Source organism: Homo sapiens, chromosome 5 (genome assembly GCF_000001405.40).
Source record: "Homo sapiens chromosome 5, GRCh38.p14 Primary Assembly".
Taxonomy (NCBI): domain Eukaryota; kingdom Metazoa; phylum Chordata; class Mammalia; order Primates; family Hominidae; genus Homo; species Homo sapiens.
Genome location: NC_000005.10, coordinates 80305668 through 80594025, shown reverse-complemented (window position 1 = coordinate 80594025; position 288358 = coordinate 80305668). Strand labels below are relative to the sequence as shown.

At 40.0% G+C, this 288358-nt stretch overlaps 4 protein-coding genes, 2 long non-coding RNA genes, 1 other non-coding gene and 7 pseudogenes across 40 annotated transcripts, besides 11 other annotated features; 9 read left to right on the top strand and 5 right to left on the bottom strand.

Moving 5' to 3' along the window:
* The first annotated feature begins 23745 nt into the window (after positions 1–23745).
* ANKRD34B (ankyrin repeat domain 34B) lies at positions 23746–37271 on the top strand. Of its 7 annotated transcripts, none has more exons than XM_047417142.1 (5): positions 23746–23872; positions 24949–25066; positions 27255–27337; positions 30211–30291; positions 33984–37271. In XM_047417142.1, the coding sequence occupies exon 5, from the start codon at positions 34007–34009 to the stop codon at positions 35549–35551; it is 1545 nt and encodes a 514-aa protein (XP_047273098.1). In that variant the 5' UTR covers positions 23746–23872; positions 24949–25066; positions 27255–27337; positions 30211–30291; positions 33984–34006; the 3' UTR covers positions 35552–37271. The 7 variants fall into 7 exon arrangements, with proteins under 7 accessions (XP_047273098.1, XP_006714662.1, XP_011541668.1 ...); XM_006714599.4 differs by having other exon boundaries at positions 27252–27337; XM_011543366.3 differs by having other exon boundaries at positions 24919–25066.
* Positions 38692–39322: an enhancer, noted in NCBI's record as "OCT4-NANOG-H3K27ac hESC enhancer chr5:79850523-79851153 (GRCh37/hg19 assembly coordinates)". NCBI's record gives its function as "activates a minimal SCP1, AML or CMV promoter by ChIP-STARR-seq in primed H9 embryonic stem cells {active_cell/tissue: H9 hESC(primed)}" and the evidence as "EXISTENCE:reporter gene assay evidence [ECO:0000049][PMID:30033119]".
* On the bottom strand, positions 51463–105926 carry FAM151B (family with sequence similarity 151 member B). Of its 9 annotated transcripts, none has more exons than NM_205548.3 (6): positions 105878–105926; positions 92109–92234; positions 80257–80422; positions 74116–74333; positions 71888–72023; positions 51463–52353 (listed from the first exon to the last, which is right to left on the bottom strand). In NM_205548.3, exons 1-6 carry the CDS (start codon positions 105900–105902, stop codon positions 52194–52196), a joined length of 831 nt encoding a protein of 276 aa, NP_991111.2. In that variant the 5' UTR covers positions 105903–105926; the 3' UTR covers positions 51463–52193. The 9 variants fall into 9 exon arrangements, with proteins under 9 accessions (NP_991111.2, XP_011541536.1, XP_006714627.2 ...); XM_011543234.3 differs by lacking the exon at positions 105878–105926 and adding an exon at positions 98743–99289; XM_006714564.4 differs by lacking the exon at positions 105878–105926 and adding an exon at positions 92498–92576.
* Positions 80276–81475: an enhancer, noted in NCBI's record as "MED14-independent group 3 enhancer chr5:79808370-79809569 (GRCh37/hg19 assembly coordinates)". NCBI's record gives its function as "activates an origin of replication core promoter dependent on BRD2, BRD4, P300/CBP and CDK7 cofactors, and independent of MED14, by STARR-seq in HCT116 cells {active_cell/tissue: HCT116}" and the evidence as "EXISTENCE:reporter gene assay evidence [ECO:0000049][PMID:35650434]".
* Positions 86415–86915: an enhancer, noted in NCBI's record as "H3K27ac hESC enhancer chr5:79802930-79803430 (GRCh37/hg19 assembly coordinates)". NCBI's record gives its function as "activates a minimal SCP1, AML or CMV promoter by ChIP-STARR-seq in primed H9 embryonic stem cells {active_cell/tissue: H9 hESC(primed)}" and the evidence as "EXISTENCE:reporter gene assay evidence [ECO:0000049][PMID:30033119]".
* Positions 92558–93714, bottom strand: RPL7P24 (ribosomal protein L7 pseudogene 24; annotated as a pseudogene).
* Positions 94998–95533, top strand: RPS27AP9 (RPS27A pseudogene 9; annotated as a pseudogene).
* Positions 96328–96828: an enhancer, noted in NCBI's record as "H3K27ac hESC enhancer chr5:79793017-79793517 (GRCh37/hg19 assembly coordinates)". NCBI's record gives its function as "activates a minimal SCP1, AML or CMV promoter by ChIP-STARR-seq in primed H9 embryonic stem cells {active_cell/tissue: H9 hESC(primed)}" and the evidence as "EXISTENCE:reporter gene assay evidence [ECO:0000049][PMID:30033119]".
* Positions 99916–100502: an enhancer, noted in NCBI's record as "OCT4-NANOG hESC enhancer chr5:79789343-79789929 (GRCh37/hg19 assembly coordinates)". NCBI's record gives its function as "activates a minimal SCP1, AML or CMV promoter by ChIP-STARR-seq in primed H9 embryonic stem cells {active_cell/tissue: H9 hESC(primed)}" and the evidence as "EXISTENCE:reporter gene assay evidence [ECO:0000049][PMID:30033119]".
* Positions 105321–105820: an enhancer, noted in NCBI's record as "H3K27ac hESC enhancer chr5:79784025-79784524 (GRCh37/hg19 assembly coordinates)". NCBI's record gives its function as "activates a minimal SCP1, AML or CMV promoter by ChIP-STARR-seq in naive H9 embryonic stem cells {active_cell/tissue: H9 hESC(naive)}" and the evidence as "EXISTENCE:reporter gene assay evidence [ECO:0000049][PMID:30033119]".
* Positions 105362–105656: a silencer, noted in NCBI's record as "tiled region #17; K562 Repressive DNase unmatched - State 4:PromP". NCBI's record gives its function as "represses a minimal TATA promoter and a strong SV40 promoter by Sharpr-MPRA in K562 cells {active_cell/tissue: K562}" and the evidence as "EXISTENCE:reporter gene assay evidence [ECO:0000049][PMID:27701403]".
* Positions 105821–106322: an enhancer, noted in NCBI's record as "H3K27ac hESC enhancer chr5:79783523-79784024 (GRCh37/hg19 assembly coordinates)". NCBI's record gives its function as "activates a minimal SCP1, AML or CMV promoter by ChIP-STARR-seq in naive H9 embryonic stem cells {active_cell/tissue: H9 hESC(naive)}" and the evidence as "EXISTENCE:reporter gene assay evidence [ECO:0000049][PMID:30033119]".
* On the top strand, positions 106080–111226 carry FAM151B-DT (FAM151B divergent transcript). Its single transcript, NR_172938.1, has 3 exons — positions 106080–106248; positions 108465–108560; positions 110860–111226. It is a non-coding gene; the product is annotated as an FAM151B divergent transcript (long non-coding RNA).
* Positions 110647–186416, bottom strand: ZFYVE16 (zinc finger FYVE-type containing 16). 19 transcript variants are annotated; one of them, NR_146172.2, is made up of 21 exons: positions 185873–185962; positions 182253–182380; positions 159809–159917; positions 155019–157270; positions 153994–154090; positions 153752–153899; positions 153071–153125; positions 150742–150903; positions 148621–148763; positions 145622–146000; positions 144313–144435; positions 143440–143595; positions 142317–142541; positions 138252–138334; positions 137461–137565; positions 136934–137081; positions 134532–134612; positions 121103–121265; positions 120167–120272; positions 119196–119363; positions 110647–116807 (listed from the first exon to the last, which is right to left on the bottom strand). NR_146172.2 is itself a non-coding variant. In XM_017010091.2 (20 exons), exons 4-20 carry the CDS (start codon positions 159876–159878, stop codon positions 116649–116651), a joined length of 4620 nt encoding a protein of 1539 aa, XP_016865580.1. In that variant the 5' UTR covers positions 159879–159917; positions 166481–166534; positions 182253–182380; positions 185873–185962; the 3' UTR covers positions 110647–116648. The 19 variants fall into 19 exon arrangements, 15 of the variants coding, with proteins under 15 accessions (XP_016865580.1, XP_024302038.1, XP_016865581.1 ...); NR_146174.2 differs by lacking the exon at positions 153071–153125; NR_146173.2 differs by lacking the exon at positions 153752–153899 and having other exon boundaries at positions 182253–182302.
* Positions 112459–112568: a silencer, noted in NCBI's record as "silent region_16139". NCBI's record gives its function as "represses an Ori minimal core promoter by ATAC-STARR-seq in GM12878 lymphoblastoid cells {active_cell/tissue: GM12878}" and the evidence as "EXISTENCE:reporter gene assay evidence [ECO:0000049][PMID:35858748]".
* Positions 185202–186000: an enhancer, noted in NCBI's record as "H3K27ac hESC enhancer chr5:79703845-79704643 (GRCh37/hg19 assembly coordinates)". NCBI's record gives its function as "activates a minimal SCP1, AML or CMV promoter by ChIP-STARR-seq in primed H9 embryonic stem cells {active_cell/tissue: H9 hESC(primed)}" and the evidence as "EXISTENCE:reporter gene assay evidence [ECO:0000049][PMID:30033119]".
* Positions 185362–185481: a silencer, noted in NCBI's record as "silent region_16138". NCBI's record gives its function as "represses an Ori minimal core promoter by ATAC-STARR-seq in GM12878 lymphoblastoid cells {active_cell/tissue: GM12878}" and the evidence as "EXISTENCE:reporter gene assay evidence [ECO:0000049][PMID:35858748]".
* Positions 228194–228299, top strand: RNU6-211P (RNA, U6 small nuclear 211, pseudogene; annotated as a pseudogene).
* Positions 233927–235146, top strand: HNRNPA1P12 (heterogeneous nuclear ribonucleoprotein A1 pseudogene 12; annotated as a pseudogene).
* Positions 235147–242059: 6913 nt separating this feature from the next.
* CRSP8P (mediator complex subunit 27 pseudogene) lies at positions 242060–243421 on the top strand (annotated as a pseudogene). The gene has a single exon (NR_003665.1). The product of NR_003665.1 is annotated as a mediator complex subunit 27 pseudogene (transcript).
* On the top strand, positions 261443–263246 carry RBMX2P5 (RBMX2 pseudogene 5; annotated as a pseudogene).
* Positions 272184–274024, bottom strand: SPZ1 (spermatogenic leucine zipper 1). Its single transcript, NM_032567.4, has one exon. The coding sequence runs from the start codon at positions 273808–273810 to the stop codon at positions 272518–272520; it is 1293 nt and encodes a 430-aa protein (NP_115956.3). The 5' UTR covers positions 273811–274024; the 3' UTR covers positions 272184–272517.
* RPL39P20 (ribosomal protein L39 pseudogene 20) lies at positions 278005–278404 on the bottom strand (annotated as a pseudogene).
* On the top strand, positions 284524–285549 carry LOC124901015 (uncharacterized). Its single transcript, XR_007058841.1, has 2 exons — positions 284524–284839; positions 285262–285549. It is a non-coding gene; the product is annotated as an uncharacterized LOC124901015 (long non-coding RNA).
* Positions 285550–287657: 2108 nt separating this feature from the next.
* Positions 287658–287791, top strand: LOC124900204 (small nucleolar RNA SNORA31). Its single transcript, XR_007059153.1, has one exon. It is a non-coding gene; the product is annotated as a small nucleolar RNA SNORA31 (small nucleolar RNA).
* Positions 287792–288358: the final 567 nt, after the last annotated feature.

The following is a 288358-nucleotide window of genomic DNA, read 5'->3' as shown; positions in this document are numbered from 1 at the left end:
GCTGGGATTACAGGTATGCACCACTACTCCCAGCTGATTTTGTATTTTTAGTAGAGACGGGGTTTCACCATGTTAGCCAGGCTGGTCTCGAACTCCTGACCTCAGATGATCCACCCACTTTGCCCTCCCAAAGTGCTGGGATTACAGGCGTGAGCCACTGTGCCCAGCCCATTGACTTTTTTTTTTATTTTTTTATTTTTTTTTATTTTTTGAGACAGAGTCTCACTCTGTTGCCCAGGCTGGAGTGCAGTGGCGTGATAGATCTCGGCTCACTGCAAGCTCCGCCTCCTGGGTTCACGCCATTCTCCTGCCTCAGCCTCCCGCGTAGCTGGGACTACAGGCGCCCGCCACCACGCCCAGCTAATTTTTTGTATTTTTTAGTAGAGATGGGGTTTCACTGTGTTAGCCAGGATGGTCTCGATCTCCTAACCTCGTGATCCACCCACCTCGGCCTCCCAAAGTGCTGGGATTACAGGCGTGAGCCACCGCGCCCGGCGCCCATTGACTTTTAAAGTGAAAATAGTACCTAGTATTTAGTCCTGGAAGAAAGTTCTTCGCAAAGCTGGTGTTATTTTCCTAAGACAATGTATTGTGCTAGTTTTATATATAGGTCAGCAGGGATGTCTAAATTACCTGGAAGTTAGATGACAGATGTCAGAAGAGATATCAGAGCGAAATCCTCTCAGTCTCTTCTCAGAGTATATTCACTAAACCTCGGAAACAATTCCTCTACCCTAAAAACAAAACTGGCAAGAAGATTCCCATCAAATCGTGTGTTGTTATGTCAAGGAGCTCGAGTTAAAAGAGTCTTTCAGAATAAAAGTTAAGCTCACAGAGAACAGCTTGGCTGAAGAAGGGTAGGTGCATCATTGCATAAAAGGCCTTTGTTTTCATTTTTAAGACATTTAGGGGCCAACCAAATAAACTCCCCCAAAGAGAAAAAAACAGCCAGCAACCCAGAGTCCTTGCCCCTTGGAACTTCAAGCTCCTCCCCAAACCAGTCCACACAGAGGCTCTGACTCCCAGCTCCACAGGAGGAAGCAGGTCATGCAGTTTTGCTACAAAGAACGCATTAGGGACAAGTGCAGTGGCCATGCCTGTAATTCCAGCACTCTGAGAGGCCAAGACGGAAGGATGACTAAAGGCTGGAGTTTGAGACCAGCTGGAGCAACATAGTGAGATCCTGTCTCTACAAAAAACTAAAATTTTAAAAATTAGGCAGGCATAGTGCTGCATGCCTGTAGTCCTGTGTACTCAGAAGGCTGTGGTGGAGGATCCTGGAGCTCAGGAGGTCGAGGCTTCAGTGAGCTGGGATCACACCACCACATTGGGCAACAGAGTGACAACAAAAAAAAAAGGCTTGGATGAATGTAACAAAGACCCCCAAATAACAACTTAAATAGCACAGAAGTTTGTTTCTCTCCATGTAAATGTCACCTTGCTCTTCACTGATCTAATACCTACTTGTCCTTCAGGTCTCACTGGAAATCCACCTCCTCGGAGAAGCCCTCCCTTGATATCACCTACATAAGCTAAGGTATTCCCACTCTGTAGTCTCTGGACACCTTCTATCTTCTCTATGAAAAAAATTACCATACTTTTGGTTACAGATTGCTTAATTTTTCCCATTAGAATTAGCAACACAAGGGAAGGTTGTGTTTATCTTGCTCCTTACCATAGCTCTAGAGAGCTTTCCTGTCACATTCCTATCACAGGTACTTAGTTTGTGGAATGTTCTTGAGGATCACAGGAATTGAATATTTCCGGTTTATCAAACAAAGGGCTGTTGCCCAGAAGATTTCAAAAGAGTAAATAGTGTAAAAAATAAATAAGTGAGATAGTAACTGTTAATGTCCCTAGTATGACTGAAGATTTGGAAGAGAACAAGAACAGATATTTCCATCAGAAGGACCTTAGCATATGATAGGAACAGGGGCAGCAAATTTTTCTTGTAAAGTGACAGATAATTAATATTTTAGGCCATACGATCACTGTTGCAAACTATGAAACTCTGCCCTGGCAGTGCAAAAGCCACAACAGACAATGTGTAAAGGAATGGGTATGGCTGTGTTTCAATAAAACTTTACTTATGGACAGTGAAATTTGAATTTTATATGACTTTCACACATCATGAAGTATTATTCTTCTTTTAACCATTCTTTTTTAACCATTTAAAAATGTAAACACATTCTTTGCTCATGGACTTTGTGAAAACAGGCAGCGGGTGAACTTGGCCCACAGGCTATAGTTAACAGCCAACCCCTGTTAGATGGCACATTTTTGGCAGAGAAGACTCTCTACCTTTGGTTCTTTTCTTTATTCCCTTTTGGTGGCATCTGAGAGCTGTGAAGTGAGTCAAGTGCCTGTGCATGCAGGCAAATCCCACAGGGAGCTATGAGAAGGCTGGAAAGGCAGTTGTCCAGCCATGGAAGGGCCCTCGGGGGCCAGCATGAATCATTGTCTGGTGGGCAACTGAGAACCAATGGGGATAATTGAACTGGGCGCTCCCAACAGTGTATCAGTGGTTTAATGTTCTAACTTTCAAAACAATAAAAAGTGGTTTCTGAAGCCATTTGAATCTTTTTCTGCTATTAACATACCAAACCATCCACCTGGAAAAGTCTTCTAGAAAAAATGGATTGAGTCCAGGAAAGTGGAAGAGGGGAGTCATCGGTGACTGCTGAAAAAGGCAGTTAATGGTTTATCAGGGTGATCATTTTTCCATTGTATGAAAGCAAGAATAAAATAATTTCAAATATTTGTTAGATTTTGGGCAAACTCTGAACTCCTATCAATCACACAATGCCCTCCCTCAATCCATATTGAATCAGAAACCTCCATTTTGTGCTTCAGGAGAAAATGACTAAATATTATATTGTCCCTTATCTTTTGGCTTTGGAATGGGAGTCTTGTTGAAAATCATGAATAGGAAAATAACAAATCACTCATCTCAACAAAAAATACAGGAGGCAGGAAAAATCAATGAGTTACAAGAATGAACACTGAATTTCCCTTCAGTTAGTTACAGAATGTCACGTTGCTCACTCAACCAAAAATTCAGGACAAATCTCTGAGTGCCTCATATAAAACGATATTGTCCTGGGACAGGATGCTCAGGAAATGGAGAGACACTAATCTGCATGCAGTGATCACCTCCCTCACGCTGACACATGCTCTCCTATGGGGGCAAGCAGTCGGGTCGCAGGCATCCAGATGAGCTGTGTTGGGTGGATGCTCAGGTGCAGCCCTGCAGCTCTCCCTCCACCCGGTCATTCACCCAGTGGACTCCTCTGTGCCAGCTTCTTCCATCACCTTTCTCCTTGCCCTGATCATAGATTAGCAGACAAGATGCTCACATGCAGGCTGAGTGCCAATCAGTAATGACTTTGAACAAACTACAGTGGTGCAAGATCAACACTTTAATTAATTTGTTTGTGTTTAGTTTTTGTTTTTGAGACAGGGTCTCACTCTGTCACCCAGGCTGGAGTGCAGTGTCTCAGCCTCCTGAGTAGCTGGGACTGCAGGTGTGTGCCACCACGCCTGGCTAATTTTTTTTTTTTTTTTTTTGAGACACAGTCTCACTCTGTTGCCCAGCCTGGAGTGCAGTGGTATGATCTCGGCTCACTGCAACTTCCGCCTCCCGGGTTCAAGCAATTCTTCTGCCTCAGCCTCTTGAGTAGCTGGGACTACAGGCGCACACCACCACGCCTGGCTAAATTTTATATTTTTAGTAGATACGGGGTTTCACCATATTGGCCAGGCTGGTCTCGAACTCCTGACCTCGTGATCTGCCCACCTTGGCCTCCCAAAGTGCTGGGATTACAGGCGTAAGCCATGGTGCCTGGCCAATTTTTTAAAATTTTTTGTAGAAACAGGGTCTCATTATGTTGCCTAGGTTGGTCTCGAACTCCTGGGCTTAAGTGATCCTCCTGCCTCGGCCTCCTAAGGTGCTGGGATTACAGGCATGAGCCACTACACCTGCCCTTATTCATATTTCTTTTCTTTCTTTCTTTTCTTTTTTTTTTGAGACAGAATCTGGCTCTGTTGCCCAGGCTGGAGTGCAGTGGTATGATCTCAGCTCACTGCAACTTCTGCCTCCGCAATTCCAGTGATTCTCTTGCCTCAGCCTTCTGAGTAGCTGGGGTTACAGGCGTCCACCACCACACCCAGCTATTTTTTTTTTCTTAGTATTTTTAATAGAGACAGGGTTTCACCATGTTGGCCAGGTTGGTCTTGAACTCCTGACCTCAAGCGATCTTTTGGCCTCAGCCTCCCAAATCGCTGGGATTACAGGTGTGAGCCACTGCACCCAGCCCCTGTATTTTTTGAATGAACATTACATCTATATGGTTCAGATTTCAACAATTATACATAGTTATAGAGTGAAAACAAAACAAATGAGACTCCTTCCCACCACTATCTCCCAGGCTCTCAGTTCCCCCTTCTCCAGGTAGCCTATGTTCTTATCACTTCCTAAATATCCTTTCAGAAATATTTTACGCATAGTATCAGCAGATGTTTTAACACATCCTATTTTAAATTATGGAAGTAATTGTATTAGTTGAGGTAAAAGGCTACAATGAAGAGTTACAAAATTTAAAAGCTTAAACAGAATAGAAATTTCTTTCTTTTCACGTAGGTGTTCCAGGTCAGTGGGTGGCTCTGTACCAGGCAGTCATTGAGGGATCCAGGCTTCCTGGCAGCTCTGCCATTGTCACAAAATATCTTCAGTCATTGTTGCTCTTGCCATTGGTTGGGGGAAGGAGCAGAAGGCAAAAGGTCAGAGATTTTCTCCTAGGCACAATCCACTTCTACTCACTGTCTATTGGCAAAAGCTTAGTCACATGGCCGCACTAGTTGAGGGCAATCTGGGAAATATAGCCATATCCCAGCTACAAGTCTGCCACCGCTCTTGTGGTTGTGCCCTGTTACTTTAAGGAGGTGAGTTCCTTAGGCCTGGCCCGCTCTCTACAGGTCACCTTACAACACTTTTCCAGGCTGCTGCCACGTGCCTCTGCCAAATAAAGGCAGCCCTTCTCTTAATCCCCTGAAGTACAGCTAATATCAGGTTGTAATGGTTAATCGACTGTTACTGTAAAAGAGAATTACCATGCAGAATAGCCATGCTTAATGGAAGGCCCTATCTAGGCCTGCCTAGCGAATACTCTTCCCTTTATTAATTTAACAAACACTTTTATCCTGCTGTGTTCTTTGTGCTTTATAAAAACGAAGTCAGGCCAGGCACAGTGGCTCATGCCCTGTAATCCCAGCACTTTGGGGGGCTGAGGTGGGAGGATCGCTTGAGCCCAGGAGTTTGAGACCAGCCTGGGCAACATAGAGAGAACCTGTCTCTATAAAAAATTAAATTAAATTAAATTAAAAATTACTTGGGCGTGGTAGTGTGTACCTGTGGTCCTAGCTACATGGGAGGCTGAGGTGGGAGGATTGCTTGAGACCAGGAGGTCAAGGCTGCAGTGAGCTATGAGTACACCACTGCACTTCAGCCTGGGCAACAGCGAGAACCCTGTCTCAAAAAAAATATTCACAGCAATCCTCTGATGCACGCATCATTACTGTCCAGTGTCCCTTTTATAGATGAGAAAGTCAGAAAGAACAAAGAGAGGTTAGGTAGTTGCCTAGTGTCACAACTAGAAACCTATGCTATTCACCTTTTTTAATGACAGAAGCCTGATTTCACTGTAATATCAGTCAGCTCAGTAAAAAATTCTTGTTTACGGGTAGAGATAGCCATGTGACTCACTTCAGGCCAGTGACTAGAAGTGGGAATCACTGGGCCAGGCACCAAAGAAAGCTATCGTTCTTCTGATACATTAGAAGAAATACAAATGGCATGCATCTTTTGCCTTTTGACCTTTGCCCTTCTGGTCTATAATATGGATAAGAGCATTTTGTGATCGTAAGATCAAAGCTACAATTCCAAAGAGGACTGAATGGGAAAGAAGGAGCCAGCTACATTAGCCCTGGACTCTCTGTTATGTGAAAATATTATATATATAGTCTCATTAAGTTAAACACTAAAATTTGCCTAAAGCTGTTGTAACTGGTATTTAGATATAGATCCTGGTCCTGATCACCCCAAAGTCCATAGGCCAATTGGCCCCCTTTAGAGGTATCTCTACTGTCCTCTCTGTCACTGGACCTGTCCCATGTCAAAGACTCACTCTCTGCATCAGGCCCCAATGCCATCTTTTCCTGTCATGATGCACAGCAATCCAGCTCCTCATGGTCTTGAACTTCCGCATTCCGGAGTAGGATTTTGGATCTCGCCATTTACATGCTGAGGGAAGCAGTCATGAAACTGGGTAAGCCAATTTCACTGCTGCCCCTGTGGTTATATGTACAAAGCCATTTACAAAGGCCAAGAAAAGAATTAGACACATCTAAATTTTGGAAAATTGCAGGCTTTTTTTTTTGAAACAGGGTCTCTGTCACCCATATTGGAGTGCAGTGGTGCTCGCTGCACTCTTGAACGGCTGGGCTCAAGCAATCGATCCTTCCTCCACAGCACCCTGAATAGTTGGGACAACAGGTGTGCACCACCACACCAAGCTGGTTATTTTTAATATTTGTAGTGACGAGGTCTCAATATGTTGCCCAGGCTGGTCTCGAACTCCTTGCCTCAAGTGATCCTCCCACCTCAGCCTCCTAAATTATTGGGATTACAGGAATGAGCCAGCCACTGCAACAAGCCCACAGCCTTTTTATAAAGTCCAAGAGGCCATTCACTGAGGGACCAAGAAATAGGCCTCTCAACTCTGAAGGACTTAGTTTTCAATCCAAAAGAGTCATATTAATACTCACCTGCTGTGTAATATTGAGATATAGAGGCCCAGCTCCTACCCTAGGGAAGATGGCCTGGCTTAATGATTATGGCCTAAGGACCAAGGATTGGACATACAATTTATATTTTATTGCCCTCTGGGAAGCTTCCAAAGGCTATTTATGAAGCGCCTGTTTTATGGCAGCTTCTCTTTCCTCCCATCAGTAAGTGTGTGGTGGACGCATGTGGGACCAAGGTGCATAGGCGGTTGGGGTTTTTGGACGACTGAGCACATCCAAGTCTGAGGCTCATGGATTTTAAGCGTGGACTTTCAAATGGAGGCATTAACCTTCACTTTTGATCTTTCTAGGACATCAGAGCATTTTTTTTCTTTCCCAGAAAAGGGATGCAATTATCTCCCAAAGATGAATCAGAAAACTGCTGGCAGCCTGGAAACCGCAGCCCATCCCCGTGTTAAGCTGTTTGAGAAAATGTTGGGGAAACGTTCATCCAGAACATCAGGACAGTGAACAGAAAGGGGGAGACATGAGGAAACGAGTGCAAAGAAACCAGGAGGAAAAACATCATGAATATATGAAGCAAAACAGCCTCTGTTTTGTTCAGTGCGACTAGAAGCTATGTTTAACCTGTTGCCACTGCCTTTCCTGTCCTAAAGAGAACCTCCTCCAGAAAAGATAATATTCACTGTATTTGAATCTTTTCTGAAATGAAAAAGACCTTGAAAATGCATTTACATCTCAAGAGCTGAGACGAAATATTGTCCTGTATTTGAAAGATGAGGCCGGGTGCAGTGGGTGGCTCATGCCTGTAATCCCAGCACTTTGGGAGGTCAAGGAAGGAGGATCGCTTGACCCCAGGAGTTTGAGATCAGCCTGGGCAACATAGTAAGACCACATCTCTACAAAAAATACAAAAATTAGCTGGGTGTGGTGGTTTGCATGCCTGTAGTCCCAGCTACTCAGGAGGCTGAGGTGGGAGGATTGCTTGAGTCTGGGATATCTGGGCTGCAATGAGCCATGGTCACGCAACTGCACTCCAGCCTGGGTGACAAATCGAGTCACTACCTCAGTTAAACAGAGAGAGAGAGAGAGAGATATCAAACTCACAGCCCCTTTTATGATTAACATTAATCATAAATATTTAGCATGATACGGGTAATAGGCATTATACTATCACTATTACTCTCTATCCCTGGGATGGAATATTATGCAGTCATTAATGCATTTAAAAAATATTTTAAAGAATACAATATATTTGAAATCTAAAAAGTGAAAAAAGCACGATACAAATTGTTCATTGTCATCTACATTTTGTTAAAAATATACCTGGACAGAGACAAGATTGGAAGGAAATATACCATTTTTTCATTTTTATATTTCCAGTTTTACAAATAGTCTATAGTGATCATATATTACTTTCATAATAAGAAAACATACTTAACATTAAAAACACATATTTGACAAAATTAACCAGGTGTGGTGGCACATGCCTGTAACCCCAGCTACTCGGGAGGCTGAGGCAGGAGAATCGCTTGAACCCAGGAGGTGGAGGTTGCGGTGAGCCGAGATCATGCCATTGCACTCCAGCCTGGGCAACAAGAGCAAAACTCCACCTCAAAAAAAAAAAAACAAAAACCTACCACGTATTCGAATAACTACTTCTTTTATATATTTATGCACTATCACATGAAATCAGAATAAAAATCAAGCCTGCTAAGGAGCTAAGGCAAAAATCAACTCTGGGATATTCAGGACAATGGGTAACTGCTATCTCAGTCTTTCTAATACAATTACTCAAAATATAAACTTTCCCTCTATCACTTCCAAGATGAAGACATTTTATGGTCCTCTTCAAATCAGGTGGGAGGGGTGACAGCTGAACCCCTTCCCACAAGGCCTCCTCCCCCTTACCACTCTCACCTCCAAACCCTCACTGTACACACAGGCTTCTGGGAGTGACCAGAGAGGTGACGAGGCCTCAGTCAAGCAGAGAGCAGACATTCTGGAGTGGGTTCCCCAGTTGTATTGGTCTGTTTCCACACTGCTATACAGAACTACTTGAGACTGGGTAATTTATGAAGACAAGAGGTTTAACTGACTCACAGTTCCACAGGTTGTACAGGAATCAGACTGAGAGGCCTCAGGAAACTTACAGTCATGGCAGAAGCAAAGGGGAAGCAAGCAAGTCTCATCACAGTGGAGCAGGAGAGAGCGAGAGCGAGGGGGAAAGTGCCACATTTTTAAACCATCAGATCTCGTGAGAACTCACGCACTATCGTGAGAACAGCATGGAGGACTGGAAATCTGCCCCCATGATCCAATCACCTCCTACCAGATGCCCCCCCTGACATATGGGGATTACAATTTGACATGAGATTTGGGTGAGGAACAGAGCCAAACCGTATCACCAATGCATCAGAGACTTGGAGAAGGAGGCAGGACAGACTGAAGGTCATTAGTGAAGGCAAAGGGTATGTTAGGTAGCGCTCGGACAGTCAATCACGTCCCCCTGCTTGGAAGTGAGAAGAGGAGAGGCTGTGATCCTTTCCAACCAGCCTCCCCCTCTTCCCACTTTACTTTTGGAAGCAAAGTGGAAAACAGCATTGGATCCAGAGACTGAGAGACAACCCAACAGATGACTGGAGGTCAAATCCAACCACATTTTTACCAGTTGTGTGACCTTAGGCACATCACCTGAATTTTCTGAGCCTCAGTTTCTTCCCCAGTAATGTAGGGATAACAAGAGTTGTGAGGACTATATGAGGTGATGCACGTAACATGCTTACTTGTGCCAAACACATGGTTTTAAGCACTGAACGCCATTAGTTTTACTTAAACTTTTTATTTTGGGGCCAGGCGTGGTGGCTCATGCCTATAATCCTAGCATTTTGGGAGGCTAAAGTAGGCTGATCACATGAGGCCAGGAGTTTGAGACCAGCCTGGCCAACATGGAGAAACCCATCTCTACTAAAAATACAAAAATTAGCCAGGCATGTTGGTGCATGCCTGTAATCCCATCTATTCGGGAGGCTGAGGCATGAGAATTGCTTGAACCTGGGAGGCGGAGGTTGCGGTGAGATGAGATAGCGCCACTTCACTCCAGCCTGGGCGAAAAAGTGAGACTCTGTCTCAAAAAAAAAAAAAAAAAGTAGAAAGAATTCTCATGTACTTCCACCCAGATTCCCCAAATGTTAACATTTTACCACTCTCATTTTATCCCTTTCCTTCTCTCCCCCGTATATATGTTAACTCTTAAACAACAAGGGTTCAAGCTACCTGAGTCCATTTACATGCAGATTTTTTCAACCAAAGCCTGATAAAATACAGCATTGGTGGGATTCTAAACTTACCTAGACAGACAGCCAACTTTTTTCCTATATAGCCTGGTTCTGCAGGACCAACCCAGGAACTTGAGTATTTTGAATGGATTTTGGTATACGCAGGGTTCTGGAACCCATCCCCTGCAAATATCAAGGGGTGACAGGTGTGTGTGTGTGTGTGTGTGTGCGCATGTGCACACGTGTGTGTATATAGTTGAGCATTAGCTACCATTGATCTTAAAATTAGCATTTAAATTTATTAAAGTAATAAATGTATACATTTTTAAAAAAATTAAATAATTGCCTTCCGGAAGGGCTTGTACTGAAGAATCTAGCCCTGGCACTACCCCTCTCCACCCCAGCACCACTCCCCAGATGGAATCATTTAAACTCTTTTAATTATGTCTATTTTTAGTTCTTCTTATCATGACACCATACTCCTAACAATGTGCTTATACTGTTATTTTACGAATTACTGATTTTAGACATTTATTCCATGACTTCCTGCAATGACAGACGAGGACGTAGCTCATTTGTACCATCCAGAAAGCCTCCCAAGGTAAGGATGGAGAGAAAACAGCACATTCTTCCAAAATAGCCACTTTTCAACAGCTATACGGAAAGATACTGTTATCTCAGTATCTCAAATATTAAAACGATGCTTAAAAGTTATTAGACACTTGGCTAGGCGCGGTGGCTCACGCCTGTAATCCCAGCACTTTGGGAGGCCAAGGCGGGTGGATTACAAGGTCAGGAGTTCGAGACCAGCCTGGCCAACATGGTGAAACCCTGTCTCTACTAAAAATACAAAAAATTAGCTGGGTGTGGTGGCAGGCCCCTGTCATCCCAACTACTCGGGAGACTGAGGCAGGACACTTGCTTGAACCTCGGAGGTGGAGGTTGCAGTGAGCTGAAACTACGCCACTGCACTCCAGCCTGGGCAACAGAGCGAGACTCCGTCTCAAAAAAAAAAAACAAAAAAAAATTATTAGAGGCCAGGCGTGGTGGCTTACCCCTGGAATCCCAGCACTTTGGGAGGCCAAGGCGGGTGGATCACTTGCGGTCAGGAGTTCAAGACCAGCCTGGCCAACATGGTGAAACCCTGTCTCTAGTAAAAATACAAAAATGAGCCGGGCATGGTGGCAAGTGCCTGTAATCCCAGCTACTAGGGAGGCTGAGGCAGGAGAATCACCTGAACCTGGGAGGTGGAGGTTGCAGTGAGCTGAGATTGCCCCATGGCACTTCAACCTGGGTGATAGGGTGAGACTCTGTCTCAAAAAAAAAAAAAAAAAAAAAAAAAAAAGCTTGGTTCACACCCACCTAGGATGGCTATTTTTTAAAAAAAGAGAGAAAATTGGTGTAAGTGTTGGTGACAATGTGGATAGTATCTCTGTATCACCACCCCCTTCTTTGTAAGAAGAGGAGACTAGAGACCCCCTGCTGTCATGTGTACTTTTATTTTTATGTCATTAAGATTGATAAAAGATATTCTCTTCTGTAATCATGATTAAGTCTTCTACGCTTTGTCTCTACAGTTAAAATCAAGTATTTATACCACTGTGACTGTGTATACATTGTTCGTTACACTGTATAATAACTGTTTTCCCAGAGACCGAAATCATGAGTGAACTCCCATTCACAATTGCTTCAAGGAGAATAAAATACCTAGGAATCCAACTTACAAAGGATGTGAAGGACCTCTTCAAGTAGAACTACAAACCACTGCTCAACAAAATAAAAGAGGACACAAATGGAAGAGCATTCCAGGCTCATGGATAGGAAAAATCAATATTGTGACAATGGCCATACTTCCCAAGGTAATTTGTAGATCCAATGCCATTCCCATCAAGCTATGGGGAAGAAAGTCAGCCCCAATGACTTTCTTCACAGAATTGGAAAAAACTACTTTAAAGTTCATATGGAACCAAAAAAGAGCCTGCATTGCCAAGTCAATCCTAAGCCAAAAGAACAAAGCTGGAGGCATCACGCTACCTGACTTCAAACTATACTACAAGGCTACAGTAACCAAAACACATGGTACTGGTACCAAAACAGAGATATACACCAATGGAACAGAACAGAGACCTCAGAAATAATACCACACATCTACAACCATCTGATCTTTGACAAACCTGACAAAAACAAGAAATGGGGAAAGGATTCCCTATTTAATAAATGGTGCTGGGAAAACTGGCTAGCCATATGTAGAAAGCTGAAACTGGATCCCTTCCTTACACCTTATACAAAAATTAATTCAAGATGGACTAAAGAGGCCGGGCGCGGTGGCTCACGCCTGTAATCCCAGCACTTTGGGAGGCCGAGGCGGGCGGATCACGAGGTCAGGAGATCGAGACCATCCCGGCTAAAACGGTGAAACCCCGTCTCTACTAAAAATACAAAAAATTAGCCGGGCGTAGTGGCGGGCGCCTGTAGTCCCAGCTACTTGGGAGGCTGAGGCAGGAGAATGGCGTGAACCCGGGAGGCGGAGCTTGCAGTGAGCCGAGATCCCGCCACTGCACTCCAGCCTGGGCGACAGAGCGAGACTCCGTCCCAAAAAAAAAAAAAAAAAAAAAAAAAAAGATGGACTAAAGACTTAAATGTTAGACCTAAAACCATAAAAACCCTAGAAGAAAACCTAGGCAATACCATTCAGGACATAGGCATGGGCAAGGACTTCATGTCTAAAACACCAAAAGCAATGGCAAGAAAAGCCAAAATTGATAAATGGGATCTAATTAAACTAAAGAACTTCTGCACAGCAAAAGAAACTACCATCAGAGTGAACAGGCAACCTACAGAATGGGAGAAAATTTTTACAATCTACCCATCTGACAAAGGGCTAACATCCAGAATCTACAAAGAACTTAAACAAATTTACAAGAAAAAAATCAAACAACCCCATCAAAAAGTGGGCAAAGTATATGAACAGACACTTCTCAAAATAAGATTTTTTTGCAGCCAACAGACACATGAAAAAATGCTCATCATCACTGGCCATCAGAGAAATGCAAATCAAAACCACAATGAGATACCATCTCACACCAGTTAGAATGACGATCATTAAAAAGTCGGGAAACAACAGGTGCTGGAGAGGATGTGGAGAAATAGAAACATTTTTACACTGTTGGTGGGACTGTAAACTAGTTCAACCATTGTGGAAGTCAGTGTGGCGATTCCTCAAGGAGCTAGAACTAGAAATGCCATCTGACCCAGCCATCCCATTACTGGGTATATACCCAAAGGATTATAAATCATGCTGCTATAAAGACACATGCACACGTATGTTTATTGCGGCACTATTCACATAGCAAAGACTTGGAACCAACCCAAATGTCCATCAATGATAGACTGGATTAAGAAAATGTGGCACATATACACCATGGAATACCATGCAGCCATAAAAAAGGATGAGTTCATGTCCTTTGTAGGGACATGAATGAAGCTAGAAACCATCATTGTGAGCAAACTATTGCAAGGACAGAACACCAAATACCACATGTTCTCACTCATAGGTGAGAATTGAACAATGAGATCACTTGGACACAGGGTGGGGAACATCACACACCAGGGCCTGTCGTGGGGTGGGGGGAATGGGGAGGGATAGCATTAGGAGATATACCTAATGTAAATGACGAGTTAATGGGTGCAGCATACCAGCATGGCACATGTATACATATGTAACAAACCTGCATGTTTTGCACATGTACCCTATAACTTAAAGTATAATAACAAAAAATAAATAAATAACTGTTTTCCTTTTTGAACAGCCTTTTCCCCAACCGGGGCATTTTCGTCTTCCCTTTCACCCCCGTGAAGTTTATCTGCCTTTTTTGCTTACTTAAGTTGTTCTAAATTCCTAAGGATAGCATCAAATCTTTGTAATCCCCTTTTACCTCCTCTGTTCTAATTCTGATTGGCTACTTGCTGGGAATGCTGCTCTCTGTAGTCTGAGACCTTATTCCGTGATTCTCCTGAGGGACTCAGCTATATGTGTCACATCCCAAATCTTACTCTTCACTTCCTCTATCTGTTGGTGTGCATCGCTTAAGAAAGGAGAAAGCATATGCAGAAGGCAAATTTTTTAGTTCTTACATATCTGACGATGTCTTTATTGTAACTAACACTTGTTTGATAGTTTTTTGGGTATAGAATTCTAAATTGAAACTAACTATCCTTCAAAAATCTGAAGGCATTGCTCCTGTTTTCTAGTTCCCAGAGTTATTGAGAGAAAATCTGAAGCCATCCTGATTCCTGGGTTTTATTTGTGACATTTCCCACCTCCTCTCTTTAGAAACATATGGGATTTATTCTTTTTCTATGGTAGTCTAAAATTTCACTGTTATTTGCCTTGCTCTGAGTCTATTTTTATGTAATGTTTTAGGTACTTAGTTAACTCTTTACATATGGAAACTCATGTTGTTCAGTTTGGGGAAATTTTCTTGGATTGTTTTCTTGATGATTTCCTCCTATAGTCCCACTGTCCTCTCTTTCTGAAACTTATCTTGGTCTGATGTTAGACCTCATCCTCTTTCTTTCTCTCTTTCTTTTCTTTCTTTCCTTTCTCCCTTTCTTTCTCTTTCTCTTTCTTTCTTTCCTTTATTCCTTCCTTCTTTCTCTCTTTCTTCCTTTCTTCCTTTCTTTCCTTTCTTTCCTTTCTCTCCCTCCCTTCCTTCCTTCTTTCTTCTTCCTTCCTTTCCTTCCCTCCCTCCCTTCTTTCTCTCTCTTTGCTTCTCCTTTCCTTCCTTCCTTCTTTCCTTCCTTCCTTCTTTCCTCCCTCCCTCCCGCTCTCTCTCCTTCTCTTTCTTTCTTCTTTCTTTCTTCTTTCTCTTTTTCATCTTTCTTTCTTTCCTTCGTTCATTCGTTCTTTCTTTCCTTCTTTCTTCACCAATGTGACTCACCATACCTGTTAGATATTTTAAATCTATCCTTTATGTTTCTCATTTTTTCTCATTGTTTTCTCCCTCTTTTGTGGAGAGGGCTGTACTTACTCAAAGACAGCTTTATTTTTGTTATCTAACTCTTCTTTTGAGGTTATCTACTTCAAGTTTCTCATATCTGCTCTAAATTTTAAAATTTCAAAGGCCTTTTCTTGTTCTCTGATTGTTTCTTTTCTTTTTAGAGACTGAGTCTCACTCACTCTATGACCCAGGCTGGAGTGCCGTGGCATGATTTCGGCTCACTGCAACCTCTGCCTCCCAAGTTCAAGTGATTCTCCTGCCTCAGCCTCCTGAGTATCTGGGATTACAGGCATGCACCACCATGGCCGGCTAATTTTTGTATTAGGGCTGGTCTCAAACTCCTGACCTCAAGTGATCCACCCATATCTGCCTCCCAAAGTGCTGGGATTACAGGCATGAGCCACTGCACCCAGCCTGATGGTATCTCTTTTATAATATCTTGTTCTTAGGCTGGGTGCGGTGGCTCATGCCTGTAATCCCAGCACTTTGGGAGGCCGAGGCGGGCCAATCATGAGGTCAGGAGTTTGAGATCAGCCTGGCCAACATGGTGAAACCCTGTCTCTACTAAAAATACAAAAAATTGGCTGGGCATAGTGGCAGGCACCTGTAATCCCAGCTACTCAGGAGGCTGAGGCAGGAGAATTGCTTGAACCCGGGAAGCGGAGGTTGCAGTGAGCTGAGATCGCGCCACTGCACTCCAGCCTGGGTGACAGAGTGAGACTCCATCCTCCCCCCCACCCCCCCAAAAAAAGAAGAAAAAATCCTGTTCTTATTATGTGGTTGAAATATTGAACCTATGATATTGAATGATAGTTTTTTATTTTTTTCTCCTTACATTGTCTGTTTCCTTCAGATTTTGATACTTCTGTTTATTTATTTAGTTTAGTTTTAATCTTTCCCATTAAAAGCTTCCCTCAAATGTCACATATTTGATGGTCAGCTCATATTTGAGAGTGAGGGACTAAAAAGATGTTTGGCAGCTCTGAGCATGTGGCTGAGACATTTGGACAGGAAACTTCACTGGAAGCTAATCTGAGCACCATTTGGAGACAGTCCCTGACAGGTCTGGCTTCAAGCTATCTGGGAATGGAGCACGAGGGCGGGGGAAATCCCATCCCCAGCATTCATGACATTCCCACGTAGTCAGGATGGTACCTTCACCTCGACTCTACCTGGTGTCCTCAGAGACCTTCCGTTTTCCTCTCCAGAGGAAAAAACTGCCATTTTCTGCTGGGATGGCACGGGGCAGTCACACTACTGAGAGGAGTAGGGGAGAGGAAGTGGGAACATCACTGCTTCTCAAACAGACTTTAAAAAATGTGTGACAACTTTATTCAAATGCATCTCAGATACCATGTTATCATCCATTTAAAGTGTTCAATTCAGGGGCTTTAGCTTATTCACAGTCGTATAACTATCACCACAATAAATTTCAAACATTTCTTCACGCCCAAAAGAAACCCTATACCAATTAGCAGCTAGTCCCAACTTTCCCCTCCTCCCAAATGTCCCCTCCTCAGCCCTAGGCAACCACCAATCTGCTTTTAGTTTATGGATTTGCCTATCCTGGACATTTCATATATATTGGATAATGTGATTGTGTGTGTTCTTTTGTGACTGGTTTCTTTCCCTTAACATAATGTTTTCACTTTTTCTTTCTTTTTTTTTGAGACGGAGTTTTGCTCGTCACCCAGTGTGGAGTGCAATGGCGCGATCTCGGCTCACTGCAACCTCTGCCTCCCGGGTTCAAGCAATTCTCCTGCCTCAGCCTCCCAAGTAGCTGGGATTACAGGCGTCCACCACCACAACCGGCTAATTTTTGTATTTTTTGTAGAGACAGGGTTTTGCCATGTTGGCCAGGCTGGTCTTGAACTCCTGACCTCAGGTGGTCCACCCACCTCGGCCTCCCAAAGTGCTGGGATTACAGGCATGAGCCACCATGTACGGCCTTAACATAATGTTTTTCAAAGTTTATCCTTGTTGTAGTATGTATAAGGACTTCATTTCCTTTTGTTGCCACATAATATGACGTTGTCTTAATATATCACATTTCATTTGTTCATTCATCAGCTGATGGACATTTAGGTTTCCTTTTTTGGACTATGAACATTGATGTGCAATTTTGTGTGTGTACATATAGCTTCATTTATTTGGGGTATAGCTAGGAGCAGAACCTCTGAGTCATATGGTAACTCTCTGTTTAAGCCTTTGAGGCTTAAACCAAAATATTTTTCAAAGCACCTGCACCATTTTACTTTCCCATCAGCAATTTATGAGTGTTTTAATTTCTCCACATGCTCATCAACATACGTTATTGTCTGTTTTTTTATTATAGCCATCCTAGTTGGTGTGAAGTGATATCTCTTTGTAGTTTTGACTTGCCTTTCCCTAAATGACTAATCCTGAGCATTTTTTTTTTTTTTTTTGAGACAAGGTCTGGCTCTATCGCCCAGGCTAGAGTGTAGTGGCACGATCTCCGGTCACTGCAACCTCCACCTCCTGGGTTCAAGCAATCCTCCCACCTCAGCCTTCTGAGTAGCTGGGACTACAGGTGCACACCACGACACCTGACTAATTTTTGTATTTTTTGTAGAGACAGGGTTTTGCCGTGTTGCCCAGCCTTGTCTCAAACTTCTGAGCTCAAGTGATCTGCCCACCTCGGCCTCTCAAAGTGCTGGGATTACATGTGTGAGCCACTGTGCCCGGCTGAGCATCTTTTCTTGTGCTTATTGACCATTTATATACCTTCCCTGGAGAAATGTCTACTCAGATCCTTTGCCCATTTTAACACAAGCCCCTTATCAGATATATGATTTATAAAAGTCTTCTCCCATTTTGTTGTCTCTCCATTTTCTTCTTGGTGTCCTTTGAAGCACAAAAGTTTTTCATTTTCATTTAGCCCAAGTATCTATTTTTTATGTTATTGCTTTTACTTTGGGTGTTATATCTAGGAAACCATTGGCTAATCCATGGTCAAGAAGATTTATGCCTATGTTATCTTCTAAGAGTTTTATAGTTTTATCTCTTACATTAAGGTCTTTAATCCTTTTGAGTTAATTTTTGTATATGGAATGAGGTAGAGGTTTAAAATTCTTTTGCACATGGATATCCAGTTGTCCCAACCCCATTTTTTTGAAGAGTGTTCTTTCCCTCATTGAATTGTCTTAGCACCTATGTTGAAAATCTGTTGACCATAAATATAAGGTTTATGTCTGGACCCTGCATTCTATTCCATTGATCTATCTTTTTGTCCTCATGTCAGTATCACACTGTCTTGATTAACATGGCTTTGTAAGTAAGTTTTGATATCAGGAAATATGAGTCCTCCAAAAAACCAGCTGGGATTTTGATAAGAATTGTGCTGTATCTGTAGATCAATGTGAGGAGTATTGCCATCTTAATAACATTGAATCTTCTGATCCATGTATATGGGATGTCTTTCCATTTATTTAATGTCTTTGACTTCTTTGACATAACTTCTTTAATGTCTTTGAGCAATTATTTTGTTTCCAAAATATGTTTTCCCCTTCTTTTGTTAAATTTCTTTCAAAGTGTTGTATTCTTTTGGATGCTATTGTAAATAAAATTGTTTTTAGAATTACATTTCATATCATTTATTGTTACCATATAGGAGTATAATTGGGTTTTTTTGTATATTGATCTTGTGTCTTGCAACCTTGCTGAACTCATTTATTAGTTCTAATTGTATATAGAATCTTGGGATTTTCTGAACACAAGATCATATCTTCTGCAAGTAGATATAGTTTTATTTCTTTCTTTCCAATCTGAATCCCTTTTATTTCATCTTCTTACCTAATTGCCCTGGTGGTTAGAAAGTTGAATAGAAGTAGTGAGAGTGGAAATCCCTGTCTTGTTCCTAATCTTAGGGAGAAAGCTTTCAGTCTTTCAGCATTAAGTATGATGCCCACCTTGGGAAAAACAGAATTTTAATCAGTTCTTATTTTAGTTGCCTTTTTACCCCTAGTTCTAAGATAATAATGCTACCAATTTCTGAGCATTTTAGGGCTTCTGGATTGTCGGCTGGATGGTTTTAGGCTGTCTCCACTGCAAGCTTAGAATTCTGTTTTCTTTAATAAAATATTAATGAAATGATGATAACTACGATACTGATAACCATGGAACTTTAAAAAAAATTGTATAAATTTAAGGGCGCAAGTGCAGTTCTGTTACATGGAAATGCCGGGTAGTGGTGAAGTCTAAGCCTCTAGTGTAACTATTACCCCAAAAATGTACATTGCACCCACTGAGTAATTTCTCATTCCTCACCCCTCTCCCATACCCTCATACTCTTCTAAGTCTTCCAAGTCTATTATTCTATACTCTATGTCCATGTCTACACATTACTTAGCTCAACCATGGGATTTTAAATTCAAGATGTCAGACTAACCACACGTTTCTCTGTCCAGGTGAGGGGTGAGAAATTACTCAATAGGTGCAATGTACATGTTTTGGGTAATGGTTACACTAAAGGCTGGATCTAAATTAAATTGGCAGTAAGTGAATTGTAAAATAGTATAAACCACAATTGTGAAGAGAACTGGGGTGATTTCATCAGTAGACTAGAATTTTCAGCTGATTTCTAGAAGACAGAAAGTAGATGGAGGGGTTTCTGATGAAAATGTTTATCAAACACATGCATCTACTTTTTTTTTTCTTTGAGATGGAGTCTCATTCTGTTGCCCAGGCTGGAGTGCAGTGGTGCAGTCTCAGCTCACTGCAACCTCTGCCTCCTGGGTTCAAGCAATTCTCCTGCCTCAGTCTCCCAAGCAGTTGGGATTACAGGTGCATGCCACCATGCCCAGCTAATTTTTTGTATTTTTCTTTTTTAATAGAGATGGGGTTTCACCACGTTGGCCAGGCTGGTCTCGAACTCCCGACTTCAGATGATCCACCCACTTTGGCCTCCCAAAGTGCTGGGATTACAGGCATGAGCCACCACGCCTGGCCCAAGCATCTACTTCTACTTGTTTCTAAAATATATTTTTTGATGGCATAAAACCATGAGGACAGGGAGTCTCACATTCCAGAGAATCCCAGTCTATCACTCACAAAGTAGGATGTATCCAATTTGGTTTGAATGGCTTGGGTCGGTTCTGGGTCCTCAGCTTCCATGACCTCAGGTCGTAGTGAATCTACACTCCAGGGAGGTGGAGCCACACAAAGGACAGCGGGAAGAGCTGGGAGCTTCCTTCTGTTCCTGTTTCCTCTCCTGAGGCTTCTTAGGTGAATCATGGAGCTTTGCTCCCTGGCAGTCCCTTTGCTAAAATGAGGATAAAAACATCTGTCCTCTCTCCTTCAGGGGTGTAGTTGCTGGACTAAACTGAGATCAGAAGTAGGTATAATCTAGAAATTCTCATTCTCAGACTTTGAATGTTAAAATCATCTCCCTTTAACATTCAGATTACAACGATGGCATGGACTGGCCTGCCCAGGTTACCAGATGAGCTTTGTAGTCTAATCCAGACCTCCCCTTAACTCTCCTGCTGTGGAAGTCAGTCCTCATAATTCCACCATTGTGGCATGTGATGCGACACTGTCCACTGACCACAGGGCCTTTCCCACTGTAAAATGTGATGTGTTCACCACTGTTTAACTGCTGTTACCAACTCCCACGAAGGAGGATCTGCCTTCTCTAACATGTCACTCAGCATGGGTGCCCCCAGGCACAAATCACGTAGTGCCAGCAGGTTGGTGGTGGCTAGAAGTGGTGTTCCAGCATCAGCCCTCCTCTCCTGCCCACCAGTCCTGGCACAGCACCCAGGTCAACAGTAAAAATCCTACAGGTAAATTGTATCTGGGATACAATGTAAATTGTAAATTCATTATCCTCTGTTTATTCAGTCCATCCTCCATTCATGCAACATGTTCCAATATCCTGCTGATAGGTGTGGTGGGTTGAGTAATGAACCGCCATAGAGTTTAATGTCCTAATCTCTAGAATCTATGAATATGTTACCCTACAGGCCAAATTAATTTTGCAGCTGTGATTAAATGAAGGATTTTGAAATGGAAGATCATCCAAGTGGGTCCAGTGTCATCACAAAGGTCCTCCAGAGTGAGGCAGGAGAGTCAGAGGGAGAGAAGGAAGCAGAGGGAGAGAGAGACATGTAACAACAGAAGCGTGGCAGTGGGGAGAGGAGGGCAGGGAGGGAGAGAGAGGGAGAGACAGATATTGAAGATGGAGGAAGGGGCCACCAGCCAAAGAATGCAGATGGCCTCTAAAAGCTAGAAAGGGCAAGGAAACAGATTGTCCCCTGGAACCCCCAAAAGTAATGCAATCTTGCTGAGACTCTGGTTTTAACCACATAAAATTCAACTTGGACTTCTGACCTCCCGAACTGTAAGAGGATAAATCTGTGTTCTTTAAGCCACAATAAGTTCGTGGTGATTTTGTTTGTGGTAACAAGCAGCAATAGAAAACTAATAAAGTAGAAGTGAAAATTGGATCATCTGCTTTGAAAAGCTGTTTGGTGGCATCTCCAGAAGCTGAACATATGCCTACATCATGACTCACAATTCCACTCCTAGGTATGTACCCAACAGAAATAAGTATATATGGTCACCAAAAGACATCTATTTTAATGTTCATAGCAGCATTATTTGTAATGTCCCAAACCTGAGAATTACCCAAATGTCTATCAGTAGTAAAATGAATAAGCAATTGAGGCACAATCACAAAACGGAATACTATACAGCAAAAAGAATAAACAGACTACAGCCACACACAGTATGCATCTCTTAATCATACTATTAGTGAAAGAGGCCAGTCAACAGAGTGATTCAATCACTATAAAGTACAAAAAGAAACAAAACTACTCTATGCTGTTTGAAGCCACCACTCCCTCCAATGAGAAATCTGAAGAGGGAGTGTTGTGAGGGTACTGGTAATGTTCTGCTTCTTGATCTGGATGATGCTCATTTTGTGCAAAATCATCGGACTTGTGAAATGTGTGTCTTTTTTTTTGAGATGAAGTCTGGCCCTGTGGCCCAGGCTGGAGTGCAGTGGCACTATCTCGGCTCACTGCAGTTGCTGCCTCCTGGGTTCAAGTGATTCTCCTGCCCAAGCCTCCCCAGTAGCTGGGATTACAGGCATAAACCACAACACCTGGCTAATTTTTGTATTTTTGTAGAGATGGGGTTTCATCACGTTGGCCAGGCTGGTCTTGAACTCCTGACCTGGAAGTGATTCACCCTCCTTGGCCTCCCAAAGTGCTGGGATTACAGGCATGAGCCACAGCACTCAGCCAAAATATTTGCCTTTTAATAGGTACACTGCACATTGATGAAATTTTTTTAAGAGAACAGTCGGAGGTGGTAAGGGGGAGGAGCCCCGTGCCTTCATGCAAATTGGCTCAGTCTTCCTGGTAACCTCCAAACAAACAGCTGTAGGCAAAGGGCAGCCCAGATATAGGATTCAAACTCCCTAGAGCCTAACTTTGGGGTAAAGCACCCTGTGCAATTGCTTTGCATATGTTTACTAAATGAGGACCCTTTAGGTCCTCATTTCGGAGAGATCTTTTCTTTAATAAAGGAAGCCTGACCAGAGATAAATCTACTTTTCCCGAGAACTCAAAACTATAAACAAGTTTTGATTGACATTATCTGAATAACAAAAATAGTGATGGCCTTTCTCCACCAGACCCTCCAAGATAAATGAAGAGTTAAAAACTTTGCTTCTGGCCGGGCGTTGTGGCTCACACCTGTAATCCCGGCACTTTGGGAGGCCGAGGTGGGTGGATCACTTGAGGTCAGGAGTTCGAGACCAGCCTGGGCAACATGGTGAAACCCCATCTCTACTAAAAATACAAAAATTGGCCAGGCGTGATGGTGCACACCTGTCATCCCTGCTACTCCAGAGGCTGGCTCATGAGAATCGGTTGAACCCAGGAGGCAGAGGTTGCAGTGAGCCGAGATCACACCACTGCACTCCAGCCTGGGTGACAGAATGAGACTCCGTCTCAAAAAAACCAAAAACTAAAAACGACAGAAAAAGTTGCTTCTGCTTCATTTCCTTTTCATCTCTCAGTAGAGTTTAACATATGAAATGTATTTTTCGAAATTTTGTTAATATGTTTATTCATGTTTTAATAATAGCATAATAACCTTATAAATTCCTAAAGACGTAAATAAGAACGGTTGTTCCCACTAACACCCCAACCTGAAGTGTGGCTCTGGCTTTACCTGAAGTGGGTACAGGGATGCGGAGGGGTGGAAGGACCGGTGGGGACAGATGGACCCATGAACCAGCGGGTGGATGTGAGCTGAGGGGAGGGATACGGACTGGAGGAGCCAAAGCCCGTGACGTAGGGGTGCGTGCTTCCCTCAATGGGGAGACCCTGCTGCCGCTGTTGTTGGCCAAGTCGCCGTGGCCGAAGCGCGGTGGCCGAAGCGGGGGACGGGGGTGGGACTTACGGGGACAGAAGGCGGAGCTTCCAGCAGCTGCTGGCCCCCCTGGGTCCAGAGGAGCCTTGCCGCCCTCACCTGCGCAGAGCCTGGAGCCGACGCGTCACCCCCAGCGGAAGCGCCTCGCTGCCCGGGCGTCTGGCGAGGTGTGCGCTCCGGGTCCCAGCTCCAGCGCTTCGCGGCAGTCGCCCGCCTCTTTCCGCAAGCAGGGCGGGGACTGGGCGGCATCTACCGAGATCTGCGATTCGAGGCGCCGAGGAGCCGAAGACCACAGCTCAGCTCAGACGGCGCCCTAGGGCCGCACAGAGGGTCGGGCAGTGCCGGAGAGAGGTTTGAAAGCGCCGCCGCCAACTCGACAGCGCGTCCCAGGTCAGTGTGAGGCGCCGTCCCTGCCGGCTGCACTTGGGAAACTTTGGCTTGCAGTGGCGGCTGCCGGGAGGAGGACATCGAGGGCGCAGCGTGGAACCCAGCGGCCCGCACGGCCTCAGTGCTCCCTGCCCGGTGCGCGCAAGCCCCTGAAGCCCGCACCTCCCGCTCACCCTGACATTGCAGTGCCCCGAGCAGGATGAGAGACCCAGGGCCAGCCGAGGGCCGCCGGGCTGCAGGGGCCTCCCGAGAGACTCTGCCCCGCCACCCCGGGGCGCGCTCCACGCGAGCTCACCCTCGCGCCTCCTGCCTTTCCCACTGGTTCTCGGTTCCAGTTTTGCGGCCGCTGGGGCTTGGACTCCGCGGGGATGCGGGTTCCGCCTCCTTCTCAGCCTCGCCGAGCGGCGGGAACCGGCGAGGGCTGCCCGGCCGCGGGGTGTCGAGGAGGATGCGGGGCGGGGGGCCTGATGGGCGAAGGTCGGCGCAGCAGCGGGAGCGGCGCGCGCTGGGCCGCAAGAGCGCGCGGGTCGGAGGGGCTGACTTGGGCGCGTCTCCGGAGGGGCTGACTTGGGCGCGTCTCCGCAGGTGCCTCGGCAGCTGGGCAGCAGGAGGTGCCGGCTGGGCGCTGGGGGCGGGCTGGGGACTGCGGAGCCCTTTGCAGCTTCCAGGAGCTCCTGCTTCCAGGAGCCACACAGGGGCGGGCAGCCGGTTCCCGCCCTTCTCAGGTGCGCACAGCCTTGGCACCAGGATACCGGACCCCCTTAGCAGAGAGCCGGGTGCAGAGGTGCGCCTGCTCCGGGATGGGGGCAGTGGCTGCGCCCCTCAGACGCACCATTTCCCAAGGGAGGGCCGCGTCCGGCCGGCGGGCGAGCGGCGCAGGGACCGCTCCGCAGCGGCTGTGGGCAGAACCCGTTTTCATGGATGGTGATCGCCTTAGCCCGCCAGCTGCCTGCCCTGGCTCAGAGATGAGGCGACGAAACGCGCACCCCGCCCCCATCGGTGCCCTGGAGCTGTCGCCCCAGTCACCTTCCTTTGCCCTTCTCCGACAGCGCCTTGAGCTCGCTTCCTCCTGCTCTCAGGAAAAACTGAGGAAACGCGCCTGGTTCCAGGGGTCGGCGGGGACCGTGGAGACGCTGCCAGCATCCTCAACAGCTTGGAAATCCCATCACCTTGGTTCCCTGAGACTTGGAGGACTAGGTTGGCCTCTCTCTCTCTCTCTCTCTCTCTCTCTGTGTGTGTGTGTGTGTGTGTGTGTGTGTGTGTGTGTTTTGGGGGGAGGTGAATCAGTAACAGAGGTTGGGGCATAGATGCCCCAAAGGCCTGGGGGACAGCCGAAGTAACTAGGAGAACACGGCAGCCCTTTGCGGGTATGTGTGGGAAACACAGCAAACCTTACCAGCTACGCGTCTCCTTGGACAGTTTCTAAATATTTCTTGCAAGTCAATACCAGGGAAGAATCTTTTTCTGGCCAGTCATTCCATTTTCCAGGACGACCTCAGATGCATCTTTTATTCTGTCTCTGCCCCTTTCCTTGGGTGGGAGGAGGTACACATTTGCTTGTGGCAAGCAGGCTTGCCTTATTCCAGTGTAGCTGGCCTCCCTCCTGGCCTTCGGCTGCCCACTAGGGCTCTGGGTTTTTTCAAACCCGTCTAGGAAAGGCAGGGCAGCAAACCTCCAGCTCCTGGCCCATTCTACTAATTCAAGGCTGTCCTCTTCTCTGGGACCTGTGAGCTCCCTGGACCCGTCTCTAGGCTGTGGCAGCCATCTATCTCTGCCTTTCACTCCTGCAGGGGAGCCGAGCATCGCACCACTTGGAAGTAATGTCGGAGACAGCTCTGTGTGAATCTGAGGCAGGGGTCCATAGCAAACAGGAAGTGGCCTGGAATGAGGAATGAAGAGTTTGCCTCAGATTTTCTCCAAGTGTGCATTAGAAGCACCTCCCATGGAATATGTGGGAGTGGAGCCTAGAATTTTCTTTTTAACAGGCACTCCATGTGTTTCTTATGCCCACAAAAGAAGAACCCATTGGTATAGGGAACTTAGCATCCCATCGTCAGACCCCATCAGTCCTGAGGATTCCTGTATGCAGTGCCTGTATTTGGTGATGCATGTTTGTAAATGGACATTTATTGAATTCGTAAGTAGCAAGTATGTTCGGATCTTTTAAAATCCTCACAATCATCTACTGTAAAGTAGATATTATCCCCATTTCAGGGGTGAGGAAACTAAGGCTCAGAAGAATGACCTCCCAGAGGTTGATAACTTGGAGAGATCCGGAGCCCAGGTCCCTGATACGCACCCTGCTGCCTCATCTGAGCAGTCTTTAATCCCCTTTGGGGCAGCACATAGGCAGGGACTGGGGCAAGGGCGACGGGCTGAATTTTGAGTTCAAACCCATTTGTTAAGTTCTTCCCCACCATGGCCAGATGATGAACTTTATGAGAGGAAGCGTGGATCCTATTTGGAGGTAGAGTGAAAGGCTCAAAAGAAAATAACTTTTCCTTCTTTTCTTTTCTTTTCTTTTTTTTTTTTTTTGAGACGGAGTCTTGCTTTTGTCACCCGGGCTGGAGTGCAGTGGTGCAATCTCGGCTCACTGCAACCTCCGCCTCCCGAGTTCAAGTGATTCTCCTGCCTCAGCCTCCTGAGTAGCTGGGATTACAGGCACCCGCCACAATGCCCGGCTAATTTTTGTATTTGTAGTAGAGATGGAGTTTCACCATGCTGTCCAGGCTGGTCTCAAACTCTTGACCTCAGTTGATCCGCTCCCCCTCGGCCTCCCAAAGTGCTGGGATTACAGGCATGAGCCACCATGCCCGGCCACTTTTCTGCCTTAATGAAAGGAAAACTGGGGGTGGCATGGGGACAAAAAGCCACAGGAAAGGCCTGGCCTATCGTCTCCAAGATGGCTTTGCAAGCACCTCAGCTCATGCAGCACTGCCATGTGAGATAACACACAAATCAGGCCCTCAAAACAGTCCTACTCCGTGCGAAGCTCATCCAAGAAGCAAGGTGATATTGAGATAAAGGACACAAACATGTAATTGACCTCTGGCAAACAGGTGAGTAAGATGATTGGCTTTGGGAGAGTGCCCTCACCTTTCCTTTCTCAGCCTCCTGATCTGCACCAAGTGAGTGCCGAGGCCCTTCCAACCCCAGCAGTCCTCGCATGGCAGACTCAGCCCTGCAGGCAGACACACACGGGGTTGCTGTGCATAGAATCTCCAGACACTTTACAAACTCATAATCAGTGAGATATGACTAACTGAGCAAACATTGGGGGATTTCTTAATAAGGAATTTAAAAACTAGACTCCAAATGGGAAAGATGCATGTAACAAATTATTGGTGTTTATGTAACTCTGAATAGCTTTGATTTCCTTCAGTAGGAACTGACAGCTGGCTGACAGAAAACTTATCCAGGGAGAGAAGAGACAAAAGTGAAGTGTGAAATTTTGAATAATGTTTTCAGGTAAGTTTCTATTTCCATTTAGAGTGGGTGTCTGGAAGGGTGAATGCAGTTATGGTTTGAATTTCTTTCATGTATCGACAGATATTTTTAATAGGGCTCATCTTTCCAAGATGCAATGTGTCTTACTTCCTTTTCCTGGCTTCCAGTCCCCTCGTAGCAGGGCAAGGAGCTGGGGACTTCAACGTTTGGCCTGCACATGCTCACTGAATCCCTGTTTTCAGCAAGCTGCCTCTAAGTTTGGAGCCTTTCTGATCAATTTAGAAAATAAATCTTCATTTTCTTGCCTAGGAAAGTGGTTGTCTGATTCCTGGGGTGGGATAGAATATGTAGGGGTCCAGTCGTTCTGTTCACAGACTTTCAATCATCTTCTTGTTCTAAGCCCTGATACTCATTGCCATTTTCTATGGCACTTGGGACCTCTAAGTCCTAAATGTCACAGGTCCTGTGGGTAAGCAGCCTCCCTGGGTCTATGTCCTGCAGCCTCCTCTGCTATGCTAAGGCCATTTGCCACTCCACCATCCCCCCATTTCCAGAGCTTGTTTGAAATTGCTCATCTAATGGTATCTCTCCTCCAATTTTCTTTGTTCTTAAAAATACACATATTTAAAATATTTTTTAAAAATAACTCAGTGCTTATTATTTTGGTGGCATCTTGGGCATAGAGGGAGGAACTAAAGGAGCATCGTAAATATGCCATGATGAGGTGCAAGTGATATTAAAGACACTGCAATTTTTGAATGAAAAGCAGTTTATCCAGCTGTTTAATAATTAATATCTTGTAATAATGTCGAAATGATAGTATTTGGAAATTGTAAGGGAAGTATACTTAAAGGATATGCTCTTTCCATGTTTTGCTTATTAGATTCCACTGATGTTTACCAAATGAGAAGAAGCATAGCATCTTAGAAATATGAGATCCTTAAAAAACAACATTTCCAGTATTTTATCTGTTATTTTAAATAGGCTATGGATTGGAGAGATGATAAACATTTCACAAAGCTAATTCTGAGATAAACACTTTAAAAAAGAAGAATGCAGTGAGTGTGAAGACAAAACAAGAAAGTATTTCTCTAGACAGTGTCTGATTTCATTACCACATCCCCATGGAATGCACGTTCTATGATTGTCATTCCACGCATGAGGAACTCAAGACTCCTAGAGGCTGAGAGACTTGATCAGGGCACATAGCCAATAAGTGTGAGAGTCACGATTGACACCTGTCGGATGCCTGAACTTTCTGCAGTTGAACTATTATCTGTATCGAAGGTACAACTGAATTTGGGGATTGCTTATAGTCTAGACATAACAAAGGGATTGACTGGATGTTAGTATGCTATCAGCACTCAGTGTCCAATCAGGATGCTCCAAGGAGGAAAGAACGTTCTAGGCAAGAGAAGTGGTCTTCGTCAAAAGTAGAGTTCAATTCTATGAAAAGGAAATATGTCAGACATAAATATCAGTGTTTTTGATGTACAAATGGAGAAGGTGAGATAAAAGAACCCCTGGAAAAGGATGAAGGGCTAAAGAGAAGGGGATTCTTCCATTCAGGCACTGATTACAGAAAGAACCTGAACATGTATTGTACATTTGGAGAATAAAGTATCTAACACCTTTTTTCTCTGACAAGTTTAATGTCTAGGCAATTTCAAAAGTTCTCTACTAAACGTTAAAAAGTGAGCAAACAGGCTGGGCGCAGTGGCGCACGCCTGTAATCCCAGCACTTTGGGAGGCTGAGGCAGGCAGATCACCTGAGGTTGGGAATTCGGGATCAGCCTGACCAACGTGAAGAAACCCCATCTCTACTAAAAATACAAAATTAGCTGGGTGTGGTGGCACACACCTGTAATCCCAGCTACTCCAGAGGCTGAGGCAGGAGAATCACTTGAACCCAGGAGGCGGAGGTTACAGTGAGCCGAGATTGTGCCATTGCACTCCAGCCTGGGCAACAACAGCGAAACACCATCTCAAAAAAAAAAAAAAAAAAAAGAAGTGAGCAAACAAAGTGGCTTTAAAAGTCTTTATAATGAGGAAAAAGTCAACCTCATGGGGCTGGTTTTGCTGGACACTCCCCCAGTCCTCAGAGGAGAGGGTCTGCCTATGTCCACATTGCAGGTGGATTAGGCAGCGAGTTGGTTCCACTGCTCAACTTCTCTGAGACCCTGGAGCCCACAGCACCCTCTTTTTCCACAAGACTGTGATGGGGCCACTGTCCTCCTTAGGCACGGCCGTCGCCAGCATAGTACCGGCTCCTCTTCTTCTCCCAGAACCTCCTGACACCAACCTTGGTGAAAGAAAAGCTGTGACAGTAAGTGCTCAGGTTTAGTGTTGTGGAGAAAGGCCTTTACTGGAGGATGATAGCTGAAAAGTAGAAAGTCTTGGCTGGGCATGGCGGCTCACACCTGTAATCCCAACACTTTGGGAGGCTGAGGTGGGAGGATCGTTTGAGGCCAGGAGATCAAGACCAGCCTGGACAATATAGCAAGAACCTGTGCCAAAAAATAAAATAAAATATTTAAAAAAATGTTTTAAGTAAAATACCTTCCCCTAAAGATTCTGCTAAGACTTTAAAAACTAAAAACAAGATTGACCTAAACACTAGAAACTCTAAGAGAGTATAATATTGAAATCTGGTATCTGGCAACTTGTTCTCATTTGAATATCTGTTTCTCAAATGCTACTTTTGGTCAAACAATTTTTTTAAATGACTGATACTGTATAGCAATTGAATTGCAATTACTAAGTAGTTTCTATATTTGATATTACATTCCAGCTCATTTCTCTACATTTCTATGATCTATTAAGCCCATTTATATATGAAAAATGCTTTTAAAATGATCCTTTTGTGATCACTGTCTCATGTGAGCTCTTTTCAGATGCTTTGCATTCAGAATAGACCTCTGAGTTGGGACCCAAGCTGTCAACTGATCCCAAATTCCTAAGTTCCTGACTTGCAGGTATGTCTGGCTCCAAGATAGCCTTTATAGAGTATGTCACAGGGGACATAAAATCAAAGCATTCACTCTCATTGCATTTATGTATGTATATATTGAGTAGTTCTTTGCTTTGCATCATGAATGATACTGCAGTGGAGATGAACACTATGTCCTTTTGAATACTGCCTTTCAGGAGCTTAGTTGTTGAAACTCCAGTGAAAGTCAAGGCACAAATGTCATAGATAATGTCATGAGAACTGAATGACTCTTTTAAAAGGAAGACCTAATAGGACTCTTTGTAAATTTTAATAATGAAGTATATCTCACATATATGCTATGCTCTTTTCTGCACACACATTCTATTTTACAATAAGTAAATAAAAGTGATATATAGAAGAGTACATGAAATGCGTACTGTTTAAAGAAGAAGAATAGAATGGACACCCACCTATGCACCACCCAGACTGGGAAATAGAACATCACCTGAACCTTCGGGCCTCTCTCTGTCCCTCCCAAACGGCATTGTTCTCCTAATCTCTACCAAGGAGTAGCTGTCTCTTGATGTTTGTATTAATCATTCCCTTTGCTTTTAAAAAAATTTTTCAGGTTCCCCCTTATATTTGATCCCTAAGTAAAATAATTATTTATTTTTTAAAAACTTAGTAGCAGGTACAAAATTAGATGAATAAAGAAAGGACAATATTGCCAGTGTATGACAAAAGCTTTTCATTTTTCATCTTTTTCAATTTTTCATCTTTTCATTTTTCCGATTAATATGTTTCCTCCAAGTTGCTTTTTTCAGTTTGTTCTAGTCTCTATCTTTAATGTAAGAGGCATTTTTGTTTGTTTTTAAATTTTTGGTGTGGCTGCTCATGGTTAAAGGGTTGGGATTAAAAGCTGATGAGAAGCCTTAAACACACAAATGAGGCTTGCGTTTTCAGCCTCATTTCGGGTACTGATTACAGAAAGAACCTAAACATGTGGGTACATTTGGAGAATAAAGTATCTGACACCTTTTTTCCCTGACAAGTTTAATGTTTAGACAATTTCAAAAGTTCTCTACTAAATGTTAAAAAGTGAGTGAACAGGCTGGGCGCGGTGGCACCAAATGTAAGTACGACCTGGGTGGCATGTCAGATTCTTGAGAGAACACTATAGCAATTTATCCCTGAGGGCTGAGGGCGTGGCTGCCGGCCTCCTCGAAGCCAAGCTGGGGAAGCAGGCTGTGGGACCCTTCAGCCGTGGTCAGTAAGCAATCACTTATTCCCCTGTTTTCTTGTTCTCAAACATGCCTGGTGTCTCCAAGTCCAGAGATGCTCTGTTTCATCATTTCCTGAGAATAAACCTCTAGACATCCCAGAGAGCGGGAGGGGTAGTCTTCTATCTCCTAGTGACTGCCTAGTGGAGTTGGAGGAGTGACCTAAGGTAGCACTTCTCAAACCTTAATGTGCATACAAATCACCTGGGGATCTTGTTAAAATATAGGCTGTGATTCAGTAGCTCTGGGGTGGAGCTGACATTCTGCATATAAAAGAGTTTTCTGGTGGTGGTGATGCCAGGGTAGGATCACACCTCAAGTAGCAAGGACCTAGGAATCTAACTGCTTATCTGACAGCTTTTCACCTACTCCTCCTTATTTTAGCTGTATTCTTCACACACACACACACACACACACACACACACACACACACACACACACACACGCTGAGTCAGTTACTACTGGCTCATCTGCTTTCTGGCTTCCAAAATATTGTTGCTGCCATCTTCTCCTCTTCCCTCTGTCTTTAATTTTGTCTTTGACAAAATTCTTTGGTTTTAAGGATTTTCAGGAAGAAGCAAAATTAGATGTGTGTGTTCTGCCATATTAACCCTAACTATCTGCTAAAATATTTTCCTGAAGTTTGGTTGTAACCAAGTAAATAAAGTCTGTTTCCTTATAAATAACCGCTATTTTAGGCCTCTAGGTCTTTGCAAAAGGAGTATTATCTATTTCTCCCTCCTCCTTTGTCTGCCTGCCAGATTCTTACAAAGTCTTCAAGACCCAACTCAAATAGTTGGCTTCTGTGAAGCCCCTTTTGGTCCCCAGGATGTTAAAGCTTCTGTGCTCTCCTGACTCTGTAACCAGCTGCTTATACAGTATCTCTCCCAAAAGACTGTGAGCTCCTCAGAGATAGGGCTTGTATCTTTGTAGCTCAGTGCCCAGCACATGTCAGGAGCTTGTAGATGTTTAACAATGAAATTTCTGCCTGCATGCTTACTTTTCTCTTTTTTCTTCCCTTTCTTTCTGCTCTCTTCATCTCTTCTTTCTTTTGGTTATTAGATTTGTTATCTATTCTATTATCAAATAGAAATCTATTTCCCATAATCTTAATTTTAAAAGTAAATAGGTAGAATAAACAATAGTTTTCAGTTTCCAAAAACTACTGAATCAATGAAACAGATGTAAATATTATATATACATTCATCTGATTCTCCCCCTCCCAACTCTAAGGACTGTTAAAAGACAAAAATTTTCTTAGTCCTCGATGAAGACATAATTCTTACCACCTAATGGAATTATCTGTTGAAGGAATCTAAATCTAAAATATTTAAATAAATTAAACATAAATATTTTTTAGTTTCAATAACAAAAATTAAAATGTTTACAAAGTCTGGATGGCTCCTTTCAGGTTTCTTGCCTATGAAACTCCTTTTTCAGAGCAGATATACTGTTGTCAAAATTTAACCCTATAGTTCTTGCTAACCTCGTTATGTGGTCAGTATATGATTTAAATAATAGAATCAAGAGAAATGCGTAATCACATGCTCACCATTCCAATCTCAGTGTGAATTTCAGATATTATGTCAGTTATTTTAACACGTTGTAGCCCAAACAATATTTCGTCCTTCAAAAGAAACATAAAAATGTCCCTCAAATTGAAAGTCTAGATATCACTTGCATTACTTAATTGAAGAGCATGTTTAAGTAATGTAATACTAAAGTTTTTACATTAAGCTACCAATATTTTAATTGATTCAGTTGCAATGACAACAGAATTTTGGCTTTTTGGCTTAAGTTTACTTTTTAAAATTTACATTTTAATTAATTTTTTTTAGAGACAGGTTCTCACTCTGTCACCCAGGCTGAGTGCAGGTAGGATGATCATATCTCACTGTAACCTCAAACTCCTGGGCTCAAGTGATCCTCCTGCCTCAGTCTCCTGAGTAGCTGGAACTACAGGTCACACCACCATGCCCAGCTAATTTTAAAACTTATTTTTGGTAGAGATGGAGTCTCACTACACATTGCCCAGGCTGGTCTCAAATTCCTGGCCTCAAGTAATCCTCCTGCTTCAACCTCCCAAAGTGCTGGGATTACAGATGTGAGCCACTGTACTTGTCCTAAATTTGCTTTTTAATATTATTAATTTAAAAATTATTTTTCACAGGTAAATTATTTTTTAATTAATGTGGGACTTAGGAAAGTACTATTTTGGTGCTATAAATATTCAATGAAGATTTTGAAAATAAATTTTAATTTGTAATTTCCTAAAGGTCATTATTATTCAAAAATTTACTTTATTTTGCAATTCACTATTTTGTTCTGCATTTATTAATAGCATGATCCCATTTATGTCCCCTACATATTTTCAAAATTAATTCTGACAAAATGAATATAAGTTGGGATGCTGATTCTGGCTAATCTTTTGGTCTTTGCCATCTTTGATAACCAGGTATTGAGTTCTAACCTCCGAAGATGGATGAAGGTATGGAAATTTCAAGTGAAGGAAATTCCTTGATCAAAGCAGTCCATCAGAGCCGGCTTCGCCTCACAAGACTTTTGCTAGAAGGCGGTGCCTACATTAATGAGAGCAACGACCGTGGGGAAACCCCTTTAATGATCGCTTGTAAGACCAAACATGTCGATCACCAGAGTGTCAGTAAAGCCAAAATGGTGAAATACCTGTTAGAGAACAATGCCGATCCCAACATACAGGACAAATCTGGGAAAACGGCTCTGATGCATGCTTGCTTAGAAAAAGCTGGCCCTGAAGTTGTTTCCTTGCTCCTCAAGAGTGGGGCTGACCTCAGCTTGCAAGACCATTCTAGTTACTCAGCTCTTGTTTATGCTATAAATTCAGAAGATACAGAGACCCTGAAAGTTCTTCTTAGTGCTTGCAAGGCAAAAGGGAAAGAGGTCATCATCATCACAACAGCAAAGTTGCCCTGTGGGAAGCATACTACTAAACAATACTTAAATATGCCTCCTGTGGATATAGATGGGTGTCATTCCCCAGCTACCTGCACCACTCCTTCAGAAATAGACATCAAAACTGCCTCATCGCCACTTTCACATTCTTCTGAAACGGAACTGACGCTTTTTGGCTTTAAAGATCTTGAGCTTGCTGGAAGCAATGATGATACCTGGGACCCAGGTTCCCCTGTGAGGAAACCTGCATTGGCCCCTAAGGGGCCCAAGCTCCCCCACGCTCCACCCTGGGTCAAGAGTCCCCCATTATTAATGCACCAGAACAGAGTGGCTTCATTGCAAGAGGAGCTCCAGGATATTACACCAGAGGAAGAACTATCCTATAAAACCAATGGGCTGGCACTTTCCAAGCGGTTCATCACTAGGCACCAAAGCATTGATGTAAAAGACACTGCACATTTGCTAAGAGCCTTTGATCAGGCCAGCTCAAGGAAGATGTCATATGATGAAATAAATTGTCAATCTTATCTTTCAGAAGGAAATCAGCAATGCATTGAAGTCCCTGTTGACCAGGACCCAGATTCTAACCAGACAATATTTGCTTCCACCTTAAGAAGTATAGTTCAAAAAAGAAACTTGGGGGCAAATCACTACAGCTCTGATTCCCAGCTCTCAGCTGGCCTTACCCCTCCAACTTCAGAAGACGGCAAAGCACTTATAGGAAAGAAAAAGATCCTCTCACCATCTCCTTCCCAATTGTCAGAGTCCAAAGAATTGTTGGAGAATATCCCCCCAGGTCCCCTGAGCAGGAGAAATCATGCAGTTTTAGAAAGGCGAGGTTCAGGAGCTTTCCCTTTAGATCACAGTGTTACCCAAACCAGACAAGGGTTTCTCCCACCCTTAAATGTAAATTCTCACCCTCCCATCTCAGATATCAATGTCAACAACAAGATTTGCAGCCTTCTTTCTTGTGGTCAAAAAGTGCTTATGCCAACAGTTCCGATTTTCCCTAAAGAATTCAAAAGTAAGAAAATGTTGTTAAGGAGACAATCATTGCAAACTGAACAAATTAAGCAATTAGTAAACTTCTAGGAGATGGGTATAAAACACATCTTCTTCAAATGTTTATATCAGAGAAACAAAGAACTAGAGAAGAAATCTTAAATGTTCATTCTTTTAAATCTCGTGATTGGTTAGTCCATAATGGCTAGATGGATTAAAATGTAATGTGATTTGTACTAGGCGTCATGAGCATAAAAAATAATACATAGTTTCTGTTAAGGGAATTCTCTCAAACAAAAGGAAAGCGATTTTTCTCAATGCTTCTAATATTTAACAATCTCCATGTAGTCCAAATTTGTCATTAAAAAAAAATCAAAGAAAGAAGGCCACGTATGTTGGGGTAATTTTTAAAAATTTTCAGATTGGCTAAATATTTTATTAGGAAACAGTTTTCAAGTCAATAATTTTTTTAACATTTCATGTTAATAAATGAGATTGAAATTTTTTATGATCTCTAAACCATAAAAGAAAACACCGACAGCTGTAAAATGTTCTAAGATAAAAAAACTCGAGCTACAAAGAAAGAATGAACTAATTCTTTACAAATGTTGACTGAAGATAGATAAAACTCTAATTAAAAATTTAAAAGGTTAAACACTGTATTAGAATGGGCAACTAAAATATTCGTGGTGTCAGTTTAATTAGTGTCAAACTGGCAAGTCAGAGTTTTACAACCTACTAGTAATCTATGCCGGGTCTTGTTGTTTGTGCACTGTGTTTTGCTTTGCTTTGTTTTGGTTTTTAAACAGACTTACCTGTAAAGTTATCTTACGGAATTATTCTTTCTCCATATCTTTTAAGGAATTATTCTTTCTCCATATCATCTTTTAATTCCTGTTATTAGTTTTGGAAGCTTATCCATAAGTTTCCAAAGACAAGATGATATAAAAGTTAAAAAGCATTCCTCTTTACTTATATCAAATTATTCTTGTCTTTCAAAAAGAACCAAAAAAAAAAAATTCATCATGGATAAAAACTAAGCGCTTGCCTTCTTTTAAAAAGAAAAACTGATGATTAGATTAGGTTAGCTAAAATTAATAGAGGCAGTAGAAACTTAATCACAAAATGTACTAAATATTTGGCAATATTAAACAATGCCTTTTTATTTCTGATATGTAGTTATTAGACATTTATATATTAAGGATAACTTCCTTAGTGTGACATTCCAATCATTTAGTATTTTAGGACCTGTGAATAACTTCCAACAAAATTAATGAATACCATATTAGTATTATAAAATATTATAAAGTAATAATTATATCATCTATATAACTTCAAAGTATGATGTTTATACAAAGAATCCTTATTTCAGTCTAGCAGCTTAACAACAAAGGATAAATCAGACTATACAAAACCTAAGTGTATTAATTTGATGATTGTCACGTACAACTTTCTTTGCCTTCCAAGTAGAGGTGATCCTAACAATTGGCATGATGCTTTTCTTGGTAATTTGATATAAGCAAGTTGTAATGTACATAGTAATTATTTAATTACTGTGGCTTTTATTTTAAAAAGTAATTAGAGGTTTTTCCATTTCATGTCTTGAACAACATTAATATTAATTACACTAGAAATATTTTTTGATTCAGAACTTAGAATTGTACCTGATATTTATAGGTATTTAAATGCTTTCTGCAAGTTAAATATCGAGAAAAGTACTTGACTTCAAGTTGTAAGGATACAATTTGGAAGGGTATGTAAATAGATTAGTTCATAAACAAAATGGTATCAATAAAGATTTTAAATATCATTTTGGTTACTGATTTTTATTTATCTTTCAAATACTAATGATATTTCAACATAATTTCAAGAGCAATTGTGCCACATGCTACTTTGAATAAATAGAAAACTAAGAAAGAATAACTTTTGTTGCTATTCTCAAACCAACATGAAAAAGATATTTAACAGCATTTTAAAAATGTTTTTTGGCCGGACTCGGTGGTTCATGCCTATAATCCCGGCACTTTGGGAGGCCGAGGCAGGCGGATCACTTGAGGTCAGGAGTTCCAGACCAGCCTGGGCAACATGGTGAAACCCTGTCTCTACTAAAAATACAAAAAATTATGCTGGGCACGGTGGCTCACGCCTGTAATCCCAGCACTTTGGGAGGCTGAGGCTGGTGGATCCTCATGAGGTCAGGAGTTCGAGACCAGCCTGGCCAACATGGTAAATCTCCATCTCTAGTAAAAATACAAAAATTAGCTGGAGGTGGTGGCACGTGCCTGTAATCCAAGCTACTTGGGAGGCTGAGGCAGGAGAATTGCTTGAACCCGGGAGGCGGAGGTTGCAGTGAGTCAAGATTGCGCCACTGCACTCCAGCCTGGGTGACAGAGCAAGACTCTGTCTCGGAAACAAACAAACAAAAAAAAAAAGAAAAAAAAAATTAGCCAGGCATGGTGGTGCGCGCCTGTAATCTATAATCCCAGATACTCAGAAGGCTGAGGCACAAGAATCACTTGAACCCAGGAGGTGGAGGTTGCAGTGAGCCGAGATCGTGACACTCCACTCCAGCCTGGGCGACAGAGCAAGGTTCCGTCTTAAAAAAAAAAAATAAATTTTTTTGACTTTGGGAGCCCGAGGAGGGATCACGAGTTCAGAAGATCGAAACCATCCTGGCTAACACAGTGAAACCCCGTCTCTACTAAAAATACAAAAAAAAAAAAAAAAAAAAACAATAGCGGGCTTGGTGGTGGGTGCCTGTAGTCCCAGCTACTCGGGAGGCTGAGGCAGGAGAATGGCGTGAACTCGGGAGGCGGAGCTTGCAGTGAGCCTAGATCGCACGGCTGCACTCCAGCCTGGGCGACAGAGCAAGACTGCATCTCAAAAAAAAAAAAAAAGAAAAAAAAAAAATTTGGCCATATTTGGAAGAGTTTTAAACCTACTAGCAATCCTAAGAACACTTATGGTGTTTGAGTCTGGTAGTAAAGCCATCTAGTGAGACTTTTCACCCCATTAAGTAAAATATACCATTGTGATCCCAATGGTGGGTCCTATAGATGTTTGCAACAGCAGTTAGGCGTGTATATATGCACATATTTTTAAATACATTTTTGTTATATTTTAACTTCATTTAAGAGTAGATTTAACTTACAGGTATAATGACATTTTATTTATTCGTTTCACAGGTACGATTCTTAGTTACTTGGGACCAGGATTTCCAATGAGTACAGAGTCCTTTTGTCGAGGACAAAGGGCAACTCCAGTTACTGAGAAAGGTGTTGACAGTGCCCATCCAAGCAGTGCCCAGGGAAGGGGTAAACAACTGCCTGGCATATTCTTGGCTGGAAACACACCTATCAGGCATCTAGTAAGTTGAACCTTATAAATTTTCAAATAAAACTACCCTTATTCTGATTAATCACCCACTGTGTAGCCTTTTAATAATTTGATTCCCATATTGTTTGCTTAAAGGAGAGAATAAGCCTGTTAGGCTGGTAAGAGTATTCATCATATCTAATTTTTGTATTTCTTGAGCCTTTGACATCCTGAGACCTTGCCGACACTGGAGGGACAGCCCCTCCCAGGATTAACTAATTCCTAGAGATAGAAAACAGCTCACCCAGGGAGCACACCTTCCATATGCAAAACAACCAATCCAGAGCCCATTCCCCAAACATCTCCTTTATCAGGCTCTCACAGGGCTCTCACACTCTGGGTCGCCATCCCTTGTCCTAATCACCCCAGGGCCAGGAACCAGACAGCTAGAGACAGCTCCTACACCCCAGAGCCCACTGAAGTTATTCAAATGAGCCAACCGGAAACCTGCTTATTTTGCCTTGCCCATTCCTTCCCACCGAAACCACAATAAAGCCCCTTTCCCACCTTTCCCCCTTGCTCCTCCTGCCTCCCAACCAACTTGGGTTCTCCACATGTGGTGCTGCACAGTGTGATCCCCCCCCCACCATCCTTGCCACCAACCCCGTTTCCTCTTGGGAACTGGGAGTAACAAACTCTTTTTCAATATCACTTTGTCGTCTCTTTAGTTTTTGAGAGTCTTGCTCTGTCACCAGGCTGGAATGCAGTGGTGCAATCTTGGCTCACCACAGCCTCGGCCTCCTGGGTTCAAGAGATTCTCCTGCCTCAGCCTCCTGAGTAGCTGGGACTACAGATGCGCACCACCACACCTGGCTAATTTTTGTATTATTAGTAGAGATGGGGTTTCACCATGTTGGCCAGGCTGGTCTTGAACTCCTGGCCTCAAGTGATCTGCCCACCTCAACCTCTCAAAGTGCTGGGATTAGGGGTGGGAGCCACTGCGCTCAGCCAATATCAGTTGTCTCTTGATCTGTTGGCCTCACCATACCTGAATAATAATTAAACCTACTGTGTTGGTCCGTTTTCACACTGCTGATAGACATACCTGACACTGGGCAATTTACAAAAGAAAGAGGTTTAATAGGATTCACAGCTCCACGTGGCTGGGGAGGCCTTACAATCATGTTGGAAGGCAAGACATGGATGGCAGCAGGCAAAGAGCTTGTGCAGAGAAACTCCCATTTTTAAAACCATTTTAAAACCATCAGATCTCCTGAGACCCATTCACTATCACGAGAACAGCACTAGGAAAGACTCACCCCCATAATTCAATAACCTCTCATTGGGTCCCCTCCCACAACACGTGGGAATTATGAGAGCTACAAGATGAGATTTGGGTGGGGACACAGAGCCAAACCGTGTCACCTACATTTTAAAACAAGAAGACATAGTGCAATTGGGGATGATAATATTTGAGCTTATATAGCCTTATGCCAATATTCCTCAGATCCCATTTCTAATTCTCCAAAAGGGCCAGATGGTAGACCATCACAAACCCACCAGATTTATTGGCGCTGCCCACTGGCCTCCCCAAGGACATCCTGTCTCTTTGTGTACCTTCTTTGAATGTGTACAATTCTTTTTTTTTTTTTTTTTGAGATGGAGTCTTGCTCTGTCACCCAGGCTGGAGTGCAGTGGCCTGATCTGGCTCACTGCAAGCTCCGCCTCCCAGGTTCCACCGATTCTCCTGCCTCAGTCTCCTGAGCAGCTGGGACTACAGACGTGCACCACCACGCTTGGCTAAATTTTTCTTTTAAGTAGAGACGGGGTTTTACCATGTTGGCTAGGCTGGTCTTGAACTCCTGGCCTCAAGTGATCTGCCTGCCTTGGCCTCCCAAAGTGCTGGGATTACAGGCACGAGCCACTGCGCTCAGCTTGAATGTCTAGCATTCTTTTTTTTTTTTTTTGAGATGGAGTCTCGCTCTGTTGCCTAGGCTGGGGTGCAATGGCGCAATCTTGGCTCACTGCAACCTCTGCTTCCTGGGTTCAAGCAATTCTCCTGCCTCAGCCTCCTGAGTAGTTGGGATTACCGGCGCCCACCACCACGCCTGGCTAATTTTTGTATTTTTAGTAGAGATGGGGTTTCGCCATGTTGGCCAGGCTGGTCTCGAACTCCTGGCCTCAAGGGATTCACCTGCCTTGGCCTCCCAAAGTTCTAGGATTACAGGCACGAGCCACTGTGCCCAGCCTGAATATCTACCATTCTTTTTTGTCTTTTTTTTTATTTTTATTTTTTTTTGAGATGGAGTCTCACTCTGTCACCCAGGCTGGAGTGCAATGGCACTATCTCGGCTACTGCAATCTCCACCTCCCAGGTTCAAGCAATTCTCCTGACTCAGCCTCCTGAGTAGTTGGAGTTACCAGTGCCCACCACCACGCCCAGCTAATTTTTGGATTTTTAGTAGAGACAGGGTTTCGCCATGTTGGTCAGGCTGGTCTCGAACTCCTGACCTCAGGTGATCATTCTTAAAGAGAAGGCCAGGAAAGGAAAAACTGGGAAGAATAGCTAACACGACAAATCGCAAAAACAATCCAAAAGAGTGTTGATTAGCTGGAACAATGGATCAAAACAAAAAACCTAAAGCTTAAGCATCATAAATACCCACATTTAGGTTTTGAAATCAGTTGTATAAGATTAGGATGATCAGCAATTTATATGTTTAGTGAATTCTTAAAATCTTATGTTACCTCAGCATCCATTTTGAATATAAGCTGGACTTTCTCATACCAGAAGCAAGATTCAGTCACCCTTGACACACTACTAGTTCTACACCGCCCCCCAGTTCCTCAGCCTGGTCGATCCAGGTATCTACATTATGTAACTGCTTCCTGGTGACTTCCCTATGGAACAACTAGATACACCCTGCTTAACTGGCCCCACTGACACTCACACCCCACATGGATTGTGCATATGTGCCACAGCGGTCACCTCTTAGTCACCATGTGACCTCCTAGAACCCATGCCTTAAACTCACCAATTCAAACTCCCCCTGGGAAACCTGTTTGGCTAACACCCTGGACCCAATAAAGGTGTTGACCCACGGGTCCCTTCCTCTCTCTCTCCATGCACTCCCTGACATCCCTGCATGTGGGCTCCAGGTATGCTGTGTACCGCAGGACCTGTAAGTAATAAAACCTTTATTTCTCTCTTACGTCTCTCATAATCACTGAAGGGATGCTTTCCATCTTAATGATCCTAATTTGAAACAACGTGGGGAAAAATGGCAGTTAATTAACTAATGCAGGTTTGTTGGGAGTGCTAACAGCCTGACTACATTATTTAATCAGTGTCTACTCCTGAATCTTAGCACTCATAGATCAAATGTGAAATAGTGTTTTTAATTCTAGATACCACATCTTAAACTAAAGAATATGCAGTAAAAGATGAAAAATGATAGAATCTAAAACATTTTTTTTAAATAAGTAAAAGAATTGTTGCTTAGCTTGGAGATAAAAAGACTCAGTTGAGATTAGATGGCTGGCCTTAGATACTAACAGAACCAATGTAATGACTTATTCAGAGTCCTCCAAATAAAGATAAGTTAGAACCAGAAAATTAAGTTACAGAAATATTTCAGTTCTCTCTTAGCTACTGGAGCTGTCTATCTATGGAAAAGCCTGTCCTAGGAAGATCTGAGTCACCACTTTTGGAAAGAGGAAGAGGAGATGGACATGGAAGAGGAGAGGTTAAATCAGAGATTTAACAAAAAAGATTCCATTTACTGAATAATCTTTAAAGTCTTTTTGAAAAGACAGTTCTTTGAGACAATCCTTACTAACAGTTCCAGATTTAGCAGAAAAAGTTGAAAACGAATGATTGAAGTTGAATACATTTTGAAAAGGATTTTCTTGTCAATTAAAAAAAAATTGCTACCCTACCCCTGCAACTCTGAGCCCTACTGATACGGATACCACTGCTATCAATAATTTGGCATCCAAGGGAAGAATACTTCCACCAAAGGATACTATGGTAGTTCCCCTGAAATGGAAGCTGAGATAACTACCTGGTCGTTCCAGTTTCCTTCATAGGAGATAAAGATAAAGGGGTCATGGTGTTTGCTAGAGTGATTCTCAGAACCGCAAAATAGGAGCTACAAGGAGCATGGGTGGAATCTGAGGAACCCACTGGGGACCCCCTTATACTATCATGGCCAGACACAAATGTAGATTATCTCAATTATACACAAGCAGGAGTATCAAGGCCTCAGAACCCCCAAGAATGAAGGATTGGGGTGCACCACCAGGTACTTAGCTGGTCTGGAATTCCTGGGCTCAAGCGATCCACCTGCCTCAGCCTCCTGAGTAGCTGGGATTACAGGGACATGCCACTGCACTCAGCTTGACTTTCTTGCCCACAGCCATTGGAAGGGGCAGCATCGGGATAAAGCCCACACAACTGCCTGGAGAAGTCAAGAAACACTCCTTGCCCCAGACGGGGGGCAGAGCTGCATAGGCTGCTTGAAGAGCTCACTCTACTCTAAGCCAGAGTTTTCCCATTAGCCCCTGAACTGACAAAGGGCAACAGACTCTCACATGGAATATTTCAATTAAATTTTTTGAACTTGATTATATTATTTCACTCCAAGGAAGGGATAAAGAAGAAAGGGGCAATGACCAGCTTCAGTGAAGATTCAACAGTAGCAATCAAACCCAGAACAGCTTAGTTGCCAGATTTAGACCGGCTCCTCCGGCAAGCAGAAGTATAGAAACCAAAGGCAGTTTTCTTGAGAGGAGAGGTGGCTGGGTGAGCCCCTTTCAAGCTCTGCTTGCTTTCTCTCCACTCTAAAGGTAGAATTGTGTGGATAGTTTTATTGTTTAATATTATGAAATAACTAAAAAACTTTTTTTTCTCTTTCATAGAAATGGGGTCTTGCTATGTTGGTCTCGAGCTCCTGGACTCAAGGGATCCTCCCACCTCAGCCTCCCAAAGTGCTGGGATTACAGGTGTGAGCCACCGTGCCCAGCCTTGAAACCATTCAAATATGTGGTAGACATTACAAGAGGAGGCACTGGGGGAGAAGGATGGTCTTTAAGAAACTGGCAGGATTACAAAAGCAATCTACAAATTCAATGCAATTTCCATCAAAATACCACTACCATTCTTCACAGAACTAGAAAAAACAATCCTAAAATTCATATGGAACCAAAAAACAGCCCACATAGCCAAAGCAAGACTAAGCCAAAAGAACAAATCTGGAGGCATCACACTACCTGATTTCAACCTATACTATAAAGCCATGGTCACCAAAACAGCATGGTGCTGGTATAAAAATAGGCACATAAACCAATGGAACAGAATAGAGAACCCAGAAATAAACCCAAATACTTACAGCCAACTGATCTTCAGCAAAGCAGACAAAAACATTAAGTGGGAAAAGGACGACCTATTCAACAAATGGTGGTGGGATAATTGGCAAGCCACATGTAGAAGAATGAAATTGGATCCTCATCTCTCACCTTATACAAAAATCAATTCAAGATAGATCAAGAACTTAAATATAAGACCTGAAACTATTAAAATTCTAGAAGAGCATCGGAAAAATCCTCTAGACATTGGTTTAGGCAAGGATTTCATGACCAAGAACCCAAAAACAAATAGAATAAAAACAAAGATAAATAGCTGGGGCTTAATTAAACTAAAGAGCTTTTGCACAACAAAAGAAACAGCAGAGTAAACAGACAACCCACAGAGTGGGAGAAAAATCTTCACAATCTATACATATGACAAAGGACTAATGTCCAGCATCTACCATGAATTCAAACAAATTAGCAAGAAAAAAAACAATCCCATCAAAAAGTGGGCTAAGGGCACGAATACACAATTCTCAAAAGAAGATATACAAATGACCAACAAACATATGAAAACATGCTCAACATCACTAATGATCAGGGAAATGCATATCAAAACCACAATGCAATACCACCTCATTCCTGCAAGCATGGCCATAATCAAAAAATAATAGATGTTGGCGTTGCTGCAGTGAAAAGAGAACACTTCCACACTGCTGGTGGGAATGTAAACTAGTACAATCACTGTGGAAAACAGTGTGGAGAGTTCTTAAAGAACTAAAAGTAGAACTACCATTTGATCCAGTAATCCCACTACTGGGTATCTACCCAGAGGAAAAGAAGTCATTATACAAAAAAGACACTTGCACATGCATGTTTATAGCAGCACAATTCGCAATTGCAAAAATGTGGAACCGACCCAGAAGCCCACCGATCAATTAGTGCATAATAAAGAAACTATATATATATATATATATATATATATATATATATATATATGTGTGTGTGTGTGTGTGTGTGTATGAGAAATACTACTCAGCCATAAAAAGGAATGTGAATTAATGGCATTCACAGCAACCTGGAAGGGATTGGAAACTATTAGTCTAAGTGAAGTAACTCAGGAATGGAAAACCAAACATCGTATGTTCTCACTTATAAGTGGGAGCTAAGCTATGAGGATGCAAAGGCATAAGAATAATACAATAGACTTTGGGGACTTGGGGAAAAGGTGGGAAAGGGGTGAGGGATAAAAGACTACAAATTGGGTTCAGTGTACACTGCTCGGGAGATAGGTGCACCAAAATCTCACAAATCACCACTAAAGAACTTACTCATGTAACCAAATGCCACCTATTCCCCCAAAACCTATAAAAATAAAAAATAATAATAAAAAGAAACTGGCAGGATTAAATACAAAAAAAAAGTATCTTAGAGTGAGTTCAGGGTCAGGCAGATAGGATTTTCATTTTTCTTTCCAAGTTGGTATGAAGTAATATCAATGAGCCACTGAGAAATATAGCCACACCTGGCTCCTTTCCATCCTGATGGGGTCAGTGGTATTACCTGACACTCTGTCACCCAATCTAAAAATACTAGACTCCTCCCTCTCCCCCATACTACTCATTCAACTACAAATTCTCCGTTTTTAACCTTTTCTTCTTTTTTCTTTTCTTTTTTTTTTTTTAAGATGGAGTCTCACTCTGTCGCCCAGGCTGGAGTGCAGTGGTGCAATCTCAGCTCACTGCAATCTCTGCCTCCCGGGTTCAAGCGATTCTTCTGCCTCAGCCTCCTGAGTAGCTGGGACTACAGGCATGCGCCACCATGCCCGGCTAATTTTTGTATTTTTAGTAGAGATGGGGTTTCACCATGCTGGCCAGGCTGGTTTTGAACTCCTGACCTCGTGATCCACCCGCCTCGGCCTCCCAAAGTGCTGGGATTTCAGGCGTGAGCCACCGCGCCCAGCCATAACCTTTATTTCTTGAGCCTCTCCATCCCCTTTTGGTGTCACCTTAATTCAGGCCTTCATCTTCTTTCACTTTGAGGACTCCAAATCTCCCAATTGATTTCCTCCTTCTCACCATCATAATCACTTTTCTAACATTCAAAACTGATAATAATGCTTCCCTACTTAAAGTAGTACAATAACTCCCACTCCCTCAGAGAAAAGAAGCCAACTCTTCACTACAGAAAATAAATCTGGTTCTGTCTCACAGTATGATGCCCCAAAAAACATTTCTGAGCAGGTCGATCAGGCTCTTTCCCACTTGGCTCAGGTGCCTGGGTCTGAAAGGTCCTTCCCCTGTCAGTCTACCCAGTGAATCTTACTCATCTTTTAAGACACAGCTCGTGTTCCCTCCCAGTTAAAATAGACTGCTGTCTCTTTGGGGACTATACCGCAAGCCATGTGTTATTCCATCATAGGAGTTTTAGCAAATATTCAACTTATCACTTACGGGTCTCTCTCCCATGACTAGATTACTGTAAGCTCCATTTCTGAATCATATAGGGACAATTTTGGAATTATTCACGCAGCCTGAGCACATCAGACATTGCTTAGATGCCTGCCCCTTCTCTCCCCATCTGCCCCCCAAGTTCCTACTGAGCTGTGACGTCTTGACATGAGATTCCCTCATGAAAGATACAGGTGGCTGGACAAGCTGGTTCCCCAGACCAAAAGCTGATGGGTATAAAGAGGTAATTACTATGAAAAGTAACAGTGGCACTGATGTGAAACACTAGGACACTGGAGCCCGAGCTCTTGCTGCTGAGGTCTGGGAGCTCCCTTGGATCTTGCCCTAAATAACAAGGTCGGAGATACAGCATTTGTCTATATATTGACTAGGTACTTAATTTTCTTTGTAATTACAGAAAAACAACAACAACCCATGACCCCAACTCCAACAAACAAGCAAATTACAAACTGTTCCAAATTACTTTTAATCATTTCCCACTGGATAAGTACATACCTGGCTAATTAACAAATTATACCACTCTTACAGGACAATAAGCTACCCTTTATTAGAAGCCTTTGAATTTTTGAACAATTGATTTTCTTATTAAAGTCTCTTCTGGAATTAGGATTACTCTACCACTCTTGAGAAATAGCCTTTGGATGATATGTGATCTCAACACCACTATATTAGACATCAACTTAGAGGGAAAAAATAGGTGGCACTTAACTATTATGTTGTGCATTTGAACTTCTTTGCAAAAATTTTCTACACATACAAAGATATATATCTTTAAATCTATCTATATATATATATTTTTTTGAGACCGAGTCTCACACTGTCGCCCAGGCTGCAGTGCAGTGGCGTGATCTCCACTCACTGCAACCTCTGCCTCCTGGGTTCAAGCGGTTCTCCTGCCTCAGCCTCCTGGGCAGCTGGGATTACAGGCACCCGCCACCATGCCTGGCTAATTTTTTGTATTTTTAGTAGAGACGGGGTTTCACTATGATGACCAGGCTGGCCTTGAACTCCCTGACCTTGTGATCTGCCCACTTCAGCCTCCCAAAGTGCTGGGATTACAGGTGTGAGCCACCATGCCTGGCCATATATATGCTCTTTTACAACCTGCAGTATGCTGTAACATCTTCCCACATTAATAAAGGTTGGGCCAGGTACAGTGGCTCATGCCTGTAATCCCAGCACTTTGGGAGGCCAAGGTGGGCAGATCACCTGAGGTCGGGAGTGTGAGATCAGCCTGGCCAACATGGTGAAATCCCATCTCTATCAAAAGTCAAAAAAATTAGCTGGCCATGGTGGCACATGCCTGTAATCCCAGCTACTTGGGAGGCTGAGGCAGAAGAATTGCTTGAACTTGGGAGGTAGAAGTTGCAGTGAGCCGAGATCATTCCACTGCACTCCAGCCTGGGCAACAGAGCGAGATGCTGTATCAAAAAAATAAAAAATTTTAAAAAGTTTCTGCATAGTATTCTATTGCATTTCTGTACATCAAGGCCTTTAAAATATATTGAAAATGGATATATAATTTACATACAGTAAAATGCACAAATATTAAATGTGACAACTCAATAAGTTTTTTGCCTTGCCTATGTACACATCAAAATAACCATTTCCCGGAACAAGATAGAGAACATTTTCAACACCCAAAAAAGTTCCAACATGCTCCATCCCAGACAAAACCCGACAGAACCGTATAGGTTACTACTATTCTGACTTCTAGCACCATGTATTAGTTTTGACTATTATTTAACTTCATATAAATGGATCCAGAGAATATGTATTCATTTGTGCCTTTTTTTTTGCATGATGTTGTTAATAACCTTTATTGTTACATCAGTTCAAACTGTTTTAGTGCTGTGTAGTAATTTCATTGTATGAGTCTACCATTATTTATAAATTCTCTTACTGATGAAAATTGGGGTTGTTTCTAGTTTTTGGCTATTAAGTTTTTATGAACATTCTTTTACAAGTCTTTTAATGTAAATACATGAGCTCTTTTCTCTTGAGTATATGGCTACAGATAGAGTGGCTGGGTCTTAAGGTAGAGATATACTTATCTTTATTAGAAACTGCCAAACTGTTTTCCTTTTTTTCCTAAAAGGTGTTTTTAGTCCTTATAATATTAACCTCTCTGGTGGGTATGTACTGGCATTTATTGTGGCTTAAACTTGTCTTTCCTGAATAAGGAATACTGTTGAGTTCCTTTTCATATTCTTTTGGCCATCTGAATTATTTTTTTTGTGTGAAGTATCTATTCAAGTCTTTTGCCCATTTTTAGTCAGTTTTTTGGGTTTTTTTCTTATAGTTTAAAGGAGTAATATACCCTCTGTCAGATATGTGTCAATGGTGTCTTTTCTGAGAAGTTTTAAGTTTTGATAAAGTCTATTTATCAATGTTTCCTTTTATGGCTAGTGTTTTCTGGGTTACAAGAAACCTATGCCTACCCCAAAGTCCTGAAAACATTCTCCCTTATTCTCTTCTAAATGCATTAAGGTTTTAGCTTTCACATTTTGGCCTAAGATCCATCTCAAATTATTCGTATATGGCATGAGGTAGGGATCAAGGTTATTTTTTTCCATATGGATAGCTATTAAAATTTTACTTTCCAACAGAATACATTTTATAATTCTCTTATGCGTTTTTGTTCCTGAGAACAGTTTAAAATACACCTTTAAATATTAATCTAAGTGAGGCTGCATGCAGTGGCTCACGCCTGTAATACCCGCACTTTGGGAGGCCAAAGCGGACAGATCACATGAGGCCAGGAGTTCCATCCAGACCAGCCTGGCCAACATGGCAAAACCCTGTCTACTAAAAATACAAAAATTAGCCAGGTGTGATGGCACAGTCCTGTAATCCCAGCTACTTGGGAGGCTGAGGGATGAAAATCACTTGAACCTGGGAGGTGGAGGTTGCAGTAAGCCAAGATTGTACCACTGCACTCCAGCCTGGGTGACGGAGTTAGACTCTGTCTCAAAAAAAAAAAAAAAACTAAGTGATATTAGGCTTATAGATTTCTCAATATATAATTTTACCATAATATTAATATTTTAAAAAAATTATCAAAGGTAGGACAATTAAGTAGTAAAAATAATATTCTGGACAAGTGAGTTTTACTTTGAACTTCAACAAAAGGCAGTTTATTTATAAATTCACCTGTCTTTAGTAATGCATGGTCTTTGTAGAAAATTTATAAATTAATTTACTATAATTTAAAAAGTTATTTTCTATAGCAGTTGAAATTTTATAATGAAATTGCACCTTTTGTCTTTGGCAAACAACCATGGATAGTAAAGTTTTAGGTATGATTTGACAAGAAGCATTCCATTTGACTAGAGCTGAATTTTCAAGTGGAAATACTATAATTGTCTTTAAGTATTTATATGTCTACAATGTTTGATGTTGTATCTCTTAGTGCTATCTAGCTATAATGGACATGATCACAGGATAAGTCTAAAAGAAGAGTAACTTTGCTGAGCATTCACTATGTCATTGAGCTAGATATCTCTACTACATGAATCTCACATAATCCTCACAACAACCCTACAAGAGAAATTTTATTCCCCCACCTCCACTTTATAGACAAGTGAGCCTGGAGTCAATGGCATTAAAGATTTCCCAAAGTCTATGGCTAGTAAGGGATAGAGGTGGGGCTGTAAAGAAAATCTGTCTGAATTCAAAACCCAAGATCTTTTCTCTATATAGAACTATGTTATTCTCTGGGAGAAAAATGGTTGATTGACAAAAGGCAAATTACATCTTTTAGGACATTCACTAGTAAATTACTTGTTAATAAATCAAAGCAGCAACATATTTTTCTGGATGTTTTTCTCAGGACTATGCCAGGCACTGTAAAAGATACTTAAGCATGAACCTTTGCCATAAAGGAATTTACAGTCTAGCTGAGGAGACATAGCTAACATGCACGTGTCAATTAGTGAAATAACTAAATAGTTAAGATTAATGGTTAAAGTAGGATCTAGAAACCATTGATGTTGAATAAATTTTTTAAATGAAGAACCGTGCTGGAGCACAACAAACTGACTTTTAGGTGGGACTGCATTATGAAGGGTCTTGAAAGAGGAAAACTGAGTAAAATTGAGTTTAAGCCCTTGAAGGTTTTTGATTTGGCATAAAGAAAGAGGTATTTAAGAAAGTTTTGGCTGGGTGTGGTGGCTCACACCTGCAATCCCAGCACTTTGGGAGGCCGAAGTGGGTGGATCACCTGAAGTCAGGAGTTTGAGACAAGCCTGGCCAACATGGTGAAACCCCATCTCTATTAAAAATACAAACATTAGCTGGGTGTGGTGGCGCACACCTGTAGTCCCAGCTACTTGGGAGGCTGAGACAGGAGAATCACTTGAACTGGGGAGACAGAGATTGCAGTGAGCCAAGATTACACCACTGCACTCCAGCCTGGGCAACAGAGCAAGACTCTGTCTCAAAAAAAAAAAAAAAAAAAAAAAAAAAAAGCCAGGCGTGGTGGCTCACGCCTGTAATCCCAGCACTTTGGGGGCTGAGAAGGGCAGATTATGTGGTCAGGAGATAGAGACCATCCTGGCTAACACAGTGAAACCCCGTCTCTACTAAAAAAATAAAAAATTAGCCGGGCGTGGTGGGGGGGCGCCTGTAGTCCCGGCTACTCAGGAAGCTCAGGCAGGAGAATGGCATGAACCTGGGAGGCAGAGCCTGCAGTGAGCCAAGATCACGCCACTGCACTCCAGCCTGGGTGAGAGAGACAGACTCCATCTCAAAATAATAATAATAATTATTATTATTATAAATAAAAAAAGAAAAGAAAAGAAAGTTTTGTTTAGCAGAAAAACTCAGATCTCTGAGTAGAATGTGAGGAATGAGCCGTGAAAAAAGTAGTTCATAAAGTTTTACTAGTAGAACAAGGACCTGAATGAAGGTGGTGGCAGTAAGAAACTTGGAAAACAAATGATACATAACAAAGACTAAAACTGCTCTCCAACAGTATATTGTCCACTATAAATCAGATACTATAGAAATAAGAAATATAAAAAAAACACTTAGCCACTAGCATGCTTCTCAATCACATGGAAATTCTAGATCTATCTAATTTAATCTACAGTTTCAGGAAATGGATTAATAGATCTTGATATGAGACAGCTGCTGACCCCTGTGAAAATTAAAAACATTTTAAAAGCCCTCTTCCTTTTTTGTTATCTCTAAAATAACCAGTTTTCTAGGAAAAAGGAAAAGAGTACCATATTTTTCATAATCTCTGTAATGCAAGTGCCAAGCACATGTGATTTATACCTGTTTTATGACATATGGATTCTGCCAATCATCTTTAGTTTATCAAAACTATTTTTATGAAGGGGTGCAGAGTATCATTTTCCTGAATTATTATTAGACTAGGCCACGTGTGTAAATAAATCTCTTCTTTCCAAATCTTTTATGTAAGTGCACTATTATAAGGACATATGCCCACAGAGTAAGCATACAATAAACGTTTCTTGATTAGATGACTTGGAACGTCAATCAATAACCATAATTTATATGGTAATTAATTCAGACCAATGGAGAGAAGGATTATGAAACCAAAACACAGGAAATAATTGAGAATCTTCTTCTTAGAGATTAACTTTGATTCCAATGGCTTGTTTAAATTCATGGTTTTGTGGTTCCAAGATGTCATAGAAAACTTGTTTTTTGTCAAAATGGTCTCTAATGTAAAGTAAATCTTCAACGGAATAGTTATCATTTTTTCCAGTCCAAATAGTCAGGCTGTACCTGCATTGAAATAAAACAGAATTATACAGTTAAAAGTGGAAGAAAGCGATGAGTCATTCCAATAAGCCTAAAAATGCTTTCATTTATCTCTAACTCAAATGCACTCAGATGAAAAAATTAATCAGCAATGGTGTAACTGTACTTTCATATTTCATTCTTTCATCAAGAGGGACTAGAGACAAAAAAACATTCATACTGCTGTTGTCTAAACGACATAACTGCTCTATCTGAATTGCAGGACTGTTAAATGGACTAAGAAACCAGATGAGTGGCATGGGAAATGGTTCTAATTTTGGAAAAAGGAATCGAAGAGACTATGTTGCTGATGGAGGAATCTGTAACCTGGGTTTGTTCAGGAGCCTGGTCAGGGTGAAAAGCACAATGGGAAGGGATTGTGAAGAGACACAAATGTCACTGACATCCACAATACTTAGAATCATATACGGAGGCCCTGCTGTTTCTTTTGGAGGTTTTTGTATGAGATACAAGAATGCCAAGAGATTTCACTAAGAATGACAAATAGAATACATTTAGATCTTTTTCTGATGAGCTGAAAACCAATAACCTATGTAAATTCATTATAGATGTAAGAATATGCTCAGAATGTTAATGTTACTTAAACTGTACACTTCTATTTCTTCTGGTGACACTACTACTGTTGCATTCAAGTCTAGGGAAATGCAAAGCTGTTAAGCAGTTTCATATTTATATTCCCCATAAGCTTGTCAGAATCCAGGGAAAATTTCCAAAGCATTTTTTCTACTAATGATAAGAAATAACTGCCTAACCAAGGCATATTTTCTTGTCATATTGACACATTCCTGCCCTTAAGGATGGCGACACCATTCTGGAAATACAACAGAGGAAAGTAATTTGGATATTGCCCCACAGCAGTATCATATTAGAAACCAAAAAGAATTTTAAACTACAGCTAAGGGACACAGAAAAAGAAAAGTGAAAATTAGTTCTGAAACCTATATTTTTTGCTAAAATGGAATCTCTATTACTTTATCTGGGCACCATGGTGAAAAACCTTATAAAAAGACATGGTTATGAGCATTTAGGTAAAAAGAAGAGCTTCCCAGTATTATTTTGCCTTTTTTAATATTCACTTCATTGTATTCAGACTGAAATGGAAAAAACGGCCTGAGGAAATGGATGGAAAAACATTTATATCAATGAATGGAAAAACATTCATTGATATAAATTCTCAAACTTCATTTTTTAACCTTCTTTATTGTGAAATAACACATAGAAAAAAGTACATAAAACATAAATATAAATTTTATCAGATTATTACAAAGTAAACTCCAGTGTAATAAAACAAATAAATAAAACATGGCCAGCAGCTGAGGAAGCAGCTTGGTGTCACTGCTCTACCACGATCTCCTCTCAAGTCTCCATGATCTTTAAGATTGTTAAGTATATGACAGAGAAGGAAACAGGAACTATCACAGAGTGAAGGAGGCTGAGGAGATACGATAACTAAATTCAATGCATGTTCTTGGAGAGTTTTCTGGATCAGAAGAGGAAAAAGGGTATTGTTGTAATGGTTGGTAGAATCTGAATGGGGTCTGTGGACTGTATGGTAGTGTTGTATCAACGCTGACTTCCTGACTGGGAGGCTGCATGGCAGTGATACAGAAGCTGTCCTTCTTTGGGGCGGTATCCTCTGGAGTACTTAGGGATAATGAGGCTCATGCAGAAAAACATAAATAGAAAATTATATATGTATAGAGAAATAATGGACAAATGCAGGAAACAATTGGGGAATCTGGGTGAAGGAGATGTGGTAGTTTTTGCAACTTTTCTGTAAATTTAAAACTTTTGAAAAATAATCGTAAATCACTCCTATAAAAGACAGTTTAAAAAAAAAAAAAAGGCAGGGCACGGTGGCTCATGCCTGTAATCCCAGCACTTGGGGAGGCCGAGGCAGGCCGATTGCCTGAGCTCAGGAGTTCAAGACCACCCTGGGTAACACGGTGAAACCAAGTCTCTACTAACATACAAAAAATTATCTGGGTGTGGTGGCGCACGCCTGTAGTCCCATTAACTCGGGAGGCTGAGGTACAGGAATAGCTTGAGACTTGGAGGTGGAGGTTGCAGTGAGCTGAGACAGTGCCACTGCACTCCAGCTTGGGCTACAGAGTAAGACTCCATCTCAAAAAAGGAAACAAAAACAAGAACAAAACAAAACAAAACAAAAAGTAAAAAAACAAAACTCCATTAATTTTCAAATAAAGGAAGAGGCAAAGTTATTCAAAGCGAACAAAAAGACAACGGGAATTGAGGTTAAAAAAAATCATTAAATAAGACCAAGAACACCATGGTAAAGGTGTAATTCTTAATGAAGAGAAAATAGGTATGAATGTGTACACAACAGATAGCATATCATGAACATTTAAAAAGGAAAAACTATGAAGGTGGATGAGGAAATAGACAAAAATATCTTAAGAGTTGGAAATGACATATTTGTACATATGAAAAATAACACATTTACAATAAGGTTATTCACGAAAACAATGTAATATAAAATATTAGAAATATGCCAAATGCCCATCAAAAGGAGGCAAGTCAATTATAGTACATACATAAATATCATACACCTAGGAAAGAAAAACAAGAAAGTTTACTTCAGAAAGAGCTCCACCATGTATTAAGTCAAAAAAAAAAAAAAAAAGAGGAAGGAAAAGAAAAAAAAAGCAAAGAAAAGAACAGAACCAAGAAGCAAGGTGTATGACATACCATAACATCTTTTGTTTTAAAAAGAAGGGGGACCAGACACGGTGGCCCACGCCTGTAATCCCAGCAGTTTGGGAGGCCGAGGCGGTGGATCACTTGAGGTCAGGCGTTCAAGACCAGCCTGGCCAATGTAGCAAAACCCCGTCTCCACTAAAGATAAAAAAAAATTAGCTGGGTATGGTGGCGGGTGCCTGTAATCCCAGCTACTGGGGAGGTTGAGACACGAGAATCACTTGAACCTAGGAAGCAGAGGTTGCAGTGAGCCAAGATCCTGCCACTGCACTCCAGTCTGGGCAACAGAGCAAGACTCCATCTGAAAGAAAGAAAGAAAAGAAAGAAAGGAGGAAAGGAAGGGAGGGAAGGAAGGAAGGAAGGAAGGAAGGAAGGAAGGAAGGAAGGAAGGAAGGAAGGAAGGAAAGAAAGAAAAGAAAGGAAGGAAGGAAGGAAAGAAAGAAAGAAAGAAAGAAAGAAAGAAAGAAAGAGAAAGAAAGAAAGAAAGAAAGAAAGAAAGAAAGAAAGAAAGAAAGAAAGAAAGAAAGAAAGAAAGAAAGAAAGAAAAAGAAAGGCTGGGTGCGGTGGCTCATGCCTGTAATCCCAGGACTTTGGGAGGCCGAAGCAGGTGGATCATGAGGTCAAGAGATAGAGATCATCCTGGCCAACATGGTGAAACCCCATCTCCACTAAAAATACAACAAATTAGCTGGATGTGGTGGTGCCCACCTGTAGTCCCAGCTACTTGGGAGGCTGAGGCAGGAGAATCACTTGAACCCGGGAGGTGGAGGTTGCAGTGACCCGAAATCGCGCCACTGAACTCCAGCCTGGTGACAGAGTGAGACTCTGCCTCAAAAAAAAAAAAATTAATAAAATAAAAATAAAAGTAAAAAGGAAGGGAAATTAGATGCTATATTTACATTTACTCTTATATGTATAAAGAAACTAACAATTGTAGTTAGTGACATTGGGCAGGAAGACTGGGTAGATGAGAGAAAGCCTTTTCACAGTGTAAGTCTTTATTCTATTAAGTTTTTGAATTAATTTTTTTGTTTGAAAAATTAAATTTAAAATACTTTTAAAAGAAAACAAAAAGTAACACACAAAAAACTTAAATAAAATAACATTAATAATGTTTTATTAATGTATGACAGAAGCTGGTAGTTTTACTCCAATATCCATTCTCCTTTTTCTTTCTAACAAACTCCTGAATTCTAACTAGACACAAGGTTGTACAAAATAAGATCTACATTTCCCAGCTTTACCTGTAACTAAGTACAGGTACATAACTGAGTTATAGCCAATGTGTTATAACAGGAAGACCTGTAACATGAGTAAAACTGCAGAATAGGAGTTTTTATCCCTTGTCTACCCCACTGAAACACCGATTTTGACAACTACTCATGGATAAAAGTACCTTTGTGGGAACCCAGGAGTCCAGTGGAAAGACTCCGCTACGACATTGGAGCGTACACACACACAAAATCTGAGAATAGACGCATTGAAGAAGGTAAAACATTTCACTTTACCCACATTACCCCTCCTCTAAGGCAGCACAGTTCAGTGCCAACAAAGACCTCCTTGGCCTGTGTACTCTCCTACGAGGAAAAGTAAAAGTGTAGTAAGCACCTAGCTTCACTCCCCATGTGGGATGCTGCTCTTCCTCTCACCCCACCCAGAACGCTGAAGGGATCAGCAAGGTTGATTAGTCCAGGAGCGACAGGAATTGGAAAATGGCAGAGGCTCACTTACTTTTAATTTTAGTGGGTACATAGTAGGTATTTATATTTATGGGGTACATGAGATGTTTTGATGTAGGCATGTACTATGTAATGATCACTTGAAAAATAGGGTTCCCACCCCTCGGGTATTTATCCTTTGTGTTACAAACAATTCAATTATACCCTTTTAGTTATTTTTAAATGTACAATTAAATGAACCCCATTGTGCTATCACATATTAGGCCTTATTCATTCAAACTATTTTTTCATACTTATTAGCCATTCACACCTCCCCCCAACACCCACCACCACTACCTATCCCCGCCTCTGGTAAACCACCCTCCTCTCTATCTCTATGGGTTCAATTGCTCCAATTTTTAGAACCCACAAATAAATAAGAACATGAGATGTTTATCTTTCTGTGCCTGGCTTATTTCACTTAACATAATGATCTCCAGTTCCACCCATGTCGTTGCAAATGACAGGATCTCATTCTTTTTTATGGCTGAATATATTCCATTGTGTGTAAGTACAATATATATACTTTAATCTATTCATCTGTTGATGAACACTTTGGTTGCTTTCAAATCTTGGCTATTGTGAATAGTGCTGCAACAAACATCGAAGTACAGCTATCTCTCCGATACACTGATTTCCTTTCTTTTGTTTACATACCGAGCAGTGGGATTGCTGGATCATATGATAGCTCTATGTATAGTTTTTTCCTCAAAAAACTAAGACCTGTCTGGGCACGGTGGCTCACACCTGTAATCCCAGCACTTTGGGAGGCCAAGGTGGGCAGACAGCCTGAGGTCAGGAGTTTGAGACCAGCCTGGCCAGGATGGTGAAACTCCGTCTCTACTAAAAATACAAAAAAAAAATGAGCTGGACTTGGTGGCGGGCGCCTGTGATCCCAGCTACTTGGGAAGCTGAGGCAGGAGAATCGCTTGAACCTGGGAGGCGGAGGTTGCAGTGAGCCGAGATCACGCCATTGCACTCCAGCCTGGGCAACCCAGTGAGACTCCATCTCAAAAAAACAAAACAAAACAAAACAAAACTAAACTAAACTAAACTAAAACCCTCGTACCAACAGCATACTAGGGTTCCCTTTTCTCCACATCCTTGCTAGCATTTACTGCCTGTCTTTTGGATAAAAGCCATTTTAATTGGGGTGTGATGATATCTCATCGTAGCTTTGATTTGCATTTCCCTGATAATCAATGATGTTGAGCAACTTTTCATATGCCTGTTTGCCATTTGTATGTCTTTTTTTAAGAAATGTCTATTCAAATCTTTTGCCCATTTTAAGATCAGATTAGATTTTTTCCAGTAGAGTTGTTTGAGCTACTTATATATTCTAGTTATTAATCCCTTGTTAGATGGGTAGTTTGCAAATGTTTTCTCCCATTCTGTACATTGTTTCTTCACTTTGTTGACCATTTCCTTTGCTGTACAGAAGCTTTATGACTTGATGTGATCCCATTTGTCCATTTTTGCTTTGGCTGCCTTGCTTGTGGGGTATTACTAAAGAAATCTTTGCCAAGACCAATGTCTTCAAGGGTTTCCCCAATGTTTTCTTGCAGTAGTTTCATAGTTTGAGGTCTTAGATTTAAGTATTTAATCCATTTTGATTTCATTTTGGTATACAGTAAGAGACGGGTCTAATTTCATTCTTCTGCATATGGCTATCTAGTTTTCTCTGCACCATTTACTGAAGAGACTAATTTCCCCAGTGTATGTTCCTGGCAGCTTTGTGAAAACACTGTAGGTGTGTGCATTTGTTTCTGGGTTCTCAATTCTGTCCCATTGGCCTCTGTGTCTGTTTTTATGCCAGTACAATGCAGTTTTGGTTACTATAGCTCTGTAGTATAATTTGAAGTCAGGTAAATGTGATTCTTCCAGTTTTGTTCATTTTGCTTAGGACAACTTCGGCTATTCTGGGCCTTTGTGGTTCCATATACAGTTTAGGATTTTTAAAATATTTCTGTGAAGAATGTCATTGGAATTTTGATAGGGACTGCATTGAATCTACAGATTGCTTTAGGTAGTATGGATATTTTAACAATATTAATTCTTCCAATCCACAAACATGGAATATCTCTCCATTTTGGGGTGTCCTCTTCAGTTTCTTGCACCAGTGTTTTATAGTTTTAATTATAGAGATCTTTCACTTCTTTGGTTAATTCCTAGGTAGTTAATTTTAATTGTGGCTATTCTAAGTGGGATCACTTTTCTGATTTCTTTTTTAATTGTTCACTGTTGGCATATAGAAATGTTAGCAATTTTTGTATGCTGATTTTGTATCCTGCAACTTTACTGAATTTATTAGTTCTAATAGTTTTTTTATGTGGAGTCTTTAGGTTTTTCCAAATATAAGATCATATCATCTGCAAACAAGGATAATTTGACTTCTTCCTTTCCAATTTGGATGTCCTTTATATATCTTTCTTGTCTGATTGTTCTCCCTAGGACTTCTAGTACTATGTTAAATAACAGTGGTGAAAGTGGGCATCCTTGTCTTGTTCCTCGTCTTAGAGAAAACGCTTTCAGTTTTATCCCACTCAGCATAATACTAGCTGTGGGTCTGTTGTATATAGCTTTTATTACGTTGAGGCATGCTCCTTCCATACCCAGTTTTTTTGTGGGTTTTTATCACGAAGGGATGTTGAATTTTACCCAATGTTTTTTCAGCATCAATTGAAATGATCATATGGTTTTTGTCCTTCACGCTGTTAATACGATGTATCACAGTGATTGATTTACATGTGTTGAACCATCCTTTCATCCCTCGGATAAATCCCACTTGGTCATGATGAATGATCTTTTTAATGTATTGGTGAATTCAGTTTGCTAGTATTTTGCCAAGGATTTTTGCATCAATGTTCATCAGTAATATTGATTTGTAGGTTTTTTTTTTAATGTGTCTTTGTCTGTTTTTGGTATCAGGGTAATGCTGGCCTTGTAGAATGAGTTTAGAAGTATTCCCTCCTCCTCTATTTTTTGGATAGTTTGAATAGGACTGGTGTTAGTTCTTCTTTAAATGTTTGGTAGAATTCAGCAGTGAAGCCATCGGGTCCCAGGGTTTTCTTTACTGAAAGACTTTTTATTATAGCTTCAATCTCATTACTTGTTATTGGTCTGTTCAGATTTTAGATCTCTTCATGGTTCAATATTGGTTGGTTGTATGACTCTAGGGATTTGTCCATTTCTTCTAGATTTTCCAGTTTATTGGCATATAGTTGCTCACAGTAGCCACTAATAATTCTCTGGATTTCCACAGTATCAATTGTAATGTCTCCTTTTTCATATCTGATTTTATTTATTTGGATTCTCTGTTTTTTCTTAATCTGGCTAAAGATTTGTCCATTTTCTTTAACTTTTCAAAAAGCCAACTTTTTGTTTCATTGATCTTTTATACTGTTTTCATTTCAATTTCATTTATTTCTGCTCTTTTTTTTTTTTTTTTTTTGAGATGGAGTCTCGCTCTGTTGCCCAGACTGGAGTGCAGTGGTGTGATCTCGGCTCACTGCAATCTCTGCTGCCCAGGTTCAACTGATTCTCCTGCATCAGCCTCCTGAGTAGCTGGGATTACAGGTGCGTGCCACCACACCTGGTTAATTGTTGTATTTTTAGTAGAGAGGGTTTCGCCTTGTTGGTCAGGCTGGTCTCAAACTCCTGACCTCAGGTGATTCACTGCCTTGGCCTCCCAAAGTGCTGGGATTACAGGCGTGAGACACTGTGCTCGCTCGGCCTGATCTTTATTATTTATTTTCTTCTACTAATTTTGGGTTTGGTTTGCTCTTGCTTTTCTAGTTTTTTTGTTTTGTTTTGTTTTGTTTTTTGAGATGGAGTCTCGCTTTGTCACCTAGGCTGGAGTGCAGTGGTGTGATCTCGGTTCACTGCAAGCTCCGCCTCCCAGGTTCACACCATTCTCCTGCCTCAGCCTCCCGAGTAGCTGGGACTACAGGCACCCGCCACCACGCCCGGCTATTTTTTTGTATTTTTAGTAGAGACGGGGTTTCACTATGTTAGCCAGGATGATCTTGATCTCCTGACCTCGTGATCCACCCGCGTCAGCCTCCCAAAGTGCTGGGATTACAGGTGTGAGCCACAGTGCTCGGCCTTGCTTTTCTAGTTTTTAAGATGCACTGTTAGGTTATTTGAAGTTTTAAAAATTTTCGATGTAGGCACTTATAGCTATAAGCTTCCATCTTAGTATGGCTTTTGCTGCATCTGCTAGGTTTTGATATGTTGTGTTTCCATTATCATTTGTTTCAATAAAATTTTCAATTTCTTTCTTAATTTCTTCATTGACCCACTGGCCATTCAGGAGCATATAGTTTAATTTCCATGTATTTGTATAGTTTCCAAAATTCCTCATTATTGATTTCTAGTTTTATTCCATTGTGGTCAGAGAAGATGCTTGATATTATTTCAATTTATTGAATGTTGTTAGACTTGTTTTGTGATCTAATATATGGTCTACCCTGGAGAATGATCCATGTGTTGAGAAAAAGAATGTGTATTTTGCAGCTGTTGGATGAAATGTTCTGTAAATATCTGTTAGATGCATTTGCTCTATAGTGCAGATTAAGTGACATGTTTCTTTACTGATTTTCTATCTGGAAGATCTGTCCAATGTTGAAAGTGGGGTGTTGAAGTCTCCAGCTATTATTGTATTGGAATCTAACAGCTTAGCTCTAATAATATTTGCTTTATATATCTGGGTGCTCCAGTGTTGGGTTTATATATATTTACAATTGTTATATCCTCTTGCTGAACTGACTCCCTTATCATTATATAGTGATCTTCTTAGTCTCTTATAGTTTTTGTGTTGACATTTTTTTTTATTATACTTTTAAGTTCTAGGGTGCATGTGCACAACATGCAGGTTAGTTACATATGTATACATGTGCCATGTTGGTGTGCTGCACCCATTAACTCATCATTTACATTAGGTATATCTCCTCATGCTATCCCTCCCCCCTCCCCCCACCCCACAACAGGCCCCGGTGTGGGATGTTCCCCACCCTGTGTCCATGTGTTCTCATTGTTCGATTCCCACCTATGAGTGAGAACACACAGTGTTTGGTTTTTTGTCCCTGTGATAGTTTGCTGAGAATGATGGTCCCTACAAAGGACATGAACTCATCCTTTTTTATGGGTGCATAGTATTCCATGGTGTATATGTGCCACATTTTCTTAATCCAGTCTATCATTGATGGACATTTGGGTTGGTTCCAAGTCTTTGCTATTGTGAATAGTGCCACAATAAACATATGTGTCCATATGTCTTTATAGCTGCATGACTTATAATCCTTTGGGTATATACCCAGTAATGAGATGGCTGGATCAAATGGTATTTCTAGTTCTAGATCCTTGAGGAATCACCACACTGTCTTCCACAATGGTTGAACTAGTTTATAGTCCCACCAACAGTGTAAAAGTGTTTCTATTTCTCCACATCCTCTCCAGCACCTGTTATTTCCTGACTTTCTAATGATTGCCATTCTAACTGATGTGAGACGGTTTCTCATTGTGGTTTTGATGTGCATTCTCTGATGGCCAGTGATGATGAGCATTTTTTCATGTGTCTGTTGGCTGCATAAATGTCTGCTTCTGAGAGGTGTCTGTTCATATCCTTCGCCCACTTTTTGATGGGGTTGTTTGATTTTTTTCTTGTAAATTTGTTTGAGTTCTTTGTAGATTCTGGGTATTAGCCCTTTGTCAGATGGGTAGATTGTAAAAATTTTCTCCCATTCTGTAGGTTGCCTGTTCACTCTGATGGTAGTTTCTTTTGCTGTGCAGAAGCTCTTTAGTTTAATTAGATCTCATTTGTCAACTTTGGCTTTTGTTGCCATTGCTTTTGGTGTTTAGTCATGAAGTCCTTGCCCATGCTTATGGCCTTAATGGTATTGCCTAGGTTTTCTTCTAGGGTTTTTATGGCTTTAGGTCTAATATTTAAGTCTTTAATCCATTTTGAATTAATTTTTGTATAAGGTGTAAGGAAGGGATCCAGTTTCAGCTTTCTACATATGGCTAGCCAGTTTTCCCAGCACCATTTATTAAATAGGGAATCCTTTCCCCATTTCTTGTTTTTGTCAGGTTTGTCAAAGATCAGATGGTTGCAGACGTGCGGTCTCATTTCCAAGGGCTCTATTCTGTTCCATTGGTCTATATCTCTGTTTTGGTACCAGTACTATGCTGTTTTGGTTACTGCAGCCTTGTCGTATAGTTTGAAGTCAGGTAGCATGATGCCTCCAGCTTTGCTCTTTTGGCTTAAGATTGTCTTGGCAATGCGGGCTCTTTTTTGGTTCCATATGAATTTTAAAGTAGTTTTTTCCAATTCTGTGAAGAAAGTCATTGGTAGCTTGATGGTGATGGCATTGAACATATAAATTACCTTGGGCAGTATGGCCATTTTCACGGTATTGATTCTTCCTATCCATGAGCATGGAATGTTCTTCCATTTGTTTGTGTCCTCTTTTATTTCGTTGAGCAGTGGTTTGTAGTTCTCCTTGAAGAGGTCCTTCACATCCTTTGTAAGCTGGATTCCTAGGTATTTTATTCTCTTTGAAGCAATTGTGAATGGAAGTTCACTCATGATTTGGCTCTCTGTTTGCCTGTTATTGGTGTATAGGAACGCTTGTGATTTTGGCACATTGATTTTGTATCTTGAGACTTTGCTGAAGTTGCTTATCAGCTTAAGGAGATTTTGGGCTGAGACAATAGGGTTTTCTAAATATACAATCATGTCATCTGCAAACAGGGACAATTTGACTTCCTCTTTTCCTAATTGAATACCCTTTATTTCCTTCTCCTGCCTGATTGCCCTGGCCAGAACTTCCAACACTATGTTGAATAGGAGTGGTGAGAGAGGGCATCCCTGTCTTGTGCCAGTTTTCAAAGGGAATGCTTCCAGTTTTTGCCCATTCAGTATGATATTGGCTGTGGGTTTGTCATAAATAGCTCTTATTATTTTGAGATACGTCCCATCAATACCTAGTTTATTGAGAGTTTTTAGCATGAAGGGCTGTTGAATTTTGTCAAAGGCCTTTTCTGAATCTATTGAGATAATTATGTGGTTTTTGTCTTTGGTTCTGTTTATATGCTGGATTATGTTTATTGATTTGTATATGTTGAACCAGCCTTGCATCCTAGGGATGAAGCCCACTTGATCGTGCTGGATAAGCTTTTTGATGTGCTGTTGGATTTGGTTTGCCAGTATTTTATTGAGGATTTTTGCAGCGATGTTCATCACGGATATTGGTCTGAAATTCTTTTTTTGTTGTGTCTTTGCCAGGCTTTGGTATCAGGATGATGCCGGCCTCATAAAATGAGTTAGGGAGGATTCCCTCTTTTTCTATTGATTGGAATAGTTTCAAAAGGAATGCTACCAGCTCCTCTTTGTACCTCTGGTAGATTCAGCTGTGAATCCGTCTCGTCCTGGACTTTTTTTGGTTGGTGGGCTATTAATTATTCCCTCAATTTCAGAGCCTGTTATTGGTCTATTCGGAGATTCAACTTCTTCCTGGTTTAGTCTTGGGAGGGTATATGTGTCCAGGAATTTATCCATTTCTTCTAGATTTTCTCGTTTATTTGCGTAGAGGTGTTTATAGTATTCTCTGATGGTAATTTGTATTTCTGTGGGATCAGTGGTGATATCCGCTTTATCATTTTTTATTGCGTCTATTTGATTCTTCTCTCTTTTCTTCTTTATTAGTCTTGCTAGCGGTCTATCAATTTTGTTGATCTTTTCAAAAAACCAGCTCCTGGATTCATTGCTTTTTTGAAGGGTTTTTTGTGTCTCTATCTCCTTCAGTTCTGCTCTGATCTTAGTTATTTCTTGCCTTCTGCTAGCTTTTGAATGGGTTTGCTCTTGCTTCTCTAGTTCTTTTAATTGTGATGTTAGGGTGCCAATTTTAGATCTTTCCTGCTTTCTCTTGTGGGCATTTAGTGCTATAAATTTCCCTCTACACACTGCTTTAAATGTGTCCCAGAGATTCTGGTATGTTGTGTCTTTGTTCTTGTTGGTTTCAAAGAACATCTTTATTTCTGCCTTCATTTCGTTATGTACCCAGTAGTCACTCAGGAGCAGGTTGTTCAGTTTCCATGTAGTTGAGCGGTTTTGAGTGAGTTTCTTAATCCTGAGTTGTAGTTTGATTGCACTGTGGTCTCAGAGACAGTTTGTTATAATTTCTGTTCTTTTACATTTGGTGAGGAGTACTTCACTTCCAACTATGTGGTCAATTTTGGAATAAATGCGATGTGGTGCTGAGAAGAATGTATATTTTGTTGATCTGGGGTGGAGAGTTCTGTAGATGTCTATTAGGTCCACTTGGTGCAGAGCTGAGTTCAATTCCTGGATATCCTTGTTAACTTTCTGTCTCGTTGATCTGTCTAATGTTGACAGTGGGATGTTAACGTCTCCCATTATTATTGTGTGGGAATCTAAGTCTCTTTGTAGGGAATCCTTTTTTTTTTTTCTGAGACTGGGTCTTACTCTGTCACCCAGGCTGGAGTGCAGTGGTGTGATTATAGCTCACTGCAGCCTCCACCTCAGCCTCCCAAGCAGCTGGGATTACAGGCACATGCCACCACACCCAGCTAATTTTTTTTGTGTGTTGAAATCTATTTTGTCTCATATAAGTATATCTACTCCTGCTCTTTTTTGGTTTCCATTGGCATGGAATATCTTTTTCCATCCTTTTCAGTCTATGTGTGTCTTCATAGGTGAAGTGTGATCCTTGTAAGCAACAGATTGATGAGTCTCGCTCTTTTTTTTTTTCATCCATTCAGTCACTCTGACTTTTATTAGAGAGTTTAGGTCACTTACATTCAATGTTATTATTGATAAGTAAGGACTTACCCCTGCCAGTTTGTTGTTTTCTGGTTATTTTGTGGTCTTGCCTTCCTTCTTTTTTTCCCCCTTCCTTTCTTCCTTTTAGTGAAGGTGATTTTCTCTAGTGATATGATTTAGCTTCTTGCTTGTTACTTTTTGTGTATCCACTGTATGGTTTTTGGTTTGAGGCTACCATGAGGCTTGCAAATACTATCTTATAAACCATTATTTCAGCACTCTACTCATTCGGGAAATTTTCCTAGAAATGAGCTATAGATATGATCCCTGGAAGTATAGTTTTTGTGTCTTAGTTTTTAACAAAAATATTTTAAAAGTTTAAAAAAAGTAAAAAGTTAAAAAATTGAAAAAAGCTTATAGAATAGGATATAAAGAAAGGAAATATTTTTGTACAGCTATACAAGGTGGTTGTGTTTTAAGCCAAGTGTTATTGCTAAAGAGTCAAAAAGATTTGTTTAGAAAAAGCTTATAAAGTAAAAATGTTAGAGTAAGCTAAGGTTAATGTATTCTTGAAGAAAAAGAAATTTTAAATAAATTTAATATGGTCTAAGTACACAGTTTATAAAGTCTACAGTAGTGTACAGTAATGCTGTAGGCCTTCACATTCATTTACCACCCACTCACTGACACTTCCAGTCCTGCAAGCTCCGGAAATGGTAAGTGCCCTACACAGGTGTGCCATTTTTTATCTTTTATATCATATTTTCACTGTACTTTTGTCTATGTTTAGATATGTTTATATACACAGATACTTACCACTGTGTTATAATTACCTACATTATTCAGTATGATAATACGGTGTACAAGTTTGTAGCCTAGAAACAAATGGTTACATTGTATAGCCTAGGTGTAGGCAATTTAGGTTTGTGTAAGTACATCCTATGATGTTCACACAATGACAAAATTACCTAATGAAATTTTTTTTTTTTTTTAATTGAGACAGAGTCTTGCTCTGCCACCCAGGCTGAAGTGCAGTGGCATGACCTCGGCTCACTACAACTTCTGCCTTCCAGGTTCAAGCAATTCTCCTGCCTCAGCGTCCTGAGTAGCTGAGATTACAGACGTGTGCCACCACACCCAGCTAATTTTTGTATTTTTAGTAGAGATGGGGTTTCACTATGTTAACTAGGCTGGTCTCGAACTCCTGAACTCAAGTGATCCACCCACCTTGGCCTCTCAAAGTGCTGAGATTACAGGCCTGAGCCACTGTGCCTGGATGACCTAATGAAAAATTTCTCAGAAGGTATCCCCATCTTAAAGCGATACATGACTGTACTTCTGCAGGATCTTTGCAGAATACTAAGTTGTTGTGTTAAAGGTAAGAATAAGATATGTTTGGGCACTACTAGCAATACTATCTAACACTGTTCTAGAGTTCTCAATGTTGACTATTGAAATTTCAGCTAGATAATTCTTTACTGTGGGAGCAGTTCTATGCAATGTAGGATGTCTAAAGCAGCATCCCTGGCCTTTACCACTAGCTGTTCAATAGAATCCCTGCCCCCACCCCTCATCTTTTGGTGTGGCAACCAAAAATGTCCTCAGGCATTGTCTGCTGGAGAGCCAAATCACCCCTACTGATAATACCTTGAGAATCACTATTCTAGAGGTATTAACCATCATAAAAAAGAAATTAGAGATATAAAAGTTGAAAAGAGGTAAAATTAACATTATTTGAAGAGAATAAATTTTTTTTGCTTAGAAAACTCAAGAAAATCAATTGAAAGACTATTTTTTTTTAGACGGAATCTTGTTCAGCCGCACAGGCTGGAGTGCAGTGGTGCGACCTTGGCTCACTGCAACCACCATCTCCCAAATTCAAGCGATTCCCCCATCTCAGCCTCCCGAGTAGCTGGAATTACAGGCACCTGCCATCATGCATGGCTAATTTTTTTTTTTTTTTTTGGACTTTAGTAGAGATGGTGTTTCACCATGTTGGCCAAGCTTGGTCTTGAACTCCTGACCTCAGGTGATCCGCCCGCCTTGGCCTCCCAAAGTGCTAGGATTACACACATGAGACACTGTGCCTGGCCCTGAAAGACTATTAAAAATGCTAAGAGAATTTAGGATATAGATTTGGACACAATATCCAAATCAATATAGTTGACTCTTGAACAACACAGGTTAGAACTGAGTGAGTCCATTGATACACTGATTTTTTTCAACCAAATGAGAATGGACATAGAGCATTCACAGGATTTGAAATGTGGGTATAAGGAGGCTGACTTTCTGTGTACTCAAGTCCCAAAGGAACAGCTTGGGAACTTCAGAATGAGCCGATTTTGGTATATGCTGAGCATCCTTGAACCCATCCTCCACGTATACTGAGGGATGACTGTATACAGAAATCTATAGCCTTCATATATATGTATATGCATTTTATATATATATACACACCTAGTATAAAAATATAAATACTCCTAGTATATACAGGTCATCTAAATACACCTAGTATATGCCTTCATATATATATATATATATATGCATACAGGCACTGTTTCATTATAGAGAGCATTAGAAGCCTGTACTTTCTGGAGAAGTAGTTTTGGTGTTTAAATACAAAAATAGTTATAAAAGGCAGCATTAAGCAAAGAGCCTTAGAGGTTATTTTAGTTACTCTGGTGTATGTTTTTTTTCTGTCAACATTTGTGGGCTGGAACGGGAATGTGATAGTGTACGTCAGCTTCTACTTATGTGCATGCTGACATTCCCAGGGTTAGCAGAGGAACTGGACAGAATGAACCTAGGCTCTAGATGACCGTTGGAGAAGATCCTCCACCCTCCTGAGACCTTCCTGAGTCTGGACTGTTTGGAGACAGATATACAAACTTCTCTCCTGTTTGAGTTACTGTATTTTGAAATTTCTATAATAAAAACACTTAGCCTGTTCTTTGAACAGGTATGCTGTCAAGAACTGAAACTTCGCCATGGTTCAAGGGTGTTACTGCAGAGTGGATTCACCAACTACTTAGATGAGAAGCAAAAAGGGATCAGCAGTTCATCACTTGTTGAGTTCCCTGACACAGAAATATTGTGATAGTGTCTTATTTCAAATAGCTCTCTTGACATTGCAGGATTCATTCATGCACAATTGCTTGACTCAAAATGAGGTTCTCGTATAAAGATGGGATATTGCTATCTTCTTAGAAGCATTCTTTCTCTAGAAGCTACTCCCTTTGTAACATATTATTCATATTACTAATTACATTAGAGCACATCACAAGGTGATTGAGGTGGTACTTGACACCAGAGTAACTAAAATAATCTCTAAGGCTCTTTGCTTAATGCTGTCTTTTATAGCTATTTTTGTATTTAAACACCAAAACTACTTCTCCAGAAAGTACAGGCTTCTAATGCTCTCTATGATGAAACAGTGCCTGTATGCATTTGGTTTTTCCATTTAACAACTATTTATTAAATTCCTATGATGTGCTGGGCATTATTTTAAATGCTAAAGATCTGTGGATGATCAAGATAAGCAAGGTTGCTGTCTTCATGCAATCTCACAAACATTAGATAATAAAAAAATTATTAGGAACAAAATTAAAACACCTGGGTCCACCATAAAGACAATTCTAACCTTCAGTCTTTTAAAGTAGAAGCATATTATCCAGATTTTGTTATCTGAAACACTGTTATCAGCCTACATTGCTTTTACCATAAAAAGTATAGTCTACATAAATATTTCAGTGCTAAGTTTTTAAAAAATAAATGGACTTTTCCTTCCTATCTCAAACAATATAAGAACCTCTAAGTCTGTAGAACTAATGATAATGTTCTGTAGTTTTTTTCTATGGAATAATTAGAAAAACAAGCAAACTCCAGAACTTTGGAGGATGAATATGATTCTCAAAACCAGTAAAATGAGAGTAAGTAGGTATCTTTAAAAAATAACGAGTAGATGAACTTGCAGTTACACAAGATAATAAGTCTAGAGATCTAATGGACAGTAGGAGGACTATAGTTAATATTGTTGTATTTGAAAAATTTGCTAACATAATAGATTTTAGGTGCTCTTATCACACATATGACTATGTGAAAATCAATGTGACATCATCAAAAATGAAAAAAATATACCCAAATGGAATATAGGCTGGGCTGAATTCTCTCATAAATGTGGCCATAGTCATATGGTACTTGTGCACATGATTATCTGAGTATTATGTCTCCAAGAAAATAGAGTCCATCTATATTGTAAATGTTTCTCAAATGAGGGTAAGAAAATATATTCTCAAAAACTCTAGAGTTTTCCATGAGAACTGAAAATTTTAATTAAATGTAATGCTTTAATTTCAATAATAATCTTTAAAAAATTAATACAGTATGCTATTTGATTTCAGTGCACTTCCCTGACACTAATGAAAACAAACAAACCTAGAGGCAGAGTTAATAAATAAATGATGTGTTTGCAAAAAGAGAATGTCAAATAGCATCACGGGATACTTTAACAACGAGGGTTGCCCCATAATTGTTTGTAACTAAGAATCTGACTGGAATAGTGTCTGGTATCACCTAATATTTCTCTTTAAGCATAATGCTAGCAGCCACTGATTCAAACTACTCTAAGCTCAATTCATCTACAAATATTTTTACACATCAATTTTCCCACATGCAAATGGAATCATACTATACCTATCATTCTGCATCTTAATTTATTCAGTTAATAATATATCTTAGAGATCATTCCATATTAAAACATAGGGTCTCCTGCATTATCTATAACATATAATATTCCATCATATGGGTGTACCATAATTTATTCAACAGTGTCTGACTGATAGATATTTAGAATGTTTCAAGTCTTTTATTAATACAAACGATGCTTCCAGAATATCCTTGTACCTATGTCTCTGTGCTTATGTGAACGTCTATTAGTAAGACACGGTCTCATTAGTGAAATTCATGAGTATATGCCAAATTTCTCTCCAAGGAAATTATTGATCAGTTTATACTCCAGCCAAAAATGTATGAGTGTCTTGCTTCCACTATTCTCTGCAACATAGTGAATTATTAAACTGGGACTTTTTCTGGGTAATTTGTAAAAATCCTTTATTTGTCAGAATTCTTAACATTTCTCTGACATACACATTGGGGGTCTTTTTACTAGTTGCTTTCCATTTTTATGTATTCAAATGTATCAAAATTCCTTTTACAGGCTTCTGGGTTTTGTGCCTTACTACTAAGAAAGGTCTTCTCCATTCTGAAACTATATTTAAGGAATCATCCCTTGTTTATTCTTTATGCATTTACTGTTTGATGTTCAAATCTTTAATTCATTGGGAATGTATTTTGGAGCAAGGAATAAGCAAAGGTGTCAGCATTGTTTTTCCTACATAGCCTGTTGTCCTAAAACCAGTTGCTGAACTTCTTGCTCCAAAGATCTGAAAAGTCAGCTTGTTTCTACACTAAGTTCCATGATAGATTCTGGACTTTTCCTTTTGTTCTACTGATTGATCTCTTAAAAGAAAAAAAAATAAAATTTTTAACATCTGTACTTTTATAATCTATTTAAATATTCAATAGGTGGTCCAACTAATTTTTATTACATACCAAAATAAAACTTTTATATAAAAAAGATTTCTGAAAGTATTATTTTTGAGACAGGGCCTCGCTCTGTCACCTAGGCTGTAGTACAGTTGTATGATCTTGGCTCACTGAAGCCTCGGCCTCCCAGTTTCAAGCGATGCTCCCACCTTAGCTTCCCGAGTAGCTGAGACTACAGGTGCTTGCCACCACGCTCGGCTAATTTTTTAATGTTTTGTAAAGACAAGTTCTCACTAAATTGCCCAGGCTGATCTCAAACTCCTGGGTTCAGGGGATCCTCCTGCCTCAGCCTCCCAAAGTGCTGGGATTACGGGTGTGAGCCATCACACCTGGCTGATTTCTGAAATTATGATGAAATTTAAAAAGAAGCTAATTTATCCACTCATAATTTTTTGTGAATATATAATGAAAAAGACAGCTAACACTTACTGAGCACCTACTATGTACAAAAACTTTTGTGAGGAATAGGGGTAAAATATACGATGTTAAGTAAGTTAAGGTTCATCAAGGAGCTCCAATCCGGTGAGGGAGTCTGTGCGCTTATATCATCAGTTTTCATTCCTTTTCTGTCTACCTTTCTCTCACACACACTGTCTTTAAATAATCAATTTTCATGCCCTTTCTATCTCTGTCTCTCATACACACTCACATACACATTTGTTAAACTATTACATACCTGTTTGATTTCTTTAACAGCCAAAGTAACTGAGAACAAGACTGCCTGACTAATGCTGCTCTGACAGGGAACGTTACAGGCTGACTTAGTTCATTACATATATATTCCATCTCTTTCACCATTGTCCAACTGTACCCTTAAAAGAAAAGAAAAAAATTTAACTTTATTGATTGAAATCTTGAAAGACAATTAAATAAAAGACTAAATTACCTATAATTAGGTAAAACCATAGATAATTCATAGGTAATTCATAATACTTTCCATTTGGATTCTAAGTCAATTAAAATGCTACTTAATGTGAAAAAAAACTAAGTGGAAAATGGAGATAAAAAATCATTCCACAAGTGACCTAGAGCAAATTTAACAAAACATTAAGGCACTAAAAAGGTTTTACTAATCTCTCAAGCACAAGAAAAAAAATTTACACCACTAGATTTTATTTACTTTAAATATTTTAAGGCTCTTCTTTTAGGTACACCTGCATCATTATTATTCTCTATAAACTTGGATTTCCTATTTTTGTTAAATTTTCTTTTCCAAGAAAGGTTGCTTTGGGGTATATGCTAGCTGTTTAAGTGATAGTTAACATCAAATCAATTTTCTTTTTGGCTTGCCCAAATTACCTGTATATTTTACTTAAAGTAGAAATAGTGGTAAAATTGACTATATATGTATATATTTTACATATATTTAAATCATGTTAAGACATTGTGGGCCAGGCATGGTGGTTTATGCCTGTAATCCCAGCACTTTGAGAGGCCAAGGTGGGAGGATAGCTTGAGCCCAGGAGTTTGAAACCAGCCTGGGCAACTTAGTGAGACTTCACTTCTACAAAAAAATTTAAAAAGTAGCTGTGTGTGATGGTGTATGCCTGTGGTCTCAGCTACTCTGGAGGCTGAGGTGGGAGGATCACTTGAGCCCAGGAGGTTGAAGGTGCAGTGAGCCATGATGGTACTACTGCACTCAGCCTGGGTGACAGAGCCAGACCCTGTTTTTTAAAAAAAAAAAAAAAAAAAAAAAAAGGCCAGGTGCAGTGGCTCATGCCTGTAATCCCAGCACTTTGGGAGGCCAAGGTGGGTGGATCACTGGAGGTCAGGAGTTTGAGACCAGCCTGGCCAACATGGTGAAACCCCATCTCTACTAAAAAACAATACAAAAATTAGCTGGGCGTGGTGGCGCCTGTAATCCCAGCTATTCAAGAGGTTGATGCACGAGAATCACTTGAACCTGGGAACCTGGGAGGTGGAGGTTGCAGTAAGCTGAGATCACACCACTGCACTCCAGCCTGGGCAACAGAGCAAGACTCTATTTAAAAAAAAAAAAAACCACATGGAAAACACACTTGCTTGTTTCTAAATAGCTTGAAAAAAAAGTATCTATGTATATATAGAGAATATATATTTTTATATATAAATAAACTATATACATAATAAATAAATATATATATATATACACACACATATATATATATGCACACACTTTTTTTTTTTTTTTGAGACAGAGTCTCACTCTGTTGCCCAGGCTGGAGTACAGTGGCACGATCTTGGCTCACTGCAACCTACGCCTCCTGGGTTCAAGTGATTCTCCTGCCTCAGCCTCCCGAGTAGCTGAGACTACAGGCACACACTACCATGCCTGGCTAACTTTTGTATTTTTAGTAGAGACGGGGTTTCGTCATGCTGGCCAGGCTGGTCTCAAACTCCTGACTTCAGGTGATCCGCCCACCTTGGCCTCCCGAAGTGTGGTGATTACAGGCATGAGCCACCACGCCCGGCCAGAATATATCTATTTTAAATAACTCTATACTCTATCAAAAGCAAGTTGTAAAAAATATTGGTCAGTCAGTAAAGGAACATTTTACAGAAATCTTAAGTGAATATGTTAGTTTAGCAGCTAATTTCCTGATAAAAAGAAGGGACGTGTTCCACTTTCCTTTAAAATCTGGAAAATTATATTTTTAAAAATTAGAAAAAGAGATTGCTAACAGAAGCTTTACTTATATGACTATAAATGTGTGAACTCTCTTAAAATCTGCAGCGTCACCAGTGAACATGGCATCTATCTGAAAGAGCAGATGGAAGGGTCTGCACATACCTGAAGGGTCAGGCCTTTTTTTCCATCAGGCTTAGATTTTGTAGAATGGGTTTTGGTCTTTGTATTAAAGATGTTATTTTTATACCTGGAGGATATTTTAATTTGACCAAGAAATACATTATTAGAATTATTACCTTCATTGACTTTCTCAGGATGCCATCCTGTTGTCCAACCCAGGGAAAACGTCACGTCTGGAAAGAAGGATATCACGGTGTCTAAAAATGGTTTTGCATCTATTACTTTGCTATTTCCATTTGGACCAGGAAGAATATCGGCATTAATCCATACAGGACGCTTCAGATGCCTCTTCACATTTTCCAAGAGCATCATGGATGGTTCTACAACTGCCAGACTAAAAACATAATTTGTTGTCAATGAGATAGATTCTTTAGGTAAAGTAAAAAGAAGTTCTTTTAGACTAGTGGTCTCAATGTTCTCAAATTCATAATCAAAATACAATAATGTCTGGGTTAAATAAAATCAAAGATCGCATAGCACCAGAGGGAAAAGCTAACATATGCCATATCTCTAAATGTTGAACTGTGCTTATTATTCATGAATATACCTTAAAGAGTCTATAAATATATGAATAGTGGTACTACTTGTGGACAAAATAGAGGTTTCAAAACTCCATATTAGGATCACTTGGTGTGAAAACAGTTTTTTAAAAGACACAAATATTCACTCGTTCCAGAATGTATAAATAAGATAAATGAAATACACTTAATAACCTGTAAATTCACATTTATGAAATACCCAAGTGGATCCAAGCCCTGTATCTCTAATTCAGGCTCATGACCCTGGAGAATAAAAGTAGCTTCTTTCCCTTATGTATTCTTGGGTGAGTTTGGATACATAAACAATTCTAAAAATGACTGTAAAATATAAAATTATAGTATTTCCTTCAAGTTTCTGTTTCATTTTTCTTCTTTTATTGTAAGAACCTTTTCTGAAAATTAGAAATACGTATATTTTAGTTCAAATTTAAAAAGCAACTTCAATCTTTTTACTTCCCTACAGATATTCTAGCTGATAACTACAGACTTTGAAACAATAAGGTTTTAATCAGCTTCCATAATTTTTACTTGCCTATGTTCATTTATAAGAAAATTACCTTGTAGTGAATATCATAATGGGAGGCTATGAATTTTGGAGATGGATACTGGAGGGGAGAACACTCACCGACCCCTCCTCACATTTCCCTCTCTCTTCCTAAGAGACGGCAGTACTTCTGTCTATGCTTCTACCTCTCTTGTCTCCACTCCTTTTGGGCCTCCTACTCTAAGAGAAGAAATTTAAATAATCTCATTATTTATTGGGTTATGTTTACCAGTGAGCAAGGATACTATGTACTAAAACCAGAGGAACCCAGGCTCTATCCCTTAGCTTCTAGCCCCTTTCCCTCTGCTGCCATGTGGTACGCTTCCTTCTCACTCTTCTGCCCCTGAATTGGGGAGGGCCTAGATTTTAGTGGATTAATAAACCTTAATGCTGGACTCTGCAGACATTAATTTAGATGTTGTCATTTGTCTCTTTTAAATTCTCCCTGCCTTGCCCTGTGTCAACACCATGTTAAAACCACAATTCTGAGATCCAACACTGTACTTCCTACAAAATTCCATTTTTCGTAGCAAGCAACTTGTACCTGTGACTCCAAAGCTTGCTTGTCTGTCAGTCCCATAGCAGCAGCCAAGTCCCCATGAGGTGCTGCTCTTCATGGGTGGAGTAAGGAAAAACCTTGAACTAATCCATGCATGCCTCCTGCCAAGCTCCTCTTTTTCCAAAAAGGACTCTGATTTCTTAAGAAATCTGGTGTCTTATGGAAGCTGGGTTAAATACTAATTTCCAGTTTACATTTCAGGAGGGAGCCTTTTAGGCTTTCTCAATTTAGTAAGTTGACATAGAGTGAGTGGTTTAAGATTGATTCTTCATCTGATAATATCCAGTTTCTTTTTTTTTTTTTTTTTTTCTTTGAGATGGAGTTTCGCCCTGTCACCCAGGCTGGAGTGCAACGGTGCGATCTCTGCTCACCGTAACCTCTGCATCCCGGGTTCAAGCCATTCTCCTGCCTCTGCCTCCCAAGTAGCTGGGACTATAGGCATGCGCCACCACACCCAGCTAATTTTTGTATTTTCAGTAGAGATGGGGTTTCACCATGTTGGCCAGGCTGGTCTTGAACTCCTGACCTCAAGTGATCCACCTGCCTCGGCCTCCCAAAGTGCTGGGATTACAGGCATGAGCCACCGCACCTGGCCAATATCCAGTTTCAAACAGCGTATTCTCCCACAAATCGAAATTCCACCAGTGTTTACTAAGTGCCTACTACATGCGAAGCACTGTGCAGTTAAACATAAGGAACTATGACAAAGAACACAGTGAAGCAAGAATTTAGTACATTTATTCCATTTTATATGTAAATATTTTAATTATCACTAATGTAGACGAAGGATAATGATATTTTCCCTTACCAGAAACTTAAAATCTGCGGTTAAACAAATTTAAAACCTCACTAAAGAACCAAAAACTTTTTGTTGTTGTAGTTCTTATTTTCTAAAACTTGACGAAGTAATTCTAAAGTTCTTCTGGAAGAAAAGGTGTAACATTTTGTGGGAGAAAAAAGAACTGAGAACAAACTTTCCTAAACAACAAAATAAAATCTACAGTAGTCCACCTTATCTGCAGGGAATATGTTCCAAGACCTCCAAGGGATGCCTGAAACTACCTAGCACCCAACCCTATATGTAGTCTGTTTTTTTTCCCTACACATACCTATCTCTGATAAAGTGTAATTTATAAATTAGTCACAGTAAGAGATTAGCAACATAAACTAGTAATAAAATAGAACAATTATAGCAATATACTATAATAAAAGTTATGTGAATGTGGTCTCTCTCTCTCTCTCAAAATAGCATACTGTACCGTACTCACCCTTCTTCTTGTGATCTGTCAATCTGATAACTGTGACGGCTATTAAGTGACTAACAGGTGGGCAGCATATATGGTGTGGATACGCTGGACGAAGGGAAGGGATGAGTCACACCCCAGCTGGGATGGAATAGGAAAGTACCAGATTTCACCACACTGCTCAGAATGGTGTGTAATTTAAAACTTATTGTTTATTTCTCAAATTTTCCATTTAACACTTTTAGACCATGGTGTACTGCAGGTTACTGAAACTGCAGATAACAGAGGACTACTGTATACTACAAGAAATAACAGACCAAGCCTGGAAGACTCAATATTGCATGTATTATAAAATGACACATCCTTCTAAATTAATCTATAAATTCCATGTGATTCTAATTTAAAATACAGTGGCCAACATTCTCAATTCTTACATATATTAGTACTAAGTTTCCATAAGGAAGTACCAAAGCTTCACCAAGATGATCATCCGAAGAGGAAAGTCCTGGTGAGACTACTACTGAAAATTGCTCCTTGGTGGTATTTATTTAAGTCTCCTGAAAAGAATATAAACTTAGTTATTATAGAATATATTTTTTTCCTAAAAAGTTATTTGTAAATCAAACTTCTAAATATCATACCCTGTTTTCCTATTAATTTCATTTAAAAATTGGGAATGATAAAATAAATATCGTACTTAAAATTGTAACAAACTATATAAAATTGCATTGTTTAAGGGAAAATAATTCTTAGCTAAAACGCTGAAGAGCTTGCTGAGACTCCAGATAAAATTTAAAAATATAATACTTTTTTTTTGAGATGGCGTTTCACTCTTGTTGCCCAGGCTGGAGTGCAATGGCATGATCTCGGCTCACTGCAACCTCCGCTTCCCGGGTCCAAGTGATTCTCCTGCCTCAGCCTTCCGAATAGCTGGGATTACAGGCATGTGCCACCACGTCCAGCTAATTTTGTATTTTTAGTAGAAACGGGGTTTCTCCATGTTGGTCAGGCTGGTCTAGAACTCCTGACCTCAGGTGATTCGCCCACCTTGGCCTACCAAAGTGCTGGGATTATAGTCATGAGCCACTGCGCCCAGCCAAAATATAATACTTTTTATTTGTGTACCAAACAAAGTAACTTAGAAGCACAAAACAAGAACTACTAAAACTTAACTAACAGGTCATTCAGCTGCTCTTACAAAGGGAGTGAGTGCAGCATTCTGGTTAAAAGTGTGAACTCTCCAGCCAGGCTGACAGCTCTCTAGTTCCACTAACAACTACGTGACAAGCGGGCTCCTCAGCCCCTCCATCTCCATTGCCTCATCCGGAAAATGAGAATAACAGCAATAACCTACCTCTTAGGATTGTTACGAGAATTTAATGAAAAATACATGCAATGCTTTTACAACAGTGTCTGACATGTAATAGGTGTTCACATACCTATTAGTTTATATTGAATCCCCTTCAAATATGTTATGACTTTAAAAAAAACTTGCAAAATCTTTGTTTCAGAGGCTCAGCGCTTTTGTGCTAGCTGCTAGCACTTAAGAATGAATGAGCTGATCTGACTGGTGAGAAGCCAAAGAATATGTCCCAGGAAACAATTCAAGGGGCAATAGTAAACATGAAAAACTGAGCACGTGACATCAAGGAGATCTAAAAGTTTAAGCCATCAAGCACTAAAGATCAAATGCTTTATTTCATGATATAGAGAACACTGGACTGGCTTCAGGAGAATTAGGATCTGGTTGTAGCTTACCTGTCAAAGCTTACCTGTTACCCTCAGGTACATCACTTAACCTCTCTGGAACTAAGTTTCTTTGTCAATAAAATGAAATTGAACCATTGATAACTCAAAAAGTTTATGATTTTTTATTATTTATTTATTTATTTATTTTTTTGAGACAGAGTTTTGCTCTTGTTGCCGAGGCTGGAGTGCCGTGGCGCAATCTCAACTCACTGCAACCTCCACCTCCTGGGTTCAAGAGGTTCTCCTGCCTCAGCCTCCCGAGTAGCTGAATTACAGGTGCGCACCACCATGCCTGGCTAATTTTCTGTATTTTTAGTAGAGAAGGGGTTTCACCATGTTGGCCAGGCTGGTCTCAAACTCCTAACCTCAGGTGATCCACCCGCCTTGGCCTCCCAAAGTGCTGGGATTACAAGCGTGAGCCACCGTGCCCGGTCGAAAAAAAAGTTTATGATCTTAAGATAGTTCTTTAATTCACAAGACCCTGTCAATCCAAACTCCTGTATATCAAGATTTTATACATCTATTCATTCACTAACGGTATAATAAGGTTTACTGGTATATTTTGCCCCATAACAAATGGTTAGAGTCATCTTAAGAATCCTACAAGATTCCAAGTCCTTATTAATTTCTTGAGATAATTCTATTTAAAAATATTACTCAGAGATGAAGTAGGCTTACTGCCAATCCTAGATTTCAATAGCAGCTGCCTTCATAAGCTTTACAGTGTGCTTCTGAAGTGTTGCTGTATATTTCTGGCTTTCTTTATCATTTTTACACTGCTAAAATACTACAAAAGTAAAATTTCCTGTGATGGCCACAGTGAAGGAAATGACAGCTTACTCTTGCTCTTCAGTATTAATGCCTCCAAATATTATTATTATTATTATTATTATTATTATTATTATTATTATTATTTGAGAGGGAGTTTCACTCTTGTAGCCCAGGCTGGAATTCAATGGCGTGATCTCGGCTCACTGCAACCTCCGCCTCCCAGGTTCAAGCAATTCTCCTGCCTCAGCCTCCCCAGTAGCTGTGATTACAGGCGCCCACCACCATGCTTGGCTAATTTTTGTATTTTTAGTAGAGGTGGCGTTTCGCCATTTTGGTCAGGCTGGTCTCAAACTCCTGACCTCGGTTGATTCGCCCACCTCAGCCTCCCAAAGTGCTGGAATTACAGGCTGAAGCCACTGTGCCCGGCTGCCTCCAAGCATTATTTTTAAGAAACACTTTGGTTATTGGAGAATTCTAAATAATTCCCTTTACAAATATAATAACATAAATCAAATAGGGTATGCATTAACTAGCTCAATGAATTTCTCCCAGCTCTCTCTCTCCTGGGTTACTTTTTAACATATGTAGCATTTTTAATTTACCTTTCTGTTGTCACGATGGTCACTTATGATAAATTCCTTTATAAAAATTAATCTAACTTTTGCCTTTAAGGGTCTCCAAAAAACAATTTTAGTAAATAACTCAGTGGGTCTTAGGTTCATTTAGGTTCAGTCCTGAAATATATTAGAGTCTACAATTCCATTTTCAGTTTGGATAACATTAAAAAAAATAGGTAGTCAGGCACAGCTATTACTTTTTTCCCAGAAAATTGAACGTGTTTATACAAATACCTTTTGAAATCCAGCTTGATGCCTTTATTGCTTTTCATAACTTCAGTCAGCCACTCCTGTAGAGTATTATCACTGTTTGTTTCAGGGGGATGGGCCATAATTGGCTGGCTGTGTTCTGATCCATCACTTGGAAGAAGGACATCAGCCTCTATCATGTGAGCAGTACCTGTCCAAATAAAAGAACTTCAGTTAATGCTAAGAAAACAGGGCACAGAACTACAGGAGGCACCATGTTCAGTATCCTTTTGAGGAAGATAAAAAAAAAGGAAAGAAAAGTAACACTCAGTGAGCGATTATCCCATGCCAGGCAGTATACAAGGTCCGTACACATTCTCCCTATTTTTTAGATTAGCAAACAGATGTCAAGAAGTTAAATGACTTTCCCTAAGTTACACAGATCTTAAGCTGTTGACATACAAATTCTGAATTTCTTTCTAATACCAGCAAAGTACATACATAATGAAAGGCTTAATAAGTATTTGCTGAAGCTTTCTGGGAATAAAAATCGTACTTTTATCTTCTCACTCCTCAAATTAGAAATTATGGATATTCATTGCTCATGTTTGAAAATCTACATTAAAAATTCACTTCTTTGACTTACGGTTTAGTTACTGCTTAAAAGCATACATCCTTTGAACAGGTAAGGAGCTTCAGCAGACATGGTGTAAGTATGTTCAGCAGGCTGTGACAGACTGACTCCAAGATGGCTGCCAACAACTCCTCCAGGACATGCATACCGCTCTTCCCATCAACATCCTCTTCCCTGCCTCTTCAGCTGGGCAGGTCTTGTGATGGGTTGGGGCCGTAATTCCCCAAATGCCATAATCTCGAATTTTGAAATCCCAGAAAATCAAAATCCCTAAAGTCTAAAATCCCCAAAATCACAATCCCAAAAGATCAAAATCCTGAAAATATTGGAAAAAATAATTTTAAAAATTCTTTAAAATGCATTTACTTACATTTTTTTAAATTTCTTTTTTTTTTTTTTTAGAAACAGGGTCTTACCCTGTCATCCAGGCTGATGCAGTAGCAGCATTATACTTCACCGAAGCTTTGACCTCCTGAGCTCAAGCAATCCTCCCGCCTCAGCTTCCTGAGTAGCTAGGACTACAGGTGTGTGCCACCATGCCCAGCTGATTTTTTTAAAAAATATCTGTTGTAGAGACAGGGTCTCACTATGTTGCCCAGGCTGGTCGTGAACTCTTGGGCTCAAGTAATCTTGCTTTGGCCTCCTCAAGTGCTGGGATTACAGGCATGAGCCACTGTGCCAATCCTGTTCATTTTTAAAAGGGCATTTATTTGAGAAACCTATGAAAACATGGCAGAACACTTCAGAGGCCACTTTACACAATAAAATAGGCAATAATAACACACATTTTTGCAAGCATAAACACCCAGGTATATTAATCAGTTCAGAGATATAACATGAGCAAATGAACTGTAATCATAAAGAAATAGCTTAAATAACTGCAGTCATCTGAAATAACTTGATGAACAACCTAAGTCTTTTGACAAGATCAGTCAAAAACTGTGATGGGTTGCCATCATACACATAGTCACCCAAAGAACTGTGATCTTGAGAAATTTTATCTTTCACAAATGCAGATGTACAAATGGATATCTCTTCATTTCCTGTGAAAGTTTCAACGTTTTTATCAATAAGCGCAATGGTTACACACAAAGTCAATGTTGTGAAAATGCAGCTCTGTGGAGTCAAATTTGAAAAAAATGCATAAAACAAATTAGAACACTCTAAGAGTCTTTATACAATCTATACCTCCAATACCAGAAACAATGCAAAGATGAATTATGTAGCATAGTGAATTATAAAAAACAATGCTGACCATTTAAAATAGTGGAAATGGCCAAGCATGGTGGCTCACGCTTATAATCCTAGCACTTTGGGAGGCTGAGGCAGGCAGATCACCTGAGGTCAGGAGTTTGAGACCAACCTGGCCAACATGGAGAAACCCCGTATCCACTAAAAACTCAAAATTTAGCCAAGTGTGGTGGCAGGCGCCTGTAATCCCAGCTACTCAGGAGGCTGAGGCAGGAGAATCACTTGAACCCAGGAGGCGGAAGTTGCAGTGAGCTGAGATTGTGCCACTGCACTCCAGCCTGGCCAACAGAGCAAGACTCCTGTCTCAAAAAAAAATTTTTTTTAAAGATAAATAATAAAATAGTGGGCAAAAACGAAAAAGAAGCTTTGACACATGAAAAAAGTGGGATAGATGACAGGTAATCGCACAAGTGTACTCCATAAGAGGTGGCCAACCTGCACTGCAATAAATAGTTGCTTTCTTCTTTCCTTTTTTTTTTTTTTTTTTTTTTTTTGAGACAGAGTCTCACTCTATTGCAACCTGAAACTCTTGGGCTCCAGGGATCCTCCTGCCTCAGCCTCCTGAGTAGCCAGGACTACAAGCATGCACCACCACACCCTGCTAATTTTTCTAAATTTTTAGTAGAGATGAGGTCTCACTGTGTTGCCCAGGTTGGTCTCAAACTCCTGGACTCAAATGATTCTCTCACCTCTGCCTCTCAAAGTGCTAAGATTCCAGGTGAGAGCCACCACACCCGGCCACATTTTTTCTTTTAGGGCATGAGTCTCCTTGGAGGATACATTCAGATTCATTTTCTATGTGGCGCTGTTTTTTCTCAACTTCTTCTATGATTTGATATGCACCTGCATGAGTATTCCCTATTAAACTTTCCGATCTTCTGTGCCATGTTTCTATGCTGTTTTGGGTATGTGGAAATCCATTTCACATGCACTTATATGCAGATCACAAATTTGGTGGAAACAATACTGATGGTCAAACAGCAACTCCAGGGCATGTCTTCTTATCCGACCATGCACGTCATTATCTTCAAACCAGTCAGTAATTTCTCTGGCTTCTTCATGCAAATGCAGCTTTAATTTACTAAAAGCTCCTAGAATTTCATCAGCGGGAAGGAATGCCAATACAGATCCATAAGGCATTTTAAACTGAAGTTTTTGTCACTGCCATCTCACGTGACCAATCCACTCATCTGAGTTTTCTGTTAAAGGCATCAGGCTGAATGAAAAAGACAAACTTTACTGGTAACAACTTGAAATTCACTCTTATAAGCCTTGATTGCACCTAATTCTAAATCTATCATTATAGTTTGGGGATTCAATTAGATATTAAGGATTTTAGGCTATGGATTTTGATCTTTCAGCATTTCAACACTTGGGATATGGCATTTGGGATTGTGTCTTTTGGGATTATGATTGGCACCACTTGTGATCTGCTTTGACCAACAGAAGGTAGTGGAAATAAAACTGTCAGTTCTAGGCCTAGCCTTTAAAACTGCTGGCACCTTCAGTTTTCTTACTCTTGAAATCCAGCCACCATGTAAAGACATTCATGCAAGATTACCGAAGACTGAGAGACCACATAGAGAGAGAGAAGCCACGTGGAGGAGAACTAAGACTTCCTATCTGACAGAGAGCATTAAGGCCACTGACATATGAGTGAGGTCATTTTAGAATTTCCAGGCCCAGCTGGGCACCCAGCTGAATGCAGCTACATGAACGTCCTAAGCCCGTACTACATGCAACAGAACCACCAGCTGACCCATAAAATCATCAGAAAAAAATACAGCACTGCTATTTTAAGTCACTCATTTTTGGGTATTCTATTACACAGCAATAGATAAAAAGCAATAGGTAGCTGGAAGTGGAGTGTTGCCATATCAAAAACCTGAAACATGTGGCATTGGCTTTGTGACCTGGTGGAGGCTAAGAAAGGCAAGGAGGGAACTGTTCATGGAAGCTGGAAGAGCAGTGCAGAAATTCTTACTGGAAGCTTGAGAACAATAAGCTCATTTTATTGTTTTCCATAGTGGTAAAACTTCTGGCAACACTGTCACTGTAGCAACTGGTGGAAGATAGACAGGATACCCAGTGAACCTGTGTATTTGGCTAAAGAGGTTTCCAGGGGAAATGGTGAAAGTGGCAACTGGCTTCTTTTAACTGCTTATAATAAAGAATGAGAAGAAAGAGCTAAGCTAAATAATTAACGTTTCAGATTTTCAGCAGCATATAGAGAAAATATTTCCAAATCAGGACTTTCTGAATTTGAAAATAAAACTGTTTCTTATTCCTGTCCTCTCCAGCTGGCAAGAGATTCTCAAAGTAAGAGACAGTCTCGGGCCAAAATTTAAATCTAGGGTGTTGCCTGTCTTAGTCTGTGTTATACTGTGATGACAGAATAACACAGACTGGGTAATTTATAATAAACAGACATTTATTGGCTCACCATTCTGGAGGCTGGGAAATCCAATATCAAAGTGCTGATACTTAAAGAGGGCCTTCTCACTGCATTTTCATCTGGTGGAAGGCGGAGCGAGAGAACACCCACTTTCCAAAGTCCTTTAAATATGGCATTAAACCCACCCATGAAGGTGGACCCCTCATGGCCTAATCACCTCGCAGCAGTGTTACACTGGCAATTAAATTTCAACATGAAGCCAGAGTGGTGGCTTACTCCTGTAATCCCAGCACTTTGGGAGCCAGAGGCAGGAGGATCACTTGAGCATAGGAGTTCAAGACCAGCCTGGGCAACATAGCGAGACCTCATCTCTACTGGAAAAAAAAAAAAATTAGCCAGGCATGCTGGTGGCACACGCCTGTAGTCCCAGCTACTTAGAAGGCTGAGGAGGGAGAATCGCTTAAGCCTAAGAGGTCAAGGCTGTAGTGAGCTGTGATTGCGTCACTGCACTACGGCCTGGGTGACAGAGTGAGACGTTGTCTCTTAAAAAAAAAAATTTCAACATGAGTTTTGGATGGAACAAACATTCAAACCATAGCACCAGTAAAACATGGCCTCAGTGTCAATATCAAGCCAAGGGTACAACCATATGACCCTTTATTAAGCCCTCAGAAAGAAGGTGCCTCATGTAGCCACATAGCTAGATATGGAATCTTCTGGAATCTTAAGGGTGTTGTCCACTGCACCTTAACTTGCATACCAAAGTAGAGAGAGGTCTACCTCAAAGAGACGGGGGTGTGGCTTCTGATTAAATTTAATATATTAAAAGCCCACTATATTTTTAAGGGAGATATAACTACTTGGACACAAAAGGACAGAGATAGTTCAAAACGAAAAGAGGTCTGTGGGCTCCCAAATTTCTACAGGCAGGGAACAGGCTAAGAAAGCTACTCAGCTGCAAATATAAGCCAATTTCCAAAAAGCACACAAAGAGATGCTCACCAGCATTAGTCTTTAGGGGATGCAAATCTACACCACAATGAGATACCAATTCATATACACTTAGCTGGCTATAATTAAAAAAAAAAAGTACAATAACAAGTGTTGGCAAAGATGTGGAGAAACTAGAACCCTTATCCACACTGCTAGGAGGAATGTAAAAAGGAGCAGGCACTTTGGAAAAGTTTGGCAGTTCTTTAAAAAGTTAAACATATAGTTACCATGTGACCCAGGAATTCTACTCCTAGACATATAAGCAAGAGAACTGAAAACACATGTCTACAAAAACACCTGTATGTGAATGCTCATAGCAGCAGTAATCATAGTAGCAAAAAAGGGAAACAACCAATGTCTACCAGTTGATGAATGGATAAACAAAATGTGGTATATCTACATACAAAAATGATTCAGTCATAAAAAGGAATAAAGAACTGATACACACTAGAAAACAGCTGAACTTTGAAAACATACTAATTGAAGAAGCCAGTCACAAAAGGCCACATAGGAAGGTGCTTCCCTGAATTTTGATTCTGGAGTCAGGAAAAGTCTTTTTGAGGAAGTGACAATTCAGCCGATACCAAAGGATCAGCTTAAGGGGTTAGCAAGGCAGAGTGTGGGGAAAAGAGCTTTCCAGGAAAGAATGTGTGTGACAGCCCAAGGAGGAGGGAGCGTAGCCATGCAAGGCACTGCTGTGAGGCCAGTGTGGGAATTTCTAGGAATGTGAAAACACTGTGAAGGTGGACTTGGAGACACAGGCCAGTCTGTGCAGGCCCTTCAGGTTATTGAAGTAGTTTGAAGATGCCAATAAATAGCACCCCTTTCTCCAAATGGATCTGTTTTTTGTTTGTTTGTTTTGAGACAGAGTCTCGTTCTGTCGCCCAGGCTGGAATGCAGTGGCATGATCTCAGCTCACTGCAGCCTCTGTCTCCTGGGTTCAAGCAATTCTCCTGCCTGAGCCTCCCAAGTAGCTGGGATTACAGGCATGCACCACCATGCCCAGCTAATTTTTGTATTTTTAGTAGAGACGGGGTTTCTCCATGTTGCCCAGGCTGGTCTCAAACTCCTGGTCTCAAGCAATCCACCTGCCTTGGCCTCCCAAAGTGCTGGGATTATAGGCGTGAACCACCACACCTGGCCTCCAAGTGGATCTTGAGAAATAAAATAGCCAAGTTAAGTAGACAGGGATCAAAGTATACTTGTATTACCTCTAAAGCTAGGTCAGAGGACACAGCTTAGTTGAGAACTAAATAAGCCTGTGCCTGCTACCTGCTAACTGCCACAGTCACCCTCTAGTCCAAATCTTGGAACAGCCCCTTTGAAGCAAAGTTCTAACAAATACAAATATCCAGATGGCTGCTTCCCAGTGGAAGAGAAGAGCTCACTCCCTTGTCCAGCACATTTTTTTTTTTTTTTTTTTGAGATGGAGTCTCACCCTGTTACCCAGGCTGGAGTGCAGTGGCATGATCTTGGCTCACTGCAACCTCTGCTTCCTGGGTTCAAGCAATTCTCCTGCCTCAGCCTCCCAAATAGCTGGGACTACAGGCATGCACCACCATGCACAGCTAATTTTTGTATTTTTAGTAGAGACGGAGGTTCACCATGTTGGCCAGGCTGGTCTCGACCTCCCAAAGTGCTGGGAGTACAGGCGTGAGCCACCTTGCTTGGCCTAGTGCATTTGATAGATTAGCTCCACCCAGTCAAGAACTACAAATCAAAACAATCTCTCAACCTCTATGAGAGAAATAAACAGTGAGGCAAGAGGTCAAAGCCTTTAGGGAAAAAAATCTCTCCTCTTGGAAACCAGAGCAGTAGAACCAAACATGTTTCTATCTAGCAATTATATTAAAGATTTTAAATGGAACACCATTTGAGACCAATAAAGAGGCTTGATTTATGTTTAAATATACCACTTTGGATGCTGGGTGGAAAATAAAATAGACAGGGGCAAGTGTGGAAGCAGGGAAAATAATCTATCCAATTAGGATGGACTCATAGATCTACTGGATGCTTCTGGCGGCAAATAAATAGAAATTCAGATTCAAGCTAGTAGATTTATCATCTCAAATAACTAAAAGTCCAGGGGTCAGGTGAGCTTTAAGTGTGGTACAATCAGCAGCTCAGTGATGTTATTGTGATCTTTATGTCTCTTTTCTTCACTGTCCTTGGTGTCGTCTTCATCGTAAGGCTAATTTCATCTCATGATTTTAAGACAGCTACCAATAATCACTAGGGCTACATATTTTCATGTTCACATACTTCAATTTTAAGATATAAAACTTCTTTGGTAATTATAATTACTTTACTTGAGTCTAATTGAGCCCAGTTTGATCACTTGCCCACCATGGGAGCAATATGAATCATCAGGAAAACTTCAAGTGCTGATTAACTTATTGTAATGCACCCCTGGAGCTACAAATGGAACCAGTTTCCATATGCTTGTATGGAGCAGAAATGGATACCTTAATAAAAGTAAAGTTCTTGGCCGGGCGTGGTGGCTCACACCTGTAATCCCAGCACTTCGCGAGGCCAAGGCAGGCGGATCATGAGGTCAGGAGTTCGAGACCAGTCTGGCCAACACGGTGAAATCTCGTCTCTACAAAAAATACAAAAAATTAGCCGGGTGTGGTGGTGTGAGCCTGTAATCCCAGCTACTCGGGAGGCTGAAGCAGGAGAATCACGTGAATACAGGAGGCAGAGGTTGCAGTGAGCCGAGATTGTGCCATTTCCCTCCAGCCCAGATGACAGTGCGAGACTCTGTCTCAAAAAAAAAAAAAAAAAAAAAAAAATTCTTATAGGAAGAAAGAAAAGGGGACTGGTGATGTAGTAAGAACTCAATGGATGTGGCTGGGTGCGGTGGCTCACGCCTGTAATCCCAGCAAGTTAGGAGGCCGAGGCGGGCAGATCACGAGGTCAGGAGATCGAGACCATCCTGGCTAACACAGTGAAACCCCGTCTCTACTAAAAATACAAAAAATTAGCCAGGCGTGATGGCGGGTGCCTGCAGTCCCAGCTACTTGGGAGGCTGAGGCAGGAGAATGGTGTGAACCCAGGAGGCGGAGCTTGCAGTGAGCCGAGATCGTGCCACTGCACTCCAGCCTGGGTGACAGAGTGAGACTCTGTCTCAAAAAAGAAAAAAAAAAAGAACTCAATGGATGTTTGCTATGTCTCTCTTCTCTAAGCTATACCATATTTAGGATCTTTTAATTACAGTGAGGCAAAGCATAAAATAACAAAATGGCTGGGTGTGGTGCTCACACCTGTAATCCCAGCACTTTGGGAGGCTGAGGCAGGAGGACTGCTTGCAGCCAGGAGTTTGGGACCAGACTCTCTACAAAAAATAAAAATAAAGAAATAAACACCAAAACACCAAGACCAATCAAAGAGTTTTATACTCCTTTTATTCTCTATCAAATGCAATTCTAAGCAATGTCCAGGTACTATCCAAACAGCTTCCAGCCCTCTGCCAAAGGTGGAATTCTTCAACCATGTGAATAGTGCTGAGTCCTGATGTTTGTGTGGCTTATCTCGCCAGGGGGAGGGCAGATACAGAGAAGTTGTTCTTTCACCCTATGGCCAAACTTCTGCAAGGACAACAGGGCAAGTGAATTTGCAGAAAGATAGATGATCTAGTCTTTTATTATTTTCCCAGGATGAAGTTGGGGAAGGGGGTTGTAGGTCTCCTTTATCAGTGTGGTTATAAAGGGGCACAAAAGCTTGGAATCTTTCATTTAAGAGTGATAGTCTAATCCCAGCACTTTGGGAGGCCAAGGAGGGCAGATCAGGAGATCAGGAGATGGAGACCATCCTAGCCAACATGGTGAAACCCCATCTCTACTAAAAATACAAAAATTAGCTGGGCATGGTGGCACATGCCCATAGTCCCAGCTACTCAGAGGCTGAGGCAGGAGGATGGCTTGAACCCGGGAGGCAGAGGTTGCAGTGAGCATAGATCGTGCCACTGCACTCCAGCCTGGCGACAGATCAAGACTCCATCTCAAAAAAAAAAAAAAAAAAAAAAAAAGAGTAATAGTCGCAGTCTGCTAATTCCATTATTTCCAATAGATAGAAAAAAAATCAGTAAATGGGCAAGTTGAGGAGTCTCTGGGCCCATGTAAAGTATGTTCCTAAGGTCTCCTACATGAAAAAAAAGGGGGAACTACAGCAGTATGAGCAAGAAATCCTGGTGGCTTCTAGGATAATGATAAGAAAGATGGAAAGAAAGATGTGGACTAATTCAAAATGTATTTTGGAATAGAATCATAATGATTGGATATTAGATACAAGAATAAAGAAAGGAGCGAAAAAATGACTCCTAGATTTCTGGTTGAAACATCTAAGTAGATTGTGGTGCCATTTCCTGAGACAAGAAAGATCACAGGAAGTGCAGGTTAGTAAATATAGTCAAGAATCTCATTTCGGATAACGTAAATTTGAGACGCATGAGAGATCTCTAAGTGGAAACATCAATAAGCAGTTGGATGGACTAATATTAACAGTCCTAACAAGAGAGGGAGACCTGGCCTGGAGACACAGAAGATACAGAAGCTGCCCAGCCCCTCTCCCTAGTCTTCCATCCATAGCCTGTGGGTAGAAGACTTTTAAAAGTCAGGGCACACTTCTGCTTGGGAGACTGCATGGTTCTAATAGTCTCATATAACAGGGACAGCAAGAGGAGGAAGTCTGTATATCAAGGCATACGTTGCCTCACCCACAGGAGCTCCAGCTTGTGACCATGGCCAGACTTTGCCTTGCTTCATCAACTCCTGTTCAGCATAGCAAAAGTAACTTTTCACCATCCCCAGGCTATGATGGCAAAAGGGCTTTGTATATACTATTATTATACAAATTGTAAAATTTTTTAAGTTGTATTTCTAGATTTTCAGTTATTAGAAAAAAACAGAATTTATTTTCTATTTTGACCTTGAATCCTGAGATTTTCTTTTCTTTGCTTTCTTTCTTTTTTTTTGAGACAAGGTCCTCACTCTGTCACCTAGGTTGGAGTGCAATGGTGCAATCACAGCTCACTGCAGCCTCCAGCTCTTGGGCTCAATCGATCCTCCTGACTCAGCTTCCTGAGTAGCTGTGACTACAGGTACATGCCACCATGCCCGGCTAATTTTTCTATTTTTTGTAGAGACAGGGTCTCACTATGTTGCCTAAGCTGATCTTCAACTCCTGGGGTCAAATGATCCACCCAACTTGGCTTCCCAAAGTGCTGGGATTACAGGCATGAGCCACCGCCCTGACCACATCCTGAGATTTTCTAAGTTCACCTATTTATTATGATCATTTATCTATAGAATCTTTTTTGTTTTCTATAAACACAATCATACTGTCTGTGAATAAAGGTTTTATTTCTTCCTTTCCTATCATTTTTTTCATTTTTAAAAACTGAGACATAATTTACATACTATAAAATTCACCCTTTTAAAGTGAACCCTTTAGTGGTTTTTATTTAGCGTATTCAGAAGGTTATGTAACTATAACCACTCTCTAATTCTAGAAAAATTTCATCATCCAAAAAAGAAACCCTGTACTCATTAGCATTGACTCCTTACAGTTCCTGACAATCATTAAGCAACCATTTCCTGAGGCATCAATTTTGCTAAAATTCATTTACTAAATAATCACTGTGTAGTTATTATATGCTACGCACTGTTTCAGGCATTAAGGATTCAACATGAAACAAGACAAAATTCTTCCTTTTGAGGAGAAAAATACAATTTAAAACAGTGTTTTGACAATAAAAGAAGCTGAGATATATAATGAATTAGGATGCAAAAATGCATACACTTTTATAATAAAATATGGAATTTCAAGGTAATTTCTTGTTGGACCAGATACTGCAAGCTCTGCCCCGGCCCTGTAGTGATATGCTTTCTTTCTCCTTTCCTGCTGCAGCCAACATGAGCACTTTATAGGAAAAGGCTGAGAAACACTGCTATAATGTTCATCTGTATAATGAAGGGATATACATACAATGATTACAGGTTGAATCAGTAAACCAAAGACTTGATTTCTAGCTTAGGCATAAATATTGCCCAATTATTTATTAATTATAAATTGGTATACAATGCCTTCATCCATCCATTGAACAAATATTGAGTGGGTTTCTCATTAGTACATGATGAAAGACATAAAAATATGTAAGATACATGGTCCTGATCTTAAAAGTTTTACTCAAATCACTACATACATAAGAAAATATAATAATATATGAGAGTTTCGAATCAGACATAACAGGCAAATTGCTTCTAGAAAATAAGAAAATTCTTTCATTATGCAATTTGTCCATTTTGTAAACAAAATGAAACACTTTATAAAAATGTTCAGCCTGGTGTGATGGCTCACAGATTACCTGAGCCCAGGAGTTTGAGCCTGCAATGAGCTGTGATTACACCTTTGTTTTCCAGCCTGGGCAACAGAGAGAGACTATGTCTCTAAAAATGAATAAATAATAATTAAATAATAAATAAAAATAAATAAAATACTCATGTCAGCCTGGAACTTACACTTGGATCACCTGTCTCTAGTATCTGCAAATATACCTAGATATCAAAAAAGGAGTTGAATTAATCTATTATCCAAAGTAAATTACAAGTAACTGTACTGACTTACTTTTCAGTGCCTCATTTGTTTGTGCCTTGTGGTTAGCTGCATGATACCAGGTGATCTCAGCACCGTCTTCTGCTGTAATCTGGCTATTTCTCAGAAAATATTCCAGTATATTTTCACTCCAAGATCCTAAAATAACAGTGTTTACATGAAAAGTGATATTGTTTTTTATAGGGTAAAATTTTTAAAATCACTTTCATTGTGTATATTTAAGATACACATATGCTGTTATGTGATATATATATATAGATAGATAGATAGATAGTAAAAAGGTTACTATAATGAAGCAAATTAACATATCCATCATCTCACATATCTGTTTTCTCTGTGTGGCAAGAACAGCTAAAATCTCATTTAACACGAATCCCTTATATACAGTACAATTTTATTACCTGGAGTCCTCATGTTGCACATTAGATCTTGACTTGTTCATCTTTTTTTTTTTTTTTTTTTTTCAATTTGAGAGCAGGTACTGTTTACTAACTGACCAGCTTAGAAAAATAATCATGGTAGACATCTTATTTCATTCTTCTAGTAAGCCTGTTGATCTGGTCCTCCCTGTTGCCAGCATCTCCACCTTCTACAAAATGGGTGGTCTCTCGGCCGGGCGCGGTGGCTCACGCCTGTAATCCCAGCACTTTGGGAGGCTGAGGTGGGCGGATTACCTGAGGTCAGGAGTTGGAGAGCAGCCTGGCCAACATGGTGGAACCCTGTCTCTAACAAAAATAAAAAAAAAAAAATTAGCCAGGTGTGGTGGCACACGCCTGTAATCCCAGTTACTCCAGAGGCTGAGACAGGAGAATCGCTTGAACATGGGAGGCAGAGGTTGCAGTGAGCTGAGATCATGCCACTGCACTCCAGCCTGGGTGACAGAGTGAGACTCTGTCTCAAAAATAAAATAAAATAAAATAAAAATGGATGGTCTTTTTCTTCATTCCGCCTCATGGCGAAGATAATTTGAAGGGCCACAGCAAGTTATTTGCTTCTTTGAAGTGTTTTCCAACAGTATAGATCTCATGAATCAGATCCTCCATGCAGAGGATGCCATATTTACCAAGAGATGGAACAATCAAAGTGTTATCTGTTAAAGCAATTCGCTTCTTATTGATTTTGCCATAACCACGCTTGTAGATTAGTTCATTTACTGACTTCAGATTTGGGTACCCCCATGCTATATATGGCTCTACAATCCTCAGCATGTTAACTGAAGCCTGTTGAGCTTCACAAAGGTTCCACTGAAGATTTGATGAAGGCGAAGAAGCTGCAACACCTTTCGGACCTTTGGGCTCACACCACTGACACCTCTGATCCTGAGGACAAATGCCATTTTGGGTTCTGCAGGTACACAGAAGTTGCCAGCTTTTCTCGCCATCCTTGCCATTCAAAATTCAGTTCTGTATATCTGCCTATATTCCTTGTGACAGTGTTTTGCTTTTTCACAGATAAGCTTCCTCCTTGCCTTTCAAAGCATCTTTTGGGTAAACTTCTTTCTCAGGCACTTGATCTTCAGCTCTGCGAAATTCCCTTGCTTTTTCTTAAGGGTTTCTGGCACAGCAGGAACCTTCTCTTTCTCTTCTACACCCTCCATGGTTCCAGCCGGAAAAAGAGGCAACTTGCTCATCTTATATATCTGTTCTGTATGCTCTAACCTACATCTCCCCATTTCCTTTGCTTCCCCCTCCCCATAGCCATTGTTTTGTCATCTATTTCTGTTATATTTGATTTTTTTTTATTCCACATATAAGTGAGATCATACACTATTTTTCTTTCTGTGTCTGGCTTATTTCACTTAGCATAATGTCCTCCGGGCTCATCCATGATGTGGAAAATGGTAAGTTCTCATTCTTCTTTAGGGCTGAATAATATTCCATTTTATCTATGTACCACAGTTTGTTTATTCATTCATCTATCAACAAACACTTGTTGCTTCCATACCTTGGCCACTGTAAATAATGCTGCAATGAACATGGGAGTGCAGATATCTTTACAAAGTGGTGATTTCATTTCCTTTGGGTATGTGCCCGGAAAAGGGATTGCTGAGTTATAGAGTAAAAAAAAAAAAAAAAATTAACAAAGAACAGACAAGATATTGAGGGATAATAACAAAATAGTTAGGCTGGGAAAAATATAAGATTTTAAAAACAGAGAACAAGTATTATGATGTGGCAAGTATATAATATATATAAACATGTTATATATTATATAATGTAATAATTAGTAGACATATAGGATAGTCTGAACATCAGAAGCATAAGAATGCAGGAAGAAAACAAAACTAAAGCAGATATTTAAAAGCTGGAAATTTCATATGATGTTCTCTACAATGCTGGTCCAGAAATATAAGGAAAACTGATGTAAAGCCAAAGCTATATTTAAAATTCTAAGTTTTACACACTTAATTGTTTTCTCTACCTGAAACCCCATTCTATATTTATATTAACAATTTAATATTTAAATTGCATATCTTACTGCATATCTACCTTCAGATTATTCTCAGCAACATCTATATGAGTGAGCAAGTAATCTCTTGAATTAGCATTCATAAGTTTATCTAGCGTGTGCAATATACATAATTCTCATATCTTTCAACTACTTTTTGGTATAACATATTTTCTCTTGATTAAGCATTAAAACTTGTGAGTTAACCAAGACTAAGGTAAGTGGTAGCAAAAATATCTGAACCCAGATCTATTCCATACTATATCATAACATAAAAGAAGAAAATGCTGAAAAAAAGTTGTCCATAATTTTACCTCCCTAATCCTTGTTCATGCTTCAAACATTTATTAAGAGCCTAGCAAGTGCCTGCAAATTCCCCACGCATGAGATTCTTTCCTCTGTTAATTATTTGTTTGTTAACTCTGCCTAACTACAGTTAAAAACCTAAAACTACTTTTTTTTTTTTTTCCATCTGCCATCTGTGGTGGAGCTGCCACCAAAATGCAGATTTCGTAAAAACCCTTCCGGGGAAGACCACTACCCTCAAGGTTGAACCCTCGGACACAATAGAAAAGGTAAAGGCCAAAATCCAGGAATTCCTCCTGATCAGCAAAGACGGATCTCTGCTGGCAAGCAACTGGAAAATGGAGGTACTCTGTCTGACTACAACATTCAAAAGGAGTCTACTCTTCATCTTGGGTTGAGACTTTGTGGTGGTGCTAAGAAAAGGAAGAAGTCTTACACCACTCCCAAGAATAATAAACACAAGAGAAAGAAGATGAAGCTGGCTGTCCTGAAATACTATAAGGTGGAAGAGAATGGCAAAATTAGACACCTTTGTCGAGAGTGCCATTCAGATGGTGCTGGAGTGTTTATGGCAAGCTACTTTGACAGACATTATTGTGGCAAATGTTGTCTGACTTACTGCTTCAACAAACCAGAAGACAAGTAATTGTCTATGAGTTAATAAAAGACATGAGCTAACATCTTTTTTAAAAGCCCCCCAAAAAACCAAAAACCTTAAACCTAAAAATGGCTATCGGAAACTGCTGATAAGATATCAGAGAATGGAGGGGCATATAAAGACAAATTCTAACTAACATACATGGGACTTAGCAGTCACTTCTAACGCTGGGCTGCAGAATTTAAAAAAAAAAGGACAGTTAGGTGGAGGATCCACTATCCCCAAAGCAGTCTCTCACTGAAAACACGTGGCCCTATTTGGCATATATAATAGAGTCATAGACCTTTCATACTGAGATGGCAACACATGGCCATCATTCTTTAAAATATTAAGGTAGCCATTTTAGAAGGCACATTATTGATTGGCTATAACAAATGTCCAACAATAGGAAAATAATTAAATCACAGTACATATGCATGATAGAATATGTGACTAACGTGGCTGTTAAAAATGAAGGTTTTGAGATACACCAAATGATTTAGAGGACTGATAAGCATTACATTACCAGAAAAACCTAAATGTTGGTTAATGGTTCATATTGGATATTTCCACAGCACTTTTTATTTATTTATTTATTTTTTATTTAAGTTCTAGGGTACATGTGCACAACGTGCAGGTTTGTTACATATGTATACATGTGCCATGTTGGTGTGCTGCACCCATTAACTCGTCATTTACATTAGGTATATCTCCTCATGCTATCCCTCCCCCCTCCCCCTACCCCACGACAGGCCCTGGTGTGTGATGTTCCCCTTCCTTCCACAGCACTTTTCAACTAAACATACTGCATTCAGAATTTTTATAAAGGCAACTTACAGAGTAATAATAAAATACCAGGACTCTAGAATTTAAAAAAATTTAAAGTAAGAAGTTTTCCTTACCCTTTTACTAAGTGAAATTGTTAGTTTGTATTTAAGCCACGACTGTATATATCTTAAAACTTACAGAGGATCCAATTACCTATGATCTAAGGTCTTAGTATTATTATTTAAACAGGCTGTAACTCTGAAAACAGGGCCAAGAGAAAGGCAAAAATAGTTGTAACTTTTTTAAGATTGAGTTTTTGAGTAGTTTTTTTATTGTTTTTGTTTTTTTTTTTTTTTGAGCCGGAGTCTTGCTCTGTCACTCAGGCTGGAGTGCAGGGGCATGATCTCAGCTCACTGCAATCTCCGCCTCCTGTGTTCAAGCAATTCTTATGCTTCAGCCTTCTGAGCAGCTGAGATTACCATCACATCGGCTGCTTTTTGTATTTTTAGTAGAAATGGTGTTTCACCATGTTGGCCAGGTTGTTCTCAAACTCCTGGCCTCAAGCAATCTGCTGCCCTTGGCCTCCCAAAGTGCTGAGATTATAGGCGTGAGCCACCGTGCCTGGCCTTTTGAGCAGTTTTCATTTACAGAAAAAAATTAGGCTGGGCATGGTGGCTCACGCCTGTAATCCCAGCACTTTGGGAGGTCGAGGTGGGCAGATCATCTGAGGTCAGGAGTTCGAGACCAGCCTGGCCAATATGTTGAAACCCCTTCTCTACTAGAAATACAAAAATTAGCTGGGTGTGGTGGCTCACGTCTGTAGTCCCAGCTACTCAGGAGTCTGAGGCAGGGAAATAGCTCGAACCCAGGAGGTAGAGGTTGCAGTGAGCCAAGATCACACCACTGCACTCCGGCTTGGGTGACAGAGCAAGACTCCGTCTCAAAAAAAAAAAAAAAAAAAAAAAAAAAAATTAAGCAAAAAGAGCAAAGTTCCCATATCATCCCCACTCTTCCCTCGATTTCCCTGGTTTTGGCTGTTTTGGTAATTTAAAAATTGCTTTTATTTAAAGCTCCCCAATTTTTAACATCTTGCATTAGTGTGGTATGTCTGTTAGAATAGATGAGCCAATACTGACATTTTGTTAACTAAAGTCCATAGTTTACATTAGAATTCACTCTTGGTATCATACATTTTATAGGTTTTGACAGATGTCTAGGTGTACATCTGAGATAGAAGGTTCAGTTATGGGCCACTGGAATAAAGTGAGTATCACAATAAAGCAAGTCACACAATTTTTGGTTTCCCAGTACATATAAAAGTTATGTTTACACTGTTATACTGTAGCCTATTAGTTGTACAATAGCATTATGTCTAAAAAAATGTGCATACCTTAATTTTAAAATACTTTATTGCTAAAAAGTGTTAACAATCATCTGAGCCTTCCGCTAGCTGTAATCTTTTAACTGGTAGAGGGTCTTGCCTCAATGTTGATGGCTATTGACCAATCAGGGTGGTGGTTGCTGAAGGCTGTGGTGGCTGTGACAATTTCTTACAATAAGGCAATGAAGTTATCGACATCAGTGGATTCTTCCTTTCATGAAAGATCTCTCTGTGGCACACAATGCTGTTTGATAGCATTTTACCCACAGGAGAACTTTCAAAATGAGAGTCAATTCTCTCAAACTCTGCTGCTGTTTTAACAACTAAGTGTATGTAATATTCTTTATCATCTGTGGTCATTTCAACAATGTTCACAGCATCTTCACCAGAAGTAGATTACATCTCAAGAAAATACTGTCTTTGCTCATACATAAGAAGGAACTCCTAGTTCATTAAAGTCTTATCATAAAATTGCGATAATGTAGTCACATCTTCAGGCTCCATTCTAATTCTAGTTCTCTTACTAGTTCTTTTTTTTTTTTTTTTTTTTTTTTTTTTTGAGACGGAGTCTCGCTCTTTCGCCCAGGCTGGAGTGCAGTGTGGCGCATCTCGGCTTACCGCAAGCTCTGCCTCCTGGGTTCATGCCATTCTCCTGCCTCAGCCACCCGAGTGGCTGGGACTACAGGCGTCCGCCACCACGCCCGGCTAATTTTTTGCATTTTTAGTAGAGACGGGGTTTCACTGTGTTAGCCAGGATGGTCTCAATCTCCTGACCTCATGATCCGCCTGCCTCAGCCTCCCAAAGTGCTGGGATTATAGGCATGAGCCGCTGCGCCCTGCCCTCTTTTGCTATTTCTATCACATTTGCAGTTACATCCTCTATTGAAGTATTGCATCCCTCAAAGTCACCCATGAGAGCTGGAATCAACTTCTTCCAAACTCCTGTTAATGTTGATATTTTTACCTTCTCCCATTAATCACAAATCTTCTTGATGGAATCTAGGATGATGACTCTTTGCCCACATCCATCAGAGGAATCACTATCTATGGCAGCTATAGATTTACAAAACATTTCTCAAATAATAAGACTTGTAAGTCAAGATTACCCTTTGATCCACGGGCTGCAGAATAGATGCAAGCATGCAGGAAAACAGCATCAATCTCTTTGCACATCTCCATCAGAGCTCTTGGGTGACCAGGTGCCTTGTCAATCAACAGTAATATCTTGAAAGAAATATTTTTTTTCCTGAGCAGCAGGTCCCCACAGTGGGCTTAAAATATTCTGTAAATCATGCTGTAAACAGACGTGCTGTCATCCAGGCTTTGTTGTTACGTTTCTAGAGCACAGGCAGAGAAGTAGATGTAGCATAATTCCTAAGGACCCTGTGATTTTCAGTATAGTAATGAGCACTGGCTTCCACTTAAAGTCACCAGCTGCATTAGCCCTAACAAGAAAGTCAGCCTGTCTTTTGAAGATTTTAAGCCAAATATTGGCTTTTCCCCTCTAGCAATGAAAGTTCTAATGGCATCTTCTTACAATAGAAGGCTGTTTTATTTACACTGACAATCTATTGTTGGCCCTGCACAGTGGCTCATGCTTGTAGTCCCAGCACTTTGGGAGGCTGAGGTGGGAGGATCACTTGAGCCCAGGAGTTCGAGACCAGCTGGGGCAACATGACGAAATCCCGTCTCTACAAAAAAATACAAAAATTAGTAGGCCGTGGTGGTGTGTGCCTATAGTTCCAGCTACTTGGGGGGCTGAGGTGGGAGGATCGATTGAACCCAGGAGGTCCAGGCTGCAATTAGCCACGATCATGCCACTGCCCTCCAGCCTGTGTTACAGAGGGAGACCCTGTCTTAAAAAAGAAAGAAAGAAAGAAAGAAAGAAAGAAAGAAAGAAAGAAAGAAAGAAAGAAAGAAAGAAAGAAAGAAAAGAAAGAAAGAAAAAGAAAGAAAGACAGAAAGAAAGAAAATCTGCTGTTAGTGCAGCTACTTTCATCAATGATCTTAACTAGATCTTCTGGATCACTTGCTGTAGCTTCTCCATTAGCACCTGCTGCTTCACCTTGAAATTTTTTGTTGTAGAAACAGCCTTTTCCCTTAAACCTCATGAATCAACCTCTGAGAATCTCCAGCTTTTCTTCTGTAGCTTCTGCACTTCTCACAGTCTTCATAAAATTGATGAGAGTTAGGGCCTTACTCTGGATTAGGCTTTGGCTTAAGGGAATGTTGTGGCTGGTTTGATCTATCCAGACCACTCAAACTTTCTCCATATATCGGGGGAACCAGCCCCCAATATTTCAACGTACGTTCTTTTCTATTTTCCCTAAGTGTCAGCTGGTCTGAGAAATAAAGAGAAAGAGTACAAAGAGAGAAATTTTACAGCTGGGTCTCCAGGGGTGACATCACATATTGGTAGGACCGTGATGATGACCCCGAGCCACAAAACCAGCAAGTTTTTATTAGGGATTTTAAAAGGGGAGGGGGTGTATGAACAGGGAGTAGGTCACAAGGATCACATGCTTCAAAGGGCAATTAAGATCACAAGGCAAGGCAAAATTAGAATTACTGATGAGGGTCTATGTCCCGCTGTGCACATATTGTCTTGATAAACATCTTAACAGGAAACAGGGTTTGAGAGCAGAGAACCGGTCTGACTAGAATTTACCAGGCTGGAATTTCCCAATCCTAGTAAGCCTGAGGGTACTGCAGGAGGCCAGGGTGTATTTCAATCCTTATATCAACCGCATAAGACAGACACTCCCAGAGCAGCTGTCTATAGACTTCCCCCAGGAATGCATTCCTTCCCCAGGGTTATTCCTTGCTAGGAAAAGAATTCAGCGATATCTCTCCTACTCGCACATCCATTTATAGGCTTTCTGCAAGAAGGAAAATATGGCTCGATTCTGCCCAACCCCGCAGGCAGTCAAACCTTATGGTTATCTTCCCTATTTCCCTGAAAATTGCTGTTATTCTGTTCTTTTTTAAGGTACACTGATTTCATACTGTTCAAACACACATGTTTTACAATCAGTTTGTACAACAGTGGTCCTGAGGTGACGTACATTCTCAGCTTATGAAGATAACATGATTAAGAGATTAAAGTAAAGCCAGGCATAAGAAATTATAAGCGTATTATTAGGGAAGTGATAAATGTCCATGAAATCTTCACAATTTATGTTCTTCTGCCTCGGCTCCAGCTGGTCCCTTCATTCGGGGTCCCTGACTTCCCACAACATCCATATCAGCAATAGGGCTGTTTTGCTTTCTTATAATTTGTGTGTTCCATGGAGTGGCACTTTGAATTTTCTTCAGGAGCTTTTCCTTTGTATTGACAACTTAGCTGTTTGGCACAAGAGGCCTCTCTCAGCTTTCGAAATGCTTTTCTCACTAAGCTTAATCATTTCTAGCTTTTGATTTTGTTTTTGTTTTTTTTAGAGACAAGTCTCACTCTGTTGCCCAGGCTGGTGTGTAGTGGTGCAATCATAGCTCACTATAATCTGAAACTCATGGGCTCAAGTGATCCTCCTGCCTGGGCATCCCAAGTAGCTAGGACTACAGGTGCATCCCACCACAGCCAGCTAATTTTTAAAATTTTTTGTAGAGACAAGGTCTTGATACGTTGCCCAGGCTGGTCTTGAACTGCCGGCTTCATGTGATCTTCCCACCTCAGCCTCCCAAAGTTCTGGGATTACAGGCATAAGCCACTGTGCCCAGCCCTCTGGCTTTCGATTTTAAGTGAGAAACAGGTGACTCTTCCTTTCACATAAACACTTAGAGCCCATTCTATGGTTATTAACTGGCCTAATTTCAATATTTTTGTGTCTCAGGAAATAGTAAGACCCTAGGAGAGGGAGAGAGACAGGAGTATGGCTGGCTGGTGAAGCAGTCTGAACACACACCATATTTATTTATTTATTTTTTATCCTCGCCAAGCCGGCCAGCATGCACTGCCCAAGCCAGCAAGGCTCACACACCACATTTACAGATTAAGTTTGACTTTGTGGTGCCCCAAAACAATTATTATAGTAGTATTTGAAGATCACTGATCACAGATCACCATAATAAATATAATAATTTTAAAATTTGAAATATTGCAAGAATTCCCAAAATGTGACAGACACAAAGTGAACACATGCTATTGAAAAATACAGCACCAACAGACTTGCTCAATACAAGGTTGCTACAAACCTTCAATTTGTGGGAAAAAAAAAAAGGATTATCTGCAAAGCACAATAAAGTGAAGTACAATAAAACAAGGAATGCTTGTACAATGGCATGTATCCACCACTACAATATCATACGGAATCACAGTGTTGCTGCTCCAAACCTCTGTGCTCCCTCTATTTATCCCAACCTCCTTCCCTGTGCGACCTGTGGCTGTTCTCCAGCTACCATAGCAGAGTTGATTAGTTGGAACATAAATTTATGCCTTGCAAAGCCCAAAATTTAATTTCTGGTTCTTTACAGAAAAAGTTTGCTGACCACTAAGATATGGAAACAACCTAAGCACCATCAGCGGGTAAATGGATAAAGAAAATGTGGTATAGATACACAATGGGGTACTATTCAGCCTTAAAAAGGAAAATTCTGTCATCTTCGACAAACGAAGAAACCTGGAGGGCAGTATGCTAAGTGAAATAAGCCAGGTACGGAAAGAAAAATACTGCACAGTCTCACATTTGGGACATCAAAAAGTAGAGCTCTAGGAGTAGAAAGCAGAATAGTGGTTACCAGAGGCTAGGGATGCAGCCAGGGCAATTGGATGGGAGGGGGATATGTCAGTCAAAGGGTGCAAAGTTCCGGTTAGACAGGAGGAATAAGTTCCCAAGATCTATTGCACAGCAATGGTGACTATAGTTAGTAATTCCAGGCATGCTGGCTCACAACTGTAACTCCAGCACTTTGGGAGGCTGAGGCGGAAGGACTGCTTAAGCTCAGTAGTTCGAGACCAGCCTGGGCAATGAAGCAAGACCTTGTCTCTACCACTAAAACTAACAATAATAATAACCCAGGCATGGTGGTGTGTGCCTGTAGTCCCTGCTATTCAGGAGGCTGAGGCAGGAGGATCACTTGAGCCCAGGAGGTCAAGGCTGCAGTGAGCCATGATTGCACCACTGCACTCCAGCCTGGGTGACAGAGCGAGACCCTGTCTCAATGATAATAATAATAATAATAATAATAATAGTGTATTATATATTTTGAACTTCTTAAATGAGTAGATTTTAAATGTTCTCATTACAAAGAAATGATAAGTATGTGAGGTGATGGATATATTAATTAGCCTGACTTAATCATTCTACCATGTATACATGTATCATAACATCACATTGTACCTCGCAAATATGCAATTATTATTTGTCAATTAAAAATAAAATTAAAAAAGAAAGTTTGCTATTTGCTGACCCCTGGACTAGACAATCATTAAGGTTCCTTCCAGTTTCCAAAAGTGACTACCAGAATTGACTTACCATTAAAGACAATGTACCATATGTCCACACAAAAACTTGTACACAAATGTTCACAGTAGCATTATTCACTATACCCAAAAGATGGAAACAACTCAAATGTCCATCAACTAATGAGTGGATAAACAAAATGTGGTGTTTCATGCAATTCCTTTTTTGGCCATAAAAAGGAATGAAGTATTGAAACATGCTACAAGATGGATGAATCTTGAAAACACTATGATAAGTGGAAGAAGCTAGACATAAGAGGGTCTATATTGGATGATTCCATTTATATGAAACATCCAGAACAGGCAAATTCATAGAGACAGAAAATAGAAGAATAGCAGTTGTGGATGTTAAAGGGTGGGGGATGGGGAAGTGTTTCTTTTTGTAAGGTGAAGATGTTTTAAAATTAATTGTGGTAATTGTTGCACAAGTCTGTGAATAAGCTAAAATTAAATAAATAAGCTAAAACCACTGAATTATACTCTTTAAATAAGTTGTATATTAATAGTATGCAAATTGTACATCAGTAAGGATTTTGAAGAATTTATTAATTTTTTTAAGGCTCTGGCTCTGTTGCCCAGGCTGGCATGTTCTTGGTTCACTGCAGCCTCTCCGGCTTAAGCGATTCTCCCGCCTCAGTCTCCTCCTGAGTGGCTGGGTCCACAGGTATGTGCCACCACCATACCTGGCTAATTTATTTGTTTTCTTTTGGAGAGATAAGGCCTCCCTGTGTTGCCCAGGCTGATCCAAACTCCAGGGCTCAAGCGATCCTCCTGCCTTTCAAAGTGTTCAGATTACAGGCGTAAACCACCACGCCCGGCCAGGACGGAACTTTTCACTATACATCCTATTGTGCCTTTTGAACTTTTTTATGTTGAGAATGTGTGTGTGTGTGTGTGTGTGTGTGTGTGTGTAAGGGGGAAAAATGACATATAACGGAAGAATCTGGTTAAGAATTAGTTTTATCAATAACTCGGTAATGAGAAGAAATTTTTGTTTTTGTTTTTGTTTTGAGACAGTTTCTCTCTGTTGCTCAGGCTGGAGTGCAGTGGCGCAATCTTGGCTCACCGCAAGCTCCGCCTCCCGGGTTCACGCCATTCTGCTGCCTCAGCCTCCTTAGTAGTTGAGACTACAGGCGCCGCCACCACGCCCGGCTAATTATTTTGGATTTTTAGTAGAGACGAGGTTTCACTGTGTTAGCCAGGATGGTCTTGATCTCCTGACCTCGTGATCCGCCCACCTCGGCCTCCCAAAGTGCTGGGATTACGGGCGTGAGTCACCGCGCCCGGCCCAAAAATTTGTTTTTTAAAAAATGGCATTTGTCAGCAATTGGACATTTTTCACTTGTGCACACATTTTATTCCAAGATTTTGTAAACCTTGCATCGATTCAGAAGAGAATCTGGATTTATACAGCCTGTGAGTGAGAATGGTGTAAGTCTTGAGTGTGAGCTTTGTCCCAGATTTGTTTGGATTCTTAGGAAAACTAGGCATTAAAAGGATTTATACTGAGAAGAGCACAAGGGTTAAAAAAGGAAAACTCTGGTCTGAAAAAATGTTCTACGGAGGTTTAGCACAGATCTTAAAAAAGAGAGAGAGAAAAAAGTTCACATCCTTTGATCCAGTAATTTCAGTTACAAGAATCGTGTCCAGGATAAAAACAAACCAAAAACATAACTGAGGAAGAACAATGCAAAAATGTTCATTACAGAATGAATTCTAACAAAACAAAACAAAACAGGAAACGACTGATTAACGTTCAACATTAGGAGACTGGTTAATTACAATATAATTGTATACAATATAATTGTATAAAACACTTCAGTCATTCAAAATTATGTTTATAAAAACCTTGGTGACATGGGATAGTATAAGATGCAGGATTTTAAAAATTATGTTTACCATGACCTTAACTCTATTTTTAAGAGTCAGGGTTGTTAGAAAATACCAAAAAGTTAGTAGTGGTGCCTGTGGGTATCAGCATTTGGGGGATTTTTTTTTCCTATTTCCCTATACTAATATACTTTATAAATGTTCTATAATGGCATTTATCAGGACCTGGACATTTTTCGCTTACACACACATTTTATTCCAAGATTCTGTAAACTGTGCATCGATTCAGAAGAGAACCTGTATTTATACAGCCTGCTAGTCAGAATGGTGAAAGCGTGTATTATTTTTACAATTAGGGAAAAAAATCTAAACTGAAGAAAGAACGCGTCACTGACGTTGTCTCATGCCACTACTTAAGTTTACAGAAAAGATACTGTAACCTTCAAGAGCGGAACTGCTGTCCCGCGAGTTGAAGCACCTGATTCCAAGGGGAATCAAGCGAGCCGCACACTCTGCCAGCTTTCCAGGCAGCGCGCTCAGCAGCGGGACTATGCCGGGCCCGGCCCAGTCCGCATTCCCAAACCTCCCCCAGCTTTCAAAGAGGAACCTACTGACCCAGACCGCCCCCATACGGTCGGCTGAAATTAAGGATTAGGGAAACGTCACATTCCTTTCTTTCCAACCCAGACCTCAAAAGACACTGACCCTGCCATTCTCGACCTCCCCTAACGCCTGTCCCTTAGAGCCCACCCGGCAAACCAAGGTCCTTGCCAGGCGATCGCGGGCGCGCCCCGAGTGCAGAGCGGGCTCCAAGCCCAGCCGCCCGGTTCTGCGCGGCGCGCTCCCAGGTCCCTAGCAAGGAAGACCGCGGGAGCCCGCAAAGGGAGGGTACGGCCGGCGGAGCCTCTCAAAGCGCCCCACCTCCAGGCAGAGGCCGCGCGCTCGGCGCTTACCTGGGCCTCCAGCGGATGCTGCCATGGTGACGACGCCCGCCGTCCGCGCAGGCGCCCAGGCTGGCGCCCCTGCTAACCGGGCACTGGTGGCAGGGAAATTCGACTCCACAAACCACAGGCCTCGGCGGGGGAAGAGCCCGGCGGGCGCCAGCGAAGCGGAACCAAACGGAGCCGCGGCACGCAGGCGCAAAGGCTGGCGTTCGAGGTTCGTTTACGCGCCGCTTCGCCGTGCAGGTGGTGGCGAAGCGCTCCTCCGAAAGGTTTCGGAAGCTGGTGGTAGCTCTGAAGATAACGCTGCGTTAGGGCATACTGCGGCGGAGGATGGAACTCCGATTGAAAGCAGTTGCTGGAGTGGAGCACGAATTTCAACAGTTGGGTATATTTTCTTTTAAATGTTAGTAATATCCTAAAAGGGTGTGGAATCATTACTGATAAAAATCAGTGTTTCTGGCCGGGCACGGTGGCTCAGGCCTGTACTCCCAGCACTTTGGGAGGTCGAGGTGGGCGGATCACTTGAGGTCAGGAATTCGAGACCATCCTGGCCAACATGGTTAAAACCCGTCCTTACTGAAAATTTAAAAAATTATCCTGGCGTGGTGGCGCGCGCCTGTAATCCCAGCTACTCGGGAGGCTGAGGCACAAGAATGGCTTGAACCGGAGAGGTGGAGGTTGCAGAGAGCCGAGATCGCTCCACTGCGCTCCGGTCTGTGCGATAGAGCTAGACTGTCAAATAAATAAATAAATAAATAAATAAGTTTTTGTACAAAGTTACCGAGCTGATAACTTGAAGTTTTCTCTCCCCTTCTGTCTCTCTACCAGTGTTCACTCAGAAAACGCTCTCAGCAACTGGGTCCTCCCATCCACTGTCTTTCTAGCCCTCCTTAACTCATTACTTTTTGAAGCCAAACTAGTGATCAGAATTAACAACAAAGCTCTGCCATTTTCAGCTTCTGTGACCAAAAAACTCAATCTGCCAGTGGTAGAGTTAGGATAACTAACATCACCTGACACGTAATACAAAGGGGAGTTATTCTTGCCCAGCCTTTCAGATAAAATATTTTTCATCACTCCAAAGCAATCACTCTCCATTTACCCCCTTCCTACCCCCAGGCAACAACTCATCTACTTTCTGTCTCATGAATTTGCCTATTCTGGAATTTCATGTAAATAGAATCACAGACTGTATGTATGATCTTTGTAACTGGCTTCTTTCACTTAGCATGTTTTCAAAATTCACCCATGTTTTAGCATGTATCAGTACTTCCTTCCTTCTTATGCTGGAATAAATTCCAGTTTGTAAATACCACATTTTATGTGTGTCCATTCAACAGCTGAAGGACATTCGGGTTGTTTCTACATTTTGTCTTTTATGAATGCTGCTGCTGTGAACATTCATGGACAAGTTTTGTGTGGACGTATATGAATACATTCCTGTGTGCATATCTGTGTACATACCTAGGAGTGGAACTACTTGTTCATATAGTAACTGTTTAACTGTGTGAGGAACTGCCAGTTTTGCAAATCAGCTGTACCATCTTTCATTCCCACCAGCAATGTATGAAGATTCCAATTTCCCCACATCCTTACCAGTCAGTACTTGTTGTTATGTTTTTTAAATTATAGCCATCCTAGTAGATATGAAGTACTACCTCATTATCTTGATTTGTAGTTCCCTACTAATAATATTGAGCATATTTTCAGGTGCTATCGGTCATTTATATATTTCCTTTGGAGAAATGTCTTCTCAAATCCTGTGCTCATTTCAATTGTGAGAATTCTTTATATAGTCTCAATACAAGTCCCTTAACAGGTAATTTGCAAATATTTGCAATATTTTCTCCCGTTGTGCAGATTGTCTTTTCACTTTCTTGATGGCATTGATTGCAGTACAGGTCTTTTTTAAAAAACTTGTTTTTCTTTTTTTTTAGATGAAGTCTCACTCTGTTCCCCCAGGCTGGAGTGCAGTGGCACGATCTCGGCTCACTGCAACCTCCACCTCCCGGGTTCAAGCGATTCTCCTGCCTCAGCCTCCTGAGTAGCTGGGATTACAAGCACGCACCACCACGCCTGGCTAATTTTTGTATTTTTAGTAGAGACAGGATTTCACCATGTTGGCCAGGCTGGTCTCGAACTTCTGACCTCAAGTGATCCACCCGCCTCAGCCTCCCAAAGTGCTGGGATTACAGGCGTGAGCCACTGTGCCCGGCTTTTTTTTTTTTTCATTTTTAAAATTTTTAACTTCAGGGGTCCAAGTGCAGGTTTGTTACACAGGTAAACTGTATCATAGGGGTTTGTTGTACAGGTTGTTTCATCACCCAGGTATTAATCCTAGTACCCATTCATTGTTTCTCCTGCTCTCCCTCCTCCCACCCTCCACCCTCCAAAAGTCCCAGTGTGTTGTTCCCCACTCTGTGTCCATGTGTCTCATCATTTAGCTCCCACTTATAAGTAACAGCATGCAGTATTTGGTTTCTGTTCCTGCATCAGTTTGCTAAGTTTTTATGACATATTGGTCACAATATTACAATATTTTCATATATTTTACAATAACTGACTCAAAATTCCTCTTCACTGTCCTTATTTTTAGAGCCGCATGTTGAAGTGTGAGGCGTGAAAGGGTATGTCTGATATTTGCTTTAAAATGCTCCAGCAAAGAAATTAAGGGATGGATGAAGCAAAAGAGGTAAGTCTTGATAGTGTTGACTCAGAGGATTGTTGTAGGCTGGGTATATAGATTTTCATCCTACTATTTCCTTTACTTCTGAGTGTTTGGAAATTTTATGGTAAAAATAAGTCTAATTACTTTTTTGGCACAAAAAAGGTTTTGTAAGTTAAGGGTACATGCTGCACTGGGGAAAGAATATAACGATTAGAATGTGAGACACAGGCCCCAACTTGAGTCTGGGGCTGCTTTTGGTGACATCTAAACATGAATAAAGGCCAGGCATGGTGGCTCACACATGTAATCCCAGTACTTTGGGAGGCTGAGGCAGGAGGAGACCAGGACTTTGAGACCAGCCTGGACAACATAGTGAGACCCATCTCTACGAAAAAATAAAAAACAAGCCAGGTGTGTCGGCATGTGCCTGTAGTATCAGCTAATCAGGAGGCTAAGGTGGGAGGATTGCTTGAGCCCAGGAACTCAAGGCTGCAGTGAGCCATGATCACACCACTGCATTCCACCTGGGCCGCAGAGTGAGACTCTGTCTCAAAATCAAAACAAAGCACTGCATGAATACAGCTTACCTCATTTTCAGAGTCCTAATAGCTAGAAAGTTTTCCCTCAAATTCCAATTTAGTTTCTAGCTGTGTGACTTTGGACAGATTACTCTCTCTCTGAACTTGGTATCTAGTCTATGAAATGCAATAATAAATCACAGGGGAACTGGGTGCAGTGGCACGCACTTGTAGGCTCAGCTACCCAGGAGGCTGAGGCAGGAGGATGGGTTAAGAGCCTAAGTTCAAGGCTGTAGTGTGCCATGACTGTGCCTGTGAATAGCCACTGCACCCTAGGCCTGGGCAATACAATGAGACCCTGTCTCATAAATAAATAAATAAATAAATAAATTTAAAAATAAATTACAGGGTAATATTCCTTGTTCTGAAGTTTGCTTTGTCTGATAGCAAAATAACCACTCCAGCTTTGTCCTTTTCTTCTTCTTTTTAGTGTTTGCATGGAATATCTTTTTCCATCCTTTTACTTTTTAACCTGCATGTACCATTGTATCATAAGTGGCTTGTATAGATAGCATATAAATTAGGTTTTAAAAAAATCCATCTGGCCAGGCATGGTGGCTCATGCCTGTAATTCCAGTCCTTTGGGAGGCCAAGACAGGCAGATCAGTTGAGGACAGGAGTTCAAGACTATCCTGGACAAAATGGTGAAACTCCATCTCTAATAAAAACAAAGAAAAAATTAGCCAGATGTGGACATGCCTGTAATCCCAGCTACTCAGGAGGCTGAAGCAGGAGAATCACTTGAACCTGGGAGGTGGAGGTTACAGTGAGCCGGGATTGTGCCACTGCACTCCAGCCTGGGTGACAGAATAAATGAGACTTGATCCAAAAAAAAAAAAAAAAATCAATTGCCATATTTAGACCATTTACATTTAATGTAATTGTTATTTATTTTTATTTTTAGGGACAGGGTCTTGCTCAGTGGCCCAGGCTGGAGTACAGCGGTATGATCACAGCTCACTGCAGCCTCAAACTACTGGGCTCAAATGATCTCCCACCTCAGCCTCCTGAGTAGCCAGGACTATAGGCATGCACTACCATGGTTGGCTAATTCTTTTAAGTTTTATGTAGATACGGGGCCTCACTACATTGCCCAGTCTGATCTTGAACTCCTGGCCTCAAGTGATCTTCCTGCTTCAGCCTCCTAAAGTGTTGGGATTATGGGCATTAGCCACCACACCTGGCCTAGTGTAATTTTTGATACAGCTGGATTTAGGTCTACCATTTTAGCATTAATTTTTCTTGTTGATCCCTTATTTCTTTTACACTTGTTTTCCTTGCTGGCTTTATTTTGAATTATTTAAAATTCCACTTTATATGTCGGCTTTTTAAACATATCTCCTTGCATAGTTTTTTAAAATGGTTGCTCTAGAGATGATCATTACATACCAAACTTTTTGTAACCTACTATAATGTTTTACCACTTTAAGTGAAATTTAGAAAACTTACCATATAGGTTCTGTCACTGTCCCCTTGGTTAGTATGCAGTTTTCATCTGTATTACATCTATATGCATTGAAAATCCCAAAAGATGATGTTACAATTTTTTTATTTCAGCAGTTACATATATTTTAACAAACATGTAAGTCTATTTGGTTTATCCAGAGATTTGCCATTTTGGTTGCTCTTCCTTCTTTGCAATCATTTTCCTTCCCCATGAACTTCCTTTACCATTTCTGTTAAAGGAGGACTACTAGCAATGAATTATTTTAGCTTTCCTTCTTCTGACAATGTCTTTATTTCAGCCAGGTATGGTGGCTCATGCCTCTAATCTCAGCACTTTGGGAGGCCGAAGCAGGCAGATCACCTGAGGTCAGGAGTTTGAGACCATCCTGACCAACATGGTGAAACTCGTCTCTACTACAAACATAAAAAAATTAGCTGGGCGTGGTACCACGCACCTGTAATCCCAGCTACTCCTCTGGAGGCTCAGACAGGAGAACTGCTTGAACCGGGAGGCGGAGGTTGCAGTGAGCTGAGATCGCACCAATCCATTCCAGCCTGGGCAACAGAGTGAGACTCCATCTCATAAAAAAAAAAAAAGTAAAGAAAAAAAAGAAAATGTCTTTATTTCATTTTCTTTCCTAAAGAATATATTTGCTGGATAAAGGATTCTGTGTTGACAGTTTTGTTGCTTTTTAAAAGCACTTTATAAATGTTGCTCCATGGTTTCTGATGAGAAATCTGCCATCACTGAAATCTTTGGTTCTCCTATATACAAAGTGTTGTTTTCTTCCAGTTGTTTTCAAAGTATTTTCTTTACAGTTGGTTTCATCACTTTGATTATGACGTGCCTGGGTGTGGTTTTCCTTTTTGGGATTTGCTGTGCCAGCAGACCGGCTTTAAATAGAATGCTATGTAAATGTATGTGAATATTTGTTTTTTGCCAGATGTTTGGAAGTTTTTAGCTATTATTTCTTCAGATATTTTTTTCTTCCAATTGTTCTTTCTGGGCTCCTAAGACATGAATATTAGACTGTTTCATATTGTCCCACAGATCCCCAAAGGTCTTCTCATTTTTTTCACTTTTTTCTCTGTCATTCAGACTAGATAATTTCTGCTCATGTATCTTCAAATTTACTGACTCTTCCCTCAGTCATCTTCATTGTGTTGAGACCTTCCAGTAAATTTTGTTATTGTATTTTCAGTTCTACAATTTCCACTTGTTTCTTTTTATAGCTTCTATGCTGAGACTTTTAGCTTTCCATTTATTTCAACAGTGTTTCCCTTTATATATTTCCTTTGGAGAAATGTCTTCTTTGTGTAGCATGATTAAAATAACTAGTTTAACGGCCAGGTGTGCTGGCTTATGCCTGTAATCCCAGCACTTTGGGAGGCCCAGGCAGGCAGATCACTTGAGGTCAGGAGTTTGAGACCAGCCTGGCCAACGTGGTGAAACTCTGTCTCTATTAAAAATACAAAAAATTATCTAGGCGTGGTGGTACACACCTGTAGTCACAGCTACTCAGGAGGCTGAGACAGGAGAATCACTTGCACCCTGGGGGTGGAGGTTGCAGTGAGCCAAGATTGTATCACTGCACTCTAGCCTGGGTGATAGAGACTGTCTCAAAAATAAATAAAAAAAATAAAATAACTAGTTTTAAGTCTTTTTCTGATAATTCTGACATTTGGGTAACCTTAGAGTTGGCTCTTGTTCATTGTCTTTTCCCTAGAGAGTTGCTTAGGTTTCACAAGTTCTTTGTCCAATCATTTTGGGTTGTTTCTGGGATATATTTGGAATATTATGATATTCTCTATCCTGTTTAAATCTTCATAAGAATGTTTTTGTTTTGTTTTGTTTTAGCAGACCATCAATTCAGTTAAGTTTCAGAGCACACATCCTGGCCACTTTTTTTGGTGGCTGTGGTTCCAATGTTAGTTTTCACTGCCTTTGTTAAGCTGTTCTTTGCCCCAGTTGTGCACCATCTAGTGGCCAATCTGAAACTTGGACAGTGGCCTACACTGTAATTCAGTGTTCAGAACCTTTGCTCAGCTGCTTCTGGTTAGTTTCACACATACACAGCTTGTGAGATGATCCCAGGATTTTATTGACAGATTTAAGGGTTCCTTTTCTTCAGTTCCCTCCTATTTGTGATCTTACCTATACTCTGGTTTCTAGAACCCCATTCTTGGTTTTTGGCTAGAAAGTCAGGGCGTTAGCCTCCCCATTGCCAGTGTTCTGCCCTGCAATGTCTGCCACTAGTGCACCAGGGGGAAGAGAAGAGTGATACCTCTTTACTGCTGCGGGATTGATGTAGAGCAAGGAAAGTCCAGAAGGTTCCAAGTCATTACCCATGGTTCTCCTGGTGGGGCGGTGGGTCTTACTGCATCTTTCCTGAGGCTCTCTTAGAATACTGCAATTAAATTAAAAAGGGTTTTGTCCCATAGCCTCCAACCTCCTTTCTGGTCCTCTGACTAGAAACAGCAAATTGTTCCTTGGACTATTTTTCTCTCTGTCAGCTAGCATTTCCAGTTTTCCTGTTAAATGTCTTTTTTCTTTTTCCTTTTTTTTGAGACAAGGTTTTGCTCTGTTGCACGATCACAGCTCACTGGAGCCTTAACCTCCTGGGCTCAAGTGATCCTCCCACCTCAGCCCCCGTGAAGCTGGGACCACAAGTATGAGCCACCACACCTGGCAAAATTTTTTTAATTTTGCAGAGACAGTGTCTCCCTGTGTTGCTCACTCTGGTCTCAACCTGAGCTCGAGTGATCCTCCTGCCTTGGCCTCCCAAAGTGCTCGATTACAGGTGTGAGCCACTGCACCTGGCCTTATTATGTGTCTATGTGTGGATTTTCTAGTTTATTCTGTTTGGGATTTGTCTGGCTTCTAGAATGTGTGGGGTCATGTCTTTCATCAGTTTTTAAAATTCTGCATTCTATCTAAGTATTTGCTCTGTCCTATTCTTGCCTCTCCTCTCACAGCTAATGAAGCACTTAGGATTTTTCACTGTATTCTCTACAGGTCTTCTGTTTTTTTTTCCAGCTGTTTCTCCCATGGTGCACTGTGAATAGTTTCTCCTGAGTTATCTTCCAGTTTATAAACTACCCCAATTGGCTACATTCTATTACATCTATTTACTGAGTTTTAAAGTGCAGTTTTTATGTATATTCTTGTAATGTTTATATTCAGTTCTTTTCCAGATTAGCTCCACAACTTTTTATCGTATAGTTTCCCATTTCCTGCAAGTACATTCACACACCTTATTTCCTTAAACAAAGAAAACAAATCTAATACCTATATCTGTGAGTTTGTTTTCATTGCTTCAAGTAATTCTTGCCTCTGGAATCTAGTTTCCTTATATGACTACTTTTTACTATGTGTTACTAGACATATTTGAAAAGTAATTTGAGGCCTACAATGAAATTACTTTTCCATGAAAAGTATTTACATTTTATTTTCTCTGTCACCTGGAGGCATTACTAGTGTGGGAACACCTTAAAGGAAGCTCAGTGCTTAAGATTCTTTAGATCACTGGGGCAATTCTAAACTTGCCTGTTCTTTTACATTGGTTCTTCCACCTCTGATTCATTATCATCCTAAAGGTGAAAGTATTTGGGAGTCTCAGCCTATTGTGTGGAGGGTCTCCTGTTAGGTTCATCACCTTATATGGGCCCTGAACTTTAATTTCTGTCCCCCTCACTCATAAGGTTGTCAGAGTAAGGGTACATGCTTGCTTCTCTTATTCTCTTTACTTTTGGACTTGGCATTCCTTATTGTCTGGAAAATCTCTTTGATGTTTTAAGATTATTCTTGTATTTTAATCAGGAATTGTTTTCAACAGGAACATGATGTAAATATCCTAGCATGCAATTTTCAGAAACAAGTAGTTTCCCACAATTGAATCTTTGCTCCTACAGGGCCAAATCCTACTCTTTCTCTTGGCATGCTCTGCACTTAAGCGCATACTACTTGTGGCATGGAATCCATAAATGTTGATAAAGAACTACGCCTAATTCTGTCAGAACAATTAATCATTTTTAGAAATTTTTGCTTAGAAACCTGGTAAAGTGCTCTGCATGTAGCAAGTATACGAACACACAAAGTTTGTTGAATAGCTGCATAAAACAAATGGGCTAGATTTTACTTCATATTTCAAAATTCAGAGAAAGAGAGTAGTATTAAAAGACATAAGCCAAAAATAGATCATTGCAGACTGAGTACAAAGAACCATTCTATTTCTTCTCTTAAAAAATTAAAATTTCAAATTAAGTACCAATGACCAAATAAGTAACAAACACATTCAGAAACATACTATATGTCTACAAAGAATACTTCAAAATGTGCCTCCAAACTTCAGGCACATAATTCCAATTTTTATTGAATATAGAGATTTTATGAAAACAAATCCAAAGCTGTCCCATCATGGAACAGCCCTCTACCATTTGGTTATTTTAAGACTGTTCAATTACTTACATGGCAGAATACATACACTATATTTAGAAAACATAAATTGGGTTTGATATGCAATTGTTTTCATCTTACACCATTTCAATAAATTTCACAAATTATAACAGGTTGCCATTTTATTGAATATCTGCGACACTTTACATTGTTCAGGAAGTAGCTACTTCCAGAAGGCTGATATTCTCCTCCAAATTGTCTTTGGCTAAGTACTACAGATGTGATTCAGTCCAAACTATATGCCCAAACTGATTAAAATTCTCAGTCTCTCCTAGCTTGAGACCTCAGATCCTGAGTTATAACTTTGACTTGATCTTCAAGTTGAGATGCTTCATAAATATTTTTCTTAAAACAGGGCTATTTAACATAATTTCTTTTTCTTGAAATATATGAGTGTTTTTGATACAAAAACATATATTACACATGAGAATGTTTAAAGCATCAAAATAATGATTAAATTTTTTACATAACTTAAATGACAGGACTACAATATGCCCCCCACTTTTTTGCTGTTTGAAGTAAAGAGGAAAGCTCTGTAACAATTTCAAATACATAGGATTTAACTTATGTTAATATCCTGTTATAAAAAATAACTACCATATAAAGAATTTAAAATATGCAAAAGTAATTAGTTCATTTAAATTTATACTTATACACTGGTGTCAATGAAAATATGCGAAGTTGCCAAGAAATTTCTAAGGATTAAAGTGGAAGTAAAAAAACCTGTTTCAGGCTTCATTTATTGCTACATAATGACTACTTCAAGGGTCATCTGGCCCGTCGTCAGTCACTCTTAGAAGTGGTAAATACAGTGGTATAGTTTGGAAGGAAAGGAGGAAAAAAATAATGCATTGTGATACAAAAATATTACCTACATATAAATTATTAAAGATTTATAAAACATTCAGAATATGTTCTTGCTATAAAAACAATATACTTAAATATAGAAGCAAAAAGTCCTGAAGCACCCGCAATTATTTTAATATCCATTTAATCAGGGAAAACTATATATGTGGATATATAATACATACATATGTAATAATTTGAGAAGAAAAAAGGCAAAATTCTGATTATAATCCAAAAAGAGTTTATCTAATTATGGAGGTAGGTCTCCACTCCAATTATACAAATAAGTTATCAGTTTTATTCAAAGAATTATAAGTCTAAGACCTCAAAACTGGTTTTTGTGCCACTGAAATACAATTTGACAGACTTTAGAAACCAGTATTCTAACTGGCATATACACAAAGCAGATATTTCCTTCATAAGGTTACATCTGAAAAGAGCCTTCATTAAAATCATTATTGGCATAAAGAGGTATACCTAAGTGCAGATACTTTGGCTTAGCATTTAAATAACACAGTAAATGCTATAAATTTCTTAAAAGAAATCCTTGTCTTTTTAGTACTTAAATTAATTGTAAAGCTACAGAAAGTATGGATCTCTTAAATTTTTAGATATTTAAATATTGTGCTAATGATTTGAAAAGATCATTCCTGCCTAAAGAGCAAAGCTTATGTGTTTCAAAAATCAGACATATTTATACTTTTAGTGTTTGTGGCATTTCAGCTTTAGTGCTGGAGTTAGTTTTAACAAATTAGGTTGCAATATGTAATATGGCACATTCTTTCACTAAAAAAGATGTTCTATAATGAAAAACACTAATTCTATTTCTAATGGTAAACTAGAGTTGGAGGTCCCACCATGGATCACAGGTATCAGAGCACTATCAAGATCATTTAGATAATGCTGAGGCAGAAGTTGGCCTTCAGATCCTGCCTGAAATTCAACCTAGAAAAAAAAAAAATTCTTGATAAGAAAATGAGCAATCTTGTTTAACTCGGAATGTGAATATAAAATAAGTGAAATATTTTAAAATACAGTTCAAGCATGTTAAATAAAATATTTGATATATTTATAAAAAAATTCTACATTCTCCTGTATCTTTTATCTGTCTACTACATAAATTATAATTGTTCCTCCTCATATATCATAAAGATAAAATTGCCACTATGTCATACTTTACGTTTCCTCTAAATGAACACATAAACAAATTAGAGGGATGAGGCTTTGAATAACTGCCGACATTACTTAAATTAAAAACCCCATGGTATTAAAAAAATCTACTTGAAATATTTCAAATTTGTTGTTGCAATAATATTTAATATTAGACTCTAACATTGGTGCAAATTACATTTTAATACAATTGGCTAAAAAAATTTACAGTGCTTACTCCAATAACAAATAGTGAGTGCTTCCTTGAAAAGAGGACTTTTAATAGTGAGATAAAAACAAAACCCCTTTTCCAGTAAGAACTATGAGTAAAATATATCCTGGCTGGAGAAAAGCAAACCCTCAGCATATGAACTCACCCACGTTTAGCTTAACCATTCTAATGAATTCTCTGATTTGAAAATCTATATTGGATGTTGGAAAGTTACCTGGATGTCAGAAAGAGAACTTTCAGTTCAAAGAAAAACAAATTGTTTTTACATGCAAGATGATCATCACTCCTTGTTAAGAGAAATACAAATTAAAATAATACTGGGGCCAGGCGTGGTGGCTCATGCCTACAATCTCAACACTTTGGGAGGCCAAGGCAGGAGAACTGCTTGAGCCCAGGAGTTCAAGACCAACCTGGGAAACAGAGTGAAACCCCATCTATTTAACAAGTAATAATAATATTAATAATAATGTGGTATTATTTTTCACCTATCAAATTGTCCAAGTTCAAAAGTTTGATTATATACTTCTTTGATAAGGATATGGGGGAGGCCAGGTGCGGTGGCTCACACCTATAATCCCAGCACTTTGGGAGGCCACAGATCACATGAGGTCAAGAGTTCAAGACCGGTCCAGCCAACATGGTGAAACCCTGTGTCTGCTAAAAATACAAATATTAGCAAGGTGTGGTGGCACATGCCTGTAGTCCCAGCTACTCGGGAGGCTGAGGAAGGAGAATTGCTTGAACCCAGGGGGCAGAGGCTGCAGTGAGCCAAAATCGTGCCACTGCACTCCAGCCTGGGTGGCAGAGTGAGACTGTCTCAAAAAAAGGATGTGAGGGAAAGAGCTCTCACAAATTGCTGGAAGAAATAAATATAAATTGACATAACCTCTATTTGGGATAATATGGTAATATCTATTGCGTATATACTCAGGCCTGGCAATTCTACTCAGAATTTTTCTTATAGATATACTTACGCTTATGTAAAAGCAAAATATTGTGGACAACCTGAATGTCTATCAACATATATCAAATATGCATGAATAATTAGTTAGATAAATTATGGTACATTTATATAATCAACTACTATGCCGCTGTTAAAAAAGAATGTCTGCTAGTATTAATATCTTTAAGATATATTAAAGAAGCAAGGTAAAAAATGTGTAAAAGAGGGAAGATGAAAAAGGAGGACACACACTTATTTGCTTGTAGATGCATAAAATCACAAAGAATACGTAAGAAATGAGTAACACTGATTGCTTGGCCGGAGAGGGAGGATAAAGAAAAGTATGAAGGTGAACTGATGGGTTGGATGTCAACAGTAGGAAAGATATTTCCAAGGCTGTTGCCTTATACAACTCTACTGGGAACCATTTACATTGTAGTCTGGAGTTATTATCTCCAGAGTCCACCAGTTACACAGAATACATTGTGAATGCTGCTCTCCGCAAATATTCAGCGAGGTGGTCCTGTTATATATACGCTTTTAGACTTTTAAGATTTTAAATCATGTACATATAGAATTTAGTCAGATAAGTAAATTTAAAAACCTACCTATAAGGCAGAGTAGTCATGGAGAAGGGTTCATCAAACTATGGCCTGCAGGCCAAACTTGGCCCCACTGGGTAAACAAAATTTCACTGGAACATAGCCACACTTAATTTGTTTACATACTGTGAATGGCTGCTTTCCCAATATAATGGTAGTGTTGAGTAGTTGTGAAAGAAACCATACTGCCTACAATGTCCAAAATAGTTACTGTCTGTCCTTTTGCAAAAACAGTTTGCTGACCCCTGTTGTGGAGACTAATACAGATAATATATGTGAAGTGTGTAGCACACATTTGATGCTCAACAAATTTTCGTTCCCTTTCATCCCAAAATAAAAGGTTGAAGAAAAACTTGTTAATATGCAATACATTCATTTCAAAAATACATCACAAAAACATGCCTCACCATATCAGTGTCAATGGAAACTCTGAGTCCAATTTTATTCATCCCATTACTTTTTAGAGTTTTCAGGTGAGGGCACAGCGCAGCACTACAAGCCATGGCTATTTCTTTTGCAAACTGATAAGAAGTTGATAAAATAGATAAATCCTGGTCCTTTAGAAAGTAGAACACCTGAAATGTATTTAATTAGGAAACAAGTCATGATTAAAAGTAACTTTAAAATGCAACAATTGCTGCTTTCAAGTTTAATTAAATTCCAATGTAAGTACCATGAAAAGCATTAGTTGTGAGAATTCTGTATCGATAGCTTGATCTGTACTATAAGTAAAAACATAAAACAAAAAGTTATGGTAAATATGGAAATGTCTCAGCAATTTTTGCCTAAGGTTAATTTGTAGCAAGGAAAGGCTTATTAAATCAGTATGAGTCTATCCTGTAAAGAACATCTATATGAAGTTAAGATAAAACATTGTGTCTACATTCTCTACAGGTTCTATTTTGTACATGTAATAAAATCACAAAGAATGCATAAGAAATAAATATGAGGGGGAATAAGGAGGTAGACTAAGGACTTGGGAGTCTGTAGTTTCATATCCTCTAATTTAAAAAAAAACTAAAACATGAAAAAGTAACTTTCATATGTGAATGCTGATTATAAATTAATGACAATATCTTATTTTTCATAAAATCTGAGGAAAATGAAAATATGGTCAAGTAACATATTACAGTACAAAGATGGCAATGCTGCCAACACAGCTGGCAGGCAGTACCACCATTTGATAGCCTGAACTAACCCTATGGAAATCCAATTCTGGTGTATAAAATTCTGGGGTGGAAATGCGTATGTCTCAAAGTGTAGCATAAAAAGTATAATAAGCTATGCATAAATATTTAGAGGTTGAGTATGCACAATCTCCAAAGAACAAAAATCATATTGAAACACAGCATGTAAAGGGACCTTCTTTCTTAGTTACCTCGGTACATTTTACAATCTTCTCATCGGTTTCAAAATCTGCTTCCAGTTTTATTTTTTCACTTGGAAATCCTTGTAATGATATTCCATCCACTGAACTGATAACTCTATGAAATAAAACATAATACAATAGAATTATTAGCACCAATGTGTTTTTGAAATGAATTATTAGATTTGAACAAATGGAATGAGGGAAAAAATATAAAAGAAGATATGTCAATTATATACAAAATAACTAAATCTGTAGTTCACATTCATTTACCAAGATTTCTTGATTGTGTAGTAATCTTTTTTGTTCATCAATAAATTGTATCTCCTTTTTCATATGCCAAATTCAGACCTCAAGTTTAAAATACCTTAGATAGTCTAATAGAAAAGCTGCCTCATGAATTCAAAAACTCTATTTTGGAATCCTTCAGCCCTCTTTTTCCTTCTTTGCTCCAGACCCCTTAGCCAATCTCAAAAAAAGAAAGAAAATGGGTAACTGAAGAGAGGAAGGAGTGGCAGTAATAATCTGTAAGGCCTCTAATGTAAATATTATTAAATCCAGTTGTTTGTATTTATAGTGAATCAAAATAATACAGTATATATCATCCAAAGGGAATCTTTTACTTATGTGACAAAAATAGGTACCATCTGAAAGAAAAAGTGTCTTGCCTTTTCAGCCCTGGCATCAAGCCCACACTGCTACACAACAGATGTGTCATCATCAAGCCCCTCTCAAATGGACCATCCTGGCCCAAAAACCACACCACCACTTATGAGGCTAGTTAGGCACATGTTTGAAAAAGATTGCATTCATTAATTTGAGTAAAGGCATTTAAATTGATGGTATAAGTATATATTCGTTCATAAAATATTTAATTTTATTAATAGGATATTTTAATCCTGCACTTTCCTTCAAATCAATTATATTTTAGAATAAAAAAATTCCTACCCTTTGTTTCCTTTTTCTTCAGCATCTACCCAGCAGATATCCACGTATTCTCTCAGGTCTACTGCATCAACTTTCCCACATGTAATTTTAAAGTCTTTCTGTTCTCGTAAAGCTAGCCGCAAGCCATTCATGGTCTCTGGAGTTATTTGTACCATTAAGCCATCTAGAAATGAGACTAAGTTTCACATTTCTTTTGCCAAATACCAATGTGTATATCTAAGCCATAAAATTTGCTATCAAAATATGTTCTGTGTAAGATACAAGTTTTAAATCATTTGCTAATCATCTTAATGGTTGTTTTCCACTAGGAAATAAGACAAGTATTTTGCAAAGTTAAGAATTTTTTTTTTAAGGTTAAAACAAAGAGAATTTCTGCTTCTGGCTATGATGAAATAACTGGTACCAGATAGCCCTGTCATGACAACCACCCTAAGACTAGACAAAATGTATGAGATAACTGTTTTCAGGTTCTGGACAATAGGCAGTGCAATACTGAGATCCCTAGAGGGAAACTGAAGAGGTTAAGCCCATGGTTATCTCCAGGCAGAGAACTCAGGTAAGCTTAGTGGGTCACCATGAGGAAATTATTCCCAGGCAGAGAGCCCTTACTCTCTGCCCTGAGCTCTCTGCCTGGGGATAATTTCTTCAAGGTGACCCACTAAGTCTACAATGGCCCTATTGGCTGAGAACTCAAGAGATAAAGAGTTTGGTGAAGCCTAGAATCTGCAGTCAGGACACTTAAGAGGGGGGCACTAGAAAACTGCATGGAAGACTTTGAAGTCTTTGGACTAGAACTGGGGACACAATAACAGAGTGAGACTAGATGAGGCTTAAACATAGCACAGTGTTACAGCATGGGGAACAGAACAGAGGTAATAGAAGTCAAATAATGTTGGGGAATTTGGTCATGTGGACCAACCAAAGTGAAGAGACTTTATTAACACCTCATTAACAAGCATTGTAGAAAAGCCAAAACGAAGCCCTTACAAAATCTATAGGCAAAATAGATTTGAAGACTGAGTACTGTCAAATTAGTGTGGACCGGTAAACACCTTAGGATTTCTACAAATCCATCTTAAGAAAGTGAAAAATCAAGTCTACACAATGTCAAGGTGATCAACCATGAAACTGCCTACTAAAACATAAACAAACCTTCTTCAGCAAAATGTACTTAGAATCTAAAGTTTCTAAAGCATATAACTATTGCGGGATCTGGCCAGCAGCCCACAATGCAACGGGGCGCTCTCTTTGTTCCTAGGCAGATCAGCAGGTTGAGAAATAATAGACACACAAAAGATAGTGAATGCTGGGTCCGGGGGGTCACCGCCTTCTGGTCCCGTGGTGCCAACGATGCACTGGATATACCAGCATTTATTATTAAGTTTAGTGAGGGCAGGGGTAGCTTAGTGAGGGATTTAGGGTCATTTGATTATGAGGTGAGATGGTCACATGGGGATGAAGTAATTCTTTAACATAACATCTGTATGCAGAAGTACAGTATACAGAGATAAGAATTTACAATATAGTGTGTGCATCAGTAATTTCTAACAGAGCCTTAAAACAGAAGCACAGTCTTTCCATAACCTGTGATTAGCAAGATATTAATCAGCAGTAACAGTTGCAGCAAAAGCTGGTTACAAACAATCCATAGAAACAGGACGTGAAGCTAGACAACCGGTTAGACCAGAAATTCTCAGAAGGGAGTATGCCTTAACCCTAAAGAGGCCTAAAAGAGCCGTGGCAAGATTAGGACGTTTATAGCCCTATCTTATCCATATGGACAGGCACCCCCCATGCATCCGTTTATAGGCTCTCCACAAGGGTCACATTCCATTCCCAGAGCTATGAACATCTGCTTTTCTGGGATAGGAATCTTGGTGATGTGAAACCTCCCTGACTGCACGTCCATTCATAGGCTCTCTGCAGGGGGAAGCACATCACGTGCTGTTGGCTCATTCTGGTAGTCCAACTTGGCATTGTCTTTACACAGTCCTGCATGCAATTTTGTATTTACAATAATCAGGAGCATTTCATCTTTTATTCTGTAGCAATAGTTTCAGGGGGTCTCCCTACATATAACAATGACAAATATACAACCAAAAATTACTAGACAGGCCAGGTGTGGTGGCTCACAACTGTAATCCCAGTGCTTAGGGAAGACAAGGAGGGAGGATATCTTAAGGCCAGGAGTTCAAGACCAGCCTGGACAACACAGTGAAACCTCATCTCTACAAAAAGTTTAAAAATTAGCCAGGTGTGGTGGTGTGCACCTGCAGTCCCACCTACTCAAGAGGCTGATGCAGGAGGATCACTTAGCCCAGGAGTTCAAGGCTGCAGTGAGCTATGACTGTACCACTGCACTCCAGCCTGGGCAACAGAGCGAGATCCTGTCTCAAAAAAAATAATAGAAATTACTAGACAGAAATGAGAAAATGTGACCCCTTCGGCAAATGAAGCCAACTTCAAGATGGCCAATTAAGCATATAAAAATTTTAAAACAGCTATAATAAATATATTCAAAGAGTCTGGGTGCGGTGGCTCATGCCTGTAATCCCAGCACTTTGGGAGGCCTAGGCGGGAGGATAACGAGGTCAGGAGATCGAGACCATCCTGGCTAACATGGTGAAACCCTGTCTCTACTAAAAATACGAAAAATTAGCCAGGTGTGGTGGTAGGTGCCTGTAGTCCCAGCTACTCGGGAGGCTGAGGCAGGAGAATGGCGTGAACCCAGGAGGTGGAGCTTCCAGTGAGCCGAGATTGCGCCACTGCACTCCAGCCTGGGTGAAAGGGTGAGACTCTGTCTCAAAAAAAAAAAAAAAAAATACACACACACACACACACACACACACACACACACACGTATATATACACACACACACATATATATACACACATATATATGTATATATGTATGTATATTCAAAGACATAAAGGAAACGCATTCAAAGAATAAAAAGCAAATATGGGCTAAATAAACATATAATAAATCTTGAGAGAAATACAAACTGGAAAAAGAAACAAAAGGAAATTCTGGAACAGAAAAGTACAATCTAACTAAAACTGAAAGCCCAAAGGAGAGACTTAATAGTAGACTAAAGATGGCAAAAAAAAAATAATTGGAGAACATAAAGAAAAATCAGTGAAAAGTATCCAATCTGAAGAACACAAAGAAAAAACATTGAAGAAAAAATGAGCAGAGCATCAAGAATCTATGGGGTGACACAAAACAATCTAACACACACATGCACATATATTTGTGTACACACACTCACACACACACATACAGTGACAGAGTCCTAGAAGAAGAGACTGGAATCTAGGCACACATAATTAAGCTGACAAAAACTGAAGATGAAGATGGTATCTCAAAAACAGACTGATGCCAGGAGCAGTGGCTCACACATGTAATCCCAGTACTTTGGGGAGGCTGAGGAGGGAGGATCACTTGAGTCCAGAAGATTGAGACCAGCCTGGGCAATATAGGAAGACCTCATCTTTACAATTTTTTTTTTTTAATTAGCCAAGCATGGTGGCATGTGCTTGTAGTCCCAACTACTCAGAGGCTGAGGAAGGAGGATCACTTGAGCCCAGAAGTTCAAGCCCCAGCCTGGGCAACATAGTGAGACCTTGTCTCTACAAGAAAACAACAAAAAAATAGCCAGGTGTGGTGGTGTGTGCCTGTAGTCCTAGCTACTCAGGAGGCTGAGATGGGAGGACTGCCTGAGCCTTGGAGGTTGAGGCTGCAGTGAGCCATGATCATGCCACTGCACTCCCGCCTGGGTGAGAATGAGACCCTGGGTGAGAATGAGTCTCAAAAAAAAAAAAAAAAGAGAGAAAGAAAAGAAATAAGAAGAAAAATATATGGATATCTCAAATTCCATTATCAGAATGACAGATATGGCACATAAAAATAAATCATAAAAGTTCACTTCTTAAAAGGTATTAATTGATAAACATGGATCCAGATGGGTGTGCTTATGATTATTGCTTCTATTATATTAGGAGTCCCAGCCAGTAACCAAAATAAATAAATAAAAAGCATAAGAATTGCAAAGAAAAAAGCAAAATTACACTATTTCAGCTACACAGAAAAGTCTAAAAGAATCGACAGATAAATTATTATAAATAAGAGTATATAATGTGGCTGGATGTAAGTTTTAAAATGCAGAGATAAATGTATTTCTATATACCAGAAACAGATTACAATTTTAATTTAATAAGATACCATTTACATCGGCAATAAAATCTATAAGGTAAAGGAATAAATCAAGAAAATATATACAAGGCCTAAACCAAAAATCATAAAGTCATGTACCACAAAACAACATTTCAGTCAATGAGGGATCACATATACAACAGCAGTCCCATAAGATTATAGTACAGTATTTTTTACTGTGCGTTTTCTGTGTTTAGATATACTTAGATACACAAATGCCATCATATTATAACTGTCTACCATATTCAGAATGGTAACATGCTGTACAGGTTTACAGACTAGGAGCAATTGGCTATACCATATAGCCTAGGTATGCACTAGGCTATACTATTTAGGTTTGTGTAAGTGCACTCTATGAAGTTTGCACAATGACAAGATTGCCTAATGAAACATTTCTCAGAATGTATCCCCATCACTAAGCAACACATAACTGTAGATTTAAAATAAGTGAGGGTGTACTATATGAATAGGAACACTGAAAATGGAAAATGTGCCAATTTTCTCAAAATTAAGCTAATGATTTAATGCAACCCCAGATAAAAATTCCCATGGACCTTTTGTAAACCTGACAAGTTGATCCTAAAACGAACATGAAAAAATCAAAGGACTTACACTGGCCATGGCACTACTGAAAAGAAGAATAAAGCATATGGGTGCCATCAACCTCCTGAGTAGCTTGGGGTACAGGTGCATGCCACCATGAAGTTTTCATTTTAATTGTTGTAATTTTGAACTCCAGAATTTATATATATTTTTTTCTTATAATTTGATCATTTCTATTGCTTCACTGATATTCTGTTTGGTTGGACATCATTCTCATGCTTTCCTTTGGTTCTTTAGACATAGTTTCCTTTAGTTCTCTGAACATATTTTAAATAATTGATTTATACCCTTTGTCTTGTAAGTGTAATGTCTTTGTTTCCTTAGGGACAGTTCCTGTTACTTGCTTTTCCCTTCAGGTATAGACCACATTTTCCTGTTTCTTTGCATGTCTGGCAATTTTATGTTGAAAATGAGACATTTTAAATAATTAATGAGGCAACTCTGGAAATCAGATTTTGTCTTCTTCACAGAGTTTGTTTTTGTTGCTGTTTGTTGTTATGTGGCTTTTTTGAACTAATTCTGTAAAATCTGCATTCTTTGTCATACATATGTAGTCACTAAAGTCTCTGCTGAGTTAGCTTATTAGCTGTCTAATTATTGAACTGAGATATCCTTAAATGCCTGAAACTAATAACTATCCTAGTCTTTGCTGGAAGCTTTATGTGCTTGTTCGGGCATGCCTTCAACATTCAAGTCAGGCAGTGGACACCTCTATCTTGGCTATCACTTCCTGCTTGTGCAGAGGCTCAAGGTCAATCTGAGGTGGACACATAGGACCTTCCCAGGTCTTTCCTGGGCATTTGTACATCCTTGTATTTGCAACTTGCATGTGACCCCTTACCGACAAAGCATTCCCCAGCTTTTCCTTTTAACCTTTAGATTTGCCTGTTGTTTGCCTCAATTGTATTCCATAGCTAGAGGCTGGTTAAATACTTGCTGTATGCATAATCATTCCATTTCGACAAACACTCCCTGAGAAAAGATTTTTCCCACTGGGTAAGCTTAGAGTCAGGAAAAGTAAAACAGCCTTGTAAGTAGGGTCTTCCAGGGAACCACCTGAGAAGTCAAATAATGACAACTGTCTGATAGTAAGTTTTTGAAGGAGCTCCAACCCCTTACTGCCCCCACCACTGGCTATAAGCCTGCTGGTTTTCAAGGCTTCTGCTGTGCTGGAGATGAGAGGATAGGTATAGGGCAAGTTAAAATAACAGCTTGCTATTCTTATCAAGATTCAGTCATTTTTCTTTAATAAACCATACCCAATTGCTATAAACTTTTGGCTAATTTCCAGAGTTCTGAAAGAGTTGCTTCTGATTCTTTGCCAGTTTCCTCATTCCTTATATGGGGCAGAGTATTTTTTGAGGTTTTCAGTGTCGCAACTTTCACTAATGTCATCCTCCACAGTATCTCAGTTACACAGCTTTATAGGAAACCCTTTTATCCAAAGAAATAGGAAAATATGGCCTGTATATGAAGGGAAAAGCAAGTAACAGGGACTGTCCCTAAGGAAACAAAGACATTACACTTACTAGACAAAGGGTATAAATCAATTATTTTAAATATGTTCACAGAACTAAAGGAACTATGTCTAAAGAATCAAAGTATGAGAATGATGTCTAACCAAACAGAGAATATCAATGAAATGATAGAAATTACAAAATTGTAAGAAAAAAATACAAATTCTGGAGTTCAAAATTACAATTAAAATGAAAACTTCACTAGTGGAGCTCAACAACAGATTTGACTAGGCAGAAGAATTTGTGAATTTGAAAACAGACCAACTAAGACTACCCAGTCTGATGAACAGAAAGAAAAAAGAAGAAAAATGAACAGACCCTCAGAGACGTGTGGGTATATCATCAAGAATACCAACATATGTGGATGGGCAGAGTGGCTCATGCCTGTAACCCCAGCACTTTGGGAGGTTGAGGCAGGTGGATCCCATGAGTTCAGGAGTTCGAGACCAGCCTGGCCAACATGGTGAAACCCTGTCTCTACTAAAAGTACAAAAAATTAGCTGGGCGTGGTGGTGGGTGCCTGTAATCCCAGCTAACAGGAAGCTGAGGCAAGAGAATCTCTTGAACCCAGGAGGTGGAGGTTGCAGTAAGTCAGGATCACGCCATTGCACTCAAGCTTGGGCAATAACTGGGAAACTCCATCTCAAAAAAAAAAAAAGAATACCAATATATGCATAATGAAAAACACTAATCTGAACATCTAAGAATCACAGAGAATTCCAAGTATACTATAAACTCAAAGGGATCCACCCCTAAACACATCATAGTCAAACTGTGAATGACAAAGAGTGTCATGAAAGCAGCAATAAAGCAAATCATCACATACAAAGGATTTCAAATAAAATTAACTGCTGACTTCTTAATCAGAAACTATGTAGAGGCCAGGCACAGTGGCTCATGCCTATAATTAAAACACTTTGGGAGGGCGAGGCAGGAGGAATGCTTGAGCCCAGGAGTTTCAGACCAGCCTGGGCAACACAGTGAGACCCTGTCTCTACAAAAAATAGAAAAAAAATTAGCCAAACCTGGTGGTACATGTCTGTAGTTCCAGCTACTCAGGAGGCTGAGATGGGAGGGTCGTTTGAACCCAAGAGTCAAGGCTGTAGTGAGCTGTGATTATGCCACTGCACTCCAGCCAGGGTGACAAAGCTAAATCCTGTCTCAAAAAAAAAAAAAAAAAAAAAAAACAAAGAAAAGGAAAAAAAAAGAAACCATGGAGGCCAGAAGACAGTGGAATGACATATTCAAAGTGCTAAATGAAAAATATTGTTAACCAGAAAGTTTATGTCCAGCAAAACTCTCCTTCAAAAATGAAGGAGAAATTAGCACATTCCCAGATAAACAAAAACAGAGAAAATATGTTGCTGGCACACTTCAAGTACAAGAAATACTAAAGGAAGTCCCTCACACTTAAATAAAAGGATGCTAGACTGTAACTTGAATGCACATGAATAAGAGAATAGGTAAGGTAACTACATAGGTTAATATATAAGAACATAAATGTATTTTGGGTTGTAACTCTTTCCTCTTCTCATTTAAAAAACATCTGCATAAATCAATAATTATAAATCAGTGTTGATGGGCACATAATGTATAAACATGTAATTTGTATGGCAATAATGACACAAAGGAGTAGAGAGGAAACGATAAACAGGAGTAAAGTTTTTATATACTATGGAAATTAGATTGGTATTTATCTGAATTATATTGTTAAACATTTTGGTATTAACTGTAATGTCTATGGCAACAACTAAGAAATAACTAAAAAAATACATATTAAAAGAAGTGACAAGTGAATTAAAATGGTACACTAGAAAATATCTAACACAAAAAAACACAGTAGGGAAGGAACAGAGAAACAAAATATAATTGACAAAACTTTACAAGAGTAACCAAGAAAAAAGAAGATTCAAATTACTAAAATCAGCAATTCATGAGGGGACATTACTACCAACCTCACAGAAATAAAGGATTATAAGGGAATACTATGAACAATGTTATGCCAACAAATTAGATAACATAAATGAAATTGATAAATTCTTAGTGATATGGTTAGGCTTTGTGTCCCCACCCAAATCTCATCATGAATTGTAATCCCCATAATCCTCACGTGTCAAGGGAGAGACCAGGTGGAAGTAACTGAATCATGGGGGCAGTTTCCCTCCATGCTGTTCTTCTGATAATGAGACAGTTCTTGCAAGATCTGATGGTTTTATAAGGGGCTCTTCCCCCTTAGCTCAGCACTTCTTCCTGCCGCCTTGTGAAGAAGGTGCTTTGCTTGCCCTTCACCTTCTGCCATGATCATAAGTTTCCTGAGGCTGTGCTGAACTGTGAGTCAATTAAACCTCTTTCCTTTATAAATTACCCAGTCTCGGGTATGTCCTTATAGCAGCATGAGAACAGACTAATACAGTAAATTGACACCCCAGAGAGTGGGGTGTTGCTATAAAGATACTTAAAATGTGGAAGTGACTTTGGAACTTGGTAACAGGCAGAGGGTGGAACAGTTTGGAGGGCTCAGAAGAAGAGAGGAAGATGTGGGAAAGTTTGAAACTTCCTAGAGACTTGTTGAATGGCTTTGACCAAAATGCTGATAGTGATATGGACAATGAAGTCCAGGCTGAGGTGATCTCAGATGGAGATGAGGAACTTGTTGGGAACTAGAATAAAGGTGACTGTTGCTATGCTTTGGCAAAGAGACTGGCAGAATTTTGCCCCTGCCCTAGAGATCTGAGGAACTTTGAAGTTGAGAGAGATAATTTAGGGTATCTGGCGGAAGAAATTTCTAAGCAGCAAAGCATTCAAGAGGTGATTTGGGGGCTCTAAAAAGCATTCAGTTTTATGCATTCACAAAGAGATACTTTGGAACTGGAACTTATGTTTAAAAGGGAAGCAGAGCATAAAAGTTTGGAAAATTTGCAGCCTGATAACGCGATAAAGAAAAACCCATTTTCTGAGGAGAAATTCAAGCTGGCTGCAGAAATTTGCATTAAGTAATGAGAAGCCAAACATTAATCCCCAAGACAATGGGGAAAATGTCTCTAGGGCATACCAGAGACCTTCACAACAGTCCCTCCCATTACAGGCCTGGAGGCCTGGGAGGTAAAAATGGTTTTGTGGGCCAGGTACAGGGTCTTGCTGCCTTGTGTAGTCTCAGGACTTGGTGCCCAGTGTCCCACTCGTGGCTAAAGGGGCCAAAATATAGCTCAGGCCATTGCTTCAAAGGGTGCATGCCCCAAGCTTTGGTGGCTTACAGGTGGTGTTGCGCCTACAGGTGTACAGAAGTCAAGAATTGTGGTTTGGGAACCTCCACCTAGATTTCAGAGGATGTACGGAAATGCCTGGATGTCCAGGCAGAAGTTTGCTGCAGGGGTGGAACCCTCATGGAGAACCTCTGCTAGGGCAGTGCAGAAGGGAAATGTCCCCACAAAGAGTCCCCACTGGGGCACTGCCTAGTGGAGCTGTGAGAAGAGGGTCACCATCCTCCAGACCCCAGAATGGTAGATCCACCAACAGCTTGCACTGTGTGCTTGGAAAAGTGCCAGACAATGCCAGCACATGAAAGCAGCTGGGAGAGGCTGTACCCTGCAAAGCTACAGGGCTGGAGCTGCCCATGGCTGTAGAAGCCCACCTTTTACATCAGCATGACCTGGATGTGAGACATGGAGTCAAAGGAGATCATTTCAGAGGTATAAGATTTGACTGCCCTGCTGGATTTCAGACTTGCATGGGGCCTGTAGCCCCTTCAGTTTGGCCAATTTCTCACATTTGGAACGGGTGTATTTACCCAACGCCTGTACCCCAAATGTATCTAGGAAGTAACTAACTTGCTCTTGATTTTACAAGCTCATAGGCAGAAGGGACTTGCCTTGTCTCAGATGAGACTTTGGACTTGGACTTTTGGGTTAATGCTGGAATGTGTTAAGACTTTGGGAGACTGTTGCAAAGGCATGTTTGTGTCTTGAAATGTGAGGACGTGAGATTTGGGAGGGGCCAGGGGAGGAATGATATAGTTAGGCTTTGTGTCCCCACCCAAATCTCATTTTGAATTGTAATCCCCATAATCCCTATAATCCCTGCATGTCAAGGGAGAGACCAGGTGGAGGTAAATGGATCATGGGGGCAGTTTCCCCCATGCTGTTCTAATGATAGCAAGTGAGTTCTCACAAGATCTGATGGTTTTATAAGGGGCTCTTCCCCCTTAACTCAGCACTTCTCCTTCCTGCTGCCTTGTGAAGAAGGTGCCTTGCTTCCCCTTCACCTTCCACCATGACTGTATAAGTTTCCTGAAGCCTCCCCAGCCACGCTGAACTGTGAGTCAATTAAACCTCTGTCTTTTATAAATTACCCAGTCTCAGGCAGTTCTTTATAGCAGTGTGAAAATGGACTCATACACTTAGAAAGCCACATATTACCATAATTGATTTAAAAATAATTAGAAAATCCAAATGTATGGACAGAATTGTGTTTCCCCAGAATTCGTATGTTGAAGCCCTAACCCTGAAATGTAACTGTATTTGGAGTTGGGCCTTTAAGGAGTTAATTAAAGCTAAATGAAGTCATAAAGGTGAGGCCTTAATCTGAAAGGACTGGTGTTTTTTTTTTGTTTTGTTTTGTTTTTTGAGACAGTCTCTCTCACCCAGGCTGGAGTGCAATGGTGCAATCTCAGCTCACTGCAACCTCCACCTCCTGGGTTCACACCATTCTCTTGACTCAGCCTCCCGAGTAGCTGGGATTACAGGCGCCCGCCACCACGCCTGACCAACTTTTTGTATTTTTAGTAGAGATGAGGTTTCACCATGTTGGCCAGGCTCAAACTCCTGACCTCAAATGATCCACCTGCCTCAGCCTCCCTAAGAGCTGGGATTACAGGTGTGACCCACCACACCCAGCCTAGGACTGGTGTTCTTAGAAGAAGAAGAAGAGATACTGGAGCTCTCTCTGAGAGTCACACAGAGAAAAGGCCACAAGCCAAGGAGACAAGCCTTACCAGAAACCAACCCTGTTGGCACCTTGATCTTGGACTTCTAGCCTCTAGAATTGTGAGAAAATACATTTATGCTTTTTACGCTACTCAATCTGTTGTATTTTGTTATGGCAGCCCAAACTGATTAAGATGAAGTAATCACAAAAAGAACTGAAAATATTCATAATTAAAAGAGTAGACATAATTATTTGCAGTGACTGGATCTTATTTGGATACTGATTTGAACAAATATTTTAAGAAGTGAGACAATGGGGGTAATGTGACTGACTACTGATTGGATATACAGGAATTATTGATAAAATATTTATGTGTGATAATACAGGTGTCCCTTATCTGAAGCGCATAGGGCCAGAAGTGTTTCAGATTTCAGACTTTTTTTGGATTTTGGAATATTTGCATTATATACTTAGCAGCTGAGCATCTGAAATTGAAAGGTGAAATCTGAAATGCTCTAATGAGCACTTCTATAGAGTGTCATGTCGGCGCTCAAAGAGTTTAGGATTTTGAAGCATTTCAGATTTCAGATTTTTGGATTTGGAATGCCTAATCTGTAGTTTTGTGGTTATGTTTCTAAAAAAATACTTTTTCTTTTAAAAATATAGTATTTGTGAATGAAATGATATAGTAAAAATAATACAATGAGAGGAGAGTAGAAGGAGTATGGATAAAGTAGGATTGGCTATAAATTGATAATAGTCAAAGGTGGGTGATGATTTCATTAATGTTTATCATATTATCCTTTTTTGCTTTTATACATGCTTGACTTTTTCACAGTAAAAGTGAAAATGTTTACAATGATAATAAAATAGTATGGAATCGGTACAGAGTTAAGCAAACTGACTAAAACAAAACAAAAGCTAAGAACATAGCTCAGAAATGGATTCTTGTGCAAATAAAACATGCTATGTGACAGAGATAGCATTAACAATTACCAGGGCAAAGGGAAAATTCAATATCTGATGCTGGATCAACTCCTATTCAAATGACAAAAAAAGTCACTGGATTTCTCTACCTCACACAGCACATAAAATTAAATTCCAGATAAATTAGGGACTTAAGTGTGAAAGGCAAAACTTTAAATCTCGAAGACAACATAGGAGAATATCTTTCGAAACTGTATGATAGATTTCTTAAATAAAAAACATTAGCCATAAGAGTCATAAATTATACTGTATTAAAATGAGAACTTCTATTTAAAAGACACTAAAAACGGGAGAGGAGGAATATAAAATACATAAAATTATGTAACTACAAGTCAGTCAGAAAAAGACGCACAATCCAATAGAAAAAAGCGCAAAAGATATGGGCAGACATTTCACAGAAGAGGCAACATGCATGTCCAATAAATATGTAATAGGATGCTCTGCTTATTAATTAGGGATATGCTAATTATGACTATATTCAGAGATACCTACAGGATTGACACAAATTAAGCAGTCTGATAATATCATGTTTGGAGAAAATGTAGACCAATCATAAATTTTATATATTCATGGTAAAGTAAATCGGTACAACCAATTTGGAAAGCAACTTAGCAATACTTTGTAAAGTGAACATTTACTAATCTATCAGCCCATAAATTCCACTCTTGCATATATATTTTACAGAAACTCTAGAATATATTCTTAGAATAGATACAACCCAGAAGTTCATGATCAGGAGATGAATACATTGTCATACATTCACAAAATATTTAATAGCGTTTAAAATGAATAAGCTATAGTTGTAAGAAACAACATGCATAAAGTTTAGAAACTCATGTTGTATGAAAATAGGGAGTTCCATATAACTATGTGAAGAATGATTTCACTTTTATTTATCTCCTAAATAAGCATAAACAATATGTTGTTTAGGCAGATGTATATACAAAGTAAAAAACAAGCAAGAGAATGATAAACACCATATTCAGTCTACTCACTAATTCCTGGGGAGACGCAGAAGAGAGAGATAAGTCTTCTACTTCTTGTGCTGGTTGATGATTTCATGTAAGTTTGTGGTACTGTGCTTTATAACTTACATATGTTCTTGTGTAAATATCAAATATATTTTTCAAAGGTTAGGAAAAATAACTCTACATTAAAACACCATTAAAAATGAAATTCATACCTTCAACTATGCTGGACTTAGCAAGAAATCCTGAAGATGTTTTTAGAGCTCCATTGAATACCACAAAACTTGCACCTGTCACTGATCAAGAAATACAACAATTATTTGTTTTAAACTGCTCATTTTTATGTTACACATTTGTTAAATGCAGAATGTGGATATGCATATAAGTACTCAATAAATGTTATACCCACACAACTTAAACTAGAAAACTAATTAAAAAGACAAAAAAAAGAGATAAAATATTACATTAAAATAATTTAATGCGGCTGGGCGCGGTGGCTCATGCCTGTAATCCCAGCACTTTGGGAGGCCGAAAAGGGCAGATCACCTGAGGTCAAGAGTTTGAGACTAGCCTGGCCAACATGGTGAAACCTCGTCTCTACTAAAAATACAAAAATTAGCCAGGTGTGGTGGCAGGCGCCTATAATCCTGGCCACTCAGGAGGCTGAGGCAGAATTGCTGGAACTCAGGAGGTGGAGGTTCCAGTGAGCCAAGATCGCGCCACTGCACTCCAGCCTGGGCGACAGAGCGAGATTCTGTCTCAAATAAGTAAATAATAAAATAATTTAATGTTTTTATTAATAATTGATGGAGTATTGTACTGTTTTAAATGTTTGTGCCTATATTAGTGAGGGTGTAGGAAATCAAACATTCACTACTGGTGACACCACAAATCAGAACAGTTTTTATGGAGCCCTAACTTGGCATTTTTCTATTAAAATTACAAGTAAATGTATCCTATGACACACCAATTCCACTTTTGGGAATTTATCTTACAGATAGGTTCAAATGTGTACAAAACGGCATGTATACAAAACTATTCACTGTAGCATTTTTATAAACAGCCCCTAAGGATTGGTAACAAATTATGCCCATCAATAAGGGACAGTTAAATGATGTACAACATATAAAATGTAAAGTTCTGTAGAATATAAAAGCTCCTTATACACAAACATAGAATAATCTCCAAAGTGTGTTAACAACAACAAAAAAAACAAGGTATAGAATGGAGCAAATATTATGACTTGTCTATAAAAGTGGAAGAAAGAGGTAGATATGTGTGTGTGTTTCTTGAATATATATTAAAGCAAAAATGTCTCTGAAAGGATATATAAGAACTGATAACATTGGTTTGGTTGCCTGTAGGGAGAGTAAGAGGATGGCTGGGTGGTCAAGGGAGGAAAGGAGATTTTTCACTATAAATATTAATAACTTTTTAATTTTACCACATAAAAATATACCTATTCAACAAATAAATATTAAAAATTGTTAAATTTTAGTGGCAAAAATGCCAATATCATGTTAAGTGATAAAGTATAATATAAAAGTGTAAATATCCAGTATAAAATCATCTATTTAACATATACATTAATATAAGAAGGAAATACAGTAAAATGTCAATAGTGACCATATCTTGGCACTTTTCCCTTTTACCACCTTTTTTTTTTTTTTTTTTTTTAGACGTAGTCTCGCTCTGTTTCTCTGTCGCTCAGGCGGGAGTGCAGTGGCACGATCTGGGCTCACTGCAAGCTCCGCCTCCCGGGTTCACGCCATTCTCCCGCCTCAGCCTCCCAAGTAGCTGGGACTACAGGCGCCCGCCACCACACCCGGCTAATTTTTTGTATTTTTAATAGAGACGGGGTTTCACCATATTAGCCAGTATGGTCTCAATTCTTGACCTTGTGATCCGCTCACCTCAGCCTCCCAAAGTTCTGGGATTACAGGCGTGAGCCACTGTGCCTGGCCTCTTTTACTACTTTTCAAAATGTATTTTCCAAGCTTACTACAAATAAGTATATATTACTTTTATAAGCAGAGGAAAAAATTTTATTGGCAGCCAGAATGTTGGACTATTTTAAGTATGGTATCCTATAATAATATATTAATTTTATGAAATGCTTCCATTTAACTTTCAATTTGTTAGGCCTTCTACTGCAAGGGTTTGGTAATCATAGCAATCACTGAAGCCATTCAGCCAGAGCTGAGAGTAATGTCATTCATAGATGCTGTTTGTTACGTTTTATAAATCAATCTTATCCTTATCACCCTGTGCTCCACCAACTAAGAGGAGTTGGAGCAGAGGGTGAACAAATGTGAAAAGAAATACCTTATTTCAGAAAGAAATTACTCAAAGAAAGACTCTCACCCTACGGGATATACTAAACCTAAAGATGTCAAAAGGAAAACAGTCTTCCAAGTCTGTAAGCCTAAAGTAGCCCAAGAGAAAAACAAAAATTAGAAGCAATTTTAAAATCTGTTGTGTAGCTGAAATTTCAAAACATATTGTTTTATCACCAACAATTCAGCAAATAAGTAAATATACATATATTTCCCCTTTGAAAGGAATTCTATTAATTGAGGTGGTTTTGTAAATTAGCACTAGGAACCAAGATGCTCACCTTTTCTAGGATGGCCAGTGGCACTGTTGGCCTGTGTTTCATAAATTCCATCATTCTGTATACAGACTAGATGAGAATCTGCTTCTGTACTGAAACTTGCTCCAATGCTAATGACATGCTCATTGGAAGAATTTAGTACTTTCATTACCTGGAAAAAAACAAAAACAACAACATTTATTTAGAAACACTTTTAATATTATATGCCTATTCTAAGAGCCACGTTTCTGGCCAGCTTCATAATTATCAAGCTTCGGTCTGGACAGCTCCCTGGGAATGTGATGGAAACAAATGTTTTAAAATAAAAGCACTTCAGTTGAACAGTAATCACCTCAATAAAACAGTACGAAAAAAAAGAAATATGATCAAACAGATTATTTACAGTAAACAAATTCTATCATTTCAAAAACAATGTTTGTTGCCATAATACATTAGATAGTCTAATTCAAAACAAAAAATTTAATGTGACACAATTCTAAGGGAACTCTAATGTTCAATAATTGTCATTTGAATAAAACAATTATACTTACATCACTGTACTTTTTCCGTGGTATTTTTATGCAGCTTTTTCCCATTTCCATATGAATCAACAGTTGATCTATATTATGCAAGGTATACTGGTAATTTCGAAGGTCCTACATAGAATAATTGCATTACCATAAACTACTAACCATGAGTATTTTTCTATCCATTAAATCCTTCTTTAAGAAATCCTTCTCCACAGCAGTAATAAAGAATATCATTCTCAGGAAAAACTTTGTAGTATTTAGGGTAACTTTCTAGTTACAGAACTTCCAAAATAGAAAAGGTCTTCAAACTAGGCATGGATAAATAAAAGTGAGTCCACTGAAACATTTTTCTATGGTAACAGGGAAACACAAAATTACAAAAAGTATAGGTGGAAGGGAACTTTAGATATCATCTAATCCAACACTTCCTATTATAAATGAGAAAACTAAGGCCATAATTTGCTCAAAATCACAAGACTGACTGACTTTACTAATACATTTACAAAAGTTTCAACAACTTTAAGAGGTCTGTATAGAGTTCTTACATTACCTAAATATCCAAGAACTGCAGGAGAATGAATCAAAAGGCACTTAGAATCAGGTACACGTACATGAGGAGATAGTACGTTCTAAAAAGCAATTCGTCAAAAACTGAGCACTAATGTTAAAATAATTAGGATTTATTGTAAATGAATGGTCATTATACCAAATATGGCAAATTAAAGTAGGAAAATATAAATGTATAAACTTTGCTAAATACAGTTTTAAAGTAACAGTATAAAAATACCTAATAAAATAGTTCAATTACTCACAACAAGTAAGTTCATAATAGTGTGTCCTATTTCTCCAAAAAGAGGTTTTCGGCCTCTGATGCTTGTTAGAGGAGCAGGATATGCTATACATAAGAAAGGAAAACTGGTTACTATCAACAAAAAAAACCCCAAATTATTGAATTTATTACCTTCAACTCTCATTTTACAAACAAACATTATGTATAAATATCACTCAATCAGTTCTTAGGGGAAAGTGAGAGATAATTTTTTTTTTGTTTTTGAGACAAGGTCTCACTCTGTTGCCCAGGCTGGAGTGCAGCGGTGCAATCTCGACTCATTGCAACCTCCACTTCCTGGGTTCAAGTAATTCTCCTGCCTCAGCCTCCCAAGTAGCTGGGATTATAGGCATGTGCCACAACACCTGGCTAATTTTTGTATTTTTAGTAGAGACAGGGTTTCACCATGTTGACCAGGCTGATCTCAAACTTCTGACCTCAGGTGATCCACCCACCTCGGCCTCCCAAAGTGCTGGGATTACAGGCATGAGCCACCACACCCAGCCAAGAGACAATATTAACACTTACTGTGTATCTATGTATCTACTAGATGCTACATTGAACTGGGAACTATACATACATTATCTTATTTAAATTCAACAACCTAATGGAGTGTGTCTATACTATTTCATAAATGAGAAAGTTGAGACACAGAAATTAATCAACTTGCTCCTAGTGACTAATAATTGGTGAAACAGATTTGAAATTAGGCTTGTCTGATTCGAGAGTATTTCATCTTTTCATTATACATCTTGTTTCCACAAAATTATAGGGGGTGGAAAATTATGATAATTGGTTAGAACGATATAGGTTTCTGATAATTTAAAGAGAAATACAAAGAACTAAAGACTTTTAAGGCATTTATAACTAATATTCAATTGTGCTAATTTATGAATGGTAGTAAACTTTTAAAGTTCTTGGTTCAGCATGATAAAAGAAATATACTGGGGCTGGCCGTGGTGGCTCACGCCTGTCATCCCAGCACTTTGGGAGGCCAAGGCGGGTAGATGATGAGGTCAGGAGATCGAGACCATCCTGGCTAACATGGTGAAACCCTGTCTCTACTAAAAATACAAAAACAAAATTAGCCGGGCGTGGTGGCGGGCACCTGTAGTCCCAGCTACTTGGGAGGCTGAGGCAGGAGAATGGCGTGAACCCGGGAGGCGAAGCTTGCAGTGAGCCGAGATCGCGCCACTGCACTCCAGCCTGGGCGACAGAGTGAGACTCCGTCTCAAAAAAAAAAAAAAAGGAATATACAGATAGAGTCAGGGAAACCAATGCACAAAAAGGGAAGGGACATGAGGTCGGCCACCTAACTATGTTCTTTCTTTAGGGCACCATAAATTCTGGACACCAAAAAGGAAAAGAGACCTTACTGGTAACGCAGCAGGCACTCTGAAGAAAAGGAAGGCAAGACTATTTCTATAGTGATAAGACACAGACACATTTGTAACCTTCAGTTCTCAAGTTAGGTCTTAAGCAAACTAATCTCTCTAATGTCTATTATACAAATATACTTCCTTAAAATTCTAAAGAAACACCACATACCCAACATTAGCTGCTTTAAAGACTTAAGTCAAAGTAGTCATTTTCTTGCTAGTACAAACATATTTTGTAATTCTAAAAAGGCAACTAAGTTATTTGAAAGACAGAGGGTCTAGATTTGAAAAAAATACAAGATATTAGTGTGAAAAGACATAAAAACGATAAAGGAAATGATTAACTGCTAGCTTTTTGCCTTATATGAATGAGGGGGCAACCTTTGCAATATGAAGAGGTAGTTTTGTTTAAAACACTATTCTCAACAGGTTATGGCTTAGAATGACATACTATCTGAGTTACAAAGGGACCTCATAAATCATCTATTTGAACATTTAATGGTATTCAAAACCAGTGATCTCAACATAAAACCACAGATATTTTCAAAAGCATTTAAAAATTACTAATTTGAGACAGTTACTTTTAGTCTTTATTCTTGGGACTTTAACTTTCACATTAGCTTTTTCAAATGTACATTACCTCTGTAACAAAATACACACACAGACACACACACAGTTCACATCTAAAAAGACATGGGCACCAACAATGTCAAAGTGCCAGTCTATGTAAAATCTAGCAGAACAGAAAGAATTCAGAAAACAGCTGAGGTGAATTAACTTCTATGTATAACTGACAATTTCCCCTCATTACCACTAAATAGCTTATCATAGCTTTGCAGTTTCAGTCCCCGTGATTTATGATAAGCCCTTCGTATTGCTCCATGATTCTCCAACCTTCAGTGTGAGAAAACTTACTATCTAGAAGTACTACTGGCCAAAATACTGGCCATACTTACATGTTCCATAATAATTTGATTAGCTAGTTTATTCCCCTAATCTTCTATTTAAAAAAGCATTCAAATATTAAATTAGAGGCAAAATACTGGGCTGCATTGATGAAACATTTGGCTTAAAGTGAAATTTCTTAAGCTCTTTGTTTCACACAGTACAAAACCTGAGATGCAAATTAAATTTTGTTACTTTTCCCACAAGTTAATAGCATCACACATGTAAATCCTAAATGGTAAAGAACCCCCATCCACAAAATCACAGTTTAATAAAATTTCCAAATAGATTCTCTCTTTCTCTCAATTTGTCTATTCTGAAATAGTAATCACCACTTTTATAGCTTCTCAACATTTAATTTTCCTCCAAGAAAATCCCTACCAAATTATATTAGAATCAAATGTCTAAAAAGTTCATTAGACGTGATATACTTCAAATGCAATAAATATATTATTTCTTGAAAAAAGTCAGATAAAAGATACAGTGGGAATTCAAAAAAGTTTAACACTAGAAATGATTCTAACTCAGAAATAAGCATATATATAAACATCACAGCAGCTTTAGAATCACCAGTTGTGTCAAGGGTAGATAAGTAAATACACACACGTACATACACATGAATGATACAGGCTCTATCACCTTTGAGAGACAAACATCAGAATATAAAAATAAGAATCATCAAGCTTAGAAAAATAACCACAATTTTTAAGTACTTCCTTCCCTAAAAATAGTTAGCTTTTAATTATAGTGAGTAACTGAAAACAATAGCACTGCTAACCCAAAAATCCTTTATGTCTGGCTTTATGATATAGAAAAATTGAGAGACGCAACGATTTATCTTCTTAATATGCAGGCAACATAACAAACTCCCAATAGTATATGCTTTTAAGAAAATTTTAGCAAAAGTAATTAACACATATCGAACATCCCAAATCTAAAAACCTGAAATCCAAAATGCTCTGAAATCTGTAACTTTTTTTTTTTTTTTTTTTTTTTTTTTGAGACGTAGTCTTGCTCTGTCACCCTGGCTGGAATGCAGAGGCATGATCTTAGCTCACTGCAAATCTGCCTCCTGGGTTCAGGTGATTCTCCTGCCTCAGCCTCCTGAGTAGCTGCAATTACAGGCGCCTGCCACCTCACCCAGCTAATTTTTGTATTTTTAGTAGAGACAGGGTTTCACCATGTTGGCCAGGCTGGTCTCGAACTCCTGACCTCATGTGATCTGCCCGCCTTGGCCTCCCAAAGTGCTGGGAGTACAGGCGTGAGCCACCATGCCCGGTCTATAACTTTTTCAAATGCCAACGTGATGCTCAAAAGAAATGCTCACTGGAGCATTTCAGATTTTGAATTTGGGATGCTCAACTGGTATGTACTCTGTGAATATTCCAAAATCTGAAAAAGTCCAAAATCCAAAAAACTGATCCAATACATTTCAGATATGGCATACTCAACCTGCACTGTGAAAGTTTTCTGTTTTGTTCTGAAATTTAAGAAGAAAAGTTTTAGGTAATAAAAGAACTTATGAACATCTAGAAACTTGAAGACATACCACAGTTATCTAGACCAACCTGGTAGTAGAAGAGGGTTGTCTTAGAACTTTAAAAGCATAGCAAAACAAAAGTAGTTCCATTAATCCATTAAAATTGATTTTAATGATTCCCTGAAAGTCTTTACATTCAGTATATTTGAAAATATGCAATTTAACTTATTACTCTAAAACTTACCTTTATATTCTGCACCCAATCTCAACATTAAACGCATAGGAAAAACCTTTGCCCAGGGAATCTCAAGCTTCTGGATAAGAATTCCACAAAGAAAAGGATTACTTGGTAATGAGAGATCATCAAGTTTCTGAAAAGTAGGTGTAATAAACAGGAATCCTCCGTGATCCTTGCTACTGAGAAAACTCTCAGTAAAGGTAATATTGTCCAAGTTTTCTATGTATTTTCCTGCAAATAAAATCATTAGTAAAAAGATTTTAAGTTGTTTTGTTATTGTTTTGAAGAAATGTTCTTAGTTTGTCCAAAATCCAAAAAACTGATCCAATACATATAAACTGTCCCAATATAAACTGTCTGAAGTTAAGACACTATAGATTTTTTTTCTTATTTCTGTTCTTGCAAAAGCATCTATTAAATACCTTCTGTACACAAAGCTCCCAGTTATTCCTAGATATTGGGGATTATGAACAAAAATTTGAAAATGTTTCCAACCTTCCAATTTTTCTCCTTACGGCATGGTCAAGTGAAAAATTATCAAATCTCCTAGTCTTGTACAGACAGTAAGGAAATTACATAGATACACTGAAAAATCAAGGAGGCAGGCCAGGCACAGTGGCTCATGCCTGTAATCCCAGCACTTTGGGAGACTGAGGCGGGCGGATCACTTGAGGTCAGAAGTTCTAGACCAGCCTGGCCAGCATGGTGAAACCTTGCCTCTACTAAAAATACAAAAATTAGCTGGGCATGATGGCATGTGCCTGTAATCCCAACTACCTGAGAGGCAGAGGCAGAAGAATCGCTTGAACCCGGGAAGCAGAGGTTGCAGTGAACCAAGATTGTGCCACTGCACTCCAGCCGGGGTGGAGACACTGTCTCAAAAAAAAAAAAAAAAAAAAAATGGATATAAGGATATATTTCCATTTTTAAAATACAAAAATCTGCATAGACACTAATCACATAAAATGCTAGTTTTAAGGAGACAAAATAATTATTAAGCTATTTTCAGAAATCAGCAATCTCTTCACAGAAATAAATCTTTAGTATAGCTAGCACAGCCAAAACCATAAATGCCTTTAACTAATTTATCCATTCCCCAGTCTGAACAGTTCAAAATAAAATGCCATACCTTTTAGAGCATCCTTATATATGGTGATAAATAGTCTGAAGATGTCCTTAGGAATAGTATCTTCATTTGGCAAACATAACAATAGAATAATAATTTCTGCCTGTCCCAAGCCATGCAATCCATTGGTTGAAAAGTACCAATATTTGTCTGAGGAATCTTAGATGATAAAAGAATATAACTATTAATGTCAACTTCTATTAGTCAAAAAACTAAGAACAATTGTTTTTGCATTTAACATAACTTTTCAAATTCCTTGTGTTCCCAAAGTTCTCCTTATGAAAACCTTAAATTGAATTGTATAAGATTTATATAAAGTAAGAAAAAGGATTATCATAGGGAGCCAATTAATAAATAACACTAAAATAAAAGATGCACTAAATGCTGAAATGTAGTGGATAAGAATTTAGTTTCAAATAGAATGAAAAGCTGACAGATACATTATGGAGTAGTGAGGATTATTAATTATTAATGATTACTTCCTTTTTAATTAGGTCACATGTCACTTACTTTAAAACTGTCTTTATTGCTACTAAATCAGGGTTCCTGCTTATTTCAGTTACCAAATTTCAATTTATCTAAAAGCCACAGGAAATATAGTCAATTGTATCATGAGTATCAAAATACAGCTCAGTTATATAAGCCCATGACCTTAACCTAAGATTGACAGGGATGCTAATAAAAATCTGTAAGCTCATGTTTCAAGTCCTACTGAACATAAATTTGCAAAATTTATTTACAGTCATATGTGGCTGAAAAACCAATATCCAATCCTGCTTATTTTTCACCATGGCCAGTCAAAATCTAACCTGAAGATGTAATTAATTCAGAAATCCTGCTTACCAATTAAGCAAATAAGGATAAATTATTACTTACAAAATATGAATTTGACATTCACGAGTAGATTAGCATTTAGGACAAATGTAACAGGATGAAAGCTTTCACCTTCAAGAAGCAAAATGATCTGCTCATGAGATGGATGTTCTTCTACTACAGGCACTAAATGATGAAAGTAATATATTAATCAGGATAAATATCCTGTTAAATATGCTTACAAATGAAAAAAACAAATTTATAAATCCACCAGTGGCCTGATCAAATTTAAAAACAGAAGCAAACATGTTTCATAAAATCAACACCCCAGACAACTGTTATATACTAATTTTTACCTCTTTCCATGTAAAGTTACTAATACTGTAATGCATATATTACATATAGTATATTTATACTGTTGATTAAACAGCAAATGTATATAATTTTAGCACCTTCAAAGTTTGAAGACAAACGTTTTTATAAAGTAGATTCCAGTTTGGTAAGCACTCCATTTATAATTTTTGATATTTACAAGTCTATGAAAGTAGTCTAGAGCCACGTTATATATGCTGCTTGTTACCACATGCCTATATCAGCTACTTGCTACCATATGCCTATATCAGTGACCAGGTAGCAAAAAAAAAAAGATCTTGACAATCAATAGAAAGATATGCATGGCATACAAAGAATAGGGCTTACTATATTTTTGCCACTACAGCTAGGTTCATGTAATGGCTCCCACTGACAGAACAGAAATCCAAAGCTTCATTCCTCTACATTATCACGCAGAGAACCGCCATTTCATATTGCAGAATGTGACATAATGCCTGGAGTGACAAGTGTCTATCCTAGAAACCACTCTGGGGTGGGGGTTAGCCATAGAATCTCCTGCTTGAAAAGGACCTTAGAAATCATCTAGGTTCTATTTACAAAGGAAACTGGGGCCCAAGGAGATTAACACACTACAAGTCATAGATGTAAAAAGTAGCAGACAAGGAACTAAAATTCCTAGCTTTGCCATCCAATCTAATGCTCTTTTCTTTAGGTATCATGCTCCTAAAAAAAAATAGTAATAATACAGTGTCAAAATTCTAATACAATGGAAATATTTCTTCGGGCTAAAAGTCTATGAGCTTCCCTCATAGACTTAATCATTCGAAATTAGTGGGCCAGATGTGATAAATGGATCATAAAAGTTCAAATATTTTTAGAATTTGTTTTTATATAATAAGACTTTCTGTAAACAAAAGTTACCAGCCTTAGTACATATTGCAACCAAACTAAGTTAAAAAAATACATTTCATATGTCACAGATAAAATTCATCAGTATATATTTTTAAATCTTTTTAAATTTAAATAACTGCTTCCCTACCTGATCCCTTTTCTCCAGATGCAACCAGAAGTGGGGGCAAACTGTCCTCATCATTAGGTAGAAGACTAATCTTATTGCAGACATACTTGTTAATATCACACAGTAACCTATAATCTGAAATACTAGCAATAGGTAAATTGCTGTTAACTAAGACACCAGTAGGACTAGATGGTTCTTCAGTTTCTGCAAAAACATCATCATCTAGTGTAAATGAACCAGAAGTAGGTAACCCCTCATTTCCTGTGTTCATAGACAATTTTTCCACTGATGGAACCTGAGAAATAGGACTCTGAATTATCTCATTTCTTGTAATATCTCCTGTCTCATTGTTTGGCTTTTCCACTGTAGTAGAATGGGAATGATCCACTGTGTTTACTGTCTGTAAAATATGTAATAAAAAAAATAACAAATCAGTTCATATTCTCTGTTCAACTATGAAATGAGATCACTATAGCCAAACATATCTTTTTAATAAGAATAAATAAAAACCAAAATGCGTTCAGAAATTCTCTTAAAGTCAAATTTCCCAAGAAACAGTACCATTTTGATTCTTCAAATTCAGGAGCATAAGGAATTAAGAAGCATAAGGTTTTAGTTTTACTGCATGCTCAGGCAGGTATTAATGACTTAATATTAAGATTGGAAAAAATGAGGCAAGAAGAACTTCAAGATCCCATACCATATCACACAGTGAGCAAGCTTAGTTCAATCCAAGTCTCTCCCCTTCTTATGATAGCCAAAAACCCTTGGGTAGGCAGGGAGGAGGGACAAGGCAGGAAGAAGGGGAGGGGAGTGGTTAGGAAGCAGTGCGTTAGCTATATTCCACAAGAGTAACCACCTGGAAAAAACTACCCATAAAGACTATTTCAATAAAGCCTTTTTCTTTTTAGACTGTACAAAGTCAGTATTAAATAAGAACCATTTATGAACTCAATATTTACTAGCCTGTTGAGAATTTTCATTAATACAGATTGACAGTGCGTGCTAGCTAGGAAACATACCCATGGTAATTACGGCTATTTGTAAAGTCTAGCTCATGAACTCTTGACAAACAGCATATGTTTCTACCAAATGTAAATTTCAACAGAGCTGATAAATATTCATCTTTTCTCTCTTTTTTTTTTTTTTTTTTTTTTTTGAGATGGAGTCTCACCCTGTTGTCCAGGCTGCAGTACATTGGCGCAATCCTGGCTCACTGCAACCTCTGCCTCCTGGGTTCAAGTGATTTTCTCCTGCCTCCGTCTCCCCTAGTAGCTGAGACTACAGGCATGCGCCACAATACCTGGCTAATTTTTGTATTTTTTTTAGTAGAGACGGGGTTTTGCCATGTTGGTCAGGCGGTCTTGAACTCCTGACCTCAGATGATCCGCCCACCTCGGCCTCCCAAAGTGCTGGGATTACAGGCATGAGCCACCGCGCCAGGCCTAGTATCCATCTTTTCTAATATACGTACCCAGAATCGACCAGGTGACTGGCACAAAGTGATGCTCAATAAATCTATTTAATGCATAAAACATTACTAATTCATACATTAATAGTTGCTTCTATGAGTATGTGCCACTTTACAATGAGAATTCTTAGTGATCTGGATTCTATATTATATATCTTCTGTTTAACACCTAGCACATTTGTGTAAATGTAAGCATAAATATCACCATCACATACTTTCTTGAATGTTTGAAAATAACTAAATAGATATTAGTATAAATTAAATTACTAAATCTCAGTTACATTTCCCCATACCACTGGTTCTCAAAATGTGGTTCAGAGATCCCTGGGGTCCCCAAGACACTTTCAGGGAATTGGTGAGGTCCTAGAATTTTTTTCATATAATTTAACAAAAAAAATAACATATCAAAACACACAGAATGTAGAACCAGATGTGAGAATATGTTTGTCTTCTATTAAGCCAGACATTAAAGAAATTGGCAAAAATGTAAAATAATGCCATTATTCTCACTAAACTTTTGTTCTGAAAAAAATTTTTCATAAAATATTATTTCTGCTAATGTAATAGCCTTATTTTGTAATTAGTTAATAAATATTTTTTAAATTTCTGAATTTTAATTTTAATATAGTAATTATCAATAGGTACAACCCACGAAATCTATAGCACTTTAGGGTTCTCAATAAGAGTATAAAGGGGTCCTGAAGCTGAAAGTGTGAGAACCAGTCTCTTAAACTGACATTTAAAAAAGGTAAAATCTGGGCCAGGCACGGTGGCTCACTCCTGTAATAACCAGCACTTTGGGAGGCCGAGATGGGCAGATAACTTGAGGTCAGGAGTTTGAGACCAGCCTGGCCAACACGGTGAAACCTCGTCTCTACTAAAAATACAAAAATTAGTCAGGTGTGGTGGTGGATGCCTGTAATCCCAGCTACTCCGGAGGCTGAGGCAGGAGAATCACTTGAATCCGGGAGGCAGAAGTTGCAGTGAGCTGAAATCGCACCACTGCACTCCAGCCTGGGCAACAGAAACTCCATCTCAAAAAAAAAAAAAAAAGGTAAAATCTGCCAGGTGTGGTGATTTATACCAGTAATCTCAATGACTCAGGAGGATGAGATGGGAGGATTACTAAAGATCAGGAGTTTGAGACCAGCCTGGGCAAAATAGTGAGACCACATCTCTAAAAAAAAAAAAAGTAATTAAAAAAACATTTTTTTTAACAGTAAAGTCTAAACCAGGCATGGTGGCTCACTTCTGTGATCCCAGCTACTTGGGAGGCTGAAGTGGAAGCATCACTTGAGCCCAGGAGTTAGAGCCTGCAGTGACTGGTAATTATGCCACTGCACTCCAGCCTGGACAACACAGCAAGACTGTCTCTCTCTTTTTTTTAAAGGGGGTAAAATCTAAAATATATTCACTATATCAATACATCTCTTATTTTAGGAAGCTCAAAGTGTTAAAAAAAAAAAAAAGCACTCTAATAATCACACCAGGAATTATCTACGAAATAAAATTTTGTTTAGTCAATTAAGTTATTCTTTGAATTCCTTACCATAGGCACATCAGGTGAGAGAGGACTAAAGTCTTCAGAACATCTTTTACTTCCAGATGATAATTTTGTTGTATCTGCAACTTCACCATTGGGCAATATACCATCTGCAAACCATACTCTCTTCTGTTCTTTGGAACATAGTCCTAGAATCAATTGAAAAAGTAAAACATTTGAATCTGGTAATATGGCAATGATTTAATGCCAAAAAGATTGTGAAATGTTTTCAAAAGCTTTTTGCTATCCACTGGCAACCCCTGAATTCTCAGGGCTACAAAGATCTAGAGAAATGGCCTTTTGTGATTCCTCTATCCTAAGTGGAGTCTGTTTCTATCTAATTCGTACAAAGGGAGCAGGAGTGGCCTTGGCAATCATATACTATGAAAAGGAATGGACAGGAGATCTATCTAATTCATAGCATATTAGACCAGAGGTGGGTCTGGGAATCACTCTGAAGAGGAGTAGATAGGAGAGATTACACCTTAAAGACAACAGGGAAGGACGATTTAAAGCCTGTATTATTGAGGCTGTTTGTGTGAGTAAGGAGTAGAGACTGAATAAAATTTAGGGACTAAAGTACAGTGATGAAAAGTGCAGTAGACTGAAGCATATATATATATTGCTTATCTATATATTCTTCATATATATATATAAAGAAAAAAAGAAATTTAAAAACCTAAAAAAAGGTAACAGGATCACTTGAAATGTCTTAATATCACAGGACATTTCTTACTACCACAGGACATTTCTTTCTTTTATTTAACAAGAGAAGCATAACATTTTTTGTTCTTATAATGTGGATACTGAATTTTATTCATATGTATCAATATTTCCTTTCAAATTTGAAGGAAATAACTAGATATCAGCATAAACATTTTTCTCTTTTCTTACAAAGCATCCATAGAGGAAGGTTACGAAAATCTCTGCCAGATGATTTTAGAATACTTTAAAAAAAAAAAAAAAGTTCAATGTCTGCTTTCCAGAACATCATAAAGATAACTCTGAAAAAATTTGAATTATATATACATATTTTTTGCAATGTAGGTAGACATATTAAATAAGATATCTTTCTTGTATTTGCAACATTTTTATAATTTAATCATTTGGGTTATCAATAGAATATATACATATTTTCAAACACAAATTATTCATCTTTAGAGCTATAATATACGACCATATAATGCTGAGTCTCCTTATTTCATTATAATAAATGGAAAATAGTTACTGAGTAATAAACTGAAGTCCACAAAAATAGGATTCAAATTTGCCTTTAACTGATACTTATGATTCTTTTCTAGCATGTTACAGACTAATAATTCATATTTAAAGACCTACATGTGCCTTACCCAAGATGCTAATTGATGACAGGTTGTAAAAAAGAACAGACAACTCAAAGATTTAAAAATAGATTTAAAAAATATTATTTCTGTGGTAAAATACACAATTAAAAATAGATTTTAAGGAAAAGGAGATAGAACAATTATTTACCTATTGCCTCTCAAACCCAAGCTCACCCTCTACAGTGGGCTCTTGGATGCCAGGCTGGAAGTCTGGAAAGTGCAATTCCCAGACTCTCTTGTTACTGGCTTTGGTCAGCTTTTTCCAATAGCAGGCACTGGTGGGAGACCATAAGGTGGGAAGAAATAAGAAGGAATTCTTTGTTTCTGGTTCCTGCCAGGATCTTTGCAGCAGCACCACCAACAGATACAGCTGCTAGACTCATGATTTTCAGTACTCCTAACATCAAATCTGGAGGTCTACTTTAGTCATCTGAGTACCAACTATATGAGGCCTCTTCATGGTGCTGTGACCAGGGCTTCTGACTCCCACATCTGAGATCCAAGCACCTCCTGGTGCTCCTGTACTGAGCTCTAGCCTCTCCCCTTTTGTAGCCCCAAACTCCAGTTGTGGTGGTTGCTTCCTGCAGTTACTAATTGCTGCGGCACTTGAGCACAGCCTTTTTGCTCTTCCAGTCTTCCAGCCTGCATGTGTAACCAATTCCCTGTATTAAATCTCTCTTGATACCTAGTCTGGTTTCTCTTTCCTGACTAGACTCTGGCTACATTAGAGAATTTCTATTTCAATAATTTATCTTTAGTCTAAGACACAGTTTTCTTCTATTACCTTCAACACCTGGTTGTTTAAGTGCTGAGACTGGCAAAGTTGCTGGTGAAGGTATACTGGATGTTTGGTTCTCCTGAGGAGGCTGGACAGTAGTACATTCATCAGAATGATTAGACTTAAGATTAGAACCAGTTGGACTCATCATCCTTTCAAATGCCTGAGCTATAAAGGGGAAAACAATAGTGTTAAAATCTCAGATGTTTTTGGAATTTACTTCAAAGTAAATTACAATAAATATTCTATTTTTCAAGTTGTAAGGAGAAAGAAAGAAATGGCTAATCAAGAAAAAGAAGTAGCACTTGGCAAAGATACTGTCTGAGTAGCCAGCACAGGCTCTTTAGTTGGCAGCATGCCACTTTGATAAGCTACCAATAAGTTATTTCAATATTATATCTGGTGTATGTTTGATATCTACAGAGAGTAACCCTTATTACATGACTGTCTCTGTTTTTGCCCTTGTACCCCTAGAGTCTATTTCCAACATAGTTTAGAGAGATTCTTTTAGACATAAATCATATCTCATTATTCCTCTGTTTAAAATCCTTTAATGGCTACCTAAAGTGAAAATTTAAGTTGTTACAATGGCTCACAAGACCCAACATAATTCATCCTTACCTCCTCCACTTTCCCAGTTACCTGTTTGACCTCATCTCTCACTACAATCCCACTCATTCACTATGGCCCAGCTACCCAGACCTCCTTGTTCTTCAAGTAAGTATTCCTCCAGCTTAGAATCTTTGCTCCTATTATTCCCTTGGCCTAGAATGTTCTTCTCGTACTCACACGGCTTCATTATCTCACTTCCTTCAAGACTCTGCTCACATGTCATATTACCATAAAGCCTTACTCTGATCACATTATAAAAAATACCACCTAAGACCAGGCACGGTGGCTCATGCTTGTAATCCCAACACTTTGGGAGGCCAAAGCAGGCAGATCGTTTAAGCTCAGGATTGCTTTGAGACCAGCCTGGGCAACATGGTGAAACCGCATCTCTACCATAAATACAAAAAATTAGCTGGGCGTGGTAGTGTGTGCCTGTGGTCCCAACTACTAGGGAGGCTGAGGTGGGAGGACTGCTTGAGCCTGGGAGGTGGAGGTTGCAGTGAGCTGAGATCACACCACTACACTCCAACTTGAGTGACAGAGTGAGACTCCATCTCAAAAAGAAAAAATTTCCTTTTGCCACTAATCTGTTAACTATCTATCACTCTTACACTTTTTAAATTTTTTAATTTAGGGTATTATCACCATCTGATATCTTTTTGTTTACTATCCATCTCTACATACATTCATAAATTTCATGAGAATATAGCTTCTATTTTGCTCTCTGCTTGAACTTCAGAATGCAGAATAGTGCCTGAATACTGCTGAGTGATTCTTCATCCAAAAAATAAGGAACACTGATAGCTCTCCCTTCAGCATTTCTCCAAACTGATCTGCTATCAATGCTGCCACTGCTAAAACAATCTTCCTCAAGTGCCACTGAATGATGGCACTCATAAAATGGCTTCCATTAACCAAGTGAAATCCAAACACTTTACTCTGGATTTCAAAGTAATTTCTAACTTGCCTCAAATCTACTTATTGATATTCACGTGTGCTTCCTTGAAACTCACATAATCTCAGGACAGCTTTCTCATTATCTACAATCTCTATTCAAATTATCTTTTTCTTCCAATCCTTCATGGCATATGTCTCACAACCCATGAACCGTCTTTCTCTTCTTATTTGATACCATTATTTTAAATGATCACTTCTATTATTTTCAACCCTAAAGCTGGTATTAACTTTTATTTATGCTCTCCTGTGGCATATGAATTAATGACAAATAGCACCATAAATGAAACTATATGCTATAAGACATCAAAATAGAATTTGAACAGATAACTAAATAAGCTCATTCCACAGTATTTTCTTTGATAAACCAAAGCTTGATCTCAGTATTCTACTGAATTTCTTTAATGATCATATCTTCTCCCCTCCTGGACCCTTAGAGTCAAAATATGTCTGAATGTTCACCCAAAAATCTGACCTGTCAACATAAATAACGTTTCAAATCTTCATGGATGTTTAATTTCTTTTTAAGTGGGGGAGATAATTATATGGGAGCTTGCTCTAAAATTTCTGAATTCTAGCAGATTGCCTTGGCTAACAGCACCAGCAGTCATCTTCTAGGCTACTGAAACAGCATAAGAAAAAACAAAACAACTATAAGCACTTAAACTAACCTCTTCATAAACAATGGTGGTAACATGGAAACATAAAAAGATTTACGCTTTGTTATCTTCCAGAGCAGAGGTCAACAGCAGGGAGAAAAGCAGCTTACCTCAGGCTAACAGACTCACATCAGAGCTTTTTGGAGAATTGCTGAAAAAAGTTATCTTCATTCAAAAGAGAAAAACAAATTATTATCAGGTATTCATTCCCCTGGCTAACAGGAAGCAGTGCCTGAGCTAGTGCACAGGTCTGGTCAAAAAAGGCCCAAGTAATATTTGCTAGGAATTAAACTGTCAACGAATCTTTGAAAATGCCAAGTGGTACTCAAAAGAATAAACATGGACTTGGGGAAAAAAACACCACACACACACACACACACACACACACACACACACACACACACACACCTGTGAGAACTCAAAGACCACCAAGAATATTGCTAATAATTGTAGCTAATTAGAGAGCCAAAGAAATAATGGGAAGTGTACATATGCAAAATTCTAAAGTTGAGAAAAGAAAAAAACATGAGACAAAAATGTGCAAATAGTGTGGCAGTCCTATGAATTTATAAAATCATAAATATTACCACCTTATCTTCTACTCTCATTTTAGGTTGTTATTTTCTAAAGGGTGTGAACTATTATCTTGCCCTGTGCTATTAATACATAATATTGAGTACTACTATTGGTAGGTATCTGTAAGTGTTTATTTAGATTAAGATGATTAACATGACAATGATGATGACAAAAACAAATAGGCAGATGAAATGCAGCATTTAGGGACTTGGTACCTGTTAAAAGTTAATGAACTGCCACTCCAGAAACTGAATGCTTCCTTTCCAGATTGGTAGTATTAATTGTGAGAGTGGAACAAAAAGAAGAGAAACCAAGCCTTGGGATGTCCCACCTAAGCCAGATAATTCAACACTAGGTCCTTGCCTTAAGAAAATAAAGAAGTTTATCTTTGTCACAATCCAATTAATTTTAAGATATATTCAATTACTGGAAGAAAATATATCAAGTTAATACTCACCTTTACTAATAGTTTCATAGCAGACTACACATACTCTTGCTTCCTTTTCTAGATATTGCAGTTTACACTTCCTATTACAACAGACACCACAAAATACCTATAAAGAATAAAATATCAAATTTGTCTTTGTTTCAAGAATACTTACACCTACTAGAGGCAGTGTGGGGAGGTCCTAAACCTAATTAACCAAAATTCTTTTTCCTTATTGTATAAATCATTTCCTAATCACCATAATCATAGGAATTCTTAAATGATTCTTTTTTTTGTAACTTAAATGAGGTTTCTGCAATTTGATACCATATTTCTGATAAGGAGAATTCCTTTAAATCAATTCTGTTCATTGGAAAGGGAACAAAAACTATCTTTAATGAATAAGTTCATAATATTAAAAAGTTCTCTGTAGTTCTTCATTTAAAACTTTTTAAAGTAAAATGTTATTTTGTTAAAAAAAAATAGGACTGATCTGAAACCAACATATTACTGAAAAATCTGAATAAAAATGTAATAGGATTTCTATGGGCAACCCTTAGAATTTATAGACAATCTTTTTATCTTGACTGTTATCAGTCAGAACTCAAGGTCAGCTTCAGTATTCTGAACCCTGTGGAAGCCAATTTGCTCTGGAGTGTTTCCCTGGGCATTGATCACAACACTAGCTGTAGATTGGTCTTGAAATTAAATGTTCAAGGACAAAGGGGAATCTGACCAAATCTGGAATATTTAATGTGTCAATATTAGAGAGATAAGAACAAATATTCTTAAATGTCACAAAAATTAGTAACTAAATAATTGTTTCTCATTTCCCAGCATGTACTTAATGCCCCTGACAATGTAACATTTATTCAACCATCAAGCAATCTGCAAAATGACACTGCTTTATATATTTCCCTGACTGGTAGATGAAAAACACTGATTTTAAACTAACTCAATCTTGTAATTATCTGTTCATCAGCCTTTTCTATCACATTGTATTTGTTTAAAATGTCTCAAAAGAACAAAAGACTTAAAAGATTTTTATAACTTACTTTCCCACATGCTCGGCAATGGTGTCGCCGTTTGGTAAAAGTAAATTTGACTTGGCAGTTCATACAGTTTGGAGCTTCTGAATCAGGAACCCAAGTAGGCTGTTTCTGGCCCAAAACCAAGCCTTCTTTGCAAGTGTTTTCAGGTACAGAATCTTCATTTGCAGTTACGAAACTAGATCCACCTTCAGAATTACTTTCTATATCAATGTAATTAGAGTTGAAGCTAACCTGTGGATCAGCTGTAGAATCTATAGCACAAGTGATTGGAACAACGGTATCTGCTGTGCTGGGTTCACTTTCTATTGTATCTGGAACATCTGGCTTATTCAGGTCCTTTGAACTCCTTGTTCTTGATGGAAGGCTAAACAATTGCTTAGGTCTGGCCCCTCCAACAGATTGACTGTTAATATCAGAGACCGATAATTGATTTGTAATCTCAGACTTACTGGTAGGTAACCCTTGTTGAACTGGAATAGTGCTTTTTTCTCCTAAAGAAAGGCCATTTTCTATTGTATTTTGTTTATCAACTATTTCACAAATTATATTAATACCATGACTTTCCCCAATAGCTCCTGCTTCTGCATTGAAATATATATTATTGATGTTTCCATCATCTAAGCCTTTCATATCTATCTGATTCATTTGCGATTTAGAGTCATTTACATTTTCTTCAAAAGACTTTATGTTAGTGGTCTGAAGATACTGTTCTGTCAGAAAGGCATCAAGTTCAGCATCACTAATTAGTGGGCCACTTTTTGCGCCTTCATCAATATTAAAGTAATCTAAGTCTTGCCCATCCATATCATTGCTTGAAAAAGTATTAATAAAACCTTCACAACAATCAGAAGACTCTGGGACATGAGTGCCAGAAAGCCCCTCTTGAGATTCTACAACTGTAGAACTGGTGTCACCACCATCCAAAGACTCAGCTCTGATTACTGTCTGGTCAGGATCTATCTTTCTGTCTTCCATCCCTTCAATTAATGACTGAAGGAGTATGCTTTTACATTTTTCCTGTTTCAAAAGATCATTCTCTTTGAATGGTTCCCCACCTAGAACAACACTGTTCTGTATTTCTTCATGTATAGTCACTGCATCTTGTATATTATCTTTATGTTCATGCTGAGGTAAAAAATCACCCCGTGCTTTACTTTCAATTAATGATCCACACATAGACCCAGACGCAGGAAGACAGGACAATGAGGACGGCACATCTTTACTGGAAACATGTAAAGCTGAAGAGGAATCTTGGATTACATCATTATCCTTAAGGTCTAAACTTTTTGAGTCTTCTTGTGCAGATTGTTTTATAACAGTCTTATCTTCCTGAAAGGAAAAGTCAGGTAATTTGAAATTTTCATCTCTTGAATTTGAATCATTTAAGCATAAATCTTCATTTTTCGGAAGGCTGCAGGTCAAAGCACTTGTCTTGCCCTCTTCTTTTAAACATTCTGCGGCAGTTATGACTGCCACATCTACTTCCTCTTTTACTAAGCCAACATCTTTTAGTAATCCACATGGCTGGCTCTTGTGTTGTAGCTTGTCTTTGGCATGAAACATTTTGGAACTTTGTCGAGTCAAAGCAGATGACATGTTAAAATCAACAATTGATTCTAACTGATTAAAGATCTTTTTATCTTTTAAATTTTCTGTTCCACTGTAATTATAGGAATCTGAAAGTGTTGTATCTACTTTTATACCCAATTCTTTGATTCCTCCGATTTCTCTATTTTGTAATTCAGAACTGATATCATTCTGTTGTTCTCTGACAGTATCACTATCATGGTCTGTTGAAGAAACACAGGGAGTATCTGACACTGAAGATAAATCCAATCCAATCAAGGAATCTGCATTAGACTTAAAATCATCTGGCAATAATTTTTTAATATCTTCTTCACTATTGGTTGCATGAACTAAGTTACCCATGTCACTTATCAGATCACAGATAGGTTTACTACATCGTCCCATATATAACGGCTGGATTTCATCTGAAGTACCACCATCCACAGAAGAAAGAAGATCAAGTCCTGTTACATTTTTTTCATTTTGTATAGAAGTAAGTCCCTTGAGTGTTTTTTCATTCAGGGAACTCTCATTTGTTCCATAGCTTGTTTCTGATGAGGCACAACTATTAACGCACTCTTGGTCTTTTGGGAGCAATGAAGTTCGCTGTGAGGAAGCCAACTCTGAAGAAACTGAGCAGTGGTTAGAATCATATGCATTTTGTACATCTTGGAGATAATCTTGTTCATCTGAAATAGAGAAACAGTGTTATTCGGGAGACTTAAATCAAATAAAAATTATTAAACATATTATGTTTCCCAAGACTTCTAAACTAAATACACTTTTTTAAAAGAACATAGATTATCCTTTTGCAAAACACAAATCACCTCCAAAACTATTTTTGTATTTCCTTTAGAGCATTTATTTTTATCTGAAATTATCTTGTTTGTGATTATTGGCTGTTTCAATTAACTAGAAAGTAAGTGTCACAAGTGCAGGGACCTTGTCTCTTTTTTTTCTGACTTACACCCCTATTGCTTAAAATAATTCCTGAAACTTAAGTGTTCAAGAAATGACTAACTGACTGCATAAACGAATGTCCTTAGATCTTGATCTCATGCATAGTTGCTCTGATAATTTGATGTCCTTGATCTTTGCTTTGTTTGGGAGGACTCCTCAAGTTGGCTTTCTACTTGTTCATTTTTCTGTCACCTGGATCCTACCCTCACTCCCCTGTGGTGCTCTAATTGAGGTTGCCAATTGTAGTAGCATCACACGCTATGGCCACGGTGATGGGCATGTGATGGTTTCAAGATGGGCCACTTAAGAGGCATTCTCCTGTTACTCCAAATTTGAAGAAAGGAAGGAGACTTGTCAGTGTGAATCTGGAGCTGTTGATGGCCACAGCCACATCCAGATAAAAGAAGCCAATAGTTCTGCATTGCTAGGGAGGCCTCAGGAAACTTACAATCATGGCAGAAGGCAAAGGAGAAGCACCTTCTTCACAAGGCAGCAGGAGAGAGAACCCAAAGCTATTTTTATTTGACTTTAAATTACTTCCTGGATTTTACTTTTGAATGTAGATATCATAAAGTGATAAAAATTCCACTCAAAAAAATAACTTAGTTGTGGCCAGGAATGGTGGCTTACAACTGTAATCCCAGCGCTTTGGGAAGCCACGGTCGGAGGATAACTTGAGATCAGGAGTTCAAGACCAGCCTGAGCAACACAGTGAGACCCCATCTGTAAAAAATATACACATTTTTAAATTAGCCGGGCATGCTGGCGCACACTTGTGGTCCCAGCTACTCAGAAGGCTGAGGTGAGAGGATTGCCTGAGGGCAGGAATTCAAGGCTGCAGTGAGCTATGACTGCACCATTGCACTCCGGCTAGGGTGAAAGAGCAAGACCCTGTCTCTTAGAAAAAAAAGAAACTTAGTTGCACTATAAAAACCAGACTAAGGAAGAACTAAAAAACAATCCAACGTCTTTGTTTTGACTTCCAGTTTCCTAGTCTTCGTTTTAAAGAAAATAACACCCAGACGTGGTGGCTCACGCCTATCATCCCAGCACTTTGGGAGGCTGAGACAGGCGGATAACCTGAGGCCAGGCGTTTAAGACTAGCCTGGCCAACATGGTGAAACCCCATCTCTACCAAAAATACAAAAATTAGGCCGGGCCTGGTGGCTCAGGCCTGTAATCCCAGCACTTTGGGAGGCTGAGGCGGGTGGATCACAAGGCCAGGAGTTCGAGACCAGCCTAGCCAATATGGTGAAACCCCGTTTCTACTAAAAATACAAAAATTAGCTGGGCATGGTGGTGGGCACCTGTAGTCCCAGCTACTCGGGAGGCTGAGGCAGGAGAATCGCTTGAACCTGGGAGGCAGAAGTTGCAGTGAGCCGAGATCATGCCACTGCACTCCAGCCTGGACAAGAGAGTGAGACTCCGTCTCAGAAACAAACAAACAAACAAAAAATTAGCCAGGCATGGTGGGGGGTGCCTGTAATCCCAGCTCCTCAGGAGGCTGAGGCAGAAGAAGTGCTTGAACCCGGGAAGTGGAGGTTGCAGTGAGCTGACATGGCGCCACTGCACTCCAGCCTGGGCAACAACAGTGAAACTCCATCTCAAAAAAGAAATAATAATAAAATAAAATACCATCTCTTGTTGTAATGAAATATCAATTCATGCAGAACTCTCAAGTTGCTTTTAGCTTGCTCATATGTTGGTCTTTCTGGGGCCAAGTACATGACTCATGCCTATAATCCCAACATTTTGGTAGGCTGAAGCAGGAGGATCACTTGAACCCCGGAATTCGAGACCAGCCTGGGCAACATAGGAAGATTCTGTCTCTACAAATAACTGAAAAATTAGCCAGCATGGTGGCATGCACCTATGGTCCCACTTGGAGGCTGAAGTGGGAGAAATGCTTGAGCCTCGGGGGTTGAGGCTGCAATGAGCTCTGATTGTGCCACTGCACTTCAGCCTGGGAGACAGAATGAGACTTTGTCTCAAAAATAAAAAGAAAAGAAAAGAAAAGAAATGTCTGTCTTATAGCTAATTTGTATCTAGAAAAAAACTTTCTAGGTTCCTTACTTCTGTTTCTGGCTATGGGTCCCATTCAGTCTAAGAATCAACTAACATCTTATTATGAAATAAATGAACTTTTTGCAGAAGATAACGTGACCAAAATTGAAAGAAAATTTTGCTAATATTACTGTATACCTGAGATAACTTAATTACAGATATTTTTAAATCCCATTAGCGGCAAAAATGGAAAATCAACAAACCTGGGTTCTGTTCAAAATCATCAAGGAGTTTGTCCAAGTCACTGACAGCTGCTTTAAAATAACTGTCCATCCTACCTGCAGACTTATTCAGAATTTAATTCTTGTATGCCTAAAAAATAGAAAGTATAATAATATTTCATTTAATTACATAACAAATTTTATGCCATGTATTCCATGCCAGGAAACACAGTCAAGAAATTGACACAGAAATAAAATTTAAGAGTGCTGCTTTAAGGAATATACAATTTAGTTGGGGAAACTGCCCCTGTATATGTAAAAATGACATGAAAACCAACTCTAACAACATAATATTTGCATATATAAACTATTGTAAATTTTTAAACACTTACCTAAATAACTCATGGGTCAAAGAAGAATTCATAATGGAAAGCTAAAACTACTTATAAATACAACATATCAAACTACAAACGCATAAAAATAATGCACATAAAAACTCTGGGATTCAGGAAAAGTGGTACTTCAAGAGATACTTAGAGCCTTAAATGCTTTTTTTTTTCTTTTTTTAGTGGAAGACAATTATATTCTAACAAATGAAACTATTTTTCAGCAGGGTTTACATGTCATCTCTTTCTATAAACTTCTCTGGAGTTTTTTTTATATACTTTTTATATTATACCTTAAGTTCTAGGGTACATGTGCATAACGTGCAGGTTTGTTAACGTATGTATACATGTCCCATGTTGGTGTGCTGCACCCATTAACTCATCATTTACATTAGGTATATCTCCTAATGCTATCCCTCCCACATCTCCCCACACCACGACAGGCCCTGGTGTGTGATGTTCCCCTTCCTGTGTCCAGGTGTTCTCATTGTTCAATTCCCAACTACGAGTGAGAATATGCGGTGTTTGGTTTTTCGTCCTTGCGATAGTTGGCTGAGAATGATGGTTTCCAGCTTCATCCATGTCCCTACAAATGACATGAACTCATCCTCTTTTATGGCTGCATAGTATTCCATGGTGTATATGTGCCACATTTTCTTAATCCAGTCTATCATTGATGGACATTTGGGTTGGTTCCAAGTCTTTGCTATTGTGAGTAGTGCCGCAATAAACATATGTGTGCATGTGTCTTTATAGCAGCATGATTTATAGTCCTTTGGGTATATACCCAGTAATGGGATGGCTGGGTCAAATGGTATTTCTAGTTCTAGATCCCTAAGGAATCGCCACACTGACGTCCACAATGGTTGAACTAGTTTACAATCCCACCAAGTGTAAAAGCATTCCTGTTTTTCCACATCCTCTCCAGCACCTGTTTCCTGACTTTTTAAGGATCGCCATTCTAACTGGTGTGAGACGGTATCTCATTGTGGTTTTGATCTGCATTTCTCTGATGGCCAGTGATGATGAGCATTTTTTCATGTGTTTTTTGGCTGCATATATGTCTTCTTTTGAGAAGTGTCTGTTCATATCCTTCGCCCACTTGTTGATGGGGTTGTTGGTTTGTTTTTTTCTTGTAAATTTGTTTGAGTTTTTTTGTAGATTCTGGGTATCTGCCCTTTGTCAGACGAGTAGATTGCAAAAATTTTCTCCCATTCTGTAGGTTGCCTGTTCACTCTGATGGTAGTTTCTTTTGCTGTGCAGATGCTCTTTAGTTTAATCTGATCCCATTTGTCAATTTTGGCTTTTGTTGCCATTGCTTTTGGTGCTTCAGACATGAAGTCCTTGCCCATGCCTATGTCCTGAATGGTATTGCCTAGGTTTTCTTCTAGGGTTTTTATAGTTTTAGGTCTAACATTTAAGTCTTTAACCCATCTTGAATTAATTTTCATATAAGGTGTAAGGAAGGGATTCCAGTTTCAGCTTTCTACATATGGCTAGCCAGTTTTCCCAGCACCATTTGTTAAATAGGGAATCCTTTCCCCATTTCTTGTTTTTGTCAGGTTTGTCAAAGATCAGATGGTTGTAGATGTGTGGTATTATTTCTGAGGGCTCTGTTCTGTTCCATTTGTCTATATCTCTGTTTTGGTACCAGTACCATGCTGTTTTGGTTACTGTAGCCTTGTAGTATAGTTTGAAGTCAGGTAGCGTGATGCCTCCAGCTTTGTTTTTTTGGCTTAGGATCGACTTGGCAATGCGGGCCCTTTTTTGGTTCCATATGAACTTTAAAGTAGTTTTTGCCAATTCTGTGAAGAAAGTCATTGGTAGCTTGATGTGGATGGCACTGAATCTATAAATTACCTTGGGCAGTATGGCCATTTTCACGATATTGATTCTCCCTATCCATGAGCATGGAATGTTCTTCCATTTGTTTGTATCCTCTTTTATTTCATTGAGCAGTGGTTTGTAGTTCTCCCTGAAGAGGTCCTTCACCTCCCTTGTAAGTTGGATTCCTAGGTATTTTATTCTCTTTGAAGCAACTGTGAATGGGAGTTCACTCATGATTTGGCTGTTTATCTGTTATTGGTGTTTAAGAATGCTTGTGATTTTTGCACACTGATTTTGTATCCTGAGACTTTGCTGAAGTTGCTTATCAGCTTAAGGAGATTTTGGGCTGAGACGATGGGGTTTTCTAAATATACAATCATGTTATCTGCAAACAGGGACAATTTGACTTCCTCTTTTCCTAATTGAATACCCTTTATTTCCTTCTCCTGCCTGAGTGCCCTGGCCAGAACTTCCAAAACTATGTTGAATAGGAGTGGTGAGAAAGGCATCCCTGTCTTGTGCCAGTTTTCAAAGGGAATGCTTCCAGTTTTTGCCAATTCAGTATGATACTGGCTGTGGGTTTGTCATAAATAGCTCTTATTATTTTGAGATACGTCTCATCAATACCTAATTTATTGAGAGGTTTTGGCATGAAGGGCCATTGAATTTTGTCAAAGGCCTTTTCTGCATCTATTGAGATAATCATGTGGTTTTTGTCTTTGGTTCTGTTTATATGCTGGATTACGTTTATTGATCTGCATATGTTGAACCAGCCTTGCATCCCAGAGATGAAGCCCACTTGATCACGGTGGATAAGCTTTTTGATGTACTGTTGGATTCAGTTTGCCAGTATTTGATTGAGGATTTTTGCAGCAATGTTCATCAGGGATATTGGTCTAAAATTCTCTTTTTTGGTTGTGCCTCTGCCAGGCTTTGGTATCAGGATGATGCTGGCCTCATAAAATGAGTTAGGGAGGATTCCCTCTTTTTCTATTGATTGGAATAGTTTCAGAAGGAATGGTACCAGCTCCTCCTTGTACCTCTGGTAGAATTCGGCTGTGAATCCGTCCTGTCCTGGACTTTTTTGATTGGTAAGCTATTAATTATTGCCTCAATTTCAGAGCCTGTTATTGATCTATTCAGAGATTCAACTTCTTCCTGGTTTAGTCCTGGGAGGGTGTATATGTCCAGCAATTTATCCATTTCTTCTAGATTTCCTAGTTTATTTGTGTAGAGGTGTTTATAGTATTCTCTGATGGCAGTTTGTATTTCTGTGGGATCGGTGGTGTTATCCCCTTTATCATTTTTTATTGCGTCTATTTGATTCTTCTCTCTTTTGTTCTTTATCAGTCTTGCTAGCAGTCTATCAATTTTGTTGATCTTTTCAAAAAACCAGCTCCTGGATTCATTGATTTTTTGAAGGGTTTTTTGTGTCTCTATCTCCTTCAGTTCTGCTCTGATCTTAGTTATTTCTTGCCTTCTGCTAGCTTTTGAATGGGTTTGCTCTTGCTTCTCTAGTTCTTTAAATTGTGATGTTAGGGTGTCAATTTTAGATCTTTCCTGCTTTCTCTTGTGGGCATTTAGTGCTATAAATTTCCCTCTACACATGCTTTGAATGTGTCCCAGAGATTCTGGTATGTTGTGTCTTTGTTCTCGTTGGTTTCAAAGAACATCTTTATTTCTGCCTTCATTTCGTTACGTACCCAGTAGTCATTCAGGAGCAGGTTGTTCAGTTTCCATGTAGTTGAGCAGTTTTGAGTGAGTTTCTGAATCCTGAGTTCTAGTTTGATTGCACTGTGGTCTGAGAGACAGTTTGTTATAATTTCTGTTCTTTTACATTTGCTGAGGAGTGCTTTACTTCTAACTATGTGGTCAATTTTGGAATAAGTGCAATGTGGTGGTGAGAAGAATGTATATTCTGTTGATTTGGGGTGGAGAGTTCGGTAGATGTCTATTACGTCCGCTTGGTGCAGAGCTGAGTTCAATTCCTGGATATCCTTGTTAACTTTCTGTCTCGTGGATCTGTCTAATGTTGACAGTGGGGTGTTAAAGTCTCCCATTATTATTGTGTGGGAGTGAAAGTCTCTTTGTAGGTCTCTAAGAACTTGCTTTATGAACCTGGGTGCTCCTGTATTGGGTGCATATATATTTAGGATAGTGAGCTCTTCTTGTTGAATTGATCCCTTTACCAGTCTGTAATGGCTTTGTCTCTTTTGATCTTTGTTGGTTTAAAGTCTGTTTTATCAGAGACTAGGATTCAACCCCTGCCTTTTTTATGTGTTTGGTATATCTTTTTCCATCCCTTTATTTTGAGCCTATGTGTGTCTCTGCATGTGAGATGGGTTTCCTGAATATAGCACACTGATGGGTCTCGACTCTTTATCCAATTTGCCAGTCTGTGTCTTTTAACTGGAGCATTTAGCCCATTTACATTTAAGGTTCATATTGTTATGTGTGAATTTGATCCTGTCATTATGACGTTAGCTGGTGATTTTGCTCGTTAGTTGATGCAGTTACTTCCTAGCATCGATGGTCTTTACAATTTGGCATGTTTTTTGCAGTGGCTGGTACCAGCTGTTCCTTTCCATGTTTAGTGCTCCCTTCAGGAGCTCTTGTACAGCAGGCCTAGTGGTGACAAAATCTCTCAGCATTTGCTTGTCTGTAAAGGATTTTATTTCTCCTTCACTTATGAAGCTTAGTTTGGCTGGATATGAAATTCTGAGTTGAAAATTCTTTTCTTTAAGAATGTTGATATTGGCCCCCACTCCTGGCTTGTAGAGTTTCTGCTGAGAGATCAGCTGTTAATCTGATGGGCTTCCCTTTGTCGGTAACCTGACCTTTCTCTCTGGCTGCCCTTAACATTTTTTCCTTCATTTCAATTTTGGTGAATCTGACAATTATGTGTCTTGGAGTTGCTCTTCTCGAGGAGTATCTTTGTGGCATTCTCTGTATTCCTGAATTTGAATGTTGGCCTGCCTTGCTAGGTTGAGGAAGTTCTCCTGAATAATATCCTGAAGAGTGTTTTCCAACTTGGTTCCATTCTGCCAGTCACTTTCAGGTACACCAATTAGACGTAGATTTGGTCTTTTCACACAGTCCCATGTTTCTTGGAGGCTTTGTTCGTTTCTTTTTATTCTTTTTTCTCTAAACTTCTCTTCTTGCTTCATTTCATTCATTTGATCTTCAATCACTGATACCCTTTCTTCCAGTTGATCGAATCGGCTACTGAAGCTTGTGCATTTGTCATGTAGTTCTCATGCCATGGTTCTCAGCTCCATCAGGTCATTTAAGGACTTCTCTACATGGGTTATTCTAGTTAGCCATTCGTCTAATCTTTCTTCAAGGTTTTTAGCTTCTTTGCGATGGGTTCGAACTTCCTGCTTTAGTTCGGAGAAGTTTGGTCGTCTGAAGCCTTCTTCTCTCAACTCATCAAAGTCATTCTCTGTCCAGCTTTGTTCCATTGCCGGTGAGGAACTGCGTTCCTTTGGGGGAGGAGAAGCACTCTGATTTTTAGAATTTTCAGCTTTTCTGCTCTGTTTTTTCCCCATCTTTGTGGTTTTATCTACCTTTGGTCTTTGATGATGGTGACGTATAGATGGGGTTTTGGTGTGGATGTCCTTTCTGTTTGTTAGTTTTCCTTCTAACAGTCAGGACCCTCAGCTGCAGGTCTGTTGGAGTTTGCTGGAGGTCTACTCCAGACCCTGTTTACCTGGGTTTCAGCAGCGGAGGCTGCAGAACAGTGAATGTTGCTGAACAGCAAATGTTGCTGCCTCATCATTCCTCTGGAAGTTTCGTCTCAGAGGGGTACCCGGCCATGTGAGTTGTCAGTCTGCCCCTACTCGGGGGTGCCTCCCAGTTAGGCTACTCGGGGGTCAGGGACCCACTTGAGGAGACAGTCTGTCCGTTCTCACATCTCAAACTCCGTGCTGGGAGAACCGCTGCTCTCTTCAAATCTCAGTTGGAAATGCAGAAATCACCCGTCTTCTGTGTCGCTCACGCTGGGAGCTGTAGACTGGAGCTGTTCCTATTCGGCCATCTTGGAACCGCATCTTTTTTTTTTTTTTTTTTTTTTTTTGAGATGGAGTCTCGCTCTGTCACGCATGCTAGAGTGCAGTGATGCTGTCTTGGCTCACTGCAACCTCCATCTCCCAGGTTCAAGCGATTCTCCTGCCTCAGCCTCCTGAGTAGCTGGGACTACAGGCGTGCGCCACCAGGCTCAGTTAACTTTTGAACCTTTTTTAGAAGAGTGGGGGTTTCACCATTTTGGCCAGGCTGTCTCGATGACCTCAAGTCTTCTGCCCGTCTCAGCCTCCCAAAGTGCTGGGATTACAGGCATGAGACACTGCACCTGGCCACCTTAGACACTTATACTACAAAAGAAGAAAGACTGAAAACTAATAAACTAAGAGCAAAAATTCAAAAAAAAAAAAAAAAAAGCATACGACAGAGGCACAAGAAACTAACAGTTAGTTTTATGAAAAGATGAAAAAAGTAGACGAACCTCTGGTCTGGAACAGAAACTCCACCAAATAAGCCCGAGAAACCTCACAGGAATCTGTCAATAAGTAATGGGATAATATCAAAAGGACAAAAGCCAAGTTGAAGGGCACTGGCTTAAATGGGACAAGTGAGCATCAAATGAATGAAAACTGTGAAGGACTAAACACAAATCAAATAGATTTTTTTTAAAAAAACAAAAGATCAAATCATACTAAAGACAAAAACAAAACATACCACTCATTGGAGGGTTAGCAGGGCACTAACCAATTATTCTGAGAATTGATCAATTAAAGGAAAAAAATCAAGAATTTATCCTACCCAAGGACATGACAGGCACTTTTCAAAAGAAGACATTTATGTGTGGCCGGGCGCAGTGGCTCACACCTGTAATCCCAGCTCTCAGGGAGGCAAGAGGCAGGAGGATAGCTTGAGCCCAGGAGTTCGAGACCTGCCTGGGCAATATAGCGAGACCCCATTCTCCAGAAAAAGGAAAAAAAAAAAAAGACATTTATATGGCCAATGAACATAAAAGGGCTCAACATCACTGATCATTAGAGAAATGCAAATTAAAACCACAATGAGATACCATCTCAGGCCAGTCAGAATGGCAATCATTAAAAAGTCAAGAAACAACAGATGCTGGTGAGGCTGTGGAGAAATAGGAACACTTCTATGCAAAGACAGTGTAGCGATTCCTCAAAGACCTAGAATCAGATATACCATTTGTCACAGCAAAATCCAATTACTGGTATACACCCAAAGGAATAGAAATCATTCTATTATAAAGATACATGCATGTGTATGTTCACAATAGCAAAGACATGGAATCAACCCAAATGCCCATCAATGATAGACTGGATAAAGAAAATGTGGTATATATAACACCATAGAATACTATGTGGTCATAAAAAGGAACAATATCATGTCCTTTGCAGGTACATGGATGAGGCTAAAAGCCATTATTCTCAGCAAACTAATGCAAGAACAGAAAACCAAACACCTCATGTTCTCACTTAAAATAAGTGGGAGGTGAACAATGAGAACACGTGGACACAGGGAGGGGAACCAGACACACTGGGGCCTGCTGGGGTGGGGGGGTGGTGGTGAGGGGAGAGCATCAGGATAAATAATGCATGTGGGGCTTAATATCTAGATGATGGGTTGACAGGTGCAGCAAACCACCGTGGCACACGTTTACCTATGTAACAAACCTGCACATCCTGCACATGTATCCTGGAACTTTAAATTTAATTATATATATATATATATATATACACACACACACACACACACACACACACACAGACACACACACATACACACACACACACACACACACACACACCACACACACACATATATATATATATATCTCAATCCGGGGAACCCTGTCCTTAATAATATTGAAATTTCCAATTCATGAGCATGGTATATGATGTGATTAAGCCTCTGTTATATTTCAATAAAGCTTTGTCATTAAAAGAGAAAAATTTATCCTGCCCTTTATTTACAAAATATACTTTGTAACAAAATAATTACTGATGAAAAGTTCTTTAGATAAGAATTCCAGTTAATAAGTACAAAAGGATGTTAAAAATTTTTAATTCATCTCTTCATAATCCCGAATGCAATAAACAGACTAGGCCATGGCTATAAATGGATGTTTACAAGGCTAGAGAAAAAGGTTTACGGGGAACTTTATAATGGTGGGATCAAGTCAACACATCCAAACCCAACAATCAATTTCACCATCAATAAATGTGGAAGAACAATATCACCTAAAAAATATTACTGCCTAAAAAAAACTGCATCTGAATCTAATCAAACTAACTGCATGTTTACAGGAAAGTCAAGCATAAGGGACAAGTTAAATAACATAAAAAGAAAGCAATCAACTAAGCTAATCCTGGAAGGTGAAACACTGTACAGCAACATTCCTCAAACTGCCTATGGTAAATATTTTTCTTACACCTCCAATCCATTGCAAACTCTTACTTTTTAAAAATACAATGAAACTATACAAATTTGTAATAATAAATACAAACAAAAGAATATACATTATTAAACACATCTGTTTGGCTACCTAGCATGGGGACTAGGAAGGGTAAACGGGAGTAAAAGACAATAAACAAATAAGAGGGTTTTACAAGAACTAATTATGATTGTGTGCCATCAACTAAGGACATCTGAGGTCCAGACAAATAAATAAATAAGAGATACTTTAAAAATGGGCTTGAAAATTAGGCAGAGCTTAAGAGAGAACTGAATGACATCGAAGACCTATCTGAAGAAATTACCTAAAGTAATGCCCAGAGGGACGAGGAAGAGAAAAATACAAAAACTAGGTTAAAAGGTATTGAAGACAAAATGAGAATGGAGTACTCTAAGGAGAAAAGACAGCATGGAACAACTATATTTGAAAAGATAATGCTGGGAGTTTTTCCAGAATTGATGAAAAAGCCAACTCAACAGATACAGGTAACATATTACACCAGACGATACAAAGAGAAATCCACATTTAGACACACTATTGTAAAACTACTAAACCCCAAAGATAGAACAGCCAGAGAGCAAAGGTCGCTTTCAAATGAACAATAATTATGCTGGCAACAAACTTAAAACTAACAGGTACACTTCAGAAGAATTTTCAATAACATTGGTTTGGCATCTTAATTCAATGAAGCATGTTACCTTTTTTTGTTTCAATTTTTAAATTGTGGTTATACCACGCACATAGAAGAGTGCACAAAATAAACAGATACCAAACAAACAAAAGGAATTCAGAGGCCAGGCGTGGTGGCTCACACCTGTAATCCCAACACTTTGGGAGGCCAAGGCAGGTGAACTGCTTGAGGTCAGGAGTTCGAGACCAGCCTGGCCAACATAGTGAAACCCCGTCTCTACTAAAAGTACAAAAATTAGCTGGGCATAGTGGTGCATGCCTGCAATCCCAGTTACTTAGGTAACTGAGGCAGGAGAATCACTTGATCCCAGGAGGCAAAGGTTGCAGTGAACCAAGATCACACCACTGCACTCCAGCCTGGGCAACAGAGCAAGATCCTGTCTCAAAAAAAAAAAAAGGAATTTGGAGGAAGACACAATGCAGGAGGCAGAATAAAACTTCAAAGAAGCTAATTAATATTCTCAGAGACAAAAAAGCAATGCAACCATGAAACAGGAACAGGAAGCCATAAATAAGAACTACATATAGAGAACAAAAAAAGGTCATGGAACCTGATCGCAGAAATCTTAAAATTCAAGCAAGGCTTGTGAGCTGCAGTGAAAGCACTGTTTAAGGGACAGTGACAGCATTAAAAATGCATATATTGAAAAAGAATTTGGGAGGCCAAGGTGGGTGGATCACCTGAGGTCAGGAGTTCGAGACTAGCCTGGCTAACATGGTGAAACCCCGTCTCTACTAAAAAATACAAAAATTAGCTGGGCATGGTGGCAGGCACCTGTAATCTCAGCTACTCGGGAGGCTGAGGCAGGAGAATCACTTGAACCTGGGAGGTGGAGGCTGCAGTGAGCCAAGATCCCACCATTGCACTCCAGCCTGAGCAACAAGAGTGCAACTTCATTTCAAAAAAAAGAAAAAGTAAAAGAAAAAAAAAATCTAAAATCAATAAGCATCCACCTTGGGAAACTAGAAAAACAAAAATAATTTTGGCCTAAAACAAGTAGGAAAATAAAAATTAGAGCAGAAATCGGCCAGGCGCAGTGGCTCACGCCTGTAATCCCAGCATTTTGGGAGGACGAGGTGGGCGGATCACAAGGTCAGGAGATCGACACCATTCTGGCTAACAAGGTGAAACCCCGTCTCTACTAAAAAATACAAAAAAAATTAGCCAGGCATGGTGGCGGGTGCCCGTAGTCCCAGCTACCTGGGAGGCTGAGGCAGGAGAATGGCGTGAACCTGGGAGGTGGAGCTTGCAGTGAGCTGAGATCTTGCCACTGCACTCCAGCCTGGGCAACAGAGCAAGACTCCATCTCAATACATAAATAAAAAATAAAAATTAAATTGGAGCAGAAATCAATGGAATTTAAAACAGGAAAACAATAGAGAAATAGAGGAAACCAATTAAACAAAAACTCATTCCTTTAAAAGACCAATAAAATTGATAAACCAGGCTAATTAACAGAGACATAAACGATCAATTACAAAAATAAAAGAGGAGTCATCACTACTGATGCCACGGATACAAAAAAGATAATAAAGGAATATTATTAACAACTCTGCCCACAAATTTGGTAATTTAGATGAAATGAACCAATTCCTCAAATGATATAAACGGCCAAAAGTCATACAAGGAGAAACAGATAACCCAAAATCCCTACATCTATTTTAAAAATTAAATAAATAATTAATAACGTTCCATAAAAATAAATCACCAGATCCAGATGGATCCACTGCTGAATTTTGCCAAACATCTAAAGAAAAAATAATACCAATTCTCTATAATCTCTTCCAGAAAAAAGCAGCAGAGGGAACACTTCTAACTTATACTATAAGACCAGCATTATCCTAATATCAAAACCAGATAAAGACACTGCAAGAAAGGAAAACTACAGACCAATATTGCCCATGAACATAGGTATAAAAATGCTCAAGAAAATGGTGCCAAATTGAATCCAACAATGTATTGAAAAATTATACATCATGACCAATATGATTTATCCAGGTATGCAAGGCTGGTTCAACATTTCAAAATTAATCAATATAATCTACCATATTAACAAACTAAGGAAGACATATATAATCACATAAATTGATGCTAATAAAAACAATATCCAGGCTGGACGTAGTGGCTCATGCCTGTAATCCCAGTACTTTGCGAGGCTGAGACGGGCAGATCACAAGGTCAGGAGTTTGAGACCAGCCAGGCCAACATGGTGAAACCCCATCTCTACTAAAAATAAAAAAATTAGCCTGGCATGGTGGCGGGCACCTGTAATCCCAGCTACTCAGAAGGCTGAGGCAGGAGAATCACTTGAATCCGGGAGGCGGAGGTTGCAGTGACCCGAGATCACGCCACTGAACTCCAGCCTGGGAAACAGACAGAGCGAGACTCTGTCTCAAAAACAAAACAAAACAAATACAATATACATTCATGAGAAAAACTCTTAGCAAACTATGAGTAGAGGGAAACTTCTTCAATCTGATAAAGAATAAGTATAAAATATCTACAATTAACAGTATACTTAATAAGAAACTGCCTTGCCTCAAGTATTGGGATCAAGGAAAGGATATCTTCTCTCATGACTCCTATTCAACATAATACGGAAAGCCTTGGCTAGCGCAATAAGACAAGAAAAGGAAAACCCCATATAGAAAACCCTATTGTCTCAGCCCAAAATCTCCTTAAGCTGATAAGCAACTTCAGCAAAGTCTCAGGATACAAAATTAAGGTGCAAAAATCACAAGCATTCTTATACACCAATAACAGACAAACAGAGAGCCAAATCATGAGTGAACTCCCATTCACAATTGCTTCAAAGAGAATAAAATACCTAGGAATTCAACTTACAAGGGATGTGAAGGACCTCTTCAAGGAGAACTACAAACCACTGCTTAACAAAATAAAAGAGGACACAAACAAATGCAAGAACATTCTATGCTCTTGGATAGGAAGAATCAATATCATGAAAATCGCCATACTGCCCAAGGTAATTTATAGATTCAATGCCATCCCCATCAAGCTACCAATGACTTTCTTCACAGAACTGGAAAAAAACTACTTTAAAGTTCATATGGAACCAAAAAAGGGCCCGCATTGCCGAGACAGTCCTAAGCCAAAAGAACAAAGCTGGAGGCATCACGCTACCTGACTTCAAACTATACTACAAGGCTACAGTAACCAAAACAGCACGGTACTGGTACCAAAATGGAGATATAGACCAATGGAACAGAACAGAGCCCTCAGAAATAATACCACACATCTACAACCATCTGATCTTTGACAAACCTGATAAAAACAAGAAATGGGGAAAGGATTCCCTATTTAATAAATGGTGCTGGGAAAACTGGCTAGCCATAAAAAGAAAGCTGAAACTGGATCCCTTCCTTACACCTTATAAAAAATTAATTTAAGATGGACTAAAGACTTAAATGTTAGACCTAAAACCATAAAAACCCTAGAAGAAAACCTAGGCAATACCATTCAGGACATAGGCATGGGCAAGGACTTCATGTCTAAAACACCAAAGCAATGGCAACAAAAGCCACAGTTGACAAATGGGATCTAATTAAACTAAAGAGCATCTGCACAGCAAAAGAAACTACCATCAGAGTGAACAGGCAACCTACAGAATGGGAGAAAATTCTTGCAATCTACTCATCTGACAAAGGGCTAATATCCAGAATCTACAAAGAACTCAAACAAATTTACAAGAAAAAAACAAACAACCCCATCAAAAAGTGGGCGAAGGATATGAATAGACACTTCTCAAAAGAAGACATTTATGTAGCCAAAAAACACATGAAAAAATGCTCATCATCACTGGCCATCAGAGAAATGCAGATCAAAACCACAATGAGATACCGTCTCACACCAGTTAGAATGGCGATCATTAAAAAGTCAGGAAACAACAGGTGCTGGAGAGGATGTGGAGAAACAAGAACACTTTTACACTGTTGGTGGGACTGTAAACTAGTTCAACCATTGTGGAAGACAGCGTGGCGATTCCTTAGGGATCTAGAACTAGAAATACCATTTGACCCAGCCATCCCATTACTGGGTACATACCCAAAGGATTATAAATCATGCTGCTATAAAGACACATGCACACATATGTTTATTGCGGCACTATTCACAATAGCAAAGACTTGGAACCAACCCAAATGTCCATCAATGATAGACTGGATTAAGAAAATGTGGCATATATACACCATGGAATACTATGCATCCATAAAAAAGGATGAGTTCATGTCCTTTGTAGGGACATGGATGAAGCTGGAAACCATCATTCTCAGCCAACTATCGCAAGGACAAAAAACCAAACACTGCATGTTCTCACTCATAGGTGGGAATTGAACAATGAGAACACTTGGACACAGGAAGGGGAACATCACACACCAGGGCCTGTCGTGGTGTGGGGAGATGTGGGAGGGATAGCATTAGGAGATATACCTAATGTAAATGATGAGTTAATGGGTGCAGCACACCAACATGGGACATGTATACATATGTTAACAAACCTGCACGTTGTACACATGTACCCTAGAACTTAAAGTATAATAAAAAATAATAATAAATAATAATAAAAATAAAAATTAGCTGGGCGTGGTGGTACACGCCTATAATCCCAGTTACTCAGGAGGCTGAGGCAAAAGAATCCCTTGAACCTGGGAGGCAGAAGTTCCAGTGAACTGAGATTGTGCCACTGCACTCCAGCCTGGGTGCCAGAGCTAAACTCTGTCTCAAAAGAAAAAAAAAAAGCCAGGCGCGCTGGCTCACGCCTGTAATCCCAGCACTTTGGGGGGCCAAGGTGGGCAGATCACGAGGTCAGGAGTTCAAGACCAGCTTGACCAACATGGTGAAACCCCGTCTCTACTAAAAATACAAAAATTAGCCAGGCGTGGTGGAGTGTACCTGTAATCCCAGCTACTCAGGAGGCTGAGGCAGGAGAATCGCTTGAACCCGGGAGGCGGATGTTGCAGTAAGCCAAGATCACACCACTGCACTCCAGCCTGGGTGACAGAGTGAGACTCTGTCTCAAAAAAATAAAACAAAACAAAAAAAAACCAAAGACATGAATTCTTCCCAACCTGATCTCTAGATTCTTGTGCAATCCCAACTAAAATCCTAGCAAGCTACTCTGTAGGCCTCAAGAAACTAATCCTGAAGTTTATATGAAAAGAGAAAGAATCAGCCAGGCGCAGTGGCTCATGCCAGTAATCCCAGCACTCTGGGAGGCTGAGGTAGGCGGATCATGAGGTCAAGAGTTCGAGACCAGCCTGGCCAACATGGTGAAACCCTGTCTCTACTAAAAATAAAAATAAGAAAAGACAAAGAATCTAGAATAGCTAAAGTGATACTGGAGAACAAAGTTGGAGGACTCACACTACCTAATTTAAAGATGCACAAGAAGGTTCTAGTAATCAGGGCAATTTGGTATTGGCAAGAGAACAGACACGTAGATCAATAAAACAGAATAGACCCCAGAAATGGCCAGGCATGGTTGGCTCACGCCTATAATCCCAGCACTTGGGAGGCAGAGGCAGGCAGAATGCTGGAGCCCAGGAGTTCAAGACCGGCCAGGGCAACATGGAGAAACTCTGTCTCCACAAAACATAAAAAATAAGCTGGACATGGTGCCATGCGCCTGTAGTCCCAGCTACTTGGGAGGCTGAGGTGGGAGAATCAGCTGAAACCAGGGAGGCTGAGGCTGCAGAGAGCCATGATTACACCACTGCACTGTAGCCTGGGCAACAGAGTGAGACCCTGCATAAAAAAAAAAAGACCCCCCAAAAAAAAAAAACCCACACCGATCTTTGACAAAGGAGCAAAGGCAATTCAATGGAGAATGGACAGTCTTTTCAATAACAGGTGCTGAAAAAACTGGACATCTCTATGAAAAATATGAACCTAGACACAGACATTACACCTTATATAAAAACATATTCAAAGTGGGTAACCTAAACTTAACATTCAAAATTGTAAAATTTCTTCAGGAAAACACAGGAGAAAATCTACATAACCTTGGGTTTGGTGAGGAGTTTTTAAATACAATACCAGTACCATGATCCACGAAAGAAAAAATGGTAAGTTTGATCTTATTAAAATGTAAAACTTGCACTCTGCAAAAGATACTGTTAAGAGAATAAGAAGACAAGCCATAGACTGGAATATCTGCAAAACACATATCTGATTAAGGACTTGTATCTAAAACTCTATAAAGAACTCTTAAAATTTGACAAGAAGATAATCCAAGGCCAGGCACAGTGGCTCACACCTGTAATCCCAGCACTTTAAGAAGCTGAGGTGGGAAGTTCACTTGAGGCCAGGAGTTCAAGACCAGCCTGGGCAACATAGAGAAACCTCATCTCTAAGAAAAAAATTAAAAATTAGTTAGGTGTGGGGGTGCATACCTATAGTTCTAGCTACTTGAGAGGCTCAGATGGGAGGATAGCTTGAGCCCAGGAGTTGAAGGTTACAGTGAGGTATGAGCGTGCTACTGCACTCCAGCCTAGGCAACAGAGTCAGACCCTGTCGAAAAGAAAGGAGGGGGAGGGGAGGGGAGGGCAGGGGAGGGGAGGGGAAGGGAAAAGAAAGAGCAAAGAGGAGGGGAAAGGAAAGAGGAGAGGAGAAGAGAAAGGAGAGAGGAGAGGAGAAAGAGGAGAGAAGAGGGGAAAGGAAAGGAAAGGAGAGAAAAGGCAAAAAGTGAAAGAAAAGGAAAAGAAGAAAGAAAATAATCCAATTTTAAAATTGGCAAAAGTACTGAATGGACATCTTACCAAAGAAGATATAAGGATGGAAAATAAGAATATGAAAAATGCTGAACATCATTTGTCTTTAGGGAACTGCAGATTAGAACAATGAGATATCCACTTCACATCTACTAGAATGTCACTGTGACAATGCCAAACAAGAGAAAATCTTATTATTGCCAGTGAGAATGCAAAATGGTATAGCTGCTTTGGAAGACTATTTGGCGGTCTCTTACAAAACTTACTACTACCATATAATCCAGCAATCATGTGCTACTAGGTATTTACTCATCTGATTTGAAAATTTACATTCACACAATAACTTGGATGTGAATGCATATAAACAGGTTTATTCATAACTGCCAAAAACTGGAAGCAATCAAGATGTACTTCATTAGGTATTTGGATAAACAAACCATCACACATCTATCCAATGGAATATTATTCAGTGATATAAAGAAAGAAGCTATCAAGCCACAAAAACACGAGTGAATCTTACTGTATACTGCCAAGTGAAAGAATTTACATACTACATGATTCTAATTATGTAACATTCTAGAAAAGGTAAAACTACAGAGACAGTAAAACACCAATGATAGCCAGTGGTTTAAAGTGGGGGAGAGTTGGATATGTGAAGCACAGACTTTTTAGGGTAGTAATGGTGAATATAAGATAATCACGTTAATAACCATATAACTTCAAAGCATAAAGAATAAACCTCAACATGCAAATTTTCAAAAAATTATTTAGGAGAATGGGGGATCCTAGATTGGCATGCAGACTGCGACAAAAAGTCTAACTATATTCCAAATGTATGAAACAACCTCATCACAGGGGACGTAGGAATAAGGTGCTGACCTTTGGAAATGAGTGGAATATGTAAGACTAAAGAAAGAAAAGACAGGCACTCTACCCTAGTTGATAAAGTTGTTTTCCATGGTGGTACAGGTTAACAATTCTGAAATCACTATATCTGTATACTGAAATTGAACAAGTAAGTAAATGGACGACTGATCGTGGAAGCCAAGTTTCTCCCTGTTGAAGGAGGAGGTTATGGCAGGGGAGGAAGATAAAATAATCTATATGGTAATGGATTTGAACTGAAGACATCAATATAAATTCATGTTCAGCTTAATATGGATACCGATGGTCACACATAGAAATATTTACAGATATATGTGTAATACAGGTTAGTATAAACACATATACTAACATATCTCCTTGTGTTTGTCAGCTTAGAGGGCCTAGAAGCAGTAACATCCCAGGGGCAACGAACATACTTAGCACCCAGATCTTGGTTTCTAATAAAATTCTCCAACAAAAGGAACCAAGTCTCCTTGGAAAAATGGCTGTTTCTAAAACTAGGGCAGGAAATAAACAAAATGAGCACAGAGCATCTTGTAATGCCAGAAAGTAAAAGTTGATGTACACACATACAACAATGGGAGTATGTCAAAGAGATACAAGACCCAAGTGAAAGAACTCCCAAAGGCCAAAGCTGGGACAAAATAAAAGAGCAGTACTGAAGTATAACCCAACACATTAAAAAAAAAAAAAAAATCGGCTGGGCGCAGTGTCTCTCGCCTGTAATCCCAGCACTTTGGGAGGCCGAGGCAGGCAATCACCTGAGGTCAAGAGATCGAGACCATCCTGGCCAACATGGTGAAACCCCATCTCTACTAAAAACACAAAAATTAGCCGGGCATGGTGCTGCGTGCCTATAATCCCAGCTACTTGTGAGGCTGAGGCAGGAGAATCGCTTGAACCCAGGAGGCGGAGGTTGCAGTGAGCCGAGATCACGCCACTGCACTCCAGCCTGGGCAACAGAGCGAGACTTTGTCTCAAAAAAAAAAAAAAAAAAAAAAAAAATCTATGTATTCATACTGACGTAAGTAAATGATTGAATAAATAATTGGGGAAAAGACAAATCTCCCACGCAAAAAAATAAAAAAAAAATCCAAATAATTTATTTAGACTCTTTGCTCTCAAGGAAGTAGAACTCCCCATTCCTTAAGTGTGCAGCGCACAGTGACTTTCTAGTAAAGAATACAGAAAGGGAGAAAAAAAGAAAATACTAACTTCAAAGTGAAGAAACCTAACAAACACTACCTCAAGTCAAGTGATCAAGGTTAACATTAAAAGTGGCAAGTTGGCCGGGCGTGGTGGCTCTCGCCTGTAATCCCAGCACTTTGGGAGGCTGAGGCGGGCAGATCACAAGGTCAAGAGTTGGAGACCAGCCTAATCAACATGGCGAAACCCCGTCTCTACTAAAAATACAAAAATTAGCCGGGTGTGGTGGCACGTGCCTGTAATCCCAGCTACTCAAGAGGCTGAGGCAGGAGAATCGCTTGAACCCGGTAGGCAGAGGTTGCAGTGAGCTGAGATCGCACCACTGCACTCCAGCCTGGGTGATAGAGGGAGACTCCATCTCAAAAAAAAAAGAAAAGTGGCAAGTCACACTGACAGTATGTATTGATGAAAATTGTACTTTATCTCTGTTGTCTTTCTCTCCGAAACACATTACCCCAATATAATAACGAGAAAAACATGAGACAAATCTCAACTGACATTCTACAAAACACCTGAGCAGTAACCCTCAAAACTTTCAAGAGCATCAAAAACAAGGAATGTCTGAGAACTATCACAATCAAGAGGTGCCTAAGGAGACAGGACTACTCAATGTAATGTGGTATCCTGGATGGGATCCTGGAACAGAAAAAGCATATTAGAGGAAAAATGAGGAAATGCGAATAAAGTATAGCCTTTAGTTAATAAAGTATCAATACTAGTTCACTAATTATAACAAATGTACCATATTAATCTAAGATGTTAATAATAAACTGGGTGTGGAGTATATAGGAACTCTATACTGTCTGCAATAATTCTGTAAATCTAAAACTGTTCCAAAATAAAATGTTTATTTTTAAAAATGCAATCAAGGTGTTATAAAATAAAGTTGAGAAAATATCCTAGAAAACAGAACAGAAAGGGATAGAAAACAGGAGAGAAAATATTAGAAATTAGAGAATCAATCTAATGAGGTTTAATATTCTAATAAAAGAAGTCCAGAAAGAAGGAAGGGAGGGAAAGAAGAAACTGTCAAATAAACCACGGATATGGTCTCCAAATGGAAAGGGCCCATTTGGGGCCCAACACATGAATGAAAAACTCTTACCAACCAACATCATTGTGAAATTTCAGAACACCTGAATGGTTGAAGGGAGGATCACCCCATTTAATACTACAGTCTGCATCCCCTACCTCTCCTTTCCCCAACATTCCTGAACTTCCCACCCCAGCCTGCTCTTTTTTCTCTTTTCTAAAGCAGTTATTTACTTTACAAACTCCCAATGTTTTGTATAATTTATTTATTATATTTGCTGTTGAACAACTCCTCCCTCCCTGAATTTAAGCTCTATAAGGACATGAATCTTGTATTTTTGTTCACCTATATATTCAAAATGTCTTGACCAGTGCCCGGCACATAAAATGTGCTCAATACATACTTGCTGAATAAATATAAACGCTTCCAAAGAGATATAACAGGTCACAATCAAAGGATTGGTTATCATAAATGTGAGGGTTAAATAAAAAAATGGTTGACCATGCAAGAACCCAAAATATGTGCATCCCATTCTGTCTCTCTCAGGAAGCTACTCAAAAACATACTCTGCCAATATAAGGGAGACACCAAGAAAAAGGAAAACCTGAAATCCAAGAAAAAGAGGCTACCCACACAGAAGAGACAAATGCAATTCACAGATGACTGTAAAAGGGCAGTCCAGGAAGAGAGTTGTGCAACAGGCCTAGAGAGCAACCCATCAAGATGGAGGCAGGAAAGATGTCGCAAAACAGATTATCAGATGTGTTTGAATCTACTAAGAGGAGACTGATGTATCTGGTTCAAGAGATTAATAGATCAAATAAAGAATACAAAAGACACATTAAAAAGATATAAAACATTTATTTATAAAGAAATATAAAAGGTACATGTACAAAAGAATTAAGATATTAACTAGGAAAAACAAAAATTATACAAGAAAGGAAATAACCTCACACTTACCTTGTTCAGCTACATACAATATTTACATAGTTAAAATGAGGTAAACACCAAATAACTAAAAGTTAACATGTAACTAATTTGGGAATATAGAGGGGAGAGGGGAAGTGAAATGCAGTGTTTAAAGGTAGGAGTTGGTACAAAAAACCTAAACTCCCATCTTCTGTAATAGGAAATGAGTAAACTATACTTCAAATCGCATTAGGATGGGAATGGGGAGGGGATATCGCCATATATCTAAATATGTCATTTTAAAAAACTGGAAGTGATAAGGAATTGAAGTCACTGACTCTGGAGCAGCCTTTCTCAATTAAGGTTCGGCGAGAGAATTAATCTTTAATGCCCTAAGGCTTCCATTTTATGTAATAAACTAACTTCTCTCCTATGCATCCATCATATTATTAGCTACCTACCCTCTTTGGGAGAATTAAGAAAATAGTTGCTCAAATCATTTTTCTTGTTCAGTGATTCAGACAGAAAGCACTGATTGAGAAAGACTGCTTCTGGAGAGTGGGATTCAGGGGTGAGAAGGACTGGGGCAGAAGATTGTTGTTTTTCTCTTTTTTTTTTCTTTTTTTTTTTTTTGAGATGAAGTTTTGATCTTGTTGCCCAAGCTGGAGTGCAATATCGCGATCTCAGCTCACTGCAACCTCCGCCTCCCAGGTTCAAGCGATTCTCCTGCCTCAGCCTCCCAAGTAGCTGGGATTACAGGCATGCGCCACCATGCCTGGCTAATTTTGTATTTTTAGTAGAGATGGGGTTTCTCCATATTGGTCAGGCTGGTCTCGAACTCCCGACCTCAGGTGATCCTCCTGCCTCAGCCTCCCAAAGTGCTGGGATTACAGGCATGAGCCACCGCACCCAGCCCTCTCTTCTTTTTTGAGACAGGGTCTCACTCTGTTGCGCAAGTTGGACTGCAGTGGCACGATATTAGCTCACTATAGCCTCCACGTGCTGGGCTCAAGCGATCCTCCCACCTCAGCCTTCCAAGTAAATGGAACAACAGGTGTGTGCCCCACAACCCAGCTAATTTTGTTTATTTTTTGTGGAGACAAGGTCTCACTATGTTGCCCAGAATGGTCTCAAACTCCTGGGCTGATGTGATCCTCTTGCCTCAGCCTCCCAAAGTGCTGGGATTACAGGCGTGAGCCACCACACCCAGACAGTTTTTCATTATAATCCTTGAAGTACTATTTGACTGTTTATGTACAGGTATCCCTTCGATAAATATAAACATTAAATTTAAAATAAACATAATAGTAAAAAGTAGTAGTAACGGAACTCTGAATACAGGATGTATTTAACAAATTAAGCACAGAAACTGAAAGGTCTAGAAATAGTTTCTTATTAGCAAAAGCCAGAGAATTTTTTAGAAATAAATTATGGAATTCATTAAATAACATATATTTACAAAACATTCCTATCTATATAGCAATGCTCTACTAAGCATTATGTAATTTCAGGTGCCAAGAAAGATATAAAAAAAGATAATATAATTTGTAAAAGGTATGATATGACAATGTAAATACGGTATACTGAAATGTTTTAACATGAAATCTCATTAAGCTGTGTATATTTCCCATTTCAATCAATCAGTATGTACTTTTTGTGCCAATAATCTACCATATTCAGTATAAGACATAAAAGAAATATAAGATATACTCCCTTTTAAAATAGGTTTATTTATGTATACATATAACTTATTTTAGGTAGTATTTTTACTCACTTGGCTATTTATATATTTTTAAATTTAAGAAAAAATCTTCGTAATATTTACAATAAAATGGTTTTTAAAAATCTCTTCATGATTACAAAAATTGGCAGTAACATGGAAGATTAACCAGAAAACCAACAAAACCAACAGTAAGGAGACACCTAAAATGGTTAAGGTAAGAGATGAAGGCCTGAGCTGAGATAATGCAGTGGAGAAAAAAAGGAAATACATATAAAGGTGGCTAAAATGAGCCAGGCATGGTGATGCCCGCCTGTGGTCTCAGCTACTCCAGAGCCTGAGGTGGGAGGATTAGCTTGAGCCCAGGAATTTGAGACCAGCCTGGACAACAGAGTGAGATCCTGTCTCAAATAAAAATAATAAAATGAAATAAAAGTGGCAAAATAATGAGAAGTTTTGGAGACCGAAAGCAAGGGAGAAAGCTGGATTAGTGCCAGGTTTCCACCATGAGTGGCTAGGGTAGATGGTGGTGCCACTGACCATGACAGGCAATACAAAGAGGAGCAGGATTAAGGGAAAACATGAGTTCACGTTTGGACTGTTTGAAGTACCTTGAGAACATCCTGGGAGAGATATCCAAAAGGCAGCTGAATATAAGAATCTGGAATGCAGGAGAGAAGTCTGAGATAGATAAAGATTTGGGAACTGGCAACACACAGCTGTTAATGGATGAGATCACCTAGGAAGAGAATATATTTAGAAGAGGACAAGAGCCTGCCATCAGATAACTAAAGATCACAACTCATGTTCCTAAAACCACTCAGGATAAAACTTTGCCCAGTTATATGTACTTCAGTAGAAAAATATCCAATATATAATGTTAAATGAAAGAAAATCAAATCACAAAACTTTATGCATAGTGCAAACCTATTTTTACAAATAAGTTGTAAAAAAAATTAACAAATGCATAGTAAAAAAATATGAAGGAACAAACATTAATGATGTTAGTAATACTATAAATCTAGGAATGGGATTATGTAAGCCTTTCAGAGCTACATGATATGTCTTCATACTATTTTACTTTTTTTTTATAAGCATATACTTGGCCAGCGTGGTGGCTCATGCCTGTAATCCCAGCACTTTGGGAGGCTGAGGTGGGCAGATCACAAGGTCAAGAGATCGAGATCATCCTGGCCAACATGGTGAAACCCTGTCTCTACTAAAAATACAAAAAAAAAAAAAAAAAAAAATTAGCTGGGCGTGGTGGCACGTGCCTGTAGCCCCAGCTACTTGGGAGGCTAAAGCAGGAGAATCGCTTGAACCCCAGGAGGCGGAGGTTGCAGTGAGCCGAGATGGTGCCACTGCACTCCAGCCTGGCGACACAGCGAGACTCCATCTCAAAAAACTAAATCAATAAAAATAAAATAAATTTAAAAAAAAAAGGCATGTGCTCTTGTAAACCGAGAAAACATAATTTTGTTGTTTTCCTTTAAAAAAAAGTACAGCACGTTTCCTAAGGTCGGGTGAGGTGGCTCGTACCTGCAATCCCAGCACTTTGGGAGGCCGAGGCAGGCGGATCACAAGGTCAGGAGATCGAGACCATCCTGGCCAACATGGTGAAACCCTGTCTCTACTAAACTACAAAAATTAGCTGGGCATGGGGGCGCGTGCCTGTAGTCCCAGCTACTCAGGAGGCTGAGGCAGGAGAATCCCTTGAACCCGGGAGGCAGAGGTTACAGTGAGCCGAGATCACGCCACTGCACTCCAGCCTGGCGAAAGAGCGAGACTCTGTCTTAAAAAACAAACAAACAAAGTACAGCACGTTTCCTTACAATATATTTAAGAAGATAAAAATGTGTTAGAAAAACACTTGGATACTGGACTATAAACGAGCAAATAACATCAACAGACAACTAGTAAGATTATGAAAATTATTCAGTGCACTATCAAAGTAATGAGAATTAGAACATATACCATTTATTGCCTGCTAAATTGAAACAATTTTTTAAAATAATAAAAGTACTCGATGTTGGTAAGGGTGTGATTTTTTTTTTTAAAGCATGTCAGACACTGCTGACAGGAAACAAACTGGTACTATCTCCCATGAAAACAATGTGACAATATGTACCAATAGCCTGAGAAAGATTCCTAATATTTGATCTAACAATTATCTTTTTAGAAATTTTAGAAAAGAATCCATGTGTTAAAGCTCTCTTAAAATGTATCTGGCAGTTGTCTGGTTTTTACTGGACTCCCCCCAGCCCCCTCAAAAAGAAAATAATTCAAAACAACTAAAAACATGCAAAGATATTTCACCAAATCATTAGTTGAAACAATCTAAACACCAACATTAGTGCACAAAAGCAAATTATACAGGCATCAAAAGTAATGTGTTTAACAAACTTAAAAAAAAGCAAAACTCTATGACCTAGCAATTCTACTTACAGAAAAAACACTAGCACGCATACACCAGAAAACATCACAAAGAACTTTCACTGTTGCAAGGGTTGTAACAGTGTAAAATTTTAAACAACCTAACAGCCCACCAATCCAAAAATGGTTAAATCAGCTTTCTCAAACTGTGGTCTCAGGACCCCTGGATGTCCCCAGGAGCCTTTCAGCAGGCTTGTAAGATCCTCGCTTTTCCTGCTACGTATCTGTTCAAGGCTGGTGTTTTCTTCATATGCTTCAACCTAAACCAGATAGCACAACAGACTGAACAGAAGCAAACATGAAAATCCAGCTGTCTTCTATAATGCCAGACATTAAAGTGATTCGCAAAAATTTGAAACAATGCCACGCTCCTCTTCTAAGTTTTGTTTTAGAAAATGGTTACTTTTCACTAAAAAATTATTTAATACATGAGTCTGTGATTTTTAAATGAATAAAACATTTTCAATTTTCTGAGTTTTAATTTCCAAAATGGTAAATATACTGCAGCATTAGGAACCAAAAACTCTATTGGTCCTCAATAATTTTTAAGCGTAATTATCCCCAATCATAATGTTAAATGAACTGTAGCACTATTCTATCATGTAACATTATGATTGAGGATAATTAATGCGGATTTGGCTTTATCTGTAATATAACTGTTTCAAAAGATACTTTGCTCATGTATAATCAAGAAGTCATTTTTATGAAGCTTTTTAAAAACATGGGGAAATGCTTACAACGTAATTTAAATCAAGGAAAGCAGACAATCCAACGATATAAAATCTCATCTCAAGAAAATGCACAGGGGAAAAAAAGACTCAAAGGAAAAAAGTCAAAATATTATAAGTAATTGATTACTATTACATGGTGGAATTATGATTGATCATTTTTCCTTATTCTTTATTCTATTTTTTCAATTTTTGCCACTAAGCATGCGGTTTAATATCCAGGAGAGGAAAAAAAGGAAGAAATTAGGCGAAAAATTATATATAGTTCTACTGGATTAAACCATTAAACTCCCGCCAACTCAAGAGACGACAAGCTCAAGTGAATAAATGGAGGAATCTGATTGAATCAACAAAGTGCCTATTTTTTGAATTGAAAAGATTAACTTAATATCAAATGTATGGACTGGTTTTCATACAAGTCAAACTAATAAGAAAGAACATCCTTAGTCTGGAACATAATATTTGCAATCACGATAGTACAAATAAGAGTTAAAAATAAGGTCCTCTTTTGGAGTTCTCAAAAGTACCAAAGGAAAGGCAGCGGGAAAGACGGCCACTGCATCCTTCTGGTCTCTAACCAAGAGAAAATGCATGGGTGCGGGAATGGACAGTGCGAGAGCACCGGCGGCGATGAGACTCCTCTGCGGGGACCGAGCCTCTGCCACTCCTGAAGAACCACAGTCCCCTCCGCAGTCGCAGCCCCTCCCCAGGCGGGACGGCGGCGCCAGGGCGCTTCTCCCTCCGTCCGCTGGGGTCTCTCCCCCAGGAGCGCCGAACACTCCGGCGGCCCGGGAGCGGGGAACCGGGCAAACAGCCGCCGTGATTGCCCTCCCGGTCCAGTCCGGTCTGGCCCTTCAGGCTCCAGGAGGGGACATCAGATTGGAGGGCCAGGGTTCCCCGGCCAGCTCCGGGGGCTCGGAAAAGGAATCGGTCGGGGCCCAGGCTCTGTCCCCAGAGGAAGAGGGCCAGACCCAGCGCCCAGGTCGGCGGGTCCAGCGGTCACCCCGCCCCCCTGTGGGAACAGCAGGGCTGAGGGGAGGCCGAGACGACCGGTCACGGGGGGCTCTTACCTCCCTACAGCCCCTGCGGAGCTTTTTGGGAACTCGACACGACGTCGCGCTGAGGAGTGAAGAGCTACCCCGGCCGGGAGTCCTGGGAGTGCCAGATCCCGGCTCAGGGCTTCTTTCCCCGCCCCACCGGGCAGCGCAGAGAGCGCAGGCGCAGAGGACGCTTTCCTCTTCGGCTCACACGCCCCCTCCCTCGGCATCCGCGGCCGTCTCCAGGCCCGGGGCGCTTGCGCACTACGACGCAGGTTCCGAGCCAAGGGCACTAGATTTCTTACCGGAAGTGCCTGAGTGGGTTGTTGGGTGACGGGGACGCCTGATGATTCGACCTTAGGTCGGGACTCGGTTCTCCACTCGACTGCGGGATCGGGAGGCCACTCGCGTCAGTGTCTGACTTCCTTTACCCTTCGCTAACCTAGAGGCAGCTTCCCCGGCTCCAGCCTTAGCCCTTTGCTGAGCCTGCGCGGCGTTCCGGTCTCTACTGGACAGACCCGCCTTCCCGGCAGCGGGCTAGGCCTGCTCTCCGCGCTGCTGGCCCCTCGGAAAACATAACTTTTTGTTTACTTCAAACTGATTTTACAACACGCTGCCCCCCCGCCTCCCCCGCTTCCCCCGCTTCCCCTTCCTCCTCCCGGCAGCAATAAAAATGCTCCCAGCCAACGCCGAGCTCCAAGCCCCTCCAGCTGACTGGACATTCCCAGCCACACTTTCCTTCCCTTCGCTGCGTTAGTTCTGCATTTTTATTTTAAAGCAGCTGGTAGAACAGCTGTCTCCCTGTCTAAAAGCAAAAGCTGACTTATCTGATGTAGAAATAAAATGTCACTCACTTGATGTATATTTGCTTGTTGAGTTTTGCTATTTTTACCACAAGTTTCCTATAAATTTAAATGAGACCCGGCGCGGTGGCTCACGCCTGTCATCCCAGCACTTTGGGAGGCCGAGGCGGGAGGATCGCTTGAAGTCAAGAGTTCCAGACAGGCCTGGGCAACATAGCAAGACCCTGTCTCTACTAAAAATGAAAATGAAAAAATTAGCCAGGCGTGTTGGCGCGTGCCTGTAGTCCCAGCTACTGGCTGGGAGTCTGAAGTGGGAGGATCACTTAAGCCCAGGAGGTCAAGGCTGCAGTGAGCTCTGATGGCAACACTGCATTCCAGCCTGAGCAACAGAACCAGACCGTGTCTCTAAAAAAATAAAAAATAAAAACAAGGGAAGAGACATACATGTGGGATCAGATACAGACAGATACAGGGAAAAAGCAGTTCCTCAAAGGTTAAACAGCTCACAGTTCATACTGATCTTTCAAAAATCGCAAGAATTGGCCGGGCGCAGTGGCTCACGCCTGTAACCCCAGCACTTTGGGAGGCCGAGGCAGGCGGATCACCTGAAGTCAGGAGTTCGAGACCAATCTGGCCAACATGGTGAAACTCCGTCTCTACTAAAAATACAAAAATTAGCTGGGTGTGGTGGCGGGCGCCTGTAATCCCAGCTACTTGGGAGGCTGAGGCAGGACAATCAGGACCATTGAATGAACCCAGGAGGCAGAGGTCACAGTGAGCCAAGATCGAGCCACCACACTCCAGCCTGGGTGACAGAGCAAGGCTCCGTCTCAAAAAAGAAAAAAAAAAAATTGCAAGAATTATAATTTTTCGAGTATTCCAGCCACATGTGATTTGTGATGAAAGATTTGAGAATCAGGGTTCGCATCTTAAATCTGCAGTTTACAACTATAGTTCCTGATCTTTGAAAGATACTTAATCTTTAACCTTGGTTTTCCTAAACAACAAAATGAAATAGCCAAACTTTTGATTGCCTAAAGTAATGTGTGTATTGAGCATCTGCTTTGTGACAGTGTGTTAGATGCTTTGCTTACGTTATCTCATTTAATCCTAAGAATAATTCTACAAACTACAGTATGCCTTTTTCCTACTATGTGTTAGGCATTGTTCACAGATAAAATAAAATGGGGCCACTGCCCATGGGGAACCACAGTCTAGTAGCAGAGACTCACATATACAAATGCATACTGGGGACAGAAGTATTTATACGGTAAAGTGTGAGGGTAAAGAGAATAGAAAAAAGACACAAACACCTTAAATAGATCAATGGGGAAAGTATATACAATGGTCAGTTCACAAAATATGAAATTTAAATGCCTACTACACATTTTACCAATCAATATTCAAAGTCATTAATAATAAACAGAGACAAAAAAGAGGTTGTCTGGCATCTAATTACCCAATCTGTTTAAAATGTGAATAAACTCGATTGGTGACAGAAGAGTGAAGTGGACACTTATACCCTGGGAGGGATATAAATTGGGACAAAGATTTTGGAAAGTTATTTGTCAAATCATATCAAGAACCTTATGAGTGTTCACATGACCCAATTTGATCATTTCTCTTTTGGAAGTTATAAGAAGGTAGTCCAGAAGACGAAGATCTCTATGGAAAGATACTTAACCATAGTAAGTAAATTGATAAAAGTCGAAAATCCACCATTAAGAGAATGGTTAAAATAATTACTGCATGTATGTGATTAAAACTATTAAAATTATGTTTACAAAGAATTTTTAATGGCCTGAGGAAATTACCTCATGAAAAAACATTTTAAATATTTAAAAATATTTAACATTGCCTATGTAGTATGAGGTCAGCTATAGTATACAATGTATGTAAAAGAGTGAAGAAAGTATATCAAAATGTTGATAGTAGTCATGTCTATCTGATTAGAATGTAGATGTTATTATCCTGGACAGTCTACATTTTCTACAACATCTATATATTACCTTTATATTCTGGGGAAAAAGAAAAAAACCTCTAATGTAACAAGTGTGATAAGTTGACCAGGAAACCTAAGAATCCATTTCCCCTGTCATTTCAAGTATGGTCTTTAGAGTCTGATTACCTGAATTTGAATTCTAATTCTATAACCTATTAGTTGTGTGGCCTAAATTTTCTAAGCTTGATGCTCCTGTAGTCAAATGCTAATAGAACTAATACATTGATTGAGATAATCCACATAAAGTACTTAACTGAAGCACTGACTGTAAATGATGAATAACTGTTATTCTTTTTTTTTTCTTTTTTTGACAGGATCTTACTATATCACTCAGGCTGAAATGCAGTGGTTGGATCATGGCTCACTGCAGCCCCAACTCCTGGGGCCCAAGTGATCCTCCTACCTCAGCCTCCAGAGTAGCTGGGACCACAGGCGTGCATCACCATGCCCAGATAATTTTTATTTTTATTTTTTTAAAGACAAGGTTTCACTATGTTGCCTATACTGGTCTCAAACTTCTGGGCCCAAGCAATCCTCCCAATTAGAATTCAAATTCAGGTAATCAGGTAGTCAACCTCCCAAAGTGCTGGGATTACAGACATTAGCCACTGTGCCAGCCTAACAATTGCTATTCTTGATGGTTATATTTCTTTTTATAAATTGATCAGTTACATCCATGTTGTTATATCAGTAGCCTATGAATTTGGCTAATGCAAGTATAAGTTCCCTGGAGCACAATTACTTGCAAATACATTTTAAAACTGAATTTCTTAGTCTACTAAACTGAGAATAAGATACAGGGACTTGATGACCACTCCACATGTTTGTCACTATATGAAGACTCGTTTGCTCTGTTTTTGTTTCTGTTTTTGTTTTTTAAGGAGAATTAATAAGTTTGTTCATATAAAATTTGTAGCCTTTGATTACCTTTTAATGCCAAATGTCTACTAAAAATTTAATCTGCTAACAAAGCAATTGCAATACTTTTAGTAGATGTTTAGAATTATAATAACCTTTCCTAATTATGCTTTGAAAGAGTATTTAATTTGGGTTCCACAAAACTTCTGATCTATAAAGTAGTAAAAATAGATGAAATCAACCAACAAACCAAAGTTCAAATCAATGACTACTACTTTAGCCCAATAGTTCTCTGTGGAGGTGAGGGGTGATTTTGCCTCCCAGAGGACGTTTGACAATCTCTGGAGGCATTTTTGGTTGTCACCACTGAAAGAATGCTACTGATATCTAATAGATACAGGCCAGGGATGCCGCTAACTGTCTTGCAATTCACAGGAGAACCCCCAACAACAAAGAAGTTTTCAGCCTAAAATATCAACAGTGCCAAGGTTGAGAAACCCTGATTTAGCCAGTGAGTGGTTTAAAGCTAGTATATTTCTTCCAATTCCTAGTAAACAGTTCCTTTTTTTTTTTTTTTTCTGATGACCACAGCGGCACAAATGTGAGTTCAGAAATTCAGAACTGGGTTTTGAACTTCTACATAAGGCCCTATACCAATGAAAATTAAACTTTGTACCAAGTAGTACCCAAAGTTAACTAGATTAGAGATAAAAAATCTACAATGACCAGTTTTATGGAGCAGACAGCTGGTCAGTTGTACTCTGGCACAGAAAAATGCTCCATTCCTATTGTTCAGTTGCACCAGACACACGTATCATCACTTATTACTAAGAACCACTTTATAAATAGCTGTCATTTATTGATCACCTACTGTTTTCAGCCTTTATCTTATAAGTAAACCAGGTGTTCTCGCAGTATGAACATTGTTGCTCATCCATAAACAAAACCTGAAGTTCAGGATTTCTCCCTGCTGTTATAACTACTTTGTTAAGTACAGGCTGTTATAACTACTTTGTTAAGTACAGCAACACTTACTGGTCAAGGCCTTTATCAAAACAGCAAACTGAAGAACACACTCTCAACAGCCCATTCTCCTTTTGTACAAAGTGCTATAATTTAGTATTGGTTCTTGTGAGAGAGGCTTTTCAATTCTCTAAGGAAAGTTTTAGTTGTGGTGCTCAGATAATCGCTGTAGATCCTTGTATTTAATACAGCAACTGTATTTACTTAAAGTTATAAAGTCAAAAAGCTCAAATAACCAATATTTTTTCTGAGTTCTTTAGAAATATATGACAAACAATAAATTAATGACATAGCAATGATTTGTTGATAAACATAATAAATCTTATGAGCTTTCTATATCAACAGTAAAAAAGAGGAATAACTGGTGTTTAATTCAACAAACACTTATTCATTTTTTTTTTGTTGTTTTGTTTTGTTTGGTACAGGGTTTCACTCCCATTGCCTAGACTGGAGTGTAATGGCTCGATCTCGGCTCACTGCCGCCTCAACCTCTGTGGCTCAAGTGTTTCTCCTGCCTTAGTCTCCCAAATACCTGGGACTATAGGCGCATGCTACTGCACCTGGCTAACTTTTGTATTTTTTGTAGAGGCAGGATTTCGCCATGTTGCCCATGGCTGGTCTGGAACTCCTGGGCTCAAGCCATCCACCGACCTTGGCCTCCTGAAGTGCTGGGATTAGAAGAGTGAGCCACCAAGCCCAGACAGTTTATTAAACATAATTGCATTGTTTTTCCTATTGATCTTGCAGTCATTGCAAGATCTTGCAGTGCTTTTGAATTGACAAAGAAAATAGAGATAAAGTTACATGAATTTTTAGAATTAAATTGTGTTTTATTATATTAAGGTGATTTCCTTAACCATTATAATAAATGAAAGCTTATTCAATTAACCTGGTCCAACCCCTCTCTACACATATATTCAATAAGCAAAAAGAAATGGTCAGTATGGCATGAACCTTAAATTATTTTTTAAAACCAATTGTTATTTTATAATACATTGATTATATTATTTTGTTAACAGATTCAACAATTGTAGCTATGTTAGCTAGTGGTTTCATGTTATTTTGTAACATGTAGTTATGTTACTTTGTAGATTCATGTTACTTTATAACACTAAATACAAGAAATGTGGCTTAGTTTTTGGCTTTGGAACTGAGTAATAAGGAAAATCAACAAGCTACTAAAAACTCAAATGCCTTTCACACACAAATGAAATTGAACTCTGTATTACCTTTATTTGTTTATGGGTGTTTCTTCTGCTGTGCAGTGCATTATGCTAGGAGTTGGAAGAAAGGTGAATAATTCATGTTTTTTGCCATGAAGAAGTTCACAATCCACTGTATCATTCTTTTATTTACTAACAGATATTTGAGAGACTGATGGCAGGTGATAAAGTTACAAGATCTTTGTGTAGATTCTTGGTCAATTAAATTTTCCATGAATTCCTTTGTTGATTGAAATGAAAAAGAAATCTGCATATCAAATTCAGTGTCAAATCAAATATTGACGAAAACGTATCCTTGGCAAAGTTTGGATCATAATTGCTAAAAAATTCCATGTGTCAGCTTTGGCCTCTAAAGAGCTCAGTTTATAACAGTGGTTTCTGCATTTGAGGAAATCATCCCAAATGTAACATGTCTGGGCAATTTATTCCCTAGACCAACCAGCCATGACTGAATAATCTACAGTTATTATTATTATTATTATTAGACAAGCTCTCACTCTATCATCCAGGCTGGAGTACAGTAGCCCAGTCATAGCTCACTGCAGCCTCAAACTCCTGGACTCAAGTGATCCTCCCACCTTTGCTCCCCAAGTAGGTGGGACTACAGGTGCTTACCACCACATCCAGCTGATTTTTAAATGTTTTTCTAGAGACAGCGGGAGGGGGTGAGGGGTGGTGGGAATGTCTCATTGCGTCGCCAAGACTGGTCTCAAACTCCTGGTTTCAAGTGATCTTTCCACCCTTGCCTCCCAAAGTGCTGGGATTACAAGGCGTGAGCCACTGCGCCTGGCCAGTTTTTATTATTTTCAAGAGAAACAGGTATCCTGATGATTTTAAGAGGCTTAAATTCCACAATAATATGAACTCCCAAACCTATTCACTTTTCATAAGTAACCTGGGTAAAGAAAATACCAAAAGCAAATTAAACTTAACTGCAGTATTGCAATTTTTCATTTCTTTCCTGTTTCTTGGCTGGTCTTATGCTAACATGCAATTTTAGAACTAGGGATTCTTTGCCCCAAAGCACAAAATGTGACCTGGAACTATTAGTTATCCACTGGTATTTAAGTGCTATATAACCATGTTAAAACACTCATATTTCAAGAAAAAGGAATTTTAAACTTTTTTAAAGAAGATAAGACCTTTGTTAAAATTATCCGCTGGTCCATGGCCATTAAGATCAGCTGTTTGGAGCAATGTCACTGCTATTGATTGACTATGTTCTCCAAAATTCATGTATTGGAATTTAATGGCCAATATGATAGTATTAAGATGTGGGGCCTTCAGGAAATAATTAGGTCATGATGAGGGCATAGTCTTCATGGACAGGATTAGGACTATTATAAAAGGGCTTGGAGCCTGGGTGACATAAGGAGACCCCATCTGTATAAAACTTTTTTTGTTAAATTAGCCAGGCATGGTGGCGTGTGCCTGTGGTCCCAGCTAGGAAGGCTAGGGCAGAAAGATTGCTTGAGCCTGGGAGGTCAAGACCTGCATGCAGTGAGCTGTGATCACACAACTGCTCTAGTCTGGGTGACAGAGCAAGACCCTGTCTCAAAAAGAAAATTAAAAAATAAAAAATAAATAAAAGGGCTTGGTGATATGGTTTGGGTGTACTTGAATTGCATCTCCCAGAATTGCCACGCATTGTGGGAGGGACTCAGGGGGAGGTAATTAAATCATGGGGCCAGTCTTTTCCATGCTATTCTCATGATAGTGAATAAGTCTCTTGAGGTCTGACATGGGTTTATCAGGGGTTTCTGCTTTTGCTTCTTCCTCATTTTCTCTTGCTGCTGCCATGTAAGAAGTGCCTTTCACCTCCCACCATGATTCTGAAGCCTCCTCAGCCATGTGGAACTATAAGTTCAATTAAACCTCTTTTTCTTCCCAGTCTTGGGTATGTCTTTATCAGCAGCATGAAAATGGGCTATGAAATGCACTTGGGTTCACTCTCTTCCACTCTTCCATGTGAGGACACCAAAACAGCACTATATAGAAGGAACAAACCTTCCCCAGACACCAAACCTCCTTACACCTTGATTTTGGATTCCCAGCCTCCAGAACTGCAAGAAAATAAGTTTCTGTTCTTTGTAAATTACCCAGTCTTAGGTATTTTGTTATAGCAGCACAATATGACAGTCACTAATGAAAAAAATGGTTACAGTTTTGATGATCATGAGAACTAATTTTTTTTAAATGCAAAGAAAAGTTTGGAAAGAAATTCACTAAAATATTAACTGTGATTATCTTTGGATGGTAAATCATGAGTGATTCCCCTCTTCTTTCTGAGAAAAAAAAACTTGAATAATTGAACTCTTTCTTTTTAAAAGTATTGCTAAATTCATAATTAAGTCAACCTATTACCTCACATTTATGATGCAATCTCTGCATACAGTATATTGCATGACTGTGCATCACAAGCCACAAATAAACCAAAAGGATGAATGAGCACTTGTGTCTGGTTGCTGCCTTAGAGGTGGCAACAAGAAACAGTCATTCCCAAGGCTCAAGTATGATACAGCTTCAACATCATGACACAGGTTCTCTCATCAAATTATTTGCCAAATATTTTCAGTTCTTCTTTCTTCTGGTCATATGATGGCAGCGTACTTCCTGGCCCCCTTGAGGTTAAATAGGGCCATGTGACTGATTCAGGCAAATAAATTGTGAGCAGAAATGACATGTCATTTCTGGACTGAATTCTTTACTCACCAATGTGAGATCCTACTGATCCTACTTTCCCTCTGGCATAACAATAGACAAGATTTGATACTGTGACTGCTCCATCAGCCTGAGTCTCTGTGGGATTTCAATGAACAGAACACATCTAGAGGAAGAAAAAAAAAAAACCTTGTTGTTTTGTGCCCTGGGATTTTGAGAGTGCTTTAGTACCGCAGCATAATTCAGTCTATCCTTGAAGATAAACTGGAACTTTGTGTTATGCCCCTGAGATTTGTGGCTGGCTATTCTGATTGATACACTGAGAGAGTGCTTCAACGAGACTATCTGCAACAGCATTGTTTCCTGGCATGTTTTTCCTTTGCAAGTGAATTACTCTATATTCATTGTCACAGATCTTATTTTTATCTATACACCCACCCCATTTTATCCCCTCTCCCCCACAATTAGATTATCTTGAGGCAAAGCTCATTTATTATATATTTTATCTCTAAATTTTTCTACATGTATATTTAAAAGATAAGTAGAAAACCTACAAAGTGGAAATAATGTAATCAATCCCCTCGTAGCCAATCCCATAATCCAGCTGCAATATGGACAACCTAGTTTCATCTATTCCATTACATACCCATATGATTTGAAAGCAAATGCCATATGTTGTATTATTTCATCCATAAATATTTCAATATATATTTGCAAAAGAAAATAACTCTGCCTGGGGGCAGTGGCTCATGCCTGAAATCCCAGCACTTTGGGAGGCCAAGGCAGGGAGATCACCTGAGGTCAGGAGTTCAAGATCAGCCTGGCCAATGTGGCAAAACCCCGCTCTACTAAAAATACAAAAAAAAAAAAAAAAAATTGCTGGGCGTGGTGGTGCATGCCTGTAATCCCAGCTACTTGGGAGGCTGAAGCAGGAAAATCGCTTGAACCCAGGAGGCAGAGGTTGCAGTAAGTGAGATCCAGCCTGGGTAACAGAGCAACACTCTGTTTCAAAAAAAAAAAAAAGAAAGAAAGAAAAAGAAAAAGAAAAAAAGAAAGAAAGAAAAGAAAAGAACTCTTCACAAAAATCTAATGATAATACCATAATCATTCCTGAAAAATTTTAATAATAATTCTTCAATATTACCAGATATTTAGGTACTGGTATTCATATTTCTAATTGTTTCATAAATGTCATAATTTTAATGGTTTAAATGAATCAAAATCCAAATAAGATCCACATACTGAGATTAGTTCATGCATAATAATGTTTCCTGTTTCTTTTTTGTTCCTAACAGTTTATTTTTGAAAAAAGTTGTGTCTTTCGGCCTGTAAAATTGACAATATCTACATTTTTCTTCTTTGCATACATCCTCCCCATTGTATCTTTTAACATGTTTCTCTCCCCACTATGTTTCCTGTAAACTTGTAGTTAGGTCTAGAGGCATGGTTTGATACAGGCTCAGTGTTTTGGTAAGGCTGCTTTATAAGTGGTGTTGTGTACTTCGATCAGAAAACACATGATACCTTGTTAGCTCTCATTCAGTGATGTTAACAAACATTGATAATTGCTGCTTGGATCCATTCTTTGATTTGGGGTTTGCAAATGATGACATTCTTTTTTTTTTTTTTTTTTTAGATGGAGTCTCACTCCGTCGCCAGGCTGGAGTACAGGTGTGATCTCGACTCACTGCAACCTCTGCCTCCCAGATTCAAGCAATTCTCCTGCCTTAGCCTCCCAAGTAGCTGGGAGTACAGGTGTCTACCACCATGACTGGGTAATTTTTTGTATTTCTTAGTAGAGATGAGGTTTCACCATGTTGGCCAGGCTGATCTCAAACTCCCGACCTCAGGTGATCCGCTGGCCTCAGCCTCCCAAAGTGCTGCGATTACAGGCACAAGCCACCACGCCTGGCCCAAATGATGACATTCTAATCTATCATTTCTTCTTGGAATTGACTACACGTTTTTCATATAGTTTAAAATATAGTTACACATTTTTTTTTAATTCCCTTAACAACTATTTAGTTCTCCTGAAATAAAGTTTATGCAGGAGGCCAGGTGCAGTGGCTCACACCTGTAATCCCACACTTTGGGAGGCCGAGATGGGTGGATCGCGAGGTCAAGAGATCGAGACCATCCTGACCAACATGGTGAAACCCTGTCTCTACTAAAAATACAAAAATTAGCTGGGCATGGTGGTGCGCACCTGTAGTCCTAGCTACTCTGGAGGCTAAGGCAGGAGAATCGCTTGAACCGGGAGGCAGAGGGTGCAGTGAGCTGAGATCGCACCTCTGCACTTCAGCCTGGTGACACAGTGACACTTTGTCTCAAAAAAAAAAAAAAAAAAGTTAGGGGTGGTTCCAAGATGGCCCAATAGGAACGGCGCCAATCTACAGCTCCCAGTGTGAGTGACGCAGAAGAAGGGTGATTTCTGCATTTCCAACTGAAGTACTAGGTTCATCTCACTGGGGATTGTCAGACAGTGGGTGCAGGACAGTGGGTGCAGCCCACTGAGCATGAGCTGAAGCAGGGCAAGGCATTGCCTCACCTGGGAAGTGCAAGGGGTCAGGGAATTCCCTTTCATAGCCAAAGGAAGCTGTGACAGATGGCACCTGGAAAATTGGGTCACTCCCACCCTAATACTGTGCTTTTCCAATGGTCTTAGCAAATGGCACACCAGGATATTATATCCCACACCTGGCTTGGAGGGTCCTGCGCCCATGGAGCCTCGCTCATTGCTAGCAAAGCAGTCTGAGATCGAACTGCAAGGCAGCAGCGAGGCTGGGAGAGGGGCACCTGCCGTTGCTGAGGCTTGAGTAGGTAAACAAAGCGGCCAGGAAGCTTGAACTGGGTGGAGCCCACCACAACTCAAGGAGGCTGGCCTGCCTCGGTAGACTCCACCTCTGGGGGCAGGGCATAGCTGAATAAAAGGCAGCAGAAACCTCTGCAGTCTTAAATGTCCCTGTCTGACAGCTTTGAAGACAGTAGTGGTTCTCCCAGCACAGAGTTTGTGATCTGAGCACGGTCAGACTGCCTCCTCAAGTGGGTCCCTGACCCCCGAGTAGCCTAACTGCGAGGCACCCCCCAGTAGGGGCAGACCGACACCTCACACAGCCAGGTACCCCTCTGAGACAAAGCTTCCAGAGGAATGATCAGGCAGCAACATTTGCTGTTCAGCAATATTCACTGTTCTGCAGCCTCCGCTGCTGATACCCAGGTAAACAGGGTCTGGAGTGGACCTCCAGCAAACCCCAACAGACCTGCAGCTGAGGGTCCTGACTGTTAGAAGGAAAACTAACAAACAGAAAGGACATCCACACCAAAACCCCATCTGTACGTCACCATCATCAAAGACCAAAGGTAGATAAAACCACAAAGATGGGGAAAAAACAGAGCAGAAAAGCTGAAAATCCTAAAAATCAGAGCGCCTCTCCCCCTCCAAAGGAACACAGCTCCTCACCAGCAACGTAACAAAGCTGGATGGAGAATGACTTTGACGAGTTGAGAGAAGAAGGCTTCAGACGATCAAACTTCTCTGAGCTAAAGGAGGAAGTTCGAACCCATTGCAAAGAAGCTAAAAACCTTGAAAAAAGATTAGACGAATGGCTAACTAGAATAACCCATGTAGAGAAGTCCTTAAATGACCTGAGGGAGCTGAAAACCATGGCACAAGAACTACGTGACGAATGCACAAGCTTCAGTAGCCGATTCAATCAACTGGAATAAAGGGTATCAGTGATTGAAGATTAAATGAATGAAATGAAGCGAGAAGTTTAGAGAAAATAGAGTAAAAAGAAACGAAGAAAGCCTCCAAGAAATGTGGGACTATGTGAGAAGACCAAATCTACGTCTGATTGGTGTACCTGAAAGTGACAGGGAGAATGGAACCAAGTTAGAAAACACTCTGCAGGATATTATCCAGGAGACCATCCCCAATCTAGCAAGGCAGGCCAACATTCAACTTCAGGAAATACAGAGAACGCCACAAAGATACTCCTCCAGAAGAGCAACTCCAAGACACATAATTGTCAGATTCATCAAAGTTGAAATGAAGGAAAAAATGTTAAGGGCAGCCAGAGAGAATGGTCAGGTTACCCACAAAGGGAAGCCCATCAGACTAATAGCGGACCCCTCGGCAGAAACTCTACAAGCCAGAAGAGAGTGGGGGCCAATATTCAACATTCTTAAAGAAAAGAATTTTCAATCCAGAATTTCGTGTCCAGCCAAACTAAGCTTCATAAGTGAAGGAGAAAAAAACTCCTTTACAGACAAGCAAATCCTGAGATATTTTGACACCACCAGGCCTGCCCTACAAGAGCGCCTGAAGGAAGCAGTAAACATGGAAAGGAACAACTGGTACCAGCCACTGCAAAAGCATGCCAAATTGTAAAGACCATCCATGCTAGGAAGAAACTGCATCAATAATGAGCAAAATAACCAGCTAACATCATAATGACAGGATCAAATTCACACATAACAATATGAACCTTAAATGTAAATGGGCTAACTGCTCCAATTAAAAGACACAGACTGGCAAATTGGATAGAGTCAAAAACCATCAGTGTGCTGTATTCAGGAGACCCATCTCACGTGCACAGACACACATAGGCTCAAAATAAAGGGATGGAGGAAGATCTACCAAACAAATGGAAAACAAAAAAAGGCAGGGGTTGCAATCCTAGTCTCTGATAAAACAGACTTTAAACCAACAAAGAGCAAAAGAGGCAAAGAAAGCCATTACATAATGGTAAAGGGATCAATTCAACAAGAAGAGCTGACTATCCTAAATATATATGCACCCAATAAAGGAGCACCCAGGTTCATAAAGCATGTCCTTAGAGACCTACAAAGAGACTTAGACTCTCACACAATAATAATGGGAGACTTTAGCACCCCACTGTCAACATTAGACAGATCCACGAGACAGAAAGTTAACAAGGGTATACAGGAATTGAACTCAGCTCTGCACCAAGCGGACCTAACAGACATCTACAGAACTCTCCACCCCAAATCAACAGAATATACATTCTTCTCAGCACCACATCGCACTTATTCCAAAATTGACCACATAGTTAGAAGTAAAGCACTCCTCAGCAAATGTAAAGAACAGAAATTATAACAAACTGTCTCTCAGATCACAATGCAATCAAACTAGAACTCAGGATTAAGAAACTCACTCAAAACTGCTCAACTACATGGAAACTGAACAACCTGCTCCTGAATGACTACTGGGTACATAACGAAATGAAGGCAGAAATAAAGATGTTCTTTGAAACCAGCGAGAACAAAGACACAACATACCAGAATCTCTGGGACACAATCAAAGCAGTGTGTAGAGGGAAATTTATAGCACTAAATGCCCACAAGAGAAAGCAGGAAAGATCTAAAATTGACACCCTAACATCACAATTAAAAGAACGAGAGAAGCAAGAGCAAACCCATTCAAAAGCTAGCAGAAGGCAAGAAATAACTAAGATCAGAGCAGAACTGAAGGAGATAGAGACACAAAAAACTCTTCAAAAAAGCAATGAATCCAGGAGCTGGTTTTTTGAAAAGATCAACAAAATTGATAATCTGCTAGCAAGACTAACAAAGAAGAAAAGAGAGAAGAATCAAATAGACACAATAAAAAATGATAAAGGGGATATCACCACCGATCCCACAGAAATACAAACTGCCATCAGAGAATACTATAAACACCTCTGCGCAAATAAACTAGAAAATCTAGAAGAAATGGATAAATTCCTGGAAACATATGCCCTCCCAAGACTAAACCGGGAAGAAGTTGAATCCCTGAATAGACCAATAACAGGCTCTGAAATTGAGGCAATAATTAATAGCTTACCAACCAAAAAAAGTCCACGACCAGACAGATTCACAGCCAAATTCTCCCAGAGGTACAAGGAGGAGCTGGTACCATTCCTTCTAAACTATTCCAATCAATAGAAAAAGAGGGAATCCTCCCTAACTCATTTTATGAGGCCAGCATCATCCTGATACCAAAGCCTGGGAGAGACACAACAAAAAAAGAGAATTTTAGACCAATATCCCTGATGAACATCACTGCAAAAATCCTCAATAAAATACTGGCAAACCGAATCCAGCAGCACATCATAAAGCTTATCCACCGTGATCAAGTGGGCTTCATCCCTGGGATGCAAGGATGGTTCAACATATGCAAATCAATAAATGTAATCCAGCATATAAACAGAACCAAAGACAAAAACCACATGATTATCTCAATAGATGCAGAAAAGGCCTTTGACAATATTCATCCGCCCTTCATGCAAAAAATTCTCAATAAATTAGGTTTTGATGGGACGTATCTCAAAATAATAAGAGCTATTTATGACAAACCCACAGCCAATATCATACTGGATGGGCAAAAACTAGAAGCATTCCCTTTGAAAACTGGCACAAGACAGGGATGCCCTCTCTCACCACTCCTATTCAAATAGTGTTGGAAGTTCTGGCCAGGGCAATTAGGCAAGAGAAAGAAATAAAGGGTATTCAATTAGGAAAAGAGGACGTCAAATTGTCCCTCTTTGTGGATGACATGACTGTATATTTAGAAATCCCCATCGTCTCAGCCCAAAATTTCCCTTAAGCTGATAAGCAACTTCAGCAAAGTCTCAGGATAGAAAATCAATGTGCAAAAATCACAAGCATTCTTAGACACCAATAACAAACAGAGCCAAATCATGAGTGAACTCCCATTCACAGTTGCTTCAAAGAGAATAAAATACCTAGGATTCCAACTTACAAGGGATGTAAAGGACCTCTTCAAGGAGAACTACAAACCACTGCTCAATGAAATAAAAGAGGATACAAACAAATGGAAGAACATTCCATGCTCACGGATAGCAAGAATCAATATCATGAAAATGGCCATACTGCCCAAGGTAATTGATAGATTCAATGCCATCCCCATCAAGCTACCACTGGCTTTCTTCACAGAATTGGAAAAAACTACTTTAAAGTTCATATGGAACCAAAAAAGAGCCCGTATTGCCAATTCATTCCTAAGCCAAAAGAACAAAGCTGCAGGCATCATGCTACCTGACTTCAAACTATACTACAAGGCTACAGTAACTAAAACAGCATGGTACTGGTAACAAAACGGAGATATAGACCAATGGAACAGAACAGAGCCCTCAGAAATAAAACCACACATCTACAACCATCTGATCTCTGACAAAAACAAGAAATGGGGAAAGGATTCCCTATTTAATAAATGGTGCTGGGAAAACTGGCTAGCCATATGTAGAAAGCTGAAACTGGATCCCTTCCTTACACCTTATACAAAAATTAATTCAAGATGGACTAAAGACTTAAATGTTAGACCTAAAACCATAAAAACCCTAGAAGAAAACCTAGGCAATACCATTCAGGACATAGGCATGGGCAAGGACTTCATGTCTAAAACACCAAAAGCAATGGCAACAAAATCCAAATTGACAAATGGGATCTAATTAAACTAAGGAGCTTCTGCACAGCAAAAGAAACTACCATCAGAGTGAACAGGCAACCTACAAAATGGGAGAAAATTCTTGCAATCTACTCATCTGACAAAGGGCTAATATCCAGAATCTACAAAGAACTCAAACAAATTTACAAGAAAAAAACAAACAACCCCATCAAAAAGGGGGTGAAAGATATGAACAGACACTTCTCAAAAGAAGACATTTATGCAGCCAACAGACATGTGAAAAAAATGCTCATCATCACTGGCCATCAGAGAAATGCAAATCAAAACCACAATGAGACATCATCTCACACCAGTTAAAATGGCGATCATTAAAAAGTCAGGAAACAACAGGTGCTGGAGAGGATGTGGAGAAATAGGAACACTTTTACACTGTTGGTTGGACTGTAAACTGATTCGACAATTGTGGAAGACAGTGTGGCGATTCCTCAAGGATCTAGAACTAGAAATACCATTTGACCCAGCTATCCCATTACTGGGTATATACCCAAAGGATTATAAATCATGCTGCTATAAAGACACATGCACATGTATGTTCCTTGTGGCACTGTTCACAATAGCAAAGACTTGGAACCAACCCAAATGTCCATCAATGATAGACTGGATTAAGAAAATGTGGCATTATATACACCATGGAATACTATGCAGCCATAAAAAAGGATGAGTTCATGTCCTTTGTAGGGACATGGATGAAGCTAGAAACCATCATTCTTAGCAAACTATCTCAAGGACATAAAACCAAACACTGCATGTTCTCACTCATAGGTGGGAACTGAACAATGAGAACACTTGGACACAGGAAGGGGAGCATCACACACCAGTCATGGGGTGGGGAGATGGGGGAGGGATAGCATTAGCATATATACCTAATGTAAATGACGAGTTAATGGGTGCAGCACACCAACATGGCACATGTATACATATGTAACAAACCTGCACGTTGTGCACACGTACCCTAGAACTTAAAGTATATAAAAAAAGAAAAACTATTTTAGAAAAAAAAAAAATACTTAGACCACAGAGAGCTGGCATTCACTCAAATGCTAAACAGGACACGAGGGTCTGTTTTGAAGCCCCTCATGGAAGGGCGTTTTCTGTCCTATGGTGTGCGTTCTCTACCAAATCGAGCATGAGATTTTTTGCATGACGTGCAATTTGCATCCACCTTCCCTTCTGACTCACGTTGGCAGATAAACTGTCCCCAGACCCTGCCACACATGGAAGAGACAGCTCAGGCCAAATACAGGCATGATTTCTTTGCCAAGTTAATCCACTGATGACCCTGCAGTGAGTGGGTGTGATTTTTGTTTTGTTTTGAGGTTTAGAAAGGAGACTCTACTTTGAAAATGGAACTTGTTTGATTCTGTAGTTAAATTTCTACATTTGGAATGGGAAGGCATCTCCATGCCAGCAGGGTGCCTTTTATATCAGTGCTAAGGATAGTTTGCATTGCAGAGTTGATGATTACAGTCTAGAGTTACTTGAAATGGGAGATTATCAGTCTAGTGTTCATCCTGCCCCTGCTCCATGTCCTTGTGTGGCTGCTCCAGCGAGAGCTGGTAACTAGGTAGATTGCTGCTCTAATGGGAGAAGGGAGCTTTGCAAAGCCGAGGAATCAAGCCAGATGCGAGCATGGACTCAGAAAAGCTGAGTCTGGCTAGACCAGGGCTATGGAGATAAATTTTTCCAACAGGTCATTAGGATTTGGGAGGCTGTATTTCTCCTCCACCCTCTTAATTGATGCTATGGCTTTGCTCATTCACTAGGCAGTTCCCACTTTCTTTAGCAAATGGAGGAAATTAAGCACCGATTTGGCACTTCCCACTGCCTGGAGAGAAATAAACCTCGCAAGTTATTAAGGAGAAGGCATGCCACATTGGTAATTTGGAAGACACCAACACTTACCCAGAATCTGTTGCTATTTAAAAATCAGGGAGAGGAGGGCACATGTCCCCATTTGTTACATTAGAAACTTTGGAAGAGACTCACCTGAACTAACTTGGGGAAATAATTTCTAGGTTGAAGCTGGTAACGCTCATTTCTGTTGAGTGCCATAAGTTTGTTTTCCGTTATTTTGTCTAACTTGATATTAATTTGCTTTCTTTCCTCAAAAATGTAAGTAGGCATGTTGCCATTGTTGTGGCTTGCTTTGATGTATGTTTGGAAAGATGTGTGAATACTTAATTTTTATCCATTTTATGGAAATTAGCTTAGCAATTTTTTTCTCTTTTAAGAGTCAAAATATGGATTTGATACTAGGAACAGAATCTGCTCTTTATGTCATTCCTTGTTTGTCCCTTCTGCTTCCTCTGCCCCTCCCCCAGCCACCCGTCACGGGGTGCCAGTGTGCATGTGTGTGCTGGGTTAGTTTGTGCTGGGGGCCAAATGACAGAACCCCGGTTGAAAATCCACTTGTAAACGCACAAGTGAGAGGCAGCATCAGGCCCCCGGAGGGTTGTGGTCCTCGGACTCGGTTCTTTCCTGTCCCCTGGCCGTCCTGTCGTCCCTGTGTGCTGCAGCATCACCACAGCCCACTTCTCAATATCCACAAAGCTTCGCCTTTGCTTTTGCACTCTTTTACATTTTTTTACTTCTTTCCTTTTTCTTAAGTTAGAATCCAAATTTGTCTTCTTATCCATCACCATGTTCCCTGAAAGCCTTTTTGAGATTTAAGAAATTTTCTTACCAGGAGGCAGCTTTCCGTCTGTCCTAAAGGGAAGTGGGCGCTGGATTTATTAGATGTTGGGTTCCTGGATTAAGATGACTTCCTTACGTAGCTTGGAGTCTGCAGTTTCTCAATTAGAAGTGTTCTATATTTCTTTTTGCTCCATTTTAGTGGGCTGTGCTTTGTATAAGTGGTCTTTCTATGGGCAGTTTCACCTTCCATGAAGGCTTATAACTCAACCACTACTACCCATTCAGAAGAGCAGAAAGTATCTGCTGTGTGAGCGTCCATATGTTACCTAATGTGTATTTTGCTGTCATCTCAGCTGATAGATGTCAGTGAGTCTTTCTGACTAGGTTTATTGGTGTTGATAAGAAATTAAAAAAGGATTCATAACGTGGTGATTGTGTCTATCATGTATATTTTAAATTTCTGAACATAGTTTCATTTGGCTGTTTTTCTTTGCTTTATAAAGATGTATAACAATCATGTATATGTATTGTATTGAAGAATAAACATGGACCTCAAAAAAAAAAGTGGCCGGGCACAGTGGCTCACGCCTGTAATCCCAGCACTTTGGGAGGCCGAGGCGGGTGGATCACGAGGTCAGGAGATCGAGACAATCCTGGCTAACACGGTGAAATCCCGTCTCTACTAAAAATACAAAAAATTAGCCGGGCGCGGTGGCGGGCGCCTGTAGTCCCAGCTACTCGTGAGGCTGAGGCACGAGAATGGTGTGAACCCGGGAGGCGGAGCTTGCAGTGAGCCGAGATGGCGCCACTGCACTCCAGCCTGGGTGAAAGAGCAAGACTCCGTCTCAGAAAAAAAAAAAAAAAAAAAAAGTTTATGCAGGAAGAGGAAGTTAAATATCCTTTTATTGATAGTTTTCAGAAAAATGAGTCAGTTCCCTTGTATTTTCTAAAGAAGACCAATGTTTGTGGTGGTGGGGTTAACATATGTAAATGTAAATATACAAAAATATCTACATATGGTATTAAATCAGGTATCTAGATTTTTTAGTATTTTTGTAAACAAATTTAAGCATTTTAACTATTCTTCAACCAAATGTTAAATACTGTAATAAACATGTCATATCAATTGCCATAGTCATAATACTACAAAATATTTAAATGGTCAAAGGAAGCATAATTTAATTTGTTTAAGACAGGGTCTTGTTTTGTCACCCGGCTGGAGTGTGGTGGCACAATCACAACTCACAGCATCCTCAACCACCAGGCTCAAGCAATCCTCCCACCTCAGCCTCCTGTAGCTAGGTCCATAGGTGCATGCCACCACACCCAGCTAATTTTATTTTTTGTGGAGATGGGGTGTCACTATGTTGCCCAGGTGGGTCTTGAACTCCTGGGCTCAAGTGATCCTCCAGCCTTGGCCTCCCAAAGTGCTGAGATTAAAGGTGTGAGCCAGTGCATCCTATCCATACTTAAGTTTAAATCAGATTAGGATTTAGTTATAATTCTAATGTTAGATTTCTACTTTCTTACTTTCCCATCAAGTCAAAAACAGTTTCAATAAGAAAACTTTTCAAAACTATTAGTTACTTTTATATATATCTAAGGATAGTCACAACCGAATTCCTCTACAAAAACTTTAAAGATATAGACATACTGCTTTTGGAGGATGATAACTGGGTCTGTGGATGCTGCCCCAGGAGCGGGAGCTGTTGCATCCCCTCCTCTTTTCCACTTCCCACTGCAACTAATAAAGGCCATTTCTACCGTTAAATTTTCTAAAAAGATATAGGTATAAAAAGGAAACTCACAGGAGCTTAAGGATGTTAAGATGGAACTGACAATGTCAGGCAATCAGAAGAAAGAAGAGCCAACAGTTGGCCATCTAATTCCACTGCTAGTTAGCCTGTAAACTGGAGCCAGAAAGAGAACTGAAATTCAAGTGAGAGAAGCGAAATTAAACATTCTACTTGTTAGTCACTTGAATCATGATATTTTGTGAAAACAACTGAAAACATGGTTGTTTCTGAGTTACCTAAGTTTAACATTGTGCATAGCTAGGAGAAAAATATTAACTGGGGTTACCTTCTCCTTTCCATACTTATACTCAAGAAAAGACATCATGTTTCCAAACATTGGAAGAAAGACTTTTAGCTTGCTTCAGGTGAGAAGAGAAGGAACTCACCACAGAGTGGCAGAGACCAAGTCCTGGGGCATGCAGTGACTCTCTCGCTAACTTGGCTGTGGCTGTCACAGTCTGAATACAGTGAGAAGATCTCTGATAGGTGTGTCTCTGAGACTGTCTGGAGCCTCAATGCCCAAGAGGCAGGCTCCAGGCTCTATAACAGCATCCTGGAGTCAACAGAGCAATGACAGCAAACATGAAGAACAAAGGACCAGCTCAACCTCTTGATTTTGACATTACAGAAACCCAACATTGTTGTAGGACCCCACCAAGGGGGCAAAGGGAGTCCCAAAAATGATTGTTTGGATTTTCCCTTCAACTCAGAACGGATTACATTTGATTTAAGAAATGTGGGAGTGTGATATTTCTTGTACCCTGGCATTTTAGAATAAAACTCATGCTCATTATATGTAGTTTTATAATAGTGATCTCTCAGCAAAAAGCATATATACTAAGTAGAATTCTGCCCTCTATCATGAGAGCTAATAATAAGGCTCTCATCAGTTTTTTGTCTCAGATTTTTATTATTAATTTATCTATTTGAGACAGGGTCTGCCTCTGTCACCCAGACTGGAGTGCAGTTGTGTGATCTCAGCTCACTGCAACCTCTGCCTCCCAGGCTCAAGCCATCTTCCCACCTCCGCCTCCCAAGGAGCTGGGACTACATATGCGCGCCACCACACCTGGCTAATTTTTGTATTTTTGGTTGAGACAGGATTTCACCATGTTGCCCAGGCTGGTCTGGAACTCCTGGGCTCAAGCAATCCTCCCACCTTGGCCTCCCAAAGTGCTTGGATTATAGGCATGAGCCACTGCACCAGGCTTGTCTCTCATTTTTAAAGATTAGCTGATACTTCTTCCTTCTTGAAACCCTCTCTTCAATTGGATTCCATGACACCACATTTTTTGCGAAGCTCTTTGTAAATTTCCTGTGTGAGCTTTTCCTCCATCAGAACACAAAATGACAGATCTCCTCAGGGCTCAGTTCTAAGGCCTGCCCCTCTCCACCACCACACCTAGATGACTTAATCTACTGCAGGCTGCAATTATCACCATGTGCTGAAGATTCCCATGTCCCTTTTCTGAGCAACGGACCTTTATATTCAACTAATTGCTGACAATTTTTACTTACATTTCTCATGATAACGTGTTATAATACTTAGCACAGTGTCTGTTACATAATAGAATCTCAATAAGTATTAGCTAATTGACAAATATACTTACACAGTACCATTAAAAAGATAGACATATAGAATTCCCTTTCGTTTTTGAACTTAGCATTTTTGTGTATGTTGTATAACCTAATAATGTTGTGTCCTGTGGGAGAAACAAAAGAACTAAAATTTCCCATATTACAATTTTAAATTATTATCTTTCTCACCCAACCAGTTTTTCTCCAGTGTCCACTGTATTTGTGAACTGTACTCACTTATTTGCTCAAGACAGAAATTTGGGAGTCACCCACTTTGCCTCCTTTTCCCAAACCACTACCCACCCGCCACAGACACACACAGACACACAGACACACACACTCTCTTATTCACATGCCGATGAAGTTTCTTCTAAACATGTCTCCAATCAATCCTCAAAGCATCAGCCCCCAACCCTCTTGATTTATTGGGGGCTATGTGATCTGATTTCTTAGCCATCATCCTCTCCCTGACCCCAGCTTCTCACTATAGCCAGGGTGGCTTCCATGTTCTGCAAACAGGTCAGTCTCTTCATAGTCTCACAGTCTTTGCTCTTCCCTCGACTTGGAATGTTCTTCCCCATCTTCCCCCACTTTCTCTAGGCTTTTAATCAAAAAGTCCTTCCTTAGTGAGACTTTCCTGATTATGTTATCTAAAAATTTAACACCTGGCACTTAACATCTCCCTTTCCAACTAATTTTTTGTTACCTTAGACCATCCCATATCTTTTACCTGCTTATCTTGTTTGATATCATCTTAATAGAAAATAAGCTCCATAAAAGCAGGATTTTTTAGAGTCAGGCTCTCACTCTGCTGCCCAGCTTGGGGTGCAGTGGAGCAATCATGGTTCACTGTAACCTCAAACTCCTGGGCTCAAGTGATCCTTCTGCCTCAGCCTCCTGAGTAGCTAGGACTACAGGTGTGTGCTACCATGCCCAGGTACAGCAGGATATACATATATATATATATATATATATATATATAACATATATATATAAAACATATATATGTTATATGTGGATACATATATATGTATTTATATGTGTGTGTGTATATATACTTATTTATTTATTTTGAGCTAGAGTCTCACTCTGTCTGTGGCCCAATCTCGGCCCACTGCAAACTATGAACTACTTTCATAGTTGATAGATCAAGGAAAGCAGGTTTAAGTGTGTTTGAATTTGGCAGTGCCATTAATAGACGATTTGAGAATAAGTAACCACATTGTCAGGGCTAGGGGAAGGGGTAAAGGCAGAAGTTTGTGCTGGGGGTATGTAAGTAAGAAAAAGTCTTATCTAACGCATCATCAAGTTAAAAGACAATGTCTAAACTTGATGTATCAAGATATAATGTATAAGTGCATTATTTATAAATATGAAGGTTACTAACAAGAACTGACACTGCGAAAGAGTTGGGTAGAATAGCTTCCAATTGGAAAAAATGGGGCAGAGGACTGTTCATTTCTATTATAAATGTTATTGTACTCCATTGCCTTATTTACAAAACGGATATAATAATAGTACTTACTTCATATGGTTGTGAGGATTATAAGATAATTTCCATGAAAGGCTAAAAACAATACTTGGAACAAATAAAAACTCAATCGCTATTAACTATTATTACTAATACTTTTAAAGTTACTTAACGTACACATACATTATTTTGGTTAAACTTTTTTTTTAATTTTACAAAAGTGAGGAGTTGACATCACTGAGCAAAGATTACTGTTTACAGAATCTAGCTAGATTGGATTTTTTTAGGTTAGTTTCCTAAATTCAGTTAGTTTTAGTTTAGTTAAGATTAGAAAAACAAGTTTATAATGTAAGGGGTTGATGGGTAAGATCTGGTGAAGTGCAAGAGGCTTAAGGTTTACAAATTAAAATATATAATTGATAAAATAAGATCATGCAGGAGGCAAAAGAAGTTGAATTTTAAAGTTGATGGAGTATTTTCGTTTCTTTTAAAAAAGTATCCCACTATACTGTGACATCTTTGAGATCAGTGTCTTACTTATCTTGTCAGTCACCTAGGATATGTCATAGTACCTAAGACAGAGTTGGCATACTCTGTTTATGAATGAACAAGTGTGAAAAATAAGAATGAATCTAGATGTCCTCTTTTGAGTGGAGTTAGCTGAATTGTGGTATTCATAATAAAAATAATAAGAGTAATAGGTTTGATTTGGGAAGAAGACGATGAGTCCATATTTGGAGATGTTGAGTTTTGAGTTGCCTGTGGAGATATCCAACAGAGATTTAGAAGTTTGAGCAGAGGTCAGGAGATAGATTTGGGATCCATGAGCATATAGGTAGGAGTCAAAACTCAGGATTTAATTGTGTAGGATTCTTAGTTACAAACAACAGAAACCACACTGGATATTTTAAAAGGAGAAAAGAAATTTACCAAAAAGATATTAAATATCACAAATAATTTTCAAGAGGGCTGGAGAACTAGCCTCAGGTCACAGAGAGAAATAGGATCCAAAATCCTGCCATAGAACTGATATGGTATTACTGTCACTAGATATTGGAGATTGATTGCAGCCCTGTTGCCAATGGTGTCCCAGGAATTTACCTTTCCACAACCTCTGTCTCTTGGAAGCCCTTATGATTGCTATTCCACGTTGAGTGTATATGATTGATAGTCTTGGTTATACACTTTTATCCTGTCCTAGCTATAAAGAAAACTGAGAAAGATAATTCCTAGCTTATTTTTTTTCTTTGAGGGAGAAGTCAAACATTACCTTCTACCAAAGTTTATAAGATAGAGAAATTATCTGAATATGGGAAAAGGATCCAGCTACTAGCCATGATAACAAAGTTTTACTATAGAGGATATAGAATGGAAGAAGAGAGTCAAAGATGTAACCCTAGGGGAAGACCAACATTTACATGGTGGACAGAAAGAGAACCCAACAGAAATCACAGAAGGACAAAAGGACTAGGTTGAGAATTAGGAGAGCTAGTTATCATGAAAGTCAAGGAGGAAGAGATTTACAAAGGTCAACATTGTCAAAAGGAGCAAAGAGGTCAAATAAGATAGAGCTGTCGGAAATTTTCTTAAGATCAGTTGCAGTGAATAGACTGGGGGTAAAGGAGGAAAATTCAAAGATTGAGGAGAGAATGGAGGTAAACAAGTAAAGTCAGGTAGGAACCAGTCTTTAGAAACTTTGGTTACGCAGGAAGAGGAAAGCCAGGATCTAAAAGAAAATGAGTAAAATAATTAAGTTATGTGAAATAGGAAGGCCTTTTGGCAGTGAAGGCCAATTTAGTTAAACGTATTAAGTTTGAGATGTTGGCAAGGTTGCGGATAGGCAGACAAAAACTTGTTTGAAGCATAGGTAAGAGAAGTCAAAAAAGGATCTTTAGCTCAGAACTGAAGGTTATTTGCATAGTAGTCTTAATTGAAACTTAGACAGTGGAAGCGCTGAGAGAGCAGAAAAGGAAGAGGAAAGGCCTGAAACAGAAAAGTGCCTAGTTAGGATGTGGGTGCAGAATAAAGGAGCAGAGAGGAAAATGGTAGGTGAACTTGGCACCTGTAGTGCTATGGTTTCAATGTTTGTGTCCCTCCAAAAATCACATTGGAACCGAAGACCCAACACAATATACTAAGAGGTGAGGCCTTCAGGAGGTGATTAGGCCCTTATAAAAGCTTGAAGGAGTGAGTTTGTCCCTTTTTAGCCCTTCTGTCCCTTCTGCCATGTGAGAACACAGTTTTCATCCCCTCCAGGGGACACAGCGACAAGATGCCATCTTGGAAGCAGACAGCAAACCCTGGCGACACTGAACATGCTGGTACCTTGATCTCGGACTTTAGGACTGTGCAAAATACATTTCTATTATTTATAAATTGCCCAGTTTAAGATATTTTGTTATAGCAAGAGGAATGGACTAAGACACAGGGTGACTCTGAAAGGGTGGGCTGAAAGGGCTTTGGGAGAAAGGAGTGACCCTCTGGGACCAGGGAAAGTCTAAGAGATAGTCACATTTTGGCATATGCTTGTAGGAAATCTGTTTCAATCCATTGATCTACCAGTACCATGCTGCTGAAATTAATAAAGATTTATAGTAGATTTGTACATTTTTAATGTCTAGTTTGGCTTATTTTCCATAATTCAATGGATAATTTTTATACAGCAGATGCTATTTGTCAAGCATTCAGTTTATACAAGTGCCAATTACATATCTGTCTGTTTAGCACAACCACAAAATAAATGGTTTACATCAATTATTGTATTAATAGTACCCAAATGCAATCTCATCTAAGTAACTTCTAGTATAACTGCTAACAATATATAATTAACATAATTATAATGCTATGTATATAGCAATATTCCCATAATGTATCAAAAGATTGCTAGCTTCTTTTCTGTAAATCTGGCACAGAATTAAAATTATGTAGCCTAATATTCAGCACCAATATCATGAAAATGACTAAGAAGTGCCTGACTGTACTTAGCATTCTGCGTAAGTTCTAGGCTATATAATATTAATGACTTTGACAAGAAAAAGAGCTGTAAAGTAATATATTTCTTGTATACTTCTGCCAAGATATAAACTTCTGGCAAAGTCCAACTATCATAGTTTTTTGGGTTGAAGTTAAAAAAAAAACAACTATTATTCCTAAACTTTGCATAACAAATTAGAATATACACACAAAAGAAAGGAAATTAAAAGAAATACATCTTAAATATCAATTGCTTCTGCTTAACAACTGGTTATTGTCATTTCTTAAAGGACCACACTTACAGATTCTATTTTTCCTTAGTCAATCTGTTTCCTTTTTAAAATATTTAGTTTGTTAAGTAGATTTTCAAGATTCTTTCTAAATCATGTAATGTCCAGAGTTTTAGAATGTTGGCCAGTAAACACTTGATATACTTTTTTTTTTTGAGACAGGATCTCACTCTGTTGCCCAAACTGGAGGGCAGTGGCTCCATCTCGGCTCACTGCAATCTCTACCTCCCAGGTCCCAGTGATTCTCCAGCCTCGGTTACCTAAGTAGCTGGGACTACAGGCACATACCACCACACCCGGCTAATATTTATTTGTTTGTTTTTTTGTTTGTTTATTGTATTTTTAGTAGAGACAGGGTTTCACCATGTTGGCCAGTCTGGTCTCAAACTCCTGACCTCAAGTGATCTGCCCAGCTCAGCCTCCCAAATTGCTAGGATTACAGGTGTGAGCCACCACGCCCGGCCAACACGTCATACAACTTTTAAATACAATTTGCAAATGAAATTTTTCTTTTTATTTATTTATTGTTTTGGAAATGGAGTCTCACTGTTGCCCAGGCTGGAGTACAGTGGCATGATCTTGGCTTACTGCAGCCTCTGCCTCCTGGGTTCAAGTGATTCTCCTGCCTCAGTCACCTAAGTACCTGGGACTACAGGTGTGTGCCACTACACCCAGATAATTTTTTGTATTTTCAGTAGAGATGGGGTTTCACCATGTTGGCCAGGCTGGTCTTGAACTCCTGACCTCAAACGATCCTCCTGCCTCAGCCTCCCAAAATGCTGGGATTACAGGCATGAGCCACCATGCCCGGCCTGCAAACAAAATATTTCTATACACAATACCAACATATCTTTTGTAGAGTGTTTTTCCATGAGGTTTGATTACATAAGCTAATCCTGAAAATTAGAAATACCCAGAAAACAGGCAACTTCTCAATTTATGTTGACATTCAGTCTTTCTTAAAGGACTTGATATAAACATCTTTAATTCTGACATGAATTGGATTTTTGTCTAAGTAGCCAACTCATGATAACAAAAGATGGCATTTTAACAAGTATTTTTATGCAGTTTGACATAAGGGATTTTGGATTAAACCAATGCAGCCCTTGGGAGTAAAAATTTGGGAATTTGAATAAACAAGATCACGTAAAACATAGCATTTTGAAGTTTTATGGCAGTGGTTTTTGAATGAAAAACTTTTCCTTGAACAATTTCTTTATTCTGTGTTGCAGTAGCTTTTTTTCCCTTCTGTGCCTGAGCAAGTGATTAACTTGCCTTTGATTAGCTAAAGGCACTTCTTTATTATTCATCAAAATGCGCAGAAATTTAAAAATGTGTGAACTTATCAGTAAACCATAAACCATACAACCATACTGAGAAAAAAGTTATTATAGCTATTATTATACCCTATAATTGTAATTTTAATCTTTTGTCCCTTAAACTGTCAATCAATATAAATAATTAGGTGTCTACTGTTTCCCAGACATATTCTGTACATATCATTTAGGATTTATTTATTTATTTATTTAGAGAGGGACTCTGGTTCTGTTGACCAGGCTGGAGTGCAATGGCACAATCTCAGCTCATTTTAACTTCCGCCTCCTAGGTTCAAGCGATTCTCCTGCCTCAGCCTCCTGAGTAGCTGGGATTACAGGTGTGCACCACCACACCCAGCTAATTTCATTGAGAATTTAGAAAACAAACTAATGGTACTATTTCTTAGTGTTTTAAATTAGAACATATCTTGCCTCATGAAGCTTTAAATTATTATTTTCAGTTTCTCCCCATGAAGCGCTCTCGTCTGACATTTGTTTGGAATCGTACCACTGCCGGTCTGCACCAGATGTACCGTCCTTTCAAATATGATTTTCTGTTGTACCTTGTAGTGAATTCTGCAAATCATCTTCCCCACCTAAAAATGTCTGAATGCTAACACGAATAAATTATATAACATGCAAAAATGTATAAATAAATAAAAAAGAAACAACATCTTTTTTTTTTTTTGGAGATAAAGTCTTGCTGTCACCCATGCTGGAGTGCAGTGGTGCAATCAGAACTCACTGCAGCCTCAAACTCCCTGGTTCAAGCCATCGTCCCACCTCAGCGTCCTGAGTAGCTGGAACTACAGGCATGCACCTCCATGCCAGGCTAATTTTTTTTTTTAACTTTTCTGTAGAGACAGAGTCTTGCTCTGTTGCCAGGGCTGCTCTTGAACTCCCAGCGATCCTCCCACCTCAGCCTCCCAAAGTGCTGGGATTACAGACATGAGCCACCACTCCCAGTCTTCTTTTATTATTTTAAATAAATATTCACATTTGTAATTATATATTTTTAAAAGAAAACCTTCCAAATTATTTCAGCTTCAGGCCCCATAAAATCTGATCATCCCTGAAAAATAGATAGGAATGAACTAATATTAATTCATTGCTGAATTGATGAGAAAACTTTTAGTAAAGGTAAGACAAGTAGCACAAGGTAAAGAAAAAAGCAAGAATTTTAGGGCAGAGCTTGTAAATGCAAAGGCCTATTGGCAGGACCTAGTGCAAAATAAAAATTTGTGACTCCTTGATCAAGAATTTTAATGAATTTCAAATAGTGATAGCAGAACATTAATTCAAGCACAAGTATCTTCTAAGCATGCGCGCCGGTAGGACTGTCCATGACCCACATGCATGAAGCCAGCCTGTGGGCACCATTAGGTAATACAAGCAAGAAAACCTCCAACTAAAAAGGCGTGGGTCCTACCTAAAGGACCCTCCGTGACTTAGCTTGAGTGACAGTTGTCAGGTCAGGCCCAGTGTTGCCACCTTTGTCAATTTATTAAGAGAAGTCAGAAATCTGGATTTCTTTATGCAGTCAGCTGGTTTTTAAATATTGACTATTCAAATTATCAAAAAAAAAATTGTACAGACCACAACAAATGTGTCTGAGTGGGTTAATCATGGTGTTAAATATAGGCTACAAACCTTCATCTGGAATCTTTGCTTCAGAAGCAGAAAGACCTGGATTTGCATCTTGACTTTTTTCTCCACATGGTGACTGTTTGGTCTTTTCTGAGATTTGTTTTCCTTATCTAGTTCAGAGCCTGGCATATGGAAAGTGCTCCATAAATGCTAGTTCAATATCTCACACTCTCAAACACTTACGCTGGTTGCTCTTTGAATTATTCGTCATAGAAGACACATCTTGTTATAGTAGTAGATATTTTTATTTAAAAGTAAAAAAAATTCAGAAATCTTTTTTCCTTTGGATGCTATGTAAGTGGTAGACAAAGGAAATGCCCTTCTCTAATTCATCTAATCCTTAAATAGAATATAATTATGAGGCTCACATGCTTATTTTATTTCTTGCATAAGAAGCTATGGTTAGAAAAATAATCAGATAACCTGGTACTCATATCAACAGTGAATGGTCAACTAGGTACCCATTTCCTCTGTCTAAAAAAGGAAATCTATGTACCTATTTCTACCATCTAAAAATGAAACATTTAAAATAACCTAATTCATAGCATTTCTCAAAATTGTCATAACCAAAGTCTTGTTCCTAAGAAATCTGTAAAGAGAAGGTGAAAACTGTTTGAAATGGAAAAATGTTTATATAGATGAATTGTTTTATAAACTTCGATATCGTATTAGTCAGCTATTACAATGATAATGTTCTATACAAACCACTGCAAAACTCAGTGACTTACAACAATTAGCATTTGTTTCTTGCTCATCCATCTTTGGATCTGTTGTGGTTCAAGCTGACCTAGGTTGGACCCAGCTGGGCTTGGCTCCAAGCTGTAGGTTGGGTCCAAGTCTAATCTATGAATTTCTTTTCTTTCTTTCTTTCTTTCCTTCTCTCCTTCCTTCCTTCCTTCCTTCTTTCTTTCTTTCTCTTTTTCTTTCTTTCTCTCTCTCTCTTTCTTTTTTTTCTTCCTTCCTTCCCTCCCTTCTTTCTTTCTCTCTCTTTCTCTCTCTCCTTCCTTCCTTCCTTCCTTCCTCTTTCCAGACAGAGTCTTGCTGTGTTGCCCATGCTAAAGCACAGTATCTATTCACAGGCACCATATCGTGCATCGTGCACCTTGAACTGCTGGACTCAAGCAATCCTGCTGCCTCAACCTCTCCAGTAGCTGACACTATAGGCATGTGCCACTACACCAGGCTGCCCCACAGATTTCTTCTCTTCCTTGGACCAGCAGCATATTATTCTCACGGCAAAAGGCAGAAGAGGAAGAGGGCAAGCCCAAATGCTCATTTCAAACCTGTGCTTACAAGGCCCTTGGCATTCACTGACCGAAGTAAGTCATATGGTTAAGCCCAAGTTAAGGGATGAAAAGGTCTACTCCACCCATCATAGGGCCATTGTAATGGTGAGGATGTAATAACAAGAGAGAGAATAATTGAGTTTAAGAATTCAAATATGCCTCAAATACCTTAATAAAACTGAAATATTTTTGAGCTATACCTTTCAGAGTTTTATCCTCCACGGAACATTATTGAAGTTTGCCTACATTTGTTTTGAATTTTTTTTTTGGACCAAAATGATTGCTGTGGATATTCTGGTGTGGAACACTGAGATAGCAAGTCAGGAGTAATGCAAACGTTAAGGGATATCCAAGTCTACCTCTTAAGAAAAATCCCTGACTTTGCATATTGATACCTATTCCTATGACCTACTTATATGCAGACATGAGGGTCTTCTATCCTACCTCACCACTGTTCATCAGACCCCATCTGTTTTCCAAAGCTCCTGGCTCTGCCTTCATCAGCTACACAGAATGCCAACATTCCTGAGTCTTCCTCAGACTTTATTTATTTATTTATTTACTGAGACGAGTCTTACTCTGTTGCCCAGGCTCGAGTGCAGTGGCACAATCTTGGCTCACTGCAACCTCCGCCTCCTGAGTTCAAGCAATTCTCCCATCTTTGCCTCCCGAGTAGCTGAGACTAGAGGCATGTGCGACCATGCCTGGCTAATTTTTGTATTTTTAGTAGAGACGGAGTTTCACCATGTTGGCCAGGCTGGTCTAGAACTCCTGACCTCAAGTGATCTGCCCGCCTTGGCCTCCCAAAGTGCTGGGATTACAGGTGGGAGCCACCGTGCCCAGCCCAGACTTTATTTTTATATCAAAAGCTCAGATGAAAGAAGTAGTTCTTGAGGAGTCATCTAGGGTAATATTTTCCATAGTCTTCCTTGGTATTCTAAGTATTTTCTTTGGGTTAAATTATATTTCAGCCAGACACGGTGGCTCACACCTGTAATCCCAGCATTTTGGGAGGCCAAGGCGGGTGGATTACTTGAGGTCAGGAGTTCCAGACCAACCTGGGCAACATGGTGAAACCCCATCTCTACTAAAAAATATAAAAAATTAGCCGGGTGAAGCAGCATGCGCCTGCAGACCCAGCTACTCGGGAGGCTGAGGCAGGACAATTGCTTGAACCCGGGAGGTGGAGGTTGCAGTGAGCAGAGATCACGCCACTGCACTCCAACCTGGGCGACAGAGTGAGACTCCGTCTCAAAAAAAAAAAGGTCACCAGTACTGAATTAAGATTCAATGTTATATGCTCAACTTTTACCAAAGTCATTATAAGAGAAAGTCATATAAAACTTGATGTTGTTTTTGTTATTAAACAATCACTGAAGGTCATTTTCTTGCTCAATGGCCTCTTGTAATCCTTTGTCAGAAATTGCTATTATAATTTAATGCCAGAAAGAATGATGCATGTTTTGAAGAATAAGTATGCTTCTTCCTTTCTGAAATCTACTCTGATTTGGTTTGGTCCTAGCTACCAGGAAGTTAAGAGGCAAATCAAACAGTCAATCACACTAAGTTCACAGCCTTTATGATGACTTTTTACCTTCTTTCATGGCTAATTTTCTGTTTCTATTTTACTGTATGTAAACATACAGAAGCTAGCTGGCTAGCTATATCTCCTTTAGGATAAGTTACAAAAAAATCTTTTAAGGAAAGAGATACCGTCTACTGTGCCATGTATCTTTTTTTTTTTTTTTTTTTTTGAGATGGAGTCTCCCTCTGTCGCCCAGGCTGGAGTGCAGTGACACGATCTCGGCTCACTGCAACCTCCGCCTCCCAGGTTCAAGTGATTCTTCTGCCTTAGCCTCCTGAGTAGCTGGGACTACAGGTGCGTGCCACCACGCCCAGCTGAGTTCTGTATTTTTTGTAGAGACGGGGTTTCATCATGTTGGCCAGGATGGTCTTGATCTCCTGACCTCATGATCTGCCTCCCTTGGCATCCCAAAGTGTTGGGATTACAGACGTGAGCCACAGTGCCTAGCCTCTTTTTTTTTTTTTAATGTTAAAGGAAATGTATCATTCCAGTTATTGTAAACACATAAGAAATACTGGAATGAGGGCTAAGGTTTAACAAATTTTAATAAGATATTTAGAATTACCTTCTCAGAATTTGAATACTGTAACTACAAACATTCAAATATATTCTAAACTTCAATTTAATCTTTCTTGAAAATGACAAATACATATTTTTAAAAATTTATTTATTTATTTATTTTTTGAGATGGAGTCTTGCTGTCTCGCCCAGGCTGGAGTACAATGACATGATCTCAGCTCACTGCAACCTCCACTTCCTGGGTTCAAGCAATTATCCTGCCTCAGCCTCTCAAGTAGCTGGGATTACAGGTGCATACCACCATGCCCAGCTAATTTTTTGTATTTTAGTAGAGATGGAGTTTCACCGTGTTGCCCAGGCTGGTCTCAAACTCCTGAGCTCAGGCAATCCACCCACCTCGGCCTCCCAAAGTGCTAGGATTACAGGCATGAGCCACCACCTGTAAATTTAAATTGTTATTTGATTGGCATTACTAATTTACACATCATGAATTCTGTAAAATAAAATTAAAAGGCTGGGTGCAGTTGCTAACACCTGTAATCCCAGCACTTCGGGAAGCCGAGGCAGTAGAATTGCTTGAGCCCAGGAGTTAGAGACCAGCCTAGGCAACCAAGTGAGACCCTGTCTCTACCAATAAATAAATAAATAAATAAATAAATAAATAAGCTAGGCATGGTGGTTCAGGAGGCTGAGGCTAGAGGATCCCTTGAGCCCAGGAGGTCAAGCCATGTTTGCACCACTGCATTCCACTCTGGGCTGGGCGACAGAGACAGACTCTGTCTCAAAAATAAATAAATAATTAATTTAAAAAAATTAGAATTGTTTTTATGTATTGAATACTTAGCAAAAACACAGTCTCTATAGAATATGACCTGCTTTGGGAACAGAAAACCAAATACCACATGTTCTCACTTTTAAGTGGGAACTAAATGACCAGAATTCATGAACACAAACAAGAGAACAACAGACACTGGGGCCTACTTGAGAGTGGAAGGTGGGAGGAGGGAGAGGAGCAGAAAAAATAACTATTGAATACTAGGCTTAGTACTGGGTGACAAAATAATCTGTACAACAAACCCCCACGACGTGAGTTTACCTATACAACAAACCTGCACACGTACCCCTCAACCCCAAAAAAAAAAAAAAAAGAATACAACCTGCTTTGTTTAGATTGCAAAACCTCTTCAATTGTAATGTCATTCTCCCATGCTGTTTTTATATTTTGCTTAGAAAATGCAATGCAAAGGCCAGGCGCGGTGGCTCACGCCTCCTGTAATCCCAGCACTTTGGGAGGCCGAGGCAGGTGGATTGCCTGAGCTCAGGAGTTCGAGACCACCTTGGGCAACATGGTGAAACCCCATCTCTACTAAAATACAAAAAAGTAGCTGGGCATGGTGGCTGGTGCCTGTAATCCCAGCTACTCGGGAGGGTGAGGCAGGAGAATCGCTTGAGCCTGGGAGGTGGAGGTTGCCGTGAGCCGAGATCATGCAACTGCACTCCAGCTTGGGCTACAGAGTGAGACTCCATCAGAAAGAAAAGAAGAGAAAGATGAGAAAGAAAAGAAAGAAAAGGAAGGAAGGAAGGAAGGAAAAGAGCAATGCAAAAAAGCTGAAATCGCCATAAAATTTTGGTAGGTTTCTAAGGCTAAAGGTATCCAAAAAGACCTATTTTATTAAATACAATTCTAAAAATTAATAGACTATGCTTTAAAGCAGTTTTAGGTTGATAGGAAAAATTGAGCATAGAGTACAGAGTTTCCACATACTCCCTCTCTCTGCCACCCACTGTCTCATGTACTATTTCATTTATCATGGGAATAGTTTGTAAAATTTTTCAAGCCAAAATGATCTTATCTCACCCTTAAATGCTCCCTCCAGAATTTCACACATGCAGCATTGGCTAAGTAAATCAAAGAAATAAATTCAATGGTGTGTTTCATCAACACTGTCAATACTACTTCTTTCTGGGGAGTTCTCCTCTAATTATATGCAGCTTTCATTACTCCCCTCCACCCCAACTAAATCTGGTATTGTTCACAGGAGACAGTAGAGTATAAAGAAGTGATTCTACTCTTTATGTGAAAAGATGATTTCATTATTACAATAGACCATTGGCAGCTCTGACCTCCAATGACCTCCTTTCCTATTTTATTCAGAGACACTAAATGGTTTAATGGATCACAATTGTAAATGAAACATTATAGATTACAATGCTTAAACTGAGCATAGCTGAAATAAATATACTTACGTTTAATGAGAAAACATTATATTTAGTTATCATTATTAGAAAAATACTTTTACATCCCCTTTAAGGCACCTCCAATTTATCTTTTCTGATTTTCTTTTTACACATTTCATCCATTTGTGCCAGTTTTAGTGCCTGGTTCTTTTTCTTTGTCAATTGCTTCTCAAAGGCAATTTGGAGAACATCTTCAATTATATCAGCTCCTTCTTTACTCTTCTTCAGAAGTTCTGACTGTTGTTGAGATAGTGTTTACCAGGTGTCAGAGATAAACTCAGGATAATTCTTGACTGAATTCTGAGGATGATGAGTGGGGGTGGGATCCTGGCCTCTATATCTCCCAGGGTGGAACACTGAGCCCAGGCTAAGTCTGATTTTTGCCTGTCCATTCATATATACAATGTGGAATTAAAGTATGCTTGGAATTGTGCATGGGTGTGTAGCAGGACGAGCCACAGACAAAACTCCTCAGACACTGGGTTAAAGAAGGAAGGAGGCTTTATTCGGCCGGGAGCTTGGGCAGATTTACATCTCAAGAGCTGAGCTCCCCGAAAAGGAAATACCTGGCCCTTTTAAGGGCTTACAAGTCCAAGGGGTCCACGTGAAAGGGTCGTGATAGATCGAGCAAGTGTGGGGAACGTGACTGGAGGCTACATGAATCAGCTAACAGAACAGAAAGTTTTGAAGTGCTTCCTCACACAATGTCTGGAATTTACAGATAACAGAAGTAGTTTAGGTCAGGGGTTAATATTATTATTATTATTTTAACCACCAGGGCCGGGTGGTGGCGCCGAGGTTGTCCAGCTATTTATCTTATTTCTGTTTCTTTTCAACTTTTTGCTTTCTCCCTTTTTTCCCTATCTTATAAACTAGGGAAGTTGGTGGGGGGAAGGGAAGGGCAGCAGGAGAAGTGGTGGTCTCCTTCCTTATTTCCCCCTTTTGAGAATTTCACTTTTTAGTGGGAGTTCTTAGGTGGAGCTTCTGAATTTGTGGGGAATGACTATGGAGTGATTATGAACTCAGATACTCCTGTGGGGAATCCCTAATTATTGGTATCTGTAGGAATTTTTTCTTTTCTTTTCCTTTTTTGAGATGGAGTCTTGCTCTGTTGCCCAGACTGGGCCCAGCTAATTTTTGTATTTTTAGTAGAGACGGGTTTTCACCATGTTGGCCAGGCTGGTCTCGAACTCCTGACCTTGTGATCCACCTGCCTCGGCCTCCCAAAGTGCTGTTATTACAGGCGTGAACCACTGCTCTCGGCAAGGAATTTTTTCTTGAGTGAATCAATTTTCCCAAGAGTAGTAAGTATCCAAATCTCTTGTAGTTGGGGGAAGGGTTGGGGAACAGTGAATGGGTAAATCTTGTCTGCCAGCTTTCTCAGAATCAAGGGATGGAAGAAAGATGGGGTTCCATGTTTGGACGTATAGACTTTCACTTAATAATTTCCCTGGTTTCAGTAGTGTGCCTCCTGCATTACATTTTAAAAAATAATAAAAATGGCAGTTTTGAAAAGGATCCTTTGAGAACAAAAAGTTTTAAAATTTGGCATATCAAAAAACCAAATTCTTGCTATCCTCCCCAAACCTCTCTTGCAGTTTGCTCATCTGAATAAATGATGGCTTCCAGTTGCTCAGCATAAACTTGGGCATCATCCTCCACTCTTTTTTTCCTCTCATGCTTGCACCGGATCAATTAGTAAATCCTCTTGACTCCACCCTCACAATATAACAGCACCTCACCTTCTGGTTCCCATCACCGTCATCTCTAGTCTATTGCAGATTGTTCCACTGACATTGATTATAGATCTGTTGCCAACGAAGAATCTATTTTATCTGCTTAGAAGAATAAGCCATTTCTTGTATTTGTGTTTTCCTGCCATAGTTTCCTTTTCTGGACTTGAAGAGATACTCTAATCTAACTTGTGGTAACTATGAGCCTCGTTCTTGTCTAATCACAGTTTTGGATCTCAGTACCTAGACTTGCCCTGTGCAAAATCCTGGGAGGGAAGGCACTGATAGTGAAGAAAGGAAAAAAGCAAAAGCAGTAAACTACCTGCCTTGTAATCCTGTCCCAGGCCATGCAAACAATTCCTCAGAAAATAAATGTGAATGTCACTGTGCTGGTCATTTGTCCACTTGGTCTCAGACCCATTCTCTGCCCTTCCTTTACTCTGCTCTGGATTGCAGGTCACTGACCTCTGCAAACTGCATTTCCAAACCAGTTCCTCTTTGACAATTGGTTTCTAGTTAGAATTGACCAGTGGGGAGGCAATGACTGGAGATCGGGGGGTGGGAAGGGGGAAAGCCAGGGTATTTCTCCTTCTTTCTCTCTCTCTGCTTTGTGTGGAATCTCAAGCAGGGCTTGGGCCTTTGCCATGGTTCCAACTCTCTCCAGCCTTCCTAAGCTCTGCTTCTACCACTTCCTTCCTTTGTTCCTCCTACCTTGGGAGCAATAGCAGTTTCCTGACATTTGTAAACCCTTTGTTGCCTCACTGACCTCTGGTTCCTCTCAGCTCTCCCATCGCTTTTGTGACCAGGTCCCCATCTTGAATTTCTTCTGTGACGGTACCTTGGTTCTGTCTTCCTGCCTGGGCCTTCAATGATGCTGCCACCTTTCAAATTCCTGCCACATGCTGCTAATACCTGCTCTTAGATCTATGCTTTTAACCAGACTTCCCCCCACCAATGCATTTTAATATTTATTTGCTTTCATATCTACTCTGAAAGTGTAAAATAAAATTATCCACCTTTTATAAAAATGAAATATTTATAGAATCCTACCCTAAGTATTTACTTCTAAAAACCAGAAATTGCAGCTTCCATTTCAGTGAATCTCTATCAAGTGTTGGTATGGAGCTAGACACTATAAAAATATTTTCTGGAACCCTCACTATAACCTGCAAGGTAGTTACTACTCCCTGCTTATAAAAGGAGAAAGCTAAGGCTCCAACATGTTAAGTAACAGAGTTGCACAGCTAGTAGATGGTGAGGTGCAGCTGCACGCTTTCATCTGTGTGCTACAAGTGCTTTCCGCTGCCCTAATCCGCTTTCCTAACTCGCTCCATGCCTGTCATTACGTTAATCCATATTTGCTTATCCTTTTGATCTTAATCGGCACAGTAGGTTTTATTATACCCTTACATAGCAATTTCAGGGTCACGTGAAAAACACATGAATTTAGGAAACATTAAGTACAAACAGAGAACCGATTGTGTCTTGGTTAGATCAATAATTGTACATGGTTGTAAATGTCATTCCAACTATTTGTACACTTGAACCATGGAAACAAAATTATTTAATGAGTTAATTCTATCATCTAAAATTAATAATACATTTTAATACCCTTTGAGTACCACAATAAAGTTATTACAGAACAGGTACTTTCATTTATTCCACAAAAAATGGAGAACCGAAGCAGTTGTTGCTTTACCTAATTATTGAACCTCTGATTTGAATGGAGGAAGCTGTTTCCTGAGAGAAGCGGCCCCTTTTAGCAAAGGAACAGGAGTTGTAATGGAAGCAGTTCCCAGCCACTGCAAGCTTTAAATCCAAAAGGCATCCTAATGCTTTATTTGCCCACAAACACAAAGGCATGCCCACAGTTTGCATGTTATTTTCAAGCTCCATGTCCAAAGAAACTAGAAAAATAAGCATAAACCAAAGAAATGCTGAGGCCAGCATATCAAATGAGAATTAATCACAAATGAGAAAGAATAAATTTCATTTGAAATAGAAAATAAAATGTGACCCTATCTTCCTCCTTTTTACTGTCAAACTCTCAAACAATGGCATTCGTTTTCAGTAGTTAAAATCCTCAGAAGAAATTTGGCCTAATTTCACAGGTAACACTTGCATATATACACATGTAGATTTGTAGCTCGTGGATTTTTCTGTGACAAATTAATATTCCACACTGGTTTCTCCCTGCTGCCTGGCATTCACTGTTGCCAATTCCTTCCAGTCTTGGCTGCCATGTGTTAAGAAATAACAAATAAATAGTAGTATATTGTCAAGTAAAACACAAGCACTCTGTAAACCTCTCCAGTAAAAAAAAAAAAAACATAATCTGATTATACATTTCAAGGCAAAGAGAAAAAATTTCTTAGATGATCTACTGTTCTAAAAATATCTGTGCCCCTGATCCCTTATAATAACAAAGATGATCAGAAGTTAATAAAAATTACCCTGATCTGGTCATTATATGATGTCTGCATGTATTGAAACATCACACTACCCCATAATATGTAAAATTATTATATGTCAATTATAATTTAAAATTAATTAAATTCTTAAAATTTTACATTAATTATCTTTGCTTACCCCCAAGGCAAAGTGAAGACATGTAGAATTTAGTCCTGATTAACTCACAAAAAATGGGGTAAAAATAATCCTTTTTTTAAAATACTCATTTTAACAATAAACAATAAATTTTTACTTTCCCAACAAATTCCTATTTCTACCATTTAATAGAAACATTCTGTTCACCATATTAGGCCATGCCTTTTAAAGTTTCAAATGTTTTCATGTGGAACTTATTATAAAATTATTTTCTAGACTTTTATTGGCTATAATATATATTCATTACTAAACAGATGGGTTTGTTTTTATACTATCTTATTTTTAGATATTTCTGGGAAAGACTTTGCATAACTTCTCTTGATTGAGTGCTGCCTCTAGAATAGCTAATCCTGTCTTATTTACACCAGCACCCTTTTTGCTGGCTATTGGGAATAATGTTGCATGAATTTGGGAGTGCAGATATTTCTTTGAGATACTGATTTCAATTCCTTCAGATATATACCCAGAAATGGGAATTGCTGGGTCACATGGTAGTTTTGTTTTTTGATGAACCATACTGTTTATCTCCTTCACTCTTTATAATTGTATAGTACTTCATTCTGTGGACGTATAACCCATAATTTATTTAGTCAATCTCCTGCTGTTGAATAGTTGTATTGTTTCCAGTATTTTTCTCCTAAAAAAATTCTGCAATGAAAAATCTTATATTGTTTCATTCCTTATGTTTATGGATATATCTGCAGTATAAATTCTCAGAAGTGGAATGGAATTACTGGGTCAAAAGGAAAAGTGAATTGATTAATATATTAGACAGCCTGTTTCCCCACAGACTTGCCGACAGAGTATATTTGCTGTATATTCTATAAACAGAAAGTGATTAAATAAGAATATTTTTACTTCCATTATTAGAACACAAAGTATACTTTTTTATATTTCAAATCATTCTTAAAAAGAATGTGATACTAAATTGTTTTGTTTTGTTAAATAGAATCAGGGTCTATATTGCCCCGGCTGGTCTCAAACTCCTGGACTCAACTGATAATCCTGCCTTGGCCTCCCAAAGCGTTGAGATTACAGTCAGGAGTCACCATGCTAGACCACCAAATTGTTTTTTGTTTTTTGGAGGTTATTTTTGAGATGGAATCTCGCTCTGTCACCCAGGCTGGAGTATAGTGGTGCAATCTCGGCTCACTGCAACCTCTGCCTCCCAGGTTCAAACGATTCTCCTGCCTCAGCCTCCCAAGTAGCTGGGATTACTAATTCTCCTGCCTCAGCCTCCTGGCTAATTTTTTGTATTTTTGGTAGAGATGGGGTTTCGCCATGTTGGCCAGGCTGGTCTCAAACTCCTGACCTCCAGTGATCTTTCTGCCTCAGCCTCCCAGTGTGCTGGGTTTACAGGCGTGAGCCACCACACCTGGCTGACCAAATTGTTTTTAATCAGAGTGTCTAAATACACTCCTATACCATCATACTTATTAATTTCTTTGGGAAAAAAATTAGTACCAGAAATGATGTAATATTTTATGTGCCTATTCTCTTTATTTATGTTTTAATTCTACTTAATAAATATTGTTACTTACCAGTCCAAGCTCAAAAAGCATGCATAAAATATGGTTTTTAGCCGCTGATGCTAGACAACTTGAGAAATTTAGGGACTTATTGTTTTTCAAAAGAAAATTTCTTATAGTATAACTAAATTTTTAAATTTGGTTTTTTATGCATGCTTTTTGAGCTTGAACTAGTAAGCAACAATACTTATTAAATAGAATTAAAACATAAATAAAGAGAATAGGCACATAAAGTATTACATCATTTCTGGTACTAATTTTTTTCCCAAAGAAATTAAAGAAGTATGATGGTATAGGAGTGTATGTAGACACTCTAATTAAAAACAATTTGGTCAGCTGGACACAGTGGCTCACACCTGTAATCTCAGCACTTTAGGGGCCGAGGCGGGCAGATCACAAGGTCAGGAGTTCGAGACCATCCTGGCCAACATGGTGAAACCCCATCTCTATTAAAAATACAAAAAATAGCTGGGCATGGTGGCAGCTGCCTGTAATCCCAACTACTCAGGAGGCTGAGGCAGGAGAATCGTTTGAACCTCGGAGGCGGAGGTTGCAGTGAGCTGAGATTGTGCCATTGCACTCTAGCCTGGGCGACAGGGCGAGACTCTGTCTCAAAAAAAAAAAAAAAAAAAAACACACACATACATTTAAAAAATTTAGTTATACTATAAGAAATGTTCTTTTGAAAAACAATTAGTATACGTCCCTAAATTTCTGAAGTTGTCTAGCATCAGTGGCTAAAATAATATGTAAAAATAAAAACAGAAAAAAGAGCGGTAGTCAGTAACTCACCACTTAAACGTACAGCTTAAAATAGAATTTCCTAGGCAATTCTATAGCACATACTTATGGAAAATGTTACATTCAGCAGTCAGAACTGGCCCTGGATCATCAAAACAGTGGTTATTACCATCATTTATTAACTTGAGGCTTCTCAATTCAAGATGCTGTATAAATTGAAGACATTCGTTTTCTACCCAAAAAAATACCACAATTTGGGTTGAATTCTAGCTCTACCACTTGCTGCTTGTGTGACCTTAAGCATATCAACCACTCCAAGCCTCAGTATTTCCACCTATAAAACAAGGCTGCTGTGCTCACTTTGGCAGCATATATACTAAAATTGGATTGATACAGAGAAGATTAGCATGGCCCCTGCACAAAGATGACATGCAAATTTGTGAAGCATTCCATATTTTTAACGGACAACCTACAGAATAAGAGAAAATTTTTGCAATCTATCCATCTGACAAAGGTCTAATATCCAGAGTCTACAAGGAACTTAAACAAATTTACAAGAAAAAAACAAACAACTCCATTAAAAAGTGGGCAAAGGACATGCATAGACATTTCTCAAAAGAAGACATCCGTGCAGCCAACAAACAGATGAAAAAAAGCTCAACGTCACAGATCATTAGAGAAATGCAAATCAAAACCACAATGCAGTACCATCTCATGCCAGTCAGAATGGCAATTATTAAAAAGACAAAAAACAACAGATACTGGTGAAGTTGCGAAGAAAAAGAAACACTTCTACACTGTTGGTGGGAATGAGATTAGTTCAACTATTGTGGAAAACAGTGTCGTGATTCCCCAAAGATCTACAAACAGAAATACTATTTGCTCCAGCAATCTCATTACTAGGTATATACCTGAAGGAATAGAAATCATTCTATTATAAAGATACATGCACGCATATGTTCATTGCAGTACTATTCACAAGAGCAAAGATATGGGATCAACCCAAATGCCTATCAACAGTAGACTGAATAAAGAAAATATGGTGCATATACACCACGGAATACTATGCAGCCATAAAAAGGAATGAGATCATGTCCTTTGCAGGGACATGGATGGAGCTGGAAGCCGTTATTCTCAGCAAACTAGTGCAGGTACAAAAAACCAAACACCACATGTTCCGCAAGTGGAACAAGCTACCGCAAGTGGAAGCTGAACTATGAGAACACATGAACACATGGGGGAGAACGACACACACTGAGGACTGTTGGAGGTGGTTGCAGGGGAGGGAGACCATCAGGAAGAACAGCTAATGGATGCTGAGCTTAATACCTGGTGATGGGTTGATCTGTGCAGCAAACCACCATGGCACATATTTACCTATGTAACAAACCTGCACATATATGCCAGAACTTAAAATAAAAGTTGATTTTAAAAAATAGGGCTGCCAGGCATCGTGGCATATGACTGTAGTCCCAGCTACTCGGAAGGCAGAGGCCTGAGGATCACTTGGGCTCAGGGGTTCCAGGCTGTAGTGTGCGATGATTGTAACTGTGAATAGCCACTGCACTCCAACCCGGACAACATAGTGAGACTCCATCTCATAAAAGAAAGGCTAATAGTAGTAGCTACTCCACAGGATAGCTCTTTTTGGAGAAAATTTAATTGGATAGTACTTATAAAGTACTTATCAGAGTGTGTAGTATATAGCATGCCTTCTACTAATAGTAAGAATAATGAACGTTCTCTGATTTCAAGTTTTTCCAACATATTATGTTGCATTGGTAATCCTTCATTAAAAAATGTACTTGGCCATTTGAGGTGGCTTACACTTGTAATTCCAGCAATTTGGGAGGCCATGGGGGGAGAATCACTTGAAGCCAGGAGTTCAAGACCAGCTTGGGCAAGAAAGTGAGACCCTGTCTCTACAATAAATAAATAAATAAATAAATAACCGAGTGTGCTGCTGTGTGCCTATAGTCCCAGCTACTCAGGAGGCTGAGGCAGGAGAATCATTTGATTGCCCAGGAGTTCGAGGCTGCAGTGAGCTATGATCATGTGACTGCCCTCTAACCTGGGTGATAGAGCAAGACCCTGTTGCTTAAAAAAAAGGACTTAAAAATTTTTTTTTTAACCTTACACAATCTGATGTGAGAAAGACTGCCTCTGAAGCCCAGGAAATTTGAGTAACAAACACAGATTCTTGGCCCAATGGTCTAGTACTCTAGATCTCTGGTTTTCAACCTGAGTTCTGTAGAATCCTAAGTTTGTTGTTGTTGTTGTTGTTGTTGTTGGCTTTTTTTGAGACAAAGTCTTGCTCTGTCACCCAGGCTGGAGTGAACTCACACAATCTCGGCTCACTGCAACCTCTGCCTCCCAGGTTCAAGCGATTCTCCTGTCTCAGCTTCCCGAGTAGCTGGGATTACAGGTGCCCGCCACCACACCTGGCTAATTTTTGTATTTTTAGTAGAGCCGGGGTTTCACTATGTTGGCCAGGCTGGTCTTGAACTCCTGACCTCAAGTGATCCGCCTGCCTGGGCCTCCCAAAGTGCTGGTATTACAGGCATGAGCCACCATGCCCGGCCCAAATCCTAAGATTCTAAGGAGGTTCTTTAGAGGTTCGCAAATATTTGATTAGAATTTTACATTAAAACTCTGATTTAGGGCCAGGTCTGGTGGCTTATGCCTGTAATCCCAGCATTTTGGGAGGCCGAGGTGGGCAGATTGCTTGAGGACAGGAGTTCGAGACCAGCTTGGCCAACATAGCAAAACCACGTCTCTACTAAAAATACAAAAAATATTAGCGGCGGAAATGGTACACACCTATAATCCCAGCTACTCAGGAGGCTGAGGAACAAGAATTGCTCGAACCTGGGAGGCAGATGTTGCAATGAGCCGAGATTGCTCCACTGCACTCCATCCTGGGTGACAGAGCAAGACTCTGTTTCAAAATAAATAAATAATAATTAATTAAAAAATAAAACTATGATTTAGAAAACAAAATGAATTCTCAATATGTTATACAGAAATATCCTGGAGGTTACCAACAAATTGATACTTACACTACCAGATAATTCATTTTGTATAGACCTCAGAATAAAGCTTCCTCTGCTGTCTGTTTAATTGAAGAGTATCAAGAAAATCGAGCTATTAAATATCTGCTAGAATGTGAATGAGTTAGAATGTCCCCCACACTTTATAGCCAAAACAAATGCAGATATAAATTATATGCGAAGGCCATCTATAACACTTGATTTCATATTTGGTCTGATTAAAACAGCTTTATTGTTCTTGCTGATTCATTTGCTAAAAATAAATGCTGTACTTTGGCATTAACTAAATTCATGCTATAAAACAGCTCATCATTAGATATTGTGTGCGAAAAAACAAACAATCTCCTGGTTAAGAGTGTACGGAGCTGGGCGTGGTGGGTCACGCTTGTAATCCCATCACTTTGGGAGGTCGAGGTGGGCAGATCGCCTGAGGTCAGGAGTTCGAGACCAGCTTGGCCAACATGGTGAAACCCCTGCCTCTACTAAAAATATAAAAATTAGTGCATCGTGGTGGCGGGCACCTATAATCCCAGCTACTGGGGAGGCTGAGGCAAGAGAATTGCTTGAACCCAGGGAGCTGAGGTTGCAGTGAGCCAAAATTGCACCATTGCACTCCAGCCTGGCAACAGAGCAAGACTCCATCTCAAAAAAAAAAAAAAAAAGCATGGAAAATGCTTCTCAAACAAACTGTAGAAATGTGTTTAGAATAGCAAAAAAAAAAAAAAAGTTGATTTTATAGGTACAGATTTTTGATGGAGAAGAAAAAGCAGGCAAACGAATACTAACAAGAAAATATGAGCTGATAAGATGGAAAAAATAAGAATTTAATAAAGCTTGCAGTCAGGTGTGGCACCTCACATCTGTAATCCCAGCATTTCGGGAAATGAGGTGGGAGGATCACTTGAGTCTAGGAGTTAGAGGCCAGCCTGGGCAACATAGTGAGACCCAGTTTCTACAAAAAATATAAAAAATGCCAGGTGTGGTTGCGTTGCCTCTAGTCCCAGCTTCTTGGGAGGCTGAGGCAGGAGGATGGTTTGAGCACAGGAATTTGAGGCTGCAGTGCGTCATGACTACTTCACTGCACTCCAGCCTGGGTAACAGAGCAAGAGGCTCTCTCAAAAAAAAAAAAAAAAAAAAAAATAGGCTGAGCATGGTGGCTCATGCCTGTAATCCCAGCACTTTGGGAGGCCGAGGTGGGTGGGTCATTTGAGGACAGGAGTTCGAGACCAGCCTGGCCAACATAGTGAAACCCTGGCTCTACTAAAAATACAAAAATTAGCCAGGCATGGTGGTGGGTGCCTATAGTCCCAGCTACTTGGGAGGCTGAGGCAGAAGAGTCACTTGAACCCAGGAGGTGGAGGTTGCAGTGAGCCGAGATCTGCCACTGCACTCCAGTCTGGGCAACAGAGCAAGACACTGTCTTAAAAATAAATTAAAATAAATAAATAAATAAATAAATAAAATAAGATAAAGCTTGCGGTTAGATCATGTAGAACAAATGTACAATTGAAGATAAATGTGTGCATATATATATGTATATATGTATATGTGTGTGTGTGTGTATGTACAAGTAAAAAATGTGGAATGGGCCAGGCATGGTGGCTCACACCTATGATTGCAACACTTTGGCGGGCTGAGGTGGGTGGATCACTTGAGTCCACAAGTTCGCAGTCAGCCTAGTCAATGTAGTGAGACCCCATTTCTATCTAAAAGAAAGAAAAGAAAAGAGAGAGATAAAGGAAGGAAAGAAAGAAGAAAAGAAAGAAGGAAAAAAGAAAGAAAAAGAAAGAAAGAGAAAGGAAGGAAGTAAAGAATGAAAGAAAGAAAGAGAGAGAAGGAAGGAAAGAAGAAAGGAGGGAGGGAAGGAAGGAAGGAAGGAAGGAATGAAAGAAAGAAAGAGAGAAGGAAGGAAGGAAAGAAGAAAGGAGGGAGGGAAGGAAGGAAGGGAAGGATAGAAGAAAGGAGGGAGGGAAGAAAGGAAGGAAGGGAAGGATAGAAGAAAGGAGGGAGGGAGGAGAGGACAAAAGTTTGCAAAATTTGATAAAGAAAATACAACATCATATAATTGTTCCTCACACCTATAATATTTGTAGTTTATAGAATAAGCAAACAATTTCCCTAGTGGCATGGAAAAGGGAGAGTTTAAATTATCTCTGACTACACATTTGTGGTCATGATGAGGTACCAAGGGATTTAGAATTAGGTATTTTTCTTAAAAGGTTAGGCAGGCAGAGGAGGGCAGGGAAATGAAAGGAATCAAAATTCCTGGACCATGAAGCAAAGCAGCTTTATGAGGAGGTTTAAGCACACTAAGACTCACCTGTTTTACTTCTCCTAAGAATAGAAATGGACTGCACAGTCAGAATAGTGAAAGAAGCACATAGCTTCAAATGTGAGTTGTAGCTTCTTTCTACAGAGAGGAATCTTGAGATTGATTTGGGTATCAAGACTTATGATTTGAAGCAAAACGTCAAATAACCATTAGAAGAAGAGCCAGCACGCTGTAACTTTCCCCCATAAATATAAATGTCATATTATTTGAGGAAAATTCTACATTCGATTGCAAGTAAATCATACACCACCAACCTTTGCATATCCTGTAAGTCACAAGTTACTAGATATATATGATAAGCCCAGAAGCCAGCAATCATATTAAATTAAAAAGGGCTGCCAGGTGCGGTGGCTCACACCTGTAATCCCAGCATTTTGGGAGGCCGAGGCGGGTGGATAACTTGAGGTCAGGAGTTCGAGACCAGCCTGGCCCATATGGTGAAACCCCATCTCCACTAAAAATACAAAAATTAGCCAGCGTCATGGCGCACACCTATAGTCCCAGCTACTTGGGAGGCTGAGGCAGGAGAATCGCTTGAACCCAGGAGGCAGGGGTTGCAGTGAGCAGCGATTGTGCCACTGCACTCCAGCCTGGGCAATGGAGTGAGACTGTCTCAAAAAAAAAAAAAAAAGGGCCTAGAAGAAAGGCATGCACAACAGCATATTAATTAACACTACAAAGGAGATTTTAGGATTTTTTTTTTTTTCTGCCCATGGACACCGCCGAAGAAGCATTGTTAAAGTCTCTCTTCACCCTGCCGTCATGTCTAAGTCAGAGTCTCCTGAAGAGCCCGAACAGCTGAGGAAGCTCTTCATTGGAGGGCTGAGCTTTGAAACAACTGATGAGAGCCTTGAGGAGCCATTTTGAGCAATGGGGAATGCTCACGGACTGTGTGGTCATGAGAGATCCAAACACCAAGCACCCCAGGGGCTTTGGGTTTGTCACATATGCTACTGTGGAGGAGGTGGATGCAGCCATGAATGCAAGGCCACACAAGGTGGATGGAAGAGTTGTGGAACCAAAGAGAGCTGTCTCGAGAGAAGATTCTGAAAGACCAGGTGCCCACTTAACTGTGAAAAAGATATTTGTTGGTGGCATTAAAGAAGACACTGAAGAACATCACCTAAGAGATGATTTTGAACAGTATGGAAAAATTGAAGTGATTGAAATCATGACTGACCGAGGCAGTGGCAAGAAAAGGGGCTTTGCCTTTGTAAATTTTGACGACCATGACTCCATGGATAAGATTGTCATTCAGAAATACCATACTGTGAATGGCCACAACTGTGAAGTTAGGAAAGCCCCGTCACAGCAAGAGATGGATAGTGCTTCATCCAGCCAAAGAGGTCGAAGTGGTTCTGGAAACTTTGGTGGTGGTCGTGGAGGTGGTTTCGGTGGGAATGACAACTTTGGTCATGGAGGAAACTTCAGTGGTTGTGGTGGCTTTGGTGGCAGTCATGGTGGTGGTGGATATGGTGGCAGTGGGGATGGCTATAATGGATTTGGTAATGATGGAAGCGATTTTGGAGGTGGTGGAAGCTACAATGATTTTGGCAATTACAACAATCAGTCTTCAAATTTTGGACCCATGAAGGGAGGAAATTTTGGAGGCAGAAGCTCTGGCCCTTATGGTGGTGGAGGCCAATACTTTGCAAAACCACAAAACCAAGGTGGCTATGGCGGTTCCAGTAGCAGCGGTAGCTATGGCAGTGGCAGAAGATTTTAATTAGGAAACAAAGCTTAGCAGGAGCGGAGAGCCAGAGAAGTGACAGGGAAGCTACAGGTTACAACAGATTTGTGAACTCAGCCAAGCACAGTGGTGGCAGGGCCTAGCTGCTACAAAGAAGACATGTTTTAGACAAATACTCATGTGTATGGGCAAAAAACTCGAGGACTGTATTTGTGACTAATTGTATAACAGGTTATTTTAGTTTCTGTTCTGTGGAAAGTGTAAAGCATTCCAACAAAGGGTTTTAATGTAGATTTTTTTTTTGCACCTATGCTGTTGATTGCTAATGTAATAGTCTGATCGTGATGCTGAATAAATGTCTTTTCTTTTTAATGTGCTGTGTAAAGTTAGTCTACTCTGAAGCCATCTTGGTAAATTTCCCCAACAGTGTGAAGTTAGAATTCCTTCAGGGTGATGCCAGGTTCTATTTGGAATTTATATACAACCTGCTTGGAGGGAGAAGCCATTGTCTTCAGAAACCTTGGTGTAGTTGAACTGATAGTTACCGTTGTGACCTGAAGTTCACCATTAAAAGGGATTACCCAAGCAAAATCATGGAATTATTGGTTATAAAAGTGATTGTTGGCACATCCTATGCAATATATCTAAATTGAATAATGGTACTAGATAAAATTATAGATGGGAATGAAGCTTGTGTATCATCCATTATCATGTGTAATCAATAAATGATTTAATTCTCTTGAAAAAAACAAGGAAGGAGATTTTAGAACAAATACTATTTAAAGCTTATTTGCATTAAACAAGATTACATACAAAAATCTGTCTTAAAATCTTTACTTTTAAAGTTATATATACTGTTACAGAAAGATGTCCAAGATATAGTGCCCTTGATAAAGGCAGGATACAAAATGGATTGTTCATTTTCATAGAATATATAAATAAAATAATACGTAGGCCTCAATTAATGACTTTAAATTGTTCCTGAAGATCTTGCCATTAAGTGAAAAAGTATTTTCATTCATTTTAATGGAGAAAAATTATGATCACAGTGTATTCCATCCCAAGACATCCAAACAATTCTTACAAATAGAAAAATCAGAACAATGAAAACAAAATGGTGTAAGTAATAAAAAGTGTTTGAAGGTAAATAAATACACTTTGAACATAAAGTGTAGTAAATGAAACTGTGTCATATTCACCAAAAGAAGAAGCTTCCTATTATGATGGAAGAAGGAAGTGGAGTTTTTCTTTGGAAGAGGGTGGAGAAGCAGATCATTAATTTTTAAGCGGCAGCTCTTTGTGGGTTCATGGTTATCTTACACTCAAACAGCTCACAACCAACTGGAGAGTGGTAGCCACTATTGTAAAAAACAGTTTGAAATTTGGAGATAGATAGATAGATATAGATATAAAACACAAAACTTAACAGTGGGGTTGTCAGACATGGGATTATTAGCCACTTTTACTTTCTATACTATATATCTTATAAAATTTAAGATTTACAATGAGCATGTATTTTTGTTCGCAGAAAATAAAAGCTGAAGAAAAAATTGTTTGTTGTAACATGTAACCAAAGCTGATACTCTTGTTATATATAAAGCTAATATATATAAACTGACAGGACTGGCTATATAATTTGTGGAGCCCCATAATTTCTGGAGCCCAGTGCAAAATGAAAGGTGGAAATTTTTGTCCTAAAATTGTTAACAATTCTAAGATGGCGACAGCAGAGCATTAAACCAAGTTCGAGGCCCTTGTAAGTGTGGGACCCAGTGTGAATACACAGGTACGGGCCCATGAAACTAGCTCTGAAAATTGATACGGAAAACACAAAGGCTTTAGTATACAATGGAAAAAGGATATGAAAAGACAATTTATAATACAGGAAGTTAAAATGATTAGTAAACATATAAAATGTTCAAACTCACCAGTTATCATAGAAATGCAAATTAAAATAACATGCCATTTCTTCCCTATCAAATTGAAAACAATATATTTTAAATGATAACACCTAATGTTGGCCTGGAGGGTAAAATGAGTATCCCATTCATTCCCAGGAGATTCTAAACTGAAATAATCCTTCTGAAAAATGATTTGATGCTATCAGGAGGTCTAAAACATTTTATAACCTTTGAGTAGTTCTTTTAGAAATTTAAGGAAATAACATGAAATAAACACAAAAATATATAAACAAAGATATTTTCACCAAAGTATTTGAAGCTGAACATTAAAAACATGCAATAGATTTTTTAATTTAAGCATTAAATATGTCTACTATAACTAAATAATTTTCACATTTATAACCCAGAAATTCCATTTCTACTTACCTACCCTGAAGAAGCATATATTAAAGGAAATTCATTGCAGCAATGTTGGAATAGGAAAATAATGGAAATAACTCAGGACAATGACTAAATAAACTCTGATATTTTCATACTGAGGACACTTCTACGTGGGAGTGGTGTTCGAAATTCTATTGATACCTATCTTTACACCTAAACACTTTAATATTTGAAAAAGGAGACATTTTATTTATGTATTGCATGCATAATTAAATTAAATTATATGTTTACGTTTTTAAAGATGGAGAAAATGCTTATAATGTGATGTAATGTGGGAAAAAAGCAGAGAACTCAATTGTGCATACACCATGATGTGGAATGTATAGAGAAACCTCTAGAAGGGTACAACCCAGAATGTTATCAGTAACTGGTTGCCTCTAGGTGGGAGGATTACGTTCGTTGTGTTTTGTTTATTCTTTGTGCTCTGTTTCTTTCATACTTTCCTTTTCTTTTTTTTAACCATAAGCATGTATTGTAACAAAACAACGACAAGGACAAAACTACTCTCTCTCACCCACCCCCCAAAACCCAGACTCTAATATATATGAATCTTCTGGATCCAAGTCGTTGAACCTGATCTTGAAGCATTAGAGATGCATGACTGAGCAAATATAGAGCAAAATATATTAAGCTGATGCATGTGATTTTTTTAATAAAAAAGAGATTACTGTAAGATTATTACATTTGTGAGCCTAGTTTCAAGTTAGACTAACATAAAACACCAACACATTTAATATCTAATCTGTAATAACCATAGAATTCATTCATGATTACATAAATAAACATAAGTAATATAACATTCTAGACATCTTTGAGGGTTTTTTTTTTTTCCAAAGAAAGGGAAGTGCAAAAGAACCTCTCAGTTTTCGACACCCTCCTAGTATGTTGGTCTAAATGATGAGAAAATATACCAGTGGAGAAATGGGTATTGCAAAAGCATGAAACTGTTAGCGGATGCAACAACTCTTGGGAATGAGACTTGGAAATAAGAGAGAGAAAGCGAGAGATTGAGAGAGAAGTTAGGATAATTAGGAGGCTCCTGAAGAAGAGGAGGGTCGGACAGAGATGGTAAGTCTAGTGTTTTCCAAATGACCCAGTGACTACCACATAAGGCCATTGTGAAGGTTTCATGGACTAATGAATGTCACATGCTTCCTATAGTAGGCACTCAGTAAGAGTTAACTATTATAACTTTTGATGTTTATACTTCTTATTGTGAATTAACACATAAGCATTCTTGCAGCTAAATTAGGCTCCTGTATTTTTGGTTAGGGTTCCTGTATGCCCTGGAACCCAGTCTCATGTGGATGATCTAATATACTGAATTTCCAAGACTATAAAATTGAGACAAGATGCTGAGACATATTGATGTTTTACTGGATTGCCACCCTGTACAGATCAAAATTTTGTAAAATGAGGAATGAAAAATGCATACCCTTTGATTCTTAAATTTAGTGCCAAAGAACTTCATGATAAGGATTTAATTCTGAAGTTGACCAAGAAAATTGCAATAATTTAGCAGACCCGTAGAAATGCAATGGTGTCTGTTTTGTATTTCGAATAAAACATGGAGAATATTGGAAGCAATCTTTGAAATGAATGTTATTTTAGCCAATTAATAACCTAGTAGTTGAGAAAGAGAAACGCAGCCCTTGACATCAGAAGCTGGCCTGGCACTGGCAGTTAGGCCACAGTGTTTTCCTGTGAAACACTAACAATTTCACCGAACATCAACATCATATAAAGTCACTCTGTGACCATGATGGATAAAGACAAAAATAAGGCCTCCCCATAATCATATCTGAATACAGACAAAGCATGAACATTGCCCAAGCCTCAAAATACCAAACATCTCCCTATCCTGGCAAATATTAATATAAGTGCCTGCTGCTTTTTTCCCAATTACACCTTTAGCATGGGTCTGGTCTTCCCTTCCCTTAGATAAAATATGGTAAGATACCTAATCATAGAATTGCCCCTACATCCTGAGAGTCTCCAATCAAGAGCAAACCCAGCTTCCTTGAACCCTTCAAAATCACCTAACATAAACCCAAATCCTAGAAAGTTTTTCTAACACCCCTGTGCTGCAATATCCCACAGTTCCCTGTGGCGCCTGTTCTCCCTCGCTGCAATGAGTAACAAACCCAATTTGTTTAACTGGCAGCATATTCCTAGTGGCTTTTGGCTAAGGGCATTGATACAGTCATATTTGAAATATATCTCCCAATTTTTAATAAGTAGTTCACTTTGGCTTTGACAAAACAGGCACAAAAAAGTGCATTCAGATTTCAGCATTTGCTCCCGGCATGGAAATAAAATGATATTCCTGTGCCAACTGAAACAGGCCCTTCTTCTAAGCTAGTTCACATAAACTGTAACCACAAACTATAAATATCTGATGGCAAGTTTATGAACAGAAATATTCCAAAAAATAGTGCTATGGTCTGAATGTTTGTGTTCCTTCCCCCACCCCCCAATTCATATGTTGAAACCTAATCCCCAGTGTGATAGTATTATGAGGTGGGGCCTTTGGGAGATGATTAGGTCATCAGGGCAGAGCTCTCATGGGATTAGTGCTCTTTATTTATTTATTTATTTATTTTTGAGACGGAGTCTCACTGTGTCGTCCAGGCTGGAGTGCAGTGGCGCGATCTCGGCTCACTGCAAGCTCCGCCTCCTGGGTTCACGCCATTCTCCTGCCTCAGCCTCCCAAGTAGCTGGGACTACAGGCGCCCGCCAGCACGCCCGGCTAATTTTTGTATTTTTAGTAAAGACGGCGTTTCACCATGTTAGCCAGTATGGTCTCGATCTCCTGAACTCATGATCCGCCCGCCTCGGCCTCCCAAAGTGCTGGGATTACCGATTAGTGCTCTTATAAAATCGGCCCACGGGAGCTTGCTCCTCCTTTCCACCACATGAAGGCACAGGAAGAAGGCACTGTCTATAAATTAGAAAGCTCTCCTCACCAGAATCTGCCAGTGCCTTGATCTTGGACTTCCCAGCCTCCAGATCTGTGAGAAATACATTTCTGTTGTTTGTAAGCTGCCCAGTTGATGGTATTTTTTTATGCCAGTCTAAACGTACTATGACAGACTGAGAGCACCTCCTACCCATTGATTATAGCCGTGAGTTTCATATGCAAAATTGCTCATACCAAGAGCCTACTCATTGTCTTTTTACAAACTCCTAATTGTTAACAATTTTGGTCTTTAGCTGTGATCCAAACCTACACATCACTAGTTCTTGGTGTTAAGACAGTTGTTTGTTAAGCAGGAAAACAGTCCCTCAAGAACAGACCATCAGCTGAGAGCCCATTGTCCTTTTGTACCCAATACTATTTTTTAGCAATTCTTCTTGTTAGAGCTGCTTTTTCAGTGCTCTAAGGACACTCATATTTGCAATGTCTATAGCGATACTCACTGAAGATCCTTGGGAAGAGTGACAGAATAATTCCTTATACATCCAACATTCCAAAGATGAAAACATCCAAATAACCACGTTTTCGAGAGTGACAGGGGTTGGGGTCAGTAAACAAGATAACATAAAATTAGCTAATTATTTTATTGAATTTCTAGTAGTAATATAGTTAGCATAAATTTATGTAAAATTTTTATACTTTCTAGGTCTTTAGTAAAATGTGGGACTATCTGTTGCTCAAGTCAACAACATCTATTGCTTACTGATTTAATTACATTGTCACTCTTGTTGATGATCCTGATGCAGTCACTGCAAAGTCCTGAAATGCCTTGTAAATTATATATATATATACATACATATATATAAAGATAGTGTGTATAACAGTAGAGGCAAGTTTTTAAAAATGTTTTACTCTTTTGAAAATTAATAATGCATATATATTATGTATTGTCAGTCATTCATATTCTAGATATTCTAGATAATGAAAACTTCCTCTAAATCCACTCTGACATTCAGTTGTAATCTCCTTTTTTTTTTTTTTTTTTTAAAAGACAGGGTCTTGCCCTGTTGCCCAGGCTGGAGTGCAGTGGCACAATCACAGCTCGCTGCAGCCTTCACTTCCCCAGCCCAAGTGATCCTCTTGCTTCAGCCTCCCAAGTAGCTGAGACTACAGGTGCACCACCACATCCAGCTAATTTTTGTATTTTTTGTAAAGATGGGGTCTCACTATGTTGCCCAAGCTGGTCTTGAACTCCTGGACTCAATCAATCCACCCACCTTGGCCACCCAAAGTGCTGGGATTACAGGCACGAGCCACCATGCCCTTCTGAAAAATGGCATTTTTTAACCTCTCTAGTCTCCTTTCATATCTCATAACCCAATTTAACCTAATGAGAAAACCAGCAGATGACGTCCCATAGTGGGACATCCCACAACATAACTGGCCAGTACTTCTCAAAACTTTCAAGTTTATCAAAAACATGGAAAATCTAAAAACAGTCATAGTCAGGATGATATAGTTTGGCTGTGTCCCCGCCCAAAATCTCATCTTAAATTATAATTCCCATCATCCCCATTTGTCAAGGGCAGGATCAGGTAGAGGTAACTGGCTCATGAGGGGGGTTTCCCCATGCTATTCTCGTGATAGAGGGTGAGTCTCACGAGATCTGATGGTTTTATAAGCATCTGGCATTTCCCCTACTTGCATTTCTTCCTGCTGCCTTGTGAAGAAGGTGCCATGTTTCCCCTTCACCTTCCACCATGATTGTAAGTTTCCTGAGGCCTCCCCAGCCGTGCTGAACTGTAAGTCAGTTACACCTCCTTCCTTTGTAAATTATCCAGTCTCTGGCAGGCCTTTACAGCAGTACGAAAATGGACTTGGCTGTGGCGGCGGCAACATGGCGGACGTGATAAATGTCAGTGTGAACCTGGAGGCCTTTTCCCAGGCCATTAGTGCCATCCAGGCGCTGCGCTCCAGCGTGAGCAGGTTGTTCGACTGCCTGAAGGATGGGATGCGGAACAAGGAGACGCTGGAGGGCCGGGAGAAGGCCTTCATTGCGCACTTCCAGGACAACTTACATTCGGTCAACCGGGACCTCAATGAGCTGGAACGTCTGAGCAATCTGGTAGGCAAGCCATCTGAGAACCATCCTCTTCATAACAGTGGGCTGTTAAGCCTGGATCCTGTGCAGGACAAAACTCCTCTCTATAGTCAACTCCTTCAAGCATATAAGTGGTCAAACAAGTTGCAGTACCATGCAGGACTAGCATCTGGCCTTTTAAATCAGTAGTCGTTGAAGCGTTCCGCTAATCAGATGGGAGTATCTGCCAAAAGTAGACCAAAGGCTCAGCCCACAACTCTTGTCCTACCACCTCAATATGTTGATGATGTGATCAGCCGCATTGACAGGATGTTTCCTGAAATGTCCATCCACTTATCCAGACCCAATGGAACATCAGCAATGCTTCTGGTGACCTTGGGAAAGGTGTTGAAAGTGATCGTCATCATGCGGAGCCTGTTCATTGATCGAACAATAGTAAAGGGATATAACGAGAATGTCTACACAGAAGATGGCAAGCTTGATATATGGTCCAAATCCAACTATCAAGTATTCCAGAAGGTGACAGACCACGCCACCACGGCCCTGCTCCACTATCAGCTGCCCCAGATGCCGGATGTCGTAGTCCGATCCTTCATGACCTGGTTAAGAAGTTACATAAAGCTGTTCCAGGCCCCATGCCAGCACTGCGGGAAGTTTCTGCAGGACGGCCTTCCCCCGACATGGAGGGATTTCCGAACCCTCGAAGCCTTCCATGACACCTGCCGGCAGTAAGCCCCCACGCTGGCCCCAGCGTGAGACCCCACCCGGCAACTTCCCAGACACTCAGGAAGCCCACAGAAGGCTCAGCTGGTTCCTCACTGCCCAGATGTGTACAGCCGCTCCTCCCTTTCAGCGCCATGTGTGCTGAGGCCACTCTTGAGGAGCAGACCCCCCCTGTGGCTGATGAGACTAATTATTCCCACTAGCCAGTGGACTGAAGGCAAAGAAGACTTTTCTAGAACCTGATAGAAGGAAGCTGTGCAGCATGCTCCTCGTCCGTGTGTGTCGGCAGTGCTGGTGTCTTGTCGTTTCCGCGAGCTATTACTAGAATGAGCCCTTGTGTTCATGGGTATCGTCATGCGGGGTTCTTGTGTTTTGTGGGGCTTGGGGTTTGGTAACTTATTTTTATAAGCAATAAACCTTTTGTACCCCGGAAAAAAAAAGAAAAGAAAAGAAAATGGACTTATACACAGGAGAAGCCTAAGGAGACATAACAACTAAAGGTAATGGGGGACTCTGGAACAGAAAAAGGATATTAAGTTAAAAACAAAGGAAATCTGAAGAAAGTATGAATGTTAGTTAATAATAAACAAACAAAAATTGTGGATTTTCACTCATATTACTTTGAAACATACTTATTTCAGAAGATGTAGTTAGAGTTACAAGTTATGGTCTGTTGCCACAGAACTGAATAACTCATTCTGCAGGTCATCAGAACCACGGCTATTTTTCTGTCTTATTCCTGTTCTGGCCAACAAAACTGGTCCTGGACCAGAAAAGAATTTTTAACAAGTATGCTTTCTTTTCAGAAAATAATTAGTTGTTTTCTTGAAATATAGTTGTTTTAAAAGAAACACATGCTACTTATTTTTTAAAAATACTGTCAAACCCAATGGTTAACTACAAATCTAGGAATTCTAGATCATGTGCTATTCTTCAGGGTATTTATTTCCTTGTTTAAAAATGTTTATTATAAAGTCGAGCAGGGTGGCTCACGCCTGTAATCCCAGAACTTTGGGAGGCTGAGGCAGGCAGATCGCCTGAGGTGAGGAATTTGAGACCAGCCTGACCAACATGATGAAACCCCAACTCTACTAAAAATACAAAAATTAGCCAGGCTTGGTGGCAGGCGCCTGTAATCCCAGCTACTCAGGAGGCTGAGGCAGGAGAATGGCTTGAACCCGGGAGGCAGAGGTTGCAGTGAGCCGAGATCGCGCCACTGCACTCCAGCCTGGGCCACAAGAGCGAGACTTCGTCTCAAAAACAAAACAAAACAAAAAACAAACAAAAAGTTTTTTATAGTAAGACCAATTAAAAAGCAATGAACATTGAGAGGTAAACTATAAATAGCTCAATCTTATATGCTCCTGGTATTTTCTCCATCCAAGTTATGTATAAGTGGGAAATGGCTTACTTATAAACAATATGATTTTACAACATGCTACTAGGTAATTTAAATTCTTAAAATCATCAACAAAATTTGATTGACATTCAAAATCGTGAAGCCGTTGACGATTCCTTAAGTCCACTCATTCAGTTAGAAACAAATGAGATCTTCTCCAGAATTCTTTTTTTTTTTTTTTTAGACGGAGTCTTGCTCTGTCGCCCAGGCTGGAGTGCAGTGGCGCGATCTCGGCTCACTGCCAGGCTCCGCCTCCCGAGTTCACGCCATTCTCCTGCCTCAGCCTCCTGAGTAGCTGGGACTGCAGGCGCCCACCACCATGCCCGGCTAATTTTTTGTATTTTTAGTAGAGACGGGGTTTCACCATCTTAGCCAGACTGGTCTCGATCTCCTGACCTCGTGAATCGCCCGCCTCAGACTCCCTAAGTGCTGGGACTACAGGCGTGAGCCACCGCGCTCGGCCTCCAGAATTCTTTTAGGAGTTATTTCTCAAGTTACATTAAGAGATTCCTTTTCATTTATATTTGATTTGGTACTACATCTGCTGTACAAATTTCTTCTTCATTTCAATTAACATATGAAATAATAGAAAATTTAATTGACCAAATCTCTTCCAAAGTCTCTGAAGTCTTTTCTCAGTATATGCAAGGAGAGAAATAATCAGTAATTCAAAATAATTGTCACAATGTTGTAATTCACCAAATCCTTCACTCCTCCAGAGCAAAAACATCTATTGCTTATCTTTCTGATTCTCACTGACTGTAATGTAGTGTCTTGCATACGACAAGTGCTCAAGAAGTAGTGAAGAAATAAATAATAATGTAAAGGGCAGTTTCACTTTGTGAAAGACATTTGAATTTTTGATAGCCTAGTTACTTTCCTTATATTAAAACTATTTATATTTCTTGACAAATACCAACTAATCGCAGAGGGTAATACCTTAGCTTGTTATAAAAGAAAAGCTAAACTGTGATAAAAAAATTTTTCTGTGGTTAATCCATAAAATACCCAAATCATACACAGGTAACCAAAAGTTGACTATGGTGTGATTACACTATGTAAAATAAAATAAATAGACAAAAAACTAGCATGAGTTATGTTATTAAATATTGCTATCTTTGAAAGATGGATATATTTTGGGGTTGACATTAATAGAATCTGGAATAAGGGGTAGCTATACTTTTAGATTTTAGGATCTATTACTTCAATATTATTACACAATGTCTCTGAGTCTCCCAAAATATTTTTCAAGTGACATGGTGCAAGAGCATTATTTCCTCATTATGCTTCTCTAAAACATGTTTTTCCTTCATAAGTAAATGACCTTATACTTATTCCTATTATAACTCTTCAGGTAAATATATATTGCATTAATTTCCATGCACATATGTAATTTTCCAGGGTCATTTTGAATTCTAATTCAGTTCCCCAGGATATCAGAGATCCCTCCTAATTCCGTTTTTTTTTTTTTTTTTTTTTTTTTTGAGACAGAGTTTTGCTCCTGTTGCCCAGGCTGGAGTGCAATGGCGTGATCTTGGCTCACTGCAACTTCCACCTCCCAGTTCAAGCAATTCTCCTGCCTCAACCTTATGCGTAGCTGGGATTACAGCCACCCGCCACCACGCCTGGCTAATTTTTGTATTTTTAGCAGAGACGGGGTTTCACCATGTTGCCCAGGTTGGTCTCGAACTCCTGACCTCAGGTGATCCACCCGCCTCGGCCTCCCAAAGTGCTGGGATTACAGGCATGAGCCACCACGCTCAGTCTGAGATTCCTCCTAATTCTGTATCTTTAACATGCCTAAGCATTTTCACAATTCTTCATCAAAATACCTAATACATGCAATAATCACAAGTAGCATCCATTGACATAATCTCAATTCAAAAACAGTGATGATAATTATGCCACAAATAGACAATGCAGTTAAATTCAAATCCAAGTAAGGTCTAGTTATGATTCTGTTAGGTTCCTTTTTTTTTTTTTTTTCCTTTCGCTGACACAAAGTGCTCAATAGAAAAACTTTTTCAGGCTAGGCACAGTGGCTTACGCCTGTAATCCCAGCACTTTGGGAGGCCGAGGCAGGTGGATCGCCTGAGGTCAGGAGTTTGAGACCAGCCTGGCCAACACAGTGAAACCCCGCCTCTACTAAAAATACAAAAATTAGCCAGGTGTGGTGGCAGACGCCTGTAGTCCCAGCTACTTGGGAGGCAGAGGCAGGAGAATTGCTTGAACCCAGGAGGTGGAGGTTTCAGTGAGCTGAGATCATGACACTGTACTCCAGCCTGGGCTACAAAGCAAGACTCCGCCTTAAAAATAAAAAAAAAATTGAAAAACTTTTTCAAAAATAAAAGTTTGGCCAGGCATGGTGGCTCACTTCTATAATCTCAGCATTTTGAAAGGCTAAAGAGGGAGAACTGCTTGAGGCCAGGAGTTTGAGACCAGCCTGGGCAATATAGTGAGATCCCATATCTATAAACATTTTTAAATTAGCTGGGCATGATGGTGCTTGCCTGTAGTCCCAGCTACTCAGGAGACTCAGGTGGGAGGATTGCTTGAGCCGAGGAGTTTGAGGCAGCAGTGAATTTGGATTGCACCACTGCACTCCAGCCTGGGAGACAGAGTGAGACCCTGTCTCTTAAAAAAAAAAAAAAAAAAAAAAAAAAAAAAAAGGCCGGGCGCAGTGGCTCACGCCTGTAATCCCAGCACTTTGGGAGGCCGAGGCGGGCGGATCACCTGAGGTCAGGAGTTTGAGACCAGCCTGGCCAATATGGCGAAACCCCCTCTCAACTAAAAATACAAAAAAATTAGCCGGGCATGGTGGCAGGCGCCTGTAGTCCCAGCTACTGGGGAGCCTGAGGCAGCAGAATCGCTTGAACCCAGGAGGCAGAGGTTGCAGTGAGCCGAGATCGCGCCACTGCACTCCAGCCCGGGCGACAGAGCAAGACTCAGTCTCAAGAAAAAAAAGTAAGTTTGTTTTTGCATCTGAACCAAATGCTTGACAGCTCTATACCAGGAAATTCACACTAGGACTCAAAATGACACAGATACTTCCAGGCTTAGAAGAGATCTATAGAGAGAACAGCTAACTGTTGGTGGCCTAATTCTTTTACCACTTACCACTTACACTGAAGCCAGAAACAGATGTGAACAATAAGTTATTCTTTTCTTTAACAAAGATATTTTTGAAAGAGAAGGATGAAAAATATGACTAAGATATTTTTTGAGTTATATGAACAAACTGGGTGAGTTATTTTTAAAAATCAACTGGAGGTAGTATATCATGTGTTCATCCCAAGACTAAGAAGCATGACCCAAGAATAAGAGATAGAGTTTGTAGCTTCTTTCAGGCCTGGAAAGGCAACAGGAAACTATAGGGGCCACCTGGTGGCAGAGGACCAGAGAACGTGGGCATGTTCTAAAGTCAATGGGGAAGATCAGGTGAAAATTGTCCTTGAAGCTGCTTGCAGCCTCAGTGCCCATCAGACAGCAGCTCTGCAGAGCCAATGAAGCGACCACCTAGGACAGAGGGCCAGCCCTACCCCCCTATTTTCTGAGACCTAGGAGCCCAGAATTCTTGTGTAATTCCATTGAGGTAAAGAAGGAGCCCCTAACTAACTGAGGCTGACTTTGTCCCTCAGTTTCACCTCAAAGCTGATTAAGTTTGATTTAGGGAAATAAGGCTCTGTGGCTTTTTGCCTCCTACTGTTTAGCACCCACTAAATATGGTTTTGGTTTTTGGGGTTTTTTTTTTGAAGACAGCATCTCCCAGACTAGAATGCAATGGCACAACCAGGGCTCACTGCAGCCTCAACTTTCTGGGCTCAAGTGATCCTCCGCCTCAGCCTTCCTAGTACCTAGGACTACAGGTGTGTGCCACCACGCTCGGCAAAATTGTTTTAAAAAAATTTTAGTAGAGATGGCGTTGCACCGTGTTTCCCAGGCTGGTCTTGAACTCCTGGACTCAAGTGATCCTTCCACCTTGGACTTCCAAGGTTCTGGGATTACAGGCCACTGCAACAAGCCACTAAATATGGTTTTAAATTTCTCAATAAAGAAAAACGGAATAGAGTAGGAATACTGCTTGCTCTCTGTATAAGCATTCTCAACTACCTTGATTAGTATTTTCTCTTCCTGGAGTGTGGTGATCAGTAAATCTTAAATTTATTTCTTCAGATCAAAAGTAGACTGTAATGGGCACAAGATGTGTTTTTTCCCTGTCTACTGTTTAATCTAGTTTTTTGTTTGTTTGTTTGTTTTTTGACGAAGTCTTGCTCTGTGACCCAGGCTGGAGTGCAATTGTGCAATCTGGGCTCACTGCAACCTCCGCCTCCCGGGTTCAAGCCATTGTCCTGGCTCAGCCTCCTGAGTAGCTGGGGTTATAGGTGCCCGCCACCACACCCGGCTGATTTTGTATTTTTAGTATAGACAGGGTTTCACCAAGTTGGCCAAGCTGGTTTCAAACCCCTGACCTCAGGTGATCTGCCTGCCTCGGCCTCCCAAAATGCTGGCATTACAGGTGTGAGCCACCGCACCCTGCCAATTGTATTTTTAGTAGAGACGGGGTTTCACCATGTTGGCCAGGCTGGTCTTGAACACCTGACCTTAAGTGATCTGCCCACTTCAGCCTCCCAAGTTGTGGAGATTACAGGTGTACACACACAGACACACACACAATGACAGTTAAACAGTTAAAGAAAAGTATGCACTAAATGGAAAAAGGGACTCTTTATGTGTCTGCTTCCCCATTAAGGTCTTACAGGGTGCTTGCAGTGGTTCCAGTTTACAAAGGGACTAAGCTTATGTAGGACTTTATTCTCTCTGTGGCGTTTTCTCTCTCTTTATGACCATTTCTATCCAGTGTCCTTTTAAGGTCAAGGGCTCCTAAACAAGCTCTCTGGCCTTTGTTAGCTTGATGACAGTAAGTTTCCTCATATGCTTTTTTCCAAAATGGAATTTTCATCCTTTTAATCTGTTTTTGCAGTTTTGTTGATGGCCTATATCCCTATTGAGTTCCTTTCTGAGCTTTTCTTGTTGCCTCTATATTTGAAACTGGAGACATTGAAACATCTCTTGGAATAAGAATAACACTATTATGCCAGGTGCAGTGGTGCACGCCTGTAGTCCCAGCTACTCTGGAGGCTGAGGGAGGAGTGCCTGAGGCCAGGAGTTTAAGGCTGCAGCAAGCTATGACCGCACCTGTGAATAAACACTGCACTTCAGCCTAGGCAACATAGTGAGACCCCCATCTCTAAAAAGTACAAAACAAAAAAAGAATAACTCTATTAAATTTTGTATATATAGACTCAGTGGGCTCTGTGGCTATTCAGATCCAGAAAAAGGACTGTCTTTAGATCAACAAGTTTTGAAAGTAGAGAAAGGATATTCAGTCACTCCTAAAAACACTGGTGGTGATCACATTGTCATTTGTGTAACTTTGCCCATAAAGCTGAAAGCAAAGACCCTTCCTTTGACCATGTTAAGACAGAAAAAGAAGATGGCTATCTACAAGACTAGGAGGGAAGCCTCTGAAGAAACTAACCCTGATAACACCTTGATCTCAGGTGTCTGGCCTCCAGAATTGTGCGAAAATAAATTTCTGTTTTGTTTTTTTTGACGGAGTCTCGCTCTGTTGCCCAGGCTGGAGTACAATGGCGTGATCTCGGCTCACTGCAACCTCCGCCTCCCAGGTTCAAGCAATTCTCCCACCTCAGCCTCCTGAGTAGCTGGGATTACAGGCATCCACCACTAGGCCCAGCTAATTTTTGTATTTTCAGCAGAGGCAGGGTTTCGCCATGTTGGCCAGGCTGGTGTTGAACTCCTGACCTCAGGTGATCCACCTGCCTCGGCCTCCCAAAGTGCTGGGATTACAGGCGTTAGCCACCATGCCTGGCCAAATTTCTGTTGTTTTTTTTTTTTTAAAAAAGACAATTCCTTAACTCCCCATTCTTTCTCTTTCTCTTCTTAGGAAAGACCTCATTTACTGCCTGTATTTCCCCACCTTGACCAAAGCTGTCATCCAGTTAGGATTTCAGCCAGTTACTCCATTAAACTGCTTTTAACTGCTCTTGGTAATGTCACAATGACCTCCAACTTCTAAATTCAGTGGATATTTTCCGTTCTCATCTTATGTGGTCTCTCAGCATTTGATAAACCTGACCACTCATTCCTCCTTGAAACAGTCTCTCTCTTTGATTCACCTGGAAGCTTCTTCAAGTCTCCCTTGAACTCTTCCACTTTTATCAGATTATTTCATTTTGGAGGTCCTCAAAGCTCTCTGAATTCTCCTTTCATGATGTCACACTAGTCTAAATGATTGCGTCCACTACCATGGTTTAATGACCACTTACATGTTGATGACTCACAAAGTCATATCCTTAGGCCAGGCTCTGCTTCTGATCTCAGGATCACATATTCAGCTGGTTGCTGGACAATGTCAAGAGCTACGAATGGCCTGAGATTTTACCTTAGTTTTAAGTTAACTAATTAACCTGACACAATTTTATAAGCTCTGCCAGAAGACATGAGACTCTTGAGTCAAAAACAAACAGCGGGCCAGGCACAGTGGCTCACGCCTGTAGTCCCAGCATTTTGGGAGGCCGAGGCGGGCGGATCACCTGAGGTCAGGAGTTCGAGACCAGCCTGGCCAACATGGCGAAACCCCATCTCTACTAAAAATACAAAAATTAGCCGGGCGTGTTGGTACACGCCTGTAATCTCAGCTACTCAGGAGGCTGAGGAAGGAGAATCACTTGAACCCAGGAGGTGGAGGTTGCAGTGAGCCAAGGTCATACCACTGCACTCCAGCCTGTGTAACGGGAGCAAGACTCCCTCTTAAAAAACAACAAAAACAAAGCAAGCAAACAAAGGGCTTTGTTATTCACAGAAGAGGAAGCATGAGCCTCATGTTTGCATCTGTGCATTTACCACCAAGACTCCACAGTGGCGACAGAAAGTTGGGCTCAGGTAGATGCTGCACAGTCTGTGGGTTTGTCTCATAGCTAAGGAACCCTGAACTTACCTGAACTTAGGAAGTCTCAATCTTTTTTTTTCTTTCTTTTTTTTTTTGAGACAGAGTCTCAACCCTGTCACCCAGGCTGGAGTGCAGTGGCATGATCTTGGCTCACTGCAACCTCCGCTTCCTAGGTTCAAGTGGTTCTCCTGCCTCAGCCTCCTGAGTAGCTGGGATTACAGGTGCCTGCCACCATGCCCGTTAATTTTTGTATTTTTAGTAAAGACACGGTTTCACCGTGTTGGCCAGGCTGGTCTCGAACTCCTGATCTCAGGCGATCCGCCCACCTTGGCCTCCCAAAGTGCTGGGATTACAGGCGTGAGCCACCATGCTCACCCTCGCCCTTTTTTTTTTATACAGGGTCTTGTTCTGTCACATAGGCTGGAGTGCAGTGGCATGATCACTTCTCACTGCAGCCTTGACCTCCACAGGCTCAAGTGATCCTCTTACCTCATCATGCGCTACTACATCCAACTAATTTTTGTATTTTTTGTAGAGATAGGGTTTCACCATGGTGCCTGGGCTGACCTTGAACTCCTGGGCTCAAGTGATCCACCTGCCTCAGCCTCCCACAGTGCTGGGATTACAGGCATGAGCCACTGCACCTGACCCTGAACTCTCAATCTTTTAAAGGAGCTGATGTCTAACCTACCCAACCTTTACCCTGGAGAGAAACATTATTGGAGAAACATCTTGGATGGTAAAAAATCCTGCTCTCTTCCCTGGAGGGAAATGCTATTTCAATCTTTCAAGGCTGTTCACCATACAAACACCTTTGAAGGAGGTTGTCTGGAAAAAAAAAAAAAAGCTGCCACAATAACTCAAAAACCCATGAAGAATTGTCTCCCAACAGATATTTCTCCATGTTTCTTTAACATATACCTCGCCTAATACCTGGCATAAAACAGATGCTTAGTAAAAAATTGTTGGTTAATATGCCTAAGAAAAACTAATGCTTAAGGAAGAGGGTCAAAGGTATCAGGCACCACATAGAGATAAAAGAATAATTGGAAAATGCCACCGAATTCAACACTGAGAAAGTCACATCAGCAAAAATTTAAAGCAGTAGATGAGGAGCCTATGTAAGATGAGGTGTGGAGGAAAAAATATGAGAGCTGATGTTCTCATCAAAAAGTAAGCGGTCAAGAGCTACTGTTCATAACCTATGAAATAAGAAAAGGATGTCAAAGTGTGTTGTTTATAGCTGCAGAGGTTGACCAGAGGAGGAACTGAGAACAATTATGTAGCTTTTTTGGAGGGGAATATAATGGAATTAAATCTTCATATTTCCCATTGGGAAGTCAAAAGCCAATGTCTAAATTTCTTTACTCAAGAGATAGCAGTGTGAACAACTTACAGAAATGGAAGTGACCAAAGGAGGAATAAAGAACAGAAACAGTTACAGCCAGTGGCTACTGGACAGTAGAACTGATGGGGGAAAACGGGTGTGGGAGGCTATTGCTTCCTATCATCTGTAGCTCAGTTTCCTCTTCTGTAAAAGGGAGATAATCATGCCTGCCTTAGAGATTGTTGTGAGGATTAACTGAGCTAACACATGTAAAGGGCAAAAAATGACACTAGACACATAACAAGCATTCAATTTATTTAATTTTTATTGTTTTAGCCCTTTGCATATATCTCTTTGATAAAAATTTTAATTTAAAAGGTGAGAAATTAGAGCTATTAAATGTGAACTACTTTTTTCAGACTCTAGCTAGAACGGGGTATGGGATATAAGAGCTATCGTTTTGTTTTGTGTTAAGATTAGAGACTATTGAATTTGCTTATAGACTGAAGGGTAGGAACCAATAGCAAAAAACATGTTGAAGGTACAAGAGAGAAGTAACTGACAAGGTCTCTGAGGAGGCAGTGGGGGTTGGAATTCAGAGCACAGGTTGAGATTTTTGCCTGGAGAAAACAAGTGTCAGTTCTGAGGACAAAAATAATGGGGTTGCAAGATTATGAAATTAGGGGCTATGATTCATTCATCTTTAGAACGTCAGGGTTTAGCCTAATGGTAGGGCTAAGAAGATCTCACCATACACTCCTTTTGAAACCTTTTTAATTTTGTATAAATGTATAAGTACCACCGATAAAATAAAGAATGAGACTTGAATTATCCCGCAAACCATCATATACAAATCTGCTTTGTTTAAAATCTTCTATTTCATAATTCTTATTCCCTTCTTCATCACTTGGATTTTGACCCTATATCTATTTTTCCATATATATGTATATACATAGATACGTGTATGTATACATACATATACATATTACATATATACACATATACATATATATGCATATTGACATATATAATACAAATACACACACATATACACATATATATATATTTTCTGAGACAGGATCTCACTCTGTTGCCCAGGCTAGAATGTGGTAGCACCATCATGGCTCACTGGAACCTCAACATCCTGGGCTCATGCGATCCTCCTGCCTCAGCCTCCTTAGTAGCTGGGACTACAGGCATGAGCCACCATGCCCCATTAAATTTTGTATTTTTTTGTAGAAATGGGGTCTCCCTATGTTGCCCAGACTGGTCTCGAACCCCTGGCCTCAAATGATCCTCCAGCTTGGGTCTCACTAAATATATATATTTAGAGATAGGGTCTTGCTCTTTTGTCCATGCTCTGTTGCCCAGGCTGGAGTTCATGGCACTCGTGCCCAGGCATGACTGCAGCTCACTGTAAGCTCAACCTCCTGGGCTCAAGCAATCTCCCACCTCAATTCCCTCAGTAGCTGAGTACAGTACAGGTGTGTGCCACCATGCCAGGATAATTTTTTCTCTTCTGTTTCGAGACAGGGTCTCACTTCTATCACCCAGGCTGGAGTGCAGTGGTACGATCTCAGCTCACTGCAGCCTCAACTCCCTGGGCTCAAGTGATTCTCCCACCTCAGCCTCTTGAGTAGCTGCAAATACAGGTATGTGCTACCATGACTGGCTAATTTTTGTATTTCTTTCAGAGAGAAGGTTTTTCCATGTTGCCCAGGCTGGTCTCAAACTCCTGACCTCAAACAATCTGCCCACCTTGGCCTCCCAAAGTGGTGGGATTACAGGTGCGAGCCACCACAACCAGCTAATTAAAAAAATTTTTTTTTAGTAGAGACAAGGACTCACTATGTTGCCTAGGCTGGTCTCAAACTCTTGGCCTAAAGCAATCCTCTCACTTTGGCCTCCTAAAGTGTTGGGATAGGCTGGGGGTGGTGGCTCACATCTGTAATCCCAGCACTTTGAGAAGTGGAGACGGGCGGATCACTTGAGGTGAGGAATTGGAGACCAGCATGGCCATCATGGAGAAACCTTGTCTCCACTAGTAATACAAAAATTAGCTGGGCGTGGTTGGGGCGCCTGTAATCCCTGCTATTTGGGAAGCTGAGACAGGGGAATCGCTTGAACCTGGGAGGCAGAGGTTGCAGTGAGCCGTGATCGCACCACTGTACCCCAGCCTGGGTGACAGAACAAGACTCCATCTCAAAAACAAACAAAAACCAAAAACTTGTTTTATTATTTATTTATTTATTTATTTATTTTTAGATGAAGTCTCTCTCTGTCGCTTAGGCTGGGGTGCAGTGGTGTGATCTGGACTCACTGCAACCTCCGCCTCCCAGGTTCTAGTGATTCTCCTGCCTCAGCCTCCAGAAAAGCTGGGATTACAGGGGCGTGTCACCACACCCAACTAATTTTTGTATTTTTAGTAGAGACGGGGTTTCACCATGTTGGCCAGGCTGGTTTCTAATTCCTGACCTCAAGTGATCCGTCCGTCTCTGCCCCCCAAAGTGCTGGTATTACAGGCATGAGCCACACGCCTGGCCGTAAAACAAGTTTTCCTAGCATTCTATCTTCAGTTCAGTACAAGAATACTTGGTAGCTTTCATAATGGTTAAATATTCTTGTGAAATTCTTACATTCACAAGACCCTGCCATGTAAATATTTTTGTTGAATCATGTTGATAAAATTAGATAACAGGATAATAATGGAACACTAATTATAATAAAATAATTTAATAACATTTCCTAACATTCTTTAAATACTAGAAAGACATTTTGAAAAATAATGTCTTTTAATACTTATTAAGAGAAAAATTTGCCAATTGCAATAATTATATATTTATGAATTTGATATTACAGGAAATTTTTGAAAGTCTCAAATCAATAATCTAAATTCCCACCTCTGGCTGGGCGTGGTGGCTCATGCCTGTAATCCCAGCACTTTGGGAAGCCAAGGTGGGTGTATCACCTGAGGTCAGGAGTTCGAGACCAACCGGACCAACATAGTGAACTCCCATCTCTACTAAAAATACAAAAAAAAATTTAGCCAGGCATAGTGGCACATGCCTGTAGTCCCAGCTACTCGGGAGTCTGAGGCAGGAAAATTGCTTGAACCCGCGAGGCAGAGGTTGCAGTGAACCAAGATTGCACCACTGCACTCCAGCCTGGATGACAGAGTGAGACTTTGCCCAAAAATAAAATAAAATAAAATAAATTTCCATCTCAAAAAACTAGAAAAGGAGAGTAAAATAAGCCCAAAGCAAGCAGAAGGAAAGAAATAATGAAGAATAGCAATTAATAAAACTGAAAACAGGACAAAAATTAACAACAACAAAAAACTAGTTCTTTAAAAGGTTGAATAAAATTGACAAACCTCTAGCAAGACCAACAGGGGAAAAAAGTAGAGGAGATGCAAATTGCTACTAATATTAGGAATGAAACAGGGGATATAACTGCAGACCTTGCAGATGTTGAAAAGTTAATAACGGCATAACACAAACAACTCTACACACATAAATTTGACAACTTAGATAAATTAGCCAATTCCTTGAAAAACACAAACTAGTTTGGGAGCAGTGGCTCACACCAGTAATCACAGCACTTTGGGAGGCCAAGGCAGGGGGATCGTTTGAGGCCAGGAGTTTGAGACCAGCCTGGGCAACATGGGGAAACCCGTCTACGAAAAATAAAAATAAAAAAAAATTAGCAAGCCATGGTGGCACGTGCCTGTAGTCCCGGCTACTGGGAAGGCTGAGGATCACTTGAGCCCAAGAGGTCAAGGCTACTGTGAGCCATGATCACACCGCTGCACTCCAGCCAGGGTGACAGGGCAAGACCCTGTCTAAAAAAAAAACCACACAAACTATCACAACTCATCCAATATTATATAGGTTATTTAAATAGTCCTGTAGCTAATAAGGAAGTTGAATTCATAACTTAAAATCGTCAGGCCCAAATAGTTTTAACAAGAGAATTCTACTGAACGTTTAAAGAAGAATTAACACCAATTCTTCTCAATCTCTTCCAGAAACTAGAAATGAAAGAAACACTTTCTAATTCATTTTTTGTCAATTCATTTCTAAAAATCAATGTTACCTTAATACTAAAACAAGACAAAGACAGAAAACTACAGACCAATATCCCTAATGAATGTAAAATCACACATTCTTATCAAAACATTAAGCAAACAGCATTCAGCAGTATAAAAAAGTATTCTACTACAACCAACTGGTTTATTTTGGGGATTCAAAGCTGGTTCAATATTTAAAAATCAATCTATATAATCTACCATATTAACAGGCTAAATTAAGAAAATCACATGATCATATCAATTCATGTAGAAAAAGTACTTGACAAAATTCAAGGCTGGGTATAGTGGCTCCCATCTGTAATCCCAACACTTTGGGAGGCTGAGGCAGGAGGATCACTTGAGGCCAGGAGTTTGAGACCAGCCTGGTCAATGTAGCGAGACCCTGTCTCTACAAAAAATAAAAAATTAGGCAGGTGTGATTGTGCACACCTGTAATCCCAGCTACTCAGGAGGCTGAGCAGGGAGGATTGCTTGAGCCCAGGAATTCCAGGCTGTAATGAGCTATGATTGTACCACTGCACTCCAACCTGAGCAACAGAGGAAGACCCTGTCTTAAAAAAAAAAAAAAATCAACACTTATTCCTTTAAAAAAAGTCTCAGAAATCTGGGAATACAGAAAAACTTTCCTACTTGATAAAGAATATCTATTAAGAGCTACAATTAACCCATATTTAATGGTAAAAGATGGAATGCTTTTCCACTAAGATTGGGTGCAAGGTAAGGATGTCCACTTTTATCACTCTTGTTCAATGTAGTACTGGAAATAGATGATTTCCAAAAATTCATATATAGAATATACTTTTAAAAATCTAAAACTTCAACAGTAAAAACACATAAATAATCCTTAGAAGAAGAGCAAAAGAGACACAAAGAGACATGAATCTACTGAAGAGAATAAGTGGGTAGCAAATCAACCCATAGAAAAATGTTCATCGTTAGTCATTGGAGAACTGCAAGTTAACACCACAGTGAAATATCACTACATCGCTATTAGAAAGGATAAAATTAAAAGTAGTGGCTGGGCATGGTGGCTCATACCTATAATCCCAGCACTTTGGGAGGCTGAGGCAGGAGGATCACTTGAGCCCAAGAGTTTGAGACCAGCCTTGGTAACATAGTGAGACCCCGTCTATGCAAAAATTAGCCATGCGTGGTGGCATGCGCCTGTGGTCCCAGCTTCTCAGAAGGCTGAAGTGGGAGGATTGCTTGAACCTGGGAGAGTGAGGCTGCAGTGAGCCATGATTGCACCACTGCACTATAGCCTTAGCTTCAGAGCAAGGTGCTGTCAAAGAAAGAAAGACAGAAAAAAAAAAGAAAATAAAAGGCAATACCAACAAAAACTGAACATGCAGCTAACACACAACCTAGAAATTGCATTCCTGGCTTTTATCCCAGAGAAATAAAGACATGTTAACACAAAAACTTATAAATACATGTTTATAGCAACTTTATTTGTAATAGCTGGACAGTAGAAATCATCCAGATGGCTTTCAATGGGTAAGTGGTTAAATAGTGGTACATTTATGCTATGGAATATTATTCAGCAATCAAAAGGGACAAACATTTTCTTTTTTAAATTGATGGGGAAGAGGCTAGTGCAGTGCTGGCATTCTCCCTCCATTTTTTCTTTTGGTGACATGGTCTTGCTTTGTCACTCAGGCTGGAGTGCAGTGGTACAATCATAACTCACTGCAGCCTTGAACTCCTAGGCAATGATATGATCCTTCTGCTGAATTGCTTGAGCCCGGGAGTCAGAGGTTGCAGTGAGCCGAGACTGTGCCGTTGCACTCTAGCCTGGCTGACAGAGTGAGACTCTGTCTCAAAAAAGAAAGAAAGAAAGAAAGAAATGACCCTCCTGCCTCAGCCTCCTGAATAGTTGGGACTACAGGCACGTGCCACCATGCCCAGCTAATTTTTTTAAAAAGTTTTGTAGTGACTGGGTCTCACTATGTTGCTTAGGCTGGTGAACTCCTGGCCTCAAGAGATCCTCCTGCCTCAGCCTCCCAAAGCACTGGGATTTTAGGTGTGAGCCACAGTGCTTGGCACAAGTATAGATATTTAATAGGAATTTTAGTTCTCAATTATAAGAAAATATGTTATGTAACACTAGCCTGCTGGTGAATATTCATTCCCATTCCACATCTTTGCTAGCAAGTGGCGTGGTCCTGGATAAATCACTTGACCTCCCTTTGCTTCAGTTACCCTATCAAATGGGTAGATTGGAACAGTGACAGGTGACCAAGAACCCATACTTCTACCCTGAGTGGAATTTCCATCAGTTTACTGTAATGTATTGAATTATTTTCTTTTTTACTGCTTTTCACTTAAAATTTTTCTTTTAAGAATTCACATTTACATTATTTGTATTTTGATAAAAATATTAATTTATTTGTTGCAGAAACATAATTTTATGACACAAATAAACATTTAAAGCCATTGCCCAATTTGAGGCTCTAAATTTTTAGACATTTCCACATGTTGGCTGATGTATGGGAGAGATTTTCTGTTTTATTAGAAACTTAATTGAATAATAATAATTTCTTTTTTTGTTTTTTTGAGACAAGGTCTCACTTTGTCATCCAACTGGAGTGCAGTGGCACCATCTCAGCTCACTGCAGCCTCGACCTCCAGGTTCAAGCAATCCTTTTGCCTCAGCCCCCCAAGTAGCTGGAACTGCAGGCACATGCCACCATGCCCAGCTAATTTTTTGTAGAGATGGGCTTTCACCATGTTGCCCAGGCTGGTCTCAAACTCCTGAGCTCAAGCAATCCACTCACCTCAGCCTCCCCAAGTGTTAGGATTACAGGTGTGAGCCACCACGCAAGGCCAATAATATTAATTTCTTAATAATAATTTATCTTTGTGTATTGAAGCATCCATTTTATAAACAAATAAAAATATTTTATAGTTCTAGACAGTTTTAAAATGGAATAATATGGTTATGTCTGGTTTTAACATGAGATGAATTGAAAAAGACAATTTTTTAAAAAAAAATAGCACATCCTTCATGTTTAGTTGTAAAACAGTAGGAAGAAATTTTTTTCCTTCACTAAAGAAATATCAATTAAACTTAAAATATTAGGTCATTTGCTGTGATGATTTTACAATCTCAAATGGAAACAGATTTTAGCTTGGGGGTCAGATGGGGTAAGGATAGACATCTCACGTAATATTTTCAATGTTATGGCGATTTTAGAGAAGTTTTTCTATGCACTTGCCTAGAGCAGAATAAATATGTAAGTCTAGCAGTTTAAATATGTACCTTAAAACTCTACCAACTTAAAATGCAAACAGCTGTTATAATGCAATAAGAAAATAATCCAATTTTTTAAATGGGCAAAAGGCTTGAAATGTCACTTCACAAATAAAATAAAAGGCTAAAAAGCATATGCAAAAATATTCAGCATGCTAGGCACACTGGTGCGATGCCTATAGTCCCAGCTACTTAAGAGGCTGAGGTGGGAAGCAGGAGACTCGCTTGACTCCAGGAGTTCAAGACTAGCCTGGGTAACATAGCGACACCCTGTCTCAAAACAAAACAAAACAACCAAAAAGTTTCATTTAAAAAAAAAAGTTCAGCATCATTAGTCCTTAGAGAAGTGAAAATGGAATCCAAAATGAGATATCTTTACACATCCACTAGATTAACTAAAAGTAGCAGATTGACAACACCAAGAATTGACAAGGATGTAGGTAACTGGAACTCTCATACATTGCTGGTGAGAGTGTAAAATGGTACACTATTTTGGAAAACAGCCTCACAATTTCTTACCATGTGACCCAGCAATTACATTCCTAAATATATATCCAAGAGAAACAAACAAACAAAAAATGTCCACACAAAGACTTGTACCTAAATGTTCATAGTGGCTTAATTCATAATATAGCCCAAAACTAAAAAGAACCCAAATGTCCATCAGCAGGGAAATGAGTAAATTGTAGTCTATTCACACATTGAGTTACTGATACACACAACAACAGGGATGAAGCTAAAAACATTAAGCTGAGTGAAAAAAAACCCAGACCAAAAAGAGTCCATATAATGTGATTCCATTTCTATTAAGCTCTGTAACTGGCAAACTTAACCTATAATTGATAGAAATCAAATTAGTAATTGCCTGGGACAGGGAGTGGAAAAGAGGCATGAGAGAAGTTTCTATGGTAAAGGAAATGTTTACTATCCTTTTTTTTTTTTTTTTTTTTTTGAGATGGAGTTTCATTCTTGCTGCCCGGGCTGGAGTGCAGTGGCACGATCTCGGCTTACTGCAACCTCCACCTCCCAGGTTCAAGTGATTCTCCTGTCTCAGCCTCCTGAGTAGCTGGGATTACAGGCGCCCGCCACCACGCCCAGCTAATTCTTTGTGTTTTTAGTAGAGACGGGGTTTCACCATGTTGGCCAGGCTGGTCTCAAGCTCCTGACCTCAGGTGATCCGCCAGCCTCGGCCTCCCAAAGTGCTGGGATTACAGGCGTGAGCCACCGCGCCCGGCCTGGAAATGTTTACTATCTTAACTATGGTAGTGAAGGTTACATAAGACCACACATTTAAATAGATGTGTTTTACTTTATGTAAATTATAACTCAATAAGGTTGGTAAAACACACACATACACACACACGCGCGCGCGCGTGCGCCACGAAGTATCACACGGGGGCTGCCTCGCCCCGGCACTGATACTTGAACGTTGAGCGCGAGCCCGCGGAGATGAATGCTTTAACTAAGGTGAAGCTGATCAACAAGCTGAATGAGGGAGAGGTCCAGCTTGGGGTGGCCGATAAGGTGTCCTGGCACTCCGAGTACAAGGACAGCGCCTGGATCTTCCTGGGAGGGCTTCCTTATGAACTGACTGAAGGGGACATCATCTGTGTATTCTCACAATATGGGGAGATTGTTAACATTAATCTTGTGCGGGACAAGAAGACTGGGAAATCCAAAGGATTCTGTTTCCTCTGCTATGAAGACCAGAGGAGCACAATTCTGGCCGTTGACAATTTTAATGGGATCAAGATCAAAGGAAGAACTATCCGAGTGGATCATGTGTCTAACTATCGGGCTCCTAAGAACTCGGAAGAAATGGATGATGCGACCAAAGAGCTCCAGAAGGGCTCCTGTGGGCCTCATACCTACTCATCAAGTTCGTCTGAGAGCTCTGAAGATGAAAAACCAATAAAAAAGCACAAGAAAGAGAAAAAGGAAAAAAAGAAAAGAAAGAAAGAAAAAGAGAAAACTGATCGGTTGGTACAGGCAGAGCAACCATCCTCTTCGTCACCCACAAGCAAGACAGTAAAGGAAAAAGATGACCCTGGCCCTAAGAAGCACAGCAGCAAGAACTCGGAGAGAGCTCAGAAGTCACAGCCCAGGGAGAGGCGGAAGCTCCCCGAAGCCAGGACTGCCTGCTACGGTGGAGCAGAGGACCTAGAGAGGGAGCTGAAGAAGGAGAAACCCAAGCACGAGCACAAGTCCTCAAGCAGGAAGGAGGCAAGAGAAGAAACAACCGGGGATAGGGACAGAGGGCAGAGCTCAGACACACTTTCTAGCCCGTACAACTGGCGTTCCGAAGGGCGTAGTCACAGAACTCGAAGTAGGAGCCGAGATAAATCCCATAGGCATAAAAAAGCCCGTCGCTCCTGGGAGTGAGAGTCTTCGAATCCCAGCGACCGTAGGCGTCACTGAAGACTGTTCAGTTGCTCAGTAGATTTGGAAATAATTATGTTTTTTAAATGCAGTAAAATTCAATTGGGTTGTTACTATTTTTGTATCTAAAACTTCTGGGGCCGGATTCTTTTAATCCCTTGAGTATTAGAGTCGAGAGGGCTGCAGTTTCAACAGCTAGATCCTGGCTATTTTTCCTACCATCCATTGTCCCTGTACCAGACTATGTGTCCTAACTTTTGGTTCATAAATATGGCTGTTGAACCCATAGACCCCAATTGAAGATGGAATTTTCTGGAAAGGGAAAATACCAGATAATTCTATTATTCTAGTCTTTGTGTTCGATGTTTAGAGACCAGCATCACGGGACCTTTCCAGTTACTAGTTTTGGACAGCTTGACGGGAATGAATGGGTTAGGAATTTTTTTTTTTTTTTTTTGAGACGGAGTTTCGCTCTTGTTGCCCAGGCTGGAGTGCAATGGTGCGATCTTGGCTAACTGCAACCTCCGCCTCCCGGGTTCTAGTGATTCTCCTGCCTCAGCCTCTCAAGTAGCTGGGATTACAGGCGCCTGCCACCATGCCCAGCTAATTTTTTGTATATTTAGTAGAGACGGGGATTTCACCATGTTGGCCAGGCTGGTCTCGAACTCCTGACCTCAGGTGATCCATCTGTCTCGGCCTCTCAAAGTGCTGGGATTATAGGCGTGGGCTACCACGCCCAGCTGGGTTAGGATTTTTAAGATCAACCAGCTCCATGCCCAAACCCTCCTGTTTAAAAAAAAATTTAATGTCTTTTCTTTTTCATTAAAACTTTGGTTAAAAACAACAAGTATCAGCTTGTGAGGCTGAGGCGGGCAGATCACGAGGTCAAGAGATCAAGACCTGCCCGGTGGACGCCTGTAATCCCAGCACTTTGGGAGGCTGAGGCAGGTGGATCACCTGAAGTCAGGAGTTTGAGGCCAGCCTGGCCAACATGGAGAAACCCCACCTTTACTAAAAATGCAAAATTAGCCAGGTGTGGTGGCGCATGCCTGTAATCCCAGCTACTTGGGAGGCTGAGGCAGGAGAATTGCTTGAACCCAGGAGGCAGAGGTTGCAGTGAGCCAAGATGGTGCCATTGCACTCTAGCCTGGGCAACAAGAGCAAAACTCTGTTACAAAAAAAAAAAAAGAGATCAAGACCATCCTGGCCAACACGGTGAAACCATGTCTCTACTAAAAATACAGAAATTAGCTGGGTGTGGTGGTGCGCACCTGTAGTTCCAGCTACTCGGGAGGCTGAGGCAGGAGAATCGCTTGAACCTGGGAGGCGGAGGTTGCAGTGAACTGAGATCACACCACTGCACTCCAGCCTGGGAAACAGAGCGAGACTCCGTCTCAAAAAAAAAAGTACCACAGGGGATTATGCATCCTTATAATATCTGAAATACACAAAGAAATGACTTGAAATATTTTGAAATTAAGTGGAAAAAAGTATTACAAATTACTGGCAAGTATTTCATTTGTTAACCAGAGCCAACAACTAGATTTAGCTTCCAGGACACACTTTCCAGTAGAAACTTTTAAGAAGCCAAACATCACTTGGCAATAAAATAAGAGTATAAAAACTTACCTTATAACAGGGTAAGGCTCATGTGCTGATAACAAATGCATGAACTCAGAAGATTTCAAGGCAGATACTAGAACTAATGACTGGAAGCTAGCTAAGAAAATCAGATTTTTGAGTAGCTGCTTTTCAGAAATAAGAATTGTGCTAGGTAAACAGAAGATGCCACTATACCTACAATGCTTCCCTTGAAAACACCCACATCCTATCATAAAGGAGCTTACAGGTACATTTGATGCACATGTTAGAAGTGTTAATATAACCTTTTAAAAAATAGCTACTCGGGAGGCTGAGGCAGAAGAATGGCGTGAACCCGGGAGGCAGAGCTTGCAGTAAGCCAAGATCACGCTACTGCACTTCAGCCTGGGTGACAGAGTGAGACTCGGTCTCAAAAATAAATAAATAAATAAATAAATAATTTTTAAAAATAGTTTTCATCAATAAACTCAGTGTTCAGAAAACACTATTGGAAAATCTAAATCTGACTATAAATGATACCAATATTTTTAGAATACAGTGACTGATTAAAATTGCCATTCTCTCTCTTTTTTTTTTTTTTTGGAGGAGTCTCCCTTAAAAAAAAAAAAAAAAAAAAGCACCTAACTTTAAAAATAAATATGTTAAGGTCAGGCATGGTGGCTCACGCTTGTAATCCCAGCACTTTGGGAGGCTGAGGTGGGTGGATCACCTCGAACCAGGAGTTCGAGACCAGCCTGGACAACATGGTGAAACCCCGTCTCTACTAAAAATACAAAGATTAGCCAGGTGTGGTGGCGGGCACTTGTAGTCCCAGCTACCTGGGAGGCTGAGGTGGGAGAATCACTTGAACCTGGGAGGCGGAGGTTGTAGTGAGGCAAGATCACGCTGCTGCACTCCAGTCTGGGTGACAGAGCAAGACTCCATCTCAGAAAAACAAATAAATAAAATTTAAAAAAATAAAAATATATTAAAATATTGGGTATTTTACTCTTAATGAAAATATATAATAAGAAAGACAACATGAAATGCTAAATACTACTGTTGTAAAAATAATTTTGTAACTATAATATTCATTTAAGGTATGTAAAACTAGGTGGTTAGTTTTATGAAAGTTCTTCATCTAAAGTTTTCAAATTTCTAAGAATTTTCCTTTGATTAATTAGGTATCATAATTGATATCGGTCCAAAGTTCTGACAAAAGATGTCAAAACATCTCTCCACACCGGTACGTGTAAATTTGGTTTATTCATTTTATTCTTTAAAATTACATTACTTATTTAATTAGATTACTTTTCATAACTATATCCCCCCAAAAGATAAACAACTAAATAAAAATTCCAATTTAGCCATTCCTTACAAGGGTGCCAGGGCTACGCAGTGGGGAAAATGCACTCTCTTCAATAAATGGTGTTGGGAAAACCGGAGGTCTATATGCAAAAGAATGAAGTTGGACTCTTACATTATATACAAAAATTAAGTCAAAGTGGATTAAAGATCTAAATGTAAGACCTAAAACACAAAACTCCTAGAAGACAATATAGCAGGAAAGCTTCAGGATATTGGATTTGACAATGATTTCTTGAATGTGACACCAAAGCACAGGGAAGAAAAGTGAACACGGACAAATGGGACTATACCAAACTGAAAAACTTCTGTGTATCAAAAGAAGCAACTAATAGAGTAACAAGGAAACCTATGGAATGAGGAAAAATATTCGCAAGTCATATATCGGATAAGGGGTTAATATCCAGAGTATATAAGGAAGTCCTATAACTCAATACTACCAACAAGAAATAACCTGATTCAAAATGAGCAAAGGACTTAAATACACAATTCTACAAAGAAGATGTTTTAAAAATCAACAAGCATATTAAAAGATGCTCAACATCAATTATCGTAAGAGAAATGCACACTAAAACCACAGTGACTTGTCATCTTACACCCATTAGGATGGCTACTATCAAAAGAACGGAAGGCTAGGCACAGTGGCTCACACCTATAATCCCAGCACTTTGGGAGGCTGAGGTGGGAGGACTGCTTGAGCCTAGGAGTTGAAGACTACAGGGAACTACAGTTGCGCCACTGCACCCTGGGCAACAGTGCAAGACCCTGTCTCTTAAGAAAAAAAAAAAAGAAAATAATAAATGTTGGCAAGAATGTGGAGAAATTGCACTGCTGATGGGAATATAAAATGGTGCAACCATTATGGAAAACAATATAGAGATTCTTAAAAAAATTAAAAATAGAATTACCATAGGATCCAACAATCTCACTTCTGAGTAGATACCAGGATAATTCAAAGCTGGACTTTGAAGAGATATTTGCATACCCATGTTCATTATAGTATTATTCACAATAGCCAAGAGGCAGAAGCAAACCAAATGTCCATCAGTGTTTGAACAAATAAAGAAAATGTGGTATATACATGCAATGGAATATTAAGGAGTCTCAAATAGAAGGAAATCCTGCAATATGCAATAATGTGGATGAACCTGGAGGACATTATGCTAAGTGAAATAATCTAGTCACAAAAAGGCAAATACTGTATGATTCCATTCATATTAATTATCTAAAATAGTCAAAATTATAGAAACAGAAAGTAGAAAGGAAAGAGGAAGAATTAGTGTTTAATGGGCATAGAGTGTGAGTTTTACAAGATAAAAAAAGTTATAGAGATCCGTTGCACAATAATATGAAAATGAATATACTTAACACTACTGAACTGTATACTTAAAAATGGTTAAGATGAGTTAGGCACAGTGGCACATACCTTTAATCCTAGCTACTTAGGAGGCTGAGGTGGGAGAATACTTTGAATCCAGGAGTTCAAGACCAGCCTGGGCCAACACAGCAAGACCTCATCTCAAAATAAAAATAAAACAAAAATTTTAAAAATAAAAAAAATTGTTTAAATAGTTAAGATGGTAAATTTAATGTTGTATATTGTTTTACCAAAATAAAAGAAAAATAAATTGAAAAAATGCAACAAAACAACTTTAAAAAAGGAAAATCAAGAAGGCGCCAGAAATCATTGAAATGAAATACTAAAAATAATGAAGATTAACGAAGCCAAAATCTGGGTTTTGTTAAAGATTAATAGGATACATCAAGAAAAAGGGAGAAGAGACAAATAAACAAAATAAGGTCTTTCCCTAGAAAAATCTGAGGACCATTGAACAGTACTTTCTTTTAAATAAGAAAAACCATTTAATATTTAAAATCAAAGCAAAATGTACATATCAGTATCTAATTCCTCATAAACTGAGGCTTCCTAACAGACCAGTGCAAACCAAAGCAATGTATGCTTCCCTGTGAGAGAAAATTTAATTAAATATGGATTAGTGGTCAGTGGTTTCCGCTGGAAGACTGTGTGATTGCTAGAAAAGAAAAACACTCAACTGGCTGTGACACTCCAATGATGATCTGCCTGAGGCCTTTATTAAGGTAAGAAAAATTTAAATGATTTTCTATATCAATCAAGTTTGTAGAATAACTTTATAAAAATAATAATATTGATGTGATAATGATGATAAATCCACTCCTCTGCCTCACACTAATCTAGGATAGCTGTCTTTTTAATGTAATACTTATCTTTCTTTTTACTTGCAACATACCAATGACCCCAACTTCCAGATATCCTGTGTGCCTGGGGTTTTTGCTATTGTTCCCTTCCTTTTTAGCCAGGCTTGCTTCTGATTAGTTTCTAATTCTCCCATTTAATCTATTCCTACTTCCCAGAGAGCAATAAGACCTCAGCTGAGGGAGCCAGAGAATCTTTGAACCATTTGTCCATGGTCCAAAAGAAAATTATTGTCACCACCTTTTAAATGAAGCAACTCAGACTGAAACAAGTTGAGACTTAGATTATCTCCCTGTTTGTGAAATGCTTCTTCCATTATTTCACCCTTACTTTATATATATATAAAGTGCCTCATACTTTCTTATTGGAAAGGTTAGAAAGGGCTCAAAGCATAGACAAGCAAAAAGGACTTGAAAACACCCATTGTACAACTTATAGACAATCAACCTAAATACTATGATGAATTTTTTCTGGATCAATTCAAGATAAATTAAAGAAATAAATGCGAAAGACAAGAAATTAAAAGGACTTTGGAAGGCTTTTATTCATGATATAAGGAAAGATTTCTTTCTATTTTTTTTTTTTTGAAATGGAGTCTCACTCTGTCTTCCAGGCTGGAGGGCAGTGGCGCGATCTCGGCTCACTGCAACTTCTGCCTCCCAGGTTCAAGCGATTCTCCTGCCTCAGCCTCCCAAGTAGCTGGATCTATAGGTGCATACCACCACACCCAGCTAATTTTTGTATTTTCAGTACAGACGGGGTTTTGCCATGTTGGCCAGGCTGGTCTTGAACTCCTGCCCTCGGGTGATCCACCTGCCTTGGCCTCCCAAAGTGCTGAGATTACAGGCATGAGCCACCGTGCCTGGCCAAGTGAACTACACAATTCTTTATTAATCAAGGTGCTTGGAGAATAGTGTGGAGGGTATCTCCATTTGAAGGAAAGACAGGTGGAAAGAAGTGTGTAATTTTTTTAAGGACCCCCAATATTATTTAAGTGTGGCAATCTCTTTTTATTTCACTAAGGGCTGTAACAAGAAAGTGTTGGCTTTTAGCTTTTGAATAAAGTGATACATATTCCAAACATAGAAAGCAATGTTGGTTTAGGAGTAGGGAGCAGTATTTCAGGTTGTCATTTTGGTACTTCCAACATATGAAAATCTCTTGTGCCCCCTGCTACATGTATAATAGAACCTGTGGTGGAGATTGTGATTGTCTTTGCTGGGTTGTTAATATTCATCTTTATGTTGCCCTGAATGCATACATGAAGTTTTTGCACCAGAGACAGATTATTATGATAATTACTGTGCTGGATTCCCTTGTCCTAGTTCTTATCCCTGGGGGGATGCAATAAGAACCAGATGTCATCCTCTATGTAATGAGGTCTGTACTGTAAGTGAGGAATTCTGAGAAAATGAAACTGAGCATTTATATAAAAGAGAAAGACAGCTGTCCTCCTCCCCTTCTAAAAGAAGAGAGAAAAAAGGAGGGGCACGGTGGCTCACACCTGTAATCCTAGCATTTTGGGAGGCCAAGGCGGGCGGATCACCTGAGGTCAGGAGTTCAAGACCAGCCTGACCAACATGGAGAAACCCCGTCTCTACTAAAAATACAAAATTAGTTGGGCATGGTGGTGGGCACCTGTAATCCCAGCTACTTGGGAGGCTGAGGCAGGAGAATCACTTGAACCTGGGAGGAAGAGGTTGCGATGAGCCAAGATTGTGCCATTGCACTCCAGCCTGGGCAACAAGAGCGAAACTCCATCTCAAAAAAACAAAAGAGGAAAAAAAAAAAACCCTTTACCCCTGGAAGGCAAGATGGAGAGGATCCTGGGTTCTCACTCCAACTTTTTGATTGATTGACTGATTGATTGAGACAGGGCTCACTCGGTCCCCTAGGCTGGAGTGCAGTGGCATGATCATGGCTCATTGCAGCCTCAACCTCCCAGGCTCAAGCAATCTTTCTATCTCAGCCTCCCAAGTAGCTGACACTACAAGCGTGTGCTGTCATGCCTGGCTAATTTTTGTAGTTTTTGTAGAGATGGGGTCTCCCTATGTTGCCCAGGCTGGTCTCAAACTCCTGGGTTCAAGCAATCCTCCCACCTTAGTCTCCTGAGTAGCTGAGACTACAGGTGTGCCCCACTATGCCTGGCTAATTTTTGTAGAGATGGGGGTCTCACTATATTGCCCAGGCTGGTCTCAAACTCCTGACCTCAAGTGATCCACCTGCCTCGGCCTCCCAAAGTGCTGGGATTACAGGTGTGAGCCACTGCACCCAGTCTCTCTGTCAACTTTCTCTGGGTCATCTCTGTGGTTCTATCTTCAAGTTCATAGAATCTTTTCTTTGACATCTATATTTTGTTATTGAGCACATTCGGTGAGGTTATATCATTTATATTTTTCAGTTCCATAATTTCCACTTATGTCTCTTTTATATTTATTTGCTGATACTTTCTATTTTTTCATTTGTTTCATGTTTGTAACTGTTCATGGACACATTTTTTTTTTTTTTTTTGAGATGGAGTTTCACTCTTGTTGGCCAGGCTGGAGTGCAATGGCATGATCTTGGCTCACTGCAACCTCTGCCTCCTGGGTTCAAGCAATTCTCCTGCCTCAGTCTCCCGAGTAACTGGGATTACAGGCATGTGCCATGACACCCAGCTAATTTTGTATTTTTAGTAGAGACGGGGGTTCTCCATGTTGGTCAGGCTGGTCTCAAACTCCCGACCTCAGGTGATCCACCCGCCTCGGGCTCCCAAAGTGCTAGCATTACAGGCGTGAGCCACCGCGCCTGGCCTGAAGCATTTTTATAATGACTGCTTTAAAATCCTTGTCAGATAACTCTATTGTCTGTGTTGTCCCATTGTTGGTATCTGTTAATTGTCTTTTCTCATTCAAGTTGAGATTTTTCTGGCTCTCAATATAATGAGTGATTTTTCTATTGTATTCTGGACATTTTAGGGATTGTTAGGAGACCCTGGATCTTAAGTCTTCTTTTTTAGTAGGGCCCTGCTGATGATGCCAGCAGGGAAAAGGAGTAGAAATCTAGGCTACTTACGTGGACTCCACTCTACTGGAGGGGTTGGGGGAGGCCAGGGAAGAGCACTGTTACCATCAGGTGGAGGATAGAACTTTAGGATCCCTACTCTTACCTCCTCTGCACCATCCCAGTAGAGTAGGGGAGGTGTGCCTCATGACTGCCAGGCAAGGATGAATGTCTAGGCTCTCTACTCAGTATCTGCCAACAGGGATGGGGGTAGAAATATGTTTCTATACAATTTGGCTGGATTAGGGCAGTTTTGTCAAAAAGGTTTCTGTCTCACCAGACTGTTCCTTTCCTCATCTGTTGACAAAAGAAAGCAGGCTTTATGGGGGAATTTTTTTGTCTACATGCATTGACATTTTTAGGTTGTGGACTTCTCCAGCACCTAGCTCAGAATATATAAGAGGCAAAAAGAAAACCCAGAGAACTAAGCACCATGTTGTTCCTTAAGTTTCAGGGTCCCTAACCATTCTACCTCCTTCTCTCCATCTTTCAGAATCTTCTTATATTTGCTTTATATATAATGTCCAGGGGTTTCAGCTTACTTAAAGAGAAGAATAGGGGAAAATTTATCAGCTCCATCTTTTCTGGAACCAGAAATCCAGCTCCCTTAACAGAAGATACTGTTTTTTCCCCCTGGGTAACACTACCGTCTATATCTGGAGGAATGGGAGAAACTTTTCCAGCAAAAATAAAATCTAGGCCGGCACGGTGGTTCACGCCTATAATCCCAGCACCTTGGGAGACCAAGGCAGGTGGATCACCTGAGGTCACGAGTTTGAGATCAGCCTGGCCAACATGGTGAAACCCCATCTCTACTAAACAATAAGAAAAATTAGCCGGGTGTGGTGTGGGCACCTGTAATCCTGCAACTCAGGAGGCTGAGGCAAGAGAATCGCCTGAACCTGGGAGGTGAAGGTTGCAGTGAGCTGAGATCGTGCCATTGCACTCCAGCCTGGGCAACAAGAGCAAAACTCCACCTCAAAAATATATAACACAATACAATACAATACAATACAAAAATAAAATAAAATAAATAAATAATAAAATAAAATATAAAATAAAATAAAATAAAATTCAGATATGTCTCTATTCTTCCAAACAAGTTGAGGGGGTCCTTCCCAAGGGCCTCTGCTGCCCCGTATGCCCACAGTTCACTAGCAGAGGAGCAAGGGAGGCACCTTAGGAAAAGTAGAGCCAGTGCAGATTTATAAGAGAAAAATGATTTGTTAGGGTTGGATTATCAGCATTTTTTAAATTCCCCCACATCCCACACTTCAGTGTATAATAGGAAAAGGAAACATACATTTAGAAAGGGAGCTTTAAAAGGTCACAACTAAAGCATTATGTACTTTTTTTTCACTTAATTTTTTTTTTAGAGATGGGATCTTGCTGTGTTGCTCAGGTTTGTCTCAAACTCCTGGCCTCGAGCGATCCTCCCACCTTGGCCTCCCAAAATGCCACTGCACCTGGCCAAAAACACTATATACTTTTTCCCCCCAGAACTCCCCCTGCCCCCAGGCAATGATTAAATAAAGAAAAAAAAAATTTCCCTTGTATTCTGGTTTTTATTTAGATCTTTACTTAATTGGACCTTTAACTTCTCACTCTAGGCTGTCTATCTAATAATTACAAAAAAAACAAGCAGATTGTAAAGGTGAAAAGTTATGAACTTGATGTAGACACAATGGTCATTAAAGACCAGACTTACATAACTGCTGAAGTAATGAGTAATATAAGTGTCAATCTCCTTATTCTATAGCTCTTTCTTGGTTGAACCAGCAGATCTGCCCAAGGTTTGATGATTGATCATGACTGACAAGTTGGAGGTAACAGATGTAGTTTTTTAAGGATTCACCTTTTCATCTGCTTTTGGTATTTTCTATCTTAGGCTGCTAGCTGACCTCATTTTTCCCCTAAGAGCTTTTCTTGCAACATGAATATTGAACTGGGTATTGCAAGCTTTCTTATTAAGACAAACATCCAGGCTTCTACAGGATCTGTCTTTTTTCCAAAATGTACCCTTCATTGCTTGCTTGTTCTGCTTATACATTTCTACTTTCTTTGCTTCTGATGGCTTCTGATTTTTCTTGTCCTGTTTATAGTTTATCTGAATTGGCTTCTCTTGCAGAGTTCCCTGTTTCTGATGATGGAGTTCCTTGAGAATCTCTACTCTCTGCTGTAAGATTTGGCATTCATTCTCTAGCAAAGCTGCCATCAACTGCAATGAATAGGTGTCATGGCTCAGTTTCTTCACCTGTTCCTCCAGCTCATGCTTAGCCGACACTTCATTATTTGGCTGGGTTTGGAAACCGACTCCATTATTTCCAAGAGTTTCACTTATGTCTTTCTGAGATTTCTGATAGGATTTTATCAGTTTACTGAGCTCAGTATGTTGTTTACTCCAGTGTTCTGCTTCCTGTAGTAACTGCTCCATGTTGTTCCTAATTTTCATAGTTTCTTCTTGAACATTAAGTCTGTTTTTTGCTTTTTCCTGACTTTGTTGAGTTTCGTTAAGGACTTTTTTTTCTTCTAAACGATTTACCAAATCTCTTGCAAAAACTTGTGCGGTGTTCTCAGAGTTCTGGTTTTCCATTATCATCTGCTGTTTCTTTTCATTGTCTTCTTTCTCTGGGGCTAAACTAACAGGCAGGTTTGTTGATAACATTTCATTGATTTTGTCAAGTCCTCTGATATTTTCTTTGTGGGCTGACACATCCTCAGTAATATTGGTTTCCAATATCATCTCCTGTTTCTTTTCATTGTCTTCTTTCTCTGGGGCTAAACTAACAGGCAGGTTTGTTGATAACATTTCATTGATTTTGTCAAGTCCTCTGATATTTTCTTTGTGGGCTGACACATCCTCAGTAATATTGGTTTCCTCAAAAAGTTCTTTTGCTTCTGTGATCTTCTCTTCAAAACCTGCCATATTTTTAAGAATATCTTTAATTTCTTTTAAGAGATTGTTAAACTTCTGTGCAGTCTGTTGTTCTGTAACTTGATGGCTGCTATTCTTTAGGAAAGGGAGAGAGCCCCAGGAGGAAGGGGAATGTGATCCAATTTCGAATAAGGCAATGGTAATCCTAGGGTCCAGATATTCTTGATGAGGATCAGGAGTAGGGTTAACGGTTTTGGAGATGGTGGGCATCTCAGCTGACTTAGCAGAGCTGGCCATCAGGACAGAAGGAAAGCAGAAAACTTTAGAGATTCCAGGAAGGACAGGTGATGGTCCTTTGTGCAAATGTGGGTGGAGACTGTGGAATCAAGCAGAAGTCAGAGACCAAAGTTAAGGATTAAAATTTGGGAGATGATGTTTAGGTGGAAGGTGGCATCTCAGACAGCCTTGTGGGGAGGAAGGGTGGGAAAGGGGACCAAGGCTGGGGCTCCATCTCTTCTCCTCTAGGCACCCGGTGTTTATTCTCTGGCCCTAGCAACCAGGTCTTTATTTTGTCACTGCACCATTGTGGCCTATCCATAGTGTCTGTCTCCTTTGTGTCACAATGGAAGCCTCTTAAATTCCTGCCCAGTGACTCCTGCATCAAAACCAACCTTGAGCTATCCCTACTCCTCATGCCAGAAAGAGCTCTACAATAGCTCTTCCCCTCCTTAATTTCTAGGTTGCTATTCATCTCAGTCTAAATGCACTCAGTTACTTCTCTACGTCACCTCTATCCCCTCACAATCCTGACCTCAACCGCAGCATGTTTTGACCACTTAAGGACATTGCTGAGACCAGTCCTCTCTGGTGAGGTCCCCATCCTTTCATAGCACCTAGAGGCTCTATTGCTCCCATTCTAGGAGAGATGTGACTGTAAGAGAAAGTTATCCACACAAAACAAAACCCTGAGAGTGACAGCCTTTTGTGATTTTAGGAAAGTAATGTCAGGAGTCCCTCCATTCAAAAATATTCTACTGCTCCAAGAAGGGACTATCTGAATGGTTATAATAGCAACACAATTACAAACTGGGACTTTTCTTGGCTTTGAATATAGGCATCCTTTAAGACAGGCTTGGCAAGCTTACTCACAAATCATTTACATCAGGTGATAGAAAACTTTGACTATTACTTTTCACAGTAACTTATTTGGGGATTTTTTTTTTGGCTCTTTTATTGATCCCCTAAGATTTCCACACTCTACACAGTAACTTGTTAAAATGACATAGTTATATTTCTAAAGTGTTTGATTAGAAGGGCATGGTAGTGTGTGCCTGTGGTCCCAGCTACTTGGGAGGCTGAGGCGAGAGGATCACTTGAGCCTGGGAGGTTGAGGCTGCAGTGAGCCATGACTGTGCTACTTAGTGCACTCCAGTTTGGGCAACACAGCAAGATCTATCACAAAAAATTAAAAAATTGGCCAGGTGCAGTGGCTCATGCCTGTAATCCCAGCACTTTGGGAGGCTAAGGCGGGCAGATCACTTGAGGCCAGGAGTTCAGGATCAGCCTGGGCAACATGACAAAACCCCATCTCTACTAAAAATGCAAAAATTAGCTGGGCATGGCAGCACACACCTGTAATCCCAGCTACTCAGAAGGCTGAGGCATGAGACTTGCTTGAACCCAGGAGGAGGAGGTTGCAGTGAGCTGAGATCGTGCCAGTGCACTCCAGCCTGGGTGACAGAACAAGACACTGCCTCAAAAAAAGAAATTAAAAATTAAAAAATAAAAAGCATTTGAAACAGGTAAATTCTCTAGTGGGTTATAGAAAGTAACAAGTTTATTAAACTTCTTGCATTTTAATAAGCTGCTTTCTTGTCTTTTTGTTCTTAGGAGTCAGGTCTTGTGAATATAGAACTCAATCAAAGAAACATTTCTTGTGTATGACTTTTTCCTGGCCTTCAAAATCTTGCTAGCAAGCACTTTAATAGAAATTTGCTTCCAGTCTTAAGGGAAAACTCATACTCAGGTTTTTTTTCCCCTAGAGAAGAGAAATTTATATGTTTTCTTTCTTCTCCAGTTACCAACTCATTTTGGCTCTAATTCCCCAGAGCCTCATGCTCATCTTTCAGCCAGCTGGGCTCCAGGCCATCGTCACTGACTACTCACAGATACAGCAGGGTTGGTCTCTGCTTTTACTTGAAAAAGGAACTCCTTTTCTAATTCACACAATGACAGCATAGATGCTAGCAACTGTCCTTATGCTTTAATTCCATCTTAGAAGTTCAGCATTGGTTCTTATTTCCCCCTTTGACTCAAGCATCATTTAAGACAATTTCTTAATCTCCAGCACAGGGGAATTTTTGATAATTAATTTCTAGCTTTATCATACTATATTCAGAAAATGTCTGTAATGTTTCTACCTTTTGAAATTGATATTTTCTTTCTGGCCTAATAGATTATCAGTGTTCATGTATGTTCCCTAGATATTAAAAAGAAAATGTATTCTCCATCCTCTTGTGCTTGCAGCTTTTTAATGCTGTCAGACATAAATCTAATATTGCTCTTGTCTTGATTTTTTTTTTTATGAAAACTGGTTTGAAGGTAGCATGGTCAAGATACGAAGATAATTTTTTTCTTTAATCTGAAAAGAGCCAGGCATGGTGGCTCACATCTGTAATCCTAACACTTTGGGAGGCTGAGGTGGGCGGATCACCTGAGATCAAGAATTCGAGACCAGCCTGGCCAACAGGGTGAAGCCCCGTCTCTACTTAAAAAAAAAAAAATTAGCCGGGCATGTGGCATGCACCTGTAATCCCAGCTACTCGGGAGGCTGAAGAAGGAGAATCGCTTGAACCCAGGAGGTGGAGGTTGCAGTGAGCCAAGATTGCACCACTGCACTCCAGTGTGGGCAACAAGAGTGAAACTCCATCTCAAAAAAAAAAAAAAGAAAGAAAGAAAAAAACAAAAACAAAAACAAAATCTGAAAAGGATTTAAATATTTCCTTTCCCCTACAACTAGAATGAATTCCAATTAACAGTTGTTAATTTTGTTGGAATGTGTTTACGTTAGGAACTGAAAGGTAAATAGATTTTGAGAAACAAGAGTGGTCCTCTTGTCTCTATTGACCCATATTCCCCAGTGGATAACCATGGAGGTTAAACACATTTGGACTGTTTTACAATTTCTATCCACTAAGTTTCACATAGCTTAATGACTCAAGAAAGAAAAAATTGGCTGGGCATCGTGGCTCATGCCACTCTGGGAGGCTGAGCTGGGAGGATCACTTGAGCCCAGGAGTTCAAGACCAGCCTGGGAAACATGGTGAAACCCCCGTCTCTACTAAAAATACAAAAATTAGCCAGGCATGGTGGCGCGTGTTTATAGTCCCAGCTACCTGGGAGGCTGAGGTGGGAGGATGGTGTGAGCCCGGAAGGTTGAGGCTGCAGTAAGCCGTAAGCATGCCACTGCACTCCAGCCCGGGTGACAGAATGAGACCCTGTCAAAAAAAAAAAGAAGAAGAAGAAGAAGAAAAGAAAAAAAAAACTGCAAAAAACTGTTTCTAAAATTGTTAAGGTGACAATTTGTGTCAAATTTTTCTTTCATTTTCTGTTTCTGGGGTGGGGGCAGTGTCTTGCTCTGTAGCCCAGGCTGGAGTGCAGTGGGGCAATCACGGCTCACCTACAGCCTCAGACTCCAAGGCTCAAGCAATCCTCCTGCCTCAGCCTCCTGAGTAGCTGGGACTACAGGCATGCACCACCACGCCTAGCTAGTTCTGGTTTGTTTTGTAGAGATGGGGATCTCACTATGTTGCCCTGGCTGGTCTCAAACTCCTCGGCTCATCTAGTCCTCCTGCCTCAGCCTCTCAAAGTGTTGGGATTACAGGCATGAGCCACTGTGTCTGGCCCAAATTTTTCTCTCTTTAAAACAAGATTGCCTTCAGCTACTCGGGAGGCTGAGGCAGGAGAATGGCGTGAACCCAGGAGGCGGAGCTTGCAGTGAGCCGAGATCGTGCCACTGCACTCCAGCCTGGGCGACTGAGCGAGACTCCGTCTCAAAAAAAGAAAAAACAAGATTGCCTTTACAAAAATATAAAATCAATGTTCTCCTTTAATACATTTGAATTTCAAAGTGAGTATCAAAATGTAGAATGTAGTCTGGGCACAGTGGCTCACGACTGTAATCCCAGCACTTTGGGAGGCCAAGGCAGGCTCATCACTTGAGCTCAGAAGTTCGAGACCAGGCTGCACAGCTTGGTGAAACTCCTTCTCTACTAAAAATACAAAAAATTAGCTGGGTGTGGTGGTGTGTGCTTGTAGCCCCAGCTACTCGAGAGGCTGATGTGGGAGGGTCACTTGAACCCAGGAAGTAGAGACCTCAGTGAGCCGAGATCACACCATTACACTGCAGCCTCAGAGACAGGAGTGAAACCCTGTCTCAAAAATAAATTAATTAAAAGAATAAAATATAGAATGTTTCATTCATTATTCTTTTTTAAATGAAAGGTCTCACATATTTATTACTCAACCCAGCCAACCAACAAGTTCATAACAGATTCAGAGAGAAAAAATATATTCCCAATAAAACGTCCAACTCTCCAGATAGTGGTGACATTTTCAGCTTGATATGGTAATGTGATTGTGAACTTCAGACAGCATAAATATGTGTGCCGTCTCATGTGCAATTCCTTATAGACCCAGCTTGGTTCTTCTCCAGTGTCTCCTTTTGGAGTTGTACGTGATTTTATTACCAGTTTTCATCCGAATCCACCGGGGAATGGGACGATTTTGCTTTTGTTTCTTAGCCAGGAATCACTTAATCCTGAAAGTCTTGTGAGAAGACATGGTGAGAAGCGGAGTCAAGCACACACCACGATGGTGGAGAAAGGAAGAGCTCATTCATGACTCTTTTGGTACCAAGTGACAGAGACTAAACTCCAACTGGCTTAAGCCAAATAAACTGAGGCAGAAAGGGTGGAAGGTTGAGAGTATCAATGACTCATGCTTAACATGGTTAAGTTAAACAAGAAACCTATGGTTTCTGACATACCTAGTTTCAGGGGCTGAGGTTATACAATTAGGGCTGGACCTCACCATTTCTGAGTTGTCTCTCTCTGTGCCTTCATTCTTAGGATTCTTTCTCTACATGGTGGTATCAGGTAGCTCCAGGTTTATATCCTAGAAATTGAACAATCCCAGAGGAAAACAAATTTATCTTTCACTATAGTTATAGCAAAAGTGCCAAGGAAGGCACTGATTGGCCCTGGTGGGTCATGTTCTCATGGAGTTTTGGGGTGGGTCAGCCCAAGAACTGGACCAGGGATGAAGTGGCATGATGGGGGGCAGTTATTAGAAAACAGGGGAATGTGGTCGGGCATGTTGGTTCACACCTGTAATCCCAGCATTTGGGGAGGCTGAGGCCACAGATCAACTGAGGTCAGGAGTTCAAGACCAGCCTGGCCAACATGGGGAAATGCTGTGTCTATTAAAAATACAAACATTAATTTTTATTGATTTGCATATGTTGAACCAGCCTTGTATCCCAGGGATGAAGCCCACTTGATCATGGTGGATAAGCTTTTTGATGTGCTGCTGGATTCGGTTTCCCAGGATTTTATTGAGGATTTTTGCATCGATGTTCATCAGCGATATTGGTCTAAAATTCTCTTTTTTTGTTGTGTCTCTGCCAGGCTTTGGTATCAGGATGATGCTGTCCTCATAAAATGAGTTAGGGAGGATTCCCTCTTTTTCTATTGATTGGAATAGTTTCAGAAGGAATGGTACCAGCTCCTCCTTGTACCTCTGGTAGAATTCGGCTGTGAATCCATCTGGTCCTGGACTTTTTTTGGTTGGTAGGCTATTAATTATTGCCTCAATTTCAGAGCCTGTTATTGGCCTATTCAGGGATTCAACTTCTTCCTGGTTTAAAACAGCATGGTACTGGTACCAAAACAGAGATATAGACCAATGGAACAGAACAGAGCCCTCAGAAATAATACCACACATCTACAACCATCTGATCTTTGACAAACCTGACAAAAACAAGAAATGGGGAAAGGATTCCCTATTTAACAAATGGTGCTGGGAAAACTGGCTAGCTATATGTAGAAAGCTGAAACTGGATCCCTTCCTTACACCATATACGAAAATTAATTGACGATGGATTAAAGACTTAAATGTTAGACCTAAAACCATAAAAACCCTAGAAGAAAACCTAGGCATTACCATTCAGGACATGGGCATGGGCAAGGACTTCATGTCTAAAACACCAAAAGCAATGGCAACAAAAGCCAAAATTGACAAATGGGATCTAATTAAACTAAAGAGCTTCTGCACAGCAAAAGAAACTAACATCAGAGTGAACAGGCAACCTACAGAATGGGAGACATTTTTTGCAATCTACTCATCTGACAAAGGACTAATATCCAGAATCTACAAAGAACTCGAACAAATTTACAAAAAAAAAACAACCCCATCAGAAAGTGGGCGAAGGATATGAACAGACACTTCTCAAAAGAAGACATTTATGTAGTCAACAGACACATGAAAAAATGCTCATCATAACTGGTCATCAGAGAAATGCAAATCAAAACCACAATGAGATACCCTCTCACACCAGTTAGAATGGCGATCATTAAAAAGTCAGGAAACAACAGGTGCTGGAGAGGATGTGGAGAAATAGGAACACTTTTACACTGTTGGTGGGACTGTAAACTAGTTCAACCATTGTGGAAAACAGTGTGGCGATTCCTCAAGGATCTAGAACTAGACATACCATTTGACCCAGCCATCCCATTACTGGGTATATACCCAAAGGATTATAAATCATGCTGCTATAAAGACACATGCACACGTATGTTTATTGCGGCACTATTCACAATAGCAAAGACTTGGAACCAACCCAAATGTCCATCAATGATAGACTGGATTAAGAAATGTGGAACATATACACCATGGAATACTATGCAGCCATAAAAAATGATGACATAAAAAAGTTCATGTCCTTTGTAGGGACATGGATGAAGCTGGAAACCATCATTCTCAGCAAACTATCACAGAGACAAAAAACCAAACACCGCATGTTCTCACTCATAGGTGGGAATTGAACAATGAGAACACTTGGACACAGGAAGGGGGACATCACACACTGGGGCCTCTCATGGGGTGGGGGAAGGGGGGAGGGATAGCATTAGGAGATATACCTAATGTAAATGATGAGTTAATGGATGCAGCACACCAACATGGCACATGTATACATATGTAACAAACCTGCACGTTGTGCACATGTACCCTAGAACTTAAAGTATAATTTAAGAAAAATAGCAAAAAAGATACAAAAATACAAAAATTAGCCGAGCATGATGGTGGGCACCTGTAATCCCAGCTACTCGGGAGGCTGTGGGCAGGAGAATCGCTTGAACCTGAGAGGTGGATGTTGCAGTGAGCCAAGATCATGCCACTGCACTCCAGCCTGGGCAACAGAATAAGACTCCATCTCATGCACACACACACACAAAAGGAAAATAGGGGAATGAGTGTCTGTCTGGCAAAACCAACAGATGCCTACCACATTGTGCCTACAACAGAATAATAGCACAAACCTCTGCTTTCTATCCAAATTAAAGATACTCTGTACCCCTTGGAGATTCTGATATCTCTCCTATAAGACTTGTGTAACCAGGCCAGGCACAGTGGCTCATGCCTGTAATCCCAGCACTTTGGGAGGCCAAGGCAGGCGGATCACCTGAGGTCAGGAGTTTGAGACCAGCCTGACCAACATGGAGAAACCCTGTCTCTGCTAAAAATACAAAAATTAGCCGGGCATGGTGGTGCATGCCTGTAATCCCAGCTACTCAGGAGACTGAGGCAGGAGAATTGCTTGAATCCGGGAGACAGAGGTTGCAGTGAGCCGAGATCGCCCCATTGCACTCCAGCCTGGGCAACAAGAGCAAAACTCTGTCTCTAAATAAAATAAAATAAAATAAAAAAGACTTGTGCAACTGATAATTACCCTTGATAATAATCGCTTATATTATTAACTCAGAGATAATCCTTTTTTATGTGGGAATCATTTTTTAACCTTTTATTTTGAAAAATTTTAGATTTAGAGAAAAGCTGAAAAAATAGTACAGAGAGTTCCCATGTATCCTTCACCCAATATCGCCTAAGTTTAACTTCTTATGTAATTATAGTACAATTATCAAAACTAACTTCAGCACGATGCTACTAAATAAACTACAGATTTTACTGGGGTTTCACCAGTTTCCTCTCTAATGTTCTTTTTCTGTTCTAGGATCCCACACTGCATTTAGTCATGTCTAGTTTCCTCAGTGACAGGTCTCAATCTTTTCCTATTTTTCATGACACTTCTGAAGAGTACTCCTCAGTTATTTTGTAGAATTTCAATTTTCAGACCATTTTCCCTTTAGAATGACTACCTACAAATGCACTACTACATCTAAAAACATCATACAAATAATGATGATGAAAATTACACCTTGCATAGAATCCTTGTAAACATCAAGACTCTAACCCTTGAATGGTCACAACCAATCAGTTATTCTTCTTTGGTTTTAAAAAAAAAACCTATTAAACAGGCCAGGTGCGGTGGCTCACGCCTGTAATCCCAGGACTTTGGGAAGCCGAGACAGGTGGATCACGAGGTCAGGAGATCGAGACCATCCTGGCTAACACAATGAAACCCCGTCTCTACTAAAAATACAAAAATTAGCCAGGCGTGGTGGCGGGCGCCTATAGTCCCAGCTACTCAGGAGGCTGCGGCAGGAGAATGGCGTGAACCCAGGAGGCGGAGCTTGCAGTGAGCCACTCCAGCCTGGGCGACAGAGGGAGACTCCGTCTCTGGAAAAAAAAAACAAACCAAACAAACTATTAATTACATAAAATTTATATATATATATGTATATTTTGGAGTCAGGATCTGGAGTGCAGTGGTGTGATCATAGCTCACTGCAGACTCAAACTCTTAGGCTCAAGCCATCCTTCCACCTCAACCTCTTGAGTCACTGGGATTACAGGCATACACCACCATGCCCAACTCAAATGTTTTTCATTATACCAAAAACTTTTCATCATATTAAAATTAATCAAACATATTTGAGCAATAAAATACATGATTGTATTGGATTATAACCTAAATAATAAAATAAATATCTAGCCAGGTGCAGTGAGTGGCTCACGCCTGTAATCCCAGCATTTTGGGAGACCGAGGTGGCGGATCACCTGAGGTCGGGAGTTGAAGACCAGACTGACCAACATGGAGAAACCCCGTCTTTACTAAAAATACAAAATTTGCTAGGCATGGTGGCGCATGCCTGTAATCCCAGCTACTTGGGAGGCTGAGGCAGGAGAATCGCATGAACTGGGGAGGAGGCAGGAGAATCGCTTGAACCTGGGAGGTGGAGGTTGCAGTGAGTGCAGGAAGCCGAGATCGTGCCATTGCACTCCAGCCTTGGCAACAAGAGTGAAACTCTGTCTCAAAAAAAAAAAAAAAAAAAATTCTATGAAACCATAGGTTGTTGAATGAGTAAATAACTAAATACAGGAAAAGAGACACTTCTTTACCAAATAATTCCCATTAATATATAGGAAAGGAATGAGGAAAACAGAAACCATCCTTAGAACACCACTGTAATAATTGTTACAGGCAAGATCCACCTATGAGTACTAAAATTAGGAGAGAGAAACAGGATATTTGCATAGTCTCAAAATGTCTCCCCATAGTCTCAAAGTAATTAACAAGATGTTTGTTAAATACAAACGAAAAGATAGTAACTTCATAGTGGATAAACCCAGTAGATAGCTGTCTTAATGATCAAAGCTAACATAACCAGAAATTAGACATATTGACATAATGTACCCTTTTGTATTGATATAGGAGTTTAAAAAGAAATTACTTAGGCAGATAGGATACAGAAATCCTGGGTAAGGTTTCCCTTTTAATGAAAAGCAGCCCCAGGGCCGGGCACGGTGGCTCATGCCTGTAATCCCAGTGAGAGGTGACAACATGCTGGCATCCCTCACTCACTCTCAGGGCCTTCTCAGCCTTGGCGCCCACTCTGGCCGTGCTTGAGGAGCCCTTCAGCCCGCCACCACACTGTGGGAGCCCCTCTCTGGGCTGGTTGGCTCCCTTTGCTTGCAGAGAGGTGTGGAGGGAGAGGCGCCAGTGGGAACCAGGGCTGCACGAGTTCCGGGTGGGCACGGACTCAGTGGCCCCACACTTGGAGCGGCCAGCCAGCACCGCCAGCCCCCAGCAGTGAGGGGCTTAGCACCCAGGCCAGCAGCTGCAGAGAGTGAGCCAGGTCCCCCAGCACTGCCAGCGCACCCGTGCTGCGCTCGAATTCTCGCCAGGCCTCAGTGGCCTCCCGCCCGGGGCAGGGCTCGGGACCTGCAGCCCACCATGCCTGAGCCTCCCGTGGTGGGCTCCCACGCGGCCGAGCCTCCCCAACGGGCACCGCGCCCTGCTCTGCGGTACCCGGTCCTATCTACCGCCCAAGGGCTGAGGAGTGCAGGCGCCTGGTGCGGGACTGGCGGGCAGCTCAGCCCATGGCCCTGGCACGGGATCCACTAGGCGAAGCCAGCTGGGCTCCTGAGTCAGGTGGGGACTTGGAGAACTTTTATGTTTAGCCAGAGGATTCTATATGCACCAATCAGCACTCTGCGTCTAGCTCGGGGTTCGCGGATGCACCAATCAGCACTCTGTATCTAGCTAATCTGGTGGGGACTTGGAGAACTTTTATGTCTAGCTGGAGGATTGTAAACGCACCAATCAGCACCCTGTGTCTAGCCCAAGGTTTGTAAACGCACCAATCAGTGCTCTGTGCCCAGCTAATCTAGTGGGGACTTGGAGAACTTTTGCGTCTAGCTAAAGGATTGTAAATGCACCAATCAGCACCCTGTCAAAACAGACCAATCAGCTCTCTGTAAAATGGACCAATCAGCAGGATGTGGGTGGGGCCAGATAAGGGAATAAAAGCAGGCTGCCCTAGCCAGTAGTGGCAACCCACTCAGGTCCCCTTCCGCGTTGCGGAAGCTTTGTTCTTTCGCTCTTTGCAATAAATCTTGCTGCTGCCTTTATGAGCTGTATCACTCACCGTGAAGATCTGCAGCTTCACTCCTGAAACCAGTGAGACCACAAACCCACCAGAAGGAAGAAACTCTGAACACGTCCGAACATCAGAAGGAACAAACTCCGGACACACCATCTTTAAGAACTGTAACACTCACCGCGAGGGTCCGTGGTTTCATTATTGAAGTCAGCGAGACTAAGAACCCACCAATTTCGGACACACCAGCACTTTGGGAAGCCGAGGTGGGTGGATCACCTGAGGTTAGGAGTTTGAGACCAGCCTGACCAACATGGTGAAACCCTGTCTCTACTAAAAATACAAAAAATTAGCCGGGCGTGATAGCAGGCGCCTGTAATCCCAGCTACGCAGGAGGCTGAGGCAGGAGAATCGCTTGAAGCCAGGAGGCAGAGGTTGCAGAGAGCTGAGATTCCCACCACTGCACTCCAGCTTGGGTGTGACAGAGCAAGACTCCGTCTTAAGAAAAAAAAAAAAGCAGCCCCCAAATCATTTCCCTTTCTAACAAAGAGCAGCCTGTAAAATCGAGCTGCAGACAGCAGCAAGCTGGAAGCGTGCACGGGTGAATGCCAGCAGTTGTGCCCATAGGAATATATGACCTAGGACTAGGAATGTTCAAAATGGTGGCTCTGTCTTCTCTTTTTGCCAGCCACGTGTACCATAAGGAACAGACAAGATGGCGCCAGCCCAGTGGAAAGCTCATTTGCATAACAAGATTAGGGTGGGGCGACCAGCTTTCCCCGGCCTCTATGTAAGTGTCACACCTGGTCAAACCAATATGTGAGCCCGGGTAAATCACACGCTGCCGCCTTCTCAAGCCTGCCTATAAAATCTGCGGCAATCAGCTGCTATTCTCTGTTTTCCAGCCTCTGTCACCCAAGGAGCTGCTCTCCTCTTTCCTTTCTTCTACCTATTAAACTTTACACTCCTTAACCCACCCACATGTCCCTGTCCTTAATTTTCTTGGCGCAAGATGACGAACCCCAGGTGTTTACCACAGACGATGCTGCTTCAAAATGATACACTAAGAACTTACCACTTCTGTGGCATTTTTACCAAAATTGCATCACCTCAATCTAATAATGATTAGAAATAAGACAAACACAAATAGATATAAACTGTTATTATTGTGTTTTATGCCCAATGTGGTAGGCATCTGTTGGTGCCTCTGACAGAGTCATTTCTCATATGAAAAACTTTAATATGGAAATGTTTTGGTATAATAAAAAATTTATTTTATGTAATTGTTTAATAGGTTTCTTTAAAACCAAAGAATAATAGCTGGCAGGGCATGGTGGCTCACACCTGTAATCCTATTACTTTGGGAGGCTGAAGTGGGAGGATCTCTTGGGTACAGGAGTTCGAGACCAGCCTGGGCAACATAGTGAGATGTTATCTCTCCAAAATAAATAAATAAATAAATAAATAAATAAATAAATAAAAAGAGAGAATAATAGCTGCTGATTGGTGATAACTATCCAAGGGTTAGAGTCTTTACATTCGCAAGGAATTCTATGCAGGGTGAGATTTTAAGCATAATTTTATGATGCGTTTAGATGTAGTAGTGCACCTATAGGTAGCCAGTTTAGAGGGGAAATTATCTGAAAATTGAAATTTTTATTCAAAAATCAAAACATACAGAATCTCCTTTCCGGAGCGTGTCCTTTTCTGTAACCACCAGGTGGTGCTATGAGCTTTAAAAATTACTCTACAAATGTTACTTTTTGTTTGTTTTTTTTTTTTTTTTTTTTGAGACGGAGGAGTCTCACTCTGTCGCCCAGGCTGGAGCGCAGTGGCGCGATCTCGGCTCACTGCAAGCTCCGCCTCCCGGGTTCATGCCATTCTCCTGTCTCAGCCTCCCGAGTAGCTGGGACTACAGGCACCCGCCACCACGCCCGGCTAATTTTTTGTATTTTTTTTTTAGTAGAGACGGGGTTTCACCATGTTAGCCAGGATGGTCTCGATCTCCTGACCTCGTGATCAACCCGCCTCAGCCTCCCAAAGTGCTGGGATTACAGGCGTGAGCCACCGCGCCCGGCCACAAATGTTACCTTTTTAGGTGGCATAATACCTGAACTCTATAAAGTGGAACCTTAGTGATATTCTCATCCAAAGTCTTTTTTCTTTTTTCTAAGAGACTTGCCCAACGTTACAGCTAGTTATGATGAGAGTTGGGATCAGAGTCCAAGTCTCCTGCCTCTTTAAAGTTGCTGGAGAGGCAGGTTCTGCAGACAGGAGGCTACAGAAGAATTTTTAAAAATACCTGCTAAGTGTTATACAGAAAAGGGATTATGAGGCCAGGTGCAGTGGCTCACGCCTGTAATCCCAGCACTTTGGGAGGTCGAGGTGGGTGGATCACCTGAGGTCAGGAGTTCGAGACCAGCCTGGCCAATATGGTGAAACCCCATCTCTACTAAAGATACAAAAATTAGCTGGATGTGGTGGCACTCACCTGTAATCCCAGCTACCTGGGAGGCTGAGGCAGGAGAATCACTTGAACCTGGGAGGCAGAGGTTGTGGTGAGCCGAGATGGCACCACTGCACTCAGCCTGGGCAACAGAGTGAGACGCTGTCTCAAAAAAAAAAAAAAAAGAAAGAGGATTATGAGGAAGAGCAGGCTTTCAACACTGATGGGACTGGCTTGTTTTACAAGGGCACTGGCAAACAAACCTATGTAACACAAATGGCATTTCAACTGACAAAAATGTTGAGACCGGAGGCTCACAAGAACCTCACTGTGTATTGCTCCAAAAGCTATAGTAATCACTAGTTCAATGTTTGGAGTGACTTCATAGATTGTGATTGCTGCAAATGATGAGAATCAACTCTACATAGAAATAAATGTAACAAAAGAAGTGCAATACTTCTGAAAACTCTAAAACAGTGTTGAACGATATTAAAACTTCAAATAAATGGAAAAATATCTCACTTTCATGGATTTGGAGACTTAATATTGTTAAGATAGCAATATTTCCTAAATTGATTCACTGATTCAACATAATCCCTTTCAAAATCCCAGCTGCCTCTTGCCAAAATTGACAAGCTATACATCTGTTTGACAGACCTAGTGCAATTACTGGGTGCTGCTAAGGTTCTCACTACAGATGCAAGAAAAAGGTGTCATTGTCCTTTCTGTCTGTCTTATTGTGGTAGCCAAGACTGAATAGAGGAAAACAGAGGAAAAATATGGACAGAGAAGTTTCGCAGATCAGAAATAACCTTGTAAACAGTGAAGAGCCTGTTTTACTCCAAACAAGAACCCAAAATTTGAGTATACATGAGAAGTGTTGAGAAATACCTCCTACCACCCTCACCTGGTTGATTACACTTAAGTAAAAGCTTGAAGGTTAAGACAATGAAAAGCAAGCCAGTTGGGGACTGTGGGGGGAAGAAATCGACAAGCTGATCCTAAAATTCATATGGAAATTCAAGGGATCTAGAATAACCAAAGCAATCTTGGAAAAGGAGAATGAAGTAGGAAGGCTCATATTCACTGACAGTGATCAAGGCAGTGTGAAAGGATAGACACATAAAGTCAGGCACAATGGCTCACGCCTGTAATCCCAGCACTTTGGGAGCCCAAGGAGGGTGGATCACCTGAGGTCAGGAGTTTGAGACCAGCCTGGCCAACATGGTGAAACCCCATCTCTACTAAAAATACAAAATCAGCCAGCTGTAGCGGCATATGCATTTGATCCCAGCTACTTGGGAGGCTGAGGCAGGAGAATTGCTTGAACCTGGGAGGC

Coding starts and splice junctions, on each gene's coding strand:
- ANKRD34B (XM_047417142.1), top strand. CDS start 34,007: ATGGATGAAGGTATGGAAATTTCAAGTGAAGGAAATTCCTTGATCAAA.
- SPZ1 (NM_032567.4), bottom strand. CDS start 273,810: ATGGCCAGCTCTGCTAAGTCAGCTGAGATGCCCACCATCTCCAAAACC.
- ZFYVE16 (XM_017010092.3), bottom strand. CDS start 159,878: ATGGACAGTTATTTTAAAGCAGCTGTCAGTGACTTGGACAAACTCCTT. Junction 143,596..144,312: donor GAATGTCAAATTCATATTTT/GTAAGTAATAAT, acceptor TTATCATCTAAG/ATTCCTCAGACAAATATTGG. Junction 142,542..143,439: donor ATATAAGGATGCTCTAAAAG/GTATGGCATTTT, acceptor TTTTATTTGCAG/GAAAATACATAGAAAACTTG.
- FAM151B (XM_011543234.3), bottom strand. CDS start 98,815: ATGGAGATGTGCAAAGAGATTGATGCTGTTTTCCTGCATGCTTGCATC. Junction 92,235..98,742: donor TGCAGCCCGTGGATCAAAGG/GTAATCTTGACT, acceptor CTGTTATTTTAG/GATCTTGGAGTGAAAATATA. Junction 80,423..92,108: donor AACAAATGAGGCACTGAAAA/GTAAGTCAGTAC, acceptor TTATTTGGACAG/GTACTGCTCACATGATAGAG.